This window comes from Gymnoscopelus microlampas (genome assembly GCF_963454915.1).
Source record: "Gymnoscopelus microlampas genome assembly, chromosome: 7".
Lineage (NCBI taxonomy): Eukaryota > Metazoa > Chordata > Actinopteri > Myctophiformes > Myctophidae > Gymnoscopelus > Gymnoscopelus microlampas.
The window spans coordinates 48,724,265-49,012,622 of NC_139944.1; the positions used below are offsets into that span (position 1 = coordinate 48,724,265).

Consider the following 288,358-nt stretch of genomic DNA (forward strand, 5'->3'; position numbering starts at 1 on the left):
ATTGGTGTGTGGAACAAGAAAAATTAATCAGTAGTACATGCACTTGGTAAGGGGATGGCTGCACCATGGTAATAGATGCATTTCTGTTGTTTCTGTTGTTCTGATGTTTATCATCACAAACATCGACATAGACATAGAATACTCAAACTTCTGCCTCCTTGCTTCCTCCGCCATCTGTCCTCCAGCATGGCGGCGTTACAGTGAAATTGGTGACCTGATGAAATATGTGACAATCGTGTAGACACTACATAACGTCAGTGTCCGAGCGCAAATCTTTGCGGTTTGTTTATTATCAGAGTTCAACCTAGCGGTATTTAGGCCACGTATTTAAAGACCACAACATGTAACTAAGTTATGTGAAGTCCACAAGGTGGTCAAGATGGTGATTTCACTGTAACACCGCCATGCTGGAGGACAGATGATGGAGGAAGAGAGGAGGCAGAAATTTGAGTACTGGAATTTGGCTTAGGAACCCTAAGAATCTACCACTCAACAAAAATGAACACGTGAAAATTATGGCCCCCACAATTTGATGGATAGGCCTCCTGAAACGTATGCATGGCCCGGGAGTTATTGTTACTAAAACCTAATGATTGGAATGGATTCAGCCCCCCCCACAAACCCCTAGTTAGACGTCCCACAAGATCATATTGGCCAATTTATATTTTTCCAGTTTTTCACACACGCAGCACTCATTTGCACACCAGCATGACACATGGTATGTGATCACTTTAAGAATAGAGAGTTGCATTGTGATCCTTGACCCTCAAAACATAGGTCTATAGACACCTTATTTGCTCAGAATGTGCAATATTGGCTGACTTATTGTGAAAATATATGTTTCGATAATGGCGACACTAATTTGCATGTACATGGTATAAGGGGACATTTTGACAACTTTTTAACATAGCACATCATTTTGTACACATTTTTTCCATTCTAGAAACACTGATTAGAAGTATATTTCCGGGAGATGCAAATATACCCCCTTCTTCCCACTAGACTTACTAGAGCATTGGTTCTCAAAGTGGGGTCCGGGGACCCCCAGGGGTCCTTGAGGGGGTTCCAGGGGGTCCCCAGCTAAATGATGGACAGGGACCAAATGGATCCTTATGGGTCTGTAACTCTGAGAGTTACGGAACCAAATGGACCCTAACGGGTCCATTTGGTTCCATTTGTACACTCTCAGAGTTAAATTAACATTGATTTTACAATATGAATTGGGGTCCCAGAGACATACATGCCATTAAATGGGGGTCCGTAGCCTAATGCATGTCAAACTGGGGGTCCTTGAAATAAAAATGGTTGAAATCACTGCTAGAGAGGCGTAAAAATCTTCTATTATGGGGGTCCCTGGCTTATCTCTTCAAATGGGGGTCCGCGGTCTAATAAGTGTCTATTTGGGGGTCCTTGGCACGAAAAAGTTTGAGAACCACTGTACTAGAGTGCACTTTGTTTTTCTTTTCGCTAATGTTGCCTCATTTTTATTGGGATTTTCAAACTCACTAACAGAAGTTTCTGTGTTTTCCGCTATTTGTATGACCAGTAGCATTTGAATTATTGTTATGTTTAACACAGGCAGCGAGGTATGGAGAGGTACAGGTGCAAGACGAGGCCAATCTTTAGGTGATGTGTGTGTGGAGGTGTCGCACAAAATCTCCCCTGGTGGTGGTGTGTCCGGGAAAGACAGCCTGACAGAATTCACACATGTGGGACTGTAGCGTCAGCTCAGACATCAGCTCCGTGCCCGGGGGGCCGAGGAAATCACCGTCCAGCAAGGCTCTACACGCCTGGGGCTGTAGGGGAGAGGCGGGAGGATGGAAAGCACAGTTTAGCACTAGCAGTGATACGCTAGACCAGTGGTTCTCAACCTTTTCAGGCCGCAACCCCCCCCCCCCCCCCCCCCCAAAATAATCATAATTGAACAGGGGACCCCCCAAAGTAATCATATTTGAGCTGGGGACCCACTGGGGAGTGGGAACCCCCCAAAGTAACCATATTTGAACTGGGGACCCCCAAAGTAATCATATTTGAACTGGGGAACTGTGGAATTGTAGAAGTTGAGACATTACATTTAGTTTGACTCGGTTCCATAGATAAATATTGTGATTTACCTGGCGTTGCGAGGCATCGTGAGCTTGTAGATCGGCTATTTTCAAAATGTTTGCCTCTTTCTTATACATGTATTTGTCAATATGGCCAATGTTTGACCAGTTTTTACATTATAGTTTGTTGACTACTTTTGATACAGTAATGGTCTTTTTTCTTTCTTTTTGAAGTATTAAAAAGGTCTTAAAAGTCCTTAAATTGTCTCCCGCCCACAAGTTGAGAATCGCTGGCCTAAACCCAGACATGCAAAGATTGATGCAGCCTTTAGTGGACATAAAGACAAATTTAAAAAATGGAGACACGTACCCTAAAGGCTTGTAGTGTTGTGTCTCTGGCAGAATGATCCGCTTGCCTTGGATGTTGTGAGGCTGAAGAAGTTGATGCTGATGCATTAAGTCCAGCCTGGAAGAGAGGCTGGCTGTGTTTCACCTTTACGTCCTGTTTGGGATTGACCTGCACACCTAGACCTAGTTTGTTCATATCTTCAGTCAGCAGATCATAAAACGTGCCTCTGCCGCTGTCATTGGTGTCATGATGTCTCCCTGTTGGGTTGTACGCTGTGGCCGGTGGGGGCTCAGGTCCTTCATGGATACATGAGGGCAGTGGTGGAAAAAATGATTCAAATGTTTTACTTAAAAATAAACGCAAAAGTATCAATACTGCAATGTAGAAATACACTGTTACAAGTAAAGTTCCGGGAATTCAAATTTTACTTGAGTAAAAGTACAAAAGTATTGATATCAAAGTGTACATAAAGTACCAAAAGTAGAAAGAACTAATTGTGCAGAATGTCCCATTTCACAGGTTTTCAAATGTGTAAATTGTATGAATATCTTTTCAAAATAGCAGATCTACAAGCTCACAATGCGTCGCATGGCGACATTGTGAGCTTTCGGCATTGTGAGCTTTTGGCTATTCTCAAAATGGCCAAAATGTATAGGGTTGAAGTGGTTAATGTATGTTTTTTGTAATAATAATCAAAATCTACAAAAGTAACTAGTAACTTGTTTTCAAATAATTGTAGTGGAGTAAAAATACAATATTTCATATTTGCCTCTGAGATGTAGTGGAGTAGAAGTAAAAGTACTGAAAACTGGAAATACTCCAGTAAAGTAAGTGTACTTAAATACAGTACTTGAGTAAATGTACTTAGTTACTTTACACCAGTGCATAAGGGGCTCTGTTGGGTACACTGGGCAAGGATGGAGGCCATCTCTCTGCTAGGATAAAAGGCCACTAGAGATAGAAAATGCATTATGTTGAACAGACAGTGTCATCATTATTTATTTTATTTATAGGTTTATTTGGACGGGACTGTGCATAATGAAGAACATTAATGCTAAATGTATGCAAAATGGAGCAAGAAGGCTACGTTCCACCCATAGTCCCCATACAGAAAACAAGCAACGTTACAAAAGGTCACAAAAAGAGTACAAAGGGGTACAGAACAGAAACTATTAACAGTCAAAATGGCCTAGTTTTAACCTAAAATACAAGGACACCCAAGAACACTAGAGAAACCTACATTTTAGCCTATTTAAACATGTTCACATGTTTGATTGTCCATGATCTCTTTTTTTTTAGTTGGACCTTAACCCTTTAAGACCAGGAAAGCATCTGTCACTTTAGATTTTAACCACTTGAACCATTATCTTTTACTTTGGCTATTCAAAAATAGCAGATCTACATTAAGCTCATAGTGCAGCGAGTGCCGCGCTATAAACTTGTAGATCTGCTATTTTTCGGGGATTTTATATATTTTTTCAAACAAACATTTTCAACTCAAATCTTTGCTTCTGGGGATTCTACAAATGTCTTCTAAATCCTAACAGTTTTTTGAAAAAAAAAAATGTTGCTATAATATCAGTGGTTCTCAAACTTTTCCATGTCAAGGGCCAACCAAAATGATATGTATTTGTCCTTGAACCCCCCCCCCCATCTCAAAATATTTTGTTCCAGGGACCCCCAGATTCAAAGATTTGAGTTAAAAATGTATACATTCAAAGATTTGCACACATTTACACGATTAATTTAAAAAAATAGATATACAAGCAGATATACAATAGATATACAAGCTCATAGCGCGGCGGCTCTCGGTGCTGCGCTATGAGCTTGTAGATCTGCTATTTTTGAATAGCCAAAGTATAAAATAATGGTTAAAGTGGTTACACAGATGCGTTCCTGGTATTAATGAGTTAAAAGATATTTTTTGAAAAAAAAAAAAAAAAAAAAAAAAGGTTTTGTTTTCTTCAGTTTACAGCAGGGGTCTTCAACAGGGGGTCCAGGACCCCTAGGGGGTCCTCAGTTACTACAGGGGGTCCGCCAAATCTTTATGTGATATGATTTTTCTTTTTACCATAACCACTCGAAACCTAGCATCCCTTTTCTGAGGAGAACTTTAGCCAAAAATAGCAGATCTACAAGCTCACAACACAGAGGTATAGGTGTAGAGGGAAAAAAGAGCAGAGCAAGTAAACAAAAAAAAGTATAATTTACTTGAGCACCTGCCCCTCAAAATGTCTGTGCACGCCACTGATTGTTCCAAATAGCGCTTCCTTGAACTGAAGGTTGTGCGTCTGAACTTGCACCTCACCTCACTGGCCAATGTTTATTGACAGTCTGAGGGTGTGGTTCATACCTGGACCAGGCTGTTGCTGTAGAGTATTTGTGAGCTGACGCAACAGAGCAGCCTGCTTCAGGCATACTGATCTCAGCCGTAGAAATTCCTGAAACAGTACCGTGTAAGCTTCTTCCATGTCGAAAGCTTCAGGATCTGAAAAGTGTCACAAATATCATTACACATTATATGTAACCAAGCTGTTATAGTGAGGGAATATGTGCTAAACTACGTAACAGTGGTGGTAAAAGTACTCAAATTTTGTGCTTAAATAAAAGTATCAATACTGCAATGTAGAAATACTCTGTTACAAGTAAAAGTCCAGAATTCTAAATGTACTTGAGTGAAAGTACAAAAGTGTTAGCATCAAAATATACTTAAAGTAGGCTACCGAAAGTAAAATTACTCATTATGCAGAAGGTCCCATTTCACAAGTTTACAAATGTATAAAATGTATACAAATTACAAAATATCAGATCTACAAGCTAGCTCACACCGCGTCGCAAGAAGGTTTTGTAATAATAATCAAAATCTACAAAGTAACTAAAGTTTTCAAATAATTATAGTGTAGTAAAAGTACAATATTTGCCTTTGAGATGTAGTGGAGTAGAAGTAAAATGATTAAGAATTGGAAATACTCCAGTGAAGCAAAAATATCTCAAAATTGTACTTAAGAGTAAATGTACTTAGTTACTTCCCACCACTGCTATGCAAAAACGATATACATATACATTAAGAAGTAGCAAGTACAATGTTTTTCTCCATAAACTACATATAATACAACTTCTATTACTATGATGCCTTACCCAAGTGACTTGGTATGATAACACAGCCAGAACAGTTCAGTTGCTCCCCATTTGGTAAATGAAAAAACAATGAGCCTTTGAACCACATTAGTCTACATAGTCATGCACACGATGAGTACCTACATTGTAATGGCTGTTTAAGCCTCAGGACAAAAATAAGGAAGTACTGTAACATGGAACCAAACAGGGAAGCGAAAGTCTTTTAAAGGGAACGTAAATAATGCTGAGCTGTTGTCACACAATCTGTGACATGAGAGTCTACAAGGAACAACTTACAGAGTATTAACTGCTTTCATAATCTATAAAATGATTAGCTACACCCTATAAAGTTCATTTGAAGCAGGACCCCCTGTCATTAAAGACGAGCTACAGTATAGGGACAGAAGCGACCTAGAAAGGCCAAAGGCAGGTAGTTAGCTACTGTATCTGTACTAAAGTACAACCAAGGTCATTTTAACCTTTATTCTTGACATTTCAGACATGCAGTATCTTTAAGCCCCCTCTTGCTTGTTTGCTGCTCTTGTGCTCTTCCCTGGTAAAATGGTAAATGGTGCATTTATATATTGCTTTTATCCAGAGCACTTTGCCTAGATTGTGCTCTACATTCACACACATATATTTCATACACCGATGGCAGAGGCACCAACCTGCTCATCGGGAGCAATTAGAGGTTCAGCGTCTTGCTGAAGGACACTTTGATACTAATTCTGGGGGAGCCCGGGATCGAACTGGGAACCTCGCGGTCCCGACTGCTCTTCTGGACGCTCTACCGGCCACTCTACCCCGCCCTGAGCCACTGCCTCCGCCCCATAAAGCATCATGGAGCAGATGCATGCACGCACGCACGCGTAGTTTCACTATTAGAGCCAAATGCTCATTTTACTTCCCCTTTTTCTCAGTTTTATTTTAGACAGTGACCATTTCTGTCCTTTCATTTTGAAGGCGATAGTGATAAGACAGAAGTTGTTTCCTTTTTTCCTGGCATGGAAACATATTCTACATGCCCAAAGGGGGACACCATTTCTAATTTGTGTTTCTATATTACAAAAACATATTTCTATACTAATGTTCATGTATCCATTAATTGACAAAAGATGTCTGTTCATATTGTTGGTGATATATTGTAACACACATATACTTACACCTACGTTATATTTATGAATAATTGTTTCATTACGCTAACCAAGTCAGTCAAACTTCAGACTCTAGATGATACTTTATGTCAACCTACTTTTCTTTCTTTCTATCTATCTATCTACAGTAGTAGTTGTAGTTTGGAGAGGCTTATTGTCAGTATCTATCGCGGGTGTCTATCCCCGTTTTGCAATGCGCTAGACCCCTGGCAGATGGACTGCTGAGGTGAAGCGCATGACTTACCACACACAAGCCGTGTTACTCATTCGCTGAGTTGGCGGTGCCCGGGATCGAACCCATGACCTTGTGGTCGAAAGACGAGTGCTCTATCGACTGTCACGATCCGTGACATGTTCTGTCTCCCTGTTGTGTTTTCTTGTATTTGTTGTTTCCTAGTTACAGTTAGTATTTTGCTTTTCAGTTGTGTTCCTTTAATTCTGAAGTAATGTTGCATTCCTTGATAGGTTTTGCTTTACACTCCGGTACCTTTATTTTGCAGTATGTTATGTCTCCTCTGTTGCCTTTGTTACCTGCCTTGTCTGACCAGTCCTGTGACTAGCCTATGTTTTGCACCTGTGTCCATTTAGTTCTAGCCTATCCCTGTGTTGATTGGCAGTTAGTTTCACCTGTGTCCTGTTACTCCCTGTGTCTATATATACACCCCAATTTCCACAGTTTTTCTGGCATTTTGAAATAGTAGGTTATATGTGAACCTGCTCCTAGTCATTGATTCTCCTCGTGTATTCTTAGACATTAAGAGCCTATAGTGATTTCCTTAGTGAACTCCTTGTGATTCCTCGTTTTGTTCCATGTGTATTCCTGTGTTGGTTTGCAGTGTGGTTTGGCTTTGCCTGTGCACCTCTCTGTCCTGCGCATGGCTCCTACCCTCTTGATTCACACCGTGACAGACTGAGCTACCCGGACACAATCCGGCTCACTATTATAGTGCACTATTCATACTATAGTGAGTAGGGAGTGATTTTGGACACTGTGCCCAGTCTAGGCTGACTGGAAGCAAAATGTCCCGGTAGGGGGAATGGCTGATTTAAGCAGTCACACCTTGCCCGAGTCAAACTAACTGGGCTCAGAGCTTCGTGTGCGGGTGTGTACTGCACACCTGTTGTGCATCGATGCATCCACGCATGCAGGATAAATCAGTCATCCCCCACACACACACATTCACGGGGATAGGCAGACAGTGAGCCCCTGTTATGGCATGCTTTTATCTGTGTTTATCTTGTTTCCTTGTGGCTGTCTGTCTGTCTACCTAACTGATGACAGCTAAGGGCATGGCAAGCAGCAATTGGCTACCTACCTGGAAATAAAGAACGAAGTACTATAAAACCCTTGGTTGCTGTCTGTGTGATATGAGCCTGTCACAGCTCCAACTAGTGAAAAGCCCATCCCAGAATAATGGAGAGGAGAATGTTATAGTAGAAAAGGGGGACCAACTCCATGTCAATGCCCGTGATTTGTGAGGGAACCCATAATGAACATACTTAATATGGCATTCTATAGTATTGAACTATGGAAATTGAAAGAATTCAATAAAATTCTGCGTCCCGGTTGCGTAGCTTAATCAGTTGCGGTTTACAGACATGTCTGTCCAGTCTCATTCGTAGGGAATTTTATAAAACGTGTTAAAGAGGTGGTGCCATGGTTTTGCACTTTTTCTGTTTTTCATGTGTCTATGAAGTTGATAGAACATTATTAAGCCCCCTGGTGGTGTGTTTATGGTGTTTAATGTCTTCTCTGACTACTTTGAGTTTCTTCCTGGAGGCTGAAACCTTGAGGGTCAAACGTGCCAATAGAAAAACAGCGCTTTAGTGACATAGTACTCATCCTTGAGTCGGGGCTCAAATGTTTAAACTGTCGCTCATTTTGCTGGAACCCCCTCAAGGACCCCTGGGGGTCCCCCGGTCCCACTTTGAGGCCCAGCCAGCGTCCTCAAAGCCAACAGACACTGCTGGTGGTCATACCAGGAGGAATGCGTGTGGTTTTGTCCTCAGCTGTCCAGCCAAGGGCCATAATCACATCTTAACCCTATCTCCCCTCGACGCGCGCTTATGCAACCAGTGTGTAATGGATCCGGGTGTGTGAAGGGCAGCCCTAATCCTCCTGACACCTCCAAGTGATGAGAGATCCCCGTCTTTGTCACTGTGCTCCTCTTTCTTCATGTTGTGTGAGAATTTGCGTGCTAATTCCCGTATAATACCTGCAGAGGCCCGGGCACATGGCTATCACGTTGCCCAGATGACACGAGTGTGGTGCCTAAAAGCTTAATTTATACTCTGCTATAACGTAGTAGGACTAGTGTTACTTGCCAAAAAGCACTGATCTACAGCCTGAACGGGCAGATCTTGTTCTTTTTGACAAGTGACAGTCAGACGCGCCTCACGCGATGGAGGGTAAATGTATTATGGTGTTATTTTCATGCGTTGATGAATTGAATACTGTAGGACCACAATGGAAACAAGTCCCAAAGGCCTTTGTTGTGTTATCCTTTTAGCCCAGGGGTCTTCAACGTTTTCAGGCCAAGGACCCCCTAGCTGAGAGAGAGATGAAGCAGGGACCAAGCAGGGAGGCGTTGTGAGCTTGTATATCTGCTATTTTTGGCTAAGGTTCTCCTCAGAAAAGGGATACTAGGATTCAAGTGGTTAATGTAAAAAGAAATCTGCTATACCCACTAGATCTGCTATTTTTGAAGTTCTCCTCAGAAAAGGGATACTAGGATTCAAGTGGTTAATGTAAAAAAAAATCTGCTATACCCACTAGATCTGCTATTTTTGAAGTTCTCCTCAGAAAAGGGATACTAGGATTCAAGTGGTTAATGTAAAAAAAAAATCTTATGACACAAAGATTTGGGTATCTCTAAGGACCCCCTAGGGTCCCGGACCCCTGTTTTAGCCTAAATGTCTGACTGGACCTCGTGCTGTTTACATTTCGGACTAATAAAGTATTCAAACAATCAATCAAAACCGACTTGCTAACACTTTCTATGAAGCCCATGTGTCTAGAATACATTATACACACATACTTATAATGCATTATAATCTGCTTATAACACTGTATAACAACAGTTATACGGCACCCATAAGTACTTATAATGCTTTATAACAATAATGATTACACATTATAAAGCATTTATTTAAGCATTTACCTTATTTAAGGTCAAGTATCATAATACTTCATAATTTCCTGGTCACCCGATAATTCTCATAGCTGCAATACATTATTATAATTTTATAATGCATTATAATCACTGTTATAGTGCATTATGGCAGGATTATAAGTCACTATAAGTCATTTGCACCTGGGTAAAGTTAAGATGCAGGGCGGGCCCATGGCACTCAAGAAATGTTAGGAGGAGGAATGCGAATGAAATGTAAAAAGCCTTTATTATAGCATGGTTGCATAAATAAATAAAATGCCAACATGTTTCGACCTGTCGGCCTTCATCGGGTCATGATGACTTATTATTTTTGCAGTGGGGTAAAGTCGCTAGTACATGTATACTCAAGTACTGTACAATTTTGAGGTATTTTATACTTTCTTCAGCATTTACAATTTTCAGTAACTTTCTACCCCTCTACATCTCAGAGGACAATATTGTACTTTTACTCCACAACAATTATATGAAAACTTTAGTTGCTAGTTACTTTGTAGATTTTGATTATTATTACAAAACACACTAACCACTTCAGCCATATATGTATTTTGGCCTTTTGAAAATAGCAGATCTACAAGCTCACAATGCGTCGTATATTTTGATGCCAATACTTTTGTACTTTTACTCAAGCAAAATGTTTTTTTATACCATTACTGGTAACAGAGTATATTTTTGTGGTATTGCTACTTTTACTTAAAGGGATAGTTCAACCCCAAAATGACTTATTTTCGATCGATTACACACCCCATAGAGACTTGAATTCACAGAGATTTTTTTTGTTTTTGTCGCATTCCGAAGCCAATAATTTGATGACCGGTGGTCTCTCCGGTAGGAGACTCAAAGTGTCAAGTCTCTTACCGGATACATTAGCATCTTTCCGCCATTCATCAAATTATTGGCTTAGGAATGTGACAAAAACAAAAAAGAACTCCATAATTAAAGGCTTCATGGGGCGTGTACTTGATAGAAAATAAGTCATTTTTTGGGTGAACTAAACTACTCCTTTAAGTAAATAATGTTGAGTTCTTCGTCCCACTGTTGGCCGGTGATTTATGCTAGCTGTATTAATATATCTGGGCTATCCTATGTCCCACATGGGCACCGGGGGTGTTTTCTGTCTTGGAAGTTGGAGCATGTGTTCCGTACGACCTTGAGGCCTCCAACCTATACCCCCCACCCGCACCCCCAACTTCCTCCTGCACTTAATCCCCTATGTTGAGTTGTGTGTGTGTGTGTGTGTGTGTGTGTGTGTGTGTGTGTGTGTGTGTGTGTGTGTGTGCGTGTGTGCGTGTGCGTGTGCGTGCGTGCGTGTGCGTGTGTGAGTGAGTGAGAGCGGGAGCTGTGAATAACTGCCGGGCAGGCGGCCAGGGTCTGTCATCTGCCAGTGCAACGCTAGCTGTGCTGTCACTCTTGTTTTATAATTGTAACGTTCTCAAATTCTCCTTGTGAGCATCGAGACTTTTCCTATAGTGAGTGAGGGAGCGAGAGCGAGAAAGAGAGAGACACTGAGAGAATGTGTGTGTGTGTGTGTGTGTGTGTGTGTGTGTGTGTGTGTGTGTGTGTGTGTGTGTGTGTGTGTGTGTGTGTGTGTGTGTGTGTGTGTGTGTGTGTGTGTGTGTGTGTGTGTGTGTGTGTGTGTCTGTGTCCAGTGGCGTGCACAGACATTTTGAGGGGCAGGTGCTCAAGTAAATTATCCTTTTTTTTGTTTATTTGGTCTGCTCTTTTTTCCCTCTACACCTATACCTCTTTGCCAAAAATAGCCGATCTACAAGCTCACAACGCCTCGCAGCGTGAGGCGTTGTGGGCTTGTAGATCTGCTATTTTTGGCTAAAGTTCTCCTCAGAAAAGGGATGCTAGGTTTCGAGTGGTTATGGTAAAAAGAAGAAATCATATCACATAAAGATTTGGCGGACCCCCTGTAGTAACTCTGAGGACCCCCTAGGGGTCCCGGACGCCCTGTTGAAGACCCCTGCTGTAAACTGAAAAAAGGGGCACTTCTGGTCAAGAGGGCAAAGGGCAGGTGCTCTAGCGCCACCTAGAGTCTATCTGTGCACGTCCCTGTCTGTGTCTGTGTCTGTGTCTGTGTCTGTGTCTGTGTCTGTCTGTCTGTCTGTCTGTCTGTCTGTCTGTCTGTCTGTCTGTCTGTCTGTCTATCTGTCTGTCTGTGTGCGTTCCTGCATGCCTGCGTGCGTATTAAAAGATCATACACCTGTAGCGTCCTGGCATAATGTTGTGGAACTGTTTGGCACTAACCTGTCCAGCAGTGACACTGATATCTTCATTTATTTACACAAATGTAACTAAAGCACCTGTAATACGCTATCGGGTATTTTTTCAGCACAAGCATTTTAAACCTACGGGTACATCTGAATCAGAGATCGCCAGCCTCACATACTGCAATGCCTCAGATTGTCAACACCGATCTCAGTACAAAAGCCCCCGGTGTAAAAGTACATCTCAATAAAAAATATCAATGCCGATACAGAGTTCGCTGACAATGACTTGGCTGTCTCGATGTGAGCAACAAATCATCCCACCATCCATTTGATAAAACGTTGAAAGAAAGCGTTCAAAGTGCAACAACTGCATTTCAGCTCAACAGACAGGTCTCCCAGAAATCTTCACTTAAACACGCTTTGCTGTGTTGTGCCTGATTTATACTTCCTCCAATGACGGTGTCGCAAGCAGAAAATAGCCGATCTACAAGCTCACACCCCCTCGCATTGTTGTGATCGCCTATTTTTGGTGCGAGACACCGCCGCATGACAAAGTATAAATCAGCGTGATAACACAGCAGGCTTACCATTCACTTAGGAATTTAATCCTTTGGGCACTAAGAGCTTGAGAAAGTGATATGGGGCTGGCTGGTCAGTTATCACAGGGATGGCATGGCCATTGAAGTCTGCCAACTCATTTATCACAAGACTCTCTTAGTGAGAGAGACCAGATCCAATTACAGAGGTTTCCATGCGGGGCTCAACAATGGCGCGCTAAAAATACATTCTCAAAGGGTTTTCCAACCTAACGACGCATACAGTAAAGGATATGCAGCAGCCATACTGATACTGTTTTAGTCTTGCATGTATGCAACTCTCCGTCCGTCCGTCCGTCCGTCCGTCCGTCACGTACAGTAGGTCCCAATCCAAATATGTTGAAAACTACTGGCTGGATCTCCATAGAATTAGTTGTGCTCCGTCATGCTTTCTGGAGGACGAAGCGTAGTGCTGGTGACCCCATGGCCTTTCTTCTAGTGCCACCCTTAGGCCAATGTTCTGCTTTCACACAATCTCGAAATCGATTGTATGGATTGGTCACAACGCCCTCCTTCAGGGCATAATGTCAACTTTGTCAGAATGCATTTAGAGCAGTGGTTCTCAAACTTTTTCATGTCAGGGACCCCCAAATTGACACTTATTAGCCCGCGGACCCCCATTTGAAAAGTTATGCCAGGGACCCCCAATAAGAGACGATTTTACGGCTCTCTAGCAGTCATTCTCAGCCATTTAAATTTCAAGGACCCCGAGTTTGACATGCATTAGGCTACGGACCCCCATTTAATGGCATTTCTATCTCTGGGACCCCAATTTTTATTATAAAATCAATGTTCATTTTAACGGGTCCATTTGGTTCCATTTGTACACTCTCAGAGTTACAGACCCATAAGAGTCCATTTGGTTCCTAAATATCATTTAGCTGGGGACCCCCTGGAACTCCCTCAAGTACCCCTGGGGGTCCCCGGACCCCACTTTGAGAACCAATGATTTAGAGGTTAGCCCCTTGAGATGCAGCATCTCATTTTATAGGGGGTCCTATACACATTCTGTTGATAAAACATTACATACAATACAAATACACACACACACACACACACACACACACACACACACACACACACACACACACACACACACACACACACACACACACACACACACACACACACACACACACACACACGTACAGATACAGTTAGCTTGCTCACCCACCCTCTCCCTCCCACACCATAATTGTATGTAATGTTTTATCTATGTGTATTGGACCCCCTTTAAAATTAGATCTCAAGGGGATATCCTCTCAATACATTCTGACCAAGTTCTGCACACAACTCTCATAATCTAATAGGCTGATTGGATTTCTCATATTGCCGCTATTATACGTCAACAGTCTGGCTTCATAAGTCAATGTGTATTTATGTGTGCTCTCTGTGTGCAAAGCAAATTCCCGTAAGGGCAATAAAGGTTTCATTCATTCATTCAATGTTCTTCATCTTATGTAATTAACAAATAAATACGTCAAGCAACGTGGCCAATCAAGCTACCTATAAAGAGAACAAAGAGGACTGTTCTGATGAATCAAGTGCTGTTGTCTGTTGAGAGCTACATACAGTATTATGTGGATGCAGGAGCTATTATAGTTAAATTGTCATGGAAAAAAAAACATGACGACACAATTTCCACATTGCTTACTTTAAAGGTGGACAAAAGGAACATGTATGTCTGCCTAACAAGAGATGAGAGAGAGGAAAGGAGCGGAGCAGGGGAACCCACACAGAGCTCTTAACAACCAGCATACATACAGTAGTTATTTACAGCTCAGTCCATCAATAAACGACAGGTGCAGTATCCTCACAAACAGGCCTATTGGCTTTCCTCTCCCCGCGGAACAATATTATCCTGTCCAGAAACCACCACCACCACCACCCCGCCCCAACACCCCACCCCTCACTCTCTCATTCTCTATAGCTCTCAAAAAGACCATCCCTGGTGGCGGTGGTCCACAGACAAGGTCATTAAAAAGCATGAATCAGTCTTTTAATTACACAGCGGGCTATAATGTACAGGCCTCTTATTACAGGAGTTGCATTATGTTCCTTTAAACGCCGGCACTGTATGTTTTCTAGTCCTCTCCCATGAGTGGGTGCATGATGTGCAAAAAGAGGACTGGTATGTTTGTTGCAACAAATCACCATGACATGTGTGCCACAAATCACAGTTCAGCACATAGTGTCCCATGTGCACAGACTGTAAGGTTAAACCCTGTTCCTGAATTCGGAGGGTAGCATGTCAGGGGACATGCCAATAGCACGTCAAGATGACACACATTTCCACATTTGGGAAAAACGTGGTGCCGGACCACATTGTGACTTCAAACGAGGATAGAAACTGGACCATGTTTTTTGGGAGGGTCTGGGGCTCCGTGCTGAGGTTAAGTGTTTCCAGCCTATCTTTGACTTGTGCTCATCTTTCTGGCCATAAATTCTTTGTGACCATGGGTCAAAAGAGCATCACAACAAGAAAATAAAAAGTTAATGCGGCAAATCGTTTCTTTCAGAGATGGACCCATTTTTACACCATCAAAAAAATGTTGCACTCTTTTAAGCAGCTGCCTGGCAGAGAGCCTACCCCACAGTATGGCACATGGTTTCTATAGAAACACACAGGCATGCATGGCACAAGTGCGTCCTGCCCCCCCACCCCCCTCCCCTTCTCTCTCTGCAGTGGTCGAAAGTAACTTTGTACATTTACTCAAGTACTGTACTTAACTACAATTCTGAGGTACTTTTACTTTACTTGAGTACTTCATTTTCCGATTTCGATTTAGAAGATATTAAGTATTAGTAATACTAGTAATACAAAACAAACAATCACCACCTCATTTATATTTAGGTTATTTGAAATTAGCCGATCTACAAGCTCAGAATGCATCGTGAGCTTGTAGATCTGCTATTTTTGAAACGGTCCATTCATAAGGAGCATTTGTACTTTGGTACTGCAAGTCTATTTTGCTGCCCATACGTTTGTACTTTTACTCAAGTAAAACACAGGCCTGTATATACAGGATTATTTCAACATTGTGGTATTGCTATTTTTACTCAAGTAAAATATCTGAGTACTTCCACCATTGTCTCGCTCCCATTCTCACACGTGTCTACAGTATACACACACACAAACACACTGTCTTCAGCCCAGCTTATATAGTGTTATTGAGCGTATCCTTTTACTGCATTTTACAGACAGAGATAGTGGACAGCTAGCTGTGCTTGGTATTTTATAATGTAATGACCATCTCTGTTAGCTGCCCTTCATACTGCCTGCTCATCTTTCCGGCCTCTTGTCCCCTTTTTCCACCGTGTCTGCCAATAGCAAAAACCCCATGACTAGAACTTAGTGTGCAGTGGGATCGGGTGTCAAGTGGCTGATTGCAGGACTGCTATGGTTGCAAGTGGCATGGCATAGTCTTCTTATGATCCTTGTCCCAGTGCCAATATTAACACCTCATGTGTGACAAAGCGTGATTAGAAGATCAAAAGAGATTCTGGCCACTTTTCCTGTTACTAATAGTATTGATTGATTCAGTCTTCTAAAATGTTCAGAATGAAAAAATATGCATTACGCTATACGGACCCCATTTCGTTAATATTTCTTGGGGACCCCAAACGAAGAACATTTTCATTGACAGACATGATTTGGTACCATACGATAGGGTCTGTCATTTGGTCCAGAATGCCTTTACTGTCTATGTACTGTGGGTATAGAGATAATAGTGAAAGTCCGATAAAAATAGCAATTTTTGTATGTTCTAGTTGTATTTACTTCTAGTATGTAATAATGGTGAAGATTAAGAAACTGTCATTTAGCTGGGGATCCCCTAGCTGGGGTCGACCCCATGGTGAGAACCAGTGCATGAAGAGACTGTGCTAAACAAACACTTTTCTATGTAGAAGACATATGCAATATACTGCAAGTATAAATTGTATTGTATATCAAATATATATTTTTGCTTAAAGCTGTTTTTTGCTTCAAAAACATGGTAGGATATAATCATGAAATAAGCAATAATAATATGACATGGCCATTATTGGTTATCTGGAAAATATTGCAGGCAGTTTTATGTTTCAAATATATATGTTTTCTCTTTATTTTGTATTATCAAATACTTCACAAAAACTCACATAGTATTTAAAAAATATTCAAACAAACTGTAAAAGAAATGCTCTTAGCTGCGCTTAAAAATAAATCACATTCCATTGTGATTTAAATTTCGAAGAAAAAAAACAAAAACATACAAACATATAAAAACGGTGCATACGTCCTGTTCAGAAAAAAGTGTAAGACAATACTTACAGTAGCGGAGGCTCATACAAACTCTAATTAAATTACGTTTGAAAAGCTAAAACATGAACAGCCTACTGTACGGGTTCCCACGTGGAAAGAGGAGAAACTGATTGAAAAGTTTCTGAATATTTATGAATTTTGGAGATTCTAAAGCAAAAACAAATCATATTTCCTATTGATTTTCCATGTTCTAAAGCTGATTCATACACATACTACAGTAGGAGAAAAACTATGCCTTATTGGTACAAACTTTTGAAACACATTTCCATTATTTTGCCTAAACATTTGAGCACAAATGGCTTTTAGTTTACATACATTCTATGTTCTGAACCAGTTATCAATTAATGCCGTTTCAATTTTGCAAGCAATACATATAACATAGGGGGTATATGTTTTTTACCATAACATAGGCCTGTCAATGATCACATGAATATACCCATGTTCTTAATGACAAGGTCTGCCATAGGCTTTCACATCATATTTAAGGTGGCATATACTGTACGGTATCATCATAGGTGCCTCATTTCAAAAATATGTTTTATGGTAATAAGCAATTATAAAATGGTCTGTGATATTCGGAATGAAAATAAACATGTATTCACAAGCCACGTTTCAAACCATGTTTCAATGATGAAAGGTTTCAAAGGCACATTTTAATTCTGCTGCTGGTATATATATTTCACAAGAATTTAAGTTGAACACAAATACTATTGTATTAAAGGGAAGTGCTTGGCAACAAAAGCACTTTGTTGCCGTCGGGCAGAAACCTTGTATCTCCATATTTCAATTTGTAAATGAATGCCCTACCTCATCATACAAGAGTATCTCACAAAAGTAGTGAAAATAGCAGATGTACAGTACAAGCTTGGCTATTTTTACTATCCTAAAATGTTTTTTAAAATAATAGTAAAAAAGGAACGGTTGTTAGACATACAAGGTTTCCACCGACAGCAACGACTTCTAAACAATCGCATTAGTTGCTGCTTGGAGGAAACTTTGACTATACTGGGGTGGGTGGGTGGGTGTGATGTAAGAGCAAAATGGCTGCTGTGTGAATGTGGTCAATTAGAATTATGGCACTACACTTTGGATTTAAGGCTTTTAGGTTTGTTAAAATAAAATCATCTTTGGTCCAAGACCTTCCACAGGTGTACAAACATCTATCATGATATATATATATACAATGACCTGTATAAGAGTGTCAACTCCTATAGGTCTCTCTTTTAGTAAAATGAAATATAGGACTGTACAATTCAGGAATTAGAGATGTATCTGTCTTTGTGTACAAAATAAGTTACAACCTCAACTTGTGATATATTTTTGTAAGTGTTTACCGGTCCTATTAAAGTCCTATTTTTTTATTAAGAGCTGAACACATTATGACGGGTCATGCCTAACTAGCCACCCATGTCCTATATTCGCATCAGGCAATGCCCAAATATATACATCTTTCAAAGCAATAAAGCCTATACAAATGCATTAAAAAAACCTTTAGATGTCTGTCTTTGTATACTAGGCTACACTAATTATGTGTTCTGTTTTAAAACTTGATGTGAAAAACATCATGGTCATTGGCCATAGTCACACAACGGTCATTTTGTTCTTATGTACTGTACTGTATAGGTCATACTCGGTGGAGTGAGAAACATGACGTAAGAGCAAAATGGCCACTGTGTGAATATAGCCAATCGCACTTGAGTCAGACCTTTGCCAGTGCACACAACTGAGGGATAAAAAGCGGTGAGACCGTTGAAGAGGCAAACATCTCACAAACCCAAGTTCAGAAGACTTGACACGAGACTATTATGTTCCCACCTCCTTTGTGAGTTTATCGTCGCTATAAAAAGTTGCATTCATCCCTTAAATGATTCCCTTTTCAAGGGAATTTTGTCTTTCCTTTCAGAACGGTAGGGTATCCATGAAAATTTTGTCTACAATTGGCGGCGGGGGGACCAGATCCTCCAGCTTCAGGTAAAAGATACGCTGGAGGCCTTGGGTACACAGGGTCCTCAGCTCGGGGAGTTTGCCCAGGAGACGAGATAGATAGTTGGGCTGGGGACGGACGGCCTCCGATCCATTTATGTGTTCCCTCAAGCAGGTGATCAGGTGGCTCTGGAAGTCCTCCACTCGTCTGGGCTCTTTGAGGCCGTGGCGATCTGGAAGCAAGGGGTTTACAGTGAGAACAGAACACGTGCTTCATTTTACATCCACGGCTCACAGTAAATGCCTTTAACACAATGAAACTGAGGTTGTGTGTGTGCATGCGTGCATGCATGTGTGTGTGTCTCACCAGTGATGATGACAAGTGCTGCGAGACAGGCAAAGGAGGAGACATCTAGGTTCATGCGATGTAGGCTCTGTGAGAAATCCATGATGGAATCGATCCAGTCGCCGAAGCCGCGGACGCACTGCATGCGATGAAGGACCACTCCGTTGCAGAAGATGAGTTTGTTCTTCTCTGGACTGGACCTGGATGCACAGTCGCATGGTGTTAGTATGAATTGTCCTATGACAAGTATGCTTTAACATAATAAAAATGGTAACTGTGATTGCTGACGATGAATGGAGCGGTAGTGTATAACAGGCCAACCTGTATGCCAGTCGAAGGATGAAGAGTTCAACAAAGGCAGATTCTAGGAGCAGCTCCTGGTCCTCAGTGCAAAAGTCTGTGAATCCTGGGATGGTCTGGGCCCATTTCTTTAGTACCTCCATGGTTCCAGACAGCAGATCGTAGAACTGCTGGATGTCACTGGCATCCTCTTTCTCTGATGGGCTGACGTCTATCTCCTTGTACTGAGGAGTAGGTGAGGAGACAGAAAATGTTATCCTTGATGTACCTACACAGATAATTTAACTCTGAGAACCGAGGTCCATTTGGGTATAATTCTACATTCTCAAATTTCAATTAACACTGAGGTGCATTAGCTGCTCACCTAATCTTAAAATAGACTACCACCAGCAAAATGCATACCGGTACTACAAGTCATCTTGACAAAGTCTTGAGCCTCACCTTGGAGTAGTCCAGCTTCCCTATGGTGGGGTTTGAATCTAGATGTGCTCTGACGAGAGAGGTGATGATATTGACTGGAGGAGTGATGGAGCATGCCTCAGCCACGGTCTTGGGTTTAGAGGGGAGACGGCCCCGTCGGCCCTTGAGACTGTCTGTACGGACAACTGATGACATTGAGATGGGGAGGGAGAGAAAAAAGAAACGGTGAACTCAACACCCACTCACGTGGCTTCCCCACTGTACCCCTCGCATTTTAAAAACAGCCCTCGTGTCGATTTCAATTTCTGGTTTTCTCTACAGCTGGCGCGGTTTCACGTGTCTGTCATCCCCGGTGTTCGGTTCAACGTGACAAAACCGCAGTTCGGTATCTTACATTACTCTGTGAGAGGAGGTGTGACTGTGACATTGGTATTACCTTCTTTAACCATTCCCACAACGAGGCACTTCTGGAAGCGGCAGAACTGGCAGCGATTCCTCCGCCTCTTGTCCACTGGACAGTCTTTGTTGGCGAGGCATACGTATTTGGCGTTTTTCTGCACCGTTCGCTGTTGGAGAGAGGAACTATTATTATTAAGGGTGGCAAAACTTAATGTGTGAATAACAATGTGTACATCATGTTGCGTCTGTGTCACAGAGGGTACCAGGGGGCTATAGAAAATAACAAAAAATATATATCTTTTTTATGTACGATATACATATAAATGTTTTATTTCATTTTAATTCAAGTTTGTGCCACCATTTTCAAACTGGTGTACTATTTTTCTTTTCTAGACCATGTTATTCCTGAGGGGAAATTCTATTTCAGCTTCATCCAACTGATGGCTATGTTGAGCGCTCAGGGGGGAGCAGTTACTGTAGGGGTTAAGTGTCTTGCTCAGGGACACTTACGATAGACATAGACTGGGGCCGGGAGGCCTTGTAGATCATCTACAAGGTCACAATCAAGCCAAATCTGGGATAGCAACACTTCCGCATTTAAAATGCTACTGTGCGTGCGTCTACCCTAGTGTGCCTGCTCATAACTCTAAGGCCTGTTGATTGGCTCCGATATTGGTACTTACAGCAGACTTCAGGGTGCTTCAAACGGCACTGAGCAACTTTCATTGAAATGAATAGCTGGGGCCGGGGCAGTCCGCCCTCTAGATATATTATAACTCTATGGTCACAATGCGTCGCTTCGCGATGCATTGTAAGCTTGTAGATAGGCAATTTTTTTTTAAATGCCATTTTGCAATGGGGTTCCACAGCCAGAGGCTACGGCTATTTGGGGGTCCTTGGCATGGAAAGGTTTGGGAACCCCTGACTTAACGGCCGCTAAGAATTACATGCATCTGTGCTGCTTTGTACCTTAAAGAAGCCTTTGCAGCCCTCGCAGGTGCGGACGCCGTAGTGCTGACAGGAGGCGTTGTCCCCACAGACTGCACAGCGGCCCTCTGAGGCCGTCGGGCTGCAGGCTTTCGGCGACGACATGGTCCCCTCCAGTCCGAGGGACCCTTGTTGGTCCAGGCATAAGGGGGGGCAATGTAGAGGTGATACATGCTGCTGCTGCTGAGGAGAGGGAAAGAAGGGGTCCTCCTCGCCCTGCTGCTGCTGCTGATGGTGGTCCTGGGGCGGCGGCCCTAGGGGAGAGTGCTGGTCTGTCGAGGGGTTGAAGGAGAAGAAAGAGAGCTGCTGAGCCAAGGTGGCCTTATCGGCCCCCCAGGAGGTGGTGGGAGCCGGAGAGTAGGGGCTGAACGGGGAGTCCCAGGTGGGCGTGGGCTGCGTCTGGAAGGCCGGCGTGGTGGGAGAGGCGGCTGCCGAGACGGGGCTGCCGTAGTAGTCGGAACCGCAAGAGGACAGCGTCTCGTCGAGGTAGCTGAGCGCGAAGGAGCCCGGATAGCAACCGTACACCTGGAGGTCGTCGAGCTTAAAGGCCTGGTGCTGGGGACTGCAGTTCGCAGCTCCGGCTAACTGCTGGCCGGAAGGAGCGCCCCCGGCGTTGGGGGGGGCGGAGGAGGTGGTGATCTTGCAGGAGTAATCTTGCAGTAATCTTGCAGAGTAATCTTGCAGGAGTACGTTGTCTTTTTGAAACTCCCCCACATAGCCACTGTCCACCAAGGTATTGATGCTTGGCAACGAAGACGCAGACAGCTGGTCCTTTTGGCCGGTGAGGTCCATTACCAATTTTACATTGAGGTCAGGGTTTGAGAACTCGGAGCTTAAGTAGTTGTCATGGGACAACGTTCCGTATTGGGTTTGTATGCAGGGCATTGCTGGAAAAGAGGAGGACAGTAAGAATTAACAACTAAAACTAGCTTGACGGGTGGTTAGTCTATATAAGGACTTATTCATTTCAGTGTATTTGTTATACAACACATATGTCTACGACATTTTAACCACTTAAACCCTATGTACTTAGTTGTACATCAAATAATAAATAAAGCGATCTAAATGCTCACTACGCGTCACGTTGCAACGTGTTGTGAGCTTGTAGATTGGCTATTTTCACTGAATGTTCATCTATTTTCACCAAAATAAAGTTTTTTTGCTGAACGCTTGCCTATTATGACATGCCCAGATTAGGAACGCTAATGTTTATATGGTTAAAAAGTATCACAAATTATTCTGCTTGTATAAATACTATATAAACAGCACGTACTGTATACATGAATGTAAACTCCATCTACTGTAATAAAGATAGACACGAACACAAATAATTAATATAAATGAGGTCTCATTGTTGAAGTTAATCTATGCAAAGACCAAAGTATACTTTGGTATGAAAAGGTTTGAGTGACATCACTTAAACTGGAGAACACTGTTGTCTCTTTGACAAGTCAGCAACAACAAAAAGAACGTCTCTAAAAGTAACTTAACAGTATATCAATGCCCTACAATATACAGCCAGAGACACCTTCTTATTGTTATTATTTCCCTCTGTTTTCATGCCATTCGACAAGCTTTACGCTTCAGGCCCTTCTTGGTAACTCTCTGGCAGTCTGTCAGCTGCATTACTGTTATTGCATGTCTTGAAACCCCCTTCAGAACAGGGCAACCCTCTTTCACAAGGCCTGTCTGCACCAGAGGGTACAGAAGATTGGGTTTCAGCTACCTGCTAAAGCAGGGGGAATATGGCATAGAGTGTGCTGAGACGAATGCATGAATGTGGGTCAATGCTTATGCTGTATGATTGACACTAATTATTTTGTCTTTTCCTTGAGTTAAGAAAGGCTATGAATTGGTCCTATCAAGTTAATTTTAAAAAGTTATAAAATATTCAATGAAATAAGTCAAACGTATACGTGCCTCTGTTGTTGAACATATTTTGTCTGCTGTAATATGAGTCGCTTCTTGCTGGACTCACAAATATTGCTGACTGCTGAAAAAGGGCATTAACTTGAGTTTTCACTTAAGCTCTGAACTGGGCAACCATGCACCTATACCAGAATAAGCTATGCCCATCTGATGAAGACAATAAGGACATACACCTACCCTGTCATTTGAGGGATTATTATGCTGCCTACCCAAATCTAATACTAGCCTATAATATAACCCTGATAATACAGCTGTCTGCCATGCAACCTGCATAAACGTATAATACTGTATAATATTGTAGGTTATGGTGCATGGCTCAAAAATACTTTTGCTTTACAATGCACAGAACAAATTATTAGACAATACATGGGAAAAGGTATATGCTATATACAGTTGAATGACAAGAACAAGGGAATGTCACATAAACAAAATAAAATGCTACTCTGAATCACCCAGCTGTCCAATCCTACTGAATAAGATGGCAATGTAAGGTTAACATTGGTATCAACATGTGTATGTCTTGCCCTATGGGTCTGGATTATAATGGAAATAATTTTAGATAATTCAAGACGACTGTACAGTATGCAGTGATGGAAAAATTACTCATGTACAGATTGTTTACTTAGGTAAAAGTATCAATACCACAATGTAAAAATACTCTCTATAGAAAAAATATATATTAAAAATTTACTTGAGTAAAAGTACAAAAGTATTGGCATCAAAATATACTTAAAGTACTAGAAGTAAAAGTAGGCTACTCATTGAGCAGAAATGTCCCATTTCGTGTTTTTAAAATGTTTTAAAAATCTTTTGATAACAGATCTACAAGTTCACAGTGACGCCTTGTGAGCTTGTAGATCGGCTATTTTCAAATAGCCAAAGTATATATACTGTAGGGCTGAAGTGGTTAATGTACGTTTTGTAATAATAATCAGAATCTTGAAAGTAACTAGTAACTAAAGTTCTCAAATAATTGTAGTGGAGTAAAAGTACAAATATCTGCCTCTGAGATGTAGTGGAGTAAAAGTATTGAAAATTGGAAATACTCCAGTAAAGTCCAAATACATCAAAATGGTACTCAAGTACAGTACTTGAGTGAATGTACTTAGTTACTTCACACACCACTGACAGTATGCAAGTTTAGGTGAAAGTATAACTTCATAAGCAAGTCTTTAACAGTACAGTTTATATACATCACAAAATTATTGAAGTCATATTAAACAAATACCTAATTTTCACTAACCTGATTGATAACTTATATCCTGGACTTTGCAGATAATGTTCTTTATTCCACAGGAGAGGAACACATGAATGTCACCTCTGCCCAGAGACTCACAGACAGTACAGTAGATAGAATAGGATAGACTAGACAGTCACACACCTACCTCTCCATGCATGCTGTTTTATTATGGTGATCCCCGGCGGTGGGCGCGGCCTGCTCCATATATGGCGAAGTGGGCGGTGGAACTTTCCGGTACGCCATCCAATGGGCGTCACGTTCGCATGGACGTTTCTTCCGTCTGACGCACACACGGGATTCCATTGACGCTCCATTGACGCAGGAGCGGCCGGCGGCCACCGTTGCCAGATTCTGCGAGAGAAATAAGCAACCAGGTCTATGAAAACAAACAAGCCCAAAAGAAGCGAGCACTTTAAAGCCTATATCATCGGGTATTTGAAAATAGCAGATCTACAAGCTCACAACGCGTCACGATGCGACGCGTTGTGAGCTTGTAGATCTGCTATTTTCAAAAAGAAATCTTGAAAAACAAGTGAAAAATGTAGAATATTTTTCGAAACATTTTTAACAACACAAATCTGGTAAGGGGGGTTCCCTGGAATAAAACATTTTTCAGAAGGGGATCCGCGGACAAGGACATATTAATTGTGGACATGAAAATGTCTGACAACCACTGGTTTAAACACAATTAGGAAACAAGCCCAAATAAGCAACTGCACTTTAGAAACAAGCCCAAAAAAACGCAACCCGCAACCACCATTTTTTACAAGCAACTTTACAGTAAAAGAAGCCCGCCCCAAAATCGCTTATAACAAGCAGACCTGGCAACACTTCCTGGCGGCGTGTGTGTGTGATCTATTTATAGACTCACACAATGACAACGCTAGACACGTGGGGCTATTACCGACTGAAATATGCTATAAATACACTGTAATCTATGGCGATGATGACATTTTATCACTGGAAATACAGTGATCACCCAGAGTTTACGTGTATCGAGTGTAGCCTAGGCAGGCTCCATCATCATGACAGATTCAGAACAATGGATGAATGCAGTCTGAAGCACTTATAAAGGCTTCAAGAAGTTCAACAGAAAGAACGTTTACACTTTACAGACTTTTCCCTCACGAGCATTTCCTCTTAAATTATTACAAGTGTAGGCTATGCATATTATTTATAACTGAAGCTGAACATGTCATGTAGGATAAAAGGATAAAATGCAAAAAACCCTCAAAAGCTCATTTCCATTGTGGTCCAATATATAAATTGATATCTGATTCCATAATTTGCAGTAGGCTGTCTGTCTCTTTCTCTCTCTCTCTCTCTCTCTCTCTCTCTCTCTCTCTCTCTCTCTCTCTCACACACACACACACACACACACACACACACACACACACACACACACACACACACACACACACACACACACACACACCCACACCCACACACACACACACACACACACACACACACACACACAGGGTTGTGCACCGTGTTCGAACCTTTTACCTTTTTTCTCACTTTTCGTTCAGAGCCGGCTCCTACAGTAGCCTATATATCACATTGCACTGTCATCAGTCCAGGCACTCTATCAATGTCAGTCTAGTAGTCACAGCTGCAGTCTTCCATTTGTCAGCTAAAAAAATAGACACTAGTAGTTAATACTATACCGTATGTAATTAATTCCTCATTACAACAAGAAGATACAAGTCTCACATGTTCTCTCTCAGTGGGGACTGGACATGTGCTAATAAGTGGCTTCTAATTTCAAGTTCAAGGAGAGATGGGTTTCACTCACAGGGTGAGGTGGAGTTCGTCTGGTGACTGAATCCAATGTGACTAGATTTGCCTAGCCAGCTGGACACCATGGCATGCTTCGCTGCCATGTCCATGATGTGGTAAATCCATATTTGTCAGCCATGCACATAGACCTCAACCAGCAGGGAGAGGTCTGCAGTTTTTTTCTAAATTGCATTTGGCAAAGAGAGCTGGATGACAAGACGCAGCTGCTACCTCACCAGTCATCTTATCCCCTTTCTCCCTAACACACATCATTACACACAAGCATTCTGTGCATATGTAGCTGTGGCGGCTCAGACTCAGAGCCTCTGTCTGATGACCAAAAGCCTAATATCTTCCCCATGCAAAGGAAAATTCCCCTTTAGGCTAGTGGATAAGTATATCATGCACAGTATACATACATTGCTGCTATGCTCAGGCACCTTAGTTTGTTTCTTATCTCAGGTACTCTTGTAAATATGTAGATAACTTGTTTGGCCTTTCTGCTGTTCTCTTGTCTGATCTCCTTCCCACTTACCCCCCACCCCTCTTCTTCTTCTCCCTCCCCCCTCTTCTTTCTATGGAAATTAACGTTGCGATGGGAATGATGTAAAAAAACGAATTTCACCCACTTTTTTACATTGTAAACCTGTGATGTGACAATAAAACTGATTCTGATTCTGATTCTGATTCTGATTCTGATTCTGATTCTGATTCTGATTCTGATAAGATGTTGGCTTTCCACGCAGGCATCCAGGGTTCAAATCCCAGGTTTCGCAGTTAGGCTACTTATTGTGGATAGAGAGATAAAGTTAGAGAGAGAAAGAGATGCACTTTTTCATTTTATCATATTCATTTATCAGTTTGATTAAATAACAATAATAATAAATAAACAATAAATAACAAGAATCAATTTCTTGTTTTCTGAATGGTTCACTGCCACCTTTCTGAATGGTTCACTAAGGAGGTTGACCACAACAAATTCTGGAGCTAATGATTCAAACAGGTTACCAAAAGCACTGCTCACACAAGATGTCAAATTGTGCTAAAAATTGTAACGATAAACAGATGAAGAAATATTTATATATTTAATATTTCACAGTGATTACGCTGTTCTCCAACTGAACATTCAGATCTGGCATCCATTGATATTTTTCGAATCAAAAAGTCCTCCTCCAGCTGTGTTCCAGACTGTTACACACAAGCTAGTGTGATTCACCCACTCTTACCCACTTGTGCACTAACAAGGTACCTATTCTGGGGCGAATAATTGCTGAAAATAACAGATCCGCAGGCTCCCAAGATAGCTCCTTACACAGCCTAGTACACGAGAAAGTAAGCACAGTAAGACCTTACCTAACATCAAAAATAAGACGTTATTTTCGACCCTAACTCATTACTGTATGTCTTGGGCAGGGTGAGGATACTTCAGAGCTTGCATGGTGTGGCAGTGTGATTCGGATGTAATGTAATGTGATACGGAAAGCAATGGTGCATGAAGCCTGATGTACAATTTGTACACGTTGTTCTACGAAAATAGCCAATCTACAATGCGTTAACTTGCAACGTGTTGTGAGCTTGTAGATCGGCTATTTTTGGAGCCTAGCATAGAGCCCTGGGGAACACCAGTCAGCTAAGTATAGGGTTTGAATGGTTAAAGAAACCTAACCTTGACTCAAGGTTTCTGAACAATTACAGACCAATTTCCAAAGTACCTTATTCTAAAAAAAGTTGTCTCCAAGCAGGTCCTGGAAGTTGTAGAGCAAAACCATGTCTCGGAAACTTCAGTCAGACCTTTGTCAGCATCACAGCATTGAGGCTGCTGGATGCTGATGATACAGTCATTGCTCGGTGTTAATATTGTTAGACTTACATGCTGCTTTTGATGCCACTGATCATAACATTTCTTGATAGATTTAGCATAGTAGTTTGGCATCTCTTGTTGAGCTCTTATTATATGTTTCTGATAGTTAGGAAGTGTTCAGTGTCTATTGTTTCCTCATATGAATATTCAATTTCTTACAGTTTGCCTCGAGGTTGCATTCTTGGGCCTATTTTGATTACACTTTATTACCTTTAGGTCACATTAGATAGCAAGACATGTATGTTCACGTTTATGCTGATTATATGCAGTTGTATATTTATTTGAACCCATATGTGTTAAGGTTTGTGTTAGTCGGCTTGCCGATCAGGGGCACTCAGGGGTCAGAACCGTGAGAGCAGCCCAAAGCAGGAACATATCCAAACATGTAGCAGGCAGCATCTGCATGAAAGGAAGGCCCTAATCTTCGCAGAGCAGTCATCGTCAAAGCAGGGCGTACAAAGCAGGCCAATGACAACCAGAAACGTCTCAGCTCAAGGAGTGGCTTCTCGGACGCCACTGAAGAACTGGAGACCACACCACCTGCTGCCAGGATTACTGAGTGGCACAACCAGTGGAACAGCCTGGGCAGCAAGACAACCCAATGGACCAACCCGATCTCACACAACTTAGTATACATTGCACGGACTGTCATTCCGTGCATTGGCACCTAAAACCCGAAAAATCCGTGCATAGCCGCCTCGCATCTCCTCCATTGACTAAACCATTTCGGAGGCGCGCAGTCTCAAGCGAACTGGAGCCACGTAAGGGACCACCGAGTGAGCTAAAGCGAAACAAGTTGCCGTCCCGAACGTTGCGACGTTCGCTTGAGCCTACTCAGCGCCGTTTGAGTTATATACCGATAGGCACAGAATCATATCATGTTGTGGGGATTGCTCTGCTTCTGGGTTGCAGCCGTTTTTTTTAACCAGGGACCCCCCGAAGAGAAGATTTGTGTTAAAAAAATTCTAGATATCCCCAAATTTCCCAAACACTTTCAAATATTTTCAACATTTTTCAAAAATAGCAGATGTGCAAGCTCACAGAGCGGCATGAAGTGACGCCACTGTGAGCTTGTAGAGCTGATCTAGAGAGAGATTATGATACATAGGATTTTAGCAGACATCAAGCAGTGGATGGCCCATAACATCCAGTTGTACGTTCAAAATACATTTCAGTAATTGGCCCTGGTGCAGTTCAACAATCCCTGGGTCCTGAGAAAATACACATTTTTGTTAAAAACGTAGTACATATTTTACAAAAAGTTCAAGTGACTGAACTGGTCTTCATCGGGGAAAGCGATCCCTGGGCCCTATCTCTTGCAAAGGAGTGCAGTGTTTTAGGATTTGATTTTGATTTCTGTTTACATTCCAATCAGCTTACGAAACTGGTGCAGTCATGCTTCTTTCATCTCAGGAACACTGCAAAGACATGCCCCACAAAGGCGAGAATAGTTTTCTATGGATTCATAATAACTTTGTCACACCCTGGTTTAATTACTGTAATGCTCTTTTTACTTGTTTGACAGCGTGCCTAAATAAATTACAGTTTGTCACACAAGTTGTTTTCAATAGTCAAACGGGGGCCTTTTAGCTGTTCCTCAGACTAAGCTCAGGTGTTAAAAAAGAATCACGCCTTTTCATCTTTTTAACCTGTTTCATTATATATATTTTTATTGCATCCTGTTTAGTTATCAGTACACCCCCCCAGTATTGTATCTCGGCTACATTGAAAATGAGGGCCTCCCCTTAACTGTACTCTGACCTGTACTCTGAAAGGTTAGGATGATGATGACGAACTGATGATTGCTTACGATGTACAAGCTGGAGCTTGCAGCTACTGTAGTAGCTCGCTATCTTCGGCATGTGACACTGTCGTAACACATAGTATTTATCACGCAATACACTGATGAGTCAGAGCCAGTGATCCCATAATTAAGCAATGTATGTCAAATATCTTTTTCACAAGTTGTCTGACCGAATTAGCGATGAGAAAGTTGAATGCACTTAAATGTATCATGAAAAGATGCTACAATACAAATCATGATACAGAATATAGGCCTACTGAGAGAAAAAACAACATGCCTTTTCATCTTTTTAACCTGTTTAATCATATATCTTTTTATTGCATCATGTTCAGTAATCAGTACACTCCCCCTGTATAATTTATTATTATTATTATTATTTGTATTTTATTTTTTAATCAACATTATCATCATCACCATCATCATTATTTTGTATTACATTGAGACATGATATGACACAGGGCTTCTTTACTTTCATAAAACATTTTTCATGATGTTTCATGAATGGTCAGAAATTAATTTCATCCACAATTATCAGCACTCAGTGACCATAAGCATTAAAGGTCAACTTTTATAGTCCTGCAATATTTCAAACTCAAGCTTAAAGGACGGCTTCAGCCATTTTCAACCTATCTTCATATAATTGGTCCCCACTAATGCTAATTATAATATGGTACCATTTTTGTCTACCCCGTCGGTGTCTCAGAGGAGGGCTGTGGACAGTTCAGAAACCTGCCTACCAGTGACATCATCGATGGGGATTCCAAGCTAATTGAAACTGCAGGCTTTCTATTCCTGGAAAATGTGCATGCTATAATAGAAGCCATTGTTCTTGCCTTAATACAACTCCAAAATATGAAATCTTGTTTGAAAAACAAATCCTGCTTAACGATGACGGTCACTGGTAGGCAGGTTTCTGAACTGTCCACAGCCCTCCTCTGAGACACAGAGTAGAAAAAAATGGTACCATTTTATCATTAGTGAGGACCAACATATATTTAATTTTGCTTCATCATATATGATGGTGTCAACAATAAGAGAACCACAACCTTGCTGATGTGGTATTGTGCACGACAGGGTTGTACGATTGTTACGACCCGGCCTAGGGGAGCCTAAGTCGCAACAAAACAGTGGACTCCCTCCTTCCCTAGCCTGGGATCAATACCTTTTTCGGGTTTGTGATCAGGTCGGGAGCGGAAGTAACCCTACGTCACCAGGCGCGTCATCAGGCGGCCGGAACCCTTAAATCCGGAAAGACCTCACCCCAAAATAACTCTGGCCGCGATCAAGGGCATTGTAATAGGGCCTACCTAATAAAATCCTTAATGTGGCGTAGTTTAGCTAATTTTTAAAATACAAAATAAATATAAATGTGAGTGTACTTTACGGAGACTATTTCGCGTCTGTCTATCTTTGTTATCCCATGGGGAAATTCTATTTTATTTAAATAGGGATTGGGGAAACCCCGGAAATAGAATTGCTTTTTTTCCTCTTTTTTCAGTAGGTGTGGCTTAGACCGGATCACACGGGCCATTGATAACGAATACCAGGCTTTCCTCCGAGGTGGAAAGACTGGTGATGCAAGGTTACTCCTTCCCAGTCCCCAAACACAACCAGTCAACACAAGTTTAAATGTCCAAAATACAGTGATTTATTAACCAACGTTTAAAACATGGGTAAATTAACTCAGGGTGGGCCCTTGTACATAAAATCAAACTCAAAACAAAATCCTATGCTTACCTGTACCAAACAGTAGTTCTTACCTAACTTCACACATAAACAAATGGATACCGAAACAAAAGAAAGGCCACCCACCCCTACAATACCAAAAGCTGTAAACTAACCCTGCATGTTAAAACTAGCAACTGTAAAACACAGATGACTGGTGGTTGAAGGCTGGCTAGGAGAAAGACATCTGTGGAACTGAAGACACAAAATGAATGATACAGAATGTTCATCTGGTTGAAGTGAGAGACGTACAGTACATCACAGCTGGATAGTCATCACATGACAGTGAAAGGAGATGCTATGCTAATAATAACAACATGGGTCTGACGTATGTACAGTAAAGTACATACAGTATAGACCCAAGAAAGGATCGCAATGTCCATTATCCAAACTTATAAGCATCAGCAAAATGGAGGGCCTTATACACAACTAAACTGATTCTGTCTGTCTTTACCTCCAATTTATCAGGAAATTGAGATGTAATGGACTGGATAAATGTAAGTACATAAATTGCCACACGTGAACCCAAGTTTCCCATGAACATGTTGATCTGAGGGGTTTCTATGTATTTATTTACTGGTTATTTTCAGGAACCTAGCAAGATGAGCGCAGAATATGATTAGGTCCTGCATTAAATATGGCTCTTATGTGAGAAACGAGCTAAAGTTGATATGCATGATACTATTGTTACCACCTAGAGGTAAAAATGCCTCCCCAGAATATTGTGTTTATAATATTTACTAACAGCTCACTAACAGCCTTCCAGGCCTGAAGACAGTCATTCTTTGCTTTAATTCTTTGGAAAGACTGCACGGGTCAACTGAAAGGAACACTGATGGGAGACCCACACGGTGCTACTCAACACTTTTAGGACACAGCTGCATGTAACCGCAAAGTCAGATTATAAACTACCATACGTGCCACGTGTCAAAAGCATGTTATTTACAGTCTTCATAGTCAGCTGATAGTTTCAAAATAATATTTTGAAAATATCATCTGACTATGAAGAATGTAAATATAGTTTCCATAACTTTTTATGGGATAGTAAAAAAAAAAGGGTTACAGTTGGATCGAAATCAATTAGATTGGCTTTCATTAAACCACGACACATTAGGCTATACTGTTGTTGCGTAACAAGGTGAACTGACAGTTGACAGTAGAGCCAGTTTAACTTGTAAAGTTAGCAAGTTGAGGCAAACACTTACTTACGGTAAGTGACTCCATACTCCATAGTTCTCACTGAGTCATGTGTCCTTAACTAAAATAAATAAATGACGTTTCAAGGGTTCTTCTGACCTATAATAAAATTCCTAGGGTGGGGTTCTCTTGTGAACACTTTCACTTCTCACGCTTTTGCACAGACCGAATGGACACTTTTTTTGATCGACTTTGCACTGGTAATTATTATTATTTTATTTTTTTACGAGATGCAGTGAGACACTTATGAAGCCCTGACTGAAATGGACACTTTATACATTTTTTTTACCCCAGTTTTACCGTTGCTCTGTAGGCCTATTGTTGATGCTTCATTTTGTTTTTCTTTTTGCCTTGTATTGCTGTACACAACTTTTTTCTTTTCCTTAATCTTAACCTGTAACTCTGTAGCCTTAATTGCTGTGCCGCCTCTGGGCGACTGAATTCCCCCCCGTGGGATAATAAAGGTATCTATTATCTACCTATCTATGTGTCACAGGTCTGTGACAGTAATAGGGCGGCCTATTTAAACTCTAAACTCATACTTTAATTCCGGCTGCTAACATTATGCCACCTTTGCTCTTGCTCAACCTGTTAGCTCCACTTCACTTTAGTCTTTTATCATGTTGGGTTTGGTAACTTCTGATTCATGTCTTTTGATTATTGCTGTATATGAATGAATGTTGTTTGTTTTTGTTTTCCTGTTTTGTTTGGTCACGTTCAGTCTTGTCTGTGTTTTGTTTTGTCCCATAAAAGTAAAAAAGAATCATGGTGATTATGTTAACAATGATGAATAACCCTCATTTCTTTGTACCGCCTATGTCTCACCAATAAATAAATAAAATGAATGAATGACTCTACCTGTTGAGTATTGTGTTCTGTAATAATGTATCTCGGCTACATTGAAAGTGAGGGGCTGCCCCTCAACTGTGCTCCGAGCTTAAATAAAGATTATGATGATGATGATGAACTGACCTTTGCTTATGATAAATTATCTACAAGCTGGAGCTTGCAGCTACTGTACGGTAGATCGCTGTCTTCGGCACTTAACACATGTATTTTTCACGCATTACACTGATGAGTCAGAGCCAGTGACCCCATAATTAACCAATGTATGTCACTATAGTCAAATATCTTTTTTTGTGTCTGAACTAGCAATGAGAATGTTGAATGCACTTAAATGTATCACATGAAAAGATGTCACAATACAAATCATACATACAGAATATACAGTATCTAATGCTCATTAATATGAGTGGAAAAAACAATTGGCAACCAAAGCATTTGCTATTTAAACTCAGATACAAACAGAGACACAGACAACACTTGGTTAGATACAGTATACCTATTGAGTTGGCAAACAATGTCACCTCGATGGCTTGGTTCAGGAGTTCAAAATTAGTGTTTTGCAGTTGTTCCTATATGCTCCTATAAGGACCCAGCTTAAGCAAGGTGCATTGCACAAGGAACTAGTTTTCATTTGCTAGCACTGAACGCCACAATATTCATAACAGTTGTGGGCCATATTGTTGTTCGTATACCAACCTCAGTTTGTCAGGGTGGTCACGTGCTATGATGTTATGAAATAGTTTGAACGAGATTATATGTAAAATAAATACATTGTACAACCTTTCAAAATACTATACTGTAGGACTATTACACACTGAGCAATACAATTGTTTTGGTTTTGACTCAAGACAGAGCTTGATGTCTCTTTAATTTAAAAATAGGATAACATGAATAAGTGTACATCATTGTCTTGGCCAGTGTTCCTCAACAGACAGGAAGGTAGCGTCTTACTGCTGGATCCCAGTAGCTCTACTTGAGGTGAAAGAAGCCAGATGATTTGGTTGGTGCAGCCATGAGCATGTTGGCTTGATTCTTGTGGGTTATGTGGATCTATGAAAAAATTAAAAACTATAAATGTCTAATGAAGGTGTTATGAAACAATCTCAGGACAAATTGTGTGAAAATAAAACTTAATTGGCATGAAGAATAAAAAGAATAAAAAGAAAGAAAAATGAATTAATATAATATATTTAACAACTTACAGTAAGTCCTATGACAAATAGCATTGAACAAATAGTGAAGCATACAAAAATAACGAAACATACTGTACAAGAAACAACAAAAATAGCCATTTTACAAAGATTGGCTATTCTAGTTATTTAGGCACATTTTTACTATTTTGGGCATGTCATTATATTATAATGACACGCCCAAAATAGGGATGCCAGGGTTAACAACCCCCTCTTTCAACGGTCAATAGTCACTTCTGCAGGATGAGTAGCTCAAGGTCAGTTGAAGTCTATAAATGGAAATAAGTCTAAGTGCCAGTCACAACATGTTTCTGTCCCAGCGCCTCTCTTTGATACTACAACTATAAGTGCCAAGTCATGCACACACTGGGACGCCTGCTCCAGCAGTTATAGCAACGGTAGCACCAGAGGTGCTGAGAGGCAGAGTTAGGAGGACACTCCCATAGGCTATCCTTGTAAACAAGAATGCTACGAATGGCACTAGGTGTCACATGGACGGAGCACATCAGAAATGTGGTCCTCTACGGGGACCTACCATGGGTCACAAAGTCAGAGAGAGAAGGATGAGGCTGGCAGAGAACCACTACGTCAGGCACCCGGAACTATAGAGGCAAGCAAACTGACACTAAGGGAGCCAACACAGGGCAAAGCCAGGAAAGGCAAGAAAAATTATACAGCGTGGACACTGGGCCAGTGTGGGCGGCGCAAGGCCAATGTGTCCTCAGGAGGGCATGTACTTTTTTTAAGGGCAGAAGGCCAAACTCAGGGGCCAAAGTCGGCAGGCATGGCTTTTATTGCCCCGATGAAATTCCTAGAACCCACTTTGAGAACCACTGCACTACTACGTGGTTCATGAGATTACTTGGATACAGGATAGGTGGGCCCTAGGGACATCTGGGCACCTCGATGTAAAATTGCCTATTTTGTCTAAAATGTAAAAAAATGTTCTTAAGTAATGTACAGTATACATGATGTGAACATAAACAGACTAATAGTATATCAATATCAGACTTAATGTTATCCTTCAACTTCTTGTTTATGCCCGAAAATTACTGGCTGTACAGGTTTTGTAGCAATTTGTAGCAATTGTAGAAATATTAGACCTTAATTGTCGAATGTTTAAGCATGTTCTAATCATGTATACTTTACTTAAGACCATTGTTCAAATATAAAATGTTTAACATTTTGGACAAAATAGACAATTTTACGAGGTGCCCAGATGTCCCTAGTGCCCACTGGCTGTTTTAGGCGTTAGAGATGCTACTCAAGGACACTTGAGAATGAATGGACCATTCATCTTAATGTAAGCTTGAGATGAAAGATCAAAGACCATACTGTACCATACACACCTCAGGTATAAAGTGGAATGGAAATATTGTTTTGATAATGCTGTGACAATATATGCATTTTACATGTGTTTATTATCAATAAAGACGTCATAGTCCCATCATTGCACATGTAATGCCCGGGATTCGAACCCAAGTCTCCCGCGTGAAAAGCCAACATCTTAACACTAGCCTAAAGGGGAATTCCCCTATAACCCGGGGGAGATATTAGGGTTTTAGCTCATCAGGCTGAGGCTGTGTGAGCCACCCTGTTACACACACACACACACACGATACATGAACCACGTGATGGCACCGTGGCAAGATTAACGAGTGTCAAAATGAATCTTAGTATTTCAAGTTCAACGGGTCCGCCTAGGCACAGGTACTGACCCTAGAGCTGGACCAGGTCCCTGGACCAGGTCCCTGGACATGCAGGTCCCTGGCTGACCAGTCACCCAGTGTCTACGCTGGCCCAGTGTCCACGCTGTATCATTTTTCTTGCCTTTCCTGGCTTTGCCCTGCGGGTTGGCTCCCTTAGTGTCAGTTTGCTTGCCTCTATAGTTCCGGGTGACTGACGTAGTGGTTCTCTGCCAGCCTCATCCTTCTCTCTCTGACTTTGCGACCCATGGTAGGTCCCCGTAGAGGACCACATTTCTGATGTGCTCCGTCCATGTGACACCTAGTGCCAGCTTAATGTGCAACATTGTTTTCTCACTCAACAGTAAACAAACCAGCACACAGTATAAGTGTATAAAGGTTATCTGCACATTTCTAAAGTAAAAATATAAGACCTTTTTAATACCAAATTGGCCAAATTGTCAAATATTAGGCCTACGTAAGAAAGAGGCAAACATTGTGAAAATAGACGATCTGCAAGCTCACAACACCTGCTTGTAGTAGAGCTTGCTATTTTCACAATATTTATCTGTGGAACCGAGTTAAGAAATGCCTACAATTCCAAGTGCCTCAGGGTGGGGGGTCCCCGGTTCAAATATGATTATTTTGGGGGGTCGTGGCCTGAAAAGTTTGAGAACCACTGCTGCACCATACTGTACACCCACCTCAAGTATAAACACCAGTTCAGTTTGGCATAATAAAAGATTCATAAACAGCATTCTGACCGGAGACGTAGCGATTTATACTGATTGGATGGCGTTAATAACGGTTCTTGTACTTGGACTGTTAACATTGGTTGTCACACAGAACGATTCTGATTGGACGGGCTTGCTAAACGTGCTTTGTCACTAAAATAACTCTTACCGTGCAGGCGGGTTGCATCCAGGGTTCCCCGTCAATCTGCATGGGCAGCGCTTTGTGTGTCCTACACATGGAGACAAGCAGAGAGTCAACCCTACCATTTAACATTGTGTGTGTGTGTGTGTGTGTGTGTGTGTGTGTGTGTGTGTGTGTGTGTGTGTGTGTGTGTGTGTGTGTGTGTGTGTGTGTGTGTGTGTGTGTGTGTGTGTGTGTGTGTACTTGTATTGCCATACTTATGAGGGCCAAATGTCCGAACGAGTATAGTCGAATTTGAGAAATGGACATTGTAAGGACAATTTTTAGGTTACAATTAGTAGCAGATTCAGGTTGAAGTTAGGGTTAAGTATCAGATGTTACAGGTTTATAAGGGGTTAGGGTTAGACTAGAGGTATGCCTGATTTAAACTTAGTCGCGGGTCACCTTAGGGTTAGGGATAAAAATGGCAAAGAAGTGTGTGTGTGTGTGTGTGTGTGTGTGTGTGTGTGTGTGTGTGTGTGTGTGTGTGTGTGTGTGTGTGTGGGTGTTTCCTGAACCTGATGGTAATCTGAGAGGTCTGTGCCAGTCTGCGTCCTGCACTCTTCAGTCCGGTGTATATCTGACCCATCTCTATGGCCGATTCCAGCCCCACCACCTCCAGACGCTTGTCGCTTATATCTGGAGAAACAGAACAAATGTGTGCAACAAGGGTTTGAAACAATGACGCAAATACAACAGATATTTGCTGTTTAAAGGGAAATTTCACCTATTTTTAACCTATATCCCATTATTACGATGTGTGGAGACCCTATCATCTGTACCAGCCCTACACCAGCCCTACAACAGCTCTACACTAGTTCCCCACAGCCTAGGGAGGCCAGGGCCAAGCTCATGCTTCCTTCAATGCATGAGAGCCAACTGACCTTCATGTCACCTGACAGGGGGGAGTTTCCCCGGTAGGACGTAGCGTGTGGAAGGAACACGTTATTCCAACCAGTTCCCTTCTCCTCCATCAGGCGCCCTGGCTGTCATGGGGGAGGCGGTATAGCGACCAGGATTACTGCATGTTTTTGTGAGGGTATTAACTACCCTAGGAGACACGGGGAGAACATGCAAATTCCACACAGAGTAAGCCCTTTCGCCAACCCCACCTAGGGTATGGGCACTGATGACGCGGAGGAGAAGCGCCCACAGCGTCCCCACAATCGAACCCAGGACCTTCTAGCTGTGAGGCGACAGCACTACCGACTGCGCCACCGTGGCCCCCATATTTGAACTTTTAAGGTTTTTTTTTTATTTGTGAATTAATGCCCTACTTAGTCATACAACAGTGTCACACAAAAGTAGTAAAATATAGCCGATCTACAAACTCACAATGTGTTGTGATTAGGGCTGTGAATCATCTGCTATCTCACGATTCGATTCCGATTCTTGGGGTCACGATTCCAAAAACAAATATTAGCTACATTGGATTTATTGGAACACACAGGTTCTTATTTAATTTTTTTCCTAGAAAGTAATGGTTTCGGGGCCTGGGCTGCTGGCGTAGCGGTCCAGGCACCTATAGGCTCAGAGTAGCCTGACAACGTGTCGTGGGTTCGAGTCCTTGAGTCTTTGTTGCATGTCTCTCCCCATTTCCTGTCAGCCTACTGACCTGTCCATAAAGGCATAAAAGCCCAAAAATAAATCTTAAAAAATAAATAAATAACGGTTTCGGACATACAAGGTTTCCACCCGTCAGCGACGATGTACAGTATATCTCGTGTAGTAGTGTGAGGAAAAATGCCCCATGACTTCTGTGTATTTCCCATGAAAAAATGCGGAAGCTCCTACAGTAAACCCATGACGTCAATTAATTTCCCATCATCGGGTGTACACTTCCACATTTCACTGAATCCCACTTTTAGAACCACTGCAGTATAAGTGGTGGTTCCAACGTAGAACACACAATACGTGAACAACGTGATGACATACTGGCATGATTAACGAGTGTCAAAAATTACTACAGTATGTCTTTCCAGGTTCAACGGGTCTGTTTGGCACCGTCAGGAGAGTTCTAAGCAGTTCTAACTGCCCTGGCAGTGGTACTGGTGCTAGAGCTGGACCAGTCAGCTCCAGTTAGAATATGGGTTATATATGCAGATTAAATTCCCCACTGAGATGACTAAAGTGTAACTTAATATTAGTAATAATAATTCTTTCAGACAGTCAAATCATGGGATTACTCAACTGTTCTGTTTAGGGGGGTTATAGGTGCTAGCACTCCAGGACACTTGAGAATGATCACCACACATAAGAATAATGGGATTTAGGTAGAGCAGCTTGATTAATGTACTAATGTTACACAGTCATTGTATATTATGCTGTATTGTATATAACTTGTAGATTCTCAGTCCCACAGAAGGTGCACATTCTGCTGTGACATGGAATCTAATATACCTGTGTTTATCTGTTTATCAGATGCTGTAAAGGGGAAGCTGCCTTGAAGCCTGAGGAGCTGATTAATGCTACATGGGGAGCAGCTTGGGTGGATTTTGAATGCACGGGGTTGGTTGATTGTAGCCATGGGTGGGGTCTGTTAGACTATATAAGGGAGAGCTGCTCAGTAGAGTGTGGGCTGCCATGGGGAGAGGTTGATACCGTACCTCTCTGTTATTTATGTTCTGTTGAGTTTTGAGTTGTTTATTTCTTTTGTTATTTCCTATTGTTGTCCACGCCTGGAATAAATTATATTATTTTACCTGCAAGCCTGCCTCCTGGTCGATCTATGACATTTAAATGGTTTTCCACTGACTAAAATGCCTATACACAATCCCACTTGGTCACAATCCCACTTGGTAACATTAGGTTTAAAAAAAAAATCTGCTAAACTTCCCTTTAACGTTTTCAAAACGGCTTGACACCAAAATGTCAAAAACAGCAAGGGAGGAGGGCTGTGGCATCGAGTAATGAGAGTAACCGAAGGGAGAAAGAAGGGAAAACAAAGCACTAAGAACAAACAATATTTTATAATGGGTTATATAGTTCATACATTACATGTACTGTAATTTGAAAAAAGAAAATATTTCAACCCTATACACCAGTGGTTCTCAACCAGTGGTCCGGGGACCACCAGTGGTCCTTGAGGGGGTTCCAGCTGGTCCCCAGCTAAATGAGGGAGAGTTGGTAACCAAATGGACCCTTACAGATCTTTAACTATTGAGAGCGTAAAATGAAACCAAATGGACCCTTACGGGTCCATTTGGTTTCATTTTACGCTCTCAAGAGTTAAATTATTGTTAAACATCTGCATTACTTAATTTAAGAATTGTTATTTTGATCAACGTTTGGCTATTATCTCTCCTATGGTACCAACAATACAGCATGGAATTGTGGACAAAATCGTATCCAAGTCTTGGGTCTGAGAGTCTAAATCTTATCAAATGGCTGAATAAAGTGGCTCAAATGCTGAATAAATAATGGACTTTCATATGAAAAGGGTTGAAAACCACTGCTATACACAGTATACAGCATTCATTAGGAAGTAAATCAAAAAGACGTTTCATGTTTGTGTCGAAAACACAGTCAGCAGCAAATGCTTTATCATGTTTGAGATAAAGTCTCACATCGAAATGGAACAGGAAACCACTCTTCTGCTGATATATAGTAACGTAATTTTCCTTCTTCGTAAAAGGTTTGAGCCCTTGTCCCCTGGATTTGGACTTTTTTTGTTGTTCTTTTTTATTTTTTTTACATAATAATATTTACAAAGTGGGGTCCCCCAGGTCCATTTGGTTCCATTTGTACTCCCTCAGAGTTACAGTATTGGGGTCTGTGGTCTAATGCATACTTAACTCTATGAAATGAAAAAGTTTGAGATTCACTGATTTTAGAATGATTCTCAGCTACAGTACACATGTATATACGATGGAGAATGAACTCACTAGACATTATGTAATGATTAAAGCAAAAAATAAAATGGCTCACCTTGTGAGGTCGTCTTAAGAAGCTCAGGGTCAGTTGTAACCTCAGAAGACGTTTCCTCTGACACACTTGACCTGTCTGGCTTCTTTGCTTCACCCCAGAGGTTGGAGCCACCGTGCATGCTGGGTATGTTGAGGACAGCTATGGCCTCCAGAGACACAGCACTCAGGTCTACAGGTTTACCACAGCACTGGGGGGGTCAAAATATATACGCATACTGTATTAGTAGACTGAGTAACAAAACTCTACAAGATCTGAATTCTTGTGAAGGTAGATTTTTATTAAATTAAACATATTATATATATATATATATATATATTAGGGGTGTCACGATACTTGATACGTATCTGAAATGAATCAAAATTGACGTTCAATACAGCGTATCAAAATTACAAGCTGTATCGCGATTCTCGCGTTATTTCATTATGTTACTCCCGTGCATGCGCACGTCCGGGTACACGGAATGCTTGCGCATTCCTCGCAAGCATGCTTCCGACGGGGAAAAATGGAGCCGACAGACGAGTTGACGAGAGAGAAACCGCTGGTGGTATTGCATTGTAGCGTCCAGTCTGCAATTGTGACACCCTTAATATATATATGATATATTATACACTGTATTTATGTATATATATATAGAATCTGCGAGTCTACATGGTTCACCTCAATGGTGAGACACTCCTTCAGCTTCTTGCAAGAGGAGGAGATGGTCTCAGAAGTGGCAAACTCAAAATACCAAAGTTTGTTCTTCATTCTAAAATAAATAAGAAATAAGAAACAAGAAACAAGAAACAAGAAACAAGAAATAAGAAATAAGAAATAATCCATTGGACAGATTGTAGACTTGTCGTGGGTTCAGTAAGAAGTGGAACTTCCTTAGCACTCTGTTAGACACACAGACAGCAAATGTTACCGATGAAGTATTGGCCGGCAACTATCCATTATTTTCTTAGTGTTTATTCTATCGATTACTTTTTGATTAATTGTATAATCGAGGAGTGTGTTTTTTCAAAATATATTTTATACTTTATATTTTTAATAACGGTGTTGTGCAAAAATACAGAGAATAGCAGATCTACGAGCCCGCAGCGCGTTGCGACGTGTTGTGAGCTTGTAGACCGGCTATTTTCACTATTTAAAAGATTTTTTTCTTCGCCTATAATCACATGCCCAAAATAGGAATCAATTATTAATAGATTATTGTATTAAATCGATTAGATTAGTTAGATTAGTTAGAAATAAGAAATAAGAAATAAGAAACAAGAAAAAAGAAATAAGAAAAACAGACTAAAAGTTTAGTTTTTATTGCATTTTATTGCTAGACATATCTGTCAGCATTGTTCGTGAAAGAGTTGTCGTAACCAACCATAGTAAGTAAGTAAGCGAGCCTTGCCGAACCATGAGGCCCGCAGGAGCCTCCTGTTTCTATAGCGTGAGGCAGCTTGACGTACACGTACACCTCCTGGACATGACGCTAGTATGTCGCAGGGGCTTATCCCCAATCCAACCCGTGATGCCGAGTGCCAAGCACTGAAGCAAGGAGGCATTGGGTCCCATTTCTTTGTAGTCTTTGGTATGACCCGGCCGGAGATTAAACTCCGACCTCCCAATCTCAGGGCGGACACTCTAACCACAAGGCCACTGAGCTTTGAAATCACTCTCACCTGTTATTGAACCTCTGGGGGTGTTTCTCTCTCATAGAGTGAAAGCGGTGGGCAATCAAAGCATCCTGTCAAAGGGCACATTAACATGCATTAACCAGATGACATTTGCACAACATAAGCAGTTAGTTTCAAGTAAAGGGTTAGATTAGATGTTTCTAGTCTTTTTAATATTTATTAGTATCATTATTATCATATGTACAGACTCACCACTCCGATAGAGAAGTAGTTGTTGATGATCTCATTGGGCACTTGGTCTCCTTTCTCCTCAGGGTCCAGTGGTATCACCTGGATGCTCCAGCGGTCCATAGGCACCAACTCACTGGATTCAACCTCCTTCAGGATCTCCCTCAAGTCTGAGCCCTCATATCCTACACAACAGGACAGGGATACACAAGAACACAGAGGGGGGGATGCCAATTGGAAAGGAGAGAAAAATGGAACAAAAGAAAAAAATGAGAAAATTCATTCAAACAATAATATAAGAAAATTCATTTCATTCTATTCATATAATTATTGTGACCAATTAACCACTTTCAACCTGGCTTCCCAGGGCATGTCCTTATTGTCAAATTCTTTCACACATTTTTATGACAAAAATAGCAGATCTACAATCTCACAGGCATCATGACGCAACGCACTGGAGGCTTATCTGAGCTTGCGGATGTGTATCTATTCGATGAGACAGTGTGGTATGTATGACATGACGCTCAACAACTTTTTGCCAAAGCATAAAATGAGCCCAGTGGTGTCAAGTAACTAAGTACATTTACAAGCTCACAATGCGTCGCGATGCGACGCGCTATGAGCTTGTAGATCTGCTATTTTCAACTGATTTTATACATTTTGAAGACATGACATTTCTGCATAATGAGTACTTTTGTTTTTTTGTTTGTTGTAGTATTGATACTTTTACTTAAGTAAAATAAAAGTGAGTGCTTCTTCCACCAACTGAATGTGCCTTTACCTCCTCCCCAGCGCAGACAGCGGGCCAGGTCATTCCCTGTGCCCAGAGGAAGCACCGCCACTGGAGGACGCACACCCAGTTCTGCTTTGTCTGAAACGTGGTGTAATAATACATGGGAAATACATTAAAGGGATAGTTCACACAAAAAAATACTTTTTTCGATCGATTAGTCACCCCACGGAGACTTGAATTCATGGATATTTTATTTGTTTTTGTCGCATTCCTAAGCCAATAATTTGATGACCAGCGGACCGGTAGGCAGCGGTTCCGGTAGGCGACACAAAGGAGACTCGTTGTGTCTCATACCGGAACCGCTGCCGGTCATCAAATTATTGGTTTAGGAATGCGACAAAAACAACAAAATATCCATGAATTCAAGTCTCCATGGGGTGACTAATCGATAGAAAAACAGTCATTTTGGGGGTGAACTATCCCTTTAAATAAATCTTTCAGATGAAATAAGAGTTTGCACGCTGATCTCAGTAGTATTTTTCATGCAATACTGTAAGCAGGAGCATACTGTTACCTATGGCATCCAGAATCCAACCAACAGTGCCATCGCCTCCACACACCAAGATTCTGTATTCATGTAGGTTGCGAAAAAAGTGCAGTCTGGAATAACAAGTATACATTAATACGTTTTAGCGTGGGTGAAGCTAAATTCAACTCTATATTTACTTAAACTAGCAGTTAAATAAGAAGTAAAATAAATGAATAAATGAAATACCCTGGTGCAGGACCTCCATTGGACAGATTGTAGACTTGTCGTGGGTTCAGTAAGAAGTGGAACTTCCTTAGCACTCTGTTAGACACACAGACAGCAAATGTTACCGATGAAGTATTGGCCGGCAACTATCCATTATTTTCTTAGTGTTTATTCTATCGATTACTTTTTGATTAATTGTATAATCGAGGAGTGTGTTTTTTCAAAATATATTTTATACTTTATATTTTTAATAACGGTGTTGTGCAAAAATACAGAGAATAGCAGATCTACGAGCCCGCAGCGCGTTGCGACGTGTTGTGAGTTTGTAGACCGGCTATTTTCACTATTTAAAAGATTTTTTTCTTCGCCTATAATCACATGCCCAAAATAGGAATCAATTATTAATAGATTATTGTATTAAATCGATTAGATTAGTTAGATGAGCAATTAACCGTTTACACCCCTGCCCTGCACTAAAGTGTAGCCCACTTCTGCAAAAAAAAAAAAACATACAACGTAATCTTTAAAAGCAGACATGGAAATATCATATCTCAATATTCCTGATATTATCTACACTACGGCAACGCTGAAACCCCCCGCCCCACACACACACACACACACACACACACACACACACACTTTGAGTGGCAGGTACACCCACGCATTCACTCAAGAGACTTGCTCACATCATGAACTTGCATGCACCTAACAGCACGTGTTGTCATCATATACACACCTCATACTAAGAGACGGCAATGGGAACAAGCTGTCGGCTTTTTTTTGCATTATACTGTTGATTATGGTGGGTCAGACGATGTCTGTTACAAATGAGACATGTTATTTTACTTAATGATCAATAAAGACGTCAATCAATCAATCAATCAATCAATCAATCAATTACCTCTGACCCTGGTTTCCTCCACTCTTTGGGTTTACAAACACCAGCAGCGGATGTGTGTCTGGCACTGGAACAATCTGAAGAGAAATATACGGTTGGTTGGTTGAATGAATGAAATGTCATTCGTTCAAGTTCAAATTGCGGTATTTGATGGAGGCATATTTTACAGTTTACATTACTGTAACAGCTGAAAAAAAAAACATCCTCAGTATTTTCACTCAATATGTATTATTCATGTTGCATATCTGTATGAAACAATTATAAATGTCATGTCTTATTAAATATAGAAAATATAAATTTGATTTTGAAGAACAAAATTCTTTTGAATGGGCTACGTTATTGACCAATGTTCAATAATTGTATAGCAAAAACAATCCATAACAACTTTTCCATGAGCGTAACCATCCCCCCCTAGTCAAGTGAGTTGCAGACATTGATACATTTGCATGAAGGACATGCAAGGTCAATAATTTGAATGAGCTGGTTTCCTTCAAAAGATATGACCAAACCGTTTTGTCCCATTTGTACACCCTCAGAGACACGCACGCACACGCACACGCGCACGCGCACACACACACACACACACACACACACACACACACACACACACACACGATCACCCCATCCACATGAAGGTGTCTGGCTGTGTACATTCAAACAATCAACGATTTAGAAGAAAAAAATACTGCATAAAGTAGGGAAATATTGCATTCTGTTCCAGAGAGGGTTGCCAACCGTCTCTTAAATAGGGAATTGTTGCTTATTTGGAAACTAAAAAACCTTCTAGACTTAGTAACCTGGACCTCTGTACTTGGATCCCTTTATTCTGTCTACACCAAGTCTCTTTGTGTCTGTCTCATTTCTCTCCAAAAGCCCTTGAATATGATGGAATATGATTAAGGATTACTGTGATTATGGTAAGCTCACATTTCATATCACACACACCATACAGTAAGAACTCCTGTAACTTATTAAAGAAATTCAAAAGAAAATATAAAACCGATACCGATATTCTATTACATTTTTATGCTAATATCGGCCGATAATATCGGGAGGCCGATAATATCGGACATCCATAATATGAAGTTGTGGGATAGTGTCTGTCTCCATGGCAGAGAGAGAGAGAGAGAGAGAGAGAGAGAGAGAGAGAGAGAGAGAGAGAGAGAGAGAGACCACCACAAACCTGCAGAATGTGTCCATCAGGGGTGACATCCAACAGGCTTGTATCCTCTGGTGAACCTGGCTCACTGTTCTCCTGGATTTAACACACAGTGAAACAAGAGGCACACAGCTTGTGACTCGCAGATAAAAGCACCGCAATGCCTTCAATCAGTGTGACATCATTTGACAGCGGAGAAAGGCTTTTGGTTTGGTTTACCTTTGAGACGGCATATATAGCCCATGGAGGGAGTATGTGATCTCTCAGTAAGCCACAGTCACACGATGATAAACCAGAGGAAATGCAGTCATTGTGACGCTATAGGAGAGAGACAAAGTTAATAGACTTAGTATGTATGTATGTATTAGAAAGAAAAACCAGTGCGCTTCCTCTGGATGCCTTCTTAGTTTAGGCAGTGAGTGCTCAGCTATATATACAACTCAAATAAAAAAACGATTAAAAAAAAACAAATCAATAACATGAGAAACTGAGCCACTGTCTTGCAGTATTTATTTTGGAGTGCCGCTTTTTCCACTTAGGTGGTTTTTGATATGTATGTATGTATGTATATGGGGGGGGGGATAACACATTTACATTACATTCATACTCCACAGTCCATCACTCACTCACCCACCCACCCACCCACCCACCCACCCACCCACTCACTCACTCACTCACTCACTCACTCACTCACTCGCCCGCCCGCCCACCCACCCACTCACTCAGCCACTCAGCCCACCCACCCACTCACTCAGCCACTCAGCCACCTATGTACCTACCAACCAACCAAACCAGCCACCCACTCACTCACTCATTCACTCACTCAGCCACTCACCCACCCATCCACTCGCTCGCTCACTCACTCGCCCACCCACCCACTCACTCAGCCACTCAGCCACCTATGTACCTACCAACCAACCCACCCACCCACTCACTCACTCACTCACCCACCCACCCACCCACCCACTCACCCACCCACCCACTCACTCACACACCCACCCACTCACTCACTCACTCACACATGCAAGTATAAACAAACCCCATCCTCACCATCTGATGGCACCATACACAATGCTTCCCTGCTAAAACCTTGATCTTCTTGTTGCACACATTACACTTGTTGGCGTTGCAATCAGCATGCATCCAGCCATGAAATGGTGCCTGTGACGCATGGAGACACAGAAACAGAGAAACAGAGAAACAGATGAATAGGCTTAGCCAGAAGGACATGATAGAGATCTAAACTGCATGAACACAAACATGAGAAAGCAACAGTATCTTCTGATCATATTTTAGCTTTGCATCATCATTCCTCCAAAACTTGATATTTCTTTGTTAAAATAATTGTTAAATAGCTATATATTCCAATAGCAATCATTGCTATATGTTTGTTCAGTAACAGGGGTCTCTCTGGCTTTTAGTAAACAGAATTATTATTTTTTTGGTCAGAATACCAATTTCATCCAATTTGATTGATTCAATACTTTGCAAATAGGGTTGTCCGATATTGGCTTTTTTACCGATAACCGATATACCGATATTGTCCAACTCTTAATTACCGATACCGATATCAACCGATACCGATATATGCGGGGATTATTGTGATTAGGGTAAGCTCAAATTTCATATCACACACACCATATACAGTAAGAACTCCTGTAACTTATTTATAAAGCAAAAAAAAAAAAAAAAAAAAAAATGTGTTGCCATGATGGCATGTTTCTATTGTGGTCCAATCAGGAGAGAGAACTCATAAAGGATACAGGATAAATAAGTGAAAATGAAAGTGACAATATTGGAACTGGGACACTAAAGTTGAAGCTGATAAATGATCTTTGTGGGGTTTTCTCTCCTGATTGGATAAAATTGGTATCCCGACCGAAAAAATAATAATTCTGTTTACTAAAGAACTGGAGAGACCGTGTTACTGGTCCAAACGGTCTATAACAACGATTATTATCACAATATATAGCTTTAACCTAACAAAAAAAACATGCTCACACACACACAGTTACTTAATTAACATGCCCAATTTCTGTGCGTTGCCTTCTGCTCACTCATAGCTTTCGAAGCCAAACCAACCACCACCGTGATTTTAATACAATCTCTAGATTACAATCTGGGATGCTGGGAAGTGTTGATTTCATCGACTAAAACTATGACGAAAAATGCTCGTCGACTACCTTTTTTCACTAATGAAAACTAAATAAAAACTAAGTTATGATGACAAAAAATAAGACCAAATATATTGACAATTTCGTCAACAAATAAAAACTAGACTATAACAGGGACTAACAGGGACGAGTGGAGTTGAGATCCAGTAGAACTAAGACAAGTCATTTTATGTTTGGTTGCGCTCGGGTGCTGCGCTCTGAAAATAGCAGATCTACAAGCTCAGAACTCGTCGCAGCACAACGCGTTGTGAGCTTGTAGATCGGCTATTTTCAGCATGCGAATAAGTGTAAAATCAGGCATTACGACGCCATCACCGCCCGCCAAAATACATTTTAGTCGGCTAAATCAACTGTAGATTTAGTCGACTAAAATCTTATGGTATTTAGTCAACTAAAACATTTCATATAACTAAAGTATGACTAAAACTCAGTTGAATTTTATTCAAAAGACTATGACTAAAACTAAATCAACATTTGCTGTCAAAATCAACACTGATGCTGGGATTACATTACATTTTGACTTTTGGTCTAACGAACAGTAGAGTGCAGCCCTGACCTCTCCATAGTAGATGCGTACTGTACTAAAACAATTCCTCAGGCAGCTAAAGCGACTACACAACCCCCAAAACCCAAAATTGAGGACATTAATGGACTGTGTATACCCTTTACCCTCCTCTGCCATTTCAATCCCCAAGATTTACGCACTAAAATTCTCAGTGTTCATTTATCTCTGAGAGGGTACCGATGTAACCAAAGGGTCCGTTTCGTTATTCTCAGAGTTATAGATGGATAAATGAACACTTTTGCGATTTGTATTTATACACAGTATAGGCGAGGTACTGAGTGGTCAGTAAGGGTAATAACCTGCACTTAAAAACGCTGATGGATTACTCTGGATTCAGGCTAATGCTCTCTAATGCACCCTGGTGCACATGTGTGGACTGTGTACTTTGTGTCATAATTGTGAGTGTTTGGACAGAACTGACATGAATAAAATAAAATAAAAATCAGAATGCAAATATACTTGTGCTATCTCTATTGTTCATTGTAATATAAAGGAAAATATGCATTAGAAAAATGTACAACTACAATTTAGCCATTTAGCAGACGCTCTTTATCCAGAGCGACCTTCCAGTGAGCAAGGTTAACACATACATCAACATGAGCTATCCCAGAATGTACAGTGACAGATTGTTCATCTTACCCCAATCTCCTTTTTGGATTTGACGAAGGTTCGAGCACATGGTTCAGGGTTCTTGTTGGCACACTGGCTATGGACAGTATACTTACAGCCTGTACAGAATGAACAATGATATATGTATGTATTGTAGCAGCAATTTCACATTTAACACACATTTACAGTAACACAAGAAAGGTGTGTGCGTGTGCATGTGCGTGTGCGTGTGTGTGTGTGTGTGTGTGCGTGTGTGTGTGTGTGTCTGAGTGTGTTAAAAAAATCCTACAAGCCTACTGGTAAATCAAACTTTTATTTAATAAAAAAAACGCTTTCGGGCTGTATCGTAGTAATGGCATTACCCTTTGCTTGCTGCTCAAAGATTAAATCTCTGTTTATGCTCAACTTGCTGTGCCTTGAGACGGCTATGTGTGTGTGTGTGTGTGTGTGTGTGTGTGTGTGTGTGTGTGTGTGTGTGTGTGTGTGTGTGTGTGTGTGTGTGTGTGTGTGTGTGTGTGTGTGTGTGTGCGTGCGTGCGTGCCTGTCAGTCTGTCTGTCTGTCTGTCTGTCTGTCTGTCTGTCTGTCTGTCTGTCTGTCTGTCTGTCAGTCAGTCAGCCTTTTTTCATGGTTTGTGAAGTAATAGCAGACAACAGCTATGATATTAGTTGACAATCAATGCAGACTGGGGGCATGTACAGTACTGTGTAGCCTACTGTATATACAGAGATGTTCTGGGCACTGTTGACCATGGAGTACATGGTCGCCCCCTAGTGGCAGTCAGATGATCTTACAAGTACAGCAGAGGCCCTGCTTCCCCAGCCCCAGCAGCATGTTCTGACAAACGTCACAATAGGTGGGCTTATTGAAATGCTTCATCCTCCAAATGTGCAGCCCGTCCCTCTCTGTCATCTGTGTGGGGGGGAAGGGGGGAGACATCAGAATGTCATCAAAGGAAAGCAGTAATAACGCGTTAACAGTGGTGGAAAGTAACTTTAAGTACTTTTACTCAGGTACTGTACTTAAGTACACATTTTTCTTTTTTTCTTTTACTTTAATGGAGTATTTCCAAGTTTTACTTCTACTCCATTACATCACAGAGGCGAACATTGTACTTTTTACTCCACTACAATTATTTGAAAACTATTTGATAACATTCATAACATTCTTTGTTGATTTTGATGATTATTATAAAACATAGATTAACTTCTTCAGCCCTATATATACCTCGGCTATTGGAAATTCTACAATCTACAAGCTCACAACGCGTCGATTTGCGATGCGTTGTGAGCTTGTACATCGTCTATTTTCAAAGTATTTTTATACATTTATTTGAAAACTTGTGAAATGGGACATTCCGCGTAATGAGTACCTTTACTTTTGATACTTTGATTATAATGTTGATGCCTATACTTTTGTACTTTTACTCAAGTACATTTTGAATGCCGGACTTTTACTTAATAACTACATTGTGGGTATTGATACTTGTACTTAAGTAAATAATGTGAGTACTTCTTCCACCACTGCACGTTAATGTGCATGTACGTAGGCCTACGTAATTATGCACTTGTTTCTCTGACCTTGAGTCCGAGCAGCACGAGTAGAGGAACGTTGTTCATCCCTCCCTTCAGCCATTCCTCCAGGGTAACGGTCCCGCTGCTATCCACGTCCATCTTTATCATCATGTCCTTTAGCACCTGTCCAATAGAAACAAAAACAAATCATTAATTATGCAATTATAACAGCGACTTTCACTCCCTTTTTGTGACCTTTTTTAGGTACTTCATACATGCACATTAAAATCCTCAATGTTAATGTATCCATTTGTAAGATAGATGGTGTGCATTTGTACACTTTCAGGGTTAAATTAACATTCTATATATGTTCCTCATGCTCTTTGGGGCGTTCTAAATGAGCACATTTTCTGCATTTTTTTAATGATACATAATGTTGAGGAATCAAAACCAACACATTTTACATTTTGCACCTAAATAACTCCTCAGTAACATATTTAAAACCTAATTTCAGGTACACACTTCATGCCCGTATCACACAAACTAAAAATGTAGGCTTACTTCATGCCCGTATCGCACAACAATATAGGCATAAGAAATAACAATGGCATAACTATGTAAAAACAAGGCGTAAAAAAGGCTGTTCGTACTGGTCTGAGTTCAGTGACATCCCAGCCCAGATAGTCTGCAGCATGCATCATCTGGTTGATAATGCGATCCACCTCCTGATCAAGACAAAGAAAAGTAACATTAGTGTTTACATTCATAGAGCATTCCACATAAAAGTTCATTTCCTAGTTAAGGTCATACACTATTACTCTTACTACTATGGCCATTCACTTCCCCAACCAGTTTTTCCTGCCGGTCTGGGGAATCGAACCGGAAACCTTCCGGTAACAAGCCCTCAACCGTTGTCCCCATGTTGCTATATCAGTGATTCTGTCTCTGCGTTCATGGATTACTTTCTTTTAGAAAACGTTGTGTCAAATTTTGTGTCAAATGACTGATTTTGTCCAGAATTCATAAGCAGTACATTGTACTGTGATCATCATTATATCATGATAATAAGGCCTATATTGCAACATAGAATAATTCTGCTCCATCCTGTACATTGTCCCTGACAACTTAGGAAAAGTAGGCATTACTTGAGTATCTGAAATAAAACTGCAACATTAATGCATACATGTACATACACCAGTCTGACACATAGTACAGATTCATAAATGTATTATTAGGCCAACGGCCATCACTTACAGTGCTGTCAAGGTGTCCGTTGCCATCTTTGTCATAAAGCTTGAAAGTAACTGAAATCACAAAATAATCATCATGTCCGTGGTACAGCCATTTTCTCATTACGTTCTCAGTCTCAAGTTCTCCGATCATCAAGACATCATTCAATTAGGGTTGGGATCCGGAACCCGGAGGAACCGGACCCAACATTGAGGAACCGGAATCGGTTCCATCACATTTTGGAACCCTTTCCGGAACCGGTTTTATCACACTGTCAGAGCTGGTTATGTGGACTTCATCACGTCTGCTATACAATTACAATACCGGTGGTTCTCAAACGTTTGAATTTCAAGGACCACCATAACCTGAGAGTACCTGAGTGTACAAATGGAACCAAATGGACCCTCACAGGTCCATTTGGTTCCATTTGTACACTCTCAGGTACTCTCTGAGGTATTCTCAACCCTACATTCAACACAGTACCACTCAGTTAACCACATATACTTCGTCATATAACGAATAGCAAAAAATAGCCCCAATGCATCGTGATGTGACACTGGTTTTGAAATAATTCTTCACAGGGCTTCAATAAGGGCTCATGTGGTCAAGAATGTATAAAATAACCCAATCATAGAACAGACATTTTGCAGAATTGGTACGTAGATACATTTGATAGATAAGACTTACATTCTAGCTTGTCTCGAGGCTGGCCTTCCTCCAGTACAGAGAAGTAACAGCTCACATCACGGAGAACAATCCCACCTGAAAGAATCAAACATGACAGTTGCTGGTACGTTTTTTTTTTTTTTTACCAAACTGGCTATACAGTATATTACTGTTTGCAGGATTGTGAAATTGGTACAGTTTAGGTAAAGTTTAAAATAGTTTTTCAATAGCAAAAGAACCTGGACTTGCCAACTGGTACACCTTTAGCCAGAGTGGCAGCACTGGCAGGGCCCTCCTGCTCTACGCTCTGGAAGTAGCGGTACAGACGCTGGCAGAAGTCAGCGGGGAAGTCAGCCACCTCTAGGTAGGTCTTCAGGAAGAGACAGAACCCCTCTGCGTCCATGCGCTGTTGTTGGGACCAACAGGAACGGGAAAAAGACAGAAAATAATGTAAAAGCAGAAAAATAGGGAGATATTTGCAACATAGGCTACTTTGTCCAAAATAAAAGTAAACAATAAAGAAATCTCAGACTGTGGTCATCCTGTGACGTCAGTCACCTATGGTATACACATTATGACTCTACATTTGGGCAAAGTTTCAGCCCTATCCGAGCCCCATTCACTTCCATTATGAAATTACAGTTAAATATTGAATATATATATATATATAAAACCTGTGAAAAATATATATATAAATGTGGCGCTGATCTGTGCAGTGGTTGGGAGATTAGCTCCGGACACACAACAGACCCTCGCTCTTATAGATGGATAGCCTTCTACAGAGCCACGGCATAAACACACACACACACACACACACACACACACACACACACACACACACACACACACACACACACACACACACACACACACACACACACACACACACACACACACACACACACACACACACACACACACACACACACACACACACACACACACACACACCTCCTTGACTACAGTATACTGTACCTCTCCAAATCTATGCTGTGTCAGCTGGCCGCCGGTGTTAAACTCCTTCATCACATCTTTCACTCTCAGGCTGCTATCTATACAGGAACAACATTCAATGTGTTATTACATTAAATGAGCAGAATGACGACTCAATGTTGCAATTGAGCCCAACAATTAAGCCAGACAAAGTGGCTGATCCCACTGCATGGCTTATGCTGTTGGTGTTGATAAGGTAGGGCTCGGTAATTAACCAAAAATATATAGAAACTGTATTTAACACCAATAAACTGACTTAATCTAGCTCATGTAGGTTAATCGAATAATCAAGAATTTTATTTTATTTTTTCTTGTTTCTTAAATCTCTTCTGACATGAACACACATGAACACATTGGTGAAGAAAGCTATTGGTGAGCAAATATTTTGAAGATGGCTAAAAAACTTATTTCTATATTATATAATATTTCTAAGACAAAGGCCATTGTACTTGGATCTAGACACATGTTGGGCAAGAATACTATATCCAATATTGCCATGTAATCTGGTCGCCAGTTACAAAATCTGATTTGAAAAAAGTACAGGTTGCTCAGAATAAAGCGGCTCGTCTGGCACTAGGATGTTCATACAGGACAAGTATAAGCTATATGCCTGAACATCTGGCATGACTAATGGTTGAACAGATATTATCTGTGAGTCTTCTAATGCTACTGCGGAACATTATGAGCACCAATAAGCCGTCTAGCTTGGCTAAACAGTTACAGTACACATGACTGACAACTGAATATGGGTACAACACGAGAGGAGCAGCTTCTGGTAACTTAAGAACAAAAACAGCCCCAAAAACAAATTTTCTAAAACTCACTGGTATATAAAAACTGCTCAAAAAAAGTTCGGAAACTTAACTTCGGTCAATTATATCTCCCCTTTGATAATACCAATTGGTATTGTGTTTTATATCATTTTTATCGTTGATTAGTCACCTTTACAACGAGGTACAGCTTGTAAGGATCGTGCATTCTTGGAATGAGCAACACAGCTAAACGTGTGGGTAGCGCCTCCAAAAAAATTGCCAAAATCACCCAATATGCTTCTGTTGGTAATCGCTCTTGTTTTGAGCAACCTGCCAGCACACACCTGCTGAGAGGTGTGTGCCAGTAGTCACAGGTGTGTGACTGCCTCACAGGTGAGTGACTGGCACCTGAACATGGGTTCTGCAACTTTGTTGAGTTTATGTATGCTCCAAGCAGCAACACTGCCCCCATGGAAAGATGCCACGTTTGTCCCTTCAGGATAAGGCCCGTGCAATAGGGCAAGTGAAGCTGGTGTTCCGTTACGCAGATTACGCATTATTTGATGTCAGCCCTGTTGTCAGCCCTGGTACCATTAGCAGGCAGGTGTGTGACTGGCACCTGAGCATGGACCCTGCAACGTTGACATCTGTCTTTGGTACCGTTGTGCAAATCTTGCCTGTAAATCTATGGTTCCTCAGTGAAGCAAGGGGTCTTGGGATGTTGTCTTCCTTGTTGACTTCACCTGTCTCACAGAACTTGGTCCTAAGTTTGGAAATGGTACCAGGGCTAACACCAAATAATGCTGTCACTCTGCATAACGGAACACCAGCTTCACTTGCCCTATTGCACGGGCCTTATCCTGAAGGGACAAACGTGGCATCTTTCCATGGGGGCAGTGTTGCTGCTTGGAGTACAAACTCAACAAAGTTGCAGAACCCATGTTCAGGTGCCAGTCACTCACCTGTGAGGCAGTCACACACCTGTGACTACTGGCACACACCTCTCAGCAGTGTGTGCTGACAGGTTGCTCAAAACAAGAGTGATTACCAACAGAAGCATATTGGGTGATTTTGGCACATTTTTTGGAGGCGCTACCCACACGTTTAGCTGTGTTGCTCAATCCACAAATGCACGATCCTTACAAGCTGTACCTCGTTGTAAAGGTGACTAATCAACGATAAAAATGATATAAAACACAATACCAATTGGTATTATTAAAGGGGAGATATAATTGACCGAAGTTAAGTTTCCGAACTTTTTTTGAGCAGTTTATATGTCAATAGAACTTTGGAATGCTCTGCCCAAATACATCTTATCCATAATAACAACATTTCTTTGAAAAAACACATCAAGAGATACCTTGCAAGTAACTTGTCAAGTATGTAACAGTTATTTATGTATTTGTTTAATTTGACTGGACTGTTGGATTTGATTTTAAAATGTTGATTTATCTTTTTGTATTCCTTTTTATTGTTTATTTTATTTTTTTATTTTACTATTATTTGTACATCTTTTTTTTTTGTATTTTTAGTTGTACATTTGTATTGTATTTGCTTTGTTCAGGACCCCAGGGAGACTAGAGGCTCATTCATGTGACTCTGATAGGGATCCTTTAATAAACATAAACATAAAACATACTAGTAATAATAGAAGCAAAAGTTTGAAATAATCGTGATATTGATTTGAAGCCATATCACCCAGCCCGACGATAAGGTGACACTTACATTCCATGTACTGCTGAAGCTGGATAAAATCCACAGGAGTAAGAGAGCCATCCGTGTCCCCAGACGATGTCATGGTGGTGACCGGCGATCTCTCTCAGCCAGAAGAGAAGGCAAAGATGTGACGCTAAAGCAAATGTGAGAAAAGTGTTAAAATAAGACAAAGACCAATAACAGGTTGCTTAACAACCTTGATGACCCCCGTGATAATAACTGACTGTGACATCAAGTAAACAGGTCTGTCTCCATTCCCAGAGAGTTGCACAATACACACCTCTTAATATAGGCTACCTACATTTCCACATGTGGCTTCAGTTGTTTCACAAAGTTGTGTTCTAAGTTCAAGCGCTCCCTCTTGTCTGGACTCTTATCCTAGTGGAGGGTGTGGACTAGCCTGGTAAAGCCCCTCCCTCTGGAAATCAGGGGCTTTACCAGGCTAGGTGTGGCCTTCTGCCCCTCAAAAAAGTACATGCCCTGAGGCCACAGTGGCATTAATACCCTGTCCACACTAACCACTTCCTCCTCTTTGTCAACACAGTTGTTAATCACCACAGTGTCTTTTGTTCAGATTCTGAATTCTTAACAACTTAAAGGGCAAGAACACTTTGGTAGAGGTTTGGGTTGTGTAGTTACCTTGCCATGATGTAACTCCAAAGGTGGACAAGAAATCAAAAACAATTGCTCCAGTGATTAGAAATTAATAATTCAAAATATGCTCCTCATTGACTTACATTGTACACTGAAACAGCTCTCAAAGTCACTCTTTGAGCACATAAACGGACGCAAACTAAGTTCTTGTCCACCTTTGTACAGTGGTGGAAAGTAACTAAGTACATTTACTTAAGTACTTTATTTTGAGGTATTTGTACTTTACTTGAGCATTTCCCATTTTCAGTACTTCGCGACGCCTTGTGAGCTTGTAGATCTGCTATTTTCAAATATTTTAGTACTTTTACTTTTGGTACTTTAAGTACTTTTTAATGCCAATACTTTTGTACTTTTACTCAAGTAAATTTTTAATTCTGGACTTTTACTTGTAACGGAGTATTTCTATATTGCAGTATTGGTACTTTGGTACTTGGAGCTTGTCGATCGGCTATTTTCAGCGAAAGTTTTCCCCACAATAACAGGAAACAGAAAATACCTTAGTATAGACCAATTATTTGTTTACTAACATTGAGCCTGGACGCACAGGTGATTGTTTCACGCAATCAATTCCCAACCTGTTTCGGGGTGCACTGGTTTCAGCACACCCCAACCCCCTCTTGTGTGTGTTGGCTAGTGAGACGCGTCCTAACGAGACCTGATATAATGGGTTTCGTTGCGCGCATACTGGCTGCGTGCAGCCAGTGTGACGTCGTCTGTTAAGGGGTCTATAGAGCCCTGAGGGACTCCGGTCAACCATACATAGGGTTTAAGTGGTTAACTCCCCCTTTTACTCACCATGCACCATGTTCATACAACAGTGTGAGCTTTTGGCTCAGATGTTTCTAGAAATATTGGTAATTTTACCTGTAAATTATTTGGTGAAATAATCAGCTTTTCTATGTATTTCACTGATAGTCAGATAATTATTCTATCATGTATAATTATAATAATTATTATTATTATTATTAAATTAAATTAAATTTAGACAATTCAATTCTTTTAAAATATTTCAGTGGATTTAATCGTTATTTGATGGCCTTTCTGCCTTGGCACTCAGCCTTTGATTTGTCCACTCAAAGATGTACAACACCAAAGGCCAAGGTGTGTCCTTTCCCCTAAAATGAAGCTGGGAGCTCCTGCCTCCTGCTAAACAGACTAGGCTACTAAAATATGTTGTTTTACTTTTGTGCAGACATTGGCAAATTAAATTAAACCAAAAGGTAACAAACTTAGTTTTTGACAAGCCCATTTCAATATCGCACCTGTTTAATCCATCTTATTATAACACAGCAGATGAATTTAAAAAAAATCAACAATTAAAGCCTGCCTTATATTAAAACATTTATTTTAATCTGGCATCCATCAGACAGGATTATGCTGCTATATAGTAGTTGCAAACCCATGGTACAGTTGTGTGTCTAACTGAACAAGCAAGATTGTTCAATTCACGTGGATCCATTTACAATCATAGAGATATGGTTACAATCGACAGGTAGACACTAGACAGACAGACAATCAACATCAAAAGGCAGGGAGAAAACTGTGAGTCCATGAATCTCGCGTGAATATGAGCTGAATTGAAAACACCTTACCTTGAGTAGGGACCGCTCAGTTAGATTGAAGCAGAGGTGATCTGATCTCAAAGTGCGAGGGCATCAATTAGACATGTTGCCGTCTTGTCGCCAGCTAGTAGGCCTACCGCCTACTGTGAGTGTGAACTAATGTGTATGTCTGAGTATTAGCGCAGCCCAAAGGATTAAGCATGGGTGGAGGAGGAGCTTTTGCAACGTAATTACAGCTAGTGGTATTACACAACACAACACGCATGCATGCACGCAGGTACGCACGCACAACACACACGCACGCACACACGCACGCACGCACGCACGCACAAGCACGCACGCGCACACACACACACACACACACACACACACACACACACACACACACACACACACACACACACACACACACACACTCATGGCACACACACACACACACACACACACACACACACACACACACACACACACACACACACACACACACACACACACACACACTCATGGCACACACACGCGCACACACACACACACACACACACACACACACACACACACACACACACACACACACACACACACACACACACACACACACACACACACACACACACACACACACAGAAGGTGTGAGTTAGAGGTAATTCATAAATTGATGAATACTGATACATTAATATAATCAAACATATATTGTAAACTAGAGAAATTGGTGCATTTATAGCCTATCTCCACCAGGCCATGTGGCCTACCCGGGGCTGTGTAAGTATCCTGGGTTGCAGAAATAGTAGAATATATAATTAACGTTTCTATGACATAAGGTTCAACTTTGTGTCACTCCCCTATATTGTACTCATGATATATTATGCTGTTTTTGTTTTGTTTTGCCAAAATGAATGAATAATAAAATAGGCAGATACATCTTGGAGGCCAATAATTACAGGCAAGCAGTGGAATATCAAAAAGCTGTTTGTCACATTATGTGACATTTGGTGAAGATGGGCAAGACATAGCCTACGCCCTATATAGCCTATCGCCCAAACACTTTATACTGCAGGCCTATGTGTTGTCAAAAACATCATAACTAACTCGTCAAAAATGTTCATACTGTGTCACCCAAACAAATGTCATCATACAATAATACTGCAGCTGTTGTAATATCTAGGTCATCATCAACTGGTTTGTTGAGGGCGTTGCTAAAACAAACATTGACGTGAGCTAAGAGGCACCCATAGGCAGAAAGGAAAGGTATTTCCATCATTAGAATGTCATAGCTAATGCTCAGCATGTTTACTGCATGTATTTGAGAGGAAGTTTAGCTCAAAGACATTAGTGTGTGGGGTATCTGTACCTCTGTAAAAAACAAGGCATGGGTTTCCGAGGCTAGTAGCCTACCTCTGTAACACACAAGTTAACCTTGGAACATTTTTAAATACACTTGTGATTAACGCTACTTACGGAAAATGACAAAATTCCCTGGACAAACTATTATCACCTGCTTATAGCTTTCATTGTGAAATATATGGTGTTAGTAAATCAAAGTGAAATATAGCTAGCTATAGGAAGACATACGGTGTTAAAAAATATTGGTTTGCATTTTGCTTCACATAGCTTGCCATTATGTCTTAAATAAGGGAGTGACACAGGCTTTAGGATCAGAGTTATTTTTATTGCTGATTATGCTTGCAAATGGCCCCTTTGAGGTGGGTTTCTGAGTCATCAGTAAAACCAGCAAGGTGGAGAGTTTACAATGAATTCACACCAGGGTGGTATTACGTACAGTATGCTGCTTCCGTGTTCTGAGAAAGTGGTGAGGTTCAAAGTCCATGGTGAGGTGCGACTGCCACTTTCCCCTACTGCAACAGGAGGCAGCAAAAAGCGGAGCGGCAGAGTTGAGAATAGTTCAACTTTGCTATACTGTTGCTGTGCGACGAGACAGAGCGGCAGCCAACCAGAAGCGAGCTGTGAAGTAGGCGTGGACTAGGTGTACACACTCAACACCACTTGAGATTGACAGAAATTGATAACAATGTTTTACACTAGCAGTTGTAGATCATGTGGAACTAAAGATTGACGATTGAAGACAGTATGGCCTACTTCTTCCCTAAAATGTATAGGTCCTTTACAAACAAGCTGCCAGAGTGTCTGTCGCCTGTGAACGTGCTTATTTATGAGGCCAAAGGCCAAAGGTCAAAGGCCTCTGAGGTGTCACTCATACCTCAGAGGCTCAGACACACCCATTCTGCGATAAAACGGAGCCATAGAAATCACTGGTGGAGTCAGAGTCAGGACTCAGGTACAGGGTGGCTATGAGGATAGTAATATAGTGAATATGACACACAATACAGAAAACAAACAAACAAACAAGCTCACGGTATAAATCTCCATACACCTCCCTCGCTTTTTAGTGATGATTCACAGTCATCCGTGTTAATACTGGGCTACACAAGTCTTTGTGGCAGTATATTTAAGTCTATCGTGTAATGTAAACACTATAGCTCAGTGCTAGGATATTGTTACTGATTCTAGTTGTAGAAATATAAAGTAGACAGCAAAACATACATCAAAAAACGAGAACTAGGAAATGATGATCCTGTGATCCACATAGAAATGGCATAGCTCCAATGTGGATATCAAATTTCATGTGTCCAGCCTGTGACATCAGTAATCTATGACGTCAGTCGTCTATGACCTATTTATGACATAATGTCTATGATTGGGTAAGGTTTCAACTCGAACACCAAATGAAAGTAAACTGTTTAAAAATGAATAAAACGTGAAAGAACGGCCTTGACAGCTCTGATCGGTCGAGCAGTTTGCAAGATTTGCTTCGGATGGACGGACAGAGACAGACAGACAGACATAGATTCTTGCAGAGCAGATCGTAGCCAAATCATTTGAGAAAAAGTTACTTTGTACTTCACAAATATGCCAGTAAAGAAAGTATGTTGCATTAAAAATACTCTTACAACAATTTATTAAAAAAGTGAATCAAGTATAGCCTAAATGGAGCGGAGTTAAATGATCATTCAGCAGAGAGCATTAGACGGATACAAGAACGCTCGCCCCAAAACATGTTCACCCCGGGTCAAATCCGGCGACCTCAGAACGGTCGCCATCAGGTATTCCTAAACGTAACCTGAGTAAAACTATGCCTAAACCTAACCTCAGTATAACTATGCCTAACCTTATTCCTAATCTTAACCTCGGTAGAACTATGCCTAAACCTAACCTTATTTCTAACCTTAACCTCAGTAAAACAAACACAAGAATACAAGAACCACTGGGGGCGAGCGGTCCGCGAAAGAAATGGGGGCGAGGGTGTTTTGGGGCGAGCCTTCCGGTTACCCATTAGACAACTATACTGTCCTCCTGCAACACACACTCACCACAATCACACAAAGGCCTTCGGTGCACTAGGCTACAGTAATGCCTAAAATTATTAGTTATCAGTTGGATTCTCTCCTCCCTTCGCTCTTCCTCCATGTCTGTAATATTCTTCTCTTGCGAGAGGAGCTCTTCCCTCAGTTTGTCTTTAGTCTCTTCCAATTCATTCTTCTCCTTCACAAAGGTCCGGTTCTTCTCCTCCAAGGCTCTTTTCTGTCTTTTGTGCATGTAAGAGTAACCAACCACAAGTGCCGATGCAGCCACCGTGACACCTATCCCAAACGTTTTCACATGAAACATTGTCGTGTCTTCCCACTTACTGTTGACCTTCATGAAGGTCTGGTTAATTTCCGCCAAGGCTCTTCTCTGTTGTTTCTGCATCATGTAAGAGTAACCGACCGAAAGTGCCGCCGTGGCAACTACCCCAAACACTTTCACATTAAACATTGAAATAAAATGTCAGTCGTTCGCTCTGACAACAACTACCCCGAATCTTTTCAGGCTAAACATTGTTGTAATTAAGTTCCAGTCATTGACCATTGACTGGAACTCCTAAATGAATGAATGAGTGAAGCGCTGACATGTTACTTTATATTCCCGAACTCTCCCAAGTTAGTGCGTCACGGCTGCTTGCTAGGGAGTTTACGTCATAACAGTTGCTATTTTGTTTAGCTACAGTGATAGCGAATGCATGTTACACAAACCCGTTCAGACTTTATACACCACTGTATGTAGTTTTTACGGCGTGGCTCTGCAAAGCGGCTAGTCTGTGTCTGTATGTTTGTCTGTCTCTCCAGAGCTAATCTCAAAAACCACTTGATCGATCAGGGGCGGGCTAAACTGTGTATGCACGCCGCTATCAGTAGGTAACAGAAGTATTTTTTAACATGTTTCATACTTGAAATATTTAACTTTCATTTTATAATGGAAGTCAATGATGCTGTTATCGCATTGAAACCTTGCCCAAATTATGGGTCTATACGTCATGGATGTCATCATACGTAGATGAATGTCATCATACGTAGATGAATGTCATCATAGAAGACTCATGGTTACATGAAGTCCGAGCTCCACATTGTAGCCTCACCGTTTCTATGTGGATCCCAAGATCCACATAATTTCCTAGATCCACATAATTTCGTAGTTGACTCCACGCTCTTCAAAAGCGTGGAGTCAGAGGTGAGAAAACCTCAACTTTGAGCCTTCGGTGCACTAGCCTATACAGAAATGCCGAAAATCATTAGTAATCAGTTGGATTCTCTCCTCCCTTCGTTCTTCCTCTATGTCTGTAACATTCTTCCCCTGCGAGAGGAGCTCTTCCCTCAGTTTGTCTTTAGTCTCTTCCAATTCATTCTTCTCCTTCACGAAGGTCCGGTTCCTTTCCTCCAAGGCTCTTTTCTGTCTTTTGTGCATGTAGTAACCAACCATAAGCGCCGATGCAGCCACCGTGACACCTATCCCAAACGTTTTCACATGAAACATTGTCGTGTCTTCCCATTTACTGTTGACCTTCATGAAGGTCTGGTTTATTTCCGCCAAGGCTCTTCTCTGTTGTTTCTGCATGATGTAAGAGTAACCGACTGAAAGTGCCGATGCCGCCGCCGTGGCAACTACCCCAAACACTTTCACATTAAACATCATTGAAATAAAACTACCCCGAAATCTTTCAGGCTAAACATTGTTGTAATAAAGTTCCAGTCATTGACCATTGACCGGAATTCCTAAATAAATTAATGAGTGAAGCGCTGACATGTTACTTTATATTCGCGAACCCTCCCAAGTTAGTGCGTCACAGCTGCTTGCTAGGGAGTTTACGTCATCACAGTTGCTATTATGTTTAGCTACAGTAATAGCGAATGCATGTTACATGAACCCGTTTACTTTTACTTTATACCCCACCATGTACGTATGTATTTTTACGGCGTGTCTCTGCAAAGCGGCTAGTCTGTGTCTGTATGTTTATCTGTCTGTCTGTCTGTCTGTCTGTCTGTCTGTCCAGAGCTAATCTCACAAACTACTTGATAGATCAGGGCCAAACTGTGTATGCGCGCTACCAGTAGGTAACAGAAGTATTTCTTAACATGTTTTATGCTTGAAATATTTAACTTTTCATTTTATGATTGACATCAATGATGCTGTGATCACATTGAAACCTTGCCCAAATGATGGGTCTATACGTCATAGATGTCATCATACGTAGATGAATGTCATCATAGAAGACTCATAGTAACATGAAGTCCGAGCTCCACATTGTAGCCACACCGTTTCTATGTGGATCCAAAGATCCACATAATTCCCTAGTCAGAGTGAAAAGTGAATCAGTTTCTACAAAGTTTTGTGCAACACCGTTCTTCAAAAGCGTGGAGTCAGAGCTGAGAAAACCTCAACTTTGACACGAGAGCACCGAGCATCCAACCAATCAGTGTGTGCTGTGCTCTGACGTAGTCCTGAGGTACAGTGCCAAGTGGCTTGGCTGTTCAGAGCGTCGGACCCAGCAGATGCGACTTTTTAGAGACTATTATTTACTAGCAGCTGTAGATGTGAAATTAATTAAAAGACTGGGTAACTACATGGCAAATGTATTGCCTATAATGCACAAATCGTTTACAAACAGGCTGCCAGTGGCGAGCTTCAAGTGCCTGCCTGGGTCTGTGTGCTTTGCTGTCGGGTACAGCTGGCCACTTAGACTCGCTGAGAACCGGGGCTCTCGATGGCTGTGGATTAGACACACACTCACCCAACACCACTTGACACAGCGAATATTAAAGATCTAAACTAGTAGTTGTAGATCGATAGACAGACAACTACATAAATAATCAGGGACAGCTCTGGTTGCGGGTTTTCCGAACAGTAACGCCAGCTGCCCAGCCAGGAGAACTGATAGGTGCGGAAAAGAAGTGAAGTCGTTTCTGCGTCTCTGACAAAGAGTTTGTAAACAACCTATGCATTTTTGGGATAGGTTATATTGTTGCTCAATATTGATTCATTTCCCATCTACAGCTGCTAGTTGAAATGAGCTATCCCCATACAGTCCGTTCTTCACCTCGACAGCAGACACACACGTTGACACAGGGTGAAAGGCTCATAACCTTGCAAACGCCCAATGTATTGCATTCAGCATTGTGGACTGGCACTGATGCTTCTGGTGTGCTGGAAGTAATTCCGAAACTCATCAGAAACCAGTTGGATTCTCTTCATCCTCCTGCCTGCCTCTTCATCCATGTCTTTAATCTTCTCTTCTTGCCAGAGGAGCTTTTCAAACATTCTGCCTTTCATCTCTTCCCATTCATTCTTCTCCTTCAAGAAGGTCTGGTTCATTTCCTCCAAGGCTCTTCTCTGCATGTAAGAGTAACAACCAATCATAAGTGCTAATGCAGCCGCCGTGACAGCGACCCCGAGCATCTTCACATCAAACATTGTTGAAATAAAGTCACTCACTCACTCACTCACTCACTCACTCACTCACCTTAATGTTAAACATCGCTGAAATAATTACATTTCAGTCATTCTCCCTGAAAGACCAATTAAACAACATTGGAATAAATATGACATCAGTATTTATATTCCTCAAATTGTTGCATCACAGATCCATAGCGTTGAGTATTTGAAAACATCGCGGTTGCTATGGTAGCAGAGATCAAGCTGCACTTCTTTTACGCCGTGGCTCCTATGGGGTGAGCTGTGTAAAAGAGGGAATGTGTGTGTGTGTGTGTGTGTGTGTGTGTGTGTGTGTGTGTGTGTGTGTGTGTGTGTGTGTGCGTGTGCGTGTGCGTGTGCGTGTGTGTGTGTGTGTATCTGGGGTAAATCTAATGAGAATCCCAGGTCCTTAGAGCATGTGCGCGGGGACGGTGCAAGGCTATGTGGCACAAAATAAGAATGGCTGTAATAAGTGGCTCCCATGTGGATATCGTTCATGTGACCAGTCTATGACGTCAGTCACCTACAGTATGTCGTATCTATGAAGTATATGACTCCATATTTGGAAAAGGTTTCAGCCCAATCTGACCACCACTGACTTCCAACATTGAGAGCCCTGACGTCACAACATTTGGAGCGACTCCCAATGCACTCTGGTTGGTTGGGGAAATCATTCAAATGTTTTTATTGATGGTTGGTTGGGGAAATGAAAGGTTGACTCCCACTTCCTATGCCAGAGATTTCAACAGCTTGGTCCAGGCTTTCTTTTTGAGCAAAACGCGAAGGAAAATAAAAGCCTGGAGATCGAGGCTATGTGGACTGTGCATTAAGTAATGATTACAAAACTCGGGGAATCCATGCAGAAGCGTAAACCGAGGATAAACATGGTACCCAAAAGAAGGCATGCAGCAGTGAAACAGAACCTGGTTTCAGTATAAGAAATACAGGCTCTGGTTAGAGGGATAATACAACAGATAAAAGAACATTTGAAATACATTGCATAATGTGTAATAAACAAGATTGGAGGATGATGGGTGTGACCTGACCAAAAAGGAATTAGGAGGCAATTAAAATGAATGATTGACAAGGAAATACCTGGTGTGCCAGAGGTCAGAATAGGAGGAAATATTATCAATCCGGTTACGCCTTGGCACTGTAATGAGGAAGGACCACATCAGAAATATGGTCCTCTACGTCTACGGGGACCTATACCACGGGTCACAGACAAAGTCAGAGAGAGAAGGATGAGGCTGGCAGGGGCCGGGCACCACTGTGTCAGGCACCCGGCCGGAACTAGTGGCAAGCAAGCTGACACTATGGGAGCCAACCCAGGGCACAGCCAGGAAGCGCACCACCTACGTAGAAGCACTGCGGCGCGACATCTTAGCTAACAACACTGTAGAGCAGGTGTCTTCAACAGGGGGTCCGGGACCCCTAGGGGGTCCTCAGAGTTACTACAGGGGGTCCGCCATATCTTTGTGTGATATGATTTTTTTTTTTTTACATTAACCACTTAAACCCTAGCATCCCTTTTCTGAGTAGAACTTGAGCCAAAAATAGCAGATCTACAAGCTCACCACGCCTCGCGCTGCGAGGCGTGGTGAGCTTGTAGATCGGCTATTTTTGGCAAAGATGTATAGGTGTAGAGGGAAAAACAGAGCAGACCAAAAAACAAAAAAAAGTTGAATCTGAAACTCAATTCTATACAATATAGAGGGGGTCCCTGCTCCATCTCACGTTGAAGACCCCTGCTGTAGAGCTCAAGACTCTGATGTTAGATAGGAGAGTGTGGAGGGCAGCGATTCAGGAGTCCCGAGTTGGTGTTGGCTAGACCCATAGAGGTAGGCTAGACCGCACTCTCGCATGATCGCATTGTAATGAGGAAAGCACAAAATAACTTAATGAGTCAGTGTATTTTTATTTTGGGCTCTTAAATAAATAGAGGATCTAAAATTATAATTCTATAACATATTACAGAGTCATGAGATCAGATCAGATGTTTACGTTATAAGGAGACAAATGACACATTTAAAAAACAACAAAAATAGACTTAACGGTTTAAAAAGTTCAATATTACAAGTGGTTCTCATAGTGGGTTCCAGGGACCCTCAGGGTTCCCTGGTCGTGGGGGTCTAAGTGGACCCTTACATGTCTGTAACTCTGAGAGCGTACAAGTGTACACTCTAAGGGTTATGGGGGTCCTTGAAATAAATAAATAAAAAGTCTGGGAACCACTTACATACTAAACCCTAAACTAGACTAAACTAGACTTCCATGGGCTTGATCTCAAGCTCAAACTGAATTAACTTCCGAAGGCACAGGGGGCGCTGTAACACCAAGCAAACAATTCAACACACGGAGAAGAAGTGACGCAGTTTCACGCGTTCACGCAGGTGTTTACGTTTTTGTGTGACTTCCGTGCAGTGTTGCCATGTCCGCTTATTATAAGCGACTTTGGGCTTATTTTTCTGTGAAGGTGCTTGTAAATATTGGTATTTTTTTGGACTTGTTTTTAAAGTCTAGTTACTTATTTGGGCTTGTATGCTAATGTTGTTTAAACCAGTGGTCTCAAACATTTTCATGTCATGGACCCCCAAATTAATACATTTGTCCCCCTGCCCCCATCTGAAAATGTTTTGTGCCAAGGATCGAGCCCCGTACCAGATTTGTGTTGTTAGAATGCTTCAAAAACATTCCAAATATTTCACATTTTATTTCAAGATTTGTTTTAAAAATAGCAGAGCTACAAGCTTATAGATTGGCTATTTTCAATGTTTAATTATATTATTATGTTTATTATGTTTTTATTATGTTGTACTATTGTTTTATTAATATTTTCAGGTTTAAAGTACTTGATATGATGTTTACTGTACATATTTCTATTTTATTATATGATGTTTTTGCATTGTCATTAAATGTTTAGATGAATTTAGTACAATAACACACACACACACACACACACACACACACACACACACACACACACACACACACACACACACACACACACACACGCACACGCACACGCACACGCACACGCACACACACACACACACACACACACACACACACACACACACACACCCAATGGAAACACGCCATAGTGCTTTCTTGGGTTTAAACTCCTCTTAACATGTATTGCATTGTACTGTATTGAACTGTCCTTCCCTGTGTCTTTGCAAACTGTTAATAAAGTATTAAATCAATCATTAATGGCCTAGTGCCCTAGTTGCTTCTTTTGGTCTTGTTTTGCGTATTTGTCTCACACAATCTGGCAACACTGCTTCCGCGTAAGCTGACCGCAGATAGAAGATAAAACGTTGGCACTTGCAATCTGACGCCGCTTCGCTTCCATTAGAATTAAGATTAAAACCCCTAAATAAACCCCGCTGTCGGTCATGTGTGTTTACATTTCGTACCCATTAACATCAGTTAGGGCTACATAACGGGTACGGAATTATTACAAACGTTTACAATTCACACAGTGGCGTAGTTCGCGTGATACTAGTTCATACCTGGCATCTCTTATTAGCTTAGCTTAAAGCTGCTAACTAGCACTGTGTTGTTGACTTGTCATCCATCCAGACAGAGACACAACAAAACGACGCGGTTTTTGCGTCGTTTGTTTACCGATAAATTACCCCAAATAGTCGCTATTAACGTTAACCCGAACACATTATTGTTTTAGAGGCTTATAGAGCTATAGCTAATCATGGCAACCAGGCGTCTGACCGACGCCTTCTTGTTAATGCGGAACAATGCCATCCAAAACCGGCAGATATTGGCCGAGCAAGTGAGTACATATGAGCCCCGCCGCACTCTGAGTACACGTAGCAATGTGGTGAGTTGTCTGACAAGTTTTGATCATCTTTTGTGTGTGTTTTTTGACAGTGTTACTGCTATTAGCCAGTCACTTAGCTAGATAGGTGTGTGTGTGTGCTAGAAAGGTAACAGGATAGCTGGGCAGTGGGCACCAAGGAAGAGTGGGCACTGGGCACCTTGGTGTTAGATTAACTATTTTTTCCAAAATGTTATAACATATAATATTTCGTCGCCTTGCTAAACTAATGGCCTAAGTCATTTTTTAAAAGTTTTTCAGGAAAAATAAAAGAAACTGATCCAAAACAAAACCATATGATATTTCTTAATCATTTCACCCAAAATGTTTATAACAAATTATGACTATTTAAATAGAAATAACACTGTCTGTCAGTTATGTAACATACGAGATTTAAATAGGTTTAAATAGGATAAAAATCTGACTTTTTTTGGCCTAAGTCACACTAGGGAGTTATTTATATATATATTTTATATATTTTACCAGAGGTGGCCAGTGTCATGAGGAGTTGACTTAGGCAAAAATATAATTTTCCTCAAAAAATGACGTAGGCATTAGTTTAGCAAGGTGACGATCTGGAAAATGTTTTTAAGTAAAGTGTGCATGATTAGAACATGCTTAAACATTTGACAATTAAGGTTTAATATTTCTACTATTGCTACACAAACTGTATATCCAGTCATTTTGGGGCATAAACAAGAAGTTGAAGGATACTAGCCCTGAAACATGACTGTCATTAAGCGTCATGTGAACCATGGCTTGAAGGATACATGTATCCTTCAATTGCAATTGTGCAGTGCATGTTCACATCATGTATACTTTACATTACTTAAGACCATTTTTATAAATGTTTAAAAAAACAAACATTTTGGACAAAATAGCCAATTTTAAATCGAAGTGCCCAGATGTCCTTAGTGCCCACCTTTACTGTATCCGTTAGAAACCCCCCCTTAGTGTTAATAATAAAATACACGTCCATTAATTGGAATGGACTTGTTGGTTGCTGTGTAGTTGCTGTGTGGCATGTTACTTTATGTTACATTACGTTACCCATTTAGTTACTTTACTTTGATAATAGTAGCCACTAGCCAGTCACTTAAATAAAGGACCACTTCACCTATCTTGATATAATTGGTCCTCGCTCTAGCTTTCGATCAAGACTATCATATGTATTTGATCAAGTCTGACTTTCACCTTCGTATCAGATATGCAAATGTCATAATCGATAAAACACATCTATGATCCAAGGCTAGTCCACTCCTCGCTCATGCTCATTTTATTAGCCTTGATCATAAGACGGTCATCGGTCATAATAATATATGACAGTCTTGTATCAGGGCTAGCTCATTATAAGATGGCACCATATCTGTCTACTCACTCTGTGTCTCAGAGAGGAGGGCTGTGGACAGTTCAGAAACCTGCTTATCAGTGACACCATCGGTAGGCACTTATAGGCAGAAGATTTTAAACTGAAGTTTTTTCTTGATGCAAGAACAATAACTTATATTTCAGCATGCTGACTTGAGGAAGAGAAGGGTAGCTTGAAATCCCCATTGATGATGTCATTGGTAGGCAGGTTTCTGAATTGTCCACAGCTAACCAACAATAGACAGAAATGGATGCTGCCATCTTATCATTGGTACGGTACGGTGAAAATGGGTGACGTGCTCCTTTAACTAGGTAGATGTGTGTGTGCTAGAAACCCTGATTAGTATTAATGGAGTGTTGGTGTGGTGTGGCATGTTAATTTATGTTATCCATCAGTTACTTTACTATACTTTACCCCAAGGGCCACGGATTGATTAAGCTGTGACTACGTGAGTGTGTTGGGAATGAGGACAGGTTTTTACTGTGAGAGCAAGAGGGTGATGATGAATCACCAAGAATATCAGTAACGGATCAGTTTCTCTGATCTATTCATTTGATAATTAATCAACCTTAACCAAACATTTTTTTTAAGTAAAAATAATATGAAATAACTGTGAGATAGGAGGAGCATGCTTCCTTCGCCCTTGCCCAGAGTCCAGCTGAAATGTAGTTGGTAGACCCACCACAGTTTTGATGTACGAGGTTGTTCACTAGTGCCAGTCAAAAGAAAAAAATACAGTGTGATTATTTACTGTCTAAACTAATTTATTTTCAAGATTACTCAATGGTAGATGGGGTCGTCAGTGAAATGACTGTATATACAGAAAAATACTGAAGATCTTCTATTCTTCCATGTTTGCTGCACACTGCTGTCACCATTATTTCCAACAAACTACCACTTTGGTACCATTTCATCCACATATAGCATAACTGCTCCATCATCTTCCTTTGGAAAAAGGAACATGAATGTTGCCGGGCCGGCCCAATGTTCATGTTGTTTGGCCGTCAGGTGCCTCAGTGGTTATACATCTACATAAAACGAATTGATTAACATATTAACAAATTAATAGTAATTCCCAGCCGACCTGCCAACACAAAGTACTTCCCCGGTTTCTTCCCTAACACCCTTCCTCTCCTCGCTCCTCTGATTTCTGTTTTCTCCCATTACATAAGAAGAGTTGTAATTTGATACACTTGCCAGGTGTTTATTATTTATTAACCAAAACCAACCAAGCAATATTTTTTTACAGTCTTAATGTACAACCCTTTGTACTTCAATCTTTGCACGGAACCCTTCTGAGCCAACTCCGCTTCTCCAAGACTTTTACTTTGAATGACAGATTAGTTTCCCCCCATATATAATTTGCCTAATAGCTTACTGGATGTCAGAACACTCACTATGCTACAAACCAAAACTGTGTACCAGGGGTCTTCAACGTTTTTCAGGCCAAGGACCCCTTAGCTGAGAGAGATGACGCAGGGACCCCCCACTACATACTGTATAAAATTGCGTTTCATATTAAACTTTTACATAGATTTAATAGATGGCTTCATAGACTTGTTTGACAGCACCGTCATCAGTGTATGTTGGATGTGGTTTGCTCTTTTTTTCCCTCTACACCAAACCTCTTGTGCGAGGCGCTGTGAGCTTGTAGATCTGCTATTTTCGGCTAACGTTCTCCTCAGAATAGGGATGTTAGGGTTCAAGTGGTTCATGTAAAAAACCCCTGTTGAAGACCCCTGGTCTATGACAAGGTTAATAATGCATTGTATATATGGGTCAAATGGGCGTTGATTGATACAAAAGATTATACTGTGAGTACATTCACTACATTGTATGCCATGCACTGTCTCCTTTCACTGTAATAATATCCTTTTGTAGATTTGTGAGAAAGAAGATTAACATTCAAATACTTTTTAAAATATTTATATTTTATAATTTTCAGTCGCTTGAACAACATTTGGGCATGTCCTCGGAGGACCCTTGTCAGTGATTTTCCTCCAGGCATCCACATGATATAATACAGCTTATTGTCTTCACTGATGAGTTTGTGAGCTGCTGATAATGTTTGCTGTACTCTTTACGTTTTATATGGCAACTTCATTAGGGGTGGAGGACAGTCGGATTAAGGTTAAAAATAGAGCCAAACAGGGCACCTGGGCTGTTAATTCAGCCTGACAAGCATGTCGCGGGTTCGACTACCGATCCAGACAACTCTTGTTGCGTGTCACCCCCATATCTCTCTCCCCATTTCCTGTCAGTCTACTGATCCTATCAATAAAGGCAGAAAAGGCCCCAAAAATATTTTAAACTAAGAAAAAAAAAGCCAGACTGGTGGCCATTATTTTACTTTCTTGACAATATCAGTATCTGCAATTTTGCAAGCCGAGGTGTCTTAATTATTTACCAATTTATACCTGGGTACCTATTTTGGGCTTGTCATTATAGAGGGGAAATGTTTCAAAAGTCGTTTACAATTAAAAAGAAAACGGCCTACAAGCTTTCGTTCTGGCTCTAGTAAAAGAAACACAATTTCCATGTTATCTGTCACAATTCTGCATACATGTGAGAAAAGAAACGTACTGCTTTTTATGTTTGCCTTTAATTGCTGATTTTAGTTTTGACAATTAAATTGATTGCAATTTAGTTTTACATAGAAAAAACAATTATACTTAGATGGCTTGTAATTCATGACAAAAATGCATGTTCTATTTACTGAACCTGATATTGTATTGACTTTGCCGTGAGCCATTGGAACACTTGTCAGTCATTGTGACCTTTTCATCCAAAACAAGACTGCTAAAATGATCAACAACAATACATTAATAACCTTCATAGAAAGGCATCTGATTTCATAAGTCCCCAATATGCACTTTCTTAAAACTATTTAAAACCTTTTATTATTATAATGTTTTGCTCTTTGCTCTCCATCTTTAGCCTACACCATTTCCTTTCTGTTTGCCTGTGTATTCCTCCTGTGCTTATTTTAATTATGTTTGCTTAGGCTTAATTATTTTCTTACTTGCTTGGGGATATACATGCATTCTTTTTTTACAATTAAAATTGTTAATATAGTGAAAATATTTATAATATAATATTTAAAGCAGATTGTTGTTTATTTTCTGGGCCTCACTGTCTGTTCTTGTGTCCATGTCTCTTTCTTCCTTCTCTCCTGGATGGGACGTCACTGGTGTCTGTCTGCCAATCACATCAGGAGCTTGATGAGGTACTGTCCATTCTCCTTGTAGTAGATCTTTACAGTAAACTTTCACTTATATTAACCACTTAAAACCTGGCATCCCTATTTTGGGAATGCATTTACAAAATTCTTCCAAATATTAAAATTGTTTTCCCAAAGATTCCTTCAAAATAGCAAAAATAGATTTATATATAGTTGAAAAATAGTTCACAACGTTTCGATGCCATGGTGCGTAGTGAGCTTGTAGATCAGATATTTTTGTTTACATTTTTAGATATTTTAGAAATGTAATACCACTCACTGCTCCTAATAGTTGGTATGGGTAAATTCAGAGGGTGAATTTAAAGTATGTACAAATGTACAGTGACAACAACAATAACTAACTAGTATCACAAATAATATGTGATTATGAATATGAGTCTGAAATGACTACGAAGAAGATGTTTTGTGAAAGATTTTTTTTCCTTTTCTTCTTTAAGTTGGCTGATGACAGAATGGCTCTGGTGTCCGGAATCAGTCTGGATCCTGAAGCTGCCATTGGCGTCACCAAAAAATTGCCTCCCAAATGGGTAGATGGAGTGGATGAGGTAAGAATCTGAAGTGAAATTGTCTGGTATATTCATCATCACCATTATTAGGCTGCAGCATACTCCTCGCAGAAACAAAGTTTGGTAGTTCAATAAGAACAAAATTACATCATTGTTGAGCGAACGAACAAACGCACACAGTGCCTTTGCCGAAGCACTTCTTGCACCTCCAAGATGTTCTACTTAGCCGAAACAGCAGCGCAGAGACACCAATGCGAACATCATGTGTGATTGGTCAGACACTCAATGCGCTCTTGATTTAGTTTTATTTCCGCACAATCTTTCAGCAATGTTCCATGGCCAGTTTTGGTTGGCTGAGGATGTTAGGAGGTACTGTAGAAATCTCTTATCATCTCGCTCTGAGGGACTATAAACACAACAAGATGGATTGAGATGGTACACACGTTGTCCACTGTGTCTGTTGCCAGAAATGGAGAAACATCTGAGACTGTATACAGTGGGCGCCGCCGAGCTAGGGGGGGTCTAACGTTCAGCACTTGAAGCGGAGTCGCATCGAGTATACTGTTAAACTATTTTTTCCTCAGAGAACTTCGTTTAGTGTATACTGACAGGGCAAGTGTGTACTAATCATGAAGTTAAGTGTGCATCATGAAGTCTAAATATTGGGGGTATTCAAGAGCAACAACGTGTGGAATTCTTTGGTGCACTTCAAACCATATTCATTCATTCTCAAACTGAAAGCACCAGTTTTCTTGCAAACCAAACTATGCCATATGAATCAAATGGGCTCTGTTGATAAAAACAAAATTATACTATACATTCTTATGTGGAAGAGTGAACATCTAAACTTTTAAATATTTTAAAGTTAGGCCAAAATAATTTACTATTTCCTTATTCCACTATTAATGGTGAGCATTATAATTAAATAGAATGTTACTATTTCCATCTATGCACTCTGTGTCTCAGATTGGCTGTGAATAGCTCCAAAATCTACCGTCCCACGGTGTCATCGGTGGGGCTGTCAAATTGTTCACCATGCTGCGTTCACACTGGCAGCTACAGAGATACAGGCTACCATTAATTTTCAATGGAATCCAGCGACATGAAGATACAATCCGACGTTTGTAGCTGCTACAAAAGCTACAACAGCTACAAAAAAATTGAGCTGGTTTCAACTTAACGATACAAAGCCACAAATATGCTGTGTAGCTTAAAGCTTTGTATTTTTGTATCTTTTGTATCTGCCAGTGTGAACGGCTGAACGCAGCATCAGTATTTGTTACTTAAGTAGGATGTGCTGCCACAATGTTGCCATTCACCCCCTAACTGACAGGCGTTGTCTTTCAGATTCAATATGAAATCACACGGGTCCGGCAGAAGATGAAGGACCTGGCTGTACTTCACGACAAGCACATGAATCGTCCCACGTTGGACGACAGCAGTGAGGAAGAACATGCCATAGAAATCACTACTCAGGAGATCACACAGGTATAGTGATTAAAAGAGGCCGTATAGCCATTAAAATAATCTTAAACTTAAAGCTACAACCCTGTACGTTTTTATGTCCCTTGTGTCCCTCTCCTGACGTAGAGAGGTAATTGCAACCATGTCTGAACTGCAGACCACCTCCAACCACTGCAGATATTTACTTTTCAGAATTCCAATTCAAAAATGGCAAAAGTAGCAGATCTACAAGCTCAAAACGCGTCGCTTCGCGCCGCGTTTAGAGCTTGTGGATCTGCTACTTTTGATGCTTTTGTGTGACGCTGTAGTATGATCAAGTATGATATTCATTTACCAAAAAACACAAAAAGTTAAAACATGGAGATAAGAGTCTTCTGTCCGATAGCGACGATATGCTAGTTGTATTGTATATTAACATACACTATCATGCAGTTTGGCCAAAATAACATTTCATTCTTAAAATAAGTCCTGTATTATAGCTTTAAGCTCTGAAGGACATACAGTAGGAAACATTTGCAGTTATATCCTCCATAGTGTAAGCTCCTGGCGGCTATTATTCAGTATTTACAGATCTAAAAATGTCCATCTTGTAGATGTTCCATCGATGTCAGCGGGCCGTGACAGGTCTGCAGGCTCGTTGTGGCCACTGCACCGAACAGGAGGAGAGGCTGCTGAGAAACGTGGTGTCTTCATTGGCACAGAACCTGCAGGACCTTTCCACCAATTTTAGGCATACACAGTCCGGCTACCTAAAACGTAAGACTTCTGGTCATATAAAGGGCTTAATGAGATGTATTTCTATTTCCCTTTTCCATGTCGGTAACATTACATTTGATCAGTGTCAACAATTTTCACATCGTTGAAAAAAAAAGGATGAGACCAGGGCACTCATGTGGAAAAGTTAAAAAGCCTTTAATAGTCTGGCTAATGCATAGCAAGAATACAAAATACACCTACGTGTTGCCGCAACAATGCCTTCGGGTGACTGACCAGAGTGCCTTGGTCTCATCCTTTTTTTGCATACATTTTGCATACATTTTGTTACCCAGCTGTACCCAAGATGTTGGGGATCTTTAGTCCAGCCAAACCGATGCGCTCCTTTCTCTCTTTTTTTCTAAATGATCACATTGTATCTGACTTTGCCGACCCCCCCCCCCCCCAGCCCCCCCATGTTGTAGCCACTGTCACTGTTTGCTTACTTGGAGCCGATATTCTAGCCATAGCTGAGTGGTTAGTGAGCCCGCCTAGGGAGCCAGAGGCCCTGGTTGCCCCAGGTTCGATTCCAGGCCAGGCCAGCATATGTGTCGATGAAATGAAATTTGTCCCTGAGCAAGACTCTTAACCCCTAATTGCTCACAGGTTCTCATTGGAAACAAGACCGCAAGGACTTTCATGAACGACCTGTTAAAAGGAATTATCCTTATCCTTATAAAAAAAAATGTATCTGCAATAGCCAAAGACCCATTCAGAAATGTCAATAGCAGTGGCGAGTGTCTCACCATGGTAAATATGCCATTCAATGTTATGTAACCTGACTCCATAGTCCAAATTGATAAAATATAAATGTATTAATAGAGAAAGATCCCGGATAGGAGCTTGCTCTGTTTGAAGCTTCAGGACTATTGAATTTAAGGATACAGCTGACAATTTCTTTTCACATTTTCGATCCACCGATGTAATCCATCAAATAAAAATGCTTACCAGTCAATGTTTGGATGAGAGTGTTGTCAGTTGGATGGACACTTACATTACAAATCAGTGCAATTCACAAGTGTTACAAATGATGACTAGGACTTATTTTTTGACATATCTACTCAAGTGTACACTGTATCCATTTGTTCAATTGCTTCATACATTACGAACATAACAATTCCTTATAAAGACTAAAAATAAATATTGAGCTGACTGACTTATACCGTGATCGCAATGCAATGAACAGCTTTGTGATTGACTGTAAACTAAAGTGTGTGACACAAAAATATTGATTGTAAGTGACCAATAAATAATAATTAATAATAATAATTGGAATTATCAACTCCTATGGGTGCATTAAATGATTTGAATGCACTCAGCAGAGGCAACCACCCGATGTGAAGTGGAGGTTCTTCACCCTCGTGCTATGCATTAAAGTAAACACACACCTAGTTGTGGAATATCCTTCACATTTTACTGTTTGTTTTCCAGGTATGAAGAATCGTGAGGAGAGGTCAAAGCACTTTTTTGACTCGGGACCTCTCATGGAGGAAGATGAAGATTTAGCTCTATATGACAGGGTGAGTAGCATTATGAAAAAGATTAGTATTCATAATCATGGCACAGTTATCTGGGCCCTCTCTGGGAAAAAAAAGACAGTTTACCAAGAGTTGATATCTGAAATGTTACTAATGTGGCAACCTACCATTGTTACCTTATTTTAACACACTTGGATTATTCTTTCACTTACTGCTTTAGGGGTTCACAGATGACCAGCTAATGATGGTGGAGCAGAACACAGTCCTGGTTGAAGAGCGAGAGAGGGAGATACGTCAAATAGTGTCGTCCATCTCAGACCTGAATGAGGTTTTTCGGGACTTGGCTGGAATGGTAGTGGAACAGGTAATATTAATCCATTAACATCTTAGGAAGTTTTCTGAAAAACTTATGTTGCCATATCAGTGGTGCTCAAAACCTTTTCACGTCAAGGACCCCCAAAATTATGAATAATAATATTTTTGAATTATATTATTATTTATACTATTATATTGCAAATAATCTCTAAACTGTTAATACAAAGTATGTTCTTTCACTGTTTAACATTCTTTGTTCTCCTTTAAGGGCACCGTACTTGACAGAATTGACTTCAATGTGGAGCAGGCCTGTGTTAAAACAGACGACGGGTTGAAACAGTTACAAAAGGTAATGTCACATATTGTTTTCAACTTTTAATCCTTGAAGTGTGATATGCTTTTATGTTTTTTTCCTCTGTACACGGGTGCACTCACAGATTATAAGGATGTACAAAACATTTAATTGTGGTTCTTGGTTAGATTGAGTTGTATTGGACAATAAGAATAAGAATCTTTATTTATAGAGCACCTTTCAGACATAAATGTAGTTCAAAGTGCTTTACATACAATTTAAAAACACAGGTTAAACTAGAAAAAGTGCTCCTCGGAGCACAGGTCTCCGCCAGGTCAGCTAGGTTATTGTGGGCCAGCAATGTTCGGATTTCGCCACAGCTGCTGTACAGTGGAAATGCACCATAACATTAGTAAGAGCATTTCAATACACTGTTTGACCTTTTTGTGTTTTTGTTATTTTTCCTTGCAGGCTGAACAGTATCAGAAGAAAAACAGAAAGATGCTGGTCATTTTGATCCTGTTTGTCATAGTCATTGTTCTAATAATTATTCTTTTTGGAACAAAGTTTTAACTCTGCATTCCTCTGCTTTTGCTTTGTGTGTGTATGTTTGATGTGCATCTGTGTGGACTTGGACGAGAGTCTCAGCTGTAGTCAAATCAGTACTGACTGCCTTTCATACAAATCACCATGTGAAGAACTCCACATACTTATCCTCCCAGGCTGCACTAGACGTTATGTGGATGACCTTGATAAAAAAGGAAGGCTGGCCAGTTTGAGCCTGGTCTGTTGTCTCATGTGACTTGCACGCAAGCCATGAGACATAATGACTGACTTACATTGACCCTAACAATGTTGAAGGAGTCTTGCCTAGCCAGATGATCAGAGATGTCCGCCTACCGTATCGGTAGGCGGACATCTCTGACGTCTACATTTAAATGTCAGGGCTAAAACTGGGCAGAAATAATTCTGAAATGTAAAAACAAACTGCATTGTAGAACCAATGCAAAGACTTAAGTGCGGCCCTTCATATTGGGACGGTGATATTTGCTTTCAAAGCAGTAGGTAAGGTGTGTCTGCGTCAGCGGCCGTTCTCGCAGACGTTCTAGCCCGTATCTTGAATTTAGATTTCACAGAGGCCGAGGTCTCTTGATGGTCTGGCTACGCAAGACTAATGTTGAAGGACCTGTGTCTCATCAAGACAGAAATTAAGACACTCTGTATTACTCGTTTCGTTATGATACTATTGTTAAACATGAGCATTTTTGCTTGGTTTCTGAGCATGAACTGTGATAATTTCTCATGTGAAAACACATAATGTTTGTGGGGAAAGTTGTGACAAATGTTTGTAAATGAGAATCATTCACATCTTATTTATTCTACAAATTCATTCCAATATACATTTGTTCTCGTGCTTTCGTATTTCCTCTTTAGATAAGAAAGGAAACCGCTTTTTGTTTTGCTGGAAGACTGGAGCGATTAGATTATCAATTCAATACCAAAAACATTCATTTTGACTAACAGCTGCCTATTTGTTAATTCAAAATTCATGCCTTTATTATTAACACTATTTTAACACACGGTTATTTTTGTTCTCTGGACCGCCCATATAATTTGCTACCTTTTTAAACTCTTGCAGTTTGCACATATTGAAGGCTGTGGCGTTTGTTTCAAGGATGTAATACTACTGTCTCCTGTAAAATATAAAATATTTATTTTTTAATGACTTCAAATAATTCCGAGGTCAAAGTATTTTGCCTTTGGCAGAATTATGAAATATTGAGTAAAATATGCCTAGTCTAAATTATTGAGTTTTTTTTGTCCTCTGGAACACGATATCACGTGCCGAACATGGGCAGAGCTACAAGCTCACAATGTCCATTGTGACGCTTGTAGATCAGCTATTTTCTATGCACGATACCGTTGCACAACCAACTATAATTCCGCACCAGTCAATGTTTGGATGAGTGTTGTCAGTTGGATGGACACTTTCATTACAAATCAGTGCAATTGACAAGTGTTACAAATGATGACTAGGACTTATTTTTGGGACATATCTACTCAAGTGTACACTGTATCCATTTGTTCAATTGTCATTGTCATTGATGTGAAGTTATGTGTGGAAAAAAACGGTCCTGTGGTACTGTACTAAAGTTTTTCTTTGATTTCCAAACAAACGTGGAAATAACAGTTTTTTTTTTAAATAAACTGGGAACATGGCTTTGGTTTGTGTCTTTTGAACTGCAAAAAGCATCCCCACCATTCTTATTTAATAACTTTGACATGAAGGCAAAGTATAAATAGTTCTTAAATGTTTGTGACTATTATTTGATAAATTATTATTATTTGATTGTAAGATATAGATCTAATATGATACCTAGTATAAAACCACATTCTTAGCAGCTGCTAAGGCTTATGTCTATTCCCCACTTAAGATATTCCAGTATGACCTAACTGCAATGCTGCCATCTAGTGTCTGGAATGAATAGTTCTGAGACCTGCTTTGACCCTATATAAGGTGATTTGTTTATAACGTCTGTTATTACTAAACCAAACCCAGCGAGTGTAATAAACCAGAGATACGGTAGACCAGTGGTGGAAAAAGTACTCAAATTATATACTTATAAGTGAAAGTATCAATAATGCAATGTAGAAATACTGTGTTAAAAGTAAAATGTCTGAGTAAAAGTAGTGGTATCAAAATGTACTTAAAGGACCCTTATGCAGAATGTTATAAAATTATAATATTTGCCTCTGAGATGTAGTGGAGTATAAGTAAAAGTACTGACAATTGGAAATACTGAGTAAATGCACTTACTACTTAGTTACTTTACACCACTGGTTAAGCAACGAAGAAGAATTCCACTTTAAGAGAGATCACAATGATAGTAGCTGTTGTTTTAGGGCAGTGGTTCTCAAAGTGTGGAGGACCCCCAAGTGTACATAGGGGTGTTCCAGGGGGGTCCTCAATGAAATGTTTTAATATAGCATCAAAATCAGTTTGACCTCTTTAGCCGTACTTTATAGCTGATCTACAAGCCCACAATGCATCGCACTGTAATGCATTGAGACTCGAGAGCATGTAGATCTGCTATTTTGGGGGAAAAAACTTGAATTGTGGAAGAAAAAACATAAGTGAATAATTCTGGAAAATGTTAACTCAAAAGTGTAGTTGCTTATTTGGGTTTCCTTCCTAAAGTTGTTAAACCAGTGGTTCTTAAACATTTTCATGTCAAGGACCCCCAGATTAATATGTATTTGTCCACGGATCCCCCCATCTGAAAAGGGCAGGGATCCCCATACAAGATTTGTGTCGTTAAAACGTTTTTTTTTTTAAATAAAAATGTCTTCAAGATTTTATTTTTTTCAAATAGCAGATCTACAAGCTTACAACGCGTTGCAAATCTTCTCTTATGAGGGCCCCCTAGCACAAAATATGTTCGGGGAGTGTGTGTGTGTGTGTGTGTGTGTGTGTGTGTGGGGGGGGGGGGGTTACATCAGACCACACCGAAATGTCAACCGTGCTATTTTATCTCAGGTGGATTTAACTAATTTGCGGATTAGTATTTAGGTCATTATAACCTTTAAATCACATACTGTCTGAACTCTGTGAGTCTTGGATAGAGTCCCTCTATGATAGAGTCCATTGGGAGTCTATTGACCAATCAGACTGCTTGAGCAGTAGCACATGGTAGTACAGTGTGTGGGTAGGGTTGCCATGTCCGCTTATTATAAGTGACTTTGGGCCTGTTTTTCTGTAAAGTTGATTGCTTCTAAAGTGTAGTTGCTTATTTGGGCTTGTTTCTTAATTTAAACCATTGTTTAAACCAGTGTTTCTAAAATGTATGTATTTTATTTGTCCACGGACCCCTGCACCCTATTTGTGTTGTTAAAATGTTCAACAAAATATTCCACATTTTTCAAATTTTCTTCAAGATATTTTTGTTGTTGAAAATAGCAGATCTACAATCTCACAGCACGTTGCATCGCGATGTGTTGTGAGCTTGGAGATCTGCTATTTTAATTTCAAATAGCCCGATGGTTTAAAGGGCTTATGTCGCTCCTAACAGGATAGGTGGGCACCAAGGAAGAGTGGGCACATTGGTGTTAAATTGGCACTATTTAAAAAATAAAATAAAAAATGAAATATTTGGAAAATGTTTAAAAATCAAAGTAAAGAATACATGATTAGAACATGCTTAAACATTCGACAATTAAGGTCTAGAATATTTCTACAATTGCTACAAAACCTGTATATCCAGTCATTTTGGTACATAAACAAGAACTTGAAGAATAAAATTAAGTCTGGTACAGTATGATGTACCATGCATGTTTACATCATGTATACTTTACATAACGTTTTTTTTTTTTTTACATTTTGGACAAAATAGACAATTTTACATCGAGGTGCCCAGATGTCCCTATTCTTCTCTGGGCCAGTTGCACCAGTGCGTTCGAACCCTTAGGCTAAGTTCAAACTTAGCCTAGTTATATGGCTTTAAAAAAGCCATTTAAACCATTTAGCCGGGAAAGTATCTGTGTCATTTTAGATTTATTTGGCTATTCAAAAATAGCAGATATACAAGCTCATAGCGCGGTAGATCTGCTATTTATTTTTTTAAATGTAAAAATATGTGCAAATCTTTAAATATATGTATTTTAAAAAATATGTATATATATATTCAAAGATTTGCACACATGTTCACGATTTGAGCTTGTATATCTGCTATTTTTAAATAAAAGAAAAAAAAAAGAAAAAAAGAAATCTAAAATGACAGAGATGCGTTCCCAGATTGACTGGATTAAGCTATAACTAGGCTAAATTTGAATTTAGTGTGAGGTGGTGGTGCAACTGGCCCCTGGGCTTGTTTCCATAGACCCTCGTTGCTTATTTCTCTCGCCAACACTGGCAACACGGTGTGTGGGCCTCTGTGTGCTCAGTCTAACCTGCAGGAGGAGGTGACATCACAGAGACATGGCCAGTGTCACAGAGCCAGCAGTGTGGGACAGCTACAGCTTGTTAACTTAAAGAGATAACATTCACTGGAGGACAGGACACCACCATCACAACACAGTGGATCTAAATACGGCCGCCGTTTTACTAGTTCCACCTCCTCAACCCCAACAGAAAGGTAACGATGATGTTCATCATTATTTACTATGAAATTAACCAGGATTAGCATCCGCAGCTAACTTGAGCTAACAAACTCAGCAACCATAGGAACTACATACACTTCAAGCCATTGATCCTCCTGACAGATATTATTAGGTGGCTGGGTTTATGGGTCATTAACACAAGAAGATAGAGATCCTGTCAGGTGTCGTGTGTGTGATGATCAAAGGTATCTGGAACACTGTCTGGTCATGTCAGGATAAAGAAGGACAAAAACACTCCATAATAGAACTATGAGCTATAGCTAATGTCTAGTAGCTACATCCAGCAGCTAGCTACTGTACAAGATTATTAGAGGTGATAATAAAGAATAAAGATGTCCAGTCTAAATGGAAGTGGGATTTAGTTACAGTGGGAATGTGTTTTATGTGAATTTGACTATCTTTTAAAAGCGATATTAGGTTTGTTATTGGTTGAGATTCATGTTGTTTATGCAATACATTGTGTTCCTCTGGAGCCAATGGCAAGGGAGAACACAAACTTTATAATATTGTCTATATTTCCATAGCCTCTACTTACATTCCATGGGTTTTATAAAGTGATATTATTGTTATTGTTATTGGTTGAGATTCATGTTCATGCAATACATTTTGTTCCTCTGGAGTCAATGGCAAGGGAGAACACAAACCTTACAATAGAGACAGTACATACACATACATAGCTTACTTACATTCCATGGGAATTATAGTTACAGTGGGATTGTTATGTGAATTTGACTATCTTTATAAAAGTGACATTATTATTGTTATTATTATTATTATTATTATTATTGTTATTGGTTGAGATTAATGTCATGCAATACCTTTGCTCTTGTCGAGCCAATGGCAAGGGGAGAACACACACACTTTATAATACAGTACATACATACTTACGTTCCATACATTCCATGATGTCAAATGCAATTCATTATTATTGTTTTGAGTAGCTGTGCAGTTTATATTAGGCTGGTTGAGAGAGGAACTGTCAGCATTGTGGAGATTGTGCTGGAGTTGTTATGTTATTAAATGTTACTGTAGTTTGACAGCTGTTACTGTTGTGTTGCAGTGTGGACAAGTGGTCTTGGTTCTAATCAGTGGTGGAAAGTAACTAAGTAGATTTACTCAAGTACTGTACTTAGGTACAATTTTGAGGTATTTCTTCACTTCACTGTGAGTATTTCCTGTTTTCAGTAACTTTGACTTCCACTACATCTCAGAGGCAAACAATTTTGTTACTTTTTAGATTTTGATTATTATTACAAAACACACATTAACCACTTCATCCCTATATACATTTTATACATTTCAAAACTTATGCAATGGGACATTCTGCGTAATGAATGAGTACTTTCTGCTTTTGGTACTTTTAAGTACATTTTGATACCAATACTTCAGTACTTTTACTCAAATAAATGGTGAATTCCGGACTTTTACTTGTAACAGTAACAGAGTAGTTCTACTACATTGATTGCCATATATTGGTACTTTTACTCTTCCACCACTGCCCACATTGTCATCCCAGATGAAGGGTTTATTATGACAAGTAGGGCTGGGCTATAATATCAATATTAAAACAATATTGTGATATGAGACTTGATATTGTTTGTCTGGGATTTTGGCGATTGTTGTCTTTTCCTGGTCCGCATCTGTGTCACTTTAGATTTATTCGGCTAGCAGATCTACAAGCTCATAGTGCGGCACTTGGTGCCGCGCTATGAGCTTGTATATCTGCTATTTTTGAATAAAAGGCGTTCTATTATTTGCCTTTGCCAACTTAGTTATTACATGGGCATTATTGATAATTAATTATTTAAAAAAAAACTTGTCGTGTAAATATGTAATATTTAAAGCAATATTCATCCCCACAACATCGTCACAAAATTGATATTGAGGTATATGGTGAAAGATATTGTGATCTTTTATTTCGTCCACACATCAGTGATGATGATTGATTACCCAGCGTTATAATGCCAATCCCTCCCCCTCTCTCAGTCCCCATCCTAATGGAAGGGGTTTGTCTTTGTTTACATTTGTTATACATAGAAACTAAAGATGGAAACATTGATTTGCTGCTGTTGTTGTTGAGATGTGCTCATGGGTGTTTCTGTTGTAACTGTAATTATTATACTGTATACGTATTCAGGCACAACACAAATCACACCAGACTGGCTTTAGGAATCAAATGTGAATGCGTTTGAAGTTGGAACTGAATTCCTTTACTCTCAGTCTGTGGTTTTGTGAGATAGCCAAATGCTAGTACATTTGGACACTGGTTACTTATTAGCAGTGGTGTAAAGTACATTTACTCAAGTATTGTACTTGAGGTATTTTTTACTTAAGTGGATCATAGACTTTTACTTCTACTGTACTCCACTACATCTATGAGGAAAATATTGTACTTTTCCTCCACTACAATTATTTGAAAACTTTAGTTACTATTTACTTTGCAGATATAAATTATTATATTATAAAACATACATTAACCACTTTTGCCCTATTATATACATAGGTTATTTGAAAATAGCCGATCTACAAGCTCACAACTGCGACGTGTTGTCGCGATGCGACATACTTTTGGTACTTTTACTCTAGTAACATTTTGAACACAGGCCTTTTACTTGTAACAGAGTATTTCTACATAACGGTATTGATACTTTTACTCAAGTAAAAAATGTGAGTACTTTTTCCACCACTGCTTATTAGCCCCTTTTCTATTCTAAATGTGTCTGGTGAAGTAATGAAGGTAACCAATAACAACATCAAAGGAATCTTAATGCGGCTGCTGGCATTCAGTACCTGGCTGCACTGCTTAGTGCTTAGTGTTATCCCCATCTATGCCATAGAGACAAACATACTGTAGAAACTAAAGATAGAAACATTGATTTGCTGCTGTTGAGATACATACACATGCTCATGGGTGATTTCTGTTGACTGTAATTACTATTATTACACTGTTTTATAGGCACTACAAAAATCACATCAGACTGTGGTTTTAGGAATCAAATGTGAACACTTCGGAGCTGAATTCCTTTGCCCTGTGTCCCAGACAATCTCAGTTAGTGTCTTTTTTTGTAAGATAGCCAAATAGCTAGTACATGTTGACAGTGTTAGCCTATATATTATGCACCTACAGTACTTTTACTGTTTTGTTTTTATTCTGTATACACATACCTGCCAAAACACACAGGCCCTGATAATGAATAGTTTGCGATTGATATATCACATGTTCTATATAGTTCTTCTATATTCCTTTTTTGTTTCTTTTCTTGTTTTGTTACTTTTTAGTAAAAAAAAAAAAAATGTTGGTTAATTGTTTGAATGAAATACATCTACCAAGTCAAACTCATGTCTCATTCTTTGTGAGTATGCACTTGATCAATTAACTGATTAGTTTTCTAATGAATTCTGGAGGCCAGCCACTGTCGTTAAAAAAAGAGGAACTTTTTGCATTGTTTTGCACTGTCTGCTAGTTTACAGTAGGCCTAGTAGTACTGTGTGTGCCCCACAGATGGGTGAGGCATTCGTGATCACTCGTCAGTTAGGGAGGTGACATAGATAGAGGGGTGATTGTGTAAACTGTTATACGCAGATTATGTCTACTCTGTGTTCTGTGAGGCCAAGGGTTTGTCACAATTATTACATCATTATTTGAGATAATCACAATCATTTGTCATAATTGTTTCCCTTCATCTGTATAAATTAATTTTCCCAAAAAATTTTAGCTGCGGGAAAATAGAAGTATACTTTTTTTTTTAATGATTTGTACTTTATTTCACCTTTTTTATACAGACATACAGTACAGAATAAATAGAAGTATACTTTTATGAAATATGGCTTGTTTTAACCATAGTACATTCATTGTTACATTTTATTAGATTTGTGTTAGATTTTTTTGTTTACAAAACCCTAAAAGAAATTAATTTTGATTTTTCCAATGTTCAATGCCAAAAGCCACAATTAAATTGTTAATCGCAATGATTTGTGTGACAATTAATCGTCAAGTAAAGTGTCATGATCGTGACAGCCCTAGTGAGGCCAAGGTTTTAGGGAAAGTTGGCCTTGAATGACTAGTGTATTGTACAGTATTACACTATAGTCTATCAGCTGTGCCCATTCCAATTTTACTGTTTTAAAAACACCTCAGTAAACATATTAGCCTAATTATAAATCGAATGTTTTGACGTGGTAAATCTGACACTGCATTTCACTCACCTTATTTCTCTGAATTAATCTTAATTCATTTTTGTTCGTTAATGACCTGGCATCTCTATTGTGGCCATGTAACTATAGGTGAAAATTGTCAAAGTTGACAAAAGCTTTCTAAGATGGAGAAAACAGCAGATCTACCAGCTCACAATGCTACGCATCGTGACATGTTGTGAGCTTGTACATCAGCTATTTTTGCTATTTGTCACACAATGACGTATATAGGGCTAACACACCATATGCTATTATTATATTTAATTATATTATTATACTATACAATCGTCTTAATTTCTTCTCTTATTATTCTTTAGATGTCAAAGACAGTGTTTAGTTATGGAATAATACAGAGCATGGCACCTGTCCTGGTATGACTAGAATATGAGCCACCCAAGTGAGCTTTGCAGAGCCCTTACTTTAAACCTCAAATAACCTCTACTTCATGTGCTTCAGTGGAAAGGAAATCAGACCCACTGGTTAGCCTTTATAGTCTCTCTCTAGCCAACAGCCTATGTTTTTAATAGGATTAGGTGATAAGGAAAGACCTTATTTGAGTGGTAATAATGGTATCATTGCTTTAAATTAACATTTCACACTCATACTGAGAAATAAATATAGATTGTACTGAATTACTTAACCCATTCAATCCGGGAACGCTTAGAGTGTCATTTTTGATTTTTTTTGCTATAACCATGATTTTATACTTTGGGCTATTCAAAAATAGCAGATATACAAGCTCGTAGCGCAGCACCTTGTAGATCTGCAAATTGTTGTTTTAATTGTGAAAATGTGTTCATTTTGAACTCAAAGCTTTGCTTCTGGGGATTCTATAAATGTCTTCTAAATCCTAACTTTATGTTGCTATAATATCAGTGGTTCTCAAACCTTTTTCATGTCAAGCACCCCCAAAATGATATGTATTTGGCCGTGGTCCCCCATCTCAAAATATGTTGTTCCAGGGACCCCCAGAACCAAAGATTTGAGTTAAAAATGTTCACGATAAAATAAAAAAAAAGCAGATCTACAAGCTCATACCGATGGCACTCGGTGCCGCGCTATGAGCTTGTAGATCTGCTATTTTTGAATAACCAAAGAAATCTTAAAAAGATTACACAGACGTGTTCCTGGTCTTTTTAGGTGACATTAGGTGAGATTAGGTGACAAGAGAAGACTTTATTTTTGGCCGGTAATAATGGCATCATTGCTTTAAATTAACATTTCACACTACTACTCATTACTGAGAAATCAATAATAGATTGTACTGCATTACTTAAATCACATTTTACCGCAACCCTTGTTTTTCTTACACAATGCACATTCAGCCATGACTCAGGGGAAAGAGCAGACGTGGGAGTCATGTGGTTTCTTACACACTCACATGCTTCCAGAGAGCCTAGAGCTTATGTTCTACAGAGAGCGTGTTCTGTTCTCCAAAACAACTGATAACTTGGGACTGTGGTGGTGCATATTGTGGCTGTCAGGCAGAAACCTTGTATCTCCATATTTAATCTTTTTTTTTAAATGTTTTTTTCTTTTCCCATGAATGAATGTCCTATTTTAAACTTGTAGATCTGCCAATTTTGCTATTTCTTATTATTTGTTTTGATAGTTTTAGATTAATATCATTCCCAAAATAGGGACGGACGCCAGTTTGAAAGTGGTTAAGTCTGTCTGTGGGTTTTTTGTAAATATTTAACCGATGAAACGTTTTAACAAGAGCTTGCGATGAAATAATATAAATTGGATCCATTTGGAACACAGGTTATTTTTTTCCATTTCCTGAAAATTAACGTTTTTGGACATAGGGCCCTATCTTGCACACCGCCTTACCCCTTATCCCTGAATGTTTTTGCATTTTTTTACTATTTTGAAAAACATTTTAAAATAGTTAAAATAGCCAATCTACAAGCTCACAACGTGTCGATGTAGATCGGCTAGTTAAACTATTTTTAAATGTTTTTCAAAATAGTAAAATATGGCTAATAGGTTTAGGGATAAGGGGGTAAGGCAAGATAGGGCCCCACATGTTTGTACTAGTGTTGATTTTGACAGCAAATTTTGATTCGGTTTTAGTCATAGACTTTTGAATCAAATTCCATTTAGTTTTAGTAATATTTTAGTCATCTGAAATGTTTTACTGTTAGTCTAGTTTTAGTCGACTAAAATATCATAAGATTATAGTCGACTAAATCTACAGTTCATTTTGTCGAATTAAAATGTATTTTGGTGGTGCCGTGATGGCGTCGTAATGCCTGATTATACACTCGGTTGCATGCTGTGAGCTTGTAGCCGATCTACAAGGTCACAACGCATTTCGCGCTGCGAGCTTGTAGATCTGCTATTTTCAAAGCGCAACACCCGATTGCAACCAAGCGACTTGTCTTTTAGTTCTACTGGATCTCTTCTCCACTCACTCCCTATATTTTTTTGTCTTTCTTTTATTTGTTGACGAAATTGTCAATATATATAGACTTAGTTTTAGTCATCATAGCTTAGTTTTTATTTAGTTTTCGTCAGTGAAAAAAGGTAGTCCACGAACATTTTTCGTCATAGTTTTAGTCGACGAAATCAACACTGGTTTGTACTACTTACAGCGATGATGACTTGACATTTCAGAACCAACAGTGGGATGATTGGGAAGGACAGCTGGAACACAGAAACCGGGGCGGTCAAGTTTTCTGAAGAGTTTTCTGAAGAGTTTTCACATTTTTGTGGACAGAATATATGGCGACATGACATTTCACGTGTTTTTCCTTCTGCTGAGTCATTGTTTGAAAAAAAAAGGAAACGGTTCTTTTTGCACAAATGCTGCTGCTTAGTCATGTTAGACTAAAGTTCAGAATGCATTAGAGTCAGTGCTTGCTGCTTGGTGATCTAAGTACTGTACACCACAAAAATATATATTCTTTCTTATTCTGGCTGTTTTTTTTTCTTCTCGTATTTTAGGCAGGCAGATATTCCTCCCTCCTTCCCCAGGACCCTTGTAGCCTGCGCTCATGATGGCTGGGCAAGATACAGACCTCCTGGAAGGTAAGTGCTTATGATAACAGAAATGTGAGCGCTGCACCTCTGACTCTCCCATATGTCATGCAGTGATGGAGGTACTGTACTGCATGGCTACATGGCAGTGTGCTTTCTTTACAGATTTAGATTAGTTTAACCACTTTTAATTAACTCTGTGTCCCTATTTCTGGCATGTCGTTATTGGTGAAAATGTAAAATTTTAATTCGTAATTAAATAAATAGTTTTATTCATGTATTTATTCTTAATAGTGGAAATAGCAGATCTACAAGCAATGCTTGCTTAAAGCCTCAATATTTAACTTTTTTTTTATGAATAAAATGTAATTTTGTCCAATCTGTAGGGTAGAGAAATACAATATAACTTATTCAATTGGCGTGGTTGTATTTTGTCTCTTCTATTGAGACATTTAGATCGTGTCAAAGGTCTATGTCTCACCTAGACACAGGATCCATCTGACACAGATGTATTTGTATAGTGCAGGGACATTGCAACAATAATGGTATCACGTTTTTTTTCTCTCTCTCAGTTCTCCTCAGTTTTTTTTTAGAAATAGGAAGTTGAGTCATTGAGAAATATAAAGGAATTAAGGTCATGGTTAGAGATCAGTGGATTGTAGAGACAGTAGTAGAAAAGACGTTGGCGAGATGAATGAACACTCCAGACTAAGTGAGTAGTACTTGTTACCGTTTGTAACTTGAAGATGAAATAATTCTTAATACGTTTATATTGGAGGCTGAACCTTTGCTAAATTCTGTCTTGTCCTACACTCATAAATAAGGCTGTTGCAGTGGCTCAAAACCGGGTTTTTGTTTCCGTCTTTGACTTAAATTAGAACAGAGAAAAGTAGTCGTGCAGATTCACAAACCACAAATGAGACGGTTGCTGGATCAAAGGATCAACACTCGTAGAAGGAACAAAGCAGATCTGCACAGTGTAGCTCCCTTAAGTGCAAATCTATTGTCCAAACAAAAAAATTACTCACTTGTTTTTGTTTGAATGTGCCAATGCATTTGTACTTAAGGCTACTGTATAGTATGCAGATCTCCTTTTGTTATTTTAGGCCTACTCTCCTTAACGTCTCGACTCGTAACACCTCGCTCCCTCGCTGAAAATGGATCTGACCTTTTGTGGAGTCACTTGTTGTTTTGTTCAGTTAATTTGAAAAGTCATAACACATGTTAAAACTTCTCGAGGATATGACACAATAAAGCCCAGAACTTATTTCCATTGTGGTCCTCTTGCACATATAACAAGTACACCTCATAACATGACAGCCATGTACAATGTACAATCCAACGACAAGACAAATTACATTTAACCGACCTGAACTGAACTGAAAAGTTTTTTTTGCCAATTTCCTCATGTTCTTAGAGGAGCCTCCCCAGGATAAAGGAGCCATCCAGACCACCCAGTACAGCACTATCTCTCCCCCAGCGTCGCCGGTAGTTGAGGATGAACCCTTCTCCACGTACTTTGAGGAGAAGGTGCCCATTCCAGGAGATGCCGAAAAGGTACTTATAGCCATAATGTGCCTACTATATGTGTCTTACATTAACCCATTAAGACCGGAGGCCGATTCTACTAATGCCTTCTAAATCAGTAGTTCTCAAACTTTTTGTAATTCAAAATTATTCAACATTTTCAAACACTTGCAAGATTTTTTTTTAAATCGTGTGAGATCGTATATCTGCTGTTTTTGAATAGCCAACACAAACATCTAAAATGACACGTTTGATGTTAATGTATATGTGTCTTACATTAAATCTACAATAGTATTTATGTAACCATAATGTGCCTACTATACTATATGTGTCTTAGGTTAAATCTGCAACAGTGTAACACGGCATAGCTCGTGATCCACAGGGCCTTTGAGGTCACTTCGGTCCAAGAGTTCAACATTTTTAATCCCTGTCCAAGTGGGTCAGATTTTGGGTAGTTAAAAAAACCCAAAATATATACAGTATTGTGAGCACTTTGATAATCTATCCGTGATCATAGAATTATCTTGGCAAACATTATGTTAGTTATCCACTCGGGTAAGGATTTTGAACTCTTGGGCGACTTGGGGATTAGAGTAGCCTGGGATCCAGCCTGCTTCGCTACGTTCGGCGGACTTTTTTTTCTCTCTTCGCTTCTCAGTCTGCAAAGCACCCTATTGACTCGTTTTGCAGAACTGCACTGGAACTACATATGTTACGTTAGGCAACGTCGTTGCTGATTGGATGTTGTTCAAACGAATGACGAATCACAACAATCAGACCAATCAGAAGCCACGGCACGATTCCAGCCGTATGCCATGTCCCGCCTCCCTTGGAGATAGGAGGCTTTCCAGACTGATAAGTGAAGAGAGAAAAAAAAGTCCGCCGAGCGTAGCGAAGCAGGCTGGATCCCAGGCTAGGATTAGAGGATAGACTTGTGCTAGTCTTTGGAAGATACGAGTTTCAACGATGACATTGAAAACACAGAACATTCAAAGAAGATGCAGTGCACCCTGCCGCCTGATTCATGATAGTCTATGCCTGTCATTCACTCTCAACATGGATATAAAAGTATAATATGCATTCTTCAGGTGGGATTAGATCCTATATTTGGACATTATAGCTTACAATAATATGTGGGACTGTCGGTCAGATATTGTATTTACAAAATAAGATATAATTTAACTATGAAATGTAACTTATATCGACTGTAGCATGGAATTGTATATTAGAAGCAAAACATTTTTAAAAAGTGTTAAATTCTGTGTGTCTTTCGTTCAGATCTTTAGTTTCCGTAAACTGTGGGCTTTCACTGGACCAGGGTTTCTCATGAGCATCGCCTACCTGGATCCAGGAAACATCGAGTCTGACCTGCAATCTGGAGCTAAAGCAGGCTTTAAGGTCAGTGGGGGAAGAAGTACTCAGATTCTAGGAAAAGTAAAGCTTGTAGATCGGCTATTTTTGGAGCGCGACACCCAAGCACGGCCAAGCATAAAATGACTTGTCTTAGTTTTACTGGATCTCCTCTTTTCTCTCTTCTATTTGTTGACAAAATTGTCAATATATGTAGTCTTAGTTTTAGTCAGCACAGTGAAAAAAGGTAGTCGATGAACTTTTTTCGTCATAGCTTTAGTCGACAAAATGAACACTGCTATTGATGCTGTCTCTCTCTCTCTCTCTTTCTCAGCTCCTATGGGTCCTGCTCGGGGCCACCATCATCGGGCTTCTATTGCAGAGGCTGGCCGCCCGCCTGGGAGTCGTCACCGGCATGCACCTCGCTGAAGTTTGCAACCGGCAGTATCCCACTGTGAGATTTACCTTTTTTTCCTCCCCCTTTTTTCTTTATTTTATAATTACTTTGACTTTAAACCTCCATCCAGTCACCGGCGGGGGGCTAGCTCAGTGGTTCTCAAAAGTGTTTCAAGTCAAGGACCCCCAAATCAATATGTATTTGGCCACGGACCCCCATCTGAAAAGGTTTTGTGCCAGGGACCCCCAGAAGAGAAGATTTGTGTTAAAAAAGTCAAAATTATACACTTTCTTTTAAAAATAGCAGATGTACAAGGTTGCTGTGAGCTTGTATATCTGCTATTTTTGAAAAGCCAACGTATAAAATATGGATAAAGTCGTTACAATTGCTGTGATGCTGTATTAACACATTTTCCTGGGGACCCCTGGAACCCCCGCCAAGGACCCCTGGGGGTCCCTGGTCCCCACTTTGAGAACCACCGGGCTAGCTGACATGGGAACGACTTGTACACTTTTAAAAACAATGTTAGATTAGTATTTTTATGATCACAATTGAGCAAGCCCTTTCCCATTTGAAGTTTAATAAGGTTTTTTGGCAACACTGCTTGGCTCTGTGTGCTTTGTGCTGTAGTCTGCACTTCCTAGAGAAGGAGCACAATGCTTGCACAGTGGAGGAAATTCTAGACATTGCAGCCTTTTAACACCTACGGTAAAACAGTCCGCTTCCATTGGTCCAGACCCAGAATGTCATTTTGATATATTGTTTCTTGTTTCACTAGTTCAATTCACACTCATACAGTCGGGGCCAAAAATCAAGCAGCCCATAATTCGCCAACAAAGATGATATTATGTAATGCCTCTTAATTATTTGTAATGAAGTTATAGGGAAATCGAATATCTGCCTCTTATAGCCTTCTACAGTATGTCAGAAACCATAGTGTCCCATTTGGTTTTGTTCTGGAGCACATATCGGAGATGTTTTCAACATTGAATTATGATTAAAATATTTTGAATACCTCTGTGTTTTTTATGTATGTACCAGATGTCTAGTATGCAGAAACATTTTGTGCGGTTGTGCGTGTAAAAAAGCCTCCTATGGCCTCTTACCCATCACCTCCCCCTGGTGGAATTATAGGATGCCTACTTATGCAATTTTTAGACCACAGTCTAGACATTAACGTCCAGCTTTTCATGTAATGTAGCACCTTTTGAACACCTGTTAAAACAAAAAAAGCAGAAGAAGATAATTATAGAGAGAAAAAGAGACGGACATTACGCCACTGCCATTTTATTTCCATTGTCATTTGTTCTGTGCACTTTCACTGCCCACGTTGACGCAAGGAATTGAGACGAGAGGCTTTCACACTTCCCCAAACAAACCACACTTATCAGTCAGATTCCATCCGTATATGAATACAAACGATAACAATATCTTGAAGCTGCCAGAGTTAAATTCTTATTTCTAGGATGCTTTGTAATCATTCATTACATTTTGGGTGTTTAATTTGATTATTTGTTGTCTTCTCTCTCAGGTTCCACGTATTCTCCTTTGGATTATGGTGGAACTGGCCATTATTGGTTCAGACATGCAGGAGGTCATAGGCTGTGCCATAGCCTTCAATCTGCTTTCAGTGGGCAGGTACTGTACTCATAATATTGATAATACATTGACAATAATACATACAAGAGAAAACTACCCTGCTTGTCCAGAACTTTGTTTCTGGGATATTGAAATTGTCCATTAATTGAGACAATACGGTTATATTTATATATTTGTGTTTGTTTCCCCTCAGGATACCACTGTGGGCAGGTGTTCTCATTACCATCGTTGACACGTTTGTGTTCCTTTTCCTAGACAAGTATGGTACGTGATTCTTCAATGAATGCAAGGTCTGATCAAAGCATTCTAAGACTTTGCTTTCAACCTGGCGTCCCGAATTTGGGCAAGTCGTCGTTATAGTCAAACATATTACAAACTTTTCAAAAATAACAAATTTACAAGCTCACAAGGCGTGTCATTACGTTGGGTCCGAGCTTGTGAGCTTGGACTCAAAAATCTGGCATTGGTCGGGCTCCTCTAAAGATGATTGAGTTCCACTTTCAGCAATAAACCATTTTCACATAGCTTGCATTGATTTCTCCTAACCATCCCTCAATCAAATCAAAACCTCTTTCTAAAAGTTCTAATGGACGATTCGACAGCTAGGTAGGTACGGTGTCACCAGCAGTACGTATACTGTACATCAGGGGTCTTCAATCTTTTCAGGCCAAGGACCCCCTAACTGAGAGAGAGATGAAACAGGGACCCCCACTATATATTACATAAAATTGTGTTGCAGATTAAAGCTTTTCATAGATGTTGGATTCATATTAATGTGTATTTTCAGACATTTAACAACGTAAACCATCAATACTTAGTGAAATTTCACTCTGTAGTTGGTCTGCTCGTTTTTCCCTCTTTGCCGAAAATAGCAGATCTACAAGCTCACAACGCCTCGCAGCTATTTTCGGCTCAAGTTGTCCTTAGAATATAGGGATGCTAGGGTTCAAGTGGTTAATGTGAAAAACAATGATCCTATCACACTGAGATTTGGCGGACCCCCTGTAGCAACTCTGAGGACCCCCTAGGGGTCCCGGACCCCCTGTTGAAGACCCCTGCTGCTGTACATCAAGTCTTAGAACGTTTTGATCAGCCCTCATAATAATAATGCCACCGTTAGCTTCAGGTTGTCACTGGTTAGAAATGTCTTCTCTACAGTACGTCTAGCATGGTATTCATTTCATTATAGGTCTAAGGAAACTTGAAGCCTTCTTTGGCTTCCTCATCACCATAATGGCAGTTAGTTTTGGTTATGAGGTAAGTGTTACTTCCATTTAAAAAGTTAAAAAGTTCATTACAATGTGGTGTTTGTTGAGAGTTTGATGTACATTTCTCTTAGTAGTTGCATGGCGGTGTGTGTCTGCGATACGCATCTCCTTCTTCTTTCTAGTGGTGTGTCTGCGATTGTCTCAGCTTTCTGTAGTAAATTCAGGATGTGATTCTCATGTCTTTCTTTAGTATGGATATCAGAGTGTGATTGTCTCGTTTTTTTGCAGTATGTCAGGGTAGGCCCAGACCAGGGAGAGCTGCTGAAGGGGATGTTTCTTCCGTACTGCGAGGGCTGTAATTCTGCACAGCTGGTGCAGGCAGTGGGCATAGTGGGGGCTGTTATCATGCCCCATAACATCTACCTGCACTCGGCACTTGTCAAGGTGAGGAAATCATTCATTTAACTTAAAGAAAATAACAAGTTGATCTCATGGCTTTTTTTAAATGCTTAAACTTAAAAGTGTGTTTATTCTCTTTGCCTTCTAGTCTCGGCAAATAGACCGCGGTAACAAGAAGGAAGTAAGAGAGGCCAACAAGTACTACTTCATCGAGTCGACCATTGCTCTCTTTATCTCCTTCCTCATCAATGTATTCGTTGTAGCTGTGTTTGCTGAAGCTTTCTACAACAAAACCAATTTGGAAGTGGTGGGTGTATATATTATACTGTATCATTGTAATTGCTGTTTTAGGCTTGGGTTTTTCTGATATTTTGCCCAAAATAGGGATTCCAAGTTGAAAGTGTTAAATTAAATGTTTATCTGAAATCCCTCCAAAAGTATTCAGCTCATCTGATAATTGTTTATTCTATGTTGCAGAATGCAATGTGCAATGAGACGGGCAGCCCTCACACGGACCTGTTTCCTCTCAACAATGATACGTTAGAGGTGGACATCTACAAAGGGGTAAATCTGCACATTGTTAACACCTTTAAATACATATAATCATCAGCAGATAGTCCATATACAGTTACGTTGTTTTTCCTAAACCTGATGACTAGGGTAGGCTATGTCTATGTCATTTCTCGGCATACTGGGCCAGTCTGTGATTATTTTGGTTGCTTAAAGTGGGGCCAAGTGTGGTATAAGTATCAGAGATTGATTGTAACGTGCAAATGAATGAATGAAAAACCTTTTTTTGACACTACTGCTGTCTTCATCAGAATCATGATTTGTACCTTGTGAGTCAAGGTGAAGATGCAGTAGTGTCGAAACATGATGTTTTTTCTATTTGCACCATTGGATTATATTGGTGCTGCTAACAATCAAACCCCTAACAGCCCAATCGAATTGGCTGTTGGGGTTAAGTGTCTTGCTCATTGACACTTTGACGACGTACAGTATGTACAGTATACTGTGCAGACCGGGGAGTGAACCAGTAACCCTTTTGATTATTACCATAATATGGCCTCTCTACCATCTAAGCCAGGGGTGGGTAACTTTGATGATGTAGAGGGCCACTATATTTCCAACTTCACTCCAGAGGGCCACATTGCATATACTGTCGGGCAGACACCTCTTATCTCCGTATTTCAACTTTTTCCCGTAAATGAATGCTGTACTTTGCCATTCTATGTCACACAAAAGTAGCAAAAATAGCCGATCTACAAGCTTGTAGATCTGCTATTTTTTAATTTGAATCCTGAAAAGTAACATCTTTATTTAATTTCAAATGCATTTAGTTATACTTATGTTAACTTTATGAACTTAAAGGACAACTTTGTTTTTTTACAACCAAGGTTTATATTTTAGCTTGTAATTAAAGTAAATTAAAGATGAGTGTCATTTTTTTTTCATTTACTGCTTTCTATAGTTTTGGCAATTTTCGTGATATTTTTTACAGTGGGCGGGGGCATTCTGTCCGGTGGCTAAATATGCCTTTTTTACACAATAAAAAAGGTCCTGTGGTCTTTGATGGCCAGATGTGAGTTATTGGGGGCTAGAAGAGCTACTGTAAATAATAATAAAGAAAACACCGGGTTATTGTGTAAAAAAAACATTTAGCCACCGGACAGAATGCCCCCGCCCACTGTAAAAAAAGATCGCAAAAATTGCTAAAACTATAGAAAGCAGTAAATTAAAAAAAATGTACACTCATATTTTATTTACTTTAATTACAATCTAAAATATAAACCGTGGTTGTAAAAAACTAAAGTTGTCCTTTAAATACAAATATATTGGACATAAAACAGACAATAGAATTTTAATACTAGTCATTACGCTACTAATATAGACTGAAGTAATTAAAGCGGGTCATGTTTGCATGTTTGGAATTGTAACAGCTGAAATCAATAATCTATCAGTATTCAGATATTAACCTGCCGGCCGCATTAAGTGAAGGTGGGGGCCGCATGTGGCCCCTGGGCCGCCAGTTGCCCATGTATGATCTAAGCAGTGGTGGAAAAAGTACTCAAATTCTTTACTTAAGTACAGTACTTGAGTAAATGTACTTAGTTACTTTCCACCACTGGATCTAAGCTACAGCCAGCCAAATTGTAACGGAAAGAAACCTTGGTTCCCCTTTTATGGAAATTGTCACACCATACACATGGCCATGTGTACAGTTTAACACCCTCAGTAAAGTGATAATCAATTTAGTAGTAACAGCTGGCACTTAACCCCCCCCTCCCCTTTACAGTATGTTATTAATGAAGTATGTACTCATCTATTCTATTGAATGCATCTGTTCATCTCTCTCCCTTTGATTGTATCATGTCATTTTATCCTGGTATTTGCAGGGAGTGGTGCTGGGCTGTTTCTTCGGTCCTGCAGCGCTCTATATCTGGGCCATAGGCATCCTGGCTGCTGGGCAGAGCTCCACGATGACAGGCACTTACTCTGGGCAGTTTGTCATGGAGGTAAACAGTACAGTAAAGTGGTTATTTTGTGATGGAGTTAATTGGGTTTAAGAAGGCATGTTTGTTGTGCTACTCATCCCTGCACCGTTTACCTACAGTACATATATTCTGCACACACATTTTAAGAAAGCCATGTTTGTTGTGTTACATCCATGCACTCTTTACCTACATAGATAATTCTGCAAACACATTTTAATTGACAATTTTCCTCAAATGTAACTTGTTTTTTGAAGGGGTTTCTGAACCTGCGTTGGTCCCGTTTCGCCCGTGTGCTGCTTACTCGCTCCATCGCCATCACGCCGACCTTGCTGGTAGCTGTCTTTCAGGACGTGCAGCATCTGACCGGGATGAACGACTTCCTCAACGTGCTACAGAGCATGCAGGTGAGAGAGAGCTTCATACTTATATAATCACCGGCACTGGAACTCCTGAGGACATGAGTGAGCATCGATCACAGCCTTCTCTTCCCTCAACTGTCCCTGCTTGGAAAAAGAGAAGAATGAACGTTTGCACATTGTGTTACATGATGGCATAGATCAAGATTGTTTATTTCTTAGATCCCCATTAGTGACAGCCTTCCCCCAGGGGTCAATCTGTACAATTACAAAATGACATAGTGTAATTAAAAAAATCAACAATTCAGATAAAAATATGTCTGAAAATAAAATGTGCACATTGGAGCTTTGTTTTGTTACTGGAAATATAAATATATTACTCTATAAAGCCCTCAGTGATTCAATACTCAAGCCCTCAATGCCAAATCTGTCTTTCTATCGCTAAGCCTGTTCTTGTTTCTAGTTGCTTAACACTTATGATGTTAATTATTTGATTGTGTCAGGCACTTCATATTTTACTGGGTGAGTTCGTTCAAATGAAACAGCCCATCCAGTAAGTGGACACACAGTTGCCAGGCTTTTACAACAGACAAAACAACAGCCAGTGTTCTGGAATGTGCTCATTTTGCAATTTGTTTCCCCAGTGGTGTAAAATGTTTAATTAGTCCCCCCCTCGCTGTTGCCTCCATGTATTAGAGCTTCACTGGCTCTCTCTCACTCTGTGTTTTAGAATGAGCATAAATTCTGCTGTCTAATTGCACCAACGGAGAAGTGAAGTCGAGCAGAAAAAGGTCCTTTGTTAGTTCATAGTTTGGCACTGGCTGCATAAGCGCATTCACATCCAATCCAGTTACCAGCTCTTCCACAAATTAAAGTGAAAGTGTCCCTGCTCATTATCCCACACTCACCTGTTTTATTTACTAATTTACAGTAGTGAGTGTTTTATTTATTTTTTGATATGTACTTTGTGTTGCAGTCTGCTATATTGATGATTCCTTTTCTTATTCAACAGCTACCATTTGCTTTGATCCCGATTTTGACCTTCACCAGTCTACCGTCCATCATGAGTGAATTTGCAAATGGATTGTAAGTGAAATCGCAATGTTTAAAAAGTCGGCATATTCAGACCCCTTGTGTTCTCCTGAACCATTTACACTTATTCAGGGTGTAATGCACATTTGTTTTCTGAGTGAAACCTCACAATTTAAGGACAAAGTTGTGCCCAAAGTTTTCAAAATATTTATGGTTTCTGTGGAAAACCTGCACAAGAATTGTCATACTGTACGTTCAAGGATTTGAGTTTGTTTTAGTTTTCCAAAAGAGGGTTAAAATAACAAAAAATACAGCAAGATTGCAATAAGTATATATACAGAAAAAGTACAAATCAAAAGACACAATTAACACCAATTTAAAACAATTAGCATTAAATAACACCAAGATAAAATAAATTAGAACAAACTGGCATAAAAAGAAGCAGCCGACGCCGACCTTTCTAGCCGTAAAACTATATAGTTTTAGCAATATTTGTGAGATTACTGTGTGCTATATGATATTGCTAATCATAGCCAACTGTGTGCATGTGGTCCCCAGGGTGTGGAAGATCTCCGGGGGTGTGGTCATCCTGATGGTCTGTGCCATCAACATGTATTTTGTGGTGGATTACGTTCAAAACCTGAATACCATCCCGCTCTACGTTGTGGCCGCCCTCCTGTCCATCGCCTACCTGTGCTTTGTGGGCTACCTGGTGAGTCATCAATCATGTTTCAACACTTAAACACATTGGCTTTTTAATCCATTTGGACCTGAGGACCCGTTTCTACAAATGTCGTCTAAATCCTAACAGTTTTCTGAAAAACGTATGTTTCTACATCAGTGGTTCTCAAACTTTTTCATGTCAAGGACCCCCAAAATGATATGTATTTAGCAGCGGACCTCCATCTCAAAATATTTTGTTCCAGGGACTCTCCAGAAGCAAAGATTTGAGTAAAGAAATTTCACACATTTTCACGATTTTTCAAACATTGCAGATCTACAAGCTCACATTTTAACTCAAATCTTTGCTTCTGGGGGTCCCTGGAACAAAATACTTTGAGATGGGGGGTCAGCGGCCAAATACATATAATTTTTGGGGTCCTTCACATGAAAAAGTTTGAGAACCACTGATATAGTGACAAATGTTTTTCAGAAAACTGTTAGGATTTTGAAGACAATTTGTAGAATTAAAAAAAAAAGTGCTTAGGAAGCGAGATACAGCCTTTTTCAGTTATAAGTTAAACAAGGAGTGTATGGAGCTGCAAATCTTCAGATAATGATATCTTTGGTTCTGAACATTAACATTTTTTTTTTTTTATTAAAAATTTAAAAAACTCGGGATTTTTCGTTCTTGGCACTGAGGGCATTCAGAAAAAACTCAGGATATCTCGTTGTGTGGCACTGAGAGAGTTAAGCACACCCTTTGAAAATAATTTTACATGATGTGAGACTACATTCATTTTAGATGTTTTGATTGCATTTTTTTTGCGGCCGTTGTTGACCTCTTCTTCCTTCTCTCTTGTTTTTTTTTCAGGCGTGGCATTGTCTGATTGCCTTGGGGGTCACCTGTCTGGACTGTGGCAGCAGGGTAAGCACTAGACCTGCTGTGTTAGTCCAGGAACCGTATACCGAGTACGACACCTAAAAGACTGTAAACCACCGGGCATTCCTACGGAGACACTGAGCCCTGCTTAGATATGAGACAGGTTGGGGGGTGGGGGGTAGGGGTTGATACTGAGTCCCAAGCATACATATTGTGTGTAAGGCTGGGTATCTTAGAAGAGGCAGGGAAGTCCGCACACTGTGGCTTAGCTCCCAGTAGAAAAATGTATTAAAGTTCTCAAGGTTTCAACCCTAGAGGGTTGAATGACCCTATAGATGAAGACCCGCTACGGTTGAAACGTTGTGAACTTTAATACATTTTTATACTGGGATATAAGACACAGTTTGCGGTCTTCCCTTCCTCTTCTAATGTACTGTACATAGTTTAGTTCAGCACCTGTACATTTTTGTTGGGATGTGCATTGCTTCCCTTTGGACTCTGTTTCTAAGGCTGGGTATCAACATGTTTATACATTTACAAGCACCAGCAACTTACATGGTGACATTTGATGCCAAGTCCATGTCGTTTGATTTTTTTAATTAAATAAACTCTTCATTTTTAGAGAAATTCACTATTGTTGCTCTATCATCCTCCAGCCTGTGTCAGTGCCTATCAGTGTTATATTCACAGCTCTTCTACCTGTGATTGTGTACAGTAGGTAGTAATTATTAAGCTATTGTTACACTGTTTACCATTTCTCACTCATGGTTTGGTGGGAGACGGTGGAGTGAAGTCAGTCCAGCAGTTTGGTTTGACTTCCACTTCCTCTTTATTAGTGCTCAACAGTGCGTCTGCAGAAGTAAAATTCCCATTGATAGTGTGCATAGAGGATTAACCCATTAAGACCTGGAACTGTCTCATTTTTAGATTTGAGCTAAAAAGCATTATTTTACACTTTGGGCTATTCAAAAATAGCAGATATACAAGCTCATAGCGCGGCACCGAGTGCCGTGCTACGAGCTTGTAGATCTGCTATTTTTGAAAAATCTTGAAAATGTGTGCAAATCTTTGAATATATATTGTTTTAAAGCGAACATTTTTAACTCAAATCTTTGCTTCTGGGGGTCCCTGGAACAACATATTTTGATGGGGGTCCGCGGCCAAATACATATAATTTTGGGGGTCCTTGACATGAAAAAGATTGAACACCACTGATATAGAAACATACGTTTTTAAGAATACTGCTGAGATTTAGGAGACATGTAGAATCGGCTTCAGGTCTCAATGGGTTAATAATCATCCGAGGTAGACAGTTAATTGATTTAATCGATTATAAAAAAAGAATCAATCTTGATCAAATAATAGATAAAAGTTAATAAATAATTTAGACTAATCGATTTAGTCAATTATAAAAAAGAATATTAGATTTTTTTTACGTTGATTCGTTGATATATACAAAATACAAGGAATTTATAAATGCGTTTCAAGGCAATTCGATTTGATCGAAAAAGTACATTTTAGATTAATCGCTATATGTTGTAGGAGCAACAAGTCTGCACGAAATAAACCAAATTTAAGAATAAATATGTATTTTTTGCTATATCGTGGAGAAATACTACACAGCAATCCTAAATTGTGGTTTGCAACGTTTCTGATTGGTGAAGTTACCATAAAAATGGTGCCGCCCCCTCAAATGTCATGTGCATAGACGATGTATCAATGGTCATGCGGGTTTTTGCTGCCACAAGATCCCATAGCCCAGAGGCTAGTAGTGTCAAACATCACTACAAGTCAACTAATATAGTACAACACCATTAAACACTATCATAATTACAAAGGTTAAAAGTTAAGCTAAACTATCATTAGGTTGGACGGAAAGACATGTGCAAAGGTTTATGAGATGAGTATTTACTTCTATCTTAAAATACATACTGTCTTTTACCTTCTCCTTTTTCACGTTTTCCAATTCTTTTTTCTTGGACCAGAATAACATTTATGGTCATGATTGATCTCAGTTGATTGGCTCGGAACCAGACTTAAAACACTTTATTAAGTATTCTCTGAAGAATCTATGGTGTAAATTAATGGGAAATTCACTTCCGGGAATGAGGCCGTTCAAAAAGTGTGCGGTTACTGTTGAGCTCTATAACTACTAAGCACTGATTGAAGAGATTGTGTTGATAGATTGACAGTTTATCTGTCATTGTCATAAATGAGTTTTTGAACAGAAATGCTAATTGCTGTGTAACAAATGTATTATTATTATTATATTTTCACATTTTATTTGTGTATTTGCAGAATCAAAGGTGACTTTGAAATGTTTAATTCAAATGTCCACAGCTTACAGGGAAAGGTACTTTGTAGTAATTAAGGGACTTAATATCAGTAAGGACATTTCCAGTTGATGCCCAGCCCTTAATGTGTGAGAAGCCACCAGTCTGTATTTTGTTTTTTCTGTCAATTACTTCAAAAAATGTACTGTCTGGCATGTCAGATGCATCATTATCTGATGTACATACTCATTTTAGTCATTCCATTGAATGAATATTTAGAGAGCCAAGCAAGTTGGCAACGATTTACATAAGCAAGAAAAATATTTGCAAGCACATCCCTAGAGCTCCCAAATTGGTGTCATTTACCGTGATGTCAGGCAGACCTCCAAAGTGCGCCAACAGGAAGAGATTTGCTTGTTGTTCCCCTCACAAATCACACCCTGGATGTAAATATTCAGTGATGATTAAACATGGATTTAGGTTGTCTTTTTCTGTAGGGATTTTTTTAAATTCAGCATCGTGTCATCATGTGTATGTTATACATTACAATATACTTTTTTGTTTTTCAGAGTATTGAGCTGTTTTTTTTTGTTATAATAATTTGCCATCCACCTGCATCAAGTCTGAAGGAAAAACCTTTGTTTCATTATAGTGTGTTGATCAAGAGAACTGCTTTCATGTTAGTTTTTTTAATATAAACTGCTCAAAAAAAGTTCGGAAACTTAACTTCGGTCAATTATATCTCCCCTTTAATAATACCAATTGGTATTGTGTTTTATATCATTTTTATCGTTGATTAGTCACCTTTACAACGAGGTACAGCTTGTAAGGATCGTGCATTCTTGGAATGAGCAACACAGCTAAACGTGTGGGTAGCGCCTCCAAAAAAATTGCCAAAATCACCCAATATGCTTCTGTTGGTAATCGCTCTTATTTTGAGCAACCTGCCAGCACACACCTGCTGAGAGGTGTGTGCCAGTAGTCACAGGTGTGTGACTGCCTCACAGGTGAGTGACTGGCACCTGAACATGGGTTCTGCAACTTTGTTGAGTTTATGTATGCTCCAAGCAGCAACACTGCCCCCATGGACTGCCACGTTTGTCCCTTCAGGATAAGGCCCGTACAATAGGGCAAGTGAAGCTGGTGTTCCGTTACGCAGATTACGCATTATTTGATGTCAGCCCTGTTGTCAGCCCTGGTACCATTTGCAGGCAGGTGTGTGCCAGTCACAGGTGTGTGACCCTGCAACTTTGACATCTGTCTTTGGTACCGTTGTGCAAATCTTGCCTGTAAATCTATGGTTCCTCAGTGAAGCAAGGGGTCTTGGGATGTTGTCTTCCTTGTTGACTTCACCTGTCTCACAGAACTTGGTCCTAAGTTTGGAAATGGTACCAGGGCTAACACCAAATAATGCTGTCACTCTGCATAACGGAACACCAGCTTCACTTGCCCTATTGCATGGGCCTTATCCTGAAGGGACAAACGTGGCATCTTTCCATGGGGGCAGTGTTGCTGCTTGGAGAACAAACTCAACAAAGTTGCAGAACCCATGTTCAGGTGCCAGTCACTCACCTGTGAGGCAGTTACACACCTGTGACTACTGGCACACACCTCTCAGCAGGTGTGTGCTGACAGGTTGCTCAAAACAAGAGTGATTACCAACAGAAGCATATTGGGTGATTTTGGCAAATTTTTTGGAGGTGCTACCCACACGTTTAGCTGTGTTGCTCATTCCACAAATGCACAATCCTTACAAGCTGTACCTCGTTGTAAAGGTGACTAATCAACGATAAAAATGATATAAAACACAATACCAATTGGTATTATTAAAGGGGAGATATAATTGACCGAAGTTAAGTTTCCGAACTTTTTTTGAGCAGTTTATATTATATAGTAATATACATCAATAATGTTAAATTTATACAGGGATTCAGGTCAGGTGTTACAGGTTAAGTAGGGACTGTTGAGCAGCCAGACGTTAATACGTTTTAAGACGTTGTGCTCCAACCTAATTAAAAAAAATACTTTTTTCTTTTTGTGAGTTACTTGAGAAAATACTAATCCACACAGACCCCATGATGAGGGGAGGGTGGTGGGGTGGGTGGAGACAAATGAATGAAGGGAATCTGAGGGAAGGGATTTCTTTTTTTTGTCTTTGTATTGTTGGAAATATGTGCTCACTTTACAATATAGTTGTGCTTTTTGACAGAGCCCTACTGTTCCAGGAAATGCATACAGGCTACTTACTGTAGGCGGTAATACCGATCTTTTCCCTTGGAAGATTGTTGGATTGGGTCGTTTCCCTTCTCTCTCTCTCTCTCAAGAACAATAAGTACTTTGAGAGAATTAAACCATTACAAAGGCATCCAGAATCCAAGTCTGGAATCTGGAAGTTGTGTCACCTACACATTCATTATCATTAGGTTTTATCTCAGAAAGCCGTGTGTCTAGTCTTTTCCTCTCCTACACTCGCTATCTTAAAGCCCCGTAGCATTGATAATAGCCAATCTATAAAAGCTGAAAGCACTGCGACGCATTGTGAGCTTGTAGATCGGCTATTTTCTCTCATGATCCGTTCTACCTTTACTGCATCATAAAGTTTTCTCTGACTGCAGACAAACTGGGCAGAAGCCCATCATGAATTCAACTTTTGTAGTAAACTGATGACTCTGACAGTAGCTGGTCTTCGATTAAGGTTCACGTTTTGTGTAAATAAGCAAGTGCAACTGCTGCTGTAGAATTTTAAATTATCCTAATGAATTTCTTAGAATCAATGGCTGCTTTATTTTATACAGTTTTGGGAATACATGTACTTTCCCCCCCTTCTTTTATTTATTTTGGTAGTCACTTACTGTTGTACCGGACAGTACTGTGACTTCATCAGATTGGTTCCAGAGTGGTGCATACCTTTTGGTTTGGTTTGGATGCACAGTAATATCTGACAACAAATGTTGCTGTTAGTTTTATTGCTATTATGGAAAGATGCATCAAAACACTTAATTCCAATGTGTTCCACAATGTGCATGTCCTACGGATGGTGTGATGCCATAGAGAAACACAACAAAAAGAATCTCTTTTTAGTTAAGAGGCTGGTGGCTGTTAACATGAATAGGAAGCTAGTATGACACCTGGCTTTTGCCTCTTCACATTTTAAAATTAAACGTATAAAAAGACATCAGGTTCAGTGAGTATTAGTAATACAATGGACTAGATGGTGTTAAAAGTACCATTTTTGCATTAATGTCTGTGAAGAACCATGATTTTCTGTGTTCACTGAGATAAAAGAGGAAATACAAATGTGACTGTGTTTTGTTTAGACTGTTGTGAGGCTAGATCTGTTGTCATACGAGTGCCTCCCTTTTTCTGAAACAATAAGGACTTGACACTGACAATTGCCCATTTAGACTGTTTCAGAGCAGAGATCAATGTAGTATACTACTGTAGATATAAGTTAAATACATCTGCTCTTTTACACTGAATGAATGTTTGTCCTTTGCTACTAAATGCAATACACCATGTATCCAAAATAAATGGAAAAACATGGAATAATGGACATTTGGTGGTGTCTTGTGTCTTAATGTCTACAGAAGTCCTTTTCTTCTTGGGGTTATAAGTGTAGGTTGGCACATTCATTAAATATAGCATAACTGCAAATTAGTCACTTCAAAACAATGCATTTTTTCCCAAATGCATGGAGCAATATCCTGTCCGGTGCTTTATTTGTAACGCTGTATTTATACTTGATTGCAAGGCGGTGTCAAAAATAGCCAATCTACAAGCTCACAGCGCGTCACACTGTGACATATTGTGAGCTTGAAGATCTACTATTTTCAATGCGTAACATGATCGCAATCAAGTATAAATCAGGCAGAGTAGAGTAGAACTGCTCAGTGCTTCAATTGACAATTCCCATTTTTGTTTACTTACATTGCAAGCTGTCATTTTCTGTTGAAAAGGATGTCCGAGCAGTAAGTAAAATATTCATCTGAATCATTTTGCTCACAACACCAAGTAAATTGCACTGTTAAAACAATATTTCGTTTTGTATAACATATACATTTATCATAACATTTAAATGCTTATGTCCTGTTGTGTTTTTTTCTACAATCACCAATCATGGCTTTATTTGTCATAAATTCCTTGCTATCTAATGATGATGATTTTATACATAGTGGATGATATTTCCACTATCTTTTAATCTTTTTAAAAGCGCAAATTTTCCACTACCTACAGTACATACATACATACATACATACATACATACATACATACATACATACATACATACATACATACATACATACATACATACATACATACATACGAAACAATTATAAATTGCCACCCAGTCAATTGATTGGCTCCAGGTTGTTCATTGTAATGTCATAACATATTATAATCTTAGTTAGTATCTTGGTAGTACAGCCATGCACTGTTTTCCAAAGGACAAATGGCTGTACAATGTTTGTTTCAACAAAAACATAAAATTGAAGTGACTTCTAAAATGGAGTGTTTTTCCCCTAGACTTGTTTTATTTAGACTTAACCACATCCCTAACGTCCCTATTTTGGGCATGTCATTATAGGCGAGAGTTCTCCAAAAATAATCTATTGTGCGTAATTTATACTTGTGTCACGCAGTGAAAATAGATCTACAAGCTCACGACGGGTCGAGATGCGGTGCACTGTGAGCTTAGAGATCTACTGTTTGTACGACGAAGTACAAAATAGTCTTTAAGTGGTTAAAGCATCTTGTTAAAATGTGTATAAGCCACTAGAGACATATACCTCTTCCTTAGACTGACAGGGCCGACAAACTGGGTCAACTTCTTTTCTCTGACCATTGATACCAATGATTGATTGGCGTAGCTCACCTTAACACATTTCCAAAATGTTTGCCACTGCCAAGTCTTAGCTTGGTGCCCATCATTTGGTTTGTCTTTAAATCATTAGTGAAGCTTTTGGAGGGTGAAGCAGACTGCATGTCATGTATAACTGCTTCTCTGGCTAAAACTGTGGTTATACAGTATGAAGATCTCTGACATTTGGGCCAAGCTGTTTTAGTTCAAATAATGCTGCGCAAGTGTTGTCTCGTCCCAGTAAGACAACAACAGTGGTGTTGTGCCTCAGGGAACATGTACAGTGAATTACAGAGATAATCACAATTAACCATTATTTATTACTTTGGTGTGACTTTCAATTAAAACTAGTATATTTGATGGGTTTGAGGGCAATGGCAAACAAGTCCTGATCAATTCAAACACATGGCATGTTTACAGCTTCTATAACACTGCTTCAAAGATCCTAAATTGATTAATGCACTAAGATTTCAAGGTGTTTAATAATGACATGTGCGTTTACTGATAGCATTTCCCCTTGTCTCCCTTTTGTTCTCTTTCAGATGCGCCTGGGATTGTCGGGTCACACCGACATTTACTTGTTGAACGACATGGACACTGATGCAATGGTTGAGAGATAGCAGCACGTTTTTAAAGGTGGATGTTGTTGAAATAAATTATATGGCATACAAGCCTGAAAGGACTCATAACAGCCTGTACTGATTGAGGGTGGGACCATGGACACTAGGCCAGTATAGTCCATTTTTACACTACCACAGTTGGATTTGACAGTGCACCTTCTCCTCTTGAGCCCTTTGTGTGCCTATGGCTGTTTCAAGTGCCCTTACAGATCTTAACTTCTATTGAGTGTTTATTTCTTTTTACATGTTAACCCTTTTTTCCCTCTTTTTTTTTTTTTTTTGCTTGCCTGGCATGATGAAAATCCATGCAGACTATACTAACTTAAACCACTTAAGCCCTATACTCGTGAGTAGCGAAAAAAGTACATCTACAAGTTCACAACACGTCGCATTGCGACGTATTGTGAGCTTGTACATTGGCATATTTCGCTATCTTCGAAGATTTAGAAAATATTGGGGAAAATAATGTTTTGGAGCTAAAACTAATGTTTTGCCTATAATGACCCAATAAATGCCCAAAATAGGAACACCAGGGTTAAAGTGGTTAAAACCATATTTTAAGATAAAGATTTAAAACAATTCACGATTGGACTCTGATCAAAAGGGGAAAGATATTGCACCCGTTATGGTTTGTTTGTCCTTATTAGTGCACAACTACAAACCATTTTAGACAAATGTCCGTATTGCTGCTAAAGCCAGCCCAGTGCAAAAAATTCAATCCAAAGATGTGTTACGACCTTTATAAAACATGTTTTGCCTTTGCTATCGAACAAGTAGATCTGAACTTAAACCCAGACGGTCGGATACCTTCCATTCTAACCATAATTAGTAAGATATAGAAAATCCAAATTAAACTTGATGAGATAGAGTATAATATATTGTGCAACTATCACATCTGTAAGGTGCTCGTATGCGGTTTGTCATACTTTTATTATGTTTTGTAATTTTATATGCATTGTTGCATTACTAGGGAATTAATATATGGTAATCAAAAATCATAAAATTGCGCAAAATATTTCTGAATGAGTGAGCATACAAAAGGTCAATAACCGTTACAGTACAGTTATTTTATTTTAATTTATTTTTTCTCAATCATTTCCATTTCAGTTTATCTTCAAAATTTGCTTTGTGGGTTGTTCAACAACAAAAAAAGACGTTAAATAAATGTTAATGCTTCTAAGCACTCTTTCTCTGCATGTTTTAGAAAGCATGGCTAGGTGAGGAGGAGAGGATATTTTAATCAGTTATGTTCAGATGAGAGTATATGTCCAAGAGCAGTGGTTCTCAACCTTGGCCGTGACACAATTTGGCCAATGTTTGAACAGGTTTTATAGTTTGTTGATTACTTTTGTTGCAGAAATGGTCTTTTTTTCTTCTTTTTTAGCTATTAAAAAGGTCTTAAAGGTCTTTAAATTGTCACTTCACTGTCATCAACTGTCACCTCCCCTCTCCCCCCAAAAAGAATCATGTGGGGACCCCCCTGGGGGTCCCGACATGCAGGTTGAGAACCACTGTCCTAGAGAACCATAGGAGGCAGCTACTAGTCAAATAACGCTCCTGGTGCACAGTGCTATTTTCATATAACTTTAAAAAAAAAATCTTTATGAGTGTGGAAGAACGTGAAATCTGGACACTGGCAATCAGCTGTATATATGTGCCAGTCTGGAGAAAAGTGAATATACTAATTAACCCATTAAAACCGGGAAAGCAAGCAGTGTCATTTTAGATTTGAGCTAAAAAATCGTTATTTTATACTTTGGCTATTCAAAAATAGCAGATGTACAAGCTCATAGCGTGACACGAAGTGACGCACTATGAGCTTGTGTATCTGCTGTTTTTGGAAAATCGTGAAAATGTGTGCAAATCTTTGAATATATATCGTTTTTTAAAACGAACATTTTTAACTAAAATCTTTGCTTCTGGGGTCCCTGGAACAAACATATTTTGAGATGGGGTCGGCGGCTAAATACATATAACTTTGGTGGTGCTTGACATGAAAGGGTTTTGAGCACCACTGATAAAGCAACATAAGTTTCAGAAAACTGTTACAATTTAGAGGACATTTTGTGTGATCAGCCTCAGTTCTTCAATGGGTTAAATAGTATGTATGTATGTGTGACTCCTGACCAAAATTTTGTCCAGTTTCTCCCCCTTCCCCCCCCCAGTTATGTTTGTGGAATGCAGCATTGTCCTTTGTTATAGAACGCTCTAGGATTTAGGTCAGTGTGTTACGAACATTCGTAGAGTACTACAAACCGCTCAGCCACAGTCGCATAAATTATGGTCTCTGTCGGGTGGAAACCTCATATGTCCAAAAACGTGTTACTTTTCAGGATTCAAATTCCAAAACGGCAAAAGTACCAGATCGACAAGCTCAAAAACTGTTTTAAGCTTGCTGATCTGCTACTTTTTTGTGACGCTGTAGTGTCATCGAGCAGGGCGTTAATTTTACGAAAGAAAACACAAAAAGTTAAAATATGGAGATAGGAGGTTTCTGCCCGACAGCAACGATAAAAAAAGTGCTGTAGGCTGAGGGGTGTGTGTGTGTTGCACTGCAGAACCATATGGGACTCCTTGTTATGCCTAATTTATGCTTTGTCGCACGCAATGGCATTGCGCGCTGAAAACGGCAGACCTACAAGCTCTCAGCGCGTCGCGGGTGAGACACACTGTGAGCTTATACAGTAGGTCTGCTCAGTGGCGTGCACAGACATTTTGAGGGGCAGGTGCTCAAGTAAATTATACTTTTTTTGTTTACTTGGTCTGCTCTTTTTCCCTCTACACCTATACCTCTTTGCCAAAAATAGCCGATCTACAAGCCCACAACGCCTCGCAGCGCGAGGCGTTGTGGGCTTGTAGATATGCTATTTTTGGCTAAAGTTCTCCTCAGAAAAGGGATGCTAGGTTTCAAGTGGTTATGGTAAAAAGAAAACTCATATCACATAAAGATTTCGCGGACCCCCTGTAGTAACTCTGAGGACCCCCTAGGGGTCCCGGACCCCCTGTTGAAGACCCCTGCTGTAAACTGATAAAAGAAAAAGGGCACTTCTGGTCAAGAGGGCAAAGGGCAGGCGCTCTAGCACCACCTAGAGTCTATCTGTGCACGTCCCTGGGTCTGCTGCTCTTTTCGGCATGTGATACTGTCATGTGATGAATTATGAATCTGGCTTAACCGCCACCCAACAGAAAAAACAAATGCTGGTATAAATCCTGCTGTATACTTACCAGAATACACCCCATGGATACTGGTAAATTAACATATTTACCACTGTAGTGGTAGAATATAATATATATTTCTTGTGCTATTTTATTATGTGATGTTATTATGTGAACTTTGGAGAGTGAAACTAAAGCTCCATGATTCTTACTCTTGCCAATTTGTTTGCCTATACTAGGTTTGTGGTACAGATTTCTTTTGGAGGTTCAAGTGCAACAGAGTTGGAACTGCATTGACTTGTGTAATAATACTTCAAATTAGTCAAAAGTGATTGAAAATGAAAATGTGACCATTCCAAATGAATAAGGCCTGATATGTCACACCAACACGTAGCTGTGTGTGGTGACAATGTCTGCCCCCCGCCCAAACCACAGAAATGTTGCTGTTGAAAAATGTAGATAAGGTTTTAAAGAGCATTCCAAAGAATCATTGATTGAGTGATTATATTGGAGAATAATACAAATGTTAGTATACAACTACTATCATCACTGTTTTTGAAGTTTCCAGTTCCAATAATTCCAGGAATTATTCTGTTTTCATTCTACTGGGAAATGCATACAGTACCATGTAATATTTTCCTACATTGCACTTCAGCATCTAGTATATTTATTTCATTTTTGTAGGAAAGGAAATAAATATTAGCCTCATGAGAATGAAAGATTATTTTGTACATCTGCAATGACAAAAATGCCAAATAAAAAATGTTTTGCCAAAGGCCATCGTTTATTGTACTCGCATAGCCTATACCTGTGATATTTATATCCATTTCACTCTACTATGTATATTGGAAAGCAAAGTAAAAATGTAAAGTAAACATTGAGACTTCTCTACGTTATTAATGTCTATAAAATATGATTATTTTACTTACTTCGGAGGATAATTCTGATACACTTATTATTTTATTTTTTAAAACAAGTGTGCCAATATAAAAGGAAGGTAGCTCTGGTCCATAGCCTTGAAGGAGTTCTTAAGGAGAACTCCTTCAAGGCTATGGACTAGCTGAAAGGAAGGCTACTGTTATAGCCTATTGGAATTTGATGCTATTCCTCAAAGTATTTAAATGTTTAGACACACTTTTATAGATAAGGTGATGGAAACACTCCAGTGTAAAGCATTTATGATGATAAAACACTAGTTTGAAACGTGATAATAAAACAACTACAAGAGAATTAGATACAGATACCACAAAGTGGGCCCTTGGCAAATCTGTGTCTTAAGCATTAGTTTTAACAACATTTTATTATCCATAATTATTTAGTATACATATTAAAATACATTTTTTTTTTCTCATTGCAACGCATTGTGAGCTTGTAGATCTGCTATTTAAAAATATTTGTATACATTTGGAAACTCTGCATAATGAGTACTTTCTACTTTTGGTAATTTAAGTAGGCCTCTGGACCAGAGCTAAGTAGGCCTACACTTTGATACCAATGCTTTTGCACTTTTACTTAAGTACATTTTGAATTATGGACGTTTACTTGTACAGACTATTTCTACATTGCAGTATTGATCATTTTACCTAAGTAAAAAAATTGAGTACTTTTTCCACCACTGTGTAAAACATGGAATGAGTGGTTAGAAATGGGTTTTAAAATGTAAAACATGGCATGATGAGTGGTTAGAAATGGGTTTTAAAATGTAAAACAGGGAATGGGCCCACTTCTCCCCATTGGCTCCTTTCAAGTGCCCAGTTCTCCAGCTGCTGTCTGACGACGAGCCGGTGAAAACAGATTTTTTTTTGTTGTAAAGGTCGTTTCACATGAACATCTTTTGTATTATAATGTTTTTTATTGTTGTATATCATCCCAAGGTATTTTTTTATTTGGTAAATATGTGTTATGTTATTATTTATTATGCTCCTTGGGTCCTGATTAATGTCCGGCACTCTCCGCGGCCACCTAAAAAAAAATGCCTAATTTACGCTGCGCCGTACGACGGTGTCGCGGTGCCGAGAAATAGCAGATCTACAAGCTCACAACGCGTTGCCGACGCGAAGCGTTGTGAGCTTGTAGATCTGCTATTTCTCGGCATCGTTGCCTATGTCACCACATTTTTACGTGGTGCCTGTGTGATGGAACGGCGTGTTTGTGGTAGCAGCGCAGCAGTGGTTGTTTTCAAATAAATACTACTAGTCAGACATTTGTAAGTTAAATGGAAAGTTTTATACTTTGAATGAGGCATTTTACAATGCAAAGGCTAAAATGTCATTTAGATAGCTTGTTATGTAAACAAATGCCATTGCCAGGTCATGTACTGGCATGCTATAGTGTGTAGCCTATAGTTTCAATGTTTTCAATGATGATAGCTTCTTGGTTTACTTATGATCCTAGATTACTAGACTAGACTATTTCTATGCATTTGATGTATTACCTCGTGTTTACCTTGCTTACTGTGCTACTGTACCTTGCTAAATGCCTAAATTGTAAGTTAGTTTAGTTATGCAAAGATAACTCTATATAGCAGTGGTTTTCAACCTTTTTTGCGTCAAGGACACCCAAATTGACACACATTAGCCCAGGGACCCCCATTTGAAAAGATATGTCAGGGACCCCCAATAAGAGACGGCTCTCTAGCAGTGATTCTCAACCATTTTAATTTCAAGGACCCCCAGTTTAACATGCATTAGGCTACAGACCCCCATTTAATTACATTTCTATCTCTGGGACCCCAATTTATATTATAAAATCAATGTTAATTTAACTCTGAGAGTGTACAAATGGAACCAAATGGACCCGTTAGTTACAGGCCTATAAGGGTCCATTTGGTTCCTATCCATCATTTAGCTGGGGACCCCCTGGAACTCCCTTCAAGGACCACTGGTGGTCCCCGGACCACTGGTTGAAAACCACTGCTCTATAGCGATACTTAAACTCACTTTGTCGTTGCTATTGCTAGTCCAATAGCATGTTTTATTGAATGTAACTGACACAAGACCCTATGTTTTAAATCCAGGTGCAAGATGAGGGAACCAGTCCTCTTCACACTGTGTGTGGTTCTGTCTCTCCTCATCACCAGTCTTCAAGGTGCTTCCAGGCAAGGACAAGATATCAAATGTGGAGGTATAATAGATCTATAGATTCATAGCACACACACTATCGAAAGATTGATAATGCAGCATATAATAACGTTACTTTACTATACAATTCACACCTGCTAGTACAGGGGTCTTCAACGTTTTCAGGCCAAGGACCCCCTAGCTGAGAGAGAGATGAAGCAGGGACCCCCTCTATATTGCATAAAATAGTCTTTCAGATTTAACTTTTTTTGTGTACTTGGTCTGCTCTTTATTTCCCTCTACACCAAACACCTCTTTGCCAAAAAATAGCCGATCTACAAGCTTGTGAGCTTGTAGGTCTGCTATTTTTTTGCAGAGAGACAAAGGTAAAAAAAAAATCACATCACACAAAGACTTGGCGGACCCCCTGTAGTAACTCTGAGGACCCCCTAGGGGTCCCGGACCCCCTGCTGAAGACCCCTGTGCTAGTACATACACATAATAGGCCCATATGAGGAAAGCCCCGTGTCTTTTATTTTAGATTTGAGCTCTATAGACTATAGCCTATTTAGCATACGTTTTTTCAGAAAACACTTTAGGATTTAGATTAACATTGGTTTAGAACAGTGGTTCTCAAAAATAGCAGATCTACAAGCTCACAGCGTGTCACTTCGTGCCGCACTGCAAGCTTGTACATCTAGTATTTTTGAACGTTTTTTTTAAATATATTTTAAAAAATTCAGATGGGGGGGGGGGGGGGATCCACGGCCATATATATCAATTCAGGGGTCCTTGGCGGCCATATCTATTTGGGGGTCCTTGGCATGAAAAAGTTTGAGAACTACTGATTCAGAAAGCATTTATGTACAATGGGCCTTGGGTCTCAGGTGTTAATGGGTTAAGTCCATACAGTAGCCTACATAATGGTCTGGACTTCCTCTCCTATGCCTCTGTTCTGATGCAGCTTGCAGGGCACTCGTAGATGAGATGGACTGGGCCATTTCACAGATAGACCCAAAGAAAATGATCCAGACCGGATCGTACAGGATCAACCCCGATGGCAGCCAGTCTATTCGAGAGGTAAGATGGATCCCCTTATACCTGCAATAATAACGTGATCTCTATCTTATCTTACTATCACATATTCACGCTTAGCCTAAGTATTGCCTATACGCACACTATCAGAGTAATTCATGTTTAAAGGGCAAGACCACTTTGGTAGAGGTTTGGGTTGTGTAGTTACCTTGCCATGATGTAACTCCAAAGGTGGACAAGAAATCAAAAATAATTGTTTCCATTGATTTAGAAATTGAACATTCAAAATATGCTCCTCATTGACTTACATTGTACAGTGAAACAGCTCTCAGAGTCACTCTTTTAGCATGTAAACAAACACAAACAAAGCTGACTCAGACAATATAGAACATCACCAAACCCAGTGCTGTTTGTTTTTTTTAATAAAAATGTCAACCTCGTGTTGATTTTACTATTTGAAGATCCGTATCCGCAGATCCAGTCTGGGTCCTAATAAAAATAGTAATAATAATAATAATACATCAGACTTATATAGCGCTTTTCTAGTACCCAAAGTCGCTTTACAAAACAGCTTAAAACATTTTTATTAGGAGAAAAGAAAACATTAAAAGGCTAAAAACAAAAGGCTAAGACGTAGAGGAAGAAAGTGAGGTTTGGTTTGGGTTAGGCAGGGATAGTGATTAGTGTTTGTTGGATTCATGTTAATGTGTATTTTCAGACATTTAACCACTTAAGCCCTCAATACTTAGTGAACTTGACCTTCACTTCACTCTGTACTTTTTTCCCTCTCTTTGCCGAAAATAGCCGATCTACAAGCTCACAATGTCTCACAGCGCGAGGCGTTGTGAGCTTGTAGATCTGCTATGTTTGGCTAAAGTTCTCCTTAGAGTAGGGATGCTAGGGTTCAAGTGGTTCATGTAAAAGAAAAATCCTATCACAAAGATTTGGCGACCCCCCTGTAGTAACTCTGAGGAGTTGACCTAGGGGTCCCGGACCCCCTGTTGAAGACCCATGCAATAGAGTGACATGATAAATTGAAAGTCATTCACCTTTATGGATGCAATAGGTTACAGCATGTGTTCTGCATAATGTTTTGGGGGTTTAGATTATTATTTAAAACAAATGTGAATGAATATCTTACTATCTATACAGTAGTACTGATATGATACCCGTGTCATTTGTACCAACAGGTTCCTCTTGCCCGCTCAGAGGGGAACCTACTAGAGCTCATGGAGGAGGTGTGTGAGGGGATGAAGGACTACGGTGAGGTCGTGGACTCGACCGACAGCAGTAGGTCAACCTATGTTAGAGTCACATCACGGAACGGTGAAGCCATGGACCTGTCGGAAGCCAAACTGGACAGTAGAATCACGTCTAGTTTGAAATTTGCTGTAAGTACTACTCACTCGGTTGTGGTTCAGAGATTATTCTACAGCAGTTATACTGGGACTCCCCCTATGGATACACAAGTAATAACATCAATAAAATGAAGTTAATAATGTTTCTATTCCAGTTCATCGCCGATATTGAACGTACATACTAGGAGGAGGACATGTGAAAATCTGACATAACAAACATTCCAATGAGTTCAGATTCTGTGCCAAGAGCTCGCTTTTGTCAAAATGCATCGTTTCATGTATGTCCTCACAACAGGATGATACGATTCATGTTAAATGTCTGGGAAGTTGCCCTTTAATTGCAAGGGGGTGAAGTTTTTTTGTGTTATTTATCTACGTTTTAGACAGCAATGTAAACATGTCTGGTGCTGTGCAGGGTGTTGACTGTTGACATTAATTCTTTCCTCGTAAAAAAAGTCTAATCTCAATATTAGCTGTGTCATTAATAAATCCAGTAGAATTCCTTGTCAATATTGTGCTGCTGTGCTGTCCAGGCTCTGTTAGTGGCAGACTCTTTCTTCTCCACAAAACAAAACTAAGCTCTGACTGGTCTCCGGATTTGACCCGGGGCGAGCGTTCTTGTATTCCTCTTCCTCAGAGCATGCTTTGCGTAATCTTTAGTATATATTTCAACTGCACACACCATCATCAACTTCTGTTCCATTATTTTACTAGTTAGAATGTTATAAGGTGGCCTGAGAATGGATACAAATACTGTTCAGTGTTGTGAATAATTTGCCGTTGCAATGCCCCTAACACAATGTATTCTGACTCTCTTCACCAGTGTGAGACAATTGTTGAGCAGCACGAAGATGAAATCATTGAGTTCTTTCATCATGAGACGGATAACGTCAAAGACAAACTTTGCAGCAAGAGGACAGGTATGTACTTTACTCATACCGTCTTGTCACACAAGACTGAACATTTTAAAGCTGCAATCCATAACTGTTTTAGGCATTAAAACATTATTTTAATGAATTTGTATGGGTGAGTACAATATAACCACCCCAACTTTGGTTGTCAGCAGTGGTCTCTCCTTGTTCTATTATTGAGACATTTAGATGCTGTGGTCGGGTAGGACACCTACTGGTCAATAAGAGGTATTGCATGAAACTCTAGTGGAAATAACTCGCCTTCACAAATGTGCGCCTCAGGAAAAACTTTGGCGCTCGCACGCAGGACCCGGGTTCGTTCGACAGGACATTAAAGTTGCGGATTGCAGCTTGTTTAGCAACACAACCAAAATCTGAATGAATTGTGGTGAACATTGTAATTCACTTTTTTCAATGTGATTTATACCCTGCAGATCTTTGTGACAATGCTCTAAAAATCCCCCACGATGAGCTTTGATGTCATCCTGCCTGCCCTCTCTTCTCAGCTGAGATGGGGGCTACTCTGCATAGTCTTGTCATAGTAGCAACATTTTATATACCTGTGACAGTGGTGAAAGGTGCTCACAAATCCTTAACATGAATGAAAATCCACCCAGAAAACAAAATGTATGCATTATTCCGCAGGTCTTGGAGAGCTGAAACTAGATTAGAGCTTTTAAACAACGACACAAGCTAAAAAAAAGAGCTTCACACTGATGTTTAACGGGAGTAGTTCACCCAAAAAGTGACTTACACCCCATGAAGCCTTGAATTCATGGAGATGTGAGTCTCCATTGAGTCTCCTACCGGAGACAGACAGCGCTGGTCATCAAATTATTGGCTTAGGAATGCGACAAAAACGGAAAAATCTCCATGAATTCAAGGCTTCATGCGATGTGTAATTGATAGAAATTAGTAGCAGGCAGTGATGATACCCAGACTTAACCTCTTAAGCCCTCTTAAGACTCCACACATTCGCTGTGTCGCTCACCGTCAATGTGGCATCTCCTTAAAAAAAAGGATCAGTCTTTGTTTTCTGGATCCCCGCATCGGAGTGGAGTTGTTAATGTTTACAAATATTTATTGAGCTGTATACTGATGATCACAGGAATAAGTCATGCAAATGTTGTTTTCCGGATGGATTTTCTCTTTGGGCAAAAGTAGAAATTCTCTGGAATTGTACTCTGTTCAATAGTACTCAAAAAGTCCTCAATTTAAAACACTGCTTAAATAGACATTTGTCACACTGTCGGATTACGGATTATGTAATATATACCTGTGTAACGGAGCCGTCTCCAGTTTTAAGATCCTCATGCTGTACTATTGGAAGGTGAACAGTCTGGACCTTTTCTCTTATTTGTTACAATGATTGAAATAGGTTGCCTTATTGAATCATGTGAATATTCTCCTGAAACGTCCATTTTTATGCATTTTGTAAGAAATCTGCTTTTGTTTCCTTGTCACACAATGGAAATATACTGTATTTGTACAACATCATTATGGGTTTATCTTCTACTTTTTTATAAAAATGTCACTCTTTACAGTACACCTTTGTACCTCTTTGCTACTCATTTGGCAGTTGCTTTTAACGTGTTTACTGCAATATGTTTACATATTATGCTTCGACTGCAGCTTTAGAACGTTAACAGAACATGACTTTTTTCTCTTAGCCTGCCAACTGATAATCAACTTGGATGTAGAGATGGTGTACCATTCTGATGTGCCATTGGCTCCCGTTCAATCTCAACTGTGAGCCCATGAAATGGATGACTTTTACAGCCAAGATCCTGAAACAAAAACTTTAACCAAAACAGCTTTCACAGTGGGTGAAATGGAAATTCGTCTCATGTAATACACCAGCCATATTATAGTATAACCTTTTCAAATACCAGCTTTACCATGGCTTAACAGTTCCATCTTTTAGCATTAGGGCTAGTGCATTTTAATGGAAATTACATTGACATAATGCTCAAGATGCATACGATTATACAGGCCACCACACACCCACTTGCGCAATTGTGTTGATGAAGCCATAAGAAAGGCTTAAGTTGTTTCTATATGAACATTGTATTTTATGATTGTCTTTGAGAAAGTATATTTCTTCTTTAAATATAAACCATTTCTTTCACTATACCTCTTAGAACGAAGTGATAGCTTTAAAGCAGTATTGTGTTAATCCATTCCATTAACTTTATTTGAAATATATAATGTTGCAGTCATGGCACCACACCAGGAAACGGCATCAACTGAGAGATTGTCTAATTACATTAGTAGTATCTGAAGAAGAAAAAGAAAAACCTTTCCAAGCACAGCAGATGAATATGAAAGATCAATTAAGGATGTGGAACGAAAATATTAACAATATGACTTGCTACAAATAATTGTCTTGGTCTGAGTTAATCTAGACATTTTAAATAATCTATACAATTCAAATGCCATTGCCTACATGTCAAAATATATAAATACTAAGTTTCAATCTCAAGAGATTGTATAATTAGAACAACAGTTAAGCAATGTACCGTATGAAAATGCCCATGGTTAATTGTTGGGTTCAGTCACTTGCTTTATCATTGAAATCGCATTGCATTGATGGTTCTTCACCATCCATCACCTTCAGTGAATGGCCTCTTACACTCTTTTACCCCTGCAACCTTCCCATTCATCCTGAACCCTGCCTGCCCCTATATATCTCATATGAGGCCATAATAGATGTGGTCAATTAGGTGGCCGTGTTGTCCAGGATTGTTGTCTCTGGTTTCTTCTTAAGCTACAGTCACATGCGTTGTTTCGTCATTGTAGCAGCGTCCCTCTCCTTTAGCCACATGTAGCTCCCAGTCATCTGTTTTAGAGCTCGACCGATGCCAGATGCTTGGGTCCGATCGATGACGATTTTGGAGAGTCCTAGTCCACCAATTAGCTACATATTCTAATCAATTTGAAGTTACCTAGATGTGATTAAAGTTTGTATTTGAGGACATTTGACTTATTAGAAAACATTTAAATTGAAAAATAAACAACAATTAAACTGAACTTTATTTTATTTAACTAAGCCCTATTCAGAAATTGTTCAAAAATAGCCCATCTACAAGTTCACAACGTGTCACAATGGGACAACGTTTGAAAACTTGTCGAAAAATGTTCGCCTATACAATGACATGCCCAAAATAGGGATGCCAAGTTGAAAGTGGTTAAAATCGGGACATTGGCTGCATATTTGCAGATACTGATGCCGTCAAAAAGGTCAAATAATGACCGATATACTGTATATTGGCCAGACCGGGCTCTAATCAGTTTTGTCTTCTACCTTTTGCTTTGTCTCCTCTGTCTGAGCATCAGAGACCTGTTCCGCGGCCTCCCCTTCTTCGTCTCCCACAACGACCGTATCCCCGGAGCTGCAGGAGAGCGTGTCCTCTTCAAAATATCCACGTGACTCTTCACTGCCTTTACTAGCCTCCTCTATTTGGTCTGTTACTGTTACCGTGTCTCTCCTTTCCTCTGGGACCTCCAGTTGTACTGGTTCGTTTAGCATTCCTCCAGTATTCCTGTGTTCTTCAAAAGACATGATGGCCTCTTTAAGCCCCTCGCTGTAATGGAACAGCATGTCTTCCGATTTGAAATCGACCTCCAAATCCAATGAGGAAATGTCCTCTCCTACACTTACACTATCCGGATCCCACAACTCGCTCAGCTCCTCCTCTTCGTTCTCCGAGTCGGGCGCCGTGTGTTTCCTTATGCGGTTCACCGCGTCCCACAAGGACATGGGATACTGGGGCTCCTCCGTGGATGTAGTTGGTGGACAACAGAAGTCGGGGGAAACACCGTCGCCTGCTAAATCTAGACATTGGGGACTTGAGGGGAAATAAGGGCCTACTTGAGGGGCAGTTATGCCGAGGTGTGAGGTGGTGTTTGATTCAGCAGAAAAGAGAGAAGATGAGAAATGCAGGGATGATTGAGGAAAGGGGGAGGTTTCTGAGGCGTCAGAGAGGGCTTCAGAGGGGTGAAGACACAGGTTAGATGATGTGGAAGACAGTGAAGCCGGCTCAGGTTGAGGATCTGTTACAGTTACCTTGTCTGACTCGTATGTGTTTGACACAGACGTCAGCTGGGAAGTTGGGAGCAGGACATCACCAGCAGAGGGATTCATTGTACTGTCTGGGGAGTGTGAGGGCAGATGGGAATAATTCTCGTCTCCCTGACTCTGTTCTTGATCGCAGCTTTCACAAAGCGACTCGCTGGTGATTTTACTTTCCTGCCAAGATTTGACCTCTCTTTCAGGTCGACAGTCAATAGCATTCTCATTGGACACATTGACTGTCTCTTCCAAAACACCTGTAAGATCCTCCTCATCCTCAGGTAGCTGACATTCAGTGACATCACTCTCTTTTACATCGACAGCCTCCTCCACTTGACCACATTCTGATGGCTGTTGCTGTGACACTGGCTCCTCTGTCACATCTTCGGAGAGACATTCATGCACGTTGTCGACCTCATTGTTTACGATCTGCATCGTTGTTTCATCCACATAATTCTCACCCTTAATACACGAGTCAAGAAAGTGCATAGCATCTTCTGTTACTCCCGATAAGTCGAGACACTGGGGACTTTCAGGAGGGCCCGAGGGAGACATAGAGCTGGGTTGTGAGATAGGGAGTGATTCAGAACCCAGCGCGGAAGTGAGATCCAGGAATGTCGTTTGAGGTTCCATTTGAGTAAAAAGGGAGGTTTCTGAGATGTCAGTAAGGGTTTCAGGGGGAAGATACAGGTTAGCTGTGGAAGAGAGTGAAGTCAGCTGGGGTTGAGGATCTGTTATTGTTACATTGTCTGACTCGCATGTATTTGACACAGATGTCAGCTCAGAAGTTGGGAGCAGGACATCACCAGCAGATGGAGACATTGTACAATCTGGGGAGTCTGAGGGCAGATGTGAATATGCCTCATAAAGGTCAGAGTGTGGATGGACACACTCAGAAGGAGAATGAGTGAAAACGCCATTATCATCGAGTTGATTTTTGTCTTCCTGTCTCTGTTCTTCTTGACCGCAAGATTCGGAAAGTAACTCATTTGTGATTTTGCTTTCGTGCACAGATTCAACCTCTATTTCAGGTTGACAGTCAACATCATTCTCACTGGACACGTTGGAAGTCTGCTCCAAAACACCTGTAAGATCCTCCTCATCCTCTGGTAGCTGATATTCAGTGACATTACTCTCTTTTACATCGACAGCCTCCTCCACTTGACCACATTCTGATGGCTGCTGCTGTGACACGGGCTCCTCTGTCACATATCCATGGACATTGTTGACCTCATCGTTTATGATCTGCAATGTTTCAACATCATAATTCCGGCCAACAAGATCCCCATCCTCTTCCTTTGTTTGGTGATATTCAGTGGCATCCACTTCAACGGTGTCCTCATCTGGACCACAATCTGACACAGGCTCCCCTGTCACGTCTTTGGAGAGACACTCGTTGTCATTATTGATCCCATTGCCCGTTATTATCTGTGTCATTTCCTCATTCTGGTCCTCAACACGTGAGTCAATGAAGGATGTTGAATCTTCTTCAGTCGGGTCGTCGCTGACGCAGCCAGCCAGAGGGATTCCTAGAATTCTCTCGGCACGCTCCTCCAGGGTCTCTCTGTCGGAGAGGGAGGGCAGGCCAGAGGAAGAGAAATCACTCACTTCCTTTGTCTGTTGAAGAAGCGCTTCTGCCTCCATGACATCTATGTTTGCAGCCTGATGTATTTTGTCTTGTTCTGATCCAGAGTAAGTGTCGGGCCTTTCATTCGTTTTTAGGGAGTGTATGTGAGCTGATATCTCTGTGTTTTGCTCTTGTGCTCCGGCCTCATTTTGTTGGTTGTTTGATCCGGTAGACTCTGCCGTGGCAGGGGAATCAACATCTAATTGACTGTTTTCGCTGTATGGCAATGAGGACAAATAATGGACATGTTCTTTTTTAGGAGCTGGAATTAACTCCATTCTAACTATGACACAGGTTGTGTCAATGACGAGAAAGCCACCGCTATTCTCAGATTCGGTGTCTCGCTGGATCTCTAATCTCCTGACTTCAATGTCAATGGGGTGTCCACTAACATTAGCACCATCCTCTCTATCAGCCAGACCCGATTTTCCTTCCTTGATGTTGGCTTTAAAAAAGGGGGGAGTCTCCGTTTTAGCCCTGTCTGTGTAACCAGGCTCCCTCCACAAGGGGCCCGGGTATTTAACAGAAGTGGGAGGCAATGACTGAGCTGTCTGTCTCCAAAATGCAATTGTATCATCCATGTTATCTTTTTCTGGGAAAGCAACATCTGTTTCTATCGGGTTTGATAAATGGTTAACCCCTTGCAGGTCGTCTCCGTGAGCAAGTCCTTGGTCACTCTCCGTTAGGTTTGCCGTCCCACTCCATTCGACGCTTCTGTCAGTTTGTGGGGTGAAGTGCTGGGAAGGGGTGCTTGACCCAACTGCAAGACTTGGAACACTGAAGTCCACTTCATCTGCAAGCTTGTGTATTTGGTTAATATCACTGGAAACCTCTCTTAATCCTGTGCTTTGAATATGTGTTGGTGCTGGTGAGTTGCAGTGTGGCAAAGATGTCGTTTTCAATGTTTCTAGGGAGGAATTTGACGATCCCGTGTCACACATTCGAGACACCAGGCAAAATATAGTCTGCCCACCTCTCTTTTTGTGAGACTTAAATTTTCGGCCCTCAGTGACCGTTGGTGATATAACGTCCTCATTGGGTTTTACTTCCTGAGCCTCCTGTTCTATTGGCCGCTGCACAGACGTGACACTGTCTGACCTCACGTGCGTGGGGGCAGGAGGGCTCGACCACAAACCATCCGTTTCCTGTCTTTGATATTTGAGGTCTTCAGAATCTAGCCCAGTTCTTTGTTCCAACACCTCTTTAGTAAACATCGCCTGTTCTCCTTCCCTCACACCCTTCAAATCTACAGAGTGATCCTGCTTTCTCGGCGAGAGCTGTGAACAGTATGTCTGCCTGTTACCTTCCTGCGCCCAGCTTGTGGACATCGTGTCATAGCGAGGACTTTCAGGTGAATTTTTGTGCGGACTGTTGTAGGGCGGAGGCGCAATGTAACCAGGAGGTTGGCTAAACACCCTCCTTTGGTAACCCGCCTGCTCTGGTGCGTTTGCCATGTAAGTCGTATTAGGAACAGGGGGATGTTGATGTGCCGTGTACTGCTGCTGTCGCCCTCCTCCTCTGTCCCACTGTCCGAACTCCCTGGCGTTTGCCGCCTGGTGCAGCGCCGCCACTCTGCTGCTCCTCTCCAGGACCGCGGCGTTCTCCGACGGCCCGTGCTGCTGCTGCGAGGAGGCCCTCTTCTGCTCCGCTCCCACGTGCCTCCTCCTGGGGAGCGAGTGGCTGTAGCGGGCCGCCCACGCCTCCAGCTCCCGGTAGCTGCTGTCGCTCCTCTTGGACGTCTCCTGTCTGTTGTAGTGCACGGGACTGCAGCTCTCCCACCTCCTCGCCGGCCAGCCGGGAACGACCGCCGCCGCCCGGTCATAATCCCTCTCCCTGTGCACGGCGGCCCTGTGGGTTCCTCCTCCTCCTCCTCCCCCCGCCGCGACCCATTCTCCTCTCTCCCTGTTCTCGTGAGGCGGGTATTCTCCAAAGTGCTGGAGCGGCTGGCGAGGCTGGCTGTCTATGATGAAAGGGAAGTGGGAGGCGGGGGCTGCTGTGGTCTCCGGGTCGGTCCAGTTGGTGTAGTCCTGTAGAACTCCTCCCGTTCTGGACCCCGGCACCGTCCACAAGCCGGGGTCCCTGCCTTGGCCTGGCTGCTCACACAGGTACGGCTGGAACTGTGTCGGTCGATGTTTATCATGATATCTATCAACGGGGGGAGTAAAAAAAGGATAGAAGGATGGTAGATTTACTAAAAGGGCAATGATAATAATAATACATTTGATTTATAGCCTATAGCAGTGCTTCTCAAACCTTTTCATGCCAGGGACCCCCAAATTGATATATATTTGGCCGCAGACCCCCATCTGAAAATATGTTGTGCCAGGGACTCCCAGAAGCAAAGGTTTGTGTTAAAATGGTCGCTTTAAAAGAAATATATTCAAAGATTTGCACGAATCTTGAAGATTTTTCAAAAATAGCAGATCTACAAGCTCATAGCGCGGCACTCGGTGCCGCGCTATGAGCTTGTATATCTGCTATTTTTGAATAGCCAAAGTGTAAAAGGTTAAAATTATTTTGATGCTATGTTCACACCCCCTGGAACCCCCTCAAGGACCCCTGGGTTAGGGTATAATACCTTTGTAAACAGTTTTTACAAAGTTATTTCCAAAATAAAAGAGCAATGTACTCAAAACAAAACAGAGGCAGTAAAACATTATGACATAATAAAAAACTAAACAGGATATGAAAATAAGACAATAAAATATGTAACAACAGTAAAAGAATCACAAAAAAGATTGTCTCTAAAAAAATGTTTTTAGGAGAGACTTAAAAGAAGACATTTATACTTTGTCAATCTCCTCAGGAACAGTAAGTCATCCCAGTTTCAATTTGTTATTTTCAACCAAACTATTCATATCAGGTCATTCAAAATGATGACCTGATACTATATTTTATATAGTTCTTAATGTATTTCTCTATATCTTTATCTTTCCTTTATCTCTATTTGATCTAACTTATTGAGTAAGTATACATTTATAATATTCATGTAATGCACCAATCACACAAGAAACATTTCTCACATGTGCATACATACACAAGTAAAACAGAAACAAACATTATCAGTTTAAAACAGTTGCCCACCCTGCAGCCCCATCAGAGTACGTTATATGAAATGGTTTTCACAGTATTGAACTCACGCATGTGCACAATTCCGTCCAGGAACGGTACCAAATTTGGGATACTGAGGTGTCTGCCCTGGATTCTGAGCCCAGAACTCCATCTTTTGGTCTAAAATCACACTCCTGAAACATAAAGAGGAGGAAGAGTACAAACTTTAAAATCTTTCTTTTACAATGAATACTTAAAAGAAAAGGATAACAGTGACTGACTTCTGGCTTCAATGTTACACTGAAGTTTCCTTAAATAGATTTTCACATCATTCAAAACACTCAATTTAGTTCTATACTTTTGTTCAGTAATTTTTAAGTTACATATATAGATACAGATACGCACTCCCATACCTTTGGCTGCTGTTTTCAGATAATTGTCCTTGTTGCTCATGAGGTTTGATGATGATGTCCAAGTGAGCGAGACAACTTGTTTTAAAAAGTCAGTGTTTGTCAAACCCCCTCCCACTTCACTTGCACTGCACATCCACACTCCCCTGGCCAGCCTCCCCGCATCCACAGCCAACCTAGCCACACAAACCTCCACACAGCACAGGGATTATATAATTAAGTCTTTAAAAATACTCCCTTGTAGCCTGTGGTGGATAATGTATATACTCAATTAAATGACAAAAAAAAATCAGAAATGTTAAGAAATAGGCAGAATAGCCTACAAGTAGATTGGCTATTTTCACTATATTTGAATTTGTTTTTGTGAGTTTGGGTCCCAAGAGTCCCTTTCTAGAAAAGTTGTGGAGTCAAAAGTACATATTTCTATTTGAAATGTAGCAGAGTGAAAGTTATTTGCTTGAAAAAAAAACCACAAAACTTACTTAAGTACAGTACTCAAGTAATTGTACTTAGCTGCTGCCCACCACTGCTTGTTGCTATATCCTCCTCTATAGTTATATCAATAAAGGCAGATACAAATACCAGAATGACAATCGGTAAACATCACGTCAATCACATTGGAAGTGTATTATGTGACTAACAACACCTTGAGAATTCAGACAATAAAGACTATTGTTTTCTAATCCTAAAAGGATTAGAAGGACAATTAAAGGACAGTATACATGCTATAGATATCAAATGTGTTACACAAATAACAATGCACGTACAGTAGCTTTACAAAGTGTTCTAATATTGGCCACATTTATGGATTTGGGCTTTAACATTTCTATCTTAATTACTGAAATAAATAATACAGTACTTGTATGGTAAATTACAGTGTAACTCAATTGTATCATCTTCCCTGAAACGTCTCAAAACAAAACAAAAGTATTCACTTGATGACACTTGTGACACACTTTCATTGCACAGTAAATCCTTAGTGTTAATTTAACTCAGAAGAGTGTACAAAATGGACCCTTATATGGGGCCAATTTGTTTTACTTTGTACAAACTCCAGAGTTTAATTAATTTACTTAAACGTTAAATCAAATGTACTTAACGCCACACAGTGCACAAATGGAACCAAAAATGGTGAATTTGTACACTCGTTCAGAGTTAAATTAACACCGAGGACTTCACTGTGTGGTGTGGACACTGGAACAGCCAATCCATGGACTTGGTCGGGGGGGAGCAGACTGTGCATGTAGATAGGGATCTGTTGTTTTGTTGGCCGGATTGTAGTGGAGGGAGCGCTGGGGGGGTGGCGGGGTGGTCTCCCTTTCTTTGGAACTCCCCAGCGTAACAAACAGGCTTTTCCGTCCTGAACAGAAACCCTGTACATCAGCAGACAGCAGGAGCAGAGGGATGAAGTACACACAGACAGCACAATCTGTTGATGTTGACAAAATTCGCCCTGCATGCAAGGAATCATCAATTAATTAGAGATGTACCAACACCATTTTTTCGATTCCCGATCCCAATACCGATTCAGATACCCATAACTTGCGTATCAGTCGATACCGAGTATCGATTCGATACCAATTCAAAAAAGTATAATCTAGGACAGTGGTTCTCAAACTTTTTCATGTCAAGGACCCCCAAATTGACACTTATTAGCCCGCGGACCCCCATTTCAAAAGATATGCCAGGGACCCCCATAAGAGAAGATTTTTTTTACGGCTCCAGCAGTGATTCTCAACCATTTTAATTTCAAGGACCCCCAGATTGACATTCTCAAAGTCATATCCAGGGATCCTCTGGGTTCCTTGACAGAGTTCCAAATGGAACCTTGCAGGTCTGTGACTCTTTGAGAGTGCACAAATGGAACCACATTTGGTTCCATTTGTGCACTCTCAAAAACCAAAACCATCTCCAACCAACATCTTCTTCGCCTTTGTGTAAACAGGAAAATATGGCTACCGTCCTTTATGAGAAGGCGGTGGAAATGGATCGGGCGTGTAATCCGTAGAGAGCGGAACAACATCACCCAAACTGCCCTTCACCACTGGACACCAGACGGTAAACGTGAAAGAGGTCGACCCAAGAACACCTGGCATAGGACAGTGGAGGGAGAGCTGAAGAACCTGCATCACACCTGGGGTTCTATAAAGACGCTGGCCCAGAACAGACAGGAGTGGAGATCCTTTGTTGCTGCCCTACATGCCAGCCAGCCGGCATAAAGGGAAGTAAGTTAAAATTAAAAGGTTTGAGAACCACCTATCTAGGAACAAATAAAGATTCCATTTCATAATTGTTAATGTGCAGCTACAAGTTAGTAAAATGATGTTAATAGTACAGTAAGAGTATAAAACTGTCATGCAACATCAACTGAAGCAATAAAAATATGACTGTAAAATAAATATCAAGTGATAAATATCAAGTGATACATGGTATGGCATAGTAGACTGACATACTCGCCGATACCGATACCAGCATTTTAGGCAGTATCGGCAGCTTTTCCGATACTGGCATTGGTATCGTAACAACTCTATCATTAATCTTCTGTTCTATGATCACGTTCCTCAATCGTTAAACTGTGTTGCTTTTATTATCTTGATTACAAATTTGCTTTTTATTGATAGCCCCCCCCCAGTCACTTTGTAGATTTATTTTGTCCCCCCACAATGACAAAATAAAGATACTTTCGTACTGCCATGACCAGTTGTTCTCAACCTTTTCTGGATCAGAGGCCCACTTGAAAATCTCAAAAGCGTCTGAGTGACCACTTAAGGGATAGTTCAGTCTTTGGTAGGAGACTCAAAGAGTCTCCATTGAGTCTCTGCTGGTCAAATTAATAATTTTGGGGGTGAACTATCCCTTTAACATGGCAGCCTATTGGTTGCCCTGTGTTAAGTGGTCAGAGCATGTTTATTCTTATGATCAATCAATCAAATTCTGGCTTGGATCAATGAAACTATTGTAGTTAGATAAGCTCCTATTTAAAAAAAAAAATCTCAAGGTTTAAAGAAAGAAATATTTCTACATTCTTTTACATTTTTAAATGTCATATCATTAAAATCGTAGTGTTTTGCCAATGATTTGGCAAAACTTGCAATGTCCTCATGGCCCACAGTGGGTCGGGACCCATGTTTGGGTTGCGGAAAAATTTTTATGGCCCGTGAGTTTCTGTGTCTTCCATATACACACATTAAAAAAAAAAAAAAAAAAAAAAAAAAAATATATATATATATATATATATATATATATATATATATATATATATATATATATATATTTTTTTTTTCATCTATTAAATGAATTTCAACCTATTTCAGAAGTATTCCATAGGTTTTCACTACTTTTGTGCAACACTCTTGTATGAAGTAGGACATAAATTTACAAACAAAAACTATAAAAAGTTGAAATATGGAGATACAAGGTTTCTGCCAGACAGCAACGATATCCATTCTGAATGCACAGCTCAAAATATTTTAATAATTAAAGACGAGCAAAAAACGTTTTGAAACTTTTATAAAACATATTATTCCCACAAATGGAAGTATTAGTGTGAGAGACTGAGAAAAGCTCAACACTAGCTTGAAAATATATGTTTTGTTTCCGGCCAGCGGCTCGTAGAAATAAGGCACCAGGCAATAATCTGTGTAAGCAATATAAGTCTCAAAAGTCCCTGCTGAAATACTGTCACTGATCTTTCTCGAGAGAGGCCTTGTAGATGTTAATGTTCTGTTTGACATCGCAGGCCACAAGCTCCACAAGAAATCTACTTGGCAAGCAACCTTCATAGAATCCAGGAGTCCCGTGTTCTCTCCGCATCTTGGACGAAAGATACACGACGGCGCCATTCTTGCACAAATGAACTAGTGTCTCTAGCAGGAGCGGGTATGTCTCTGCGAGGTACACGATGTCAGCTCCCAGCACCAGATCCCAGTCCGATGGGAAACGCAATTGATCCTGACCCCAGGACAGAGGGAGGACTGTGGGTGGGTCGGATGGCCAGCCAGAAGATGGCATGTTAGCAGAGACGTTGGTCTGAAGCTGTTCAACAGCCAAAGGCAGGTCTGTGAGGGTCACATGTGCTCCTTAAACAAGGAAGACAGAGAGAGAACACGTTAAAGACATAAAGGCGATTGAAAAAGTTGGGTGTCTCTTAGCCGCAAGCAACGCTATCTGGCATCTAGAGCTGCAATTCCAACCCTTGACAGCCCATTCATCTAAACAGAAAAGTCTGATTTGATTGTATTAAACAACTTTAACTCACCAACATTGCAGTTGTACAGAAAGCTTGGATTATCCTCTTTGTATCTGTCAAGCTTTTGTTTCATAAAAATCCACCGTTACCGTAGACTCATGTTATGAGCTACTTTCTGTCAATACATTCTGTGCAGGTGATAATATTTCTAAGTGTTCGAGTTTGGAGGCGCTTGTTGGAAATCACTCAACGGTCCTGCGTACCAACTGTTTCGAAATTGCACATAATGCAGGAGGCAGCAGGATGTTGCATTATTGGAAACAAGAGCTTCCAAACTCGAACACTTAGAGAAAAATAATCACCTGCACAGAATGTATAGACAGAAAGTAGCTCATAACATGTCAACGGTGGATTTTTATGAAACAAAGACAGATACAAAGATGATAATGCAAACTTTCCGTACAGCTGCAATCTTGGTGAGTTTAACGTAGTTTATTACAATCAGATCAGACTTTTCTGTTTCGATGAATGGGGTTGTCAAGGGTTGGTATTTCAACTCTAAATGCCAGATTATAGCATCTAAGAGTTGCTGAAAGTTCTGAACCTTAGACGGGGAAAACATTATACAAAGTTATCGACTTCTTGAAAACGTATATTATGGATGAAACTGTCAGGGATAAGGCAAAATGAATGCTGAACTGAATGCTGAACGTGAATTTAACAGATTGATCCAGAATAGATGACAAACGTTAAAATAAATAACATCATCCATCCATACCCAAGCGTGCAGCCAAGATGCCAACTATGCCAGTTCCAGCACCCAGTTCAAGGATCCGTTTTCCTCTCAATTCAAATGACTGTTCCTCGAAATAGCGACATAGATGTAAAGCCTGTAGAGAGAAACACACACACACAGTAAAATAAATAACCAAGCATAGGGCGTATATTATAGTGGATACAGGATAGGTAAGGTGGGCACCAGGGACAGCTCGGCAGCTCTGTGTAAAATTGGCTATTTTGTCCAAAATGTTAAAAAAGTCTTAAGTAATGTAAAGTAAACATAATGTGAACATTTTATACTTCAACTTCTTGTTTATGCCCCAAAATGACTGGATATACAGGTTTTGTAGCAATTTGTAGCAATTGTAGAAATATTAAGACCCTAATGGTCGAATTATGCATTTTCTAATCATGTATACTTTACTTAAAAACATTTTCCAAATATTCTATTTTTTTTACATTTTGGGGACAAAATTGCCAATTTAACACCGAGGTGCCCACTCTTCCTTGGTGCCCAGTGCCCACCTAGCTCTGGTCCATAGCGTTAGAAGATCTTCTAACGCTATGGACTAGCCCCTACGGAACCTCTCCCTCCGCTGTACGCTGTATAGCTCCGAGATGAGGTCCCTCGTTAGTTACTTCCGTCTGTTTTCGAAATGGTCGCACGTCTTCCACTTTACATGTTTCTTACCCCTTTCTGCACATCGTATCCAAAAAGTAAAGCATTTCCGCCACTCTCTCAGATGTTTTAAGTTTTAACGCGCCATAAAAGCTATCCAACGGGTTGAAGAAAGTATTTAATTTGCCTCGGTTTTCATCCGGTTCCATAATATTTTGCATTAGAAGATGCAATTCAACATTTGACCAGTAGGGTAATCAGTAATGTTATCTCTACGGGCGCAACTCTTGCGCAATGTCTTAAAAACCATGTAACCGGATGAAAACCGAGGCAAATTAAATACTTTCTTCAACCCGTTGGATAGCTTTTATGGCGCGTTAAAACTTAAAACATCTGAGAGAGTGGCGGAAATGCTTTACTTTTTGGATACGATGTGCAGAAAGGGGTAAGAAACATGTAAAGTGGAAGACGTGCGACCATTTCGAAAACAGACGGCAGTAACTAACGAGGAACCTCATCTCGGAGCTATACAGCGGAGGGAGAGGTTCCGTCAGAGCTAGTGCCCACCTACCATATATAGCATGACAAGTAGGCCCACTTGCTGAACAATATAGGCCTACTAGTTGTAATATTGAACAGTAGTATGTAGTAATAAGCTTACAGCGTCCCAAACCGGCGCAGCCACGCCGAGGTTGGCACCGAACACCTGGCTGATCTTTAGCTCTTGACCGATGAACTTGTACAGGCTGTCTTCTGAGAATGTGTCCGCAAAGAGACCGTCGTCCAGGGGAAACAAACACTCTTCATCTCCTGTCATTGTTGACTAAAAGGAGACAATAAGCAGATACCAGTAGTTTTCTTTTGCAGTGTGGCAAAACAGAAGCATGCGTACGCTTGTGCTAGAGTCAGACTGTCTGAATTCACTTTGCATATTGCGTATCCGGTCTGAGTGTAAAGCGGAAACGGAAACGGCGCTTACATGTATTTGCAGGTGGAAATGACCGGAAACAGTAGGCGGGCTGTAGACCGGATTAGAGTATTGAACAATGAATAGGAACCAGGCTTTCCACAGCTACTGTGGCCGTGGCCGTGACGTCTCTGTCTCTTCCCCTCCTTCTAAACGAGGAGCACCCAGCTGCGTCCGCGCAGACGAGACTTGGTGCGTGAGCGTTGATACGTGAGCGCTGCTGTGTGAGGACCGGAAGTGTTCTTTTTTTTGTGTCGCGCGTGCACGCGTGTACAAATTTACGTGCGTGCGCGCATGCACAAGTTTACGTGCGTGCGCGCATGCACAAGTTTACGTGCGTGCGCGCATGCACAAGTTTGCGTGCGCGCGTGCACAAAAAAGCAAATAAAAAGCAAAACAAAACCTCACAACATCCCTGTATTTATTTAATTATTTTACTCTCAATAACAATGATTGTTTTGCATTAGTACAGTGGACATATAAATTAATAACTGTTGTTTGTTTTATTGTTTTATATTATATTAGCATTTCACTCCCAATGTGTTAAAACGTAGCATTATCATAGGCATGATTACAGTGGATATTTAAATTCATATTAGTATATAATAATATAATATAATCATATATAATAATGATCCTTATCATTAGTGTATGTACATATAAATACAAATAAATAATAAAGTTAAAAAGTGCTAGGACAAGTGGATTATCTGTAATCAGCACCCAGCTAGTTTCATTAGACAAACTGTCTTATCTAGGTAATCCATTTAATCTATTTATTAGCATAAACCTATTTTTTTTAATACATTTCCATAACATTTATTGGGGCACTAGAGACATCTGGGCACCATATTGTTGGGACGACTGGGCACCTGGAAATCTGGGCACTAGGGACATCTGGGCACTATGGTACAACTGGGCACCTTGACAACTGGGCACTAGGTACATGTGGGCACTTGGACAACTGGGCACTAGGTACATGTGGGCACCTGGACAACTGGGCACTAGGGACATCTGGGCACCATATTTTGGACGACTGGGCACCTGGACATCTGGGCACTAGGGACATCTGGGCACTATGGTCCAACTGGGCACCTTGACAACTGGGCACTAGGTACATGTGGGCACTTGGACAACTGGGCACTAGGTACATGTGGGCACCTGGACAACTGGGCACTAGGGACATCTGGGCACCATATTTTGGACGACTGGGCACCTGGACATCTGGGCACTAGGGACATCTGGGCACTATGGTACATGTGGGCACCTGTACAACTGGGCACTAGGTACATGTGGGCACCTGGACAATTGGGCACTGGGGACATGTGGGCACCTGGACATCTGGGCACTGGGGACATGTGGGCACTGGGGACATCTGGGCACTTGGACATCTGGGCACTGGGGACATCTGGGCACCATATTTTGGACGACTGGGCACCTGGACATCTGGGCACTAGGTATATGTGGGCACTATGGTCCAACTGGGCACCTTGACAACTGGGCACTAGGTACATGTGGGCACTTGGACAACTGGGCACTAGGTACATGTGAGCACCTGGACAACTGGGCACTAGGGACATCTGGGCACCATATTTTGGACGACTGGGCACCTGGACATCTGGGCACTAGGGACATCTGGGCACTATGATACATGTGGGCACCTGTACAACTGGGCACTAGGTACATGTGGGCACCTGGACAATTGGGCACTAGGGACATCTGGGCACTATGGTCCAACTGGGCACCTTGACAACTGGGCACTAGGTACATGTGGGCACTTGGACAACTGGGCACTAGGGACATCTGGGCACCATATTTTGGACGACTGGGCACCTGGACATCTGGGCACTAGGTACATGTGGGCACTATGGTCCAACTGGGCACCTTGACAACTGGGCACTAGGTACATGTGGGCACTTGGACAACTGGGCACTAGGTACATGTGGGCACCTGGACAACTGGGCACTAGGGACATCTGGGCACCATATTTTGGACGACTGGGCACCTGGACATCTGGGCACTAGGGACATCTGGGCACTATGGTACATGTGGGCACCTGTACAACTGGGCACTAGGTACATGTGGGCACCTGGACAATTGGGCACTGGGGACATGTGGGCACCTGGACATCTGGGCACTGGGGACATCTGGGCACCTGGACAATTGGGCACTGGGGACATGTGGGCACCTGGACATCTGGGCACTGGGGACATCTGGGCCCTGGGGACATATGGGCACCTGGACATCTGGGCACTGGGGACATCTGGGCACCATATTTTGGACGACTGGGCACCTGGACATCTGGGCACTAGGTATATGTGGGCACTATGGTCCAACTGGGCACCTTGACAACTGGGCACTAGGTACATGTGGGCACTTGGACAACTGGGCACTAGGTACATGTGAGCACCTGGACAACTGGGCACTAGGGACATCTGGGCACCATATTTTGGACGACTGGGCACCTGGACATCTGGGCACTAGGTACATGTGGGCACTATGGTCCAACTGGGCACCTTGACAACTGGGCACTAGGTACATGTGGGCACTTGGACAACTGGGCACTAGGTACATGTGGACAACTGGGCACTAGGGACATCTGGGCACCATATTTTGGACGACTGGGCACCTGGACATCTGGGCACTAGGGACATCTGGGCACTATGGTACATGTGGGCACCTGTACAACTGGGCACTAGGTACATGTGGGCACCTGGACAATTGGGCACTGGGGACATGTGGGCACCTGGACATCTGGGCACTGGGGACATCTGGGCACCTGGACAATTGGGCACTGGGGACATGTGGGCACCTGGACATCTGGGCACTGGGGACATCTGGGCCCTGGGGACATATGGGCACCTGGACATCTGGGCACTGGGGACATCTGGCACCATATTTTGGACGACTGGGCACCTGGACATCTGGGCACTAGGTACATGTGGGCACCTGGACAACTGGGCACTGGGGACATGTGGGCACTATGGACATGTGGGCACCGGTACAACTGAGCACTAGGAACATCTGGGCACTTGGAGAGGTGGGCACCAAAACCATCTGGGCACTAGGGACATGTGGGCACCTGGAGAGGTGGGCACCAAAACCACCTGGACAACTGGGCACTAGGTACACGTGGGCACCTGGACAATTGGGCACTGGGGACATGTGGGCACCTGGACATCTGGGCACTGGGGACATCTGGGCACCATATTTTGGATGACTGGGCACCTGGACATCTGGGCACTAGGTACATGTGGACACCTGGACAACTGGGCACTGGGGACATGTGGGCACTATGGACATGTGGGCACCGGTACACCTGGGCACTAGGAACATATGGGCACTTGGAGAGGTGGGCACCAAAACCATCTGGGCACTAGGGACATGTGGGCACCTGAAGAGGTGGGCACCAAAACCATCTGGGCACTAGGGACATGTGGGCACCTGGACAAGTGGGCAATTAAGGGTGGAGACATCTGGGCACTAGGGACATCTGGGCACCTGGACAACTGGGCAATATGGACATCTGGGCACTATGGTACATGTGGGCACCTGTACAACTGGGCACTAGGTAATGTGGGCACCTGGACAAATGGGCACTGGGGACATGTGGGCACCTGGACAACTGGGCACTAGGGACATCTGGGCACTATGGTACATGTGGTGGGCACCTGGACAACTGGGCACTATGGTACATGTGGTGGGCACCTGGACAACTGGGCACTAGTGACATCTGGGCACATTATTTTTGGGACAACTGGGCACCTGGACAACTGGGCACTAGGGACATCTGGGCACCATGTGTTTGGGACAACTGGGCACCTGGACATCTGGGCACCTGGACATCTGGGCACTAGGGTACTTGTGGGAATCTGTACAACTGGGCACTAGGTACATGTAGGCATCTCGATAACTGGGCACTAGGGACATGTGGGAACCTGGAAAACTGGGCACTAGGAACATGTGGGCAACTGGGCACTCGCTGTTCTAAAAATGGTTTATGCCACTTTTTAAGGTTAATACCATGGTATGTTGTTTTTTATAATGGCATATACCGTATTTTTTAAATGGTATGCCTTTCCAAAACGGTATGTGCCTTTCCAAACCGGTATGCACCGTTCCTGGGAGTGGTATGCTGTTCCAAAATTGGTTTATACCACTTTTTAAATGGTATGTCATTTTATATATAATTATCTTTAATAACACAATTGTAGTGGCTATTTGTCAACAACAATAAAAACTCAAAAGCGACTGAGGCACCAGGCAGCGAATCTTATGCAGATCAGGGGGTAATTGGAATGAGTCCATTGTCCAGACAGGCAGCGAAGTTTTGTGGTATTTATTTAGCTCTCCATGATGAACAATATAGAAAAAGGATGTTGAAATGTTTGCACATTATAATCACAACACCATAATAATAATAATAATAATAATAATACTAATACTAATACTAATACTAATACTAATACTAATACTAATAATTACCATTATTATTGTTATTATTTTATGAATTATGATGAATTATTTTGTATTATTATGATGTATTATTAGTAGTATTAATATAAAAATTAGGCCAATACATCCACACAGCTTACAGCATTCAGTAACACTAGGTATAACTGCAGAATTAAATAACCCCTGTAGGCCTATTAATCATTAGCCCAAAATATTATTATTGTTATTATTATAAAAAAATAGGCCAACACCTGCATCCACACAACGAAGACCATTCAGTAAAACTGGTATAATTGAAGTAACCTATTAAATATGTATTCATTATTAACCACCCACTATGTATAATGAAATCTTACTGCATGTCTTTATACAATCATAAAGGCGCACAGTTGCTCTAATCCACACCAAACTTAGTCCTTGGGCCAAACCCCAAAATCTCACATATCGCTACCACCTGGGATGGCAAATTCTAGTTGGGATTTTTTTATTCCTATACATCCCTAGATATTATTTTTGTATGATAGACCTTCCTGAGGCCCAGCTAAATTGGGGTTATCAGCTGCTAAAGTTACCACCCCCATTGAAAAATGGCATTTTAGACACATGTGCATATCTTGGTATTGGCTCACGTTCAGGGCATATTACAATGTTTTATATTTTATGTTTGGTATCATTTTTAAGGGGACACTTTGAGCTTTCATTCGAGCCCTTTGTTGACTATGTATGATAAGTACAGTGGTCACTGGAGCTCTTCAAACCTTTAATAACCTTTTTTTTCTCACAATTTCCGCCTAAACCATATATTTTCTTTTAGTTATGTGGCATCAAGAAACATCAGAGACACAAAACACAACAACTGGAATACTGACATGACCCTAAGGATTCAGGAAATGTATAATTTACCCATAGTATTTCATTCTGGGGTGGTCATTTTCAGCCTTATCTTAAACAAGCACTTTTTATGAGAAATTGACCGGTCAATAGGCATATAAGAAAGAGTACCACTAAACCTCCCTAAACATTGATACAAAAGGGTTTTCAATTGATTCTGGTACCTTTAGGCATGCTTGAGAACATCCCAAATATCCAGGAAAATATACTTAGCAGAAAAGGCATAATTTTCAAGATGCCATCCAAGATGGTCATGCAGTTCTGGGCAAGAACCATGCAGTGTTTTGCATGCAGTACAAATATGTAATTTCTGCCTATTGTAAAAAGGAGACCACTTCTAGGAGAGGAGACTGCATCTATAGCTGTATGAGACCACTGTACTGTATCTAGAAACCACTGTACTGTATCTAGACCACCACACTCAGCACACTGTATCTATTGCTATCTGAGACCACTTTACTGTATCTAGAGACCACTGTATTGTGTGTATATATACCACTGTACTGCATCTATTGCTATATGAGACCACTGTACTGCATCTATAGCTATATGAGACCACTGTATTGTGTATATATACCACTGTACTGCATCTATTGCTATATGAGACCACTGTACTGCATCTATAGCTATATGAGACCACTGTATTGCATCTAGACCACTGTGCTGCATCTATATCCCACTGTACTGAATCTATAAACCACTGTACTGCATATATAGACCATTGTACTGCATCTAAAGACCACTGTACTGCATCTATAGACTAGCTACTCTACTGCATCTGTAGACCACTCTACTGCATCTGTAGATCACTCTAGTGCATCTGTAGACCACTCTACTGCATCTGTAGATCACTCTAGTGCATCTGTAGACCCCTCTACTGCATCTGTAGACCACTCTACTGCATCTGTAGACCACTCTACTGCATCTGTAGACCACTCTACTGCATCTGTAGATCACTCTAGTGCATCTGTAGACCACTCTACTGCATCTGTAGACCACTCTACTGCATCTGTAGACCACTCTAGTGCATCTGTAGACCCCTCTACTGCATCTGTAGACCACTCTACTGCATCTGTAGATCACTCTAGTGCATCTGTAGACCCCTATACTGCATCTGTAGACCACTCTAGTGCATCTGTAGACCACTCTACTGCATCTGTAGATCACTGTACTGCATCTACTGAGCCTTTGTGGCGACATAGTCATGTTAAATGTGCTTTATATATACATGTTTAAAGCTGTGTTGAGTTGAGATGCAGTATAGTGGTCTATAGATACAGTACAGTGGTCAATGTATGTGGTCTATAGATGCAGTACAATGGTCTATACATGCAGTACAGTAGTTTATAGATTCAGTACAGTGGGATTGGATGCAGCACAGTGGTTTATAGATTCAGTACAGTGGGATATAGATGCAGCACAGTGGTCTAGATGCAATACAGTGGTCTCATATATGCAGTACAGTGGTTTCATGTAGCAATAGATGCAGTACAGTGGTATATATACAATACAGTGGTCTCTAGATACAGTAAAGTGGTCTCATATAGCAATAGATACAGTGCGGTGGTATATATACAATACAGTGGTCTCTAGATACATTAAAGTGGTCTCATATAGCAATAGATACAGTGTTGTGGTCTAGATACAGTACAGTGGTTTCTAGATACAGTACAGTGGTCTCATACAGCTATAGATGCAGTCTCCTCTCCTAGAAGTGGTCTCCTTTTTACAATAGAGGATATGCGCATGCTTAAAGTGAAGGGGGGCCCTGCTTCATCTCTCTCTCAGCTAAGCGGGTCCCTGCCTCATCTCTCTCTCAGCTAAGGGTCCCTTTCGCCTGGAAAAACGTTGAAGTCCCCTCTACACCTATGTAATATTACTAGAGATAATATACAAAGGCAGTCTGACTGAATAAATGACAGTAATAATGTGTAGGTATACTTTTGTGTTTTGTAAACGATTGACATGCAGTTTGGGTCCCAAGAGTCCCTTCCTTCCTAGAAATGTAGTGGAGTCAAACTAAATAAACTAAACTAAACTAAAGTAAATGTACTTAACTGTCAACCACTGAACAGTATTCCCAGTTTAAAATTCAAAACTCCAATTGATTAGATTAGGGTGTATTGTGTATATTAGGCCTACTACATACATTTATAGAGGATGCTATTGATCTTGTGGAAATGTCAACAGTATAGTAGGCATGTGTCATAAAGAGAAAAGTATCATTGTATAGCTTATAATGTCTGTTTCAGGTGCTACTGCATATAATACAATATTCGTGCTATGATATGATATTTGAGAAATGAGTAGCCTAAAGTTTAGTAGATCTCTAGAAGTGTGTAGATTGTCTATTTTAAAATCTATCTATCTAAAGACTTTAGATACTAATACATTTTACTTGTATAGCACCTTTCATGACATGAAATGCAGCTCAAAGTGCTTTACAGAGCAGGAATAAGCAACAAGTGCAAGTACAAATGATTAACAATACAGCAAAAAAGAAAAGCAAATAACAACATTAAAAACACAGCAAAAAAGCCAGTGAAAAAAAATGTGAGGAACCCTCTTAGCTGAGAGAGAGATTGAGCAATTTGCAGGTTCTTAATTTGCATTCATCATGATCAACATTAATGTGTAAAGTGTGTTGGGGCGTGTTTCACAAGTTGGCTGAATTGTGATGAATAGGCCAGGTAGATAGGCAATAACAGTTAACTACCACAACACACACACACACACACACACACACACACACACACACACACACACACACACACACACACACACACACACACACACACACACACACACACACACACACACACACACACACACACACACACACACACACACACAGGCCCTAATCCCGCTGATGCACACACGACATATTTAAGAAAATGACTGGTTATTTTATTCCTTGATTAAATTGCCAATACTAGATATGCAACATTCCCATTTTTGCAAAGATTAGGGCAAGACAGACAGACGGACAGACTACTAGTTATAGCCATTTAAGTCAAACACTGCTCTAACACTGTTATGGTGCCACATCTATGTGCATTTTTAGTGTGAATATTGTCATCATGGTGGTCCCCTGATCAGTGTTTCTGCCACGTTTTGTGCAGATTGGAGCAATGGTGTGCCTCTCTGGCCCTATGGGTTCCCCTTGGGGCTTGTGGTGGTCACACATGGCCCCTTCTGGGACTATTGTCATGGCAGACCCCTGAACAGCGTTTGTTCCCAGTTTGGTGTGGATTAGAGCAACTGTGCGCCTTTATGATTCTATAAAGACATGCAGTAAGATTTCATAGTGGGTGGTTAATAATGAATACATATTTAATCGGTTACTTCAATTATACCAGTTTTACTGAATGGTCTTCGTTGTGTGGATGCATGTGTTGGCCTATTTTTTATAATAATAACAATAATAATATTTTGGGCTAATATTTTGGGCTAATGATTAATAGGCCTACAGGGGTTATTTAATTCTGCAGTTATACCCAGTGTTACTGAATGCTGTAAGCTGTGTGGATACATGTATTGGCCTAATGTTAATAATTATTATTAATACTAATAAGAATACATAATAATAATACAAAGTAATACATCATAATTCATCAAATAATAACAATAATAATGGTAATTATTATTATTATTATTATTATTATTATTATCCTTATTATTATTATTATTATTATTATTATTATTATTATTACCATTATATATATACCATTTAAAAAGTCGTATAAACCAATTTTGGAACAGCATACCACGCCCAGGAACTCCACCCATAATTGGCCACTCGTCCAGGTGCCCACATGTCCCTAGCGCCCAGATGGTTTTGGTGCCCACCTCTCCAAGTGCCCACATGTCCCTAGTGCCCAGTTGTCCAGGTGCCCACATGTCCATAGTGCCCAGTTGTCCAGGTGCCCACATGTCCCCAGTGCCCAGTTGTCCAGGTGCCCACATGTACCTAGTGCCCAGTTGTACAGGTGCCCACATGTACCATAGTGCCCAGATGTCCAGGTGCTCAGTCGTCCAAAATATGGTGCCCAGATGTCCCTAGTGCCCATGCCCACATGTACCTAGTGCCCAGTTGTCCAGGTGCCCACATGTACCTAGTGCCCAGTTGTCCAAGTGCCGAAATGTACCTAGTGCCCAGTTGTCAAGGTGCCCAGTTGTACCATAGTGCCCAGATGTCCCTAGTGCCCAGATGTCCAGCTGCCCAGATGTCCAGGTGCCCAGTCGTCCCAACAATATGGTGCCCAGATGTCTCTAGTGCCCTCCTGACTTGATGTATTCGATTCATGTATTGGCCTTATGTTAATAATAATTATTATTAACATAACATAAGGCCAATAAATAAATAATATTAATAAATAACAATAATAATAAATACAAATAATAATAATGAATTGTATATATATATATATATATATATATATATATATATATATATATATATATATATATAAATGTATATGTGGTTGTAAATATAGTTCGTTTGCAGTTATATCCACCGTAATCACGCATACGATCTATGTAAAATACGTTTTAACATAAATATTGCGAGTGAAATGGTTTAATAACCAATAATAATCCATTTAAATAATGAACACAATCAGAAATAACAGTTCCGGGCTCAGACAATAATTAACATTATTTTAATTAACTTAAGAATGATAATAATTTTTGTTGATGAGCACCATCATTATTATAAATGTACATATATGCATAAATGTGCACACACACACATATAAAGTGCTCAAACATCATTATTATAAATGTATACACATTCTGTGTGTGTGTGTGTGTGTGTGTGTGTGTGTGTGTGTGTGTGTGTGTGTGTGTGTGTGTACGTTTTAACATAAATATTGGGAGTTAAATGGTTTAATAACCAAAAAACACGCACTTCCGGTATTGTAATGTTATAAATGTATATATCCACCGTAATCATACAAACGATCGTTGATACAATCAGTTTCAACATTAATATTGAGAGAAATGTGTTTAATATATAGAAAAAAACAGGCACTTCCGGTCCCTCACACAGCAGCACTCACGTATCAACGCTCACGCACCAAGTCTCGTCTGCGCGGACGCAGCTGGGTGCTATTGTTCTAAACAGCTCTTTGCTCCGCGTTTTTCTCGCGATATCTTAGTAAAGCTGGCTGGAGACAGATAGCTAAGCGAGCTAAACCACTAGCTAATATTTTTTTAAGAATGCCTGCGAGCTAGTGTCAGATATAACGTTACTCTTTCAGTCAGTCAGTCCTAATGAAAGAGCTTCCTGGGTGATTGTGAAATGGGAATACTAGACATCACAGAGCAGGTGAGGATGACGACACACCGTGCACAGCACAGCTGTTATTCTGCTGGCTACTATGTAGCTGTAATGTTGTAACTGTTACTACAGCTACATAGTAACTGTTACATTACAGCTACTACAGCTACATAGTAGCTGTACAGTTACATTACAGCTACTATGTAGCTGTAATGTAAAACTGTTAATACAGCTATTATGTAGCTGTAATGTAACTGTTACATAGTAGCTGTAGTAACAGTTACATTACAGCTACATAGTAGCTGTAATGTAACTGTTATACTACATGGTCTAAAAACCTTACACCACACTTTATTCCAATCCTTTCAGTGGGTTTTGAGTGAGTCTCTCTATCCCTGTTGGTATGACAGGGATAGACCATGGTTACATTACTGTGTGTGTCTAACATTATTTGTGTGGTCACTGTTGACATGTCTAATGATGTGACTTTTATTTCTATCAGGGTCAGTTGGCAGCCCAGATATAGAAAAACCTAGATTTGATAAACATATTGTGTTGGCATGAAGTTGTTGTTGAGATGAGTAACTTTATGTAAAAGTCTTATGGATAACATTTAAAAATAATGTATTTAGCATGAATTTGCTTTGCACTCACAGGAACATCTTGTGCCCAGGAGACATTTGACATTATACCCCTGCCTTCCGTAAAACGAGACCTCCCCTGGGCCTTAAACAGAGATAATAAATCATTGCTGTGATAATAAATGTTTTGAAGATAGAGAGCTTTCTGGAGAACAGACCATGTTTCCCGGACATAACTCTCAAATGTAGTTGTTCCAAAATAAATAGATGGATGCCTGTACATTAACATTTTGTGTGGCTTTAATATGCTTATGCCAGCGTAGAAGACAGACCCAAGACTAAAAGAGTCGAACCCAGGTCTCCTGCTACTAGGTCAAGAGGGAATCCCCCACCCCCCCTTGGCCAGAGAGATATTAGGCTTTTGGGCTTCAGGCCGAGCTACACAGTGCTACATTCACCCCTCTTTGACCCGCCAACTCTCACCACACCACACCGGGAAACCCGATCCGGGTCAGGGCAGACAGCACCAATGTAACACCCGAGAGACAGACAAACCCAACCCACCGGGGTCTCCCACATGGGAAACCAAACATTTACCACTAGTAGGACAAGAGGGAAGCCCTCCCTCCTTGGCCAGGGGAGATATAATTTGGGCTTTTGGGCTTCAGGCAGAACTATACTCTGCTGCTACACCAGCAGCATATTCACAACCACAGGCTTTTATAAGACAGTTAGAAATAGGACATCTAAAAAAGTTAGTGTGCATCGTCCCTCCAGACAGCCCGATCTACACAATCTGCATTTTGGACATAACACCTTTGTTGACTTCTCTGAATATACTGTAGTCCATCGGTTCTCAAAGTGGGGTACGGGGACCCCCAGGGGTACTTGAGGGGGTTCCAGGGGGTCCCCAGCAAAATGATGGATAGGAACCAAATGGACCCTTATGGGTCTGTAACTCTGAGAGTGTACAAATGGAACCAAATGGACCCTAACGGGTCCACTTGGTTCCATTTGTACACTCTCAGAGTTAAATTAACATTGATTTTACAATCTAAATTGGGGTCCCAGGGATAGAAATGCCATTAAATGGGGGTCCGTAGCCTAATGCATGTCAAACTGGGGGTCCTTGAAATGAAAATGGTTGGGAATCACTGCTAGAGAGCCGTAAAAATCTTCTCTTATGGGGGTCCCTGTCTTATCTTTTCAAATGGGGGTCCGCGGGCTAATAAGTGTCAATTTGGGGGTCCTTGACATGAAAAAGTTTGAGAACCACTGTAGTCTACCGGTATGTCCAATAAAACCCACTGACTGACAGATTTATCCACTTTCACTTTCACTTAAAAAAACCCCCCAAAATACAATAGCAGAAATAGCTGATCTAAAAGCTCACAACAATGCATCGCAATGCATTGTTGTGAGCTTGTAACAGTTTTTTACTGTTGTATTTCATACAATACTGTAACATTGATTGCCACTGTAGTAGCTGAATTCTGATGTTGTTCACACAGTAACTTTCTATCTTCGTGGTATCACTTGAACGCTGTTCATACTTATGTGTCTCTTATGCATATTGATACGTACCTCTCTTTCAGTCTCCATTGGTCCAGGCAATATTCAGCCGGAATACTGAGGATGTCAAGTTTTTGCTGCACCATAATGAAGATGTCAATACACTGGTAATTCTGTTCTGTACATACTGCAAATACAATGTTATCACGTTTCAAGCTGTATATAAAACACATTTAGTCAAACATCGCAAGCTTAATAAATGTACCGATATTTTTGTATGCTTTTTTTCCTCCTTTCTAAATGTCAATTGTAAGCTGAATTTCAAATTGCCATAACAATTAGAACTATCCCTGAGATTTTGCATTAAGACTAAACACATTATTTGTTGAATTAGTGACATTGAATCAAAATAGTTACATTTATTAGGCCTGCCAAGATTTTCTGTAGCATTTGATTCCATTTATCCTATGCATGCGTGATTGTTAAAAGCTCATTGCTCCCATGTAAATGTTCCAACATGGCCAGTTACTAACCCCAAAGCAAGTGAATGAATTATGCTATATACTATAGCTAATATGAAGGGGAACAAAATAATTCTTGGGTGGGGGCAAATAGTGCTAACATATTTAGTGAAGTTGTTTCTTTTTTAATTTAAAATGGAAGACTACTACTAAAAAAAAGGAGGGTTTAAAGTGCTACAACCATGTTGTAATTACTGTATTCCTCTGTTTTAAAAATGATTTGGTACCGATCAGAACCAGGGCTACATTTGGCCTGGTTTCTCGCTTGATGTTCTAATCTGTCCTCCTTACTCACAGGACCAAGAATGCCGCACCCCCCTGCATGCTGCTGCTTGTTTGGGCAATGTCCAAATTATGGACCTCCTCATCACTTCTGGTAAATAACTTATTGAAAACACTTATGTGATTACTGATTAGCATCCTATTTGAAGCTACACAGTTTTGTAAGTGAATTTTAAATGTTTTTTCCTCATTGCTGTCTCTCACAGGTGCAAGTGTCAATGCTAAGGACCAAGGCCAGCTGACTCCCCTGCATCGAGCAGCTGCCTCACGAAATGAGGTACGTGTAGAATATCATTCAAAACATGGTGCAATGAATTAATATCTTCGTATCTGTGTGTCTGTCCTTCGCTCTTGCTCAAATATGTGAGTTCCACACTGAGTAACTTCACAGATTGCCCAACCTTTGTGCCACCTGTAGTCTCTGCGTATCTGTGTCGTCTTGTCTCTCGAGACATCATAGTACTAGCGTCATACAGTAGACTAGCCTCCAAATACCGTGACAACGCATACTGACTTCATACTACGGTACGGTGACCCGACGTCCCGGTTTCCCCGGGATTGTCCTCATTTCAAGCTGCGTGTCCAGACAAATATCTCTAAATCACTTATATGCCCGGTTTTCAACATTCGCTACAAAATGTACCCGGTTTTCGACAGAATTGAAATAATAATTGTTGTTTTCAGTGGTTACTTAGATGTTTATCATATTATTTTCATGTAAACATGCTCAGCTAACCAATAAGAAAACATGAACAAATGCGATGCGTCAGAGGTTGATGTTTATCAAATCAGTCGTTGCCTGTATGCAACACCTATGGTGTGTATACATGTGCACGTGCATGAATGGGCGTGCGTGGCGTGCACGACGAATGTGCGCATTGATTTAAGGGTCCCAGTTTGAGGGGCTGAATATATGGTCTCGTATAATCCCCAATACTGCGGATGTCATAGACTGGCCTTCAACTACTCATGACAACGGGTAACTGCAGTTGTGGACTTGGGTTGAAAGTACTGTATGTGATTGTAATATTTCTATGTCTTGTGTCTTTCAGAAGGCTGTGGGGTTGTTGGTAAAGCAGGGAGCAGAGGTCAACACGAGGGACAAATTCTGGAACACTCCATTACACGTGGCAGCTTCTAACTGGGCTACATCCTGTGCCGAGGCCCTGATACCCCACCTGAGCAGTGTGAACGCTGCCGATAGGTCAGGAAGGACAGCCCTGCATCATGCTGCACTCAGCGGCCATGCAGAGGTAAGCCATAATAAGGTCCATTCAATAGCATTGGCTGCATTAATGTAGGTTGGCGCAACAGGTATTTCATTTCAAATTGTTTTAATGGTGGTTTTGGAGAATATTATGACCACTTGTACCACCTTTTTAGTTTTTAGTTGAAAACAGTATTTTCTTTATTTTTCTTTTTTTTTCTCAGTATTTGCAACCATAGCCCAGATGGCAGAACACTATTAATGGATGTGTTTACTCTGCGTTGCATTCTCAACATTTTATGTAACTTAATGAAGTACTATTATTAGACAGGTCAAGTCTGTCTAAACAGTGACTATTTAGTCCATTAACAAAAGGAAAGAGTCCGCACACTGTCTTAATGCTCCCAACAAAATGTAATAAATGGAGCGCTCAAAAAAACAACAACAACAACGTTTTGGCCGATGTGGCCTTCGTCAGGTATACTGAGCTGAGTGTTTTTTTTTACCGCTCCATTTATTCAATTTTGTTGGGCGCATTAAGGCGGTGTGCGGACCCTTTCCTTTTGTTCACGGTTTATTTAGTCGGATCCAGCACCCGTTGAAATGTTTGGATGTGCGTGCACCACCTAACCTATTTAGTCCATTAATGCGTCAATTAGAAAAGTAATAGTTTAATGTTAAAGCAGCCAGGTCCCATGTATTTATGTCATTGTGTACCCCACCGTTTTTCCACAGATGGTGAAGTTGCTTCTGAACAAAGGGGCCAACCTGAATGCCAGTGATAAGAAGGAAAGGCAGCCGATCCACTGGGCTGCATACCTCGGTAGGTGGTACCTCAGAACCAATCATATATATATTTGAATAATAGATATTGATCAGTATTTTCATAGTAAAGTAATGTTGTATTGCAGCATCTATGTAAAACACGAAAAGCCATGTTGATGTAAAGGTGGCTTTTCAGGATCTCCTATCTTTAGCCCAGACACTGCTGCTGTTTAGAGAGTCTTTTCCAGTAATTCACTACATGCTGCCAAGTAGATTATGTGTACAGTACTTAAGACCACAGGGATTTAAGGAAATGGGAACAGCTGCTCAGAGTCATGCCCCTTGCATCTCTTTGGGAGCAGTAATTATGTGTCATTCTAAGTAGGTAATTTAATACTTTAAGCCAAATACTACAGGTACAGTACGATACAGTAGTGTTAACTTATCTTATCTTGTGTCATGCCCTAAATGCATAATCACACAGAATTGATTCAACTCGATAGGCCAATCATTACATTTTTTATAACAAAATATACTTTTATCTTACATATCATTTTAGAAATGTCAGTCAGTCATGCCAGTCAATCATCAGTCATTCTTGCTTGGTTCTCCTCAGTGGCATAAGCAATTGCTCTGCACTTGCACATGGCCATTGATCATTAGCATATGCACACCGTGAGGAAGCCAGTTTTTGTCTTCGTCACAATTTCAGACGGTTATTTGCGTTTTGCTGTAAACAACGGACATTCTGTGTTCGCCTCGGCCGATGGGACTGTAGATATGGTTTACAGCCCCCCAACCTATGGGATCTGTGTGTGGGTGAGTGTGTGTTCGCGACGGGGGACGGCTCTGGCCGTGCGTGCGCGCGCATGCGTGTGCGTGTGTGTGTGTGTGTTCACAATATTTATCTGTGGAACCGAGTCAAACTAAATGTAATGCCTCAACTCAAATATGATTATTTTGGGGGGTCCCCACTTCAAATATGATTATTTTCGAGGTTGCGGCCTGAAAGGGTTGAGATCCACTGGTGTAAGAGGTGAAAGCAGTTTTTCACTATTTTTTTTTGCTTTGATTGTCTGAAAGTGGGAGGAAAGAGAGTATCCATTTCATGAATACCCTTTGTTTGATATACTGTAGAACTCTTGTACACGCATTACGCTGACTAATGGACAACCAATATCAAAGAGGGATGTGATCTGAGCTGCCTGAGTATAGCCTACTGCAGAACATCCTCAGCTTGTATTGTGCTCTGTGTAAACTAATATATATGTGTGTGTGTGTGTGTGTGTGTGTGTGTGTGTGTGTGTGTGTGTGTGTGTGTGTGTGTGTGTGTGTGTGTGTGTGTGTGTGTGTGTGTGTGTGTGTGTGTGTGTGTGTGTGTGTGTGTGTGTGAGAGAGCACTTCTTCCAACACTGCAAATTTGTATTGGATGGCTGTGACATAATTGCATGTACCGTAGGAGACAAGTTATACCTGGAATACCAGCAATATACCTGGAAATCAGGTCACTCTCACACTGCCTTAAAGCTGTAACGCCAACGTTTTTTTCCTGCTGTTTGCTATGTTTTCTTGCATTTGTATGAATATTTTGAATGTATTTCCAAGAATGTTATTTACGAAGCCTGCACTAATATTACTAAAATACATGCAAATGTCTTCTCAGGACACGTGGATGTCATGAAGCTGCTGGTGTCTCACAGTGCCGACGTGGCGTGCAAAGACAAACAAGGGTACGCTCCGCTCCACGCTGCAGCTGCGAGTGGCGAGGTGGAGGCGGTCAAGTACCTCTTGAAGCTCGGGGTCGAGGTAAAGTGGACCTGGTCCCTATACTTACTTGGATTCGGAAAATCGTTTTCTATCTAGTCTTGCGTAGCTAAGACGATCGAAGATCTCTCCCCCTACCAATATGACCGGTGACATCTATCAATGTAGTGGCTACTGGCTAGAACAGCGGAGAAAACGGCTGCCGACAAACCTACGCCCATTGCTTTGGAAACGAATCATATCACCATTCCAATATGAAGGACCGCCCTAAAGTCTTTTTTTATTCTGACATTATTCTGCATTGCATTTATTTATTTTGTATCTAAATTCCTTCCACACAGTTTTAGACATTAAAGGAGTAGTTCACCCCAAAAAAATACTTATTTCCTAACAATTACACACCCCATGAAGCCTTAAATTCATTTTTTAGTTTTTTGTCGCATTCCTAAGCCAATAATTTGATTACCGGCGGTCTATCCGGTAGTAGACACAAAGAGTCTCCTTTGAGTCTCCTACCGGATACATAAGGATCTTTATTATTATCATCAAATTATTGGCTTAGGAATGCGACAAAAAAAAAATCTCCATGAATTCAAGGCTTCATGGGGTGTGTAATTGATAGAAAAGAAGTCATTTTTTGGGTGAACTACTCCTTTTAACTCCCTGAGTGCCAGGATTGCCAGAATTATTTCAGAATTGATTCTGAAAAGTGCCAGAGTTTTTTTCACAGAAAACAAAAAGTGCTTAGGAAGCGAGATACAGCCTTTTTCAGTTCTAAGTTAAACAAGGAGTGGATGGAGCTGCACATCTTCAGATGATGATATCTTGGGTTCTTTTTTTTCTTTTTCTTTTTACTATTTTTTCAAAAACACGTCAAACACGTTAATGGCACCCAGCGCCATAGCGGCAAAAACACGTTAATGGCACTTAGTGAGTTAAATTCAATTTAGATGTCACCAGATGTCTCAGTAGGCACTAGGCAGAGATTGGCTTGGCTACGCAAGACAATTTTCCATCTAGACACACATTTTGTAGTACACTCTTTATTGTAAATTATTATTTGCATACTATTAAAGGGGAGGTTCATGCAAAATATAAAACCGGATTGCTCTTAATCCAGCCATGTATTTTCAGTGTTAGATTGTGTGGGATTTCTGCCATGCACATGCAGATACTGTATCTGCTGTCACCCCGGTACAATCGAGTTCATTGTTTCAATGTGTTGTCGAGTTCAACGTCTGTTTTTTAAAATAGACTCAACAGTAACATCTCTGTCCAGGAATCATGACGTGGTTATACTCAAGATAATCCGCAGACCTCGTGAATGGTTACATTGAGAACTACTATTTTCTACCAATATACGCTCGCCAACTAAACTGTATATCTTGCTGCAGAAGGAAGCACTCATAGATGAGATTTCCTTCTGTACAACACTTTCTTAAATGTTGACGTATGCAAATTTCATCAGTCTGCTCTTGACTCGGTCCAAAATCCAGCACACTTTGCACCACTCCTTATCCACTTAATCCATTAAGACCGGGAACGCATCTGTGTCATTTTAAGATTTCTTTGGCTATTAAAAGATAGCAGATATACAAGCTCATAGCGTGGCACTTGAGCTTGTAGATCTGCTATTTTGTTTTAAATCTTGGGAAATTTGTGCAAAACCTTTAATATATAGAATATATGTTTTAAAGTGAATATTTTAACTCCGATCTATGCTTCACGGGGTCCCTGGAACAACGTATTTTGAGATGGGGGTCCTTGACAAGGAAAAGTTGGAGCATCACTGGTATAGCGACATACTGTTAGGATTTAGAAAACATTTTTGATACGTATTTCCCCCCTTCTCAAAATGTTTTGTTCCATGGACCTCCCCCAGAAGTAAAGATTTGAGTTACAAATGTTCGCTTTAAAAATATATGTATATTCAAAGATTTGCACACATTTTCAAGATTGTTAAAAAATAGAAGATCTATAAGCACATAGCGCGGCACTTGGTGCCACGCTACGAGCTTGTAGATCTGCTATTTTTGAATAGCCAAATAAATCTTAAAATGACACTGATGCGTTCCCGGATTGAATCATGGGTTAAGCCCTATTAAAAGAACTTGCAAAAATAGCTGATCTACAAGCTCACAACGTGTTGCAATGTGACACGCTGTGAGCTTGTAGATCTGCTATTTTCACTATTTTTGAAAATGTTTTCTAAAACAAATTCGGGAAAATTAGAAAAAAAATAACATAACATAGACTTCATAGGTTCACAATGGTAAATGGTAAATGGTGCATTTATATATAGTGCTTTTATCCAAAGCGCTTTACATAGATTGTGCATTACATTCACCCATTCACACACCGATGGCAGAGGAAACCATGCAAAGCACCAACCTGCTCATCGGGAGCAATTAGGGGTTCAGTGTCTTGCTCAAGGACACTTCGACACTCTCTGGGGGATTGAACTGGGAACCTTGCGGTTCCCATTCGGCTGCTCTACTGGCCACTCTACCCCCGAGCCACTGCCGCCCCAATGGTTAAATCCTTTCCTCCTCTGGCCCCTGCAGATCGATGAGCCCAACGGCTTTGGGAACACGGCGCTCCACATGGCCTGCTACATGGGACAGGACGCCGTGGCCTGTGAGCTGGTGAACCGCGGTGCCAACGTCAGCCAGCCCAACGACCAGGGCTACACGCCGGTGCACCTGGCCGCCATCTCCACCAACGGAGCCCTCTGTCTCGAGCTGCTGGTCAACAACGGTGCAGACGTAAACACACAGGTGAAGAATGTTTGTAAATGTAACGCAACGTACAGGTCGGTCGTTTAGGGTAAATCATTGATCATTATGCATCGAAGTACATTAGATACATGTTCTGTTTATTTTTTACGGCATGGCGCCCTATGATTTTGACAGCAATTTCTTATTTAGTTTTAGTCATTTTCTTTTGAATAAAATTCTGTTTAGTTTTAGTCATATTTTAATCTCCCAAACCACAGGACTGATCAGCTTACATATCTTTTTGTACATGGCATGCTGCCAGTAGGTGAAGAAAGTCAATCCCTGAAAACGTTTCACACATTGTGATTTTTCTTTTAAATTCATAATCTCAGATTCACCATTTGGATCCATTTTTAGATGTTAATATGACATCATCAACATGTCTTGTTGTTTTGTTTTCGATGAAGCTGCACCTTTCATTTGACTCGAAGAAATGTTGTGTTTGCATGTCCTCTTTCTAACAGAGCAAGGAAGGGAAGAGCCCTTTGCATATGGCCGCTCTCCATGGGCGCTTCACTCGCTCCCAGATCCTTATCCAAAATGGTAATACTAATGCAAGCACCACAAACAACTAAGGAAATACACATAACCTTCTAAATGCCCCCTTTTTAGTGCACGTCTGATTGTGAAAAGCCGACTTCCATTTGATACCTGCAATAACCAGTGTACAATTATCATATAGGCTGTCCAATCCTTCAGGAATACAGAAAGAAACAAGGGAAGCAAAGTCAGATATCATGAATGCACAATGTCAAATATACAATGTCAAAAATGCATGATGTGCATGGTCAAAATAGAAATAAAATGAGGCAGAAATTCCCAGTAGAGAAACATTTGCAGTGGATATAAATACAGTAGCAGCAGATATAGAAGCGCAGTCTCTCTGTATACAGTTGAGAGACATCACCTAGCAGCGGATATCAAACATGTGCCCTAAGTGTGTGTGAACACGACTGATAGTGCCAGTACTCCTGGAATATTGCCCATGGGCATATCAGAACACCCGTGTGCCTCCAGTACTTTATCTCTCTCTCACTGCAAACCGACCTATGAGCGGTATGTGAAACATCAAAGCACTTAACGACTCGTGTCTCCGTTTCCTTTCATCTCCTTTTGGTTTCCAGGCGCAGAGATTGACTGTGTTGATAAGTATGGTAATACTCCTCTTCACGTTGCTGCTAAGTACGGTCATGAGCTGTTGATCAGCACTCTGATGACAAACGGTGCTGACACAGCCAGGTAAATCTGTCTCATTCTCTTATCTTTATTTTATTCCCCTCTCCGTCAGGCTCCAGATATTTCAGCATACCCCTATATATATATATATTTAATATATTTTGACACAGAATCAAATGTTATATGGTCATGACTCATGATTCACCAGGAGCCTGGATGGCTTGGTTCCAGGCTTAAAATCATTTATATAAATATTTTCGGAAATCTCTATGGAGAAAATGAATGGGGTTTATATCTGTGGCATCACAAAATGGCCACCACTGCTATGCCCTATAGGGGTATGCTGAAATGAAATGACAATGACAACCTTATGGAGTTAATTGCAAACTGAGGTACCCATTATGAATGCTGTTTCATAGATACAAATAAAATCAACATTTTGTTGATTTAATAATGATTGTAAAGTACTACGTCTGTTACCTTCAGAGCATATTTCGGCGCTTTTGGAGAGACATTAGATTTTAGAAATTTGATTGTCTTGGATTCACTGTTTAACACATTAAAACCTGGAAAGCATCTGTGTCATTTTAGATGTTACAGTAGCTATATAGCACATTGATTGATAAGGCTATTCAAAATGGCAGATATACAAGATCATAGCGCGTCACTTCGTGCCACACTATGATCTTGTAGATCTGCTATTTTTAAAGAATCTTGAAAAATTTTGCAAATCTTTGAATATATATTTTTAAAGCAATCATATTTAACTAAAATCTTTGCTTCTGGGGAGGTCCCTATAACAAAACATATTCTTAGATGGGTTTCCGCGGCCAAATACATATAACTTTGGGGGTCCTTGACATGGAAAAAGTTTGCGAACCACTGATATAGAAACATATATTTTCAAAAAACTTAGGATTCAGAAGAAAAATGTAGAATCGGCTTAATGACTGGCTTTATGAATAATTTTATGATTGAATCAAATTAATCATTTAAAAAAATGTCTTCTTCAAGGCAAGGGATTCGTGGCATGCTTCCTCTGCACCTGGCTGTCTTGTACGGGTTTCCAGACTGTTGCCGCAAGTTGCTTTCCTCAGGTGAGTTGTCTGTTTAATGCACTGGTTCTCAACGTGGGGTCTGGGGACCCCCAAGGGGTCTTTGAGCGGGTTCCGGGTGGTCCCCGCAGCTAAATGATTGATTGTTAGAACGTTACGGATCTGTAACTCTGAGAGGGTTACAAATTATACTCTCAGGGTTAAATTAACATTGAGGATATTGCAGTGTAGATCGAGATGAAAATATTTGATCAAATGGGTGTCCGTGCCCCTAATATGCATATCAAACTCGGGGTCCTTGAAATTAAAAAGAGAATCAGAGGTTTAATGCAACTGGATTATGTTTTTCTCCAGTCAAACAGTTACAACAAAGCATCATCCAGAAAGTCAAAATATTCTACCATTGGAACTCAGTAGCTAGGATCGAATTCATAAAAAATCGTGCACCTGTTGACAAGTTTTAGATTTTTGGCATGGTGTTAGGTATGGGCATACGGTTTTCAAAAACCATGGCAAACGAGTTGGGCTCGCCCCCTAGTGGTCTGTTTGCAATTAATCCAATATTCGATAGGTATGGTTGAAACCCCAAATAATTGATAGAAGAGATTTCTGATAGAATGGATTGATAGGGAGCTCGCGTGGCGCAGTGGTAAAGTCCCTGCCCACCACCACGGAGGTTGTGGGTTCGAATCCACCGTGGTGCAACCGGCTTTGTCGAGCGTCTACACAAACACAACTGGCCTGTGTTCTGGGGAGGGAAGCCGGACGGGGAGGGTGATATTGGTCATTGCACATACTCCTGCGGGCTGGGGCGGCACCTGTCAGCGGGGAGTGTTGGGCGGGAGGAGTAGGACGAAGGCTATACGTCCTCCTGGTGGGGGCTCCTCACTGGCTGGTGAGTCAGTAGGATATGACAGCAGTGTCAACACAGAAATGTGTGTGGGGAGGAATCAATTGGCATAACGACTAAATTGGGGAGAAAAATAGGTAAAAATAATTGGCTACTCTAAATTAAAAAATAAATAAATGGATTGATAGAATGGATTCTGTTACTATTGGGTATGCTAAATAACATACAACATTCCCTCCCTGCTTATAGACATTTTAAGCTCCTGGCAATTTCACCAAGTGAAAATGCAAAATCATGTGCACAATCATGATGATTTTTGACGAATTCCCTCCCAGCTACATGTTAGGACTGAAAATGTGTCTTCACGTGTTGTATTTCTGTATGTCTCAGGTCAGTTGTACAGTATTGTGTCGCCTCCCCGCACTGCTCACATGCTGTCAGCCAAATTTGATATAAACGCCCCAGACGACCTGGGGAGGACCTGTCTGCATGCCGCAGCCTCTGGAGGGTAAATCAATACACACGCACACGCACACACACACACACACACACACACACACACACACACACACACACACACACACACACACACACACTTTGAATGAATGACTTGTTTTTTTTTAGCAACACTCTCAAAGATTAAAGGCGAGTTACTGGTCACATAGATTCATATGCTTCGTACAATTAAAGCTGCAATCCAGAAATTATTTTACTGATGTGGGTGGGACATAAAACTTACGGATTGCATCTTTAGAATATGTACTGACAGCATTCACCATCACTGTAAACGGGAGGGGCCTTAGCCTATTAGTTAAACCCTTATATCTGTTTCTTCATGGCAGAAATGTCGAATGTCTCAACTTGCTGCTGAGCAGTGGTTCTGACTTAAGTACGAAGGACGACCTAGGAAGGTGAGTGGTTCTTTTTTTTCTGCAAAGCCTAAGACTTATTAAGCCACGGTTTACTGAACACTACAGTTGGCTTACAGTACGTCTGCATTTCTGTGTCGCAGGGTTCCGTTACACTACGCCGCGGCCAACGGGAACAGCCAATGTGCGACGGCGCTGGTTCGAGCCGGTGCTGAGGTCAACGAGACGGACCTGACCGGCTGCAGCCCCCTGCACTACGCTGCTGCTTCACACACCTTCCGTCGGTACGAGAGACGCACAATTACGTTGACGAAGAAAACCAGTGAATTTGAAAGCTGGGCAATGTGTGTCCATGCGAGCTCACACAAGCCTGATCAAAATATAATTGGGAAAGCTTGATTGTTTTCTTTTTCCACAGAGTGGATGAACACGAGTCTGATAACTACCACAGTGAGGAGAGAGATAAGGACGCTTTCCTGTAAGTCACATAATGTCGTCTGTACCTGTTCCAAATCTCTCGTTTGCCATGATTGTCAAAGAAGATTGTTGAGCAGCTCTACAGGAATCAAGTTGCCATGAATCAATAACTAGTGTGTTCTCTGTCTGTCTGTATGTCTGTACAGTATAGATGGATGGATGGATGGATTGATGACAAATATACATCAGAAACTAGACCAATACATGTGCAATCAATGCAATTTTACATATTTTAATCCTATAGATGTGCAGTCAATGCATTCAACTCACTTCAAATAAAGTACTATGTACCTACACAACATAGTAACGTTCAAAGTTTATCATATAAAGTGTGTGTACCAAACAGTCTATTAAGGTGCATATTATGGCATTTATTAACCATTTTGAAACCTTTTGGGTAACTAGCAGCAGCAGGACAAAGGGAATTTATCATTTGACTAAAAGAAAATTAACATGTACATATATATGTCTGTGTGTCTGTAGTTGTCTAGAGTACTTGCTGGATAACGGGGCAAACCCAACCCTGAAGAACGGCAGGGGTTTCAGTGCAGTGCACTACGCAGCCGCTCATGGGAACAAGCAATACCTGGAACTGGTCAGTAGCCTTTCCTCTGTCTGTGCAAAATGCCTGTGTTCTCAGGGTTAATACTGTGAATAGTACTAGAGTTACCAGTATCGGGAAAAACTGCCGATATACAGTACTGCCTAAATTGCTGGCATCGGCATCGGTGAGTACGCCAGTCTGTGCCATTCCCATACCACATCATTCATCACATGATGATATGTCATTTACAGTAATCAATTATTTTGTATTGTGGTGGAATCTCTCAAAGGAGCTAGGCACCCCAAACTAGGATGACAGACCAGTCTGCATGTTTTATTCAGCACAAAGTATACATTACTTCCTAATAATGTATACTAGGTTTAATCTAGCACGCGCACGAGCAGGCGGCAGGAATGACTTTTACAAATAAAGTTTATTATTATTATTATTATTATTAATTTAGAAAAATAGAAGCAGGCAGCATCAGCTGAAGCTGCGGCAGAAGAAGCACAATCAGCTCCCATGTGCTTTTATTAGACCCTCCAGAAAAATGTGATTATGCAATCGCATAGTTTATCGCATAATCAGCTAAATGGCGCAGATTATGCTTCTTTTTTTTTAAGGGCGCATAATCGCATATTTCTGCGCAAACATCCTGCATATTTCCATTTTTTGTGGCATTTGGCAAGCTTTCGCACATTTCGCAACTTTCCGCCTATTTTGCAATATTTCACATATTTCGCAACTTTTTCGCATTTTCACGAACTTTCTGCATATTTCGCAACTTCCCGCAATGTCCCCGCATAAAATCACATAAAACCCCTGCATATTTCATCGCAAAATCAAAGATTTTAGCCCGCAAAATCATGGATTTTTTTCTGGAGGGTCTATTTTATACTATCAGGCAGACATAGTGAAATCTATTCTTATCACAAGGTGCATCCCTCATCATAATTCATGTCCAGTATGTCCTGTCATCTCTATTTAAATGACAGACACAAGGGTCATTGGCTGGTCATTGTGACATGTCCAGATATCATTATGTGTCATCATGTTTTATCATTCCTAATATAGCATTTCAAGCAGACAGTGATGATGCAATTCTACTAGTCTGACCATTAAAACATATGTGTGTATTTACTCAAATACATACACAGGGTACAATATGTATCTTGCATATCACCGTATGGTATAGAATAACTTGAACCCGAGTCTGTACGGGTATCGGGTATTGTCGGGTGTCTGTACGGGTATCGGGTATTGTCGGGTGTTTTTGCTTCGGGGAAACCTTTCTGTGAAGACGTCTATCTCAGAGTTAAATCAACACTGGAGATGTGATTGTGTATGAGTGTTTGTACTGTACACCTAATTGAACTTGTCTGTACCCCCGCTGTCGTACTGTACTGTAGCTCTTGGAGATGTCCTTCAACTGTCTGGGAGAGGCTGAGAGTAACGTTCCAGTCAGTCCGTTGCACTTAGCTGTAAGTACAAAAACAATACATCTTTATTTCATGATAGGGCTATGCAATTAACCGAACATATATCGAAACCGACATTTAAAACCAATAATCCGCCTTAATTTTAAATATCGAGAAGCATTTTTTTTCTTTAAATTGTTTTTATTTGTCTTATATTGAATCAACACAAAAAAGTCTAAATATTTGTATTTTTATATTTGACTAAATTGTGTAGTCTGACTAATCACCTAAGCCCTCTATTATACTTAACAGCAATATATAATACTTAAAAAATACTAAAAAAAACGCTGAACGGTAATTGTTCATTAATTGTGTAATCAAGGCAAAGGTTTATGAAAAATTGTGATATAGATTTTTGAAGTCATATGTCGCTCTCTTAAATCATTTAGACCGGGAACCACCTTATACGTAACTATACCTTTCAATCCAGGAACCCCTTTGGGGTTGTCGTTGCTATGTACAGTATATAGCCACATAATTTTTTGGTAATTTTTGAATAAATATTTGAAGTTTTTCAGAAAACTTAGGTCAGGATTTCGAAGGCGTTTTTAGAATCGGTCTCAGGTCTAAATGGGTTAATGTGACGTCTGTCCAGTGTTGATTTCGTCGACTAAAACTATGACGAAAAATGTTCGTCGACTACCTTTTTTCACTGACGAAAGCTAAATAATAACTAGATAAAAACTAGGCTATGATGACTAAAATATAACTAAATATATTGACAATTTCGTCAACAAATAAAAACTAGACTAAAATGTTAGTGAGGGACTAGTGGAGTAGAGATCTAGTAGAACTAAAAGACAAGTCCTTTTATGTTTGGTTGTGCTTGGGTGTTGCGCTCTGAAAATAGCAGATCTACAAGCTCACAACGCGTCGCAGCTGTGAGCTTGTAGATCGGCTATTTTCAGCATGCAACCAAGTGTAAAATCAGCCATTATGACGCCATCACGGCCATTTTAGTCGACTAAATCAACTGTAGATTTAGTCCACTATAATCCTATCATATTTAGTCGACTCAAACTAGACAAAAATTAAAACATTTCAAGTGACCAAAATATGACCAAAATTAAATGGAATTTTATTCAAAAGACTATGGCTAAAACTAAATCAAAATTTGCTGTCAAAATCAACACTGCGTCTGTCCCCTTGTTGTTGTCGTGATGTGTGTTCTTCCCCTGTTTTTTTTTTTTCTAAAAGGCGTATCATGGTCACTGCGAGGCGTTGACCGTCCTGGCTGAGACCTTAGTGAATTTGGATGTGCGCGATATGTGGGCGGGGCGCACGGCGCTCTACCTGGCTGCTCAGAGGGGCTATTCCCAGTGTGTGGAGGTACTGCTAAAACACAACGCTTCCTGCCTCCTCAAGGAGCACAGACGCAAGTGGACTCCGCTCCATGTCGCAGGTGTGTGTCTGCGCCTGTCCCAATTATTACATAATCGCCTAATCGCAATTATTTGAGATAATCGCAGTTGTTTTTGCATAATCGTCACAATTGTCATAATCGTTTCCATGTTGAAAAATGCTTGCACATTTTTTTACATTTTCCAAAAATAGCAGAAATAGCAGATCTACAAGCTTGTGACGCGTTGTAAGCTTGTAGATCAGCTATTTCCGCAAAAAAATTGTGGAAAGTATAAAATGATTGTGTCAGTCATTTCTTTGTGTATTTAAGTTACTTGTCATATCTACTCTGTGCAATGTTTGATTACGAAGTCTAAAATGCAAACAGATTTTTTTATTTATTTTTTCATATGTTCCAATGTTCAATGTTCAAAAACACAATTAAATCGTTAATCGCAATTATTTGTGTGACAATTAATTATCAACCCAAATTTGTAATCGTGACAGCCTTATCTTTGTCTGTATATAAATGTAGTGGTTCTCAAATATTTCCATGCCAGGGACCCCCAAATCGATTTTATATTGTATTTGGCCGCTTACCCACATTTGAAAAGATAATGGCCCTCATTTATCAACGCGGTGCAGCCCAAATAATGGGCGTACGGCGTTTTCACCGCAATTTTCGGCATTTATCAATATATCCTGACGTGGGCTTTATCCTACGGTACGCTGAGATCTCACGTCTGGTCGAGACCAGTTGTTGACGTTGGCTGCACCCGTTTATTTCATCCTAGACCTGCGGAGCAGCATTGTCTGACGGTCTGACAGGCATCTGGACACATATATCCACTCCAAAATGTATATCTACACTAATAAATAATCCCTGTGAAAATATAACATTATAAATTAATTTAAACAAACTGCTTTAGCAGTCATTCAGATAAGATTGTAGATCTGGCTGCATTGAAAATAGCAAATCTACAAGCTCACAAGCCAGCATCGCATCGTGACGCGTTGTGAGCTTTAGATCTGCTATTTTCAAAACAACAAGCGCTTTTGCGTCGGGAGTCGCGCGGTCGGGACAGTGAGGTCTACTAACTTACAGTAGCTTGTCCTATGGTATGGAGTTATGTCATAGGGAGTTATAGGCTACAACCTGGCTGGGTTAAGGATATAAACCTGACGCTCCAATCTCTTATAACGTGGGCGGCGCGGGATCACTGCAGTCTGCAGACCGCCCGAGTCTCATGGGGAATATAGCCTACTACATGACTGCTTTAGTGTAACTTGGAACGCGCACTGCTCGGTATGGGGTAAATAAATAAATATACAAACGTATTCCATTCATGGCGATGTAATTGGTTTCATAATATGTCATTCATGTAGGCTACAAGCCTACGTGACAATTAGATTGTACCGCTACGGTACGGAGTGTGTGTGTGTGTGTGTGTGTGTGTGTGTGTGTGTGTGTGTGTGTGTGTGTGTGTGTGTGTGTGTGTGTGTGTGTGTGTGTGTGTGTGTGTGTGTGTGTGTGTGTGTGTGTGTGTGTGTGTGTGTGTGTGTGTGTGTGTGTGTGTGTGTGTGTGTGTGTGTGAGAGAGAGAGAGAGGGGCGTGTGCGTGTGCGGCGAGATGAAGCGAAGCGATCGGGGGAAAGTATTTCTTATTGGCTTTTCATGTCTTTGGTCGTATTCTGGTTCGTCTTCATGTCGTAAAATCGGGGCGTTTTGAGAATATTTAAGGGCGTGTTATTTAAATGACGCTCGGTTTCAGCCGTGACATTTATCAACGCTGGGACCAAATGTACGCTCGGATCAGCTGTGTAGGATCCTTTGATAAATGTGACTTCGACGTTGGTGTACGGCCGAATATATGGAAAAATATATGGCGGTTTATACGCTGCGTTGATAAATGAGGGCCATTGTGCCAGGGACCTCCATAAGAGAACATTTGTCAACATTTGTCACCCTATTTTTCACCCATAAGTAAAACATTTAAACTGTTCCTCATTGTGTTGGGGATCCCCTGTAACCCCCCCTTGGGATCCCTGGACCCCACTTTGAGAAGCATTGTGTAGAACAGTGGTTCCCAAACGTTTTGGCTCAAGAGCCAAAAGAGAAATTGCCCGGGACCCAAACTAGTGAAAATAGCAGATCTTCAAGCTCACAAACACGTAGCTTTGCGCCGCATTGTGAGCTTGTAGATTTGCTATTTTCACTACTTAATTATTCATTATTATTATTTAATGTTATTACATCAGTATTTGACCTTTGACCCTTTCCTGTAACTAGCTGCCGAGGGCCAAATGGACTGTCTTCTCATACTGGTCAACAGGGAGGAAAGTGCTGATGTCATAGACAGTGCAGATGTACACGGACAGTAAGTCACTCACGTTTTCTATGTCCTCATTTGTTATTATATGTAAATAAGATACTTTAAAGGTAGGGTAAGTGATATTTTTTGGTTAAAACAAAAAGTATTTTGTTAAAAGGTTAAAGCACTATAATCTGATTGTAATCATTGCTATAGAGTGTTTGTTCAGTAACAGGAGTCTCCCTGTCTCTCCAGCTCCTTAATAAACAGAAAATACATTTTCCGGTAGGTGTCAAAATCTCAGCCAATCAGGAGAAAGTACCCATTTTTAAGCTTAATTTTTATAGTGTCTCAGTTCCAATTTTGCCTGCTCATTTCTTAGTGTCATCACTTCCAATTTCACTTGTTTAATCTGTATCCTGATTGAGTTCTCTATCCTGATTGGATAAAATTGGAAATGAAACTGAAACAAAAATGCATTTTCTGTTTAATAAAGAGCTGGAGAGACAAGGAGACTCCTTTTACTGAACAAACACTCTATAGCAATGAGTACTATCAGAAAATAGAGCTATTTAACACTTATTTTAACCAAAGAAAATCACTTACCCTACCTTTTAATGGAGGGAATGATCAATGTCTCACATTTTCTAAAATGCATATCGACGAGGTGGTAGTTACGTTGCCATATTGGTATACACCGCAAAAGCAATGAACTGGGGATAAAAGCATATTATAAACCCAGTACCCGATTCTACAAATGCCTTCTAAATCAGTAGTTCTCACACTTTCAAGATTTTTAAAAAGTATTAAAAAAATAGCAGATGTACAAGCTCGCTGTGAGCTGTATTTTTGAATAGCCAATGCAAAAATCTAAAATGTCACAGATGATTTCCCGGTTTTAACGGGTTAAGAAAACGGCCAAAAGTATTGGTGATTTGTACAACTCTTACTGTGTAAACCCTACAGTATATACTTCATTGCCTGGAGTTCCCGGGCAGTCTATTAATTTCCCTCTACACCAAATATATTCGCCAAAATTAGCCAATCTGCAAGCTCACAACGCGTCACAACGCACCGTGGAGGTCGGCTAGGATTCGAGTGGTTGTTAAAAATCCACATGAGTCTTATTTGCTCTTTAACAGCCCAGTATTTGAGGTTGAGGGAATACCACAACGCTCGCCCCAAAACACAGTCGCCCCGGGGCAAATCCGGCGGTATTCACCTGGTATTCCTAAACATAACCTCAGTAAACTATGCCTAAATCTAACCTTATTCCTAAACGTAACCACAGTAAATGCCTAAATCTAACCTTATTCCCAAACGTGACCTCAGTAAACTATGCCTAAATCTAACCTTATTCCTAAACGTAACCTCCGTAAACTAAGCCTAAATCTAACCTTATTCCTAAACGTAACCTCAGTAAAACTATGCCTAACCCTAAACTTATTTCTAACCTTATCCTCAGTAAAACAAATACAAGGGTACAAGAACCGCTGGTCCGTGTAAAAAATGGGGGCGAGAGTGTTTTGGGGTGAGCCTTCCGGTTACCGGTTGAGGTGGAACAGTGAATCATTGTTGTTTGTTTGTTTTGCATGCAGGACGGCTCTGATGTTGGCAGCGCTGGGCAGTCACACCGACTGTGTTCACATCCTGCTGGAGAAAGGAGCCAGATCTGACGCCTCGGACAGGAAGGGTCACACCGCCTTACACAGAGCGGTGAGCGCGTTGGCATGTTCATCACACTCATCGTAATCTCACTGTTACGCTGTGGTGGAAAAAGTACTCAAATGTTTTACTTAAAGGACAACTTTGGTTTTTCACAACCAATGTTTATATTTTAGCTTGTAATTAAAGTAAATAAAAGATGAGTGTAAAGTGGGCGGGGGCATTCTGTCCGGTGGCTGAATATGTATTTTATTGTGTATTTTTTTACACAATAACCCAGCGTTTTCTTTATTATTATTTACAGTAGCTCTTCTAGCCCCCAATAACTCACATCTGGCCATCAAAGACCACAGGACCTTTTTTATTGTGTAAAAGGCATATTTAGCCACCGGACAGAATGCCCCCACCCACTGTAAAAAATATCGCGAAAATTGCTAAAACTATAGAAAACAGTAAATGAAAAAAAAATAACCCTCATGTTTTATTTACTTTAATTACAAGCTAAAATATAAACCTTGGTTGTAAAAAAACAAAGTTGTCCTTTAAGTAAAAGTATCAATACTGCAATGTAGAAGTACTCTGTTACAAGTAAAAGTCCGGATGTGTTGTAGATCGGCTATTTTCAAATAGCCTATGTATAAAATAGGGCTAAAGTGGTTAATGTATGTCTCTTAATAGTGTGTGTGTGTGTGTGTGTGTGTGTGTGTGTGTGTGTGTGTGTGTGTGTGTGTGTGTGTGTGTGTGTGTGTGTGTGTGTGTGTGTGTGTGTGTGTGTGTGTGTGTGCGAGCGCGTTATTTAGACCCCGTATTGTTTTCCGTTGGGCTGTGTGATGAAAAACGACTTTATCAGGAGACCACAAGGGGAGGTTAAATGCTATTTCCCGTTGAAAGGAGGTCTCAATCACTACTGATTTTTTCCCCTTTTCTCCTTTGTACATACAGTGTAGTGTTTTGTTATTTGTTGATGACATGTATTATTGTGTTATGTTTTATGCTATGTTGATGAGTTGAATACATAGGACCACAATGGAAACAAGTCCAGGACTTTCAGCCTGTTTTAGCCTTAAAGGAGTAGTTCACCCCCCAAAAATGTTCTATCAATTACACACCCCATGAAGCCTTGAGATTTTTTTTCGTTTTTGTCGCATTCCTAAGCCAATAATTTGATGACTGGCAGAGAGACTCATCAAATTATCGGTTTAGGAATGCGACAAAAACTAAAAAAATCTCCATGAAACGATAGGAAAAAGGGTGGGTGAACTATCCCTTTAATGTCTGACTGTACCTCATGCTGTTTATATTTCTGACTAACAAAAGTATTCAATCAATCGATCAATGTTTCGATAGAACATGGGGGATGTGCTCTAACGTCCTGTCTATGTATTCAGGGACGTCACGGGCTCTCAGAAGGTGGGGGGGGATGGACTTTCGGTGGACTATACCCCTTATTTTACACTTTGGCTATTCAAAAATAGCAGGTATACAAGCTCATAGCGCGGCACCGAGTGCCGCGCTATGAGCTGGTACATCTGCTATTTTTGAAAAATTGTGAAAAACATTTGTAACTGTCAAATGTAAACAAATTTTGTATTTTCAAAAATGTGCGTTTTTTGGGCAGATTTTGTTAGTTATTTTTTCGTGTTTTGGTTACTTTATTTCGGTGTTAGGGTTAGGTTATTTAGTTCTTATTTTTGCCTGATTTTACCGATTTATTATCAAAAAAAAAAAATATATATATATATATATTTTTTTAAAATATATATATATATATATATTTTTTTTTTTTCAAAAAGTGGGGGGTATGAAATCACGGATCTGTGAGAGTGAGGGTGTCGCGTCGTACGCACAGTGAATGGCCGTGACGCCCCTGTATGTATTTCCTTGTGGTTCCCACTGCAGGCTGGGATAGGAAGTGAGAGCTGTGTGTCTGCGTTGTTGGAGCACGGCGCCTCGGCGCTGTGCAGAGATTCCCGTGGAAGAACCCCTCTTCACCTGGCCGCGTCCCGGGGCCACACAGAGCTCCTCCGCAGCTTGGTAGCGGCTGCCATGAAAGCCGATGCCCTGGACTCCATGCTGGACTACAGTGGCTATACACCGACCCACTGGGCCGCCTACCATGGTGACACATTCATAACAACAAGCATTCCAATCACATTCACTTTTTAGAAAGCTTAACTCAATTCCTGCCAATCACGCATAAATGCGATCTATTAAATAGCGCACTTGGCCGCCAAGATCGCATAAATGCGTTCTATTGAAAAAAAACATTTTTTTTTAAACATTTTTTTTTTTTGACCCAAAGACCAAGGAGATATGATTTTTCTGAGTACTTTTTTAATTTCAATGAAAAAACTCTGGCAGACAACAGCAAAAAATGTGAAATAACTCTGGCAGGTGAAGTGTTAACAAAACAGGCTGGTAGCAAAGTTTTTACACAATATAGAAACAAAAAGTAGAGCTGTTGTAGGCCAGGGGTTGGACCCCACTTGGGGTCGCGGGAGACTGATGGTGGGGTCGTGAAATTATTTTGGGTCATTAAAAAAAAAAGAAGAAAAAAAAACTTTTTTTTCCTTTTTTTTTGTTTTACTTTAAATTCAACAGAATGGATGAAATACAATCTAAAAATGATTACAAATGGTACATTTTACCATTTTAATACATTACAAATGCGCACCGAACGTGCAAGTTTATGTGCATAAATGACCTCCAGATTTAGGTGGGGTCGCGAGTCAATTTCCGCATTATTTTGGGGTCGCGGGCTGAAAGGTTTGGGAACCCATGTTGTAGGCCAGCGGTTCTCAACCTGTGGGTCGGGACCCCAGATGATTTGGGAGGGGGGGACCCCAGATGACTGATTAATGCAAAAAAGAAAAGAAAAGAAAAAGACCATTACTGCATCAACAGTAATCAACAAACTATACTATAAAAACTGGTTAAACATTGGGCAAATTGTCAAATAATATAAGAAAAAGGTAAAAAGTGTGAAAACAGCCGATCTACAAGCTCACAACGCCTCGCAACAAGTGTTTGTAGATCTGCTATTTTCACAATAGTTATCTGTGGAACCAAGTCAAACAAAATGTAATGCCTCAACTCCTTCATTTCCAAGTGCTTGTCAGCGTGGGGCTCCCCATTTCAACTATGATTATTTTGGGGGTCACGGCCTGAAAGGGTTGAGAACCACTGTTGTAGACTGTCCTAAACACACACACACACACACACACACACACACACACACACACACACACACACACACACACATATAAGTGATAATCAGTTTGTGTTGATACTAAATTGTAACATTTATTAGATGTTAAACTGAAGAAAAGAAAATGTTTATTTGTACCTTTCAGGACACAAGGACTGTTTGCACATTTTACTTGAAAACAAACTATTCACTATCCAGGAAGGAAATTCCTTCACCCCGTTGCACTGTGCTCTGTGAGTATCCCCAAGCGACTGAAATGCAGATCATTTGTTCTCTGAGTTTACGATGAATGTCTTTTTTTTAAAGCAGCCTGTTGTGTTAATCGGGTTTAACTCTGTTCCTTGTGTGCAGAATGAATGGCCATGATGATGCCGCCACGTTTCTCGTGGAGACATTTGGGACTCAGATGATTAACATTAGAGATACCAAAGGAAGGTTGGTGGTGCTTTGTTGTGTTGAATTATTTTACTGACAATTAAAATAAGTCCCTCTTTTTTTCATGCAGCACTAGAGTTATGAAATGACTGATGTGATAGATAATGCAGTATTGTTTGAATTGAACCAAGCAACTGCAAAGAGGGAGAATGCCGTTGAAACGGTTTTATAATAGTGACTTATGTCAGTGGTTCTCAAAGTCAGGTCCTCAAGGAGGTTCCAGAGGGTCCCCAGCTAAATTATTGATTGTTAAGAACCAAATGGACATTAACACATTGGACGCCAGAGGTTAATCTCATAATGTACCTACCAGTGCCAAGCTCTTTTTGTTGTTTTTTTGTTTTTTTCATGTCGTCATAGCCCCCGCTAAATCCGTTTAAAATCCGCGTTCATTTGGTTCGACACAAACACGGGATCCGTGAAAAACAAAGACAAAAAAATCCGAGCCGATCCGTGCCGCCATTTTGAAGTTACAGGCGAGAACGTTAGACAGGACGATGCCGTGAGGAAAACCACAAGGGAGATAAATCGATTCTAAGCTAACGCCCAGACAGGAAACGGATGCGAGCGAAAAAACCGGAACCAGTTTTATTCCGTTTCCGGTCGGCCCCGGAACCGGAAATGGGTCGAAAAAAATTCCGGAATGTGCACTTTTTCGATTTAACATGGGAAATGCGAGTCGCGTAGATCTACGCGACTGGCACACTGCGGCTTTAAATCGTTTGGCGTAGATCTACGCGACTGGCACGCGATGTGTTAACAGGTCTGTAACTCTGATAGTGTACAAATGGACGTTTACAGGTCTGTAACTCTGATAGTGTACAAATGGAACCAAAATTGGACCTGTGGCCTAATGCATACCAAACTGGGGGTCCTTGAAGTGAAAAAGAGAACCACTGACTTACATTATGTGCTACCTTTCTGCCACAAAAGGCCGTTATTCAAGGATGTTATCTCTTCCGTCATGTAGGACACCGTTGCATGCAGCTGCGTACTCTGAAAGTGTTATTGGGCTGAAGCTGATCCTGGTGGAGGGGGCCGAGGTCAACGCTGTGGACCACGCTGGACGCTCTGCTCTGATGGTGGCGGCTGACTGCGGACAGACCACTGCTGTTGGTAAGACATCACACATCTAGGGATGGGACGATAATCGCTATTATCGTTTATCGTGATAAGAAAAAACACTCACAATAATCGTAATCGTAGAGATTTTAATCTTATCGTGACAATGTCCTCCGTCACACACTGGGATGAATTAGCTTTTGTTGAGCTGCAAATTCAGTGCCACTTAAACCCTCTGTACTTGTACTTGACCTGTAAAAGAGTGCATTTGGTACGCTCTTATTTCATCTACACAAATCGATTTGGCAAAAATAGCAGATCTACAAGCTCACAATGCCTCGCAGAGCGAGGCGTTTGTGAGCTTGTAGATCGGCTATTGTCATTATTATTATTACTAGACCATACCCGGTCAACGCATCCGTGGGGGGATATGCGCACATGATCTGGCAACCCGGGACGAAGTTCGTCCCATAGCTGGGCAGCCCCGTAACCATGGCGACATTCTTTGACACAAAAGCGCTAATAAGAAGCTGAGATTTGATGAAATTGAAAAACGGGCTTCACAGTTAAGTTCAGATGGTAATGGTCAATGGCTGTGTGCAAAATCAGAGCAATTGGTCCAGCCACTGAGGAGAACCGGCTAGCTTCACCTACGCTTCACCTACGCACCTACTCAAGACGGTTACTAGAATTATAGTATGATAAAGTACACACTAACATGAATCCAACAGACACTGAGCTATCTACGAAATCTATGAAAAGGTTTAATCTGCAACACAATTTTATACAATACTGTATGTAGTGGGGATGGGGGGGTCCCTGCTTCATCTCTCTCTCAGCTAGGGGATCCTTGGGCTAAAAAACTTTGAAGTCCCCTGATTTAGAGAATACAGCTATAGTCACTTCTTTCTGGGTAGTCCTGCAGCTTTTAGCACTCTTTACTGCTTGTAGTTTGAATGTAGTTTGTACCCCAATGCTGTCCTTGTTGCAAGTCACTCTGGCTAGAACCCAATGGTCTAACATGTAAATGTAAAAGCACTGGTATTGTGAGAGATGTTAGTGTAGCGTTTAGAGCACACGTCTTCGTGCGGAGGGTCGTGGGTTCAAACCCTGCCTGGGGTTGACGTCAGCAAGGGCATTCAGTCGCAATGGATTCCTAACGCGGGTTCAGGTTTGAGCCAAGTCTCCTGCAGAAGGCGCGTCTGAAGCCTGTCCTATACATGAGTTTCCATACGTAGAAACGGGTGATGATTGTGAGAGATGCCTTGTTTTCTATGTTTCAGAGATCTTGCTACACCAGGCCAAGCCAGACCTGACCCTGCTGGATGCCAACTATAACACAGCTCTTCACCTAGCCTGCATGAAGGTCACATAACAGGAAGACGTGTTCTTCTGATTAGACATGATGCCATGACTTTAAGGCTGGGCCATATGGACGATAAATATCATGATATGTGTGTGACCAAATACCTCAAAATTGTCAAAAATAGCAAAAGAATTGCCGATCTACCAGCTCGCAACACATTGTGAGCTAGCTGGTAGATCGGCCATTTTCACAGTAGCTGAAAGTATAAAACAAGGCTTGAGTAATTAAAACAGCAAAATACAACACTTTTTACCATGTCAATCTAATTTCGATATTATGATATAAAAGACACGATATCTAGTCTTATAACATGATATTGATATAATATTGCTATATTGCCCAGCTATATTGTACCTTATTGGGGCCACTTTGGGGTTATTTTGTGTTTGTCAGCATTAGACACCAGTAGTCCATGGACTGCTACTTGGTTGAATGTACGTTTTAACCACAGCTTGTGGATGTATTTGACTCTGCAGGCTCATGAGATGTGTGCGCTGTTAATCCTAGGAGAGATCAGTGACTCTTCCCTCATAAATGCTACAAACAGTGCTCTCCAAATGTGAGTGAAAGTGAAAGTTGCGGTGAAACTTAAGCAATCCCTTCTTTTAACCCAGTGTTGATTTTGACAGCGAATTTTGATTTAGTTTTAGTCATAGTCTTTTGAATAAAATTCCACCTAGTTTTAGTCATATTTTAGTCATCTGAAATGTTTTAGTTTTTGTCTAGTTTTAGTCGACTAAATATCATAAGATTATAGTCGACTAAATCTACAGTTGATTTAGTCGACTAAAATGTATTTTGGCGGTGCCGTGATGGCGTCGTAATGGCTGATTTTAAACTTGGTTGCATGCTGCAGCGCGACACGTTGTGAGCTTGTAGATCTGCTATTTTCAGAGCGCAACACCCGAGCGCAACCAAACATAAAATGAATTGTCTTTTAGTTCTACTGGATCTCTTCTCCACTCGTCCCTCCTTAACAAAGAGCAGAGCCGACCCCGATATACAGTAGAGGCACTGTTTCGGGACCCATGTTCGGGTCACGGGCCAATTTTTATTTGTTGGGAGTAAATATCCCTTCTTTTTTGGGGGGTTTCCTACTTTAAAAAATATATATTTCAAAAGATTTTTTTTTAAGTTTAAACAAAAAACATTTTTATGAATCAATTAAAAACTATTCAATTTTTTTTCAAAAGTATTTCATAAATAAAAACAATCGATAATTTCCATAAATGAAAAAATAAGAAACTTTTAAGAAGTAGTGAAAATAGCAGATCTACAAGCTACGAGCCTGTAGATCTGCCATTTTCACAAGTTTGGGTCCCTGGCAAACGTCTCATTTCTAAAGCTAAAAAGTTTGGGAACCACTACAGTAGAGGGTTTTAGTTAGAAATACCATTGTAATTTGATTCTCAGGCTATGTATTCCTGAGCCATAAGACTATTATTTAGTTTAGTGTATTGGTGAACATTTTAACTACTGCCTACATCTGTAACATACAAGAACAATTAAATGAGGAATACCGTTACCTCCCTGGGGATATAGTATTATAGCAAACATAACATATATATAATATATACACATATATATTATATACACACACATATAATTAACAGCTGTGTATCTAGAAAAGCATCTACAGTAGGAGCAGCGCAAAGGTTTGGCATATTGACATTAATATCATCTTTCTTCTGGGAACTCTACATTACATTTGATCAAGCTTTTGTCGGTTACATGCAAGTGGTTTGTAACTTTAGGAGGACAATATCTTCCTGTAATTCCTGCTTTACTGTGTGATAGTCCACAGGGCAAAACCATATGGGGAAGGAAAAAGGGATATAACATAATATGACTGGTTGTGATTTTTAGATTTGAACCCATGATATTATATACCACCTTAGCATACTAATCCACCAGTGCACCAATATCTCGGTTGTTTGGCTTTTAGATTAGCCGGAGATTTACAAATACATAATAACTTAAAGGTCGACTTCACCCATTTTCAGCCTATCTCCATGTAATTGGTCGTCACTAATAGGTACTCATTATAATATGGTACCATTTTTGTCTACTCAGTCTGTGTCTCAGAGGAGGGCTGTGGACTGTTCAGGAACTTGCCTACCAGTGACATCATCGATGGGTAATCCAAGCTAATAGAAACTGCAGGCTTTCTATTCCTGGAAAGTTACAATGCTGTAATAGAAGCCATTGTTCTTGCGTAAAAAAATATCAATTGAAATATTTTTTGAAAAAGAAAACTGCCTAACGATGTCACTGGTAGGCGGGTTTCTGAACTGTCCACAGCCCTCCTATGAGACACAGACAGAGTAGATTTTGTCATGAGCATTAGTGAGGACCATTTATAATATAAATGGTCCTCACTAATGCTCATGATAAAATCACCCATTTTCAACCTATCTTCATATACATTTTATATGAAGATAGGTTGAAAATGGGTGAAGTCGTCCTTTAACTGTTCACAGCCGTGGGCATGACATACTGCATGAATTGTTACTGTGTAATTTCCCCTTCAGTGTTTTAGATCTCTTTGTTTCCATGTCCTTCCCCCCTTTTGTCCTCACATAGGCCCCTTCACATTGCAGCGAGAAATGGTCTGGCAACGGTAGTGCAGGTGTTGCTCAGCAGAGGAGCAGCTGTAATGGCTGTTGATGAGGAGGGTAAGTCAGTTCTGGAGATATTCTCTGCACACTTTTTAAATTAGATTTTAAAATATATATACATTTTATTATTATTTTATTTTATTATTCATTTATTTTTGTTATAAGAGAATCTGTTGTTTATTATATATATATATATATATATATATATATATATATATATATATATATATATATATATATATATATATATATATATATATATATATATAATATTTTTATTCAGCATAGGTAGTAGTAGGGCAGTTATAGATATATATTTATATTTATAGATATGTATTTTCTATTGCCGTCAACGTTTCGATCGCTCAGTGATCTATGATCAGGGGTGCACATAACTGGTGCGCATGCGTCGTCAAAATGCATGCTGCGCGGCACATCAGACGAAGGGAAGCGCTTTTGCGCACCAACAGCTGGGACCGCTGGGACCCATACACAGCCATTAGGCGGAGGGGGAGGGGACGCATGCTGCATGTGATTGTGTGAGTGTGGCCTCGAATCCTGACACACAGACACAGTCAGTCGCGCGACTCGCACGCAGCATGCTGCTGGCTGTGTTACAGGCACTCGTCACCGATGATGAACGCACCGTGATGGTGCAAAATATGCCGTGAACGTCCCAATCTGGCGGAAAAAATCAGCGCAGCACAGGGCACCAACCTTGGGGGGTCACCAAACGGCGTGAAGGAAAAAAAAACAGCGAAAAGCGCCGGAAATGCGCCAGTGAAGCATCCTTTTTTCTCGCGCAGCGATGTGCACCCCTGTCTATGATCTTCATCAGGACTTATATGATAAGATAAGTCCTGATGAAGATCACTGAGTGATGGAAACGTTGACAATTGGCAATAAAAAAAATCTGTGGTGGAAAGTAACGTAACGTATATTTACTCAAGTACTGTACTGCGACATAAGTCACGATTATAAAGCCGTTTCAACAGCATTCTCCTTCTTTGCAGTTGCTTGATTCTTATCCGTGCGTAATATTTATATTTTGTGTGGATTTACTCATGATGACACAAACTTCAGTTTAAATTGATGTGAATTAATCGTACAAAAGAAACGCACACCTGCGGTCAGGGCCTAATTCGGGTCTATTTCGGTCTAATTCGGGTCTAATTCGGTTCTATTTGACCAATATAAATCAACATTTTTTCTTTAGATACACAAAAATGAAATGCACAATTCTCACAGGGCCCTGCAGGCTGCGGGCCGTGGAACACAAGTTCCACTAAGTTCCGCGGTTAATGCGGCCCTGCCTCCGGTGTGTAAGGACCTTAACTTCTTATAAACTGTCATTTGCATCATGACTAACGGTAGACATGCCTTCAACCTGTTAAAACCTATAGCGTCTTTATTCTGGTGGCAAAAAAAAAATCGAAAATAGTCGATCTACAAGCTCGCAACACGATGCGTTCTGAGCTTGTAGATTGGCTATTTTCAGCAAATAGATTCGGTGTAGCGGGAAAAATACTAGTACATCGGGGGACTCGGGTCAACTATCTACTGTACATAGTGGTTAAGTGACATTTCTAAGAGTTTGGCCTCTTGTCTTTCTTTGTCTTGCCACCAATACAGGCCACACCCCAGCCTTGGCATGCGCCCCTAACAAGGACGTGGCGGACTGTCTGGCCATGATCCTGTCCACCATGAGGCCTTTCCCCCCCGGCGCCATGACGGCCTCCCATTTCAACCCCAACCTGAAACACTGTGGCATCGCCTGTGGCTCGCTGGCCCTGGCCAACGGTAGCCTGTACCATCATGACTATGTTCAAGGCCACCACAGCGCTGTGGGTGTGACCGGGTGCCTCACAGAGTGAACCCCCCCCATCCAAGCCCCTGTTATCCTCTTTAACCCATTTAGACCTGGGAAAGCCTATGCATTCTTATACCCTTCAATCCGGGAAAAGCATAGGTGTCATTTTTTTTTACCCCAAAATTGCTATACTGTATATTTGGCCGTAGACCCCCCCCCCCATCTGAAAATGTTTTGTTCCAGGGACCCCCAGACAAGAAAATGCAAACATTATTCAAAATTTTCCAAACATTCATTGTTGAGAGTTTTCCAAATTTGTTAGAAATAAAAACTTTTTTTTTTTTGTTAAAAATAGCAGATGTACAAGTTCGCAGTGCGGCACGAAGTGACGCACTGTGATCTTGTATATCTGCTATTTTTGAATAGCCAACGTATGCATTTTTCTAATGAAAATGTCACGTTATTCAGAAAACTTAGGTTAGGATTTAGAAGGCGTTTTATTTTTTATCGGCTTCAGGTCTAAATGGGTTACGCCTGATTCGTGGCTTCGTCGCGCGACTGCGTTTCGCGCATAGAATTAGCCGACATACAAGCTCACAATTCTGGGGGCCGTTCTCGGCAGCGCGACGGAGCATAAATCAGGGCTTTAGTCTTCCGTTGAGTAAACACACCCAACTAGATCACCTCATTAGACACTCTCTGTCTAACACACAAGGGCAAGAAGAAGAATACTTTCAAGTGCGCGTGAGATAGAGCAGCCGGAACCGACGCCAGATTTTTTGGGTCTGATCGCGACTATGAGAGACTCCTAGACCCAACGATTACCCATGTTTTGACCGTTATTTCGTCAAAAAGAGCGAAATCTTGAAATCAATTTACCTTTTATTTTTCATTATTAATACAAAATATATTTGAGAACATTTAACTTATAGGCAAACAAATGAATAAGAAATTACAATTATTCAAAGAACAAGCAAACAAGAAAGTATAAAATACACATACGCCGAACTTTATTTTATTTAACCCTTTTTATTTAAGTCCTATTCATAATCTTTCAAAAATAGCCAATCTACAAGCACACGTTGCTTTGCAATGCAGTGTGTGTGTGCTTGTAGATCAGCTTTTTAATTTTAATTTGAAAGCTTAAACATCTGGACGCCAATGTCGTCCAAAAGAAAGGTCAAATAATGGCCAATAATAAGTTGGCCAAATCGATATATCAGTCGGAGTCTGGTGTGTGTGAGCGCGTGTGTAGTAAGTGTGTGTGTGTGTGTGTGTGCAGATGCGTGTTAGATTCCGCATGGGTTTTGTTTGTGCGCATGCGTTACTGTGTATGTGTTGCTGTGTGTGTTGCAGCTTTAACCCTTTGAGTGGTGCTGTCAGAAGTATTAATTATGCAATTAATAAGAGCCTAGTTCTAGTCTATTTTGTAATCCTGCCCGCCGGTGCTGAAGAGATGTTGGTATATATAATAATGTAATAATAACATAGTAGTTCCTCCTATACCATCATGATCTTGACCAGTGCATTTCAGTTTGATTTAGGTATCGTTTCAGTTGCATGTGTTTAACCGTCAGGAATAGCTAATAAGTCATAACGATTAAAGGTTTTGTTTAATTTTCTTACTTTTCTTAATCCATTAAAACCGGGAACCCAGCCGTGTCATTTTAAGATTTCTTCGGCTATTAAAAAATAGCAGATATACAAGCTCATAGCGCGGCACCGAGTGCCGCGCTGTGAGCTTGTAGATCTGCTATTATTTTTGAAAAGTCGTGAAAATTCTCAAAACTTTTTCATGACAAGAACCCCCAAAATGATATGTATTTGGCCGCGGATCCCCATATCAAAATATTTATTCCCCGCAGAAGCAAAGATTTGAGTTACAAATGTTCGCTTTAAAATATATATATATTCAAAGATTTAAAAAAAAATAGCAGATCTATAAGCTCATAGCTTGTATATCTGCTATCTTAAAAAAAAAAGAAATCTAAAAATGATGCGTTCCCCGATTGAATGGGTTAATTAAGTTGGCAAATCACAAACGGTTGAGAACGTTTTAACCTCAAAGTGTAGGGGACTCTACATGGCTTCAGTTTATATATATACTGTAGTTGCAATATAACGGCCCATATTTCACGCCCGGACCTCACGTAAGAATCAGAATTCTGATTCCGATTTTTTTGCTTCTTTTTTTTTTTATGTGGGGTTCAGCTTGAAGGAAGGTTCAAATAGAGCTGAAGCAGTCGAGAGAAGACGTAAGGAAATAAATAGTCAAAGTGTACGATGTGTACAGAAAGATGAAGGAGAGAGAGGCAACTCCTCTGCAAGCATTATTGTCAATGTCAGCTGGAAACCTTGTATGTTCAAATCCGTTATTTTTCAGGAAATGGAACCAATTTACCTGTTTTCCAATGCATCCAGTGCTGTTATTATTTAGTCACAAACTCTTTGTTAATACCTTTCATTCGTTCAGTATTTATGAAACCCACAGACACTGTTAACCACTTCCCTTTAGAATGTTTTTTTTTAAATATTCACCTGTTTCCTAGGCTGTGTGTTTTCCACTTCCTGTCGGATTTCATTGGATATCATTAGTCATCTGACCAGTTTCATTGGATTTCATTGGATCAAATGAAGTGGAACACACACAGGAAGTGAAAAGCCTAGGAAACAGGTGAATATATAGTGAAAATAGCAGATCTACATACTGTACAAGCGCACATAGCAGGGCATTAATTTACGGAAAAGAAACAACAAAAAAACATCAAAAGTTGGAAATATGGAGACACAAGGTTTCTGCCCTGACGGCAACGACAATAATGAAAAGGAAAGTTTACATGAATGAGCACAACGTAGCGATCAGGACGAGAACGGGACATCTTCTATGCTCATTTTATTTAAAACGTATGAGTGTGTGTATGTGTGTCTGTGGGGGGGAAGGGGGGGTTAACCAGATGTCTCATGCCATTGATAAATGTGACATTTGTCCTTTTGTCCAAAACGTCGTCTCTGTCGGGTGGAAACCTCATAATGTCCAAAACTGTTACTTGTCAGGATTTCAAATTCAAAAGTAGCAGATCCATCGAAACTTGTGGATCTGCTGCTTTTGATGCTTTTGTGTGACGCTGTAGTATGATCAAGTAGGGCATTAATTTACGAAAAAACACAAAAAGTTAACATATTATGGAGATGACAGGTTTCTGGCCCGGACAGCAACGATGATATAAGTTTAAGAAGCTCTCTAAAGCAGTGATTCCCAAACCTTTTAGCTTGGTTATAGATCTGCTGTTTTCACTACTTTTTTGAAAATGACTTTTTAACTCCCAACCCATTGTTTTGGGGAAACTTGCTTTAAAGACTGATGTTTAAAGCTGTAACTTGGATATCCTACCCGGCCTGCCTGCTTGCCTGCCTGGGTCTGGGTCACCCCCCCCCTGATGAGAGAACACATTTCTACCACTGCCAATAGGTCTCCCCCCCCCCCCCCAGGGGGGGGGGGGGGGGACATATTGCGCCGTGAGCTTTAGGCAGTACTAGTTGTCAACCAGTAGGTGTCGCCAGGGTCTACATTTCTCAATGGAAGAGCAGGGAGACAAACCTCCTCCAACCACTGTCTGCAGATGTACTAGTGATATCGCACTAACATATTCTGCCATACATATTGGTTAAAATAATGTTTTATTCATTATTCCTTTAAGGCCCCGGGAACACATCTGTGTCATTTTAAGATTTCTTTGGCTATTTAAAAATAGCGGATATACAAGCTCATAGCACGGCACCGAGTGCCGCGCTATGAGCTTGTAGATCTGCTATTTTTTTATTTATTTTTTTTAAAGTTGTGCAAATCTTTACAAATGTCTTCTAAATCCTAACAGTTTTCTGAAAAACTTATGTTGCTATAATATCAGTGGCTCTCAAACTCTTTCATGCACAAGGACCATCCGAAATGATATGTATTTGGCCGCCGACCCCATCAAAATATGTTGTTCCAGGGACCCCACAGAAGCAACTTTTTTGTTAAAAATTTTGTTTAAAAATATATATATTCAAAGATTTGCACAAATGTTCAAGATTTTTCAAAAATAACAGACCTACAAGCTTGTTGTGCGGTACTCTGTGCCGCGCTATGAGCTTGTAGATCTGCTATTTTTGAATAGCCAAAGTATAAAATAATGGTTATTGCTCAAATCTAAAATGACACCGTTGCGTTCCCGGATTGAATGGGTTAAAATAGGGATTGCAGCTTTAAGGAAACTCATGCCTGACACGCATGGGTGACCCCTTATCAAATACCAGAAATTGAAATCACACATTTTAGACATTTTGATTCCTATGCATGATCTTGTTATCCAATGGAATATTGCTCCATTGATACTAGTACAGAGTTTCTTTATACCTTTAAAGCCACATTGTGCGATATGCTGCGCCTACTGTACTGTACAGATACTGTAAATAAGTGGAATTGCTCCATTGTGTCAAATCAAGCCAGCTCTCCCCCTTACCCTTCACATGCGCCCAACAGACTCTTTAAGACAAACTTAACCACAGATATGTGTAACTTGATGCAATATCGCACAATGCAGCTTTTAAGTATCAAATATGTTTCTTGATATTAAGCAAATTTGTGCCTATGGAATATTCCAAATACTTGGAAACTGAAAGAAACCTCAAACCCTGTTCTTGTGAAACTTGTTTTCGGACAAAGAAAAAGCTGGCCTCACACTACAAGATTGTTTTACATTTTTCCGAATTTGAAAACGGGTTGCCTGATAATAATGGGAATCTTCACAGATTTGTATTTATAATCTCAAACATGCGCAACACAATAAGATTTGAAAATAATGCTGCATCAAGCATTTCCTCCATCCTGTCCAAACGCACAACAACAGGTTGTTTCTCTGCGGTCGCCGCTGTCTCAAAAGTCCTCTCCTTGTAAGATTTGTCTCTCTGCTGTTGTTTTCACGCAACTCACGCCATCCCACTCAGGCAGTAGATAATAAGCCATGGGAACCAACGATTCCCGAGCCATGTGGCCTCAAAGGTCAGGAGCCTATCACCCACGCTTGGCACCCATATACCCGCAGAGACTTAACCCCCCATCCAACCTTTGATGCTGAGGTGCCAAGCACTGGGGTACCACGAGTAGGGTTTCGATTCTTTAGGATTTCAATGATTACGGTTCCTTAACGCAGTGGTTCTCAAACCTTTTCATGTCAAGGACCTCCCAAAATGATATAATGTATTTGGCCGCGGACTCCCATCTCAAAATATTTTGTTCCAGGGACCCCCCAGAAGCAAAGATTTGAGATACAAATGTTCGCTGTAAAAAATATATGTATTCAAAGATTTGCACACATTTTCCAGATTTTTCAAAAATAGCAGATCTACAAGCTCATAGCGTGGCACTCGGTGCCGCGCTATGAACTTGTAGATCTGCTATTTTTGATTAGCCAAAGTATAAAATATCGATAAAGGGGTTCAAATGTGACGCTTTATTAACTAATTTAGTTGGGGACCCCCTGATGGACTCCTGCGGGTCCCCGGACCCTACTTTGAGAACCAATGCCTTAACGATTCCCTCTTAACGGTCCGATTCCTTAATGGTTCGCCCACACGCTCATTTCGGCAGATAATCGGTTCCGACCAGCCTCGAAATCAGGAACACACCCCACGACTATCGGGAGGGGAGTGATTATTTCGGACCCAAAATCAGCCCAATTATCTTGCCGTGTGAGCCCAGCTTAAAGAGGAAAATCAAAGAACTGAGCAGAGCACACATGTCAAATGTTTGTTTTCTGGTTTTTATTCAGTCATTTTTTTGATGTTTGCACAATGAGCTCACGCTCAAGAAAATGAAAGAAACTGATCTGATTTCATATTAGAGCCATTGCTACCTTTGTCTTTAATGATTGTATTTTGTTTTAACAATGTGTTATAGAGCATAATGTAGTTTTAATTTTAATTACTAGAGGGCAGCGTTCACACAAGCTTTTTAATTTTCCATAATTTCTTTCTTTCTTCTAAATTTGTGTATTTTAAAATAGTTTGAATTTATTCCCACTGTACTACCAAAGCTCTAAGTATTTGTTCCAAGTACATACTTTTTGCACATTATGTTGTGGAGAGAAAAAAAAAGAAAATGAAGAATTTACTTAATTAGTTTTTTTTTGTGTTATAGCTCTATGCAAAGTATTATGTGAGGGCAGATCAAAACATATTTATTTCATAGAATAATGTGTACATGCATCATTATTACTGTACTGTATGTGCTCTCTCCCCTTCAAAGTAACCTCCCCCCAGATGATATGCGATTGTCCCAACATTCCTGCCACTTTCAGAAGCAATGCTTGAAGTCTTCAACTATTGTGCGTCTTAAGTTTTGCCATCACATTATGTGTGATATAATATTATGGATGGTTAGAATGTCATCCAATCTCTTTCAGCTTAATTTAGATTTATTTTGCGGGGGTTTAGGGTTAGAAATAAAGCACACAGGGTGAAAAAAGTATTTTTCTATGCCAAATTTGAGTTGAATAGACAGCAGTTTGTAAAGGAGCATTGTCATAGTACAGAAACCAATGACGATTTCCTCATAGCATGCTGCGGTTTATTTTAACCTCTTTAAGCCCTATTTTCCAAAACTTGAAAATATTTTCAAAGTAAAAAAAACGACAAAAAAACCTTGGTTGATCTACAAGCTCACTACAACACAGCTTTTTTCAACGTATTTCCGGAATTGTCCACCTCGAAGGACATGCCCCAAAAAAAGAGAGATGTCAGGGTTAGTGGTTAATTTAACCCTTCAATCAAAACAAGACCTCTTTATAAAATGCCTGATTAACCTTTTAAGACCGGGAACGCATCTGTGTAATTTTAAGATTTCTTTGGCTATTTTCTTTTGGAATATTGTGAAAATTCATGCAAAACTTTGAATATATGTTTTTTTAAAGCAAAAACGTTTAACTCAAATTTTTGCTTCTGGGGATTCTACAAATGTCTTCTAAATCCTAACAGTTTTTCTTTTTTTTAAATGTTATGCTATAATATCAGTGGTTCCCAAAAGGATATGTATATGGCCGCGGACCCCCATCTCAAAATGTTTTGTTCCAGGGCCCCCCATGCAGAAGCAAAGATTCGAGTTAAACATGTATAATATTATATATATTCAAAGATTTGCAAAAAAAATCAAGATAAAAAAAAAAATAGCCAAAGAAATCTTAAAATGACACAGATGCGTTCCCGGATTGAATGGGTTAACTGACCACCTGTCCCATGCCTTTACAGTGCCACCTGTGATGCGTTAAGTCTTTTAATGCGAGTCGTTTCGATCAGCCCTCATACGTCTGTAAAGCAGTGGTTCTCAACCTTTTCAGGCCGTGATCCCCCCCCCCAAAATAATCATATTTGAACTGGGAAACCCCCTCCCCCCACACACCCTGATATGCACTTGGAATTGTAGGAGTTGAGGCATTACATTTAGTTTGACTCGGTTCCACAGATTATTTTTTGAAAATAGCTGAGAGTCTTTCTTATATTATTTCACAATTTGGCCGATCTTTGACCAGTTATTATAGTATAGTTTATTGATTACTTTTGATGCAGTAATGGTCTTTTTTCATTTCATGTCTTTTCAATTCTTTATTTTCTTTGTATTAATAAGGTCTTAACAGTCATTCAATTGTCACTTTACTGTTATCTAGTGATGCCCCCCCCCCAAAAAAAATAATAATGTGGGGACTCCCCTGGGGGTCCCGACCCATCGGTTGAGAACAACTGCTATAAAGTACACTTTAAAAATGTAACGTTCAAATAAGCTTACTTGTGGAAGTATTCACATCCCCCTTCTTCTGAACAGTGTTTGGCTTTTCAAAATCACAGTGATGACATATTTTGAATACTAACCCCAACTGTGTCTTCCATACATCTAAGTGGGACTTTAGAATGTAAGGTGGGCCTGCTTCAGAATATTCTAGCACAGTGTGATTTACCTATATGTATGTACTGTATGGCATTTGTATCAACTTCCTGAGGCCTTAAAATAAACAATTCTCCTCTGGCAACTATATACATTTTTGCGTCTTTTATTTAGTCTTGTAGTGTGAAACTGAACTGTGAGCATCTCATTTCCGGCACCACAGGACAGATAGGCGTGCAGTGATGGAAAAAGCACTCCACTTTTTTTACGCAAGTAAAAGTATCAATACCGCAATGTAGAAATACTAAGTAAAAGTCCAGTATTCCAAAATGCAATACATAACATTACGTGATCGTCATAAAAAACAAACCAGGGTGAGCAGAGGGAAGCGCACCTTAAAGCAGAAACCTGCCTCACAACTGCTGTGTGCAGTGCACATAAATGTGCTACATATTACATCACTCAAATCAGGTAGCCTTAGCTTATTTCAATTAAAAATTACAACAAGCTTTAAAAACATAGCGGTGACGCTGGAACACACTCTACTCAGGGCACCACAAAGGGTTAATCCGGCCCTGATGGCATCAGAGTGTTTCACCAATCCTGATTCACCAAATATCCACACATGTACACCTGCAGTAAAAAAACACACACACACCCGGTTACATCTGTATTTAACACGCCTACTTTTTGTATTGTGATCATAGAAGACGCACACGAGCTACAGACCAGTGTACGGACTGTCTTTCTTTATCATTGTACTTTTGTTCAGCACCTTTTTGAGATGTGCGTGCTTCCCTCTTGGACTTTATATTCAGGGCCGGCTTAAGCCTCTAAATTACGGCGTTTTTCTGATAACCTCAAGGTTGGTGCCCTGTGCTTCAGCACCTAAAACACTTCTGTTAAGCCAGGCCTGTTTACATTATGGGTGATTCTCATTAATGGGTTAATCTCCTTGTTCAACAGTAAAAGTCAGGTTTTGTGCATCTAAGGATTTTATGGGTTACCTCTATAATTTAAAACAACACCTTGGGTCTAGATCATTTAATAGGTAATTAATACTAAAACCAGTAATCACAATAAATTGCATGCGATAAATGTAGGATTAGTGGACATTAAATAAGGTGACTATAGGCATTGATTTATTATTTTGTTGTTCATATTTAATGCTTATAATTGAAAATGGGTGTGGCCTCATGATGTAAATCCGTCAGTGAGCTGGAGCGAGTATCTTATGACATAGGCTTAAGTGCATGTCTATGTGTGGGTTCATATTAATCCACTAGGACCTGTTAGACAGAGAGCCTATCGGGACGAAAGTATCTTCGTAGATTGCCCGGCTACAATAAACAACAATATGCAATAGATAGGTCCTAATCTCAAGAACAGATTCAGCACTGCACTACTGACTCAAAGGTAAAAAAAAACAGCAGAGGGTGCTGTTTTTCCTTTTTTTGACATGGGTTCCCAGATTGCACCCTAATTCCATGTTCACAGCCACCTACTTTGATGGCGGAGTTGATGATGCTTATTGTTATATGGATACCTTAACCAACACAACTTCATATGGAAGGAACACATCACAGAAGGCCGCCATGAATTGATTGATTCCTCTTCTGTGTTGAGGGAGCACAACGTTACTGTTCTATACATTTACTTCTATGGTTCTGTATCTCAGAACCTCTTCTCATATTATCCAGATAGAGGATGAACTCTATATATTGGGAGTCCCCCAATATACTGTATATTCAAACAGTTAATTTGTGCATACCAAAATGAATAAAGTAAATAACAATGTTGTTGAGGTTACACACGTTGTGTTTTTGTGTTTTTAAGACAAATTCCCTACGGGAACTAGATCAAATATCTTTTAATCTAAATCTGAAGACGAAAGAGACACTTCTCTTGCAACGTTATTCTTTATTTTTCCTGTATATTTCATTCAGGGTGTATTCATTGTTATATATTTGCATATTTGCATATTTAATAGTGTACTTATGTATGATTACAAACAAGAATTATTGTGAAGGCACTGCTAAGCTGTTTAGACACAGTTAAGACATGGAAACCTCTGTGATTGGAGCTCTTTATTTCATTAACTGTTTACATCATGATGACTTCATTCATTGAGTTTGGCAGACATTTGAATTTCATGCTCTCTCACTCTTTTATTGTAATTTGTTCCCTGTATTATTTAGACTTGTTAGAGGTCCAGATCTTTACTCCGTCTCTGTCTATCTCCAGGTCTCCGCCGTCGGTCATTGTGAGACGCATCCGGACAGATTTGTCGTTGGAATTAGAATTAGAAGACCAGACTGCCTTCTCGGCATTGGTGTACATGACCAGGTTGTTGTCCTCTTGAAGAAGGATCCGGTAGCCACCCTTGTCCATTGTGTTTGATGCCCAGGTAGCAGTCGTGCCCTTGTAGATCACAAAGTTGCTGTCAGTCTGTAAGCGGGAGAATAAAACCCTTAACTGATGAATTACCACTGTTACTAACTCAGATAATTTGCTGGCCACACAGCCAACATTGCTGGTATTTACTTTTGGTACAACATGACATTCAGATCAGTTCCAACAATACAAATAAGAACCTGGAAGAACTCATTCAATCAGTCACCTTAGCATTATGTTTACCATGATTATAACATAGATATGTTTACCTGGAAGACAGCCTTGAATTCCTTGTTTACACTGACAAGTGTGTCTCCCTGACGGAGCTCCTGGTTTGTGCTTAAGAAGCTATTCATCCTTCTGCAGGGGGAACGAAAAGAAAACTAGTTAAACTGTTCCTGGAGACTGCTTTGGCTCTCGGGAAGTATAGGTCGAAATAATAATGTTTAGTTGTAATGGTATTTGAGAGTAATATACCTTTACAATACATAGTTGAAATACAATTAAGCATTTGAGTGGAATGCACGAGAGTAATGTATCTTTACAATACATAGTTGAAATACAATTAGCACTTGAGTGGAATGCACCTTTAAAAGTATCACTCATGCTACAAAATGCGCAGAAAATCACAAATGTCTAGTTAGGTATCAATAATGGGTAGAATAATCATCATACTAATGTAATGGATTCAAATAATTGATATAACAAATAATAATAAATCTCACAAATAAATGAAGGCAATGCACTCACCAGTGAGTTCAGTGGTGGAGATGTTGAGGAGAGATGAAGTTATGATGGAGCAGAGCAGACCTGTTACCTATTGAGTGGAATGCACCTTTAAAATTATGCACGCTACAAAATGTGCAGAAAATCACAAAGGTCTAGTTAGGTATCAATAATGGGTAGAATAATCATCATACTAATGTAATAGATTCAAATAATTAACATAATAAATGATAGTAAATCTCACAAATAAATGAAGGCAATGCACTCACCAGTCAGTTCAGTGGTGGAGATGAAGAGATGTTGAGGAGAGATGAAGTTATGATGGAGCAGAGGACACATGTCACCTATTTATCATCAGGAGCGTGCGTGTGGCGCGCGCGCGCATGTGTTATGGTGGCATGATTGATAGGAATTTTCCCCCATTGTGCGCTGCAGCACTGTGGCTGGCAGAGAACCAGGTGGATTGGGTATCGGCGGCCGCCCTGTTATTACTTGGCAACAGTTGGCTTTGGTGCCACATAATTACTATTTCTCTATTCCACTAGTCCTCAGCTTGAGGTTAACCAATGCAGCCTATGCCCTGTAGATCGGGTGGGTGTGTCAGTCATTTTGTCTATTATTGCAAAACAGCTGTTGATTGTGACTCGTCCCTGCTTTGCATTTAACTTGCCTACTTTTTGTATTATGATCATACCTGACCCCACACGGGTCGAAACGTTGTTACCTCAAATAAAACTTCTACTGGGAGCTACACACCACTGTGTGGACTGCCTTTCTATATCATTGTACGCATTTTTGTTTGGGGATGTGCAAGCTTCCCTCTTGGACTTTACATTATGGGTTATTCTCATTAATGGGTTAATCTCCTTGTTCAACAGTAAAAGTCAGGTTTTGTGCATCTAAGGATTTTATGGGTTACCTCTAACCTCTATAATTTAAAACAACACCTTGGATCTAGATAATTTAATAGATTATTAATACTAAAACCAGTAATCACAATAACTTGCACACGATAAATGTAGGATTAGCAGACATTAAATAAGGTGACTATAGGCATTGATTTATTATTGGGTTGTTCATATTTAATGCTTATTATTGAAAATGGGTGTGGCCTTATGATGTAAGCCTAAATGACATAGGCTTAAAGATCGAAGTAGTTCACCGAAACATTTCTTATTTTCTATCAATTACGCACCATGAAGCCGTGGATTCATGGATTTGTTTTAGTTTTTGTCGCATTCTACATATCTTACATATTTAATATTGCACATACTGTATGTATTATTACAAACAACAATTAGTGTGAAGGCACTGCAAAGCTGTTTAGACACAGTTAAGACATGGAAACCTCTGTGATTGGAGCTCTTTATTTCATTAACTGTTTACATCATGACGACTTCATTCATTGAGTTTGGCAGACATTTGAATTTCTTTCTTTTATTGTAATTTGTTCCCTGTATTATTTAGACTCGACAGAGGTCCAGATAGCTTCTCCGTTTCTGTCCATCTCCAGGATTCCGCCGTTGGTCATTGTGAGACGCATCCGGACAGACTCGTTTGTGGGGTTGTAAGTATTAGTAGCCCAGATTGCCTTCTCGGCATTGTCGTACATGACCAGTTTGTTGTCCTCTTGAAGAATGATCCGGTAGCCACCCTTGTCCATTGTGTGTGATGCCCAGATAGGAGTCCACTGGCCCTTGTAGATCACAAAGTTGCTGTCTTTCTGTAAGTGGGAGAATAAAACCCCTTAACTGATAAATTACCACTGTTACTAACTCAGATAATTTGCTGGCCACACAGCCAACACTGCTGGTATTTACTTTTGGTACAACATGACATTGAGATCAGTTCCAACAATACAAATAAGGACCTGGAAGAGCTCGTTCAATCAGTAACCTTAGCATTATGTTTACCATGATTATAACATGGATGTTTACCTGGAAGACAGTCTTGAAGTCCTTGTTGTCACTGACAAGTGTGTCTCTAAATGTTTAGTTCTGAAATGAATTTAGCTTGTTTGGCCTTTTTTATTTTTGTATTGTCTTGATTAGGATTAAATGGACAGTGATAGTGAAGTAATGTATATAATGAACAGAGCATATGGATTAAGCATGTATTCTGTCAGTTCTGGACTGGGTTGTAGACATGTTTTAGGCCTATTTGTAAAACAAGCCAACGGTGTCTGTTGCTCATGACATAGGAACAGTGGAGATGACTTCTGACATGCAGCAGCGGTGAACAGGTTTGCCAGGAGTCATATATATACACACACACACACACACGCTAAGACAGGAGAAAAGGAACATTTACATTTGCAATACTTTTTATTCTGCTATTCTGTTATTGTCATTACAGTACAGATGCATCACAGAGGCAGGTCACATTCCATTCCTTTGTCTTGAAATTTCAATAGACCTAGATCCAGGAGGTGTGGAATGGGCCATCTGCCGCCAATTAAAGCAATTAAAGTACACAGATAGCTGGACATTAAAGTACAAAGATTCAGGTGGTGATCAGTTAAGGCGTTTGTACCTTTTCCTATGCAAACTGCAATCAATCAAACAGTAGAACAAGTTGTAAACGGAGCTATGAAAATAGTCAAACAGTAGAACAAGTTGTGAAAGTTGAGAAATTCCCCTCTTAAATAAAGCCATTTATAATGAATGGTAACTATAATAATTGCAAAAGTAGGATGTATGTATGTATGTATGTATTCCCCTCTTAAATAAAGCCATTTATAATGAATGGTAACTATAATAATTGCAAAAGTAGGATGTATGTATGTATGTATGTATCTAAATAAAGCCATTTATAATGAATCTCGCACAACTGATTGATTATATAAGTGCAGTGCAGCGGTAACTCCGGTAATTTCAATATAATGAATCTCGCACAACTGATGGATTATATATTTATAATGAATGTCGCACAATATAATTGCAGGGCGAAATGTCTGGGCGAAGTGTCTGGGGGTGGGCGGGCGAAATGTCTGGGGGTGGGCGAAATGTCTGGGAAAAACGTATGGGATGGGCGAAATGTCCGGGCGAAATGTCCGGGGGTGGGCGAAATGTCCGCTCAAAAACAGGGGCGAAATGGTTTTAGGGCGATATGTCTGGTTACCACTGAAAAGTGTGTCTCCCTAGACGGAACTCCTGGTTTGTGCTTATGGAGCTACTCATAATTCTGAAGGGGGAAGGAAAATAAAACTAGTTAAACTGTTCCTGGAGACTGCTTTGGCTCTCGGGTATGGGGAGAGATTTGTCTCAAAATTATTTGTGAATCCAATTCCAAGATGCACAAATATTCCTTGATTTGCAAATGTGTTTCCATGATTTACAAATGTGTTTTGCAATCTACAAACACAAATTATTTATTTGTGACTTTTGTAAATATGAATTTGCAATTTTTACAAAAGATAATTATACTTGTGTGTGCATTTATCATTAAATATCATTTGTAAATCGTCAATTCTGTGTGTGAATTCTTGAATGTGCATTTGTGAGTAGACCAACACACGCATACATTCCTTTTTCCTGTTACATCATTTTGAGACAAACGTCACGCTTTTTTAAGAACATTTTTACAAATGTAGTTTCCTATGTGCAAACTTACTTGTAACTTGTAAGTTAGTATTTAAATACATGTGCTATGATTTGTACAAATATATGACTATTTGTAAATATATCATTTGCAATTTGTAGAAATAATGTATACTTGCATATACACACATTCAGTTTAGAGACAAGCTTCACACTTGTCTCAAATTCACTCACAACCTGCAGTTCCACACGTGTGCATAGACTGCCCCACCCCCACCCCATGGCAATTACAGCCAGGTGGGCACTGCCTCTAATCAGTTAAACAGGAGGCATTTGGGGGTAAAAGTTGGGAAGCTGACTATTTTACATAATTCAAGGGTGCTGAATCTGAGTAACATGGTTCCCAAACGAATGTTATCGTTTTTAACCTTCCAATTTGCGTAAACAAATGGCTGCCAAATGCCAATGTTGAACAATTTCTTCAATAACTAAATATTTCTGCAAACTAAATATGCACATTAGAGGCCACAATTACAGAAAACTGTTTAGTAAAGAAGTGGTCCATACGCACCCCCCTTATTTTCTGTTCTTTTCTACTTATAGTATCTGTATTTTTGTGTGCACTTCAGATATTTGATATTAATTTAATCAGTTGCAGGTGTTCATGTTACATACATACATATATACATATATACATATATACATACATACATACATACATACATACATACATACATACATACATACATACATACATACTGTACATACATGCGTATGTGACGGTGGCCAGGTTGTCACATATGTAACTTGCCACTTCTTTTTAGAATGCTGACACTCTTTACTTTGTCTCAATAATAAATAAATAACAATACACATTAAACTCACAACAATAAAATATCAGTTGCACGGTAAAGTGCGGGGTGCGTAATTACTGTGAGAATAATACTGTTTGTTAGGTACTGCAAGACTACGCCACCTTTTTATTTAAGAGGTAGGGTCCTCTGTAACACTCTTTCTTAGGCTATTCACAGGTTCGAGTTTACCCAGGTAAGTACAATACTTTTAAATGAGAACAACACTTCAACACATATCCCTTGGAGAAAGCTGGACGGAAACAGGTTTGTATAAAAAGGTAATCTATTTTAATAAGCTAATACAGTGGCGTCTATAAGCCATAAAATATTGAAAAGCATAAACAAAATATAACACTAATTCTAAAACCTCAACCTCCTAATGCGCCCACTAACTAACTAAAATACAGGAATACAGACAATCACCAAACACTAAAAACAGACAGGGCTTGTGCAAACTATAGCAAATAAATAATGAATTTAGCGTTAAAGTGCCAACTATTACTGAAGCAGTAAAGTGCCAAGTGCCAATTCAATTGCTATATGTCATATACTCATCACGGTTCAATGCAAAAGGTGGGAATGTCCTTATATGGGGTTTAACTGGAGCGGGGGTTTAGGCCAGGAATCACTGTCTCTTCTTGTCTTCGTGCGTATTGCCTGCAATCATAGAAACTAGAACCAGTTCATCTGTTCAGGTATATTTCACATATGAGGTTTAGGACCGTGGGTTTATAAAGGTAACGTTGCATAGAAGGACACTTACTCGCCCGCCAGACTGTACGTCTGGCTTTGAGGGTGTGAAGCGCGCAACGTTATCGCCACTGGACCTCTCCTCCGTTCCTTGGTTCGTCTGTCTGTCCTCCCCGTCTCTGCTGCTACTGCGCCGTCTGCTCACCGTCCGCTGCTGGTGGCTTGGTACGTGCCGCGATCACTGTATTCCCCACCTCTGCTCCGTGGTATGTCTGCTCCTCCTGTGCACAACCGTCCCTTCTGGCTGTCACTTCCACACTGCCCTGTATGCCTGTCTCTCTGCTGTCCAAGTGGCTCGCGCTCACTTTTGAATAAGGTGGGCCACACCCTACTCCGCCCTCATTCGCTCTGCCACCAGCGTGACCTGGGGACATTGGCCGTCCGCTGTCACAAGGCCAATGTCACACAGCCTATAGGGGAGTCCAATGTCAAGTGGCTCGGGGACCGGGGGGAAATACATTGTCAACCATAAAACATGCAGTGCAGAAATATAGTTAAGAGAATGATGTTTTTAAGTGCGTAATACAGGTTTTTCATCATCAATAAAAAATGTTACAATTTGGTTTCACCCCCCTGCTTTGACCCTGTCACATCCCCCCCACTTTTCCGTTGCCAGTCCCTGCAACTGTCCCTAATCATGTCCATACCTCTGGGGTGGCTGGCCTATATTTGCTCTTCCCGAGCGCCGTGGCTCATCTGGTGCTCTCGGGACGGAGAGAAACCCATAATACTGCGGCGTTGTTGCTTCTACCTGCTCGGGCTGCACTACAGCTGGGGGGTCCTCGTGGGGCGACCTGGGGGCTACACACACTTTCAACGCATTTCTATGTATGGTCTTTTCTCGCCCCCCCTTCTCGGGTCTGACTCGGTACACCAACCCCGTAGCTCCCACCTGTTCCATCACTGCGTAAGGCTCGGGGTCCCACCACGTACTCAATTTCCCCTGGCCATCTCTCTTCCTATTTCGAATCCACACTCTCTCTCCTGGTAATAGGGGTGTAATACCGGCCCTACGGTCATAAACCTGCTTTCTCCTCTTGGCCGTTTCTCCCATCCTCTCCCCTGCGGTCCTATAAGCTGTCGCCATTCTCTGTTGGTGGTCCTGTACCCAGCCACCCACTCCCATGCGCTCTTGCGCTGACTGCACTCCTAACTGGACATCTATAGGGCGCCTCAAATGTCGGCCAAACATTAAGTAGGCGGGGGCATAACCCGTAGCACTATGGATCGTGTTGTTATAAGCATGAACTAACTCGGGTAAGTGCTCATTCCATCTTCCTTGTTTATCAGTGTCTAGTGATCGCAACATGTTCAGTAATGTCTGATTAAATCGTTCCACTCCACCGTTCCCAGCCGGGTGGTACGGAGTGGTGCGACTTTTTGCAATACCATAAGTCTGACATAAATGGTGCATTAACTCGGACTCGAAGTTGGGGCCTCGATCTGAGTGGAACCGGGCCGGACAGCCGAACGGCTGGATAATATGCGTCCATAACGCACGGACAGTGGTGTGCGCAGTCTGGTCTCGGGTGGCAATAGCCCAACTATAACGGGTGAATAAGTCAGTAGCTACCAGAATGTTTTGCCACGCATCAGCAGGCCTACCTAATGTGAGGAAATCAATGGCTATTACTTCTAGTGGATATGAGACTTCAAAGGGTTGTAAGGGGGCCCGAGGCTCTGACCTGTTCCTCTGCAGGCTGCAGGCGACACAACCCTGTTGTAACTGACGCACCGCTCCCTCCATGCCTGGCCAATAGAACCGACGTCGCAGCTGGGCCAAGGTCCTCTCCAACCCAGCATGCGCCGCGGCCGTGTGGATTCCTCTCCATACCTCCTCTCTGCGTGAACCTGGACAAATGATCTGTGAGTATTGTTCTTTGGTATAAGGATCGGTCACCTTCCTATATAACACATGATTTCGTATAATCAGTTTGTTCCACTGGCGTAACAGTTGCCGCGCTCCCCGAGTCCAATTCTTCCTCTCCACCATATTAGGGGCTCTCCCCCGTTCCACGCACCTCTTCACCACCTGCACATCTGGATCCCGATCCTGCGTCTCTCTCCACTCATCCTCCCGGGCTGCTGGCGTCGATTGTACAGCCGCCACATCTACAGGCTGTACTGGGAACCGCGATAGGGCATCAGCGTTGGCGTTGTTTTTGCCCGGTCGATACTTGATGTCGAAAGTAAACGACGCAAGTTGAGCAGCCCACCGTTGTTCCACAGCTCCCAATCTAGCCGTTTGGAGATGCGCAACAGGGTTATTGTCCGTGAATATTGTGAATCGAGCGCCAGTGAGATAATCTTTAAACTTCTCGGTCACGGCCCATTTAAGGGCCAAAAGCTCCAATTTGAACGAGCTATAATTTGCGTCATTCTGCTTGGTCGGGTGGAGACTGCGGCTTGCATAAGCTATTACACGTTCGTGACCGTCTTGGACCTGGGCTAGAACCGCTCCCAACCCACGGCCACTCGCATCAGTGTAAACCACAAAAGGCTGTGTATAATCCGCATACGCTAACACCGGGGCTTGTGTGAGGGCACTCTTTAACGCATCAAACGCCCGCTGGCACTCCGAAGTCCACTCGACTTTACACTGGTGGGATTTTACGTCATTTGGGATTCCTATCAATAAGTTGTTTAAGGGTCGTGCTATAGCAGCAAAAGAGGACACGAAACGCCTATAGTAACCCGCTAGACCTAGAAACGCGCGGACCTCACGGACCGTTGAGGGTGGTGTCCAGTCCCGCACTGCCACCACTTTCTCCGGATCGGGCCGCACTCCCTCTTTGTCCACGACATGGCCCAGAAATTGCACTTCCCTCCGCAGAAGTTTGCATTTGTCTAACCGCAGCTTCAGTCCATGTCTCCACAGGCGTTGGAAGACGAGCTCGAGGTGCTGTAGATGAGAGGAGAAGTCAGGTGAATATACTATAATGTCATCAAGATATACCAGCAAGGATTCTGTCACCTGACCACTCAGACACTGCTGCATCAGCCTCTGGAACGTCGCGGGCGCATTACAAAGCCCGAACGGCATGCGTTGAAACTCGAACAGGCCCAGCGGGGTCGTAAAGGCGGTCTTCTCCCGGTCCCGGGGATCCATTCCTACTTGCCAATACCCGCTGGCCAGGTCTAACGTGGAGAACCATTGCGCCTTCGTCAGGCTGGTGAGCGTCTCTTCTATCCTGGGTAGGGGGAAGGCGTCCTTGTGCGTCACGGCGTTAAGTTTCCTGTAGTCGACGCAGAACCTCCAGCTGCCATCTTTCTTCTTGACCAGTACGATAGGTGCCGCCCACGGACTGCAACTCTCCTTGATGACTCCCTTCTCCAGCATCTCATTCAGGAGGGTCTTCATCTCCCGGTACATGGAGGGCGGCAACGGCCGGTGTCGCTCTCGTATGGGTGCCGCGTCTCCGGTCGGTATCTGGTGTTGCACGACGTCCGTCCGTCCGAAATCCTCGTCATGGATGGCGAACACCTTCTTCCACCGACACAACATCTCGTGTAACTCTCTCTTCTGCGCCTCCGGCAGGTCATCACGCTCCGTCAACACTTCCATCTCTTCGGGCAGGGTCTTCAGTGGTCCATCATCTTCCACACTGATTACGGCCACTTCCACCTCTCCGTCGGTCCCCAGGGACAGGCTCAGGTCCCTGCCGCCTCGGACATCCGCTTCTTCCACCGGGTACAGCCTCCCCAGCTTCTGGTGGCGGTCCAGGACCAGACTATATGCGTGTGGGTTGCACACTCGTATGGGAACACGTCCGTGGCGCACCGTGACGAGGGCACGGGCCACTCCCAAATCTTTTCCATCCGGCAAGGCTTCCATCAAGGCCTCGTAGTCCGCTCCATTTGGTCCTCTCCAAGCGCGGCCCCAGATCATCACTTCACTCTGCGCGGGGATTCGAATCTTCCGCCGGCCGACCGGCCACACATAACCGATGGACCCATCTTCGTTCGTCACTGCCTCCACCCTCCTACAGGTGGCGAATGCGTCCTTCCACAGCGTCCTTCCCTGCTGACATGGAAACACAGGCCTCCCAGGCCATTTAAAGAGGGCATGCCATACAGCGTTCACGACATTCATCCCAATAATCAGCGGTTGAGTACAATGTTCATCTTTCACGATTACAACTCCTCTCCCTGGGATCTTCATTCCCTCCAGCTCTAGGTCCAATATGGCATAGCCAGTGTACGGTAAGTCAAGACCATTAGCGGCGCGTAATTTAAAAACAAGGGGCCCATTTCCCAACGTTAGGTGTGAGAATTTTTCCTCAAATAAGCTTTGCTGCATTAATGTGACTTGTGACCCAGTATCCAGTAACCCCCTTAAGTGGACTCCTCCCATAGTGATCCCAATAGTCGGACAGTCCCCAATAAACACTTCATTAGCCCTTGATCTGGCGAGTGCGCGCTGCACCCCTGTCTCCCGGACCTCGGCGACAGGGCGTACTAGTTTAAATGATTGGGGTCAGATTTACAAAAGCGAGCAATGTGCCCAGACTGCCTACAGCTCCTACAGATCGGCCTACCTCCCTCATCCCACTCATTGCGTTGGTACGGCTCCCGGCGTCGTTCAGATGGAGGCGAACCGCGAGGTCGTGTATCGGTGGTGTTGGGTCGAAGGAGCGGTCTGATCTCTTTCATGAGCTCCTGCGTAAACCCCTGCATTTGCGATTTGACGTCTTCCATAATCTCCTGTTTCAGTTTCTCTCTCCATTCAGATTCCTGTGAGGGTGTTGGGATAGAGACAGGTTTAACAGCATGGCACAAGATTTCAGCAGTCCCTTCTCTTCTATGTTCAGTGTCTAGTAGGAAGGCCTCATTTTTTAGGGCGGCGAAGTCTTCTGTGGGGTTTCGACGGGCATATATTCTTAAGGCTTGACCCAGAGGGCCTTCAGACAGTCCTACAAGTAACTGCTCTCGCAGAATGGCATCGGAGGGAGCGGTGTCTGGGTCGAGCCGCCGCAGCCCGCAGAACAACTCTCTAAGCCTCAAAATATAAGCCTGCACACTTTCGCCTGCGCGTTGCGCACAGCCATAGAACAAGGCACGAGCTTGGGAAGCAGAAACAGATGTTTTATACAACGTGTCTAAACATTTAAAGACTTTGGCCACTGTATTGCGATCTTCCTTGTCAATTACACTAATTTGTCGCTTAGCTTCCTCAGTAAGGGTCTGTACTACAAAAGCAACTTTTTTCTCCTCTGTTAAATCCTGAGTGCCCAATAATCCTTTAATCTGTTCTCTCCATTCCCTGTATTTCTCCTCACCTTCTATGCCCGAAAACTTAGGTAGCCACGGTGCCCCTGGATACACTGGCATCATCATCATTACTTTCTTGATTCAACCAAACAAAACAAAACAAAAAGCAGCAAAACAGCAAAATTTCAATACAGTTTCTCTTAGGGATTTTGTGTTGTTCTCTACCCAGTCCTGCCGCGCTACGCCAAATATGTGACGGTGGCCAGGTTGTCACATGTAACTTGCCACTTCTTTTTAGAATGCTGACACTCTTTACTTTGTCTCAATAATAAATAAATAACAATACACATTAAACTCACAACAATAAAATATCAGTTGCACGGTAAAGTGCGGGGTGCGTAATTACTGTGAGAATAATACTGTTTGTTAGGTACTGCAAGACTACGCCACCTTTTTATTTAAGAGGTAGGGTCCTCTGTAACACTCTTTCTTAGGCTATTCACAGGTTCGAGTTTACCCAGGTAAGTACAATACTTTTAAATGAGAACAACACTTCAACACATATCCCTTGGAGAAAGCTGGACGGAAACAGGTTTGTATAAAAAGGTAATCTATTTTATTAAGCTAATACAGTGGCGTCTATAAGCCATAAAATATTGAAAAGCATAAACAAAATATAACACTAATTCTAAAACCTCAACCTCCTAATGCGCCCACTAACTAACTAAAATACAGGAATACAGACAATCACCAAACACTAAAAACAGACAGGGCTTGTGCAAACTATAGCAAATAAATAATGAATTTAGCGTTAAAGTGCCAACTATTACTGAAGCAGTAAAGTGCCAAGTGCCAATTCAATTGCTATATGTCATATACTCATCACGGTTCAATGCAAAAGGTGGGAATGTCCTTATATGGGGTTTAACTGGAGCGGGGGTTTAGGCCAGGAATCACTGTCTCTTCTTGTCTTCGTGCGTATTGCCTGCAATCATAGAAACTAGAACCAGTTCATCTGTTCAGGTATATTTCACATATGAGGTTTAGGACCGTGGGTTTATAAAGGTAACGTTGCATAGAAGGACACTTACTCGCCCGCCAGACTGTACGTCTGGCTTTGAGGGTGTGAAGCGCGCAACGTTATCGCCACTGGACCTCTCCTCCGTTCCTTGGTTCGTCTGTCTGTCCTCCCCGTCTCTGCTGCTACTGCGCCGTCTGCTCACCGTCCGCTGCTTGTGGCTTGGTACGTGCCGCGATCACTGTATTCCCCACCTCTGCTCCGTGGTATGTCTGCTCCTCCTGTGCACAACCGTCCCTTCTGGCTGTCACTTCCACACTGCCCTGTATGCCTGTCTCTCTGCTGTCCAAGTGGCTCGCGCTCACTTTTGAATAAGGTGGGCCACACCCTACTCCGCCCTCATTCGCTCTGCCACCAGCGTGACCTGGGGACATTGGCCGTCCGCTGTCACAAGGCCAATGTCACACAGCCTATAGGGGAGTCCAATGTCAAGTGGCTCGGGGACCGGGGGGAAATACATTGTCAACCATAAAACATGCAGTGCAGAAATATAGTTAAGAGAATGATGTTTTTAAGTGCGTAATACAGGTTTTTCATCATCAATAAAAAAATGTTACAATTTGGTTTCACCCCCCTGCTTTGACCCTGTCACACGTACTGTACATACAGTACATACAATACATACATACGGTCAGCACCAAACTTGGAACAAACTAGTCAGGGCCATCAGAATAGTCACACTAGGGGCCTCTACCGTGGATCCCGGGGGCCACAGGCACAGTGTTGCTCCAATCCTCACCAAACATGGCACTACATCAGTGTTACAGCAGTGTCTAACATTTCAAATGTTAGACACCATAACAACTCTGGACTGGATTTGAACACCACATAGCAGGCTGAAAATCGAGTCATCTATATTTTCCAATGCTGGATGGTTTGGTTATATTGTAAAGCACATGCCAGCTTGTGCTGGCATGCTAGACTGCATTAGCTAGCAAGCTCTCACTTAACTTGTGCTGATGATTTGGTCAATATCTGTGTTTCTAGTGTCGGCTTAAAGCTGCATGCACTATGTAACTTTCCTTTTCTTTATTACCATTGAGCTAATAGAGCCTGCCTGCTTGCTCAGGGAATAAATTGAATCTTGACCATCAGGTCAAAATTTGTGTCAGATCCTGTGTCTAGGTGAGACACGATCTAAATGTCTCAGAAGAGCAGCAGGCAACCACCCCAATTGTATAGTTTGTAAGTTATATTGTGAGCAGAGGTGGACGAAGTACTCAACCCTAGTACTCGAGTAAGAGTACAGAAACTCCTTGGTCAAATTTACTCCACTATAAGTAAAAGTAGCTCAGTCAAAATGTTACTCTGTAGTAAAAAAGTAATTGCTTTTAAATATACTTCAGTATTCCAAAGTACATGCTTTGAAAAATACTTAAGGTACAAGTCAAAGTAAAAGTACATTTCTTAATTTTTAGATCAATGAATTGCTGTAATGTTTTCACAATGAATTTATAGGACCTTGTAACTCTTGTTTCAGATAAGTACTGTAACTCAGCACTGAAACCAGCACAGCACTGCATGCACTGATGTGCTTGTAGAACCACTATGTTATACAAAGCCTGCAGAAACACCATATAAAAACATAGAAAAGACTGAGGAACCAGAACTAAATACTTCTACTCCTATACACCCATACAAGATGTAACAAAGATAGAGGCGAGCGGAGGGGGAAGACAGAAACACGGCCAGTATGAGAGCAGAAGTTAGGCCAATTGCATTTTAGGGAAGACAAGAAAATAGCCAACCTAAAGGCCAAACCGCACCAAGAAAATGAGTCGCAACTCCTTGCAACAAAACCGTTTTACGGTCAACCGCACCAATGCAACTGCCATTGGGGGAAATGGTTGCAAGACAAGTAGTTGCAAGTAGTTCCATGTTGCAAGGAGTTGCATGGCGAATCATTGGTGTGGATGTGGAGTGGGCTTAAAAATAAGTAAGAGTAATAAGTAGCAAAAAAATCTAATACTCAAGTAAAGTATGGATCCTCAGAATCTGTACTCAAGTACAGTACTCAAGTACATTTACTCCGTTACTGTCCACCACTGATTGTGAGTAGATTGGACAAAATTACATTCTATTCATTAAGAAAAGTTACATTGTGCCTCTTTAACACACAAGCTGCTAGCCAGCTACCTAGATTGTAATATAATCTGGCCACAGGAGAGCTGTGTAAATAGACATCACAACCTTACTAACATTGATGAAATCCGCAATTTTACAGTATTTTAAACATGCAAAATATCATTTTTGTTCATGCAAGAGACTTGAATAATATCACCCCTCCAACCCCCCAAAATAAAGCTGTAATCCCACGTTTTATGTCCTCTCCTGATGGAGAGACTAAACAACTTAAAGCATTTACTAGTTGGCCATATTCCCCAGGGCTCCATAGCTGGCCCTCTCCTGTTTTCTCTGTACACCAGATAACCAACCAAAAATCTACAAGCTCACAACATGCAGGATAACGTTACTTGTGACACGCTGTGAGCTTGTAGATCAGATGTTCACTGTTAGCCCCTGAAGAGGGATGCTAAGATTCAAGTGGTTAATTACAACCATAAAACCCGGGATTTGAACCTGGGTCTTCCGCATAGGAGCCAAGAGGGAATCCCCACTTGGCAGGGGAGATATTTGGCGTAGGAGCTTCAGGAAAGGCTACTTGTCAACCTGTTAGGTGCCCTAACAGCAGGGAAAAGATACTAGTATAAAGCCTTAAGGCCTCCCAGTGTTTCCCCTATATGCATTAAGCAGTGGCGGGCCGCCACGCCTTAAATCTGGCTGCCACAGTATGATTTTTTCAACAACAATTCTTTTTTTTTTTTTAAATGGACATATCTGTGATTGGCAGGTAATGTGTTAAATAAGAAGTGTGAGTACTTCCTCCACCACTGTCTTTTTTGTTATGTATGACAGTTTGTCTATACTACTTGGTCTAATAAAGGTATATTTTACTAAATCTGGAGACAATTCAGATGTAAACTATACAGATATTTTCCTGCTCATTACTGTGCACATGTACTATGTCTTCGTGTTTGAGCACAAATATGTATTTTGAGAACCCAATATTTTTCGGCACGCCACGCATCCTCCTCCACACCTTCAGCTTCTGGCTAGGAGAAACACTGCCTCCGGCCAACCATATAGAATTTAAGTGGTTAAATCTAGTTCACTTTATAGAACATCCGTTCCCATTATAATATCCATTCCCATTATGACTGATTGAAAATAACTTTACACTTGACATTTAACCACTTGAACCCCAGCATCCCTATTCTGGGGGGAACATTCATCAAAAATTGTAGATCTACAAGCTCATAATGTGTTTCAATGCGACTTTGTGAGCTTGTAGATCTGCTATTCTTTGATGTTTTTTTTTTTACAGATTTGGTGTAGATGGAAAAAGAACCATTTAGGGAGTCTGAGAATAGCACTTTTGACATGGGAATAAACGGTATGCAATAAAATGTCATGGGTTTCTGAATGAATGTCTATTAGAGTTATGGCAAATAGTTAAATATAGTTAATAGCTAAAATATGAATGATAATTAACAACATGGGGTTCATTAACAACATTGCACTGATGATCAGAGCAATGGCCACCGAGTAATGGGTCATGTTACTCAGATTGAGCACCCTTGAATTATGTAAAATAGTCAGCTTCCCAACTTTTACCCCTAAATGCTATCAGGAGAGATTTGTCTCAAAATTATTTGTAAGTCCAATACCAAGATGCACAAATATTCCTTGATTTGCAAATGTGTTTCCATGATTTCTACTCACAATCTGTGGTGGACAGTAACGGAGTAAATGTACTTGAGTACTGTACTTGAGTACAGATTCTGAGGATCCGTACTTTACTTGAGTATTAGATTTGTTTGCTACTTATTACTCTTACTTATTTTTAAGCCCACTCCACATCCACACCAATGATTCGCCATGCAACTCCTTGCAACATGAAACTACTTGTCTTGCAACCATTTCCCCCAATGGCAGTTGCAAGGAGTTGCATTGGTGCGGTTGACCTTAAAACGGTTTTGTTGCAAGGAGTTGCGACTCATTTTCTTGGTGCGGTTTGTCCTTTAGGTTGGCTGTTTTCTTGTCTTCCCTAAAATGCAATTGGCCTAACTTCTGCTCTCATACTGGCCGTGTTTCTGTCTTCCCCCTCCGCTCGCCTCTATCTTTGTTACATCTTGTATGGGTGTATAGGAGTAGAAGTATTTAGTTCTGGTTCCTCAGTCTTTTCTATGGTTTTATATGGTGTTTCTGCAGGCTTTGTATAACATAGTGGTTCTACAAGCACATCAGTGCATGCAGTGCTGTGCTGGTTTCAGTGCTGAGTTACAGTACTTCTCTGAAACAAGAGTTACAAGGTCCTATAAATTCATTGTGAAAACATTACAGCAATTCATTGATCTAAAAATTAAGAAATGTACTTTTACTTTTACTTGTACCTTAAGTATTTTTCAAAGCATGTACTTTGGAATACTTAAGTATATTTAAAAGCAATGACTTTTTTTTACTACAGAGTAACATTTTGACTGAGCTACTTTTACTTATAGTGGAGTAAATTTGACCAAGGAGTTTTTGTACTCTTACTTGAGTACTAGGGTCGAGTACTTCGTCCACCTCTGCTCACAATATAACTTATACAATTGGGGTGGTTGCCTGCTGCTCTTCTGAGACATTTAGATCGTGTCAAAGGTTATGTCTCACCTAGACACAGGATCTGACACAAATTTTGACCTGATGGTCAATATTCAATTTATTCCCTGAGCAAGCAGGCAGGCTCTATTAGCTCAATGGTAATAAAGAAAAGGAAAGTTACATAGTGCATGCAGCTTTAAGCCGACACTAGAAACACAGATATTGACCAAATCATCAGCACAAGTTAAGTGAGAGCTTGCTAGCTAATGCAGTCTAGCATGCCAGCACAAGCTGACATAAGCAGGCATGTGCTTTACAATATAACCAAACCATCCAGCATTGGAAAATATAGATGACTCGATTTTCAGCCTGCTATGTGGTGTTCAAATCCAGTCCAGAGTTGTTATGGTGTCTAACATTTGAAATGTTAGACACTGCTGTAACACGGATGTAGTGCCATGTTTGGTGAGGATTGGAGCAACACTGTGCCTGTGGCCCCCGGGATCCACGGTAGAGGCCCCTAGTGTGACTATTCTGATGGCCCTGACTAGTTTGTTCCAAGTTTGGTGCTGACCGTATGTATGTATTGTATGTACTGTATGTACAGTACGCATGTATGCATGTGTGCATGCATGCATGCATGCATGCATTTATGTATGTATGTATGTATGTATGTATGTATGTATGTATGTGTGTGTGTGTGTGTGTGTGTGTGTGTGTGTATGTGTGTGTGTGTGTGTGTGTGTGTGTGTGTGTGTGTGTGTGTGTGTGTGTGTGTGTGTGTGTGGCATGAACACCTGCAACTGATTAAATTAATATCAAATATCTGAAGTGCACACAAAAATACAGATACTGTAAGTAGAAAAGAACAGAAAATAAGGGGGGTGCGTATGGACCACTTCTTTACTAAACAGTTTTCTGTAATTGTGGCCTCTAATGTGCATATTTAGTTTGCAGAAATATTTAGTTATTGAAGAAATTGTTCAACATTGGCATTTGGCAGCCATTTGTTTACGCAAATTGGAAGGTTAAAAACGATAACATTCGTTTGGGAACCATGTTACTCAGATTCAGCACCCTTGAATTATGTAAAATAGTCAGCTTCCCAACTTTTACCCCCAAATGCCTCCTGTTTAACTGATTAGAGGCAGTGCCCACCTGGCTGTAATTGCCATGGGGTGGGGGTGGGGCAGTCTATGCACACGTGTGGAACTGCAGGTTGTGAGTGAATTTGAGACAAGTGTGAAGCTTGTCTCTAAACTGAATGCGTGTATATGCAAGTATACATTATTTCTACAAATTGCAAATGATATATTTACAAATAGTCATATATTTGTACAAATCATAGCACATGTATTTAAATACTAACTTACAAGTTACAAGTAAGTTTGCACATAGGAAACTACATTTGTAAAAATGTTCTTAAAAAAGCGTGACGTTTGTCTCAAAATGATGTAACAGGAAAAAGGAATGTATGCGTGTGTTGGTCTACTCACAAATGCACATTCAAGAATTCACACACAGAATTGACGATTTACAAATGATATTTAATGATAAATGCACACACAAGTATAATTATCTTTTGTAAAAATTGCAAATTCATATTTACAAAAGTCACAAATAAATAATTTGTGTTTGTAGATTGCAAAACACATTTGTAAATCATGGAAACACATTTGCAAATCAAGGAATATTTGTGCATCTTGGAATTGGATTCACAAATAAATTTGAGACAAATCTCTCCCCATACTCGGGAAGTAGGTTTCCACCTACTTCCCAAATACCATTTGGGAATTTCCATGCAGGGCAAACGTGTTTCCTTGGCCTCTAGGGAGTGCACATACACATTTTTACACAGATGCACCGATCAGTGTAAAAATCTGTAATTGTTGTGTAATTGTAGGTAAAAACACAAATTGGCCTGTTATAGCGCCACCATGAGGCTGATTTGAAAAAATTCAAGTGACATTTCGTCCTCGGCCTAGTGGGAATGTGTGTGCAAAATTTCACGGAAATTGCATGCTGTGTTCATGATTTGAGGCATTTTGTTCAAAACGAAGCACTCCTGCAAACTTTGGAGGCTATTCTTAGCCAATCAGGATGGAATCTGAAAAATCTGAAAGACCCATTTCATTTAATGACTATAGAGAAACTGTGTACCGATTTGAGTGATGTTTGGACAAAATCTGTAGGAGTACTGTCAAAAAATGTGTTTTGCAAAAAGCGGCCTCCTGGTGGCGCTACACCTGGCTCACCTGGCACAGTTTTGCTGCGATCAAGCCAACGGTGTCAGAGATTAGCTGGTCACGGACGGACGGACGGGCGGACGGACGGACGGACGGACGGACGGACGGACGGACGGGGTGCAAAACATACTCTCTCGCCAAGCCTTTCGGCCTGGCGGAGACAATTAGTATTTGAGTGGAATGCACCTTTAAAATTATTACTCATGCTACAAAATGTGCAGAAAATCACAAAGGTCAAGTTAGGTATCAATAATGGGTAGAATAATCATCATATTAATGTAATGGATTCAAATAATGAATATGATAAATAATAGTAAATCTCACAAATAAATGAAGGCAATGCACTCACCAGTGAGTTCAGCTGTGGAGATGAAGAGACATTGAGGAGAGATGATGTTATGATGGAGCAGAGGAGTCCTGTCACCTATTGAGTGGAATGCACCTTTAAAATGATCGCTCATGCTACAAAATGTGCAGAAAATCACAAAGGTCTAGTTAGGTATCAATAATGGGTAGAATAATCATCATACTAATGTAATAGTAATACTGGACACATACTAATGTGAATCGAGTTTGTAGGTGAAAGTATGAAGGAATAGGGAGGGCCCAAAGTTCTATCACTTAAGTTTTCAAAGTTAAATATCAAAAAGATGACAAAACATTTCAAAGTAAAAAGTTAAACAGTTACATGTGTGTCCACAGTAAGCTGTTTTTTTTTAAACTGTGAATGGAGTTACCAGGTGAAAGTATGAAGAGGTTGTGATCTTCCTTTGACTTCCATTATAATTTTCTGAACTTTTAAAGTAAAATATTTCAAAAACTACAAAACATTTCAAAGATTCATGTAAAAGCACACGATTCCACGGTGGAATGGTGTTTACTTTAGATGTATGTAGGACTTGCTTTCCAAAGTTTTGGGGAGAATAATAAATAAATAGTACATGTCTTCTGATGTGCCATATTGTCTACTCGATTCCACAGCGCTACACATTTTAAAACAAGCCACTTCAAATAAAATAAAAAAATATAATTTGGGGGGGAAAGCCAATCTACACGCTGGATTAGGGGAGACTGGGCTCAAAAGTAACTGGGGGCAAACGTAACACACTCAATAATTCTAATCAGAAATAATCTAGAGGGGTGAAACTTCTTGTGCACATGCTCAGTAGGGTCTTGTATCTGCCTATGGAAGGGTAGAATGATCATTTTCATCTCTCAGTTTTCAACAAAAACAGATTTTTGAGGTGTAAACTTTTTTTGAAGGTACAGTATTTTCCTTCTGCTGTCTAAAGTTAAGATGACAGCTAATTTAAACTTAGATGAATTGTATCTCTATGTCATTGGTCATAAATTAACGTTTTTAATTAAACTATTGTGACACTGCATTCAATTGGCAGTGGAGGGAGAGCTGAAGAACCTGCATCACACCTGGGGTTCTATAAAGACGCTGGCCCAGAACAGACAGGAGTGGAGATCCTCTGTTGCTGCCCTACATGCCAGCCGGCATAAAGGGCAGTAAGTAAGTACAGACAGTGCTTCAACCTCAAAGGGGCCACTTAGCTGCCAAGGTGAGTGGGTGCATATTATACATCATATGGCTAATATAGATAGTGCTGGCTTTTCAAAAGACAGTGTTACTTGAGGACATACGATACGATACGATACGATACGATACGATAATACTTTATTGTCAGTTTGCACTGAAATTTGTCTTGCGACCCAGAAACAGCCATGTATGCAACATATAACAGTACACACATTTGACATGACACAAGAAAACAACAAAATACAAATACATACATAAAGACATGCAAAGACAAGAGCAATGTCCACCACTCAGCCTACCCCTGGCTTATAACTCCTGATTAAGCCTCAATGTCGTCTGATGGACAAAGGACCTCTTCAGTTTGACCTTATTGTATGTAGGAACACTGTATCTCCTTCCTGAAGGCAGCAACCTATATTCTCCATACAAAGCATGGCTAGTGTTTGAAGTGATATTCCTTGCCAACCTTATCATACTGTTATCATACGTAGATGTATAGAGCCTCTGAAGTGGTTGTCCAACAATCTTTGAACAGATGTTCACTTGTTGCAGCAGTTGTGACTTTAAAGCTACAGACAGACATCCATACCAGGTGGTACTACAGTACTGCAGGACACTCATAATAACAGAAGTGAAAAACAAAAGAAGAATCTGTCTACTAGCACCAAAAGATCTCAGACGGCGAAGGAAATAGACTCTTTGTTTTGTCTTCTTACCCACTGATTCAATCTGGTCTTTCCATGACAAAAGGTGGTCTATTACTACTCCTAGGTATGTATACGAACATACCTGGTTGATCTGTTCACTATGAATAGTAATAGGGGATCTGTGTATCTCTAGTGGGGCACCAAAAACAATCTCTTCTGTCTTTTTTGTGTTAATGATAAGAGCGTTGTTATCACTCCATTCCACCACCTTATTTACTCTGTGTTGGTGCAGTCCAGGATCACTGGAACTATCCAAAAGAGAAATCAAAACTGTATCATCAGAGTACTTTAGAATGTATTGGTCTGGCTTGTCAGTGCGACATTCAGACAGACATTTCTCAGTACTACAGCTGTCAGTATAAAGGGTGAACAATACAGCTGAGCTTACACAACCCTGGGGAGCACCAACATTAGTGGTTAATGCTGAGGAGAGGGTTTTGTTCACTTTCACCCTCTGTACTCTGTTAGTAAGGAAGGAAGCATACCAGTGAATTAAGTATGGATTCAGTTCCAACTGTACCATCTTTGACACCAGAATATCAGACTGTATTGTATTGAAGGCTGAAGAGAAGTCTAAGAACAGCACCCTTGCATGATTCTTATTAGACTTATCTAGGTGTTTTGTAATGAAGTGGACCAGTGTGACAACCGCATCCTCTGTACCGCAACCTTTCTTATAAGCAAACTGACAGGGGTCAAATTTGTCTTTAGTTATACTCACAAGATGTTGCAACAGTATTCTTTCCAGTGATTTCATGGTCACTGAAGTAAGAGCTATGGGTCTATAATCCTTATGTTCTTTTGGACATTGGATTTTGGGTAATGGTTTTATGTGTGAGGTTTTCCAACACAGAGGAATTATATGTGTGTCTACAGAGGTTTGAAATATTGGTTGCCACACAGGAGCCAACTCGGATGCAAAGTTTTTGAGGAGAAAAGCACTGCACTCGTCCGGCCCATTAGCTTTCCTTGTGTTAGTACACCGAAACACTTTCCTGACATCCTCTTCAGTGATGATAATTCTGTCTGAGGGGGCAGGTGTTACAGCCTTAAGTATTTCAGTGCACTTAGAGGAATCGCCCAATGATTCGAATCTGGCATAGAAAGTATTTAGGTCATTGGCAAAGCCAAGTTCATTGTCTGTCACAATAGGTTTGGTTGGGGCTGACATTCCTGTCATGGATTTCATAGTATCCCACGCCTTTTTGTGACAGAAGGAGATCAAGTTCTACCAGCTAAACCATTTGGTTTGTCAAGGTGCGGTAGCTGGATTCCATTAAGGTGATCAGGTATTCTCTGTTGATGAGAAAGTCCAAGGCATGCACGTATAACAATGGAAAAAGACACACAAGATTTAATAGACATGATAATCCATGTTAAATGCTTCTCACGGAAACGTCAAGATTAAAATGCCAATGGAACACTGGAACAAAGAAACTTGAGAGACAAAAAAGATAAGTACATGATGAGTGATTACAGGTTACAGGATTGTAATTGAATGCAGTGTCGCAATAGTTTGATGCGAAGGCACCTAACTTTGATCAGAGGTGAGCTAACTTTTAGGTTGGAGGAGGTCCTAGGCTGTGGATGGAGGGTTTCCATGGATTATGATTGTGGAGTGTTAATTTTGTTATTGTCATTATTGGACACTTTGAAACACTGTCTCTCAACTAACGACATCCAGCTTTATTTGTCCAGTTCTGCCCTCCTTTGCCTTGGTAGCAAATAGCTCCTTCTGAACAGATGACATGCCTTCTGTTTTTCTCTTTGCCTGCACCAGTTTTTCACTGTGGTCCCTTGCTGTTGATTTTAATTGTTTCATTGTCTGACCACACCACATACACTCCATAAATCTGTTGTCTTAAAAAAAAAAAAACATTTTTCTCCAACAAAGGATTGAAAGCACATTTTGCTATTTTCGCAGAATTGAGGCAGCTATTAGCAATCATCATGTACGGACATGTTGATGACCCCTGGTATATATATACTTGACTCCTCTTGCGCAGTTGATTGAGCGTTGCTGCTATTGATTAGTGATTGTACATTCTGCACATCACCTCCACATCTTTTAAGCTGCTACTAAATTATAAGCTATTGTACCTGTCTAAGACAAGACCCAAAACCTAACTCTTCTTTCCATTACATCTAGTATTTCATCATTATCATCTAGTATTATTGTATATTTTTATTATATATTTTTTTCTTTTTTTGCTCTAATATATTATTGTGTTAGAATGTAGCACCATTTTCCAGTTGTTTATTTTTTATACTGTTTTATATTGGCTTGGGAGGCTCAAGTCAGAGTTCTGTTGTCTGGCCAACCAGAGAGAAGAGATTTAAGTTGCCCTATTAGATGTCATACTTTTTGCTTATATTTTTATGGGACTGTTGTTGATTATACTGTATTAAAAATACAGTATCTGTATCTGAGTGTGCACTGTGCATGTAGGCTATGTGATTGATTATCTAGAGCTTTTCCTATGGTTGTTTGCACCACTTGGTTAGATCAAGGTAGAATTCCTGGACTTTGTTTCCTGAGCTACTAAAAAACCCTTATGTGTTAGTTAAAACAATGTAGCACTGTCTTATTTTCTGAAAAGTAGTTCTCATTTTGGTTCAGAAGTTAGCAGTAGTTGGCAATACAGTGTGAATGTCACCTAGGCTAGGTCTTGTTTTGATTCAGTGCAATGGTAACATGCTTATACAAAGTTATGAGCCAGGTGTCGACATGACATCCTAAAGTGCCTTGATGGTCTACAACGTCATTAGACTCTCTTTATACCACAAAAACGATGAGACCTTAAATCACTGTCACCGCTCATCGGTTAGTATTTGGGGCCTCGCACGCCTTGAGGGCCTCTCCCTTTCCATTTCCCAGGCTGAATTAGGGGCCCAGCACGTCCCTGAGTGAGGGAGCTGCTGCTGCAGCGAATTCCCATTCAATTTCAATTTCAGTCTAGTTATTCTTGCCATCTATTGTTTCTCTCAGTTTGTTCTGCCTATCCAAGATGTTATATAATGCTGAGATTTGGTGCTTGACAGTCGCACACTTATAATTTTTAACCAGGAACTGTGTCATGGGATGAAAATATGTAATACTTTTCTTCTGTCTGGTGCTATTCTCTTTGTAGCTTCTAACTTGCAAATATATATAAAGAAATGAGAGTGTGGTAAATCGTAGTATATTTTAAGTGTCTCAAATCGTATAATTCCTTTATTATCCATACATTGCCCAAATATCCTCAATCCCTTTTGATTCCAAATCTTGAAAGTGCCGTCATCTTTATTTGGAACAAAGTCTGGATCTTCCTTTATTTCTCTTAATAGTAGTATTTCATTATGAATCTTTAGGTCATTCCTGACTCTGTCCCAAACTGTAAGTGTATTTCTAAGCCATTATGTTTTCTGTATTTTGTTTTGGAATTTTTGTAAGGAACAGGAGGGGTTTCTCCATATCTTTACATTCAGACAATTCTATGGACCTTTACCTGCATCTCCTCATTTAGCCATGTTTGTATCATTTGTATTTGAGCTGCAGAGTAGTAATTCTGCAAGCTAGGGAGAGCCATCGCCCCCTTCCTTTTTGCCAATTTTAGTGTTTTCATCTTAAGCCTTGCCTTTTTACTATCCCAAGTAAATGTAAGAAGCATTCGGTCTCCTGAACACAGTTGGGCTCACATACAAAGGAAGTGCCAAAAATAATTAAATATCGGAAGTATATTCATTCTTATAGTATCGATCCTTCCCATTAGTGACAAAGGGACTAGGCTCCATCTATTCGGATCTTGTTTTATTATTTTTTCTAATTTATCATAGTTAAATTTATACAAAAGGTCCATGTTCCTAGGTACTTCTATTACAATATATTTAACATTTTCTCTGTCCCATTTCCATGGGTATTCCTTTTTAAACACTGCTGAAATAGGTTTTCCCAAGCTGATTGCTTCACATTTGCATGTTCAATTTGTATCCTGATACTGTGCTATATTCTTTAATGCTCTTCATTAAAGCTGAAAGAGTGCTTTCTAATTAGGTCAAGTATAGGATAACATTGTCTGCTTATAAAGCTATAATTTATTCTGTAGACCTCCAATTTCTTCCCCCTCTATTTCCTCGTTTCTCCTAATACTTGCTGCTAATATTTCGATACATAAAGTGTAGATTAGTGGAGAGAGCGGGCCCCCTTGTTTTGTGCCTCTTCTAATCTCCAATGGGCTTGATAATGTTCCATTAACTCTGACCTGAGCATTTGATGTACTATACGTAGTCTGCAGCCATGAAATTAAAATGTTGCCAAAGCTTCTACAAGTCTCAAAAATATCGAAGAGCCTGTTTATCCTTTTTTTGTATATGCTGTATTATATTCAGTGTATGTCTAACATTAAATCTGATCAAAGTTAGGTGTCTTCGCATTAAACTATTGTGACACTGCATTCAATTACAATCCTGGCATGCCCTTCATTAATCACTCATCATTGACATCTCTCTTTTGTCTCTCAAGTTTCCTTGTTACAGTGTTCAATTGGCATTTTATCCTTGATGTTTCCGTGAGAAGCATTTGACATGTCATAATTATTATGTCAGAGAAACCACAACTATTGAAGCTGCCTTGCCAAACAAAACAAATCTGGTAGAACCTGATCTCCTTCTGTCCTAAAGTAGGCTACTGTAACACTGTCCTTTGAAATGCCAGCAATCTCTTTAATAGCCATATGATGTATAATACGCACCCACTCATGCTTTATTATTATTTTGCATCTTTAATTGTGAATTGAGTTTCTAGGTGAAAGTATGAAGGAATAGGGAGGGTCCAAAGTTTTATCACTTAAGTTTTAAAAGTTAAATATAAAAGAAACGACAAAGCATTTCAAAGTGTTTCAAAGTTCAGGCATGTGTGTCCACAGAAAGCTGTTTTTAAAAAAAATTGTAAATGGAGTTCCTAGGTGAAATTATGAAGACGTTGTGATACCAAAATCTTCCATTGACTTCCATTATTCCATTATAACTTTTAATGTGAAATAGTTCTAAAACTAAAAAACATTTAAAAGATTCATGTACAAGCACACACTTCTACAGTAAGCTGAACATTTTAAAGTCTGATTGGGGTTTATAGGTGTAGGCCAAAATATCGGGGAGATAATAAATAAACAGTGAGAACATCAATAGTGCTGCTGCAGCGAGCCCACAAATAGTGAGGATATCTCTACAGTATTGTGTGCTCGCTGCTGCTGCAGCGTAGCCTGGTAAACCCTCCCTGGAAATGAGATATCCGGAGGGAGGGTTTACCAGGCTAGCTGCAGCGAGCACACAACTAGAAACACAATTTCTAATACATTTATGTGACCCTGCCGCTCGCTAAGTATTTTAACTCCCTTTGATTACTTGTAAGTACTTTTACTGCTAGTACTTTTTACTAATACAGTTAGTGCAACACTGCATCTGGAGCAGCAACAGCAGCTGCTCCACCGAGGCCAGAGCTGAATGAGGTTTTAACACAGACTGGAGAAGAGGGGCTCAAAACAGGTTAAATACATAATATAAACACAATATATTATATGGTAAAACGTGGTTTATCCGTGGTTGATAGTGAGCTTGTAGATCAGCTATTTCTGTCTGATCTCCTCTCTAGAATGTAAATGCTGGGGTTCAACTGGTTAACCACTTTCAATGTGTTTGGATACAGGTGAATAATCAATAGCACAGATTGCTCTATATTCAGTGTATTTTACACTCTTGGTGGCAAGGCACTCAGTTTGTGACAGATAGAGATATGCAGTGAAGAATTATTTTAACCAGATTACTATATTATATTACATAATATAGAGCTTTCACATTTTCACAAAACCTTTTTGTTTTGACTAAAATCTTATCACTTACCCCACCTTTAATCATTTTAACATATAATAGAATGTATGCACTTGTAATGAGAAGACAATCATTTACCTGGACACTAGGGGGCTGCACTGCAGAACACATGTCCCTTAGGTTTAGCCTATGAATACTGACTGAGCCAGTTATTATCAGTGGTGGAAAAAGTACTCAAATGTTTTACTTAAGTAAAAGTATCAATACGGCAGTATAGAAATACTATGTTACAAGTAAAAAGTAAGGTATTAAAAAATGTACTTGAGTAAAAGAAAAAAGTATTGGTATCAAAATGCACTTAAAGTACCAAAATTAAAAGTACTCATTGTGCAGAATGTCCCATTTCACAAGTTCAAAATGAATAAAACTCTTTTGAAAATAGCAGATCTACAAACTCACGATGTGTTGCATCGCGACGCATTGTGAGCATTGAAAAAGTATTGAAAATGGGAAATACTCCAGTAAAATAAGAATTCCTCAAAAGTGTACTAAAGCATTGGTTCTCAAAGTGGGGTCCGGGGACCCCCAGGGGTACTTGAGGGGGTTCCAGGGGGTCCCCAGCTAAATGATGGACAGGAACTAAATGGACCCTTATGGGTCTGTAACTCTGAGAGTGTACAAATGGAACCAAATGGACCCTAACGGGTCCATTTGGTTCCATTTGTACACTCTCAGAGTTAAATTGACATTGGTTTTACAATGTTAATTGGGGTCCCAGAGGTATAAATGCCATTAAATGGGGGTCCGTAGCCCTAATGCATGTCAAACTGGGGGTCCTTGAAATTAAAATGGTTGAGAATCACTGCTAGAGAGCCGTAAAAACCTTCTCTTATTGGGGTCCCTGGCTTATCTTTTCAAATGGGGGTCCGCGGGGACCCCCATTGTCAATTTGGGGGTCCTTGACATGAAAAGGTTTGAGAACCACTGTACTAAAGTACAGTAGCCTACTTAAGTAAATGTACTTTGTTGCATTACACCTCTGGTTATTACATTCACCTCCCTGTCACACATGAAGGCATTAGTTTGGTCATTAAACCTATTCTTCTTTTTACTTTAAACGTGTTCCATATTTGAACAAGGGATTAGTTAATAAGTTCTTAGTGCTTACCCCTAGTTGTGATGGTTAAATAGTTCCACAATTAAATCAACAAAAAACAAACAAATAAATCTTGCATAAAATCTAGTGAAAATGATTAGTCTCTGGCTGTAATATTTCCACTTACAGTAAAATGATTATGGATATTTATTTTGTTTGTGTGCAAACAAATCTTAGATCTGAAGAATGTATTTCATGTCAACACACTGACATCTTCAAAATGGAACTCCAATTGTCAATATTAATGTTAAAACCTGGTTCAGGATAAATAAATACATATTATTGTTATTAAGTATGGTGGATTACAATAAGTGTTTTGCCATTGGCATGGCAGACACACTTATTTATAGCCTAATTTAGTTAATCCTTGAAATGTAGACATTTCCATGCTTGGAACATTTAACAGTGTTACCCATCTTGTCAGAGAACTGTCTGGACTTTGGCTGGAAGTCTTGAATTAGATGATTCCATATTGTTTTAGTTTATGGTATTTTTCACCCAAAACATGCCCATACAACTATTAGTAACATGATGTCTGCCTTCCAAAAAATATATTTGCCTTTGAAACCTTAACATTAGCAAACCTTATACAAAAGAGGTATTGTGACATCTAGTGGCTGAATGTTGTCTAGTGCCCATTTAAGCATCACTTACTGATCATTCCCACCTAGTTGCTTGCTGCTTATCAGTGGCGAAGTAACTTTACTGGAGTATTTCCAATTTTCAATACTTTTACTTCTACTCCACTACATCTAAGAGGCAAATATTGTGCTTTTACTCTACTACAATTATTTGAAAACTTTAGTTACTAGTTATTTGTAGATTTGAATTATTATTACAAAACATACCACTTCAGTCCTATATTTAAACTTTTGGCTATTTTCAAAAGACCTTCTGAAACGGGACATTTACTGTAAGTATATTTTGATGCCAATTATTTTGTACTTTTACTCAAGTCCATTTGGATTACCAGATTTTAATGTAAAAGTGTTTCTACATTGCAGTATTGATACTTTTACTTAAAGAGGTGGTGTCATGGTTTTGCACTTTTTCTGTTTTTCATGTGTCTATGAGGTTGATAGAACTTCATTAAGGCCCCCGCTGGTGGTTTTATGGTGTTTCATGTCTTCTCTGACTATTTGGAGTTTTTTTCCTGGAGGCTGAAACCTTGAGAGTCAAACGTGCCAATCCAAAAACAGGGGCATAGTGACATCACAGAGCCCCCAAAAAACATACCCTCCCCCTCATTATCATAACACAACAGGTGTGGGCATGAGGAGGAGGAGGGACTAGGACAGGTGGGTGGTGCTAAGGTGGTGGAGGAGGTGCTAAGGTGAGAACCAGGCATACTTAATGAACTGGAGGCGTGTCCACATAAAAACATTTTTTTTAACAATTTCTGTACACTTTTTTTTTTTGAAAAAAATCCTTACATAATAATAATACCTTATGATCAGGTTTTAGGGTTGAAAAATATCATGGCACTCCATCTTTAAGTAAAAGAAAAAAATCACTTTTCCCACCACTGCTGCCTATCCATTCTGGAGTTTTGTTTACAGACACAGAATTTGGTGCTCTTTGATGATGTCATGCACAGTGCGACATCATGGATTAGAGATGTACCATTTCTTCCTTCCCGATACCGACTCCGATACTTGCGTATCTATACCGAGTACCGAACCGATACCAGTGTGTAATTTAAAAATTATCTAGGACAGTGGTTCTCAAAGTGGGGTCCAGGGGCTCTCAGGGCTCTGGGAGTCCCACGCGTCAAACCTAATCTTTCTACCTCTCCTGGCCTATAACCAGCGGTGGAAAAAGTAGGTACCCTCACAAAAACATGCAGTAATCCTGGTCTCTATACTGCCTCCCCCTGGTCAGCCGGGGCACCTGATGGAGGGATTGGAACTGGTTGGAATAACGTGTTCCTTCCACGTGCTACGTCCAACCGGGGAAACTCCCCCCTGTCGGGTGATAAGAAGGCTTGTTAGTTGTTAGCTCTCATGCATTGAAGGAGACATGAGCTCGGCTCTGGGCTCTCCCTAGGCTGGCAGAGGGAGTGTAGCGCCCAGGATTACTTAGACAATTGGCACTGGGTGAAAAAAATGGGGTTGCAAAATCGTAGGATTTTTTTTTTTAAGTGTTGATTTGATTTTTGTTTTTCAAGTAATACTTACACTGAATAATTCATGTTAACCACTGAGTTACATCTTTCAGTGGAGCTTGAATTGTCTGATTTATTTAATCATTGTAATTTCTTAGATTATTGTTGGAAATTGCAACCAATTTTATTGTTCAATTGAATATTGTAACCTACTTTGTTGTTCAATTGAATATTATAATGAATTGTATTGAACAGTTAAATATTGTAACCAATTTAAACTACTTTTATAGATTATTGCTATACGCTGTATCTCAAATTACCTTTAATGAAATTATATTTCCTGTATTTAAAGTATTATAGAGTATTCTGTCACAGTATGTGAAGTCGAGGCCTTTTAAACCACCCCACCCTCGACTTCCTTATTTGGGGAATTGTTTCTCTGTTTGCTAACAGTTGGCTTTGGTGCCACATAATTACTACTTCTCTACTCTAGTCCTCAGTTTGACATAAATCAATGCAGCCTATATGCCCTGTAGATTGGGTGGGTGTGTCAGTCATTTTGTCTATTATTGCAAAACAGCTGTTGTTGATTATGACTCGGTCCTGCTTTGTATTTAACACGCCTACTTTTTGCATTGTGATCATACCTGACGAAGACCCACACTGGTCGAAACGTTATTACCTCAAATAACATTTCAACTGGGAGTTACAGACCAGTGTGCGGACTGCCTTTCTTTATCATTGTATGCATTCTTGTTCAGCACCTGTGGAAGTTTTTAGTAGGAACATCAGTGGAGATGCCGGATTGAACCCGGGACCTCATACATGTCTATGTGTGGGTTCGTATTAATCCACTAGGACCTGTTAGACAGAGAGCCTATCGGGACGAAAGTATCTTCGTAGATTGCCCGGCAACAATAAACAACATACAACAATATAGATAGGTAAAGGACCCTAATCTCTCAAGAACAGATTCAGCGCTGCACTACTGACTCAAAGGTTAAAATAAAACAGCAGAGGGTGCTGTTTTTCCTTTTTTTTGACATGGGTTCCCAGATTGCACCCTAATTCCATGTTCACAGCCACCTACTTTGAAGGTGGAGTTGATGATGCTTATTGTTATATGGATACCTTAACCGACACAACTTCATATGGAATGAACACATCACAGAAGGCCGCCATGAATTCATTGATTCCTCTTCTGTGTTGGTTCTGTATCTCAGAACCTCTTCTCATATTCTCTTCAGACACATCTCATATTCTCCAGATAGAGGATGAACTCTATATATTGGAAGTCCCCCAATATACTGCATATTCAAACATTTAATTTGTGGATACCAAAATTAATAATGTAAATAACAATGTTGTTGAGGTTACACACGTTGTGTGTTTGTGTTTTTAAGACAAATTCCCTACGGGAACTAGATCAAATATCTTTTTAATCTAAATCTGAAGACGGAAGAGACACTTCTCTTGCAACGTTATTCTTTATTTTTCCTGTATATTTCATTCAGGGTGTATTCATATATTTTTTTGCATATTTAATAGTGTAGTTATGTATTATTACAAACAAGAATTATTGTGAAGGCACTGCTAAGCTGTTTAGACACAGTTAAGACATGGAAACCTCTGTGATTGGAGCTCTTTATTTCATTAACTGTTTACATCATGATGACTTCATTCATTGAGTTTGGCAGACATTTGAATTTCATGCTCTCTCACTCTTTTATTGTAATTTGTTCCCTGTATTATTTAGACTTGTTAGAGGTCCAGATCTTTACTCCGTCTCTGTCTATCTCCAGGTCTCCGCCGTCGGTCATTGTGAGACGCATCCGGACAGATATGTCGTTGGAATTAGAATTAGAAGACCAGACTGCCTTCTCGGCATTGGTGTACATGACCAGGTTGTTGTCCTCTTGAAGAAGGATCCGGTAGCCACACTTGTCCACTGTGTTTGATGCCCAGGTAGCAGTCGTGCCCTTGTAGATCACAAAGTTGCTGTCAGTCTGTAAGCGGGAGAATAAAACCCATAACTGATGAATTACCACTGTTACTAACTCAGATAATTTGCTGGCCACACAGCCAACATTGCTGGTATTTACTTTTGGTACAACATGACATTCAGATCAGTTCCAACAATACAAATAAGAACCTGGAAGAACTCATTCAATCAGTCACCTTAGCATTATGTTTACCATGATTATAACATAGATATGTTTACCTGGAAGACAGCCTTGAATTCCTTGTTTACACTGACAAGTGTGTCTCCCTGACGGAGCTCCTGGTTTGTGCTTAAGAAGCTATTCATCCTTCTGAAGGGGGAACGAAAAGAAAACTAGTTAAACTGTTCCTGGAGACTGCTTAGGCTCTCGGGAAGTAGGTCGAAATAATAATGTTTAGTTGTAATGGTATTTGAGAGTAATATACCTTTACAATACATAGTTGAAATACAATTAGCACTTGAGTGGAATACAACTTTAAAAGTATCACTCATGCTACAAAATGTGCAGAAAATCACAAATGTCTAGTTAGGTATCAATAATGGGTAGAATAATCATCATACTAATGTAATAGATTCAAATAATTGATATAAGAAATAATAATACATCTCACAAATAAATGAAGGCAATGCACTCACCAGTGAGTTCAGCGATGGAGATGAGGAGACGTTGAGGAGAGATGAAGTTATGATGGAGCAGAGGAGACCTGTCACCTATTGAGTGGAATGCACCTTAAAAAATTATGCATGCTACAAAATGTGCAGAAAATCACAAAGGTCTAGTTAGGTATCAATAATGGGTAGAATAATCATCAAACTAATGTAATAGTTTCAAATTAGGGTTGTCCGATATTGGCTTTTTTACCGATAACCGATATACCGATATTGTCCAACTCTTAATTACCGATACCGATATCAACCGATACCGATATATGCGGGGATTATTGTGATTAGGGTAAGCTCAAATTTCATATCACACACACCATATACAGTAAGAACTCCTGTAACTTATCTATAAAGCAAAAAAAAAAAAAAAAAATTCAAAAACCGATACCGATATTTTCCCGATATCAATTTTTATGCTAATATCGGCCGATAATATCGGACATCCCTATTTCAAATCATTAATATAATAAATAATAGTAAATCTCACAAATAAATGAAGGCAATGCACTCACCAGTGAGTTCAGTGGTGGAGATGAAGAGATGTTGAGGAGAGATGAAGTTATGATGGAGCAGAGGACACCTGTCACCTATTTATCATCAGGAGCGTGCGTGTGACGCGTGCGCATGTGTTATGGTGGCATGATTGATAGGAATTTCCCCCATTGTGAGCTGCAGCACTGTGGCTGGCAGAGAACCAAGTGGATTGGGTATCAGCGGCCGGCCTGTTTTACTTATTTTTTCTTCCCAGCAAGCACAGTCAGGACCCGGACGAATCAGTGACGTCTCGATTGCGACTAGATCAAGTCAAACCAAGACTAGTCAGATCCCACATACAGAATACTTTGCCACTGAAAACTACACATAATTAAATAGTTGTACTATTGGTCAAATCACATATTTTTCAATCCTGGTCTGTTATTATTGAAAATCTGATCATTTGACAGTCTTACTAGCCTTACTATCAACTAATTGTGTTGATTTACAAGCTGTTGTCATAGGCATAAAACAACATTCTGAAATCACGAGGACAATACTGCATCTGGTGTCTGCATAGGTGCAGTGGCATAGCCTACCTTCACTTTTCCCGTGGGTTATTTTCGTATAAAAAGGGGCCCGTTTATTATTAAAATATTTAATGTATCTGAATGTGTAACTACCCTAACCAGGGGTCATCAGCATGTCCGTACACGGACAAAAGTGTCCATGGAAAGACTTGTCTATGTCCGTGGTCCACTTTATTTAATTGTATTTATTTTTGAATAAATACAAATTATAGTCTATATAGTTTTTTTTATGACAAAGTAAAAACATACTAAATATTCACAATATAATCTTTGAATTCAAATTGGTTTGAATAATTTTGGTGACTCGTAAAGTGTCGGGATGACATGCTCATTAATATGTTGCAGGAGATTTGTGGTATTGTACAAGGTACTACATGATTGCATCAGGTGAGGACAAGACAGCTAGAAGTAATGTTTGATAATAGCTAATAGCAACCTGAAAATAGCAAAATGTGTGTTTAATCCTTTGTTGGGGAAACCTTTTATGTTTTAAAACAATGGATTCATATGTGGTGTGGTCAGACAATTAAACTATGAAAAGATCGAAAATAGATCTGTTCAGAAGGTGGTGAAGATTTTCACCATTGAGAGAAAGTGTTTCAAAGTGTCCAAAAATAACAATATTTAACTATAATAACACTCCACAATCATAAGCAGTGGAAACCCTTGATCCACAGCCTGCGATCCACAATCACCATCAGACCTCCAGCTTATACATTTGCTCACCTCTGATCAAAGTTAGGAGCCCTTGCATGAACCTAACTGTGACACTGCATTCTTTAAATCCTGTCATGCCCTTTATCCTTCACTTCACTAATCACTCATCATGTACGTACAGTATGATGGTTTTGACTCTGACCTTTCCTTTTCCATTGTTCTACATATCTTACATCACAACTATGCAAGGTCTAAGACTTCCTCATTATGATAGAAGATTTCTCATCAAGATATCACCGTAATGGAAAGAAACCACAACTATCGAAGCTACGATTGGTATGGTAGAACTGGTAGAACTTGATCTGCACCTGACCTCAAGTAACACTGTCCTCCGATAATAACCATATGACCCGCACCCAAATGGCCCTTTGCTCATGTAATGGTTGATGGAAGCACTAACTGTACTAATAAGAACCAATTATTTAAATCCCAAATACGGAATAGACCACATTTAATACCTGTCTCAGCCTCCTGGCAGTCTTAAGGTTTTCTTCAGAATAGGTAACCTCTTTAACGCTGGCATCCCCATTTTGGGCATGTCATTATACAGTAGGTTAAAGAGGTGGTGCCATGGTTTCTGTTTTTCATGTGTCTATGAGGTTGATAGAACTTCATTAAGGCCCCCGCTGGTGGTTTTATGGTGTTTCATGTCTTCTCTGACTATTTGGAGTTTTTTCCTGGAGGCTGAAACCTTGAGAGTCAAACGTGCCAATCCAAAAACAGGGGCATAGTGACATCACAGAGACCCCAAAAAACATACCCTCCCCCTCATTATCATAACACAACAGGTGTGGGCATGAGGAGGAGGAGGGACTAGGACAGGTGGGTGGTGCTAAGGTGGTGGAGGAGGTGCTAAGGTGAGAACCAGGCATACTTAATGAACTGGAGGCGTGTCCACATAAAAACATTTTTTTTAACAATTTCTGTACACTTTTTTTTTTTTTTTTTAAATCCTTACATAATAATAATACCTTATGCTGATCATAAGGTATTATTATTATGTAAGGATTTAAAAATATCATGGCACTCCATCTTTAAGTAGATACATAAATAATTAGAAACATTTCTGAAATGTTTTGAAAATACCAGATCTACAATCTCTCAACATGTCATGATGTATTGTGTTGTGAGCTTGTAGATTGGCTTTTAAAACACTTTGTAATGTCTAGCACATTGGCATAGACAACATGGCACATTAGGAGTTCATTATGTATTCATATAACAAGCTGTTGTCATAGGCAAAAAACAACATTCTGAAATCGCGAGGTCAACACTGCATCTGGTGTCTGCATAGGTGCAGTGGCATAGCCTACCTTCACTTTTCCCGTGGGTTATTTTCGTATCAAAAGGGGCCCGTTTATTATTAAAATATTTAGTGTATCTGAATGTGTAACTACCCTAACCAGGGGTCATCAACATGTCCGTACACGGACAAAAGTGTCCATGGAAAGACTTGTCTATGTCCGTGGCCCATTTTATTTAATTGTATTTATTTTGAATAAATACAAATTATAGTCTATATAGTTTTTTTTAATGACAAAATAAAAACATACTAAATATTCACAATCTAATGTTTGAATTCAAATTGTTTTGAATAATTTTGGTGACTCGTAAAGTGTGACATGCTCATTAATATGTTGCAGGAGATTTGTGGTATTGTACAAGGTACTGTACATGATTACATCAGGTGAGGACAAGACAGCTAGAAGTAATGTTTGATAATAGCTAATAGCAACCTGAAAATAGCAAAATGTGTGTTTAATCCTTTGTTGGAGAAACCTTTTATGTTTTAAGACAATGGATTCATATGTGGTGTGGTCAGACAATAAAACTATGAAAAGATCGAAAATAGATATGTTCAGAAGGATCCATTTGCACAAAAGCAAAGGAGGGCAGAATTGGACAAGTAAAGCTTGTTGAAGAAGATTTTCACCATTGAGAGAAAGTGTTTCAAAGTGTCCAAAAATAACAATATTTAACTATAATAACACTCCACAATCATAAGCAGTGGAAAGCCTTGATCCACAGCCTGCGGCCCACAATCACCATCAGACCTCCAGCTTATACATTTGCTCATCTCTGATCAAAGTTAGGAGCCCTTGCATGAACCTAGTTGTGACACTGCATTCTTTAAATCCTGTCATGCCCTTATTTACACATACAGATGTATGATGAGCTGAACTTTTTTTCTCTATTGTTCTACATATCTTACATCACAACTATTCACGGTCTAAGACGTTCTCATCATGATAGAAGATTTCTCTTCAAGATATCACCGTAATGGAAAGAAACGCAACTATCGAAGCTACCATACCAATCCAAATTCTTTTTGATCGATAAGGTAGAACTGGTAGAACTTGATCTCCTCCTCCTGACCTCAAGTAACACTGTCCTCTGAAAAGGCAGCAATCTCTACAATAACCATATGACACGCACCCACTCACCTCTGCACCTAAATGGCCCTTTGCTCATGCAATGTGCGATGGAAGCACTAACTGTACTGATAAGACCCAATTATTGAAATCCCAAATACGGAATAGACTTCTATCATGCCACATTTAATGCTTTCTTCAGAATAGGTAAGCGTTTTAACCCTGGCATCCCCATTTTGGGCATGTCATTATAGGCCAAGTAAATGAATAATTATAAACATTTCTGAAATGTTTCAAAAACTCCAGATCTACAATCGACACGTCATGATGATGTAATGTGTTGTGAGCTTGTAGATTGACTTTTAAAACAATGGCTTTCTTTGTGGCTCAGTGGTTAATGCAGATATACTATCATTGTAAAATGTGTAGCACATTGGCATAGACAATATGGCACATTAGGTGTTCATTATAGTATGTATTTCTGGTAAAACAAATATTGATCACTTATTTTGGTCTCCGTCAGGCCGAAAGGCATGGCCGAGACTATGTTTTGCACCCTGTGCGTCTCTCCGTGTGTCCGTCCGTCCGTCTGTCTGTGAGCAGCTTTGCACACACACTCCAGGCCAAGGAAAAACCTTTGCCCTGCATTTTTCACATCTGCCTTTTACAGTGCCACCAGGAGGCTGACTTTTGTAAAAACAATTCTTTTGCTATTACTCCTTCAGATTCTGTCCAAAAATCACGCTAATCGGTACACAGTATCTCTATAGTCATGTGATCAAGACGGATGTATCCAATATTTCATATCCCATCCTAATTGGCTAATTTTAGCTTCCAAAGTTTGCAGGATAGGTCTGTTTTGAACAAAATGCCTCAAATGATGAACGCGACATGCGATTTCCGTGAAACTCTGCACACACATTACCACTATGCCGAGGAAGAAATGCCACCCTTTTCACATTGGCCTGTTATAGCGCCACCAGCAGGTCTAATTTAGCAAAACACATTTTTGGAACAAAATGCCTCAAATCATGAATGCAGTGTGCGATTGCAGTGAAAGGCCTAAGAAGAAATGGCACCCTTTTCATATTGGCCTATTATAGCGCCACCAGGCGGCCACAATAACCTACCTACTGTAACCTGGCGGAGACCTGTGCTCCGAGGAGCACCTTTTCTAGTTTATGTCTGTGGCAAAAATAAAATATTGATGAAAATGACCATCACAAGCTGGCATGGTGATGACCCCTGCATGCTATTGTCACCTTGTGTGATCTTGTATTCAAAATCATGCCAAGCTGTTCGTAGATTTTTCTGCATCTACTGCTTCGCCCCAGGGCTGTGTTCTGTGATTACTAATTTATATTTTGTATGACTGTCGGGGCCAGTTTGATAACTGATATATCCTGAAGATTGATAATTGACGGCCATGACGATGAATCATTCATGGCCCTCTGATTGATTATTTTTAAACTGGAGCAAAAACAACCTCCTTCAACTCAATGTATCAAAGACAAAAGACGTATGGACCTCTCATTCAGAGGGTCAAGACGTAGAGCCAAAGATGTAATGCTCTTCGTGGTCGTGTGTGAAGTTAAGTGCGAGAGGAAAACTCTCCTTGTCTCTCCTGAGCTCGGTGGAACAATCAAAGTTTCCCATCAGCTGTGGAGTAGAGGAAATTGGCTGCCCTGGAAGGGAGAGGGCCATTCTCACAGCCAATGGGAAATGCCCTCAGTCACTCCAATCAAAGACTGATGGAGAGAACAGGAAGCTTGTGTCCATGCACACGTGTGTCTGTGCAAAGCAAGCCCCCAGAACCAAGTATGGGTAGCTGGAGGCCGGGAGGGGAAGATCTGCGCGCAGATCTGCCAGGGGAAGATCTTTGCTAGTGACGTCACAAATGGGCGGGGTTTAGGGAGGAGGGGGCGGGGCTCCGTGACTGTTCACTTTTTTCTTTTCAAAACTTTATTGAACACTGTTACAAATCAATGTTACTTTATGGATAAGTCTTGTTTATTATTTTACAATGAACGTGTTTTTCCAGTGGTAACCTATTTATATCATTGATATATTAAATAAGTTTGAAGAGGCTTAATGGTGATTATTTAGTGAATTATGGACAATTTGTTTGTTTTAACAGAACGTTTTATTAAATAACTTATAATCACCATTAAGCCTCTTCAAACTTAATAAGTTTGAAGAGGCTTAATGGTGATTATTTAGTGAATTATGGACAATTTCTTTGTTTTAACAGAACGTTAATAAAATGTTTTCGCGATAATATATTTGTGTCTCTATAATATTAATATGTGATATAATATATAATAATATATAAAGATGCCTGCCGCCCATGGCTATCCAAAAAATCTTCTAAGTACAAAGCACCACCAGGTCCCTGCGGAGGGGGGTCCCCTCCACCCAGCCCCGTATCCAGGATCGGGGTGCCTTGGTCTGGGTAGAGAGGGACCCCCGAAGGGGGTCTCCTGGTTGTTTTTGAAAAATACCAAACATTATTGAAAGTACAAAGTACCACCAGGTCCCTGCGGAGGGGGGTCTCCTCCACCCAGCCCCGTACCCAGGATCGGAGTGCCTTGGTCTGGGTAGAGAGAGACCCCCGAAGGGGGTCCTCTGGTTGTTTTTGAAAAATACCAAAAATATTCAAAGTACAAAGTACCACCAGGTCCCTGCGGAGGGGGGTCTCCTCCACCCAGCCCCGTACCCAGGATCGGAGTGCCGTGGTCTGGGTAGAGAGAGACCCCCGCGGGGTCCTCTGGTTGTTTTTGAAAAATACCAAAAATATTCAAAGTACAAAGTACCACCAGGTCCCTGGGGAGGGGGGTCTCCTTCACCCAGCCCCGTACCCAGGATCGGAGTGCCTTGGTCTGGGTAGAGAGGGACCCCCGAAGGGGGTCCTCTGGTTGTTTTTGAAAAATACCAAAAATCTTCTAAGTACAAAGTACCACCAGGTCTCTGCGGAGGGGGGTCCGTTCCACCCAACCACGTACCCAGGATCGGGGTGCCTTGGTCTGGGTAGAGAGGGACCGCCAAAGGGGGTCCCTGGTTCTTTTTGAAAATTTCAAAAAATCTTCTAAGTACAAACCAGGTCTCTGCGGAGGGGGGTCCGATCCACCCAACCACGTACCCAGGATCGGGGTGCCTTGGTCTGGGTAGAGAGGGACCGCCAAAGGGGCCTTTTCAAAAGATTTTTTAAATTTTTCAAAAAGAACCAGGGACCCCCTTTGGCGGTCCCTCTCTACCCAGACCGAGGCACTCCGATCCTGGGTACGGGGCTGGGTGGAGGAAACCCCCCTCCGCAGGGACCTGGTGGTACTTTGTACTTTGAATATTTTTGGTATTTTTCAAAAACAACCAGAGGACCCCCTTCGGGGGTCTCTCTCTACCCAGACCAAGGCACTCCGATCCTGGGTACGGGGCTGGGTGGAGGAGACCCCCCTCCGCAGGGACCTGGTGGTACTTTGTACTTTGAATATTTTTGGTATTTTTCAAAAACAACCAGAGGACCCCGCGGGGGTCTCTCTCTACCCAGACCACGGCACTCCGATCCTGGGTACGGGGCTGGGTGGAGGAGACCCCCCTCCGCAGGGACCTGGTGGTACTTTGTACTTTGAATATTTTTGGTATTTTTCAAAAACAACCAGAGGACCCTGCGGGGGTCTCTCTCTACCCAGACCATGGCACTCAGATCCTGGGTACGGGGCTGGGTGGAGGAGACCCCCCTCCGCAGGGACCTGGTGGTACTTTGTACTTTCAATAATTTTTGGTATTTTTCAAAAACAACCAGAGGACCCCCTTCGGGGGTCTCTCTCTACCCAGACCAAGGCACTCCGATCCTGGGTACGGGGCTGGGTGGAGGAGACCCCCCTCCGCAGGGACCTGGTGGTACTTTGTACTTTGAATAGTTTTGGTATTTTTCAAAAACAACCAGAGGACCCCCTTCGGGGGTCTCTCTCTACCCAGACCAAGGCACTCCGATCCTGGGTACGGGGCTGGGTGGAGGAGACCCCCCTCCGCAGGGACCTGGTGGTACTTTGTACTTTGAATATTTTTGGTATTTTTCAAAAACAACCAGAGGACCTCGCGGGGGTCTCTCTACCCAGACCACGGCACTCCGATCCTGGGTACGGGGCTGGGTGGAGGAGACCCCCCTCCGCAGGGACCTGGTGGTACTTTGTACTTTCAATAATTTTTGGTATTTTTCAAAAACAACCAGGAGACCCCCTTCGGGGGTCCCTCTCTACCCAGACCAAGGCACCCCGATCCTGGATACGGGGCTGGGTGAGGGGACCCCCCTCCGCAGGGACCTGGTGGTGCTTTGTACTTAGAAGATTTTTTGGATAGCCATGGGCGGCAGGCATCTTTATATATTATTATATATTATATCACATATTAATATTATAGAGACACAAATATATTATCGCGAAAACATTTTATTAACGTTCTGTTAAAACAAACAAATTGTCCATAATTCACTAAATAATCACCATTAAGCCTCTTCAAACTTATTAAGTTTGAAGAGGCTTAATGGTGATTATAAGTTATTTAATAAAACGTTCTGTTAAAACAAACAAATTGTCCATAATTCACTAAATAATCACCATTAAGCCTCTTCAAACTTATTTAATATATCAATGATATAAATAGGTTACCACTGGAAAAACATGTTCATTGTAAAATAATAAACAAGACTTATCCATAAAGTAATGTGACGGTGGCCAGGTTGTCACATGTAACTTGCCACTTCTTTTTAGAATGCTGACACTCTTTACTTTGTCTCAATAATAAATAAATAACAATACACATTAAACTCACAACAATAAAATATCAGTTGCACGGTAAAGTGCGGGGTGCGTAATTACTGTGAGAATAATACTGTTTGTTAGGTACTGCAAGACTACGCCACCTTTTTATTTAAGAGGTAGGGTCCTCTGTAACACTCTTTCTTAGGCTATTCACAGGTTCGAGTTTACCCAGGTAAGTACAATACTTTTAAATGAGAACAACACTTCAACACATATCCCTTGGAGAAAGCTGGACGGAAACAGGTTTGTATAAAAAGGTAATCTATTTTATTAAGCTAATACAGTGGCGTCTATAAGCCATAAAATATTGAAAAGCATAAACAAAATATAACACTAATTCTAAAACCTCAACCTCCTAATGCGCCCACTAACTAACTAAAATACAGGAATACAGACAATCACCAAACACTAAAAACAGACAGGGCTTGTGCAAACTATAGCAAATAAATAATGAATTTAGCGTTAAAGTGCCAACTATTACTGAAGCAGTAAAGTGCCAAGTGCCAATTCAATTGCTATATGTCATATACTCATCACGGTTCAATGCAAAAGGTGGGAATGTCCTTATATGGGGTTTAACTGGAGCGGGGGTTTAGGCCAGGAATCACTGTCTCTTCTTGTCTTCGTGCGTATTGCCTGCAATCATAGAAACTAGAACCAGTTCATCTGTTCAGGTATATTTCACATATGAGGTTTAGGACCGTGGGTCTATAAAGGTAACGTTGCATAGAAGGACACTTACTCGCCCGCCAGACTGTACGTCTGGCTTTGAGGGTGTGAAGCGCGCAACGTTATCGCCACTGGACCTCTCCTCCGTTCCTTGGTTCGTCTGTCTGTCCTCCCCGTCTCTGCTGCTACTGCGCCGTCTGCTCACCGTCCGCTGCTGGTGGCTTGGTACGTGCCGCGATCACTGTATTCCCCACCTCTGCTCCGTGGTATGTCTGCTCCTCCTGTGCACAACCGTCCCTTCTGGCTGTCACTTCCACACTGCCCTGTATGCCTGTCTCTCTGCTGTCCAAGTGGCTCGCGCTCACTTTTGAATAAGGTGGGCCACACCCTACTCCGCCCTCATTCGCTCTGCCACCAGCGTGACCTGGGGACATTGGCCGTCCGCTGTCACAAGGCCAATGTCACACAGCCTATAGGGGAGTCCAATGTCAAGTGGCTCGGGGACCGGGGGGAAATACATTGTCAACCATAAAACATGCAGTGCAGAAATATAGTTAAGAGAATGATGTTTTTAAGTGCGTAATACAGGTTTTCCATCATCAATAAAAAATGTTACAATTTGGTTTCACCCCCCTGCTTTGACCCTGTCACATCCCCCCCCACTTTTCCGTTGCCAGTCCCTGCAACTGTCCCTAATCATGTCCATACCTCTGGGGTGGCTGGCCTATATTTGCTCTTCCCGAGCGCCGTGGCTCATCTGGTGCTCTCGGGACGGAGAGAAACCCATAATACTGCGGCGTTGTTGCTTCTACCTGCTCGGGCTGCACTACAGCTGGGGGGTCCTCGTGGGGCGACCTGGGGGCTACACACACTTTCAACGCATTTCTATGTATGGTCTTTTCTCGCCCCCCCTTCTCGGGTCTGACTCGGTACACCAACCCCGTAGCTCCCACCTGTTCCATCACTGCGTAAGGCTCGGGGTCCCACCACGTACTCAATTTCCCCTGGCCATCTCTCTTCCTATTTCGAATCCACACTCTCTCTCCTGGTAATAGGGGTGTAATACCGGCCCTACGGTCATAAACCTGCTTTCTCCTCTCGGCCGTTTCTCCCATCCTCTCCCCTGCGGTCCTATAAGCTGTCGCCATTCTCTGTTGGTGGTCCTGTACCCAGCCACCCACTCCCATGCGCTCTTGCGCTGACTGCACTCCTAACTGGACATCTATAGGGCGCCTCAAATGTCGGCCAAACATTAAGTAGGCGGGGGCATAACCCGTAGCACTATGGATCGTGTTGTTATAAGCATGAACTAACTCGGGTAAGTGCTCATTCCATCTTCCTTGTTTATCAGTGTCTAGTGATCGCAACATGTTCAGTAATGTCTGATTAAATCGTTCCACTCCACCGTTCCCAGCCGGGTGGTACGGAGTGGTGCGACTTTTTGCAATACCATAAGTCTGACATAAATGGTGCATTAACTCGGACTCGAAGTTGGGGCCTCGATCTGAGTGGAACCGGGCCGGACAGCCGAACGGCTGGATAATATGCGTCCATAACGCACGGACAGTGGTGTGCGCAGTCTGGTCTCGGGTGGCAATAGCCCAACTATAACGGGTGAATAAGTCAGTAGCTACCAGAATGTTTTGCCACGCATCAGCAGGCCTACCTAATGTGAGGAAATCAATGGCTATTACTTCTAGTGGATATGAGACTTCAAAGGGTTGTAAGGGGGCCCGAGGCTCTGACCTGTTCCTCTGCAGGCTGCAGGCGACACAACCCTGTTGTAACTGACGCACCGCTCCCTCCATGCCTGGCCAATAGAACCGACGTCGCAGCTGGGCCAAGGTCCTCTCCAACCCAGCATGCGCCGCGGCCGTGTGGATTCCTCTCCATACCTCCTCTCTGCGTGAACCTGGACAAATGATCTGTGAGTATTGTTCTTTGGTATAAGGATCGGTCACCTTCCTATATAACACATGATTTCGTATAATCAGTTTGTTCCACTGGCGTAACAGTTGCCGCGCTCCCCGAGTCCAATTCTTCCTCTCCACCATATTAGGGGCTCTCCCCCGTTCCACGCACCTCTTCACCACCTGCACATCTGGATCCCGATCCTGCGTCTCTCTCCACTCATCCTCCCGGGCTGCTGGCGTCGATTGTACAGCCGCCACATCTACAGGCTGCACTGGGAACCGCGGTAGGGCATCAGCGTTGGCGTTGTTTTTGCCCGGTCGATACTTGATGTCGAAAGTAAACGACGCAAGTTGAGCAGCCCACCGTTGTTCCACAGCTCCCAATCTAGCCGTTTGGAGATGCGCAACAGGGTTATTGTCCGTGAATATTGTGAATCGAGCGCCAGTGAGATAATCTTTAAACTTCTCGGTCACGGCCCATTTAAGGGCCAAAAGCTCCAATTTGAACGAGCTATAATTTGCGTCATTCTGCTCGGTCGGGTGGAGACTGCGGCTTGCATAAGCTATTACACGTTCGTGACCGTCTTGGACCTGGGCTAGAACCGCTCCCAACCCACGGCCACTCGCATCAGTGTAAACCACAAAAGGCTGTGTATAATCCGCATACGCTAACACCGGGGCTTGTGTGAGGGCACTCTTTAACGCATCAAACGCCCGCTGGCACTCCGAAGTCCACTCGACTTTACACTGGTGGGATTTTACGTCATTTGGGATTCCTATCAATAAGTTGTTTAAGGGTCGTGCTATAGCAGCAAAAGAGGACACGAAACGCCTATAGTAACCCGCTAGACCTAGAAACGCGCGGACCTCGCGGACCGTTGAGGGTGGTGTCCAGTCCCGCACTGCCACCACTTTCTCCGGATCGGGCCGCACTCCCTCTTTGTCCACGACATGGCCCAGAAATTGCACTTCCCTCCGCAGAAGTTTGCATTTGTCTAACCGCAGCTTCAGTCCATGTCTCCACAGGCGTTGGAAGACGAGCTCGAGGTGCTGTAGATGAGAGGAGAAGTCAGGTGAATATACTATAATGTCATCAAGATATACCAGCAAGGATTCTGTCACCTGACCACTCAGACACTGCTGCATCAGCCTCTGGAACGTCGCGGGCGCATTACAAAGCCCGAACGGCATGCGTTGAAACTCGAACAGGCCCAGCGGGGTCGTAAAGGCGGTCTTCTCCCGGTCCCGGGGATCCATTCCTACTTGCCAATACCCGCTGGCCAGGTCTAACGTGGAGAACCATTGCGCCTTCGTCAGGCTGGTGAGCGTCTCTTCTATCCTGGGTAGGGGGAAGGCGTCCTTGTGCGTCACGGCGTTAAGTTTCCTGTAGTCGACGCAGAACCTCCAGCTGCCATCTTTCTTCTTGACCAGTACGATAGGTGCCGCCCACGGACTGCAACTCTCCTTGATGACTCCCTTCTCCAGCATCTCATTCAGGAGGGTCTTCATCTCCCGGTACATGGAGGGCGGCAACGGCCGGTGTCGCTCTCGTATGGGTGCCGCGTCTCCGGTCGGTATCTGGTGTTGCACGACGTCCGTCCGTCCGAAATCCTCGTCATGGATGGCGAACACCTTCTTCCACCGACACAACATCTCGTGTAACTCTCTCTTCTGCGCCTCCGGCAGGTCATCACGCTCCGTCAACACTTCCATCTCTTCGGGCAGGGTCTTCAGTGGTCCATCATCTTCCACACTGATTACGGCCACTTCCACCTCTCCGTCGGTCCCCAGGGACAGGCTCAGGTCCCTGCCGCCTCGGACATCCGCTTCTTCCACCGGGTACAGCCTCCCCAGCTTCTGGTGGCGGTCCAGGACCAGACTATATGCGTGTGGGTTGCACACTCGTATGGGAACACGTCCGTGGCGCACCGTGACGAGGGCACGGGCCACTCCCAAATCTTTTCCATCCGGCAAGGCTTCCATCAAGGCCTCGTAGTCCGCTCCATTTGGTCCTCTCCAAGCGCGGCCCCAGATCATCACTTCACTCTGCGCGGGGATTCGAATCTTCCGCCGGCCGACCGGCCACACATAACCGATGGACCCATCTTCGTTCGTCACTGCCTCCACCCTCCTACAGGTGGCGAATGCGTCCTTCCACAGCGTCCTTCCCTGCTGACATGGAAACACAGGCCTCCCAGGCCATTTAAAGAGGGCATGCCATACAGCGTTCACGACATTCATCCCAATAATCAGCGGTTGAGTACAATGTTCATCTTTCACGATTACAACTCCTCTCCCTGGGATCTTCATTCCCTCCAGCTCTAGGTCCAATATGGCATAGCCAGTGTACGGTAAGTCAAGACCATTAGCGGCGCGTAATTTAAAAACAAGGGGCCCATTTCCCAACGTTAGGTGTGAGAATTTTTCCTCAAATAAGCTTTGCTGCATTAATGTGACTTGTGACCCAGTATCCAGTAACCCCCTTAAGTGGACTCCTCCCATAGTGATCCCAATAGTCGGACAGTCCCCAATAAACACTTCATTAGCCCTTGATCTGGCGAGTGCGCGCTGCACCCCTGTCTCCCGGACCTCGGCGACAGGGCGTACTAGTTTAAATGATTGGGGTCAGATTTACAAAAGCGAGCAATGTGCCCAGACTGCCTACAGCTCCTACAGATCGGCCTACCTCCCTCATCCCACTCGTTGCGTTGGTACGGCTCCCGGCGTCGTTCAGATGGAGGCGAACCGCGAGGTCGTGTATCGGTGGTGTTGGGTCGAAGGAGCGGTCTGATCTCTTTCATGAGCTCCTGCGTAAACCCCTGCATTTGCGATTTGACGTCTTCCATAATCTCCTGTTTCAGTTTCTCTCTCCATTCAGATTCCTGTGAGGGTGTTGGGATAGAGACAGGTTTAACAGCATGGCACAAGATTTCAGCAGTCCCTTCTCTTCTATGTTCAGTGTCTAGTAGGAAGGCCTCATTTTTTAGGGCGGCGAAGTCTTCTGTGGGGTTTCGACGGGCATATATTCTTAAGGCTTGACCCAGAGGGCCTTCAGACAGTCCTACAAGTAACTGCTCTCGCAGAATGGCATCGGAGGGAGCGGTGTCTGGGTCGAGCCGCCGCAGCCCGCAGAACAACTCTCTAAGCCTCAAAATATAAGCCTGCACACTTTCGCCTGCGCGTTGCGCACAGCCATAGAACAAGGCACGAGCTTGGGAAGCAGAAACAGATGTTTTATACAACGTGTCTAAACATTTAAAGACTTTGGCCACTGTATTGCGATCTTCCTTGTCAATTACACTAATTTGTCGCTTAGCTTCCTCAGTAAGGGTCTGTACTACAAAAGCAACTTTTTTCTCCTCTGTTAAATCCTGAGTGCCCAATAATCCTTTAATCTGTTCTCTCCATTCCCTGTATTTCTCCTCACCTTCTATGCCCGAAAACTTAGGTAGCCACGGTGCCCCTGGATACACTGGCATCATCATCATTACTTTCTTGATTCAACCAAACAAAACAAAACAAAAAGCAGCAAAACAGCAAAATTTCAATACAGTTTCTCTTAGGGATTTTGTGTTGTTCTCTACCCAGTCCTGCCGCGCTACGCCAAATATGTGACGGTGGCCAGGTTGTCACATGTAACTTGCCACTTCTTTTTAGAATGCTGACACTCTTTACTTTGTCTCAATAATAAATAAATAACAATACACATTAAACTCACAACAATAAAATATCAGTTGCACGGTAAAGTGCGGGGTGCGTAATTACTGTGAGAATAATACTGTTTGTTAGGTACTGCAAGACTACGCCACCTTTTTATTTAAGAGGTAGGGTCCTCTGTAACACTCTTTCTTAGGCTATTCACAGGTTCGAGTTTACCCAGGTAAGTACAATACTTTTAAATGAGAACAACACTTCAACACATATCCCTTGGAGAAAGCTGGACGGAAACAGGTTTGTATAAAAAGGTAATCTATTTTATTAAGCTAATACAGTGGCGTCTATAAGCCATAAAATATTGAAAAGCATAAACAAAATATAACACTAATTCTAAAACCTCAACCTCCTAATGCGCCCACTAACTAACTAAAATACAGGAATACAGACAATCACCAAACACTAAAAACAGACAGGGCTTGTGCAAACTATAGCAAATAAATAATGAATTTAGCGTTAAAGTGCCAACTATTACTGAAGCAGTAAAGTGCCAAGTGCCAATTCAATTGCTATATGTCATATACTCATCACGGTTCAATGCAAAAGGTGGGAATGTCCTTATATGGGGTTTAACTGGAGCGGGGGTTTAGGCCAGGAATCACTGTCTCTTCTTGTCTTCGTGCGTATTGCCTGCAATCATAGAAACTAGAACCAGTTCATCTGTTCAGGTATATTTCACATATGAGGTTTAGGACCGTGGGTCTATAAAGGTAACGTTGCATAGAAGGACACTTACTCGCCCGCCAGACTGTACGTCTGGCTTTGAGGGTGTGAAGCGCGCAACGTTATCGCCACTGGACCTCTCCTCCGTTCCTTGGTTCGTCTGTCTGTCCTCCCCGTCTCTGCTGCTACTGCGCCGTCTGCTCACCGTCCGCTGCTGGTGGCTTGGTACGTGCCGCGATCACTGTATTCCCCACCTCTGCTCCGTGGTATGTCTGCTCCTCCTGTGCACAACCGTCCCTTCTGGCTGTCACTTCCACACTGCCCTGTATGCCTGTCTCTCTGCTGTCCAAGTGGCTCGCGCTCACTTTTGAATAAGGTGGGCCACACCCTACTCCGCCCTCATTCGCTCTGCCACCAGCGTGACCTGGGGACATTGGCCGTCCGCTGTCACAAGGCCAATGTCACACAGCCTATAGGGGAGTCCAATGTCAAGTGGCTCGGGGACCGGGGGGAAATACATTGTCAACCATAAAACATGCAGTGCAGAAATATAGTTAAGAGAATGATGTTTTTAAGTGCGTAATACAGGTTTTCCATCATCAATAAAAAATGTTACAATTTGGTTTCACCCCCCTGCTTTGACCCTGTCACAGTAACATTGATTTATAACAGTGTTCAATAAAGTTTTGAAAAGAAAAAAGTGAACAGTCACGGAGCCCCGCCCCCTCCTCCCTAAACCCCGCCCCCTCCTCCCTAAACCCCACCCCCTCCTCCCTCCCCAAGATCTTCCCTTGGCAGATCTGCGGCAGATCTTCCCCTCCCAGCGCCATCTTGGTCTCCAGCTACTCATGACTCCCCAGAACCCAGTGCTTGCATTGAAGCGAAATGGACATGCTGGCCATTCGTAGGTACTGCAGCTTAAAACGGATGGGGCCACTGCAAATGTACGAGCAAAAACGGTTTCGACCAATGGGCTTGACTCACGAGCTTGCGCACAAGCTTGCGCACAGGGACGCGCACCTCTGTGACGTAAAACGCGTCACTTCTGTGACGCAGAACGGATCACAGTGGCCCCAAATGCGAACCCTTTTTCTACCCCTTGTTTTTCAGTAGCGGGGGGCGGGGGGCGGGGAGCGGGGGCGCCCTAGTCCCTACGTCACATCCTAGACGGATAGCTCCGCCCACACTGGGCGAGCGCTGTCAGTGCAGCGGAAGTCGATGCGCAGACGGCTTTGTTGTTGAAGCCCGACTGACGCACGCTCATGAGAAACAGCAGAAATGAAATCTGGCGAAAACAGTTGCGTGCATTAAACTTTAAAGGAAACATGCAGTCTAAATATATAATAAATATCCATTTGCCTAATTCACCACTACTTTTGCGTTTGAAACTTAGTATTTCTCTAAATATTACACTTTCACGACAGCCTAAGTATAAACTGTTATATTAGATGAGTGAAACAGCTGTCTCACCACTACTTTTGCGACTGTGTCTCAACGTGGTTTTACTGGTTAAATTAAAAATAAAATTTGCGTTTGAAACTTAGAATTTCTCTAAATATTACACTTTCACGACAGCCTAAGTATAAACTGTTATATTAGATGAGTGAAACAGCTGTCGATACAGTCAATATAAGTAAATCATTATATGATGATAGCCTTATGAGTAACTTTTTTATAATTTCGGGACATTTTGTTATTTTGCACAACACCTTTGTACAACGAAGTATAAAATAGGGTTGATTAAAGTGTTTAATCAATGTATTTGATAGAAAAAAATCTATAAACATTCTTTTTTAAAGAATGCGGTTCTATGAATTGGTCCATCATCATCAAGATGATCAACATTTTTTTTTAAAGAATGCGGTTCCTCATAAGTTCCTCATAAGGCTATCATCATATAATGATTTACTTATATTGACTGTATCGACAGCTGTTTCACTCATCTAATATAACAGTTTATACTTAGGCTGTCGTGAAAGTGTAATATTTAGAGAAATTCTAATCAACCCTATTTTATACTTCGTTGTACAAAGGTGTTGTGCAAAATAACAAAATGTCCCGAAATTATAAAAAAGTTACTCATAAGGCTATCATCATATAATGATTTACTTATATTGACTGTATCGACAGCTGTTTCACTCATCTAATATAACAGTTTATACTTAGGCTGTCGTGAAAGTGTAATATTTAGAGAAATTCTAAGTTTCAAACGCAAATTTTATTTTTAATTTAACCAGTAAAACCACGTTGAGACACAGTCGCAAAAGTAGTGGTGAGACAGCTGTTTCACTCATCTAATATAACAGTTTATACTTAGGCTGTCGTGAAAGTGTAATATTTAGAGAAATACTAAGTTTCAAACGCAAAAGTAGTGGTGAATTAGGCAAATGGATATTTATTATATATTTAGACTGCATGTTTCCTTTAAAGTTTAATGCACGCAACTGTTTTCGCCAGATTTCATTTCTGCTGTTTCTCATGAGCGTGCGTCAGTCGGGCTTCAACCATAGAGTTAAAGACGCACTGAAGTGACATTTTCGGTCATTTTATTTTGAAGGTTCAGCCTGAAACGTCGGTTCAACGACTCTAATCCAATCAGAAGGTCCCATCCCTTCAGGCTATGGGACGTTGGATCTCAATCACTTCAGCCGTGGGCAACACGGCTAGTGTTTGTTTACAAGTGAGAGAGAGACGGCCAGTGAAGCGCGTTTGCTACTACCTGGCTTATTTCTAACCTATAATGTTTTCAGATACATATTTTAGTGTGCAGATGAAGTTTAAAATGAGTAATACACTCATCTTCAATGAGATTCAAAACGGAGTATCTCTGTAATTAAAATCAGCTGTGTTTGAAGAACGTGCAGCTATGGGAATCAAACAGGTGCATGTAATCAAGATTCATTTATATTCACGAAGGTCGAGTTATGTCATCACGCAGCACGTTTTCGTTTACAGGAAGTAATTAAGATTGGCTTTTTAGGGACTTTAGATGTAAAAATACACAAAAATGTTTTTTTTTCATTTTTTTTGGCATCTATTGTTAGGTATGCCCATATGATGACCACGGATATGCTCTAAAAGTGTGAAAAACATATTTTTCATTTCACTACACCTTTAAAGGCTTCAACAACAAAGCCGTCTGCGCATCGACTTCCGCTGCACTGACGCTCGCCCAGTGTGGGCGGAGCTATCCGTCTAGGATGTGACGTAGGGACTAGGGCGCCCCCCGCTCCCCGCCCCCCGCCCCCCGCTACTGAAAAACAAGGGGTAGAAAAAGGGTTCGCGCCCCAAATAGGCTACGCCCATCACACTTTACAACCCGGAAGAAGGGGTGAATTCGCTTCATGCGCTGTGTGAGCAACTTAGTCTCGCGTCACCAGACTGTTGCCTCCCACAATTTACAAATGTTTCCGGCATACAGTCTGGGACTCGGAAGCTCTAAAAATGCTTAAGGGGAAAGCGGAAGCCCCTCCCCTACCCACTTCCGTTTTAGCATTGTGCAATGGCGCAAAGGAGTCCGACTGGAATCAAAACAAAAAGTGTTAAATAATATAAATATGATATATGTATGAATATATATACAAATATATATATGTATCATATATGATACATATATGAATATAATGATAAACAATCCTCGCACAAATAACATTAATCTACCTATGACTCCCTATGCTTCCGCCTCGGTTCTGTTTCCACTGGGACTACAGGTCCGCGGGCACCGCGTCGTGATTGGTCGAATGTTTTTCCGGTCTGAGTAGCTTCCGTTAAGCAGCTTTCGGGAAGTGGAGTTCCAGACTCTATATAGCATTCAGAGATTGTGGAATAGTTGTCTGGTGACGCGAGACTATGAGCAACTCAATGCAAGTGGACGGGAGGCGATATCCGGTGCCCTCTCTATTATTTTTAACTCTATGGTGCAAAGTACTGCATGTACAGGACATCGAGAGAGAGAGAGAGAGAGAGAGAGAGAGAGAGAAAGAGAGAGAGAGAGAGAGAGAGAGAGAGAGAGAGAAGAGAAACTGACAGGACGGATAGCTCACACTTGCAGAGGAATGTTTGTCATGTCAGGCATGGATATCAACTAAATGGATCGTAATTAGATTGATTGATTGAATACTTTATTTAGAAGGTTGCAGAGAAAAAGCACAATAAGTAAAGTTTACTAAAATGGATCGCCCATGAAAGCTGCAATGGCTTGTTTCAAATGAGATCCTCACTCAATTCATGGAGACATTAAAAGACAGACAGATATACACTACTATGCAGAACATCATATGAACATTGATGAATACAGATGATGTCGTTGTTGTAGTTTATGGTATTCTTCACCCAAAACATATATATACACATCATGTTACTAATAGTTGTACACTGTACAGGTATATTTGCCATTGAAACCTTAACATTAGCGAACCTTATACAAAAGAGGTATTGCGACATCTAGTGGCTGAATGTTGTCTAGTGCCCATTTAAGCGTCACTTCAGGCCAGCCTACTGATCATTCCCACCAAGTTGCTTGCTGTTCAGTGGTGGAAAGTAACTAAAGTAACTTATCCCCCATACTGTTTAACGTTTATATGGATGCCCTGTCAATACAGTTAAATGGGTGCAACACTGACTATCTTGTGGGTGACACTGTTGTCAATCATCTCATGTATGCTGATGATTTAGTTGTATGTAGTCCATACAGTGCTGGGCTTCAACAATTATTGAGGATGTGCACACAGTATGGTAAAGACTTTGACATCAAATATAATGCTAAAAAAAGTAACATCATGATCGTGAGAAGCAGAGAGGACGGGAAATAATCTTTCCCTGCTTTTCAATTGTGTGAGAGTCCTCTTTTAATATGCAAGGAAATTAAATACTTTGGTCATGTCCTCACTGATGATTGGATGGACGACAGAGATGACAATGTAGAAAAATCTATGGACAGGCCAATATGCTGCTACGGAAATGTTCTATGTGTTCTGTTGATGTTAAGTGTTCACTGTTCATAGCCTATGTCACAGTGTTTTCTTTGTATATTTTTATACTGCTGTCTCTTTTTATATTATGTACTGTCTTTCTTTTTTGTCTGAAATAAAGATTATATACTGTACTTAAGTACCCTTTTGAGGTACTTTTACTGGAGAATTTCCAATTTTCAATGCTTTTACTTCTACTCCACTATACCTCAGAGGAAAATGTTGTGCTTTTACTCCACTACAATTATTTGAAAACTTTAGTTACTAGTTATTTTGAATTATTATTACAGAACATACCACTCCACTTCAGCCCTATTTAAACCCTCGGCTATTTGCGATGCGACGCGTTGTGAGCTTGCAGATCTGCTATTTTCAAAAGATTTTAATACATTTTAGACGTATGATACGTTCTGAAACGGGACATTTAAGTATATTTTGATGCCAATTCTTTTGTACTTTTACTTAAGTACATTTTGATTACCAGACTTTTACTTGTGTAAAAGTGTTTCTACATTGCAGTATTGATACTTTTACTTAAGTAAAAAAAGAGAGTACCTTTTCCACCACTGCTGCCTCCATTCTGGAGTTTTGTTTACAGACAGAATTTGGTACTTTTCGAGGGTGTCACACACAGTGCGACATCATGGATTGTACCATGTCTTCCTTCCCGATACCCTTAACTTGCGTATCTATACAGAGTACCGATCCGATACCAGTGTGTAATTTAAAGATTATCTAGGACAGTGGTTCTCAAAGTGGGGTCCACGGGCTCTCAGGGCTCCTTGAGGGAGTTTGAAATGGACCCTTACAGGTCTGTAACTCTGAGAGTGTACATTTGTACATTTGTGTGTCTCTCAGGAGAGTGCAACATCGACTTAAGCATTCAAAATACAAAATACTTGATTACTGTGAATGACATATCATGTGATAAATTATGTGGCATCAATGGCATGGACTATGGCATACTCACTGATACCAGCATTTTAGGCAGTATTGGCAGCGTTTCCGTAACAACTCTATCAATGCAAAAGATTGCATTCATTCAATACATTTTCCATGAGGAATCCCACGTGTCAAACCTAATTTTTCTACCTCTCCTGGCCTATAACCAGTGGTGGAAAAAGTAGGTACCCTCACAAAAACATGCAGTAATCCTGGTCTCTATACTGCCTCCCCCTGGTCAGCCGGGGCGCCTGATGGAGGGGAAAGGAACTGATTGGAATAACGTGTTCCTTCCACGCGCTACGTCCAACCGGGGAAACTCCCCCCTGTCGGTGATAAGAAGGCTTGTTAGTTGTTAGCTCTCATGCATTGAAGGAGGCATAAGCTCGGCTCTGGGCTCTCCCTAGGCTGGCAGCGGGAGTGTAGCGCCCAGGATTACTTAGACATTTGGCACTGGGTGAAAAAAATGGGGTTGCAAAATCGTGGGATAAATGTTTTTTTAATAGTGTTGATTTGATCATCATTGTTTTTCAAGTAATACTTACACTGAATAGTTAAAGAGGTGGTGCCAAGGTTTTGCACTTTTTCTGTTTTTCTTTTTTCTATGAGGTTGATAGATCTTCATTAAGCCCCCTGGTGGTGTTTTTATGGTGTTTTATGTCTTCTCTGACTATTTTGAGTTTCTACCTGGAGGCTGAAACCTTGAGGGTCAAACGTGCCAATAGAAAAACAGCGCTTTAGTGACATAGTAAAAATATACCCTCCCCCTCATTATCATAACACAACAGGTGTGGGCATGAGGAGGAGGAGGGACTAGGACAGGTAGGTGGTGCTAAGGTGGTGGAGGAGGTGCTAAGGTGAGAACCAGGTATACTTCATGAACTGGAGGCGTGTCCACATAAATACATAATTTTAACAATTTCTGTACACTTTTTTGAAAAAAATCTTCCTCCTAGTATAACCATAATACCTGATGATTATGTTTGAGGGGGGGGGGGGATCACTGAAAATCACGGCACCCCGTCTTTAATGTTAACCGCTGAGTTACATCTTTCAGTGGAGCTTGAATTTTCTTATTTATTTAATCATTGTAATTTCTTAGATTATTGTTGAAAATTGAAACCAATTTTATTGTTCAATTGAATATTGTAACCTACTTTATTCAGTGTGGCTCAGGAGATATACCAGGGATTTATAAGCTGAAGGTTTAGGCTTTGAGACGCCTTTTTTTTTAAAATACTTTTATTGCAAGATTTATTCATGTTTACATTTCATTTCACATTTCATTCTTTATCTTCTTGCAAACATTTTCTTTTTTCTTTTTTCTATCTATACACCCAGTGTTAAAGCAATAAAATGCAGTAATCAGAAAGTAATAACTATAAATATGTTGCCAATACGTTTTTTTTATTTTTTATTTTTTTTATTTCACATATATAATCTAAGTAACAGATCACAGCCCGAACTTCCGATGTGGAGTCGGTGCTGGGTCTCACTCATTTTCCCAACTTAGTCACCTGGCCCCATAATTTGTCCATTTACTCCATCTTCTATTAAACTCAGGTTCATTGTTCCTAATTCGAAACGTTATTCTCTCCATTTCATATATTTCCTGTACTGTTTCTTTCCATTTTTTAGGTCTTGGACTTGCAGGCGTTAGCCAGTTCCTTGTTACCTGTTTAAGGGCTGTGGTTCGGAGGATTCTATATATGTATTTGTCCATTTCTTGCGTTAATTCTAACGGTAATTTCCCCAAAATAATGTTTACAGGGTTGAGTGTTCTTTTCAAATTAAAAACCTTAGTTATATCTTCTATAATTGATTTCCAGAAAGAATTTAGGATGGGGCAGAGGAAGAAAATGTGCGAGTGGTTTGCCCTTATCTCGCCACATTCTCTCCAACATGCCGATGTAGCAGATTTATTTATTTTGGAGAGGACGTTTGGTGTAATAAAGAATCTAGTGTATAGTTTCCAAGCGAATTCTCTCCAGTATTTGGAATTAGTTGTTTTATGAATTTCTCTGCATACTTGTTTCCACTCCATGTCATTCATTTGATCTCCTATTTCAGCATTCCATTTTAATTGTATACTATCATTTGTGTTTGTATTGTTCTGGAGGATTTTATATATTTTTGACAAGGTGTTTTTAGGTACTTTCTGGTAGTTTTTGATCAGAAAAGCAATTAAAGGATGCATTTCTTTAGTACCTTGCGTTCTTAAAAACTTGGAAAAATATGTCCTTACTTGCAAGTATTTATAAAAAATCCTTTGTGGTATCCTGTATTTGGATATTAATAATTGAAATGAGTTTATTATATTGTTTGTCAGCACTTGTAAGTATGTTTTTAATCCTTTTGAAGCCCATTCTTGCAATATATTGTCTGTTTTATTTGGTTCAAATTGGGGGTCCCATACCATTTCTCGAAAATATACTAGGTCGTTATTTATTTTCAGACGTTTGCTTACATTTACCCATGTTTTTAATGTGTTATATACCCATATGTTTAGTCTTTTGATTTGTGGAAAGTCCTTTTTATCAATGTAGGGTAATGTTTTTATCGATATTGGTATCGTTTCTTTCTCAATCTCCACCCACTTTGCTTCTGCTCTATCATCTGACCATGTCATTATTGTGTTTATTTGTGTTGCATTAAAATAATTCTGTAAATTAGGTACGTCTAAGCCTCCACAGTCCTTTGCTTTAGTTAGTTTACTGAATTTTATTCGTTTTCTTTTATAGTTCCATATGAAGTTTGAGATTAAGCCGTTCCATCGTTTAAAAGATGTTATAGGGATTTTGATTGGTAGTGCCTGAAACAGGAAGAGGAATTGTGGGAGAATCATCATTTTGATTGTGTCTATTCTACTAAAGATGGATTCTGGTATCGTTTTCCACGTACTCAATTGACGCTTAATCTTATCTTCTAACGGTTGATAGTTAGCCTCGTACATTTTGTCCAGGTTTTTATGGATGAAAATACCTAAGTATTTTATTTGCTCCTGATTCCATTTTAGTTTAAAATTGTTTTTCGCTGTCTGTGTTAATTCATTGCCAATTGTTATCGATTCACATTTCGTTTCATTTATTTTATATCCTGAAAATTCACTATATTCTTTTATTGTTTCCTTTAATGCCGGTAGTGATGTTTCTGGTGACTTTGAGACGCCTTAATATGATTTTTCACTCTCAATCTAAAATCGAAGAGGTTGGTTAAGTATTGCATTCTTACGTGAGTTTTCCATGTTAGCGTGGCTCGAGGTATTATTCAGGGTTTTATAAATAAAAGGTTCAGGGATCAAACCTCACGAAGAACATTATCATCACTCTGTCTACATTCCAAAAGGTGGGTTCAATATTACATTCTCGGTTGCATCTTCAATGCCAGTGTGGCTCAAACGTTAAATCAGTGGTTTATAAACAGAAAGTTTAAGGGCCAAAACTCCAGAAGAAAAAAAATCACTCTCTGTCTAAATTCTCAAAGGTGGGTGAAGTAATACATTCTCTATTGCATCTTCCATGCCAGCTAGCATGTGAGATAAATCAGTGACTTATGAACTGTCGGTTGAAGGTTCAAAACTCCTAAAGAACTTTTTCACTCTAAATTCTAAAAGGTGGGTTAAGTATCACATTCTTAGTTAATTATTACATTCTCAATTCCATCTTCCATGCTAGCATGGCATGTGAGTCAGGAGTACAAACCATGGCTCAAATGATGAATCAAGGGTTTATAAACAGAAAGTTTAAGGACCAAAACTCCAGAACGAAAAAAATCACTCTCCGTCTAAATTCTCAAAGGTGGGTGAAGTATTACATTCTCAGTTAATCATTACATTCTCAATTGCATGTTGCATGCTAGCATGGCACATGAGTCAGGAGTACAAACCATGGCTTAAATGATAAATCAGGGCTTCATAATCGGAACATTGTGGGTTCAAAACTGCCGAAGAACATTTTTCACTTTCCATCTAAATTGTGAAAGGTGAGTTTACTATTACATTCTCGATTGCTTCTTCCATGCTAGCATGGCTCAGATGATAAATCAGGGGTTTAAAATCCGAAGGTTCAAAGCTCCCAAAGAGCATTTTCACTTTCCATCTAAATTGTAAAAGGCAAGTTAACTATTACATTCCCGATGACATCTCCTATGCCAGCGTGGCTCAATAGATGAATCAGGGGTCTATAAACCAAAGGTTCTGGGTTCAAAACTCCCAAAGAGTATTTTTCACTTTCCATATAAATTGTGAAAGGTGAGTTAACTATTACATTCCCGATTGCTTCTTCCATGCTAGCATGGCTTAAATGATATATCAAGGGTTTAAAATCCAAAGGTTCTGGGTTCAAAGCTCCCAAAGAGCATTTTTCCACTTTCCATCTAAATTGTAAAAGGTGAGAAAAGGTGAGTTAATTATTACATTCCCGATTTCATCTCCTATGCCAGCGTGGCTCAATAGATGAATCAAGGGTTTATAAACCAAAGGTTCAGGGTTCAAAGCTCCACTAATACAAAAGACCACTCCAACAACTCATACAAAATATCTCAAACAACCAAAACAACAATAAATATGAAACTTCAAAGTGCCTCAATAAAAAAACATATAACAGTGGTAATAACAAATAAGTCAGCTATAATACTATTAATGTCAATCACATGCAACAAAATTTGCTTTGCTTTGTATGTGGATTTATTAAGCTCCTCCCACTGGAGGTGGGCTTTACCCATGCTCCTCCCCCTCCTACCGGAGCTAAAGGAGGGCGTGAGGAGGGAGGCGGGATGATTCCATGCTCCTTGCCTTAAAAAGAGCAAAGATAGAGATTTACCAGGACCAAGATTCAAACCCCCAACCTTCCACCTGCGAGGCCTCTCCTTTTCTCTTGCGCCACCAGGCTTTTCACACTAATTAGAAACTTGAGGTCATATTTGAAGTTTAAGGGAGAGGTGGCAGGTCAAAAGTGGAAAGTCTACAGCAAACACCTCTCCCCCTGACAGAATGACTGAATCTACTAGATTCACTGATGATCAGGGTTCATTATGACACAACTTTTTTGAGTTTTAGGTTATTGTTAAAAAACATCTGTTGGAAAAAAAATGCAACAGATGGTTGGAGAGCAAACAGAGGGATGTTTAATGTTATCAAAACACATATTCGTTATTGTCATATCTGAAAGTCATTTATCAATTTCAGAAGACCAAAACTGGCAGTTTTAATCAAGAGTGTGAACCTGGCTCAGAGTTCAAACAAAATAAGAGCAATACACTTAAACACAGAATTAATTATGAATGTAAAGACAAAGGCTGATTAATCAATTGTTTATGAGTGGGTTAGTCTGCAGAATCTGTAGTGGATGTGTGTAAAGCAGTGGTGTAGAAAATAGTCACCCTAGACAGCAACCCTCCCCCTGGCCTATTACCTTGGCTTGGCTCCACCCCTCTCACCTGCTCTCACTCACTCCTCAATCAGTGGCCTGCTCTATATAAACTGCCTTTCAGTTCACTTTGGCAGCAGCAGCAGCAAGACCAGACATGAGAGCCCTCTTGTCCTGGGAGTCTCAGCCAACCTTTGGTTATGCGTCACTGAAGTGAGTTGAGTTCATGGTTCTCATATGTTGCATTTTAGTGGTTTGATAAATGTGCTGAATCTTACAGATCACCTGTTTGCCTTGAAATATGAAGTGTGTGTAATGCGCAGTGCACATAGTCACTTTACCATTCAAGGAAATGCAGTTATCAATAACCTTAGGAAATATTGAATGTTGTTGTATTGTCCCATATTATTTGTTAGTACTCTAAAGTTTAAGTGGTAGGCCTACCCATCCCCCTAGAGTGCTAGACATTATTGTCTTAGGTACCTAATTGTTTATTGTCTATTGTTAAATGTGATGTCATTAATGTTGGCTTGTATTTAATTATGTGTTTCTGTCTTTTTATAGTAAAAAAACATAACTGAAGCCTCATCACCTCCTTGCCCAAACATATGCTCATGTGTGCAATGGAAAATAAATGGCTTAAATGGTATCAGTTGTCTAACATTCTTGCCGATGTTCCATGGCGATGTTCAATTACCTGTGAACCAAACTCTATCTTATAAGTGGTTTTCAAAGTGGGGTCCAGGGGACCCTCATTGTTTCTTGAAGGGGTTCTAAATGTCCCCTTACATTTCTGTAACTCCCGAGAGTGTACAAAATGGAACCAAATGGACCCCTAATGGTCTATTTGTACACTCTCAGAGATATAGGGGTCATTGAAATTAAAATGTCTTAGAAGTAAGGCATTGGATGATGGATGCAAACCAAAAGACAAACAAGCCGAGGGGAGAATGAGAGACTCTAAAAGTAATGAAGACTGCTGTCACTACTGTATGCGAGTCAGGAGGGATTGCAGGACAGAAAGACCAGGGCAGACTGGTTCAGATACAAGGAGTTTTCTTTTTTTTATTATGACAAAAACAGGGAACACAAGGAGCACGAGAAGGACTAGGAAGGCACTTGCAAGTTTCACTTGTAAAAGCATAAGAAGATAGCCTACATACACCGAATCAAGGAGACTTATGGGCTCAATTTAGTGCCAATATTATTTTGTACTTGTAAAAAGATTTTGTATTTGTAAACAAATTTTGTATTTGTAAAAAAAACTATTTGTATTCGTGAAAATAATTTGTACTCGTAAAAATATATATTTGTATTCGTAAATAAAAGATTTGTATTTGTGATAAATAGATTTGTATTTGAAAAAAAAGTTTTGTATTTGTAAGCAAAAGATTTTTATTAGTAAGAATGTCCATAAAAAAAAGCTTTTAAACTTTTTTGCTATATATATTTTTGGTGTGTTTGTAACATGTGTTAAACATGTTGTAATTGTAGAATTATATTTACAATGAACGATAGTTTATTTGCAGATTGCAAAACGTTCTACAGATTGCAAAACTTTCTACAGATTGCAAAACTTTCTACAACAGGGTTCCCCAATAGGCGGCCCGCGGGCCATTTGCGGCCCGCGAGAGGCAACCGTGCGTCCCGTGACGACTCCTGGCATAAAACAACAATTTTTTTTTCGTTTCGGTAGTGACACCACTGTGTCACTACCGAAACGAAAAAAAAACAGAAAAAAAAGTCCAGAGCTCGATGAATGTTAGGGACCAAAAAAAAAGTCACTACCAATCAACTTTAAATTGCCTGAAACGTACTCCTAACAGGTTTTTGGGGGAACATTTTTTTTTTCGTTTCGGTAGTGACACCATTGTGTCACTACCGAAACGGAAAAAAAATTACTAAGTCCAGAGCTCGATGAATGTTAGGGACCAAAAAAAAAGTCACTACCAATCAACTTTAAATTGCCTGAAACGTACTCCTAACAGGTTTTTGGGGGAACATTTTTTTTTTCGTTTCGGTAGTGACACCACTGTGTCACTACCGAAACGGAAAAAAAATTACTAAGTCCAGAGCTCGATGAATGTTAGGGACCAAAAAAAAAGTCACTACCAATCAACTTTAAATTGCCTGAAACGTACTCCTAACAGGTTTTTGGGGGAACAATTTTTTTTTCGTTTCGGTAGTGACACCATTGTGTCACTACCGAAACGAAAAAAAAATTACTAAGTCCAGAGCTCGATGAATGTTAGGGACCAAAAAAAAAGTCACTACCAATCAACTTTAAATTGCTTGAAACGTACTCCTAACAGGTTTTTGGGGGAACAATTTTTTTTTCGTTTCGGTAGTGACACCACTGTGTCACTACCGAAACGAAAAAAAAAATACTAAGTCCAGAGCTCGATGAATGTTAGGGACCAAAAAAAAAGTCACTACCAATCAACTTTAAATTGCCTGAAACGTACTCCTAACAGGTTTTTGGGGGAACTTTTTTTTCTTCGTTTCGGTAGTGACACCATTGTGTCACTACCGAAACGGAAAAAAAATTACTAAGTCCAGAGCTCAATGAATGTTAGGGACCAAAAAAAAAGTCACTACCAATCAACTTTAAATTGCCTGAAACGTACTCCTAACAGGTTTTTGGGGGAACATTTTTTTTTTTCGTTTCGGTAGTTGTGTCACTACCGAAACGGAAAAAAAATTACTAAGTCCAGAGCTCGATGAATGTTAGGGACCAAAAAAAAAGTCACTACCAATCAACTTTAAATTGCCTGAAACGTACTCCTAACAGGTTTTTGGGGGAACATTTTTTTTTTCGTTTCGGTAGTGACACCATTGTGTCACTACCGAAACGGAAAAAAAATTACTAAGTCCAGAGCTCGATGAATGTTAGGGACCAAAAAAAAAGTCACTACCAATCAACTTTAAATTGCCTGAAACGTACTCCTAACAGGTTTTTGGGGGAACATTTTTTTTTTCGTTTCGGTAGTGACACCACTGTGTCACTACCGAAACGGAAAAAAAATTACTAAGTCCAGAGCTCGATGAATGTTAGGGACCAAAAAAAAAGTCACTACCAATCAACTTTAAATTGCCTGAAACGTACTCCTAACAGGTTTTTGGGGGAACAATTTTTTTTTCGTTTCGGTAGTGACACCATTGTGTCACTACCGAAACGAAAAAAAAATTACTAAGTCCAGAGCTCGATGAATGTTAGGGACCAAAAAAAAAGTCACTACCAATCAACTTTAAATTGCTTGAAACGTACTCCTAACAGGTTTTTGGGGGAACAATTTTTTTTTCGTTTCGGTAGTGACACCACTGTGTCACTACCGAAACGAAAAAAAAAATACTAAGTCCAGAGCTCGATGAATGTTAGGGACCAAAAAAAAAGTCACTACCAATCAACTTTAAATTGCCTGAAACGTACTCCTAACAGGTTTTTGGGGGAACTTTTTTTTCTTCGTTTCGGTAGTGACACCATTGTGTCACTACCGAAACGGAAAAAAAATTACTAAGTCCAGAGCTCAATGAATGTTAGGGACCAAAAAAAAAGTCACTACCAATCAACTTTAAATTGCCTGAAACGTACTCCTAACAGGTTTTTGGGGGAACATTTTTTTTTTTCGTTTCGGTAGTTGTGTCACTACCGAAACGGAAAAAAAATTACTAAGTCCAGAGCTCAATGAATGTTAGGGACCAAAAAAAAAGTCACTACCAATCAACTTTAAATTGCCTGAAACGTACTCCTAACAGGTTTTTGGGGGAACATTTTTTTTTCCGTTTCGGTAGTGACACCATTGTGTCACTACCGAAACGGAAAAAAAATTACTAAGTCCAGAGCTCGATGAATGTTAGGGACCAAAAAAAAAGTCACTACCAATCAACTTTAAATTGCCTGAAACGTACTCCTAACAGGTTTTTGGGGGAACATTTTTTTTTCCGTTTCGGTAGTGACACCATTGTGTCACTACCGAAACGGAAAAAAAATTACTAAGTCCAGAGCTCGATGAATGTTAGGGACCAAAAAAAAAGTCACTACCAATCAACTTTAAATTGCCTGAAACGTACTCCTAACAGGTTTTTGGGGGAACATTTTTTTTTTCGTTTCGGTAGTGACACCATTGTGTCACTACCGAAACGGAAAAAAAATTTACTAAGTCCAGAGCTCGATGAATGTTAGGGACCAAAAAAAAAGTCACTACCAATCAACTTTAAATTGCCTGAAACGTACTCCTAACAGGTTTTTGGGGGAACATTTTTTTTCCCGTTTCGGTAGTGACACCATTGTGTCACTACCGAAACGGAAAAAAAATTACTAAGTCCAGAGCTCAATGAATGTTAGGGACCAAAAAAAAAGTCACTACCAATCAACTTTAAATTGCCTGAAACGTACTCCTAACAGGTTTTTGGGGGAACAATTTTTTTTTCGTTTCGGTAGTGACACCATTGTGTCACTACCGAAACGAAAAAAAAATTACTAAGTCCAGAGCTCGATGAATGTTAGGGACCAAAAAAAAAGTCACTACCAATCAACTTTAAATTGCTTGAAACGTACTCCTAACAGGTTTTTGGGGGAACAATTTTTTTTTCGTTTCGGTAGTGACACCACTGTGTCACTACCGAAACGAAAAAAAAAATACTAAGTCCAGAGCTCGATGAATGTTAGGGACCAAAAAAAAAGTCACTACCAATCAACTTTAAATTGCCTGAAACGTACTCCTAACAGGTTTTTGGGGGAACTTTTTTTTCTTCGTTTCGGTAGTGACACCATTGTGTCACTACCGAAACGGAAAAAAAATTACTAAGTCCAGAGCTCAATGAATGTTAGGGACCAAAAAAAAAGTCACTACCAATCAACTTTAAATTGCCTGAAACGTACTCCTAACAGGTTTTTGGGGGAACATTTTTTTTTTTCGTTTCGGTAGTTGTGTCACTACCGAAACGGAAAAAAAATTACTAAGTCCAGAGCTCGATGAATGTTAGGGACCAAAAAAAAAGTCACTACCAATCAACTTTAAATTGCCTGAAACGTACTCCTAACAGGTTTTTGGGGGAACATTTTTTTTTCCGTTTCGGTAGTGACACCATTGTGTCACTACCGAAACGGAAAAAAAATTACTAAGTCCAGAGCTCGATGAATGTTAGGGACCAAAAAAAAAGTCACTACCAATCAACTTTAAATTGCCTGAAACGTACTCCTAACAGGTTTTTGGGGGAACATTTTTTTTTCCGTTTCGGTAGTGACACCATTGTGTCACTACCGAAACGGAAAAAAAATTACTAAGTCCAGAGCTCGATGAATGTTAGGGACCAAAAAAAAAGTCACTACCAATCAACTTTAAATTGCCTGAAACGTACTCCTAACAGGTTTTTGGGGGAACATTTTTTTTTTCGTTTCGGTAGTGACACCATTGTGTCACTACCGAAACGGAAAAAAAATTTACTAAGTCCAGAGCTCGATGAATGTTAGGGACCAAAAAAAAAGTCACTACCAATCAACTTTAAATTGCCTGAAACGTACTCCTAACAGGTTTTTGGGGGAACATTTTTTTTCCCGTTTCGGTAGTGACACCATTGTGTCACTACCGAAACGGAAAAAAAATTACTAAGTCCAGAGCTCAATGAATGTTAGGGACCAAAAAAAAAGTCACTACCAATCAACTTTAAATTGCCTGAAACGTACTCCTAACAGGTTTTTGGGGAACATTTTTTTTTTCGTTTCGGTAGTGACACCATTGTGTCACTACCGAAACGGAAAAAAAATTACTAAGTCCAGAGCTCGATGAATGTTAGGGACCAAAAGAAAAGTCACTACCAATCAACTTTAAATTGCCTGAAACGTACTCCTAACAGGTTTTTGGGGGAACATTTTTTTTTCGTTTCGGTAGTGACACCATTGTGTCACTACCGAAACGGAAAAAAAATTACTAAATCCAGAGCTCAATGAATGTTAGGGACCAAAAAAAAAAGTCACTACCAATCAACTTTAAATTGCCTGAAACGTACTCCTAGCAGGTTTTTGGGGGAACAATTTTTTTTTCGTTTCGGTAGTGACACCATTGTGTCACTACCGAAACGGAAAAAAAATTACTAAGTCCAGAGCTCGATGAATGTTAGGGACCAAAAAAAAAGTCACTACCAATCAACTTTAAATTGCCTGAAACGTACTCCTAACAGGTTTTTGGGGGAACATTTTTTTTCCCGTTTCGCGAAACGGAAAAAAAATTACTAAGTCCAGAGCTCAATGAATGTTAGGGACCAAAAAAAAAGTCACTACCAATCAACTTTAAATTGCCTGAAACGTACTCCTAACAGGTTTTTGGGGAACATTTTTTTTTTCGTTTCGGTAGTTGTGTCACTACCGAAACGGAAAAAAAATTACTAAGTCCAGAGCTCGATGAATGTTAGGGACCAAAAAAAAAGTCACTACCAATCAACTTTAAATTGCCTGAAACGTACTCCTAACAGGTTTTTGGGGGAACATTTTTTTTTCCGTTTCGGTAGTGACACCATTGTGTCACTACCGAAACGGAAAAAAAATTACTAAGTCCAGAGCTCGATGAATGTTAGGGACCAAAAAAAAAGTCACTACCAATCAACTTTAAATTGCCTGAAACGTACTCCTAACAGGTTTTTGGGGGAACATTTTTTTTTTCGTTTCGGTAGTGACACCATTGTGTCACTACCGAAACGGAAAAAAAATTTACTAAGTCCAGAGCTCGATGAATGTTAGGGACCAAAAAAAAAGTCACTACCAATCAACTTTAAATTGCCTGAAACGTACTCCTAACAGGTTTTTGGGGGAACATTTTTTTTCCCGTTTCGGTAGTGACACCATTGTGTCACTACCGAAACGGAAAAAAAATTACTAAGTCCAGAGCTCAATGAATGTTAGGGACCAAAAAAAAAGTCACTACCAATCAACTTTAAATTGCCTGAAACGTACTCCTAACAGGTTTTTGGGGAACATTTTTTTTTTCGTTTCGGTAGTGACACCATTGTGTCACTACCGAAACGGAAAAAAAATTACTAAGTCCAGAGCTCGATGAATGTTAGGGACCAAAAGAAAAGTCACTACCAATCAACTTTAAATTGCCTGAAACGTACTCCTAACAGGTTTTTGGGGGAACATTTTTTTTTCGTTTCGGTAGTGACACCATTGTGTCACTACCGAAACGGAAAAAAAATTACTAAATCCAGAGCTCAATGAATGTTAGGGACCAAAAAAAAAAGTCACTACCAATCAACTTTAAATTGCCTGAAACGTACTCCTAGCAGGTTTTTGGGGGAACAATTTTTTTTTCGTTTCGGTAGTGACACCATTGTGTCACTACCGAAACGGAAAAAAAATTACTAAGTCCAGAGCTCGATGAATGTTAGGGACCAAAAAAAAAGTCACTACCAATCAACTTTAAATTGCCTGAAACGTACTCCTAACAGGTTTTTGGGGGAACATTTTTTTTCCCGTTTCGCGAAACGGAAAAAAAATTACTAAGTCCAGAGCTCAATGAATGTTAGGGACCAAAAAAAAAGTCACTACCAATCAACTTTAAATTGCCTGAAACGTACTCCTAACAGGTTTTTGGGGAACATTTTTTTTTTCGTTTCGGTAGTTGTGTCACTACCGAAACGGAAAAAAAATTACTAAGTCCAGAGCTCGATGAATGTTAGGGACCAAAAAAAAAGTCACTACCAATCAACTTTAAATTGCCTGAAACGTACTCCTAACAGGTTTTTGGGGGAACATTTTTTTTTTTCGTTTCGGTAGTTGTGTCACTACCGAAACGTAAAAAAAATTACTAAGTCCAGAGCTCGATGAATGTTAGGGACCAAAAAAAAAGTCACTACCAATCAACTTTAAATTGCCTGAAACGTACTCCTAACAGGTTTTTGGGGGAACATTTTTTTTTCTCGTTTCGGTAGTTGTGTCACTACCGAAACGGAAAAAAAATTACTAAGTCCAGAGCTCGATGAATGTTAGGGACCAAAAAAAAAGTCACTACCAATCAACTTTAAATTGCCTGAAACGTACTCCTAACAGGTTTTTGGGGGAACATTTTTTTTTTCGTTTCGGTAGTGACACCATTGTGTCACTACCGAAACGGAAAAAAAATTACTAAGTCCAGAGCTCGATGAATGTTAGGGACCAAAAAAAAAGTCACTACCAATCAACTTTAAATTGCCTGAAACGTACTCCTAACAGGTTTTTGGGGGAACATTTTTTTTCCCGTTTCGGTAGTGACACCATTGTGTCACTACCGAAACGGAAAAAAAAATACTAAGTCCAGAGCTCAATGAATGTTAGGGACCAAAAAAAAAGTCACTACCAATCAACTTTAAATTGCCTGAAACGTACTCCTAACAGGTTTTTGGGGGAACTTTTTTTTTTTTCGTTTCGGTAGTTGTGTCACTACCGAAACGGAAAAAAAATTACTAAGTCCAGAGCTCGATGAATGTTAGGGACCAAAAAAAAAGTCACTACCAATCAACTTTAAATTGCCTGAAACGTACTCCTAACAGGTTTTTGGGGGAACATTTTTTTTTCCGTTTCGGTAGTGACACCATTGTGTCACTACCGAAACGGAAAAAAAATTACTAAGTCCAGAGCTCGATGAATGTTAGGGACCAAAAAAAAAGTCACTACCAATAAACTTTAAATTGCCTGAAACGTACTCCTAACAGGTTTTTGGGGGAACATTTTTTTTTTCGTTTCGGTAGTGACACCATTGTGTCACTACCGAAACGGAAAAAAAATTACTAAGTCCAGAGCTCGATGAATGTTAGGGACCAAAAAAAAAAGTCTCTACCAATCAACTTTAAATTGCCTGAAACGTACTCCTAACAGGTTTTTGGGGGAACATTTTTTTTTTCGTTTCGGTAGTGACACCATTGTGTCACTACCGAAACGGAAAAAAAATTACTAAGTCCAGAGCTCGATGAATGTTAGGGACCAAAAAAAAAGTCACTACCAATCAACTTTAAATTGCCTGAAACGTACTCCTAACAGGTTTTTGGGGGAACATTTTTTTTCCCGTTTCGGTAGTGACACCATTGTGTCACTACCGAAACGGAAAAAAAAATACTAAGTCCAGAGCTCAATGAATGTTAGGGACCAAAAAAAAAGTCACTACCAATCAACTTTAAATTGCCTGAAACGTACTCCTAACAGGTTTTTGGGGGAACTTTTTTTTTTTTCGTTTCGGTAGTTGTGTCACTACCGAAACGGAAAAAAAATTACTAAGTCCAGAGCTCGATGAATGTTAGGGACCAAAAAAAAAGTCACTACCAATCAACTTTAAATTGCCTGAAACGTACTCCTAACAGGTTTTTGGGGGAACATTTTTTTTTCCGTTTCGGTAGTGACACCATTGTGTCACTACCGAAACGGAAAAAAAATTACTAAGTCCAGAGCTCGATGAATGTTAGGGACCAAAAAAAAAGTCACTACCAATAAACTTTAAATTGCCTGAAACGTACTCCTAACAGGTTTTTGGGGGAACATTTTTTTTTTCGTTTCGGTAGTGACACCATTGTGTCACTACCGAAACGGAAAAAAAATTACTAAGTCCAGAGCTCGATGAATGTTAGGGACCAAAAAAAAAAGTCTCTACCAATCAACTTTAAATTGCCTGAAACGTACTCCTAACAGGTTTTTGGGGGAACATTTTTTTTTCCGTTTCGGTAGTGACACCATTGTGTCACTACCGAAACGGAAAAAAAATTACTAAGTCCAGAGCTCGATGAATGTTAGGGACCAAAAAAAAAGTCACTACCAATCAACTTTAAATTGCCTGAAACGTACTCCTAACACCGGCTTCGAATGCTATCAATGCATTGAATGGGAGATTATCACGTTTTATCAGACCATTGAATGGGCGAAGTAGGCGAGCTACCGTCTACCCCGCGATTTGTCAGACCATTCATTGGGCGTAATCAGGAGCTACTGACCTACCGACGGAGGCGGAGCAGTCCCCACAACAATATTTACGATTCTGTCCATATCGGTACATAACTCGAACGGCGCTGAGTAGGCACAGGCGAGGGTCGCACCGCTCCGGACGGCAACTCAGTCGCCTTAGCTCCTTCGGTGGCCCGTCGCGGGGCTCCACCTCGCCTGAGACTGCGCGCCTCCGTCATGGTCCGAAACCGAAACAACCAAAACCAAAACCGAAACTAAAGTATTTAAGTCATCTCCGTCGGTAGGTCAGTAGCTCCTGATTACGCCCACTGAATGGTCTGATAAATCGCGGGGTAGACGGTAGGTCGCCTACTTCGCCCATTCAATGGTCTGATAGAATGTGATAATCTCCCATTCTATGCATTGATAGCATCCGAATCAGGTGCTCCTAACAGGTTTTTGGGGGAACATTTTTTTCCCGTTTCGGTAGTGACACCATTGTGTCACTACCGAAACGGAAAAAAAATTACTAAGTCCAGAGCTCAATGAATGTTAGGGACCAAAAAAAAAGTCACTACCAATCAACTTTAAATTGCCTGAAACGTACTCCTAACAGGTTTTTGGGGAACATTTTTTTTTTAGTTTCGGTAGTGACACCATTGTGTCACTACCGAAACGGAAAAAAAATTACTAAGTCCAGAGCTCGATGAATGTTAGGGACCAAAAAAAAAGTCACTACCAATCAACTTTAAATTGCCTGAAACGTACTCCTAACAGGTTTTTGGGGGAACATTTTTTTTTCTCGTTTCGGTAGTTGTGTCACTACCGAAACGGAAAAAAAATTACTAAGTCCAGAGCTCGATGAATGTTAGGGACCAAAAAAAAAGTCACTACCAATCAACTTTAAATTGCCTGAAACGTACTCCTAACAGGTTTTTGGGGGAACATTTTTTTTTTCGTTTCGGTAGTGACACCATTGTGTCACTACCGAAACGGAAAAAAAATTACTAAGTCCAGAGCTCGATGAATGTTAGGGACCAAAAAAAAAGTCACTACCAATCAACTTTAAATTGCCTGAAACGTACTCCTAACAGGTTTTTGGGGGAACATTTTTTTTTTCGTTTCGGTAGTGACACCATTGTGTCACTACCGAAACGGAAAAAAAATTACTAAGTCCAGAGCTCGATGAATGTTAGGGACCAAAAAAAAAAGTCACTACCAATCAACTTTAAATTGCCTGAAACGTACTCCTAACAGGTTTTTGGGGGAACATTTTTTTTTCCGTTTCGGTAGTGACACCATTGTGTCACTACCGAAACGGAAAAAAAATTACTAAGTCCAGAGCTCGATGAATGTTAGGGACCAAAAAAAAAGTCACTACCAATCAACTTTAAATTGCCTGAAACGTACTCCTAACACCGGCTTCGAATGCTATCAATGCATTGAATGGGAGATTATCACGTTTTATCAGACCATTGAATGGGCGAAGTAGGCGAGCTACCGTCAGACCATTCATTGGGCGTAATCAGGAGCTACTGACCTACCGACGGAGGCGGAGCAGTCCCCACAACAATATTTACGATTCTGTCCATATCGGTACATAACTCGAACGGCGCTGAGTAGGCACAGGCGAGGGTCGCACCGCTCCGGACGGCAACTCAGTCGCCTTAGCTCCTTCGGTGGCCCGTCGCGGGGCTCCACCTCGCCTGAGACTGCGCGCCTCCGTCATGGTCCGAAACCGAAACAACCAAAACCAAAACCGAAACTAAAGTATTTAAGTCATCTCCGTCGGTAGGTCAGTAGCTCCTGATTACGCCCACTGAATGGTCTGATAAATCGCGGGGTAGACGGTAGGTCGCCTACTTCGCCCATTCAATGGTCTGATAGAATGTGATAATCTCCCATTCTATGCATTGATAGCATCCGAATCAGGTGCTCCTAACAGGTTTTTGGGGGAACATTTTTTTACTAAAAAATTACTAAGTCCAGAGCTCAATGAATGTTAGGGACCAAAAAAAAGTCACTACCAATCAACTTTAAATTGCCTGAAACGTACTCCTAACAGGTTTTTGGGGAACATTTTTTTTTTCGTTTCGGTAGTGACACCATTGTGTCACTACCGAAACGTAAAAAAAATTACTAAGTCCAGAGCTCGATGAATGTTAGGGACCAAAAAAAAAGTCACTACCAATCAACTTTAAATTGCCTGAAACGTACTCCTAACAGGTTTTTGGGGGAACATTTTTTTTTCTCGTTTCGGTAGTTGTGTCACTACCGAAACGGAAAAAAAATTACTAAGTCCAGAGCTCGATGAATGTTAGGGACCAAAAAAAAAGTCACTACCAATCAACTTTAAATTGCCTGAAACGTACTCCTAACACCGGCTTCGAATGCTATCAATGCATTGAATGGGAGATTATCACGTTTTATCAGACCATTGAATGGGCGAAGTAGGCGAGCTACCGTCTACCCCGCGATTTGTCAGACCATTCATTGGGCGTAATCAGGAGCTACTGACCTACCGACGGAGGCGGAGCAGTCCCCACAACAATATTTACGATTCTGTCCATATCGGTACATAACTCGAACGGCGCTGAGTAGGCACAGGCGAGGGTCGCACCGCTCCGGACGGCAACTCAGTCGCCTTAGCTCCTTCGGTGGCCCGTCGCGGGGCTCCACCTCGCCTGAGACTGCGCGCCTCCGTCATGGTCCGAAACCGAAACAACCAAAACCAAAACCGAAACTAAAGTATTTAAGTCATCTCCGTCGGTAGGTCAGTAGCTCCTGATTACGCCCACTGAATGGTCTGATAAATCGCGGGGTAGACGGTAGGTCGCCTACTTCGCCCATTCAATGGTCTGATAGAATGTGATAATCTCCCATTCTATGCATTGATAGCATCCGAATCAGGTGCTCCTAACAGGTTTTTGGTGGAACATTTTTTTCCCGTTTCGGTAGTGACACCATTGTGTCACTACCGAAACGGAAAAAAAATTACTAAGTCCAGAGCTCAATGAATGTTAGGGACCAAAAAAAAAGTCACTACCAATCAACTTTAAATTGCCTGAAACGTACTCCTAACAGGTTTTTGGGGGAACATTTTTTTTTCTCGTTTTGGTAGTTGTGTCACTACCGAAACGGAAAAAAAATTACTAAGTCCAGAGCTCGATGAATGTTAGGGACCAAAAAAAAAGTCACTACCAATCAACTTTAAATTGCCTGAAACGTACTCCTAACAGGTTTTTGGGGGAACATTTTTTTTCCCGTTTCGGTAGTGACACCATTGTGTCACTACCGAAACGGAAAAAAAATTACTAAGTCCAGAGCTCAATGAATGTTAGGGACCAAAAAAAAAGTCACTACCAATCAACTTTAAATTGCCTGAAACGTACTCCTAACAGGTTTTTGGGGGAACTTTTTTTTCTTTTCGTTTCGGTAGTTGTGTCACTACCGAAACGGAAAAAAAATTACTAAGTCCAGAGCTCGATGAATGTTAGGGACCAAAAAAAAAGTCACTACCAATCAACTTTAAATTGCCTGAAACGTACTCCTAACAGGTTTTTGGGGGAACATTTTTTTTTCCGTTTCGGTAGTGACACCATTGTGTCACTACCGAAACGGAAAAAAAATTACTAAGTCCAGAGCTCGATGAATGTTAGGGACCAAAAAAAAAGTCACTACCAATAAACTTTAAATTGCCTGAAACGTACTCCTAACAGGTTTTTGGGGGAACATTTTTTTTTTCGTTTCGGTAGTGACACCATTGTGTCACTACCGAAACGGAAAAAAAATTACTAAGTCCAGAGCTCGATGAATGTTAGGGACCAAAAAAAAAAGTCACTACCAATCAACTTTAAATTGCCTGAAACGTACTCCTAACAGGTTTTTGGGGGAACATTTTTTTTTCCGTTTCGGTAGTGACACCATTGTGTCACTACCGAAACGGAAAAAAAATGACTAAGTCCAGAGCTCGATGAATGTTAGGGACCAAAAAAAAAGTCACTACCAATCAACTTTAAATTGCCTGAAACGTACTCCTAACACCGGCTTCGAATGCTATCAATGCATTGAATGGGAGATTATCACGTTTTATCAGACCATTGAATGGGCGAAGTAGGCGAGCTACCGTCTACCCCGCGATTTGTCAGACCATTCATTGGGCGTAATCAGGAGCTACTGACCTACCGACGGAGGCGGAGCAGTCCCCACAACAATATTTACGATTCTGTCCATATCGGTACATAACTCGAACGGCGCTGAGTAGGCACAGGCGAGGGTCGCACCGCTCCGGACGGCAACTCAGTCGCCTTAGCTCCTTCGGTGGCCCGTCGCGGGGCTCCACCTCGCCTGAGACTGCGCGCCTCCGTCATGGTCCGAAACCGAAACAACCAAAACCAAAACCGAAACTAAAGTATTTAAGTCATCTCCGTCGGTAGGTCAGTAGCTCCTGATTACGCCCACTGAATGGTCTGATAAATCGCGGGGTAGACGGTAGGTCGCCTACTTCGCCCATTCAATGGTCTGATAGAATGTGATAATCTCCCATTCTATGCATTGATAGCATCCGAATCAGGTGCTCCTAACAGGTTTTTGGGGGAACATTTTTTTCCCGTTTCAGTAGTGACACCATTGTGTCACTACCGAAACGGAAAAAAAATTACTAAGTCCAGAGCTCAATGAATGTTAGGGACCAAAAAAAAAGTCACTACCAATCAACTTTAAATTGCCTGAAACGTACTCCTAACAGGTTTTTGGGGAACATTTTTTTTTTAGTTTCGGTAGTGACACCATTGTGTCACTACCGAAACGGAAAAAAAATTACTAAGTCCAGAGCTCGATGAATGTTAGGGACCAAAAAAAAAGTCACTACCAATCAACTTTAAATTGCCTGAAACGTACTCCTAACAGGTTTTTGGGGGAACATTTTTTTTTCTCGTTTCGGTAGTTGTGTCACTACCGAAACGGAAAAAAAATTACTAAGTCCAGAGCTCGATGAATGTTAGGGACCAAAAAAAAAGTCACTACCAATCAACTTTAAATTGCCTGAAACGTACTCCTAACAGGTTTTTGGGGGAACATTTTTTTTTCCGTTTCGGTAGTGACACCATTGTGTCACTACCGAAACGGAAAAAAAATTACTAAGTCCAGAGCTCGATGAATGTTAGGGACCAAAAAAAAAGTCACTACCAATCAACTTTAAATTGCCTGAAACGTACTCCTAACAGGTTTTTGGGGGAACATTTTTTTTTTCGTTTCGGTAGTGACACCATTGTGTCACTACCGAAACGGAAAAAAAATTACTAAGTCCAGAGCTCGATGAATGTTAGGGACCAAAAAAAAAAGTCACTACCAATCAACTTTAAATTGCCTGAAACGTACTCCTAACAGGTTTTTGGGGGAACATTTTTTTTTCCGTTTCGGTAGTGACACCATTGTGTCACTACCGAAACGGAAAAAAAATTACTAAGTCCAGAGCTCGATGAATGTTAGGGACCAAAAAAAAAGTCACTACCAATCAACTTTAAATTGCCTGAAACGTACTCCTAACACCGGCTTCGAATGCTATCAATGCATTGAATGGGAGATTATCACGTTTTATCAGACCATTGAATGGGCGAAGTAGGCGAGCTACCGTCAGACCATTCATTGGGCGTAATCAGGAGCTACTGACCTACCGACGGAGGCGGAGCAGTCCCCACAACAATATTTACGATTCTGTCCATATCGGTACATAACTCGAACGGCGCTGAGTAGGCACAGGCGAGGGTCGCACCGCTCCGGACGGCAACTCAGTCGCCTTAGCTCCTTCGGTGGCCCGTCGCGGGGCTCCACCTCGCCTGAGACTGCGCGCCTCCGTCATGGTCCGAAACCGAAACAACCAAAACCAAAACCGAAACTAAAGTATTTAAGTCATCTCCGTCGGTAGGTCAGTAGCTCCTGATTACGCCCACTGAATGGTCTGATAAATCGCGGGGTAGACGGTAGGTCGCCTACTTCGCCCATTCAATGGTCTGATAGAATGTGATAATCTCCCATTCTATGCATTGATAGCATCCGAATCAGGTGCTCCTAACAGGTTTTTGGGGGAACATTTTTTTACTAAAAAATTACTAAGTCCAGAGCTCAATGAATGTTAGGGACCAAAAAAAAAGTCACTACCAATCAACTTTAAATTGCCTGAAACGTACTCCTAACAGGTTTTTGGGGAACATTTTTTTTTTCGTTTCGGTAGTGACACCATTGTGTCACTACCGAAACGTAAAAAAAATTACTAAGTCCAGAGCTCGATGAATGTTAGGGACCAAAAAAAAAGTCACTACCAATCAACTTTAAATTGCCTGAAACGTACTCCTAACAGGTTTTTGGGGGAACATTTTTTTTTCTCGTTTCGGTAGTTGTGTCACTACCGAAACGGAAAAAAAATTACTAAGTCCAGAGCTCGATGAATGTTAGGGACCAAAAAAAAAGTCACTACCAATCAACTTTAAATTGCCTGAAACGTACTCCTAACACCGGCTTCGAATGCTATCAATGCATTGAATGGGAGATTATCACGTTTTATCAGACCATTGAATGGGCGAAGTAGGCGAGCTACCGTCTACCCCGCGATTTGTCAGACCATTCATTGGGCGTAATCAGGAGCTACTGACCTACCGACGGAGGCGGAGCAGTCCCCACAACAATATTTACGATTCTGTCCATATCGGTACATAACTCGAACGGCGCTGAGTAGGCACAGGCGAGGGTCGCACCGCTCCGGACGGCAACTCAGTCGCCTTAGCTCCTTCGGTGGCCCGTCGCGGGGCTCCACCTCGCCTGAGACTGCGCGCCTCCGTCATGGTCCGAAACCGAAACAACCAAAACCAAAACCGAAACTAAAGTATTTAAGTCATCTCCGTCGGTAGGTCAGTAGCTCCTGATTACGCCCACTGAATGGTCTGATAAATCGCGGGGTAGACGGTAGGTCGCCTACTTCGCCCATTCAATGGTCTGATAGAATGTGATAATCTCCCATTCTATGCATTGATAGCATCCGAATCAGGTGCTCCTAACAGGTTTTTGGGGGAACATTTTTTTCCCGTTTCGGTAGTGACACCATTGTGTCACTACCGAAACGGAAAAAAAATTACTAAGTCCAGAGCTCAATGAATGTTAGGGACCAAAAAAAAAGTCACTACCAATCAACTTTAAATTGCCTGAAACGTACTCCTAACAGGTTTTTGGGGAACATTTTTTTTTTCGTTTCGGTAGTGACACCATTGTGTCACTACCGAAACGGAAAAAAAATTACTAAGTCCAGAGCTCGATGAATGTTAGGGACCAAAAAAAAAGTCACTACCAATCAACTTTAAATTGCCTGAAACGTACTCCTAACAGGTTTTTGGGGGAACATTTTTTTTTCTCGTTTCGGTAGTTGTGTCACTACCGAAACGGAAAAAAAATTACTAAGTCCAGAGCTCGATGAATGTTAGGGACCAAAAAAAAAGTCACTACCAATCAACTTTAAATTGCCTGAAACGTACTCCTAACAGGTTTTTGGGGGAACATTTTTTTTTCCGTTTCGGTAGTGACACCATTGTGTCACTACCGAAACGGAAAAAAAATTACTAAGTCCAGAGCTCGATGAATGTTAGGGACCAAAAAAAAAGTCACTACCAATCAACTTTAAATTGCCTGAAACGTACTCCTAACAGGTTTTTGGGGGAACATTTTTTTTTTCGTTTCGGTAGTGACACCATTGTGTCACTACCGAAACGGAAAAAAAATTACTAAGTCCAGAGCTCGATGAATGTTAGGGACCAAAAAAAAAAGTCACTACCAATCAACTTTAAATTGCCTGAAACGTACTCCTAACAGGTTTTTGGGGGAACATTTTTTTTTCCGTTTCGGTAGTGACACCATTGTGTCACTACCGAAACGGAAAAAAAATTACTAAGTCCAGAGCTCGATGAATGTTAGGGACCAAAAAAAAAGTCACTACCAATCAACTTTAAATTGCCTGAAACGTACTCCTAACACCGGCTTCGAATGCTATCAATGCATTGAATGGGAGATTATCACGTTTTATCAGACCATTGAATGGGCGAAGTAGGCGAGCTACCGTCTACCCCGCGATTTGTCAGACCATTCATTGGGCGTAATCAGGAGCTACTGACCTACCGACGGAGGCGGAGCAGTCCCCACAACAATATTTACGATTCTGTCCATATCGGTACATAACTCGAACGGCGCTGAGTAGGCACAGGCGAGGGTCGCACCGCTCCGGACGGCAACTCAGTCGCCTTAGCTCCTTCGGTGGCCCGTCGCTGGGCTCCACCTCGCCTGAGACTGCGCGCCTCCGTCATGGTCCGAAACCGAAACAACCAAAACCAAAACCGAAACTAAAGTATTTAAGTCATCTCCGTCGGTAGGTCAGTAGCTCCTGATTACGCCCACTGAATGGTCTGATAAATCGCGGGGTAGACGGTAGGTCGCCTACTTCGCCCATTCAATGGTCTGATAGAATGTGATAATCTCCCATTCTATGCATTGATAGCATCCGAATCAGGTGCTCCTAACAGGTTTTTGGGGGAACATTTTTTTACTAAAAAATTACTAAGTCCAGAGCTCAATGAATGTTAGGGACCAAAAAAAAAGTCACTACCAATCAACTTTAAATTGCCTGAAACGTACTCCTAACAGGTTTTTGGGGAACATTTTTTTTTTCGTTTCGGTAGTGACACCATTGTGTCACTACCGAAACGTAAAAAAAATTACTAAGTCCAGAGCTCGATGAATGTTAGGGACCAAAAAAAAAGTCACTACCAATCAACTTTAAATTGCCTGAAACGTACTCCTAACAGGTTTTTGGGGGAACATTTTTTTTTCTCGTTTCGGTAGTTGTGTCACTACCGAAACGGAAAAAAAAATACTAAGTCCAGAGCTCGATGAATGTTAGGGACCAAAAAAAAAGTCACTACCAATCAACTTTAAATTGCCTGAAACGTACTCCTAACACCGGCTTCGAATGCTATCAATGCATTGAATGGGAGATTATCACGTTTTATCAGACCATTGAATGGGCGAAGTAGGCGAGCTACCGTCTACCCCGCGATTTGTCAGACCATTCATTGGGCGTAATCAGGAGCTACTGACCTACCGACGGAGGCGGAGCAGTCCCCACAACAATATTTACGATTCTGTCCATATCGGTACATAACTCGAACGGCGCTGAGTAGGCACAGGCGAGGGTCGCACCGCTCCGGACGGCAACTCAGTCGCCTTAGCTCCTTCGGTGGCCCGTCGCGGGGCTCCACCTCGCCTGAGACTGCGCGCCTCCGTCATGGTCCGAAACCGAAACAACCAAAACCAAAACCGAAACTAAAGTATTTAAGTCATCTCCGTCGGTAGGTCAGTAGCTCCTGATTACGCCCACTGAATGGTCTGATAAATCGCGGGGTAGACGGTAGGTCGCCTACTTCGCCCATTCAATGGTCTGATAGAATGTGATAATCTCCCATTCTATGCATTGATAGCATCCGAATCAGGTGCTCCTAACAGGTTTTTGGGGGAACATTTTTTTCCCGTTTCGGTAGTGACACCATTGTGTCACTACCGAAACGGAAAAAAAATTACTAAGTCCAGAGCTCAATGAATGTTAGGGACCAAAAAAAAAGTCACTACCAATCAACTTTAAATTGCCTGAAACGTACTCCTAACAGGTTTTTGGGGAACATTTTTTTTTTCGTTTCGGTAGTGACACCATTGTGTCACTACCGAAACGGAAAAAAAATTACTAAGTCCAGAGCTCGATGAATGTTAGGGACCAAAAAAAAAGTCACTACCAATCAACTTTAAATTGCCTGAAACGTACTCCTAACAGGTTTTTGGGGGAACATTTTTTTTTCTCGTTTCGGTAGTTGTGTCACTACCGAAACGGAAAAAAAATTACTAAGTCCAGAGCTCGATGAATGTTAGGGACCAAAAAAAAAGTCACTACCAATCAACTTTAAATTGCCTGAAACGTACTCCTAACAGGTTTTTGGGGGAACATTTTTTTTTCCGTTTCGGTAGTGACACCATTGTGTCACTACCGAAACGGAAAAAAAATTACTAAGTCCAGAGCTCGATGAATGTTAGGGACCAAAAAAAAAGTCACTACCAATCAACTTTAAATTGCCTGAAACGTACTCCTAACAGGTTTTTGGGGGAACATTTTTTTTTTCGTTTCGGTAGTGACACCATTGGGTGCAGTAGGTTAGTCCGACAGCGCATTCCTCCGACAGCGCAGCGCTCCGACGTTTCCAATACTAAACCCGAACCAAACCCTCACCCTAACCCTAACCGCACGCGGATGCCACATAGTCGGAGAAAAGGTCTGTCGGATTAACGCATGCCTCCCGACACCATTGTGTCACTACCGAAACGGAAAAAAAATTACTAAGTCCAGAGCTCGATGAATGTTAGGGACCAAAAAAAAAAGTCACTACCAATCAACTTTAAATTGCCTGAAACGTACTCCTAACAGGTTTTTGGGGGAACATTTTTTTTTCCGTTTCGGTAGTGACACCATTGTGTCACTACCGAAACGGAAAAAAAATTACTAAGTCCAGAGCTCGATGAATGTTAGGGACCAAAAAAAAAGTCACTACCAATCAACTTTAAATTGCCTGAAACGTACTCCTAACACCGGCTTCGAATGCTATCAATGCATTGAATGGGAGATTATCACGTTTTATCAGACCATTGAATGGGCGAAGTAGGCGAGCTACCGTCTACCCCGCGATTTGTCAGACCATTCATTGGGCGTAATCAGGAGCTACTGACCTACCGACGGAGGCGGAGCAGTCCCCACAACAATATTTACGATTCTGTCCATATCGGTACATAACTCGAACGGCGCTGAGTAGGCACAGGCGAGGGTCGCACCGCTCCGGACGGCAACTCAGTCGCCTTAGCTCCTTCGGTGGCCCGTCGCGGGGCTCCACCTCGCCTGAGACTGCGCGCCTCCGTCATGGTCCGAAACCGAAACAACCAAAACCAAAACCGAAACTAAAGTATTTAAGTCATCTCCGTCGGTAGGTCAGTAGCTCCTGATTACGCCCACTGAATAGTCTGATAAATCGCGGGGTAGACGGTAGGTCGCCTACTTCGCCCATTCAATGGTCTGATAGAATGTGATAATCTCCCATTCTATGCATTGATAGCATCCGAATCAGGTGCTCCTAACAGGTTTTTGGGGGAACATTTTTTTCCCGTTTCGGTAGTGACACCATTGTGTCACTACCGAAACGGAAAAAAAATTACTAAGTCCAGAGCTCAATGAATGTTAGGGACCAAAAAAAAAGTCACTACCAATCAACTTTAAATTGCCTGAAACGTACTCCTAACAGGTTTTTGGGGAACATTTTTTTTTTCGTTTCGGTAGTGACACCATTGTGTCACTACCGAAACGGAAAAAAAATTACTAAGTCCAGAGCTCGATGAATGTTAGGGACCAAAAAAAAAGTCACTACCAATCAACTTTAAATTGCCTGAAACGTACTCCTAACAGGTTTTTGGGGGAACATTTTTTTTTCTCGTTTCGGTAGTTGTGTCACTACCGAAACGGAAAAAAAATTACTAAGTCCAGAGCTCGATGAATGTTAGGGACCAAAAAAAAAGTCACTACCAATCAACTTTAAATTGCCTGAAACGTACTCCTAACAGGTTTTTGGGGGAACATTTTTTTTCCCGTTTCGGTAGTGACACCATTGTGTCACTACCGAAACGGAAAAAAAATTACTAAGTCCAGAGCTCAATGAATGTTAGGGACCAAAAAAAAAGTCACTACCAATCAACTTTAAATTGCCTGAAACGTACTCCTAACAGGTTTTTGGGGGAACATTTTTTTTTTCGTTTCGGTAGTGACACCATTGTGTCACTACCGAAACGGAAAAAAAATTACTAAGTCCAGAGCTCGATGAATGTTAGGGACCAAAAAAAAAGTCACTACCATACAACTTTAAATTGCTTGAAACGTACTCCTAACAGGTTTTTGGGGGAACAATTTTTTTTTCGTTTCGGTAGTGACACCATTGTGTCACTACCGAAACGGAAAAAAAATTACTAAGTCCAGAGCTCGATGAATGTTAGGGACCAAATAAAAAGTCACTACCAATCAACTTTAAATTGCCTGAAACGTACTCCTAACAGGTTTTTGGGGGAACAATTTTTTTTCCGTTTCGGTAGTGACACCATTGTGTCACTACCGAAACGGAAAAAAAATGACTAAGTCCAGAGCTCGATGAATGTTAGGGACCAAAAAAAAAGTCACTACCAATCAACTTTAAATTGCCTGAAACGTACTCCTAACAGGTTTTTGGGGGAACAATTTTTTTTTCGTTTCGGTAGTGACACCATTGTATCACTACCGTAGTGTCACTACCGAAACGGAAAAAAAAATTACTGGTAGCACTTTACAATAATGACCCGTTATAAAGCATTTATAAACGTTTATAAGTAGTTTGTAAACTATTAACAAATCATTAACAACCTGTTTGTTGACATTCGTAAATGATTACTAAAACTTTTATAACTACAGTTACAAATCATTTGTAAAGTATTAGTAAGTAGTGAACTATTCATGAATAAGCCATCTATATACATCTGTAAAAGATTATTAAATCATTTGTAACGCCCCATTCTAAAGCATTTATAAACGTTTATAAGCAGTTTGTAGACTATTAACAAATCATTAACAACCTGTTTATTGACATTTGTAAATGATTACTAAAACCTTTATAACTACGGTTACAAATCATCTATAAAGGTATTAGTAACTATTCATGAATAAGCCATGTATAATACATCTGTAAATGATTATTAAATCATTTGTAACTGATGTTACATAATATATACAAGCTATTGGTAGCTTGTTCATGTTTAACATATGCTTTGTTAAACATTCCTAAAGTATCTATAAATCCTTAGTACATGTTATTATGTGCCCTATAGTAAAGTGAAGACAGTTCATCATTTACAACTATCTGTTAATGTGTTTGTTCATGTTTAACATGCTTTGTAAAACATTCCTAAAATATCTGTAAATCCTTTGTACATGTTATTATGTGCCCTACAGTAAAGTGAAGACAGTTCATCATTTATGACTGTCTGTTAATGTGGACTTTCTCCTTACCTGTTGCAAACTACCTGGCTTTCATGAATGCAGACACCAAACAATTACTAGAATTATCATTCTTGTTAAGCAAATGATGCGTAAGACATTCGTAAAGAGTATGTAAACCATTTGTGGTGTTAGGGACCAAAAAGGTCACTACAAAGTACTACCAATCAAGTCTAAATTGCCTGAAACGTACTTCTAACAGGTTTTTGGGGGGACGATTTTGGCCTCCACACTTAGTGATTATTTCGGATTTAACTTTCGTTTCGGTGGTGACCAACTTTCGTTTCGGTAGTTTGATTACAAAATGTAAGTTGTGTAAAAAATAATCTGACTATAATAAGTTGTTATTTGTTTGTTTAAGTCAGGCTATATTCTACTCAGAGTCATAAGTTTACAAAATGTACTAAAGTACAGTGAACGTCTGTGCGGTTTGTCTTCATCACTGAAAATAACTTACATGTAAACTGATGTCATGTGCAGTTGGGGTGAAGAAACACAACCATTTCACTCCTAATAATACCTATTTGATTTGACATCCTGACTTGCTGCTGTAGCTGAGGCTTGAACCTGATACCTGCGGCTCACTAGTCAGTGACTCTATCCATTCACCTACAGCTGTTTCCTTGGAATCTGCGGTTCTGAAACCTTTTGTTGTCAACCCCCCAAATTGACATGTATTTGGGCAGTGGACCCCAATGTGAAAAGATGTAGTGTCAGGGCCCCCCATGAAAAAGATTTATATTTATGCTGTAACACATTTTTTTTAAAGTTATTTGTCTTGTTTGTTGTTCAAGTCAAAGCACCAGGAAGGCTGTACTGGTCAGCCATCTGTTAGCTCAATGGGTTGAGACGCAGTATTCATGATCCAGAGGCCATGAGTTCAAATCCCATTGATGTCTTTCCTATGATTCTTTCCTTTGCAGACTGGCTTCCAGAAGATCAACTGAAAACTACCAGGAAGGCTATATTTGTCATCCAACTGTTAGCTCAATGGGTTGAGACGCAGTATACATGATCCAGAGGCCATGAGTTCAAATCCCATTGATGTCTTTCCTATGATTCTTTCCTTTGCAGACTGGCTTCCAGAAGATCAACTGAAAACTACCAGGAAGGCTGTACTTGTCAGCCATCTGTTAGCTCAATGGGTTGAGACGCAGTATACATGATCCAGAGGCCATGAGTTCAAATCCCATTGATGTCTTTCCTATGATTCTTTCCTTTGCAGACTGGCTTCCAGAAGATCAACTGAAAACTACCAGGAAGGCTGTACTTGTCAGCCATCTGTTAGCTCAATGGGTTGAGACGCAGTATTCATGATCCAGAGGCCATGAGTTCAAATCCCATTGATGTCTTTCCTATGATTCTTTCCTTTGCAGACTGGCTTCCAGAAGATCAACTGAACACTACCAGGAAGGCTGTACTTGTCAGCCATCTGTTAGCTCAATGGGTTGAGACGCAGTATTCATGATCCAGAGGCCATGAGTTCAAATCCCATTGATGTCTTTCCTATGATTCTTTCCTTTGCAGACTGGCTTCCAGAAGATCAACTGAAAACTACCAGGAAGGCTATATTTGTCATCCAACTGTTAGCTCAATGGGTTGAGACGCAGTATACATGATCCAGAGGCCATGAGTTCAAATCCCATTGATGTCTTTCCTATGATTCTTTCCTTTGCAGACTGGCTTCCAGAAGATCAACTGAAAACTACCAGGAAGGCTGTACTTGTCAGCCATCTGTTAGCTCAATGGGTTGAGACGCAGTATTCATGATCCAGAGGCCATGAGTTCAAATCCCATTGATGTCTTTCCTTTGCAGACTGGCTTCCAGAAGATCAACTGAAAACTACCAGGAAGGCTGTACTTGTCAGCCATCTGTTAACTCAATGGGTTGAGACGCAGTATACATGATCCAGAGGCCATGAGTTCAAATCCCACTGGTGTCTTTACTGTGATGCTTCCCTTTGCAGACTAACTTCTAGAAAAACAAGTTAAAACCACCAGAAAACCTGTAACTCTCAGCCAACAGCATAGCTCAACTGGTAGAGCGTCTGTCCAATAACATGACTTGACTTGAGTGGGTTCGATTCCCACTCGAGTCAAGTGTCCCCGGTAACTTGGGGCAACGGATAAATTGACTGATATCCTTAGTGATGCTTCCCTTTGCAGACTAACTTCTAGAAAAACAAGTTAAAACCACCAGGAAACCTGTAACTCTCAGCCAACAGCATAGCTCGACTGGTAGAGCGTCTGTCCAATAACTTGACTTGACTTGACTTGAGTGGGTTCGATTCCCACTCGAGTCAAGTGTCCCAGGTAACTTGGGGCAACGGATAAATTGGCTGATATCCGTAGAATAACTTGTAGGAGTGTGCTGGTTCAAATCCAGTCACCACCTTAGTAGCTGAAACCGAATCTGGCCAATTCGGTCTTAGTTACTGAGATAGATAGAGGGTGTGTAGAGTAGGCGGAGTAGAGTAGTGAGTAGAGTAGGGGTAGAGTAAAGAGGGAATATAGTCGGGGAGTAGGAGTAGGTCCCAGAAGGGCCCAGAGTAGGAATAGGGGGAGGAGTAGGGCGAGGAGTAGGAATAGGGCCCGGGGTAGGAGTAGGGCCCTACTCCTCCCCCTACTCTGGGCCCTACTCTTACTCCTCCCCCTACTCTGGGCCCTACTCCCCCCCTATTCCTACTCCTCCCCCTACTCTGGGCCCTTCTGGGACCTACTCCTACTCCTCCCCCTACTCCCCGACTATATTCCCTCTTTACTCTACTCACTACTCTACTCCGCCTACTCTACACACACCCTCTATCTATCTCAGTAACTGAGACCGAATTGGCCAGATTCGGTTTCAGTTACTAAGGTGGTGACTGGATTTGAACCAGCACACTCCTACAAGTTATTCTACGGATATCAGTCAATTTATCCGTTGCCCCAAGTTACCGGGGACACTTGCCTCGAGTGGGAATCGAACCCACTCAAGTCAAGTCAAGTCATGTTATTGGACAGACGCTCTACCAGTTGAGCTAAGCTGTTGGCTGAGAGTTACAGGTTTCCTGGTGCTTTTAACTTGTTTTTCTAGAAGTTATTCTGCAAAGGGAAGCATCACGAAGAATATCAGTCAATTTATCCGTTGCCCCAACTTACCGGGGACACATGACTCGGAGTGGGAATCGAACCCACTCAAGTCATGTTATTGGACAGACGCTCTACCAGTTGAGCTAAGCTGTTGGCTGAGAGTTACAGGTTTCCTGGTGGTTTTAACTTGTTTTTCTAGAAGTTAGTCTGCAAAGGAAAGCATCACAGTAAAGACACCAGTGGGATTTGAACTCATGGCCTCTGGATCATGTATAATGCGTCTCAACCCATTGAGCTAACAGATGGCTGACAAGTACAGCCTTCCTGGTAATTTTCAGTTGATCTTCTGGAAGCCAGTCTGCAAAGGAAAGAATCATAGGAAAGACATCAATGGGATTTGAACTCATGGCCTCTGGATCATGAATACTGCGTCTCAACCCATTGAGCTAACAGTTGGATGACAAATATAGCCTTCCTGGTAGTTTTCTGTTGATCTTCTGGAAGCCAGTCTGCAAAGGAAAGAATCATAGGAAAGACATCAATGGGATTTGAACTCATGGCCTCTGGATCATGAATACTGCGTCTCAACCCATTGAGCTAACAGATGGCTGACAAGTACAGCCTTCCTGGTGCTTTGACTTGAACAACAAACAAGACAAATAACTTTAAAAAAATGTGTTAAAGCATAAATATAAATCTTTTTCATGGGGGGCCCTGACACTACATCTTTTCACATCGGGGTCCACTGCCCAAATACATGTCAATTTGGGGGGGTTGACAACAAAAGGTTTCAGAACCGCAGATTCCAAGCAAACAGCTGTAGGTGAATGGATAGAGTCACTGACTAGTGAGCCGCAGGTAACAGGTTCAAGCCTCAGCTACAGCAGCAAGTCAGGATGTCAAATCAAATAGGTATTATTAGGAGTGAAAAGGTTGTGTTTCTTCACCCCAACTGCAAATGACATCAGTTTACATGTACGTTATTTTCAGTGATGAAGACAAACCGCACAGACTTTCACTGTACTTTAGTACATTTTGTAAACTTATGACTCTGAGTACAGTATAGCCTGACTTAAACAAACAAATAACAACTTAGTATAGTCAGATTATTTTTTACACAACTTACATTTTGTAATCAAACTACCGAAACGAAAGTTGGTCACCACCGAAACGAAAGTTAAATCCGAAATAATCACTAAGTGTGGAGGCCAAGATCGTCTCCCCAAAAACCTGTTAGGAGTACGTTTCAGGCAATTTAGAGTTGATTGGTAGTACTTTGTAGTGACTTTTTTGGTCCCTAACACCACAAATGGTTTACATACTCTTTACGAATGTCTTACGCATCATTTGCTTAACAAGAATGATAATTCTAGTAATTGTTTGGTGTCTGCATTCATGAAAGCCAGGTAGTTTGCAACAGGTAAGGAGAAAGTCCACATTAACAGACAGTCATAAATGATGAACTGTCTTAACTTTACTGTAGGGCACATAATAACATGTACAAAGGATTTATAGATATTTTAGGAATGTTTTACAAAGCATGTTAAACATGAACAAACACATTAACAGAGAGTTGTAAATGATGAACTGTCTTCACTTTACTATAGGGCACATAATAACATGTACTAAGGATTTATAGATACTTTAGGAATGTTTAACAAAGCATATGTTAAACATGAACAAGCTACCGATAGCTTGTATATATTATGTAACATCAGTTACAAATGATTTAATAATCATTTACAGATGTATTATACATGGCTTATTCATGAATAGTTACTAATACCTTTATAGATGATTTGTAACCGTAGTTATAAAGGTTTTAGTAATCATTTACGAATGTCAATAAACAGGTTGTTAATGATTTGTTAATAGACTACAAACTGCTTATAAACGTTTATAAATGCTTTAGAATGGGGCGTTACAAATGATTTAATAATCTTTTACAGATGTATATAAATGGCTTATTCATGAATAGTTCACTACTTACTAATACTTTACAAATGATTTGTAACTGTAGTTATAAAGGTTTTAGTAATCATTTACGAATGTCAACAAACAGGTTGTTAATGATTTGTTAATAGTTTACAAACTACTTATAAACGTTTATAAATGCTATATAACGGGTCATTATTGTAAAGTGCTACCAAATTACTAAGTCCAGAGCTCGATGGGACTAAAAAAAAAGTCACTACCAATCAACTTTAAATTGCCTGAAATGTACTCCTAACAGGTTTTTGGGGGAACTTTTTTTACTAAGTCCAGAGCTCGATGAATGTTAGGGACCAAAAAAAAAGTCACTACCAATCAACTTTAAATTGCTTGAAACGTACTCCTAACAGGTTTTTGGGGAAACAATTTTTTTTTCGTTTCGGTAGTGCCATTGTGTCACTACCGAAACGGGAAAAAAATGACTAAGTCCAGAGCTCGATGAATGTTAGGGACCAAAAAAAAAGTCACTACCAATCAACTTTAAATTGCCTGAAACGTACTCCTAACAGGTTTTTGGGGGGACCATTTTTTTTTCGTTTCGGTAGTGACACAATGGTGTCACAATGGTGTCACTACCGAAGCGAAAAAAAAATTACTAAGTCCAGAGCTCGATGAATGTTAGGGACCAAAAAAAAAGTCACTACCAATCAACTTTAAATTGCCTGAAACGTGCTCCTAACAGGTTTTTGGGGGAACATTTTTTTTTTCTTCGTTTCGGTAGTGACACAATGGTGTCACTACCAATGGTGTCACTACCGAAAGGAAAAAAAAATTACTAAGTCCAGAGCTCGATGAATGTTAGGGACCAAAACAAAAGTCACTACCAATCAACTTTAAATTGCCTGAAACGTACTCCTAACAGGTTTTTGGGGGAACATTTTTTTTTTCGTTTCGGTAGTGACACCATTGTGTCACTACCGAAACGGAAAAAAAATGACTAAGTCCAGAGCTCGATGAATGTTAGGGACCAAAAAAAAAGTCACTACCAATCAACTTTAAATTGCCTGAAACGTACTCCTAACAGGTTTTTGGGGGGACAATTTTGTTTTCGTTTCGGTAGTGACACCATTGTGTCACTACCGAAACGGGAAAAAAATGACTAAGTCCAGAGCTCGATGAATGTTAGGGACCAAAAAAAAAGTCACTACCAACTTATAATCTCTCATCACCAACATATGCTCTGCCCAGCACAACAACACACCACCACTTCTTTTGTCTCACTGATTCACATATATCGCATTACTGCTCATTACTGGCGCACACTTTCCCATCATGACTACACTCACCTTCTCGCACATTCTATGTCCACCCAAAGCACGCCACGTCTCCCACCTGCACTTAATCCTTTTCATCCAATGTGTACCTCATATACTGTACATGCCACATCACTTCTCAGATGCCGGTCATGATGCCACACCACAACGCCAGCTTCACACCCCTTCATTGCAGCTGCCTGACAGCCAAGGTAGACTTTACTGCATTCCCAAACTTCCAGCCATTCTCTTCGCAAAAGCATATGTACAACCTTTTCCCTCACATCACCAACATGCACACAGAGGAACACTGCCAGTCTGTGTGTCTGTCTATGTGCGTGGCCCTTTATCGTCTGCAACACGCAGCCGTCCTTGCAATAATCACATCCACATGCCATTACTGCTCATTCCACTACCTCATCTCTAACTATCTTCACTTCCCAGCTCAACTCCTTGCAAAGGACACACACCCGCACGACCAGCAACAGCCGCCAGACACACGGACACGCACATTCACCCAGCCCCATGCCACAGGTGATGACTCATGCTATTACATTGACCTCCAACACATTCTCTTCACTTCAGGGACCTCTTTATTTCACATCCTCACCACATCACCCTCACCTACTTCTCTTCCACAGTACACCTACCGTGTCAAAAACACATTGTCATTGATGCCTTTACTTGCCTTTCCAATGCAACAAATATATCCACCTCAACTGTCTTCCATTATTCGGTGCAGACCATCAACCCAATCGCCTCAGCACACACCTGCCTACTGGCACAGAACAACAACACCATCAACACAGTCACCACACACCGGAGCACGCTGCACACACAGCAGGCCCTTCCGTGCAGCTGCCTCACAAGCAAGGTACTGCCTAAGCAATTCTCATTACTTCCACTCATGCAGTCCACTGTCATCCATGTACTACCTACTCTTTCACATCACCACCATGCACACACAACTACAGCCTGTGTGTCTGTGTGTGTGTGTGTGTGTGTGTGTGTGTGTGTGTGTGTGTGTGTGTGTGTCTGTCTGTCTGTGTGGCAGTGTGTGTGTGTGTGTGTGTGTGTGTGTGTGTGTGTGTGTGTGTGTGTGTGTGTGTGTGTGTGTGTGTGTGTGTGTGTGTGTGTGTGTGTGTGTGTGTGTGTGTGTGTGTCTGTGTGTCTGTGTCTCTCTGTCACACAGAGTGTCTGTGTTTCACTCTATTGTCTGCATGACACAGACGTCGTTGCGCACATCTGTTGTCCTCAGGTGGACGTCCTCTGCTGTTGCATTGGCCTTCAAATCACACTCTTTGCCCTCATTGCCTTTCACCTTCACATTGCTTCACCTCCACAAACAGCACCACACACTATATACACCGCAACATACATGTGTGTGCAATTCTTTCCGTCTCCACCCCACATTCCTATGTACATCTTCACACTGAACACTAGCTACCTACTACACCAGCCCCCAATATCTATCACTTACATCACACAGACTGCCTTACTGCCAATTCACGCACCTCTCATCCACACTGCATAATTGCTCCTCACACTACTTCATAGCCAACTGTCTTCACTTCTCAGCTCAACTCCTCACAAAGAACACACGCTGCCAGCAGCACCAACCGCAGCCCAACACACCGAGACGCTCCTTGAGACTTTTGCGCCAGGCTGCAGCCACAGCACAACCTTCCTTGCAGCTGTCTCCCAAACAAGGTAATGACTTATGCTCTTCTCCACTCTTGCACACATTCTCTCCACTGCACTGTCATACACCCTATACTCACACACCACATACATGCACACAGTCTGGGTATGTGTCTCCCTGTGCATTGTGTGTGTGCGTGTGTGTGTGTGCATGTTCTGTCTGCAACACACAGCCCTCTTTGCCTTTATCTCTGCTCCTCAGTTGCCCCTCTGCACTTCCATGCACTTCACATTCCACATGGCGGCAGTCATTTCACACATACCCTATAACTAATACACTGCTTCCCCCTCCACAAACAGCACACCACACTACATACACACCAACATGCAACGCCTGCATGTACTACTCTCTCCACCCACACCCCTATCTACATTTGCCTGCCAAAGGGCCTGACCGTGCAATGGTATCTGCTGAAGCGGATGGCGTCCAACCGGCACGTGATGAGATTCGCGAGTATGTGGACATGCGTTCAGTTGGATCCAGTGAGGCCTGCTGGAAACTGTTCTCCTTCAACATATCAAAGAACCACCCTCCTGTCAAAGCCCTCCGCCTGCATCTGAAAGAGCAGCAGCAAGTCTATTTTGCCCATGGTCATGAGGAGACTGTGGTGCAGCAGGAGAGGGCCACAGAGTTGACTGCTTTCTTCGACAACAATGACAAACAGAAAGCCCTCGCAGGTCCACACTTCGACCCTACAACCATGCCGCGCTATGTTGACATGCCTCAGAAATACACCTACCTACCACAAACCAAAAAATGGAAGCTCAGGAAAAAAAGGCAGTCACCATTGGTCGCGTCCACACCGTCAACCCCGTGGCAGGCGACGTCTTCTACTTGAGAATGCTACTCCACCATGACCACTGCAGAGGGAAAACAAGTTTTGACGACCTCTACTCCATCAATGGCAGGACCCTGGAAACCTACAAAGAAGTGTGCAGGTAGCTCGGCCTATTGGATGATGACAACGAGTGGGCCACTGTCCTCACTGAGGCTGCAATCACACAGCTGTGCCCACAGATTCGTCTCTGTTTGTTTGAAAACTTGTTTGAAAATGTGGTTTTCAAACAAGTGCTTCTTCCACATTGAGGTAAAAGTCTTGCATTCTTCCATGTGCCATTTGTAATTGCTCTACATAATTGACAATACCTACCGCTTCAAACACAAATCACTGTCTTCACTGTCACATGATCCATGGTGGACGTCTCACATTGTGTGCTTCCTTCCCGCCTTCTCCATTTCTCCCATTCTGCAGCCTCTGTCATGGATGACTATCTGTGTAACCTCAGCCCGTTGCAACTTCCCTTCATGGTCAAGTGCTCCTTCACAAAGAGGTACGTCTGCTGCATTGTCACATGTGCCATTTCTCATTCATCTACATAAGTGCTGCTGACAATGACGCAAATTACCACTTCACAGACATTTCACTGCCTTGCCCGCACACCAGCGCCCGTTCCAGAGACCATCTCACAGCAGTCCTCCACCACCTGCAGTGGCCCCCCATCAAACAAACAATCCACTTGAAAACACTACTATTACTACAGTTTTCCCCCCTAATCAACGTGACGATGAGCTGACCAATTGGTGGTTGCCAAAGTCGTTGTGATACAGGGATACACTTTTATCCCGCACTGTTCCAACAACTTCTGGCACCACATAGGTCACAACCCCCTTCTGCTCATCACACAGCACCACAACCGCTGTCATCAAAGTCCCCGCTGCCATTCAGCCATTCTGCAGAGCCTCTCATGACAACCTGCGCCACCTGCCGGCCTTGCAGCTTCTTTCCTGGACTACTGCTTCGTCCCCCTTGAGGCAAGGTTCATGCATTGTTACATTCCTTTCTCATAAATCCACATAACTAATAGTGCTGCTGCTTAACACTTCACACACATATCACTGCCTTTCCTTTCACATAATCCCTCTTCAACATGTCACATTGTGTGGTTGATTCCTGGCTGCTCTTTCACTCCCATTCTGCAGGCCCTGCGTTGCCAATCTCTGGAACCTGATGACGTGCCAACTTCCTTACATCATGGACATCTGCTTCTTCCCCATTGAGGTACATCTGTTGCATTCTTCCATGTGTCATTTATGCTTGCACTACATAATTGTCAAGGCCTACCACTTCACACGAAAGACGCTTCCTTACACTGTTACATCTTTTCAAAATATCCATTCCTATGCAAGGCCCAGTAGTAAACAAAAAAGCACACAACCCCGCAAGCTATTCCGCCCTACGCACACACAACACTCACTCACACGATCAGGTGGCAATAAGGTGAGTCTGCAATGAGCCAATATTCACAACACCTCTTTGCAAACAACAGAATCCCACAATCCACCTCCCTTAAAAGGAGCATACATCCCATCTTAATGCCCACTCTGTGCTACAGCGACACAAACACAAAGACAGACACACGTAGGCACCAGCGAACGCAAAGCCCCGCGCAACGGCTGGGGTCTCGGGGGGCGTAGTCCCCCGAGACTCTAGTAAATGGATAAAGTGGTTAAAATGTTTATGATGCTACCTTAACTACTCTAGCTGGGAACCCCCTGAAATCCCCCCCTGGGGGTCCCCGGACCCCACTTTGAGACAGGCTAAGAGCTTGTAGCTGCGTTAGCATTTGGAACCGTATCCATCACACTAAGAGCTGGTGTGTGGACTTCACGTCTGATAAACCATTACAATACCAGTGGTCTTCAAACTTTTACGTTTCAAGGACCACCATAACGGGTCCATTTGGTTCCATTTGTACACTAAAGAGTTACAGACTTGTAATGGTCCATTTGGTCATCAACAATTCCCAACCCTACACAATGAACATAAAGAATAAAACAAACCATGTAAGGGTAAATACAACATTATGAACATAAAGATAAAATAAACCACATAAGGGGAAATACAACACTATGAACAAATAATTAAACAAACAATGTAAGGGTAAATACAACACAATGAACATAAAGAATAAAACATAAAACCATAAAGGGTAAATACAACACTATGAACATAAATAAAACAGACCATATAAAATGGTAAATACAACACTATGAGTAGGGCACTGCAGGGAATTGAACCCCATCCCGGTAAACCAGGAGAACCACACCAGAGCCTTTGTTTTTATGTTGTTATTTACAAATCACATGGTAACATTCACTCATTTACATTTCAACAGTAAAGTCACTTCACAATTTTCAATGTAGATATTCATCTATACTCTTTGTCCAGAGTGACTCACAATAAACAAGGTAAACACATACATAGAATACCATCACATTCAAATACAGTAAATGGAAGTTAAAACAAAACATACATTACAACTGAAATATTTTTTTGTGCAAATATTACATCATTTCCAATGATATTATCCATCAAAGACTAATGCTATTATGTAATTTTGACAAGCCTATGAAGTCATGACGACCAAGAAGAAAACAGGAAAACAATAACCCAAAATACATGTCAATAATTAACATTACAACAATAAAAAAGGAGAAAAACTAAAACAAAATACAGATAAGATACAATAAACTAACAGATATTCAAATTAATATTTGCACAAAAAAAAACTCTTGCTGACCTCCCTCATCTATCCCGTCACAGTTCATCCATTTACCAATTTAGTTTATCCACTTAACAAGGCTGCCATGTTAAAAGGACAAGTCCGGACTAGAATAACAGCCTTTTTTCCTACTTTTATTGATCCCAAATGTCTGGCCATGGAAAATTAATGAACAGGCCATAAATAGGTAGCCATGTTTTCACTCCACACAAACTTTAAGGAAAACTCCTTAGACAGAGATTAAGAAAATATATTTGCATTTTATTTGTTCATGCTCATAAAGTGCTCCAAGAGCTAAGTGAAAAGTGCAGCAGCAAACTTTTGGGTCAAAGGACCATCGTCAGTGCCTCGCCTACTGACCGCCGTGAATAATGAAGCTTTACCCGCAAATGAAATCCACATCACATACAGCGCCTATGGTCATATGTGATGTGGACTGACGTGATGAAGACTTACCTGCACATGACTGAAGTGACGTGAAATGATAAGACGAGACGCAAATCAAATTACGCAAAATGAAACGAGACATAAATCCACATCACATACTACACTACACTAGACATACACTATGGTCATATGTGATGTGGACTGACGTAATGAAGCTTTAACCGCAAATGATTAGATCTGATGATATAGCACTGACGATGGTCCTATGACCTAAATGTTTTCTGCTGCACTTTTCACTTTGATCCCTTGGAGCACTTTATGATCATGAAACAAATAAAATAAAAATAGCTTTTCTTTGTCTCCGTCTAAGGAGTTTGTGGAGGGAGTCTTTTTTTCTGCCAGTTTAGCTACAGTCAGTAAATATTCCTCTTTTTCCTTTTAGTTTCCTACAATAAAAAAAAAGAAAGAAATGTACAGAAATAAAACGTTATTTTTCAAAGGAACCTCATATATTTAAGGAAACATGGAACAAAATGGACCCTTGTCCACTGTTTCCCAAGTTATGGGTCGGGACTCAATAATGGGTCGTGGACACATTTTCTTGGGTCATGAGTAAATAACCCCCCCCCCCCCCCAACCTGTTAATTAAGTATTCAATCAAAGCTTCCAGCAGGTTATTGGCCTGTGGATTACGGTTCATTGAACATTGTAATGTATTAAATACATTTGAAATGACATTGGTTTGTTCTGAATGGATTAGATATGACATATTGGAATATTGTTGATGTCCAAAAAACATTATAAAAAGTGAAAATAGCCGATCTACAAGATCAATGTCACAAAAATAAAGAAAAACATTCAAAATAATGTCATTTAAGAAAATGCTAAATAAGAAATTCCATAAAGAAAAGAAAATAATGAAAATCTACAAGAGTGAAGATCTACAAGCTCAAACTAATTTCATAAAGTAAATTAAAAAAAGAAAAGCAATTCCATAAAGTAGGGGAATCATTTGTTTAACATACAACTTACATTTAGTTGAAATTTAAACCAGTGGTTCTCCTCCTAAATATTTGGCAAAAACATTAAGATTTAATATAAAAAAAGTTATACTAAATAAATAATTTATACTAAGTTAGTACCAATGGATTGATTGGTCTTTAAAGCATGCTCTGAAAAGGCCCACCCATCTGTCCACTTAACACGGCTGCCATGTTAAGTGGTCAGATCCAGAATAAGGTTGAGAACCACTGATTTACACATTTCAAAGATCTACAACTACAGCAGAAATGAACATTTAATTAAAGATCTACAACTACGGCAGATGAAAACTTATCCCTATGGATTAAGTACATGAGCAACATGTAATTAAGTTTCACAATTAAGATTGAAATTTTTAGAGGAACTTCATTTTATTTAACACTTTTTTAAAGCTCTGTGGACATTGTTTTAATAAAAACCTGATAATGCTTTTAATCGGGTAAACGACAAATAGATCATATTTGTTATCAAAAAACAAAAATGTCCACAAAACTTACAAGTGTGAAATAAAATCTTGACTCCTCCAACCAATTTTATATTTTTGAAAATTGTAATAATGTAATCATTTACAGACCATAAATGGGTAGCTATGTTAACATCTTTATAAAAAATAAAAAACGGTTGAAGAAAAGACTCACTCCACAAAAAACTTATGGAAAACTCCTTAGACAAAGACTAAGTAAATATATTAGTGTTTTAATTTTTTATGCTCATAAAGAGCTCCAAGTGCTAAAAGTGAAAAGTGCAGCAGCAAACGTTCGGGTCAAAGGACCATCGTCAGTGCATCGCCTACTGACCGCTGTGAATAATGAAGCTTTACCCACAAATGACAACACATAAATCCACATCACATATAGCGCCTATGGTCATATGTGATGTGGACTGACGTGATGAAGACTTACCTGCAAATGACTTATAAGTGACGTGAAATGATAAGACGAGACGCAAATCAAATTACGCAAAATGATACAAGACATAAATCCACATCACATACTACACTACACTACACTACACTACACCAGACATACACTATGGTCATTATGTGATGTGGATTGACGTAATGAAGCTTTAACCACAAATTATTAGATCTGATGATATAGCACTGACGATGGTCCTATGACCTAAATGTGTGTTGCTGCACTTTTCACTTTGAGCACTTGGATCACTTTATGATCATGAAACAAATAAAACAAAAATAGATTTTCTTAATCTCAGTCTATAAATCTTCCGCTTTTTCCTTTTAGTTTCCTAATTTTTTTTTAAATAAAACATTTACAGAAATAAAAAGTTCTCATATTTCAAAAGAACCTCATACATTTAAGGCAACAAATGGACCCTGGACCACTGCTTCCCAAGTTATGGGTCGGGACTCAATAATGGGTCGTGGACACATTTTCTTGGGTCATGAGTAAATAACCCCCCCCCCCCCGAACCTGTTAATAAAGTATTCAATCAAAGCTTCCAGCAGGTGTTGGCCTGTGGATTACGGTTAATTGAACATTGTAATGTATTAAATACATTTGAAAATGACATTGGTTTGTTCTGAATGGAGCAGATATGACATATTGGAATATTGTTGATGTCCAAAAAACATTATACAATGTGAAAATAGCCGATCTACAAGATCAATGTCACAAAAATAAAGAAAAACATTCAAAATAATGTAATTTAGGAATAAAGAAAAGAAAATAATGAAAATCTACAAGAATGAAGATCTACAAGCTCAAACTAATTTCATAAAGTAAATTTAAAAAAAAGCAATTCCATAAAGTAGGGGAATCATTTGTTTAACATACAACTTACATTTAGTTGAAATTTAAACCAGTGGTTCTCCTCCTAAATATTTGGCAAAAACATTAAGATTTAATATAAAAAAGTTATACTAAATAAATAATTTATACTAAGTTAGTACCAATGGATTGATTGGTCTTTAAAGCATGATCTGAAAAGGCCCACCCATCTGTCCACTTAACACGGCTGCCATGTTAAGAGGTCAGATCCAAAATAAGGTTGAGAACCACTGATTTACACATTTCAAAGATCTACAACTACAGCAGATGAAAACATAACCCTATGGATTAACACTCTGTACATGAACATTTAATTAAAGATCTACAACTACGGCAGATGAAAACCTAACCCTATGGATTAAGTACATGAGCAACATGTAATTAAGTTTCACAATTAAGATTGACATTTTTAGAGGAACTTTATTTTATTTAACACTTTTTTAAAGCTCTGTGGACATTGTTTTACTTTGTTTTAATAAAAACCTGATAATGCTTTTAATCGGGTAAATGACATATAGATCATATTTGTTATCAAAAAACAAAAATGTCCACAAAACTTACAAGTGTGAAATAAAATCTTGACTCCTCCAACCAATTTTATATTTTTAAAATTTGTAATAATGTAATCATTTACAGACCATAAATGGGTAGCTATGTTAACATCTTTAAAAAAAATATAAACCGATTGAAGAAAAGACTCACTCCACAAAAACCTTATGAAAAACTCCTTAGACAGAGACTAAGTAAATATATTAGTGTTTTATTTGTTCATGCTCATAAAGAGCTCCAAGTGCTAAAAGTGAAAAGTGCAGCAGCAAACGTTTGGGTCAAAGGACCATCGTCAGTGCCTCGCCTATTGACCGGCATGAATAATGAAGCTTTACCCACAAATGACAACACAGAAATCCACATCACATACTACACTACACTACGTTACGGTCATTATGTGATGTGGACTGACGTGATGAAGCTTTAATTGCACTGACGATGGTCCTACGACCTAAATGTGTGTTGCTGCACTTTTCACTTTGAGCACTTGGAGCACTTGATGAACATAGAAAAAATAAAATAAAAATATATGTTCTTAGTCTCTGTCTAAGGAGTTTTCCTTAAGGTTTTTATGGAGTGAGTCTTTAT

General features: G+C 40.7%; 9 protein-coding genes across 23 annotated transcripts; 4 read left to right on the forward strand and 5 right to left on the reverse strand.

Moving 5' to 3' along the window:
- Positions 1 to 1,190: 1,190 nt before the first annotated feature.
- Positions 1,191 to 5,649, reverse strand: LOC311049293 (uncharacterized protein). 2 transcript variants are annotated; one of them, XM_084062832.1, is made up of 4 exons: positions 5,533 to 5,649; positions 4,748 to 4,882; positions 2,416 to 2,690; positions 1,191 to 1,796 (listed from the first exon to the last, which is right to left on the reverse strand). In XM_084062832.1, exons 1-4 carry the CDS (start codon positions 5,618 to 5,620, stop codon positions 1,623 to 1,625), a joined length of 672 nt encoding a protein of 223 aa, XP_083918958.1. In that variant the 5' UTR covers positions 5,621 to 5,649; the 3' UTR covers positions 1,191 to 1,622. The 2 variants fall into 2 exon arrangements, with proteins under 2 accessions (XP_083918958.1, XP_083918959.1); XM_084062833.1 differs by having other exon boundaries at positions 4,748 to 4,873; positions 5,533 to 5,569.
- Positions 5,650 to 16,735: 11,086 nt separating this feature from the next.
- LOC311049283 (putative nuclear hormone receptor HR38) lies at positions 16,736 to 24,617 on the reverse strand. 2 transcript variants are annotated; one of them, XM_084062813.1, is made up of 8 exons: positions 24,498 to 24,609; positions 23,246 to 23,318; positions 21,308 to 22,212; positions 20,376 to 20,505; positions 19,961 to 20,124; positions 19,541 to 19,743; positions 19,241 to 19,419; positions 16,736 to 19,106 (listed from the first exon to the last, which is right to left on the reverse strand). In XM_084062813.1, exons 2-8 carry the CDS (start codon positions 23,259 to 23,261, stop codon positions 18,850 to 18,852), a joined length of 1,854 nt encoding a protein of 617 aa, XP_083918939.1. In that variant the 5' UTR covers positions 23,262 to 23,318; positions 24,498 to 24,609; the 3' UTR covers positions 16,736 to 18,849. The 2 variants fall into 2 exon arrangements, with proteins under 2 accessions (XP_083918939.1, XP_083918940.1); XM_084062814.1 differs by lacking the exon at positions 23,246 to 23,318 and having other exon boundaries at positions 24,498 to 24,617.
- A 7,025-nt stretch (positions 24,618 to 31,642) lies between these two features.
- Positions 31,643 to 59,401, reverse strand: dgkab (diacylglycerol kinase, alpha b). 4 transcript variants are annotated; one of them, XR_014601180.1, is made up of 25 exons: positions 59,275 to 59,401; positions 57,038 to 57,161; positions 54,543 to 54,619; positions 53,817 to 53,973; positions 53,589 to 53,663; positions 52,926 to 52,975; positions 52,322 to 52,396; positions 51,738 to 51,854; positions 50,952 to 51,069; positions 50,190 to 50,278; positions 47,862 to 47,972; positions 47,031 to 47,129; positions 46,836 to 46,907; positions 45,656 to 45,729; positions 44,776 to 44,850; positions 44,575 to 44,660; positions 44,049 to 44,138; positions 43,292 to 43,452; positions 43,085 to 43,149; positions 42,084 to 42,174; positions 41,427 to 41,613; positions 38,018 to 38,138; positions 37,488 to 37,548; positions 34,521 to 34,759; positions 31,644 to 34,489 (listed from the first exon to the last, which is right to left on the reverse strand). XR_014601180.1 is itself a non-coding variant. In XM_084062805.1 (24 exons), the coding sequence occupies exons 2-24, from the start codon at positions 57,108 to 57,110 to the stop codon at positions 34,679 to 34,681; spliced, it is 2,205 nt and encodes a 734-aa protein (XP_083918931.1). In that variant the 5' UTR covers positions 57,111 to 57,161; positions 59,275 to 59,401; the 3' UTR covers positions 31,643 to 34,678. The 4 variants fall into 4 exon arrangements, 3 of the variants coding, with proteins under 3 accessions (XP_083918931.1, XP_083918933.1, XP_083918932.1); XM_084062805.1 differs by having other exon boundaries at positions 31,643 to 34,759; XM_084062807.1 differs by lacking the exon at positions 59,275 to 59,401 and adding an exon at positions 57,309 to 57,363 and having other exon boundaries at positions 31,643 to 34,759.
- Positions 59,402 to 69,366: 9,965 nt separating this feature from the next.
- On the forward strand, positions 69,367 to 81,521 carry stx16 (syntaxin 16). Of its 2 annotated transcripts, XM_084062830.1 has the most exons (9): positions 69,367 to 69,922; positions 74,467 to 74,478; positions 74,931 to 75,038; positions 76,347 to 76,487; positions 77,057 to 77,219; positions 78,648 to 78,736; positions 78,915 to 79,058; positions 79,278 to 79,358; positions 79,773 to 81,521. In XM_084062830.1, the coding sequence occupies exons 1-9, from the start codon at positions 69,758 to 69,760 to the stop codon at positions 79,872 to 79,874; spliced, it is 1,005 nt and encodes a 334-aa protein (XP_083918956.1). In that variant the 5' UTR covers positions 69,367 to 69,757; the 3' UTR covers positions 79,875 to 81,521. The 2 variants fall into 2 exon arrangements, with proteins under 2 accessions (XP_083918956.1, XP_083918955.1); XM_084062829.1 differs by lacking the exon at positions 69,367 to 69,922 and having other exon boundaries at positions 73,021 to 74,478.
- A 2,754-nt stretch (positions 81,522 to 84,275) lies between these two features.
- On the forward strand, positions 84,276 to 114,092 carry LOC311049284 (natural resistance-associated macrophage protein 2-like). Its single transcript, XM_084062815.1, has 17 exons — positions 84,276 to 84,433; positions 91,602 to 91,685; positions 93,052 to 93,191; positions 94,440 to 94,559; positions 94,846 to 94,965; positions 96,440 to 96,546; positions 96,701 to 96,771; positions 97,697 to 97,764; positions 98,004 to 98,159; positions 98,263 to 98,421; positions 98,592 to 98,678; positions 100,511 to 100,630; positions 100,864 to 101,013; positions 101,978 to 102,051; positions 102,556 to 102,709; positions 103,532 to 103,585; positions 111,214 to 114,092. Exons 2-17 carry the CDS (start codon positions 91,652 to 91,654, stop codon positions 111,289 to 111,291), a joined length of 1,692 nt encoding a protein of 563 aa, XP_083918941.1. The 5' UTR covers positions 84,276 to 84,433; positions 91,602 to 91,651; the 3' UTR covers positions 111,292 to 114,092.
- Positions 114,093 to 116,570: 2,478 nt separating this feature from the next.
- Positions 116,571 to 122,331, forward strand: cnpy2 (canopy FGF signaling regulator 2). The gene is made up of 6 exons (XM_084062838.1): positions 116,571 to 116,653; positions 117,464 to 117,570; positions 118,471 to 118,586; positions 119,732 to 119,932; positions 120,723 to 120,819; positions 121,245 to 122,331. Exons 2-6 carry the CDS (start codon positions 117,471 to 117,473, stop codon positions 121,286 to 121,288), a joined length of 558 nt encoding a protein of 185 aa, XP_083918964.1. The 5' UTR covers positions 116,571 to 116,653; positions 117,464 to 117,470; the 3' UTR covers positions 121,289 to 122,331.
- Positions 122,332 to 133,551: 11,220 nt separating this feature from the next.
- On the reverse strand, positions 133,552 to 136,455 carry LOC311049294 (EEF1A lysine methyltransferase 3-like). The gene is made up of 3 exons (XM_084062834.1): positions 136,220 to 136,455; positions 134,938 to 135,049; positions 133,552 to 134,049 (listed from the first exon to the last, which is right to left on the reverse strand). Exons 1-3 carry the CDS (start codon positions 136,373 to 136,375, stop codon positions 133,652 to 133,654), a joined length of 666 nt encoding a protein of 221 aa, XP_083918960.1. The 5' UTR covers positions 136,376 to 136,455; the 3' UTR covers positions 133,552 to 133,651.
- Positions 136,456 to 147,040: 10,585 nt separating this feature from the next.
- On the forward strand, positions 147,041 to 180,501 carry ankrd52b (ankyrin repeat domain 52b). 3 transcript variants are annotated; one of them, XM_084062802.1, is made up of 28 exons: positions 147,041 to 147,200; positions 149,329 to 149,412; positions 150,064 to 150,142; positions 150,255 to 150,325; positions 151,101 to 151,301; positions 151,991 to 152,078; positions 153,684 to 153,826; positions 156,349 to 156,561; positions 157,026 to 157,104; positions 157,686 to 157,800; positions 158,752 to 158,834; positions 160,033 to 160,150; positions 160,485 to 160,553; positions 160,655 to 160,795; positions 160,930 to 160,989; positions 161,472 to 161,583; positions 162,942 to 163,013; positions 164,208 to 164,412; positions 166,641 to 166,728; positions 168,261 to 168,378; positions 170,227 to 170,446; positions 171,681 to 171,768; positions 171,887 to 171,970; positions 172,941 to 173,086; positions 174,316 to 174,398; positions 174,875 to 174,957; positions 176,982 to 177,073; positions 178,649 to 180,501. In XM_084062802.1, the coding sequence occupies exons 1-28, from the start codon at positions 147,174 to 147,176 to the stop codon at positions 178,888 to 178,890; spliced, it is 3,204 nt and encodes a 1,067-aa protein (XP_083918928.1). In that variant the 5' UTR covers positions 147,041 to 147,173; the 3' UTR covers positions 178,891 to 180,501. The 3 variants fall into 3 exon arrangements, with proteins under 3 accessions (XP_083918928.1, XP_083918929.1, XP_083918930.1); XM_084062803.1 differs by lacking the exon at positions 162,942 to 163,013; XM_084062804.1 differs by lacking the exon at positions 174,875 to 174,957 and having other exon boundaries at positions 178,649 to 178,785.
- Positions 180,502 to 188,813: 8,312 nt separating this feature from the next.
- On the reverse strand, positions 188,814 to 222,811 carry LOC311049300 (B-type lectin plumieribetin-like). Of its 7 annotated transcripts, none has more exons than XM_084062843.1 (4): positions 222,682 to 222,766; positions 189,886 to 189,952; positions 189,405 to 189,495; positions 188,814 to 189,189 (listed from the first exon to the last, which is right to left on the reverse strand). In XM_084062843.1, exons 3-4 carry the CDS (start codon positions 189,489 to 189,491, stop codon positions 188,932 to 188,934), a joined length of 345 nt encoding a protein of 114 aa, XP_083918969.1. In that variant the 5' UTR covers positions 189,492 to 189,495; positions 189,886 to 189,952; positions 222,682 to 222,766; the 3' UTR covers positions 188,814 to 188,931. The 7 variants fall into 7 exon arrangements, with proteins under 7 accessions (XP_083918969.1, XP_083918970.1, XP_083918968.1 ...); XM_084062844.1 differs by lacking the exon at positions 222,682 to 222,766 and adding an exon at positions 208,536 to 208,548; XM_084062842.1 differs by lacking the exon at positions 222,682 to 222,766 and adding an exon at positions 190,131 to 190,200.
- Between the last annotated feature and the right edge of the window lie 65,547 nt (positions 222,812 to 288,358).

What these genes read in the sequence shown, in the direction of transcription:
- LOC311049293 (XM_084062832.1), bottom strand. Translation starts at nt 5,620, where the DNA reads ATGTGGTTCAAAGGCTCATTGTTTTTTCATTTACCAAATGGGGAGCAA. An exon ending in ACAGCAACAGCCTGGTCCAG is followed by an intron (nt 2,691 to 4,747) that starts GTATGAACCACA and finishes GTATCCATGAAG; the next exon opens with GACCTGAGCCCCCACCGGCC. An exon ending in CAACACTACAAGCCTTTAGG is followed by an intron (nt 1,797 to 2,415) that starts GTACGTGTCTCC and finishes TCTCCCCTACAG; the next exon opens with CCCCAGGCGTGTAGAGCCTT.
- LOC311049283 (XM_084062813.1), bottom strand. An exon ending in TGTGGGAATGGTTAAAGAAG is followed by an intron (nt 20,125 to 20,375) that starts GTAATACCAATG and finishes CAATGTCATCAG; the next exon opens with TTGTCCGTACAGACAGTCTC. An exon ending in AGCACTTGTCATCATCACTG is followed by an intron (nt 19,107 to 19,240) that starts GTGAGACACACA and finishes CCTTGCTTCCAG; the next exon opens with ATCGCCACGGCCTCAAAGAG.
- dgkab (XM_084062805.1), bottom strand. Translation starts at nt 57,110, where the DNA reads ATGACATCGTCTGGGGACACGGATGGCTCTCTTACTCCTGTGGATTTT. An exon ending in ACGGACACCTTGACAGCACT is followed by an intron (nt 52,397 to 52,925) that starts GTAAGTGATGGC and finishes TGTCTTGATCAG; the next exon opens with GAGGTGGATCGCATTATCAA. An exon ending in CTATATATGCCGTCTCAAAG is followed by an intron (nt 46,908 to 47,030) that starts GTAAACCAAACC and finishes TGTTAAATCCAG; the next exon opens with GAGAACAGTGAGCCAGGTTC.
- stx16 (XM_084062830.1), top strand. Translation starts at nt 69,758, where the DNA reads ATGGCAACCAGGCGTCTGACCGACGCCTTCTTGTTAATGCGGAACAAT. An exon ending in GGGTAGATGGAGTGGATGAG is followed by an intron (nt 75,039 to 76,346) that starts GTAAGAATCTGA and finishes GTTGTCTTTCAG; the next exon opens with ATTCAATATGAAATCACACG. An exon ending in ACAGTCCGGCTACCTAAAAC is followed by an intron (nt 77,220 to 78,647) that starts GTAAGACTTCTG and finishes TTTGTTTTCCAG; the next exon opens with GTATGAAGAATCGTGAGGAG.
- LOC311049284 (XM_084062815.1), top strand. Translation starts at nt 91,652, where the DNA reads ATGATGGCTGGGCAAGATACAGACCTCCTGGAAG. An exon ending in CCTTTTCCTAGACAAGTATG is followed by an intron (nt 96,772 to 97,696) that starts GTACGTGATTCT and finishes ATTTCATTATAG; the next exon opens with GTCTAAGGAAACTTGAAGCC. An exon ending in CTGGGCAGTTTGTCATGGAG is followed by an intron (nt 100,631 to 100,863) that starts GTAAACAGTACA and finishes TGTTTTTTGAAG; the next exon opens with GGGTTTCTGAACCTGCGTTG.
- cnpy2 (XM_084062838.1), top strand. Translation starts at nt 117,471, where the DNA reads ATGAGGGAACCAGTCCTCTTCACACTGTGTGTGGTTCTGTCTCTCCTC. An exon ending in ACAAGATATCAAATGTGGAG is followed by an intron (nt 117,571 to 118,470) that starts GTATAATAGATC and finishes GTTCTGATGCAG; the next exon opens with CTTGCAGGGCACTCGTAGAT. An exon ending in ACTTTGCAGCAAGAGGACAG is followed by an intron (nt 120,820 to 121,244) that starts GTATGTACTTTA and finishes TATACCCTGCAG; the next exon opens with ATCTTTGTGACAATGCTCTA.
- LOC311049294 (XM_084062834.1), bottom strand. Translation starts at nt 136,375, where the DNA reads ATGACAGGAGATGAAGAGTGTTTGTTTCCCCTGGACGACGGTCTCTTT. An exon ending in CTGCGCCGGTTTGGGACGCT is followed by an intron (nt 135,050 to 136,219) that starts GTAAGCTTATTA and finishes TTCTCTCTACAG; the next exon opens with GCTTTACATCTATGTCGCTA. An exon ending in CATCTTGGCTGCACGCTTGG is followed by an intron (nt 134,050 to 134,937) that starts GTATGGATGGAT and finishes TCCTTGTTTAAG; the next exon opens with GAGCACATGTGACCCTCACA.
- ankrd52b (XM_084062802.1), top strand. Translation starts at nt 147,174, where the DNA reads ATGGGAATACTAGACATCACAGAGCAG. An exon ending in CCACTGGGCTGCATACCTCG is followed by an intron (nt 152,079 to 153,683) that starts GTAGGTGGTACC and finishes ATGTCTTCTCAG; the next exon opens with GACACGTGGATGTCATGAAG. An exon ending in TTCACCTAGCCTGCATGAAG is followed by an intron (nt 174,399 to 174,874) that starts GTCACATAACAG and finishes TTGACTCTGCAG; the next exon opens with GCTCATGAGATGTGTGCGCT.
- LOC311049300 (XM_084062843.1), bottom strand. Translation starts at nt 189,491, where the DNA reads ATGAATAGCTTCTTAAGCACAAACCAGGAGCTCCGTCAGGGAGACACA. An exon ending in AATTCAAGGCTGTCTTCCAG is followed by an intron (nt 189,190 to 189,404) that starts GTAAACATATCT and finishes TCCCGCTTACAG; the next exon opens with ACTGACAGCAACTTTGTGAT.